Source organism: Antechinus flavipes, chromosome 1 (genome assembly GCF_016432865.1).
Source record: "Antechinus flavipes isolate AdamAnt ecotype Samford, QLD, Australia chromosome 1, AdamAnt_v2, whole genome shotgun sequence".
NCBI lineage: Eukaryota > Metazoa > Chordata > Mammalia > Dasyuromorphia > Dasyuridae > Antechinus > Antechinus flavipes.
This window is the reverse complement of record NC_067398.1, coordinates 237,930,231-238,218,588: the sequence shown is the minus strand read 5'-3', so window position 1 is coordinate 238,218,588 and position 288,358 is coordinate 237,930,231. Positions and strand designations below refer to the sequence as shown.

The following is a 288,358-nucleotide window of genomic DNA, read 5'->3' as shown; positions in this document are numbered from 1 at the left end:
ACATTCATGGGAAACATCAAATCACAGTACTCCATTTTTGTTTCCAATAAAATAAAAGTACATATCTATACTGGTCACTGCAACAATTAACGTAACAGTGAAAATGTATCCATTAATTTCCAAGTACTTTTATTACCAAATATTGCAAATCTATTTTGTAACTAAAATCATAAAGAAAATTAATGAAAAATGAGTAGCATGCAGTTTCATGATTAAACATAACTTATCTGAAATAAATAGGTGAACTGAGATAAAGCAAAACAAATCAAACCAAAAGAAAAATATAGCTTTACAATGAATAGAATAATGAAAATGAAAAGATCAGTTCAAAAAGATGGCAATGTCTAAATAAATGGAAAAGGTCCCAATAGATAACAAAATATAGTCACCTCCTATTAGCAAAGAAGAAAGAGTACATAGTCGTTAATCAGTTGCAATCACTATACTGGGTGTTTTTATTTAATTGCTGTTTTTATTATTGTTGTTCCAGTATTCTACAAATACCAAATATGAGATGGGATGTGAATTCAAGCTTTCCTAATTTAAGTTCAGTACCTAATTCACTGTCATGCAGCTTCTCTTCATATTAAGATAAAAAACTATAAAAATGCAAATGAGAAGATGATTAAACTTCATCATGCTGAAGAATTAAAAGCAGTTCATGAAAAACATAACTATCAAAAAAACTCATTTATGAAGACTCTTCTCTAAATGTGCTTATTCCCTATTCTATGTGTAGCTACAATATTTTTTTTGCTACACCAGATATAACAATATTAGCATGATGATAACTGTAAGACTATATGAAATATGACACCCAAATGCATAGTTTTATATTTATCATAAATTTTATATGATACTGAAATGAGAAAGTTATCAGTCTTTCATCACCAAATTATACATATATACATATATATGTAATATTGCTTTTTCTTTCTTCCTTCATCTTGGACATTGTATTTCCTCCCAAAGAATTATAATATTACAATATTTTAATTCTTAAGAAGAGGGATCACGGATTATTAATCATTTTATCCTGATTGTACCTAGGATAATATTGAACACATAAATAAGCACATCACTCAATTCAGCATATATTTCTTAATCACATATAAAACACAACATTAAGTTCTGCTTAATACAAGATAAATACACAGTTCTTCAAATGATACAGCTTCCAATTTTATAGTAGCTAGGGAATTTTTTGGTAACACATGTACACAAATAATAATGATATAATTGAGGATTCCATCCAATTCAAACATTTATCAAGAGCTTACTACAGTATGTTCAAGGCACTTTGATAAGCAATGAGAATAAAATGATATTTAAAGAATGAAGTTATCCTCATGGAATCTACATGGTACTAGGGATAAACAACATGCACATAGATAATATATACGGAAGTATTATGAGATTTAAATAAGATGATGACTTAAAAAAAAAAAACAACTTTATAAAGCTTATTGTTGTTGTAGTTCAATTAAAGTCATGTCGAACTTTTTGTGATTTGATGAATCATAGCACATCAGGCTTTTCCATTGTCCACTATCTCCCAAAGTCTATCTTATATTCATTGGTTCAATGTCAGTATCTAATCCATTTTACCCTCTGCTGCTCCCTTCTCTTTTGCCTTCAACATTTCACAGCAGCAGAGTATTTTCCAATGAGCCCTGTCTTTTCAAACTTCAGTATTTGTTCTTCCAGTAAAAAGTCAATATTTGACAACTATTTCCTTTCCATCCAAGGGACTCTCAAAAGTAATCTACACCACCACAATTTGAAATTATCAATTCTATGGAATTGTCTTCCTTATAAATTAATTCTCACAATCATGCATTACTACTGGTTAAAAAAAAAAAATTTGATTATATGAACTTTTCCGGGCAAGGTAATGTCCTTTTTTTTTATTATGCTGTCTAGTTTTGCCATAGCCTTCCAAACCAAGAAGCAATTGTCTTTAATTTTGTGGCTTTAGTCACCATCTGCCGTGATCTTTGGTCCCAAGAACACAAAATCTAATTCAGCTTCAAATTCTTCTCCCTTTATTTGTCAGTAAGTAATGAGAACAATTGTCATAATCTTAGTTTTGGTTAAGTTTCAAACTCATTAAGAGGGGAACCTTAAAGTCCTGTATAAAAACAAATAGTTGTTATTGTTAAGGTACAGTCACCGGATTTGACTCCATTCCTTGAGTCTTTCATTACATTCCTTCTGACCTTAAGTAATAAAGGAATATGCTGATAAAAGTATAAAAAACTAAGTGGATGGGGGACTATATACATACAGACTTCTAAATTTAATGTGTATTATTAAATCTTTCTTAAATCTAAACAATCAGCAAAACAATAAACCAAGCCCTTCTTTGTATTGATTGACTATCTGTGAAGTATAAATATTCATACTTAAAATTTAACTATGGACTCATAACCCAGTGAAAATTGGTTTCACTAAACCATTTTACATAAAAAGTAAATGCAGAAGGAAAGGAATACTAAGAAGCTATATTAAGAGACAGAAATCCTCCTTCTCCCTCCAAAGAAAAAAGATAAATTTGATCCTTTAAGGAAGTTAAGAACTCCAAGAGACAGAGGAAGCAAGGTAATACATTCCAAGCATGAGTCATACAAGGTATGAAAAGGGATAGAAGGTGGTTCATAGCATGTCAAATTCACACAGTGTTGAATATGAAGGTGATGTTGTTGTCTTTAATTCTTCATGACCCCATTTGAGATTTTCTTGACAAAGATGTTGGAGTGATGACATTTTTTCCTCCTATAATTTTTCTCCTGTAATAGTTTTACAGATGAGGAACTGAGGCAAGACAGAGTTAAGTGACTTGCCCAGGATCATATAGCAAGTAAGAATCTGAGGCCAGATTTGAACTCAGGAAGATGAATCTTCCTTATACTAGGGCTGTTATTTTATCTACCATGCTACCTTGCTCTTCTATGAAAGTGAGTAGTATAAAATAAGTCAAGAATGGGAATCAATAACCAAATGGTGAAGAGCTTTAAATATCAGACCAAAAAGTTCTTATTTTATCACAAAGGCAATAGGGAGCCCCCAAAGAGGTTTGAATAGGTAAGTGATATGGTCAATTTTGTATTTTAAGATTACTAATTTAGCAACTATGAAATGTCAATCAGAAGATTATTGCAAATGCAAAGTCCAAAGAAAGTACCATAAGAGATTTAAGGAGGGAGATAACTTCTATGAGACCTCTCTGGCTCTAGGATCTTACCTTTTATACCAGATAAAGGAAGAAGGAGGAAGTAACAAAAACTCAAGAAATGTTTGTTAATAGATTAATCAGTTGATGTTAGCACCTATCCTTAAGAAATGCATTCCATCTTAAAGTTTGGTGAGAATTTCAAATAGACATTCAATTCATTATTTTTTTCAAGACCTACATTTACACTCTGGGGAAGATTCATATGTATATTGAATATTCACAGTCTGTGCTAGCTCTGGGTATTAGCACAGTGGGCTAGTGATATTAGGAAGATACATTTGGATGAAGTTAAAATTATTGTACTGTTTCATTCCTACATTGGTCTTCTTGATTATATTAAAAGAGAAACAAGTACAATTATTTTAGGGAATTCAACAATATTTTCCAGCCAATTCCTCAATCCTGGTTTCTGCCTAGTTAAATTCCCATCAAAATGCATCTCATACTTCAGAAACATTATAAGTTTTTAAAAGCATATTTTGAAAAGCTCCCTGAACAATGAAGTCTGTACTCTTTGGAGATAATTCTTCTCTTACTACACAGTTTCCTATCAGAATCAGTTTCTTTTACTTCCTGCAGAATGATTAATTTCATATTCCACAAGAAAGAAAAACAACAAATGTATAAAGGAAGCTAAAAAAGCTCCAGTGAAGGAAGATTCTGGATGTTTGCCCATCTTTTTGATTATACTTCCATCCTGGAGAGGAAAATAACTAATGTTTTCCAAAGAAGGAAAACAGGTTTCTTAAATAAAAAGAGCTAAAATTATAAATGAAAGCTGGGTCATATGTATGATTTCCAGGTTGAGAGTTTTGCATTGTTTTGAAAAATAGATTATCAGTGTCATGAATAATAACAGAAAAATACAAAAGATTGAAACTGGAATCCAGATATATTCTTCTAGGGTTGAAATTCTGACTGTTTCATTAAAAGAGATTCTTAAAAATTCTCTTAAAAACATAAATGATTTCTATTAAAACCTTACAACAATTGGTTTCTTTTTTAGACAGAAAAAGCATATATGCAGTCATATATATATATATGTGTGTGTGTGTGTAATATATAATGTATATGCTATATGTGTGTATTGACTTGTGTGTGTGTGTGTGTGTGTGTGTGTGTGAGAGAGAGAGAGAGAGAGACAGAGAGACAGAGAGACAGAGAGACAGAGACAGAGACTCAGATAGATATCACCTACATGTAAGATATGTTACATATACTTTAGAGGAGATTTAGACACAGTTGGTTATTTTAAATAGTCAACTTATATCCTAAGTTATTTGATGTTACTTTCCTTTTAATTTAAAGATTAGTGTTCATTGAATAATGTTTTCTTTTCTTTTCTGGTCTGGATCTTACTATTTTTTTTCCAGGCTGAAAGTACAGTGGTTATTCATGCCCTGACCCTACCACTAATCAGCACAGAAGCTTTGACTTGCTTCATATCTGACCTGAGCCATTTTGCCTTGTGCCAGACTTAGTGTGAACATCTGAGCTACTTTAGCCACACGGCAGCTCAGAATTTCGGAGCATGAGGGATCCATCAGCCTCCCCTCTCCTAGTAGCAAGGATTATAGGCAAGTACCACTAAACCCAGATGAATAATATTTTTTTTAACAATTCATTACTTTTAGTGAAAGTTTCACAATACCTCCTTTATAAGATATAGCATGAAACTTTTTTTCTTGGAAAAGTGTTTTCAACTTTTGAAAAGAATATCCATAAGTGCAAAGATTTAGAGCTAGAAGAGACTTTAAAGGTGATCTATTCCAATCTCCTCATTTGAAGAGAAAAACAAAACATATGTAAAATATGTAAAATAACTTGTCCAGTGTCTCACAGGCAGAAAGGAAAAGAGCTGGGAATCACACACAGGTTTTCGGATTCTAAATCCAATATTCTATCTATGACATAAAATTTCCCACATTACTCACAGAGAAAGATGTGAACATATCTACAGATTTGCCATTCATAGGACAAATTACCTGTATTTGATTATCAACATTAAAGTATTCGTATTTAAAATAACAAATCCATGTTAACATCTGAGAAAGGGTCATCCATTTCCAGTGTAGAAAATAGTTCTTGTATCATAACCATTCAACATTGGTAAAAATTAGAAGGACCCATCTTCATAAAAAACTTTAAATTATTTTTCAGCACATCCATTCCTTCAGACAGATAAGAGAGCAGTTGCATCTAGTCTAAATCCAGCTGAGGTCTTTCATCCAAACAGTTAATAGGTGTCATCACTTTAGAATTCATACCAGTATATTTAGGCAAGGTACATTCATACAAGAGAAGAAAAAGAACAGATCTTCAGACATGCTGTCTCCCTACAAAAGAAACATTTTCTATTCCAGGCAGTCTCCTCCGTTCCACAAGAAAAGGCCATGTTTAATACCATAGGGAAGCAAAGTTTAAATTTTCTTTTGTCTTTGACATAAAATTGGCCCTCCAACGAGCAGATCAAAGCCATGCAACAACTTGAAACACATTCATAAGTCCCAGGAATCTCCATGTGGGCTAAACTCCTCTGGAGAGAAGAACAAATCTTCTTGACTTGACTACTTTCTCATCAAAACAGGCTAAATTGTTTTTTAATGGTATAGAAGAAAGCAGACTGGAAGGAAAGAAGATAAAGGTTGTGGAAAACTAAACCTAAATGACACATTTCCAGGAACAAGAGCAGATACACACATGATCATTTTCCTCCTTTCCATTTTGCTGATGTGGAGCTCTGGATGCTGAATTTATTTCACTGTTGTTGGACTCTTGCCACAGGACCCCAACCTCTGAATATCTCTGTTGTCTCCTGGCATCTGCATAAAAAACTGGCCCATTCGTGCCACCTTGAATTTTCCTGTGAGGAATTTTATAAAATTTATCTTCTTGAGGGACTCTAATCTGGGTTTCAGTGACTCCAAATGTATGGGTTTGCATTATGGAGGAAAAGCAAAACAGCCTAAGAATGTCATTTGCTGTGGGTTAAATTAGATTTCTCTAAACTTCCTCTTACCACACCTCTCCAGATGATTGATGACTCACTCCTTTCCTCTGATTTGGGCACACACTTGCTGTAGCCAAATTTGTTATGGTACTTGAGGTGTGAGAATCATAAGATTAAAGATGTTGCTTGGCAACACCACCACATACTCCTTTGGTCCAGAAAGTTTCATTTTGGCTTATCTAAATTCCAAGAAAAGATCTTCAGAAGCAGCCCAGATGGTTTCAAGTGTTATGAGGATTTTTTAATTTTCAAAGAAAAAATGTTTTCTCCAACTTGTAACCTAGAAGCACTAAATTCCATAATAATAAAGACAAAAAAACATACAGGAAAGAGTAAGACATTAAGAGTAAGACAAGAATTTTCTCTTGGTGTTATCACAAATAGCTGCAAGTCATGGAAAAACACAACATCTGAAAAATTATTGTAAGCCACTCAAAGCATAATAGATAGTCTCAAGTAGTTGTGAGGTTAGGGCTACATGACATTAACTACTGAATGTCATCTATAAGTTGCAGCATATCATTAAAAACCTCTTATTCTCAATCTTATGTCTCCTACCTTTGTTAAGATGTCTATAAGATTATTTGTCCTTTCCACTATTTCTATGTCACCATTTTCCTCTATTTCTTTATTTCTCTGTTTCTGTCTCTGTCTTCTATCTTCTCTACTCTTCTTTTCTCTTTCTCTCTCTTTCTCTCTCTCTCCCTCTCTCTCTCTCTCTCTCTCTCTCTCTCTTCTCTCTCTCTCTCTCTCTCTCTCTCTTTCTCTTTTTCTCTCTCTCTCTCACACATTATCCTCTTAATATAGGAATCATACTATTTTAGCCCTATGTATTGTTAAAGTAGTATTTCTAAATTCAGAATATGAAATTCTATAGGTTTTACCATGTTAATCTTCCTGTACCTGCTTAAACAAATGTAAAAAAAAAAAAAAAATGAGCATTTCATATAAATCAAAATGGACTGATACCTCCCTCCAAATCCAATCATTCAACTCCTTTTTACTGTACAGTAACAAAAATGAAAGAGCCTGTGCCTTTGAGGAGCTTGCAGTCTATCCAGAGAGATAAAGCTCACATATCCAAATACATGTAAAATAAATTTAAAAGTAATTAGTAGTAAAAGGCACTATCAAATCTTAGGCAAAAGTAGAGGGGATTAGAAAATCCTGAAGAAGGTGATATCTGAACTGAGCTTTGAAACTAATTTGGGTTCATATGGAATTGACATGATTAAAGTGTATGCACTAAAGGTCTTATTCTTGATCCTACCTACACAACAATCATACTATTGAAGTGCTAGTGATTATAAAGCTCAGTCAGAATATATAGATACATACTTATATATTAAGATACACATAGATATATACAAACACATATTTATCCATATCTATATCTATATATATACATATATTTACACACATATAATTATATGTATTTATCTATATATAAGAGTGTATATATGTCTACATATGTGTCTTTATATACATATGTGTCTACTTAGGTATATGTGTGTGTGTGTGATTTTAAAAATTCTCATAGTCTTTTTAGGAGGAAAGTATGTTGTTGATAAGCCCAGAGGAGGCCTATACATCTTAACAACGGTAGGAGAAATAAAATTGTGAATAAAAGGTACTTGATGATATGCTGCAGCTTGTGGATGACATTCAGTGGTTAATGTCATGTAGCTATAATCTCACAACCACTTGAGACTATTTATTGTCCCTTGGGTTGTTTGCAATAATTCTTCAGATATTGTGGTTTTCCATGACCTGTAGCTATTAGAATATCATCAGAAGAAAATTGGTGTCTATGAGTTGTACTTATGTTACCCACGTGTCAGAAAAAAGTTTACAACCATTGAACTATTCTATTTGTCAAATTCTGGTTTTGCCCATAATCCTTCTCCTCCTCAGTTCTGAAGTGAGCCATCTAATTTCATCTTACTTTTTGAAAAATATGCTTTTTTCATTCATTTTTTCTCTAAAATTGTTAGTTAGATCTTTTTTGTTATCTTGAATTTCAGCAAGGAGGTTTTGGTACAGGACAATGTTTTTGCAATGAGCACAGTATTATCTGTGATTAGTAGATTTTGGATAATCTAACTATCTTTGGTCTGAAATATAAGTAAACATATTCCAGGACATCAATGAATGTTTTAGGTGAGTATATGTATTCTCTATGTTTTTCAATTTTTTTGACACAATTAATTATCAAAAAATTGGGAAAAAATCGTCTTAGCTACTATTATTAGTCTATAACAATTTTGGAACATGTTTGAGTGGTAACTTGTTTACTATGTTTAAAGACATTAATTTGTTTTAGTGTGCCAAGTGTTTGTTGTTTCAAAATCAATAAACAATAGGAACAAGATCTTATCTTCTTTATACTTTTCAGTAAATTCTGTAATGGTTATAAAAATGTAATTTTTAAAATTTCATTTCTTTGTCATATTTTCATCAAGAATACTTTCAGTGCATGCCTAGACCATTCAAATAATTCTTTTAGTGCAATGATAAAAACATTCATATGAATTAATTGTTGGTATATTCTATTTTTTTTTGTTAGACTGGAAGTTGCTTTTTTTCCATTATCTTCCCTCATTTGAGTTAGATATTCCATGGTCTGCTTTATATTATTTTTTAAAGTGAGAATGACATTTTTTCCTGGAAGAAATGTGGGCTAGCAATTATCTGCTATATGCTTTTCACATTAGCGAGAAAAATATAACTTCAAAGAAATTTAAGATCAATACAACAAATACTCATTAATTTGATGAGAAAATTCAAAATTCATGATAAAAAATTTAGACAATGAATAAATTGAGATTTAGCTCTGTAAATCTGTTAAGAACATGCATGTGTATATACGTGTGTTTGTGTCAGAGAAAGAAAGGAGAGAGAGAAATGATTAACATCATATTTAACCTACTTAAGAAAACACATCTTCAAGTATTGTTATATGTAATTATCATTGATTACAAGAACATAAATTACTGTTATTTAGAGCTAAGAAGTGCAGGGTCAGTGTTTTGGTTTCCTCCTTTGTAAAGTGAAGGTTGGACTAGGTGATTTTGAGATTTTCATCTAGCTATAGATTTCTAGTTCTATAATAAAATTTCTTTTCCAGGTATTTCTATTTGCTAATATAGAGTTAACCTAAGAACTATTTCTGAATATAATTTTTATTTTTCAAATGAATTTTTCATTTTAAAAAATTTTACAAAGTGAAATTTTACCCATTTCTTTAGTTACTATGAATTAACAATTTTTTTTAAAAATATGGGTCAGAACTATAATTTTTAACAAGTCATTTTTAAAAATTACTTTCTAAATTTCCTTAAATAAAACCAATTTTCTTTGATAATGTGTTTAATTAACAGCTCTAAAGCCCATAAATAAAATTAAAGAAAATTATAACTAATTTGTTTTCCTCACTCTTTGATTCATAGTACTGTTTATAAGAATATAGCCCCTTGTCTTATAACAAAATTAAATGCATATAATATCAAGATAATTACTCCTTCCTCTAACCTCTAATTCATTGCACCATATTTATATGAGACCATACACTTTCTCTTATAAATAAAAATTACACAGTCATAGTATTCAAAAAATTTACGCATCTCCAAAGTCTCTAATTCATTACTGTTATGTTGTTTAATGTTTTGTTAATCACCTTTCCTTATTCTTTTTGATTAGTTTATTGATGAAACAGAAATTAAAATTTGATCAATTAAAACATCTGTTTTAAGGAAAACCAATAGACATTACTCCATAGGCTAGTTTTAGTAAGTGGAAGGCACAATTTATAGTGAATTCAGAGTTAGTATTATTATCTGTCATTAAAAGCACATTTCAGAAATGAATACCATAATATATATGAAATTTTTATTTTTTATTCCTTCCTATTTTTTTTTACTGTATGATTCAAAACCTACACTAATGGTAGTTAGAGCTAAAAGGTGCAGGTTCAGTGCCTTTGTACAATGAAGAGTTGGACTAGATGGCTTTTGGGTTTTCTTCTAGTTCTACACTCTTCTAGATCTATAATTATCTGTCTAGTAAAACTTCTTTCCAGAGATCTTTATTTGCTAATATATGGTTAACCTAACAGCTATCAATGAATACAATTGTTATTATTTTAAAATTTCTCATTTTAAAGCATTTTATGATATAAAGTTCCTTTAGTTGTATAAAAGAAAAAGCTTCTCACCTAATTTAAAACTATTTGGAATTCTTGGATACTGGTGCTCATATAGTAAAATTATTCTTCTTTGTTATGATAAACATTAATTTTTTAAAAATATTTTAAGCAATAGTATTGTTCAAGAGATTAATTTTATTAAAAGAATTATTTCGTCTGAAGAAAATATTTTCAGGTAAAATATTATTATTATTATCATTATTACTATTTTTATTTGCAGAGTCTCCTTTCTCAGATTCTCATTCTGTATATAAACGCAGACGTATACATATTTGGAGAAGCCAAAACAACAGACAACAACCTCTCCCTCTCCCTAAAGCCCCCAATAAAGCAGATTTTTACCCTAGTCAGGGAGGATCAAACAGCAAAGTGCTTAGCAAATAGTCTCTTCAGAGGGACTAGTGCTGAGAAGCTGTATTTGCTGTTGTGCTTTAAATTTGCTTTGTGTAAGGAGCTGAGAAACCAGATGACCTGTAATCTCACTTGCCCTTTCTACTTCTGCTCTCTTTAGGCTCTGTATATCTCTCCTTCCCCCTCCAACCTTGCCCGCCCCAAGTGCCATCTCCCAGTTGACTTGTTCTTCTGAAGATGTCTGGCATGGTTAAGATTTATCAGATCACACCTTGGCCTGTCAGGCCATGGCGCCTCTTTTGCCCAGCATTAGTCCATCGCTTCATTTCACCTCCAAAGAACCGGGTAACAAGTTAGCTTCATTAGGCACAAATAACCTAGATTGGTCAAAGACAGCTGGTAGTTTCCCTTTTGGTTACCTGTCAAATCCCTTCTGGTACGGCAGAATGGGACAAGGTTATTATTAACTTCAGGAAAGGTCATGCCATAGAAGGAGAAAGATAAGGAAAGATGCCCTGATCAGAGTCTTTAAGATTGTGATCTGCTTAAGGTAACCATTTCCTCACTTTCTAATCCATAAAGAATATCAAGCTTCTGTGCCACTTGTATTCCTATATTCCTAAGCCTTTCATCTTATTTTTTCCTTAATTTGTGGAGCATGACATTTAATTTGGCTCCTTTTCTAGATTCTTAACTTTTCCAAACTGATATGCTTCTTCATTTGTGTATATCGGATTTGTTTTCTCATTTTGACAGGCGCAGACATTTCTGAACAGAGAATAAAATTAAGTATATAATCATCACTTCATTTTATGATTAAGTTTCCCTTTTTGCCTTGGGAAGATCACAAGATTGCAGACCTAGAGCTAGAAGAGGACTCAAAGGCCACCTAGTTCTATCTTTTCATTTTACAAAGGGGCAAATTGAAGCCCAGAGAGGGAATTTGTCCAGTCACACAAATAAAAAGAATTAGAGGGAAGCTTTGATAGGAGCCAAATGTTCCCTGGAGATAAGAACTCTTTTCTAGCTGTCCATATAATATAAATATATAAAGAATCATGCTTGAAAGAACTGGAGTAGAGTTTCATCATTGCCTAAATATAAATACATTTTATCTCAAGTGAGATAATGAATGTAAGAAATTTGGAAATTTTAGGATCTATGCTTTCATTTACCCCTATAGAGGTGAAAATTTGCCATATTTCATATAGATTTATAACAAATTGTCGTATTTACATCACTTTCAAGTGGATCAGATTGAATTGACTGTCTACAAAGTAAATTTGGAAGCTGATTCTGTACTGCCCAAATGAATTGAAGTAATTTCAGCATAAAAACCTGAAAAGTATGGAGGCAAAATGGAAAAACACTGGTTCTTGAATCAGAAGACATCAGTTAAAATCCCAGTCCTGTCACTTACTATTTTTGTGATCGTGGGTAAACTGAGACTTCCATGGCCCTCAGTTTGTTAATTTTTTTAATTAATAAAATCAGGAACTTGAGCTACATTAATCAATAAGAACTCACTATTTAACAAAAATTGAAACAATACTAGATCTCTAGCAGTCTATTTTCTAAGGAGAAAAAACGTAGTTATGTAGCTATGTAGAAGATGCATACAAAGTAAATGCAATTTAACCTTAAAGGAACAGGTGCTTACAGACTTGAAAAAAATGCCTCCTGAAGAAAGTGATGTTTAAACCTAGTCTTGAAATCTTGAAGAAATACCAAGATGTGGAATTAAGTAAGGAAAACATTCAATGCATGGAGTGTATCCAATGTCAAGGAATGGATAATAGAAATAAAGCATTGTGTGTAATCCAGTATGGCAAGATCATGGAGTACATAGAGGGGAGTAGTATATGAGAAGATTGGAAAGAGAGAAAGGTTCCAGAGTTTTAATTGCTAAACACCGGGATTTATATTTGATCCTAGATATAATAACGAACTACAAGAGTTTATTGAATAGGGGACCAACATAGTCATTACAATTTTAAAATATCACTTCTGCAGTTTTGTGGTGCATGGATTGGAATAGGTCTCTGAAGTTCCTTCTCTAACGTTAGATCTACTGTTCTATTAGCCTATGCAAAAGAAAAAAAATATATGTCAGTATAATATTTTCTAATTAATGTAATTTTCCTATGGACCAACCTAATACAATGGGAATAATAGTGGATTTACAGTAGTTCTCAGACTAAAAACAGATCATCTCACTTCTCTCAACCTCAGTTAATCATATATAAAATCATAGATCAACATTAGTTGACCTCTAGAACCCTATTAGCTCTTAATGTATGAATCTAAGAACTTTGAATTGCTTCCATCATGAATGAATAATTCTTTGTTAGTAATATGTTGACCCTATCTTCTACTTTGACCTTTTACTAACCTTCAAATTTAATTCTTTAAAGATTGGTATTCCATTAATTAAAGCCATAAGACGTAATTAAAATATCATTTTACTATTACTTTTATTACTTTGTTCCATACTTGGAACAATAAAAAGTCGAGAATCTCAAGGGAATTAATGAAAAAAAAAATCAAATGAAGGTGGTCTAGCTGTACCTGATCTAAAATTATATTATAAAGCAGCAGTCACCAAAACCATTTGGTATTGGCTAAGAAATAGATTAGTTGATCAGTGGAAAAGGTTAGGTTCACAAGACAGAATAGTCAACTATAGCAATCTAGTGTTTGACAAACCCAAAGATTCTAACTTTTGGGATAAGATTTCATTATTTGATAAAAACTGCTGGGATAACTGGAAATTAGTATGGCAGAAATTAGGCAAGGACCCACATTTAACATCATATACCAAGACAAGATCAAAATGGGTCCATGACCTAGGCATAAAGAACGAGATTATAAATAAATGAGAGGAACATAGGATAGTTTATCTCTCAGACTTGTGGAGGAGAAAGAAATTTGTGACCAAAGATGAACTAGAAACCATTACTGATCACAAAATAGAAAATTTTGATTATATCAAATTAAAAAGCCTTTGTACAAACAGAACAAATGCAAACAAAATTAGTAGGGAAGCAACAAACTGGGAAAACATCTTTACAATTAAAGGTTCTGATAAAGGCCTCATTTCCAAAATATATAGAGAACTGACTCAAATTTATAAAAAATCAAGCCATTCTCCAATTGATAAATGGTCAAAGGATATGAACAGACAATTTTCAGGTGATGAAATTGAAACTATTTCCACTCATATGAAAGAGTGTTCCAAATCATTATTGATCAGAGAAATGCAAATTAAGAGAACTCTGAGATATCACTACACACCTGTCAGATTGGCTAAGGTGACAGGAAAAAATAATGATGAATGTTGGAGGGGATGCGGGAAAACGGGGACACTGATGCATTGTTGGTGGAGTTGTGAACGAATCCAACCATTCTGGAGAGCAATCTGGAATTATGCCCAAAAAGTTATCAAAATGTGCATACCCTTTGATCCAGCAGTGTTTCTACTGGGCTTATCCCCCAAAGAGATACTAAAAAAGGGAAAGGGACCTGTATGTGCCAAAATGTTTGTAGCAGCCCTGTTTGTAGTGGCTAGAAACTGGAAAATGAATGGGTGCCCATCAATTGGAGAATGGCTGGGTAAATTGTGGTATATGAATGTTATGGAATATTATTGCTCTGTAAGGAATGACCAGCAGGATGAATACAGAGAGGCTTGGAGAGACCTACATGGACTGATGCTGAGTGAGATGAGCAGAACCAGGAGATCATTATACACTTTGACAACGATATTGTATGAGGATGTATTCTGATGGAAGTGGATTTCTAATGACAAAGAGACCTAACTCAGTTTCAATGGATAAATGATAGATAGAAACAGCTACACCCAAAGAAGGAACACTGGGAAACGAATGTGAACTATTTGCATTTTTGATTTTCTTCCTGAGTTATTTTTACCTTCTGAATCCAATTCTCCCTGTGCAACAGGAGAACTGTTTGGTTCTGCAAATATGTATTGTATCTAGGATATACTGCAACATATTTAACATATATTGGACTGCTTGCCATCTTGGGGGGTTGGGAGGGGGTGGAGGGAGGGAGGGGAAAAAAACGAAACATAAGCGAGTGCAAGGGATAATGTTGTAAAAAATTACCCTGGCATGGATTCTGTCAATACAAAGTTATTATTAAATAAAATAAAATTAAAAAAAAAATTACTTTGTTCCATACTTGTGATTTAATTGGTCTTAGGAACTCGGTGTATAAATTCCACTTCTTCACATCATCATCATCATCATCATCATCAACATCATAGCTAGGATTTATATAGCATACTATGTTCCAGGAATTATGTTAACTACTTTACAGATATTATCTAATTTGATCCTCACAGAAACACTAAGAAATAAGTATTATTATTATGCCCATTTTATAGTTAAGGAAAATGAGGCAAACAGATTAAATAATTTCCCCAAGGTCACTCAGTTAGTGTCTAAATCTAGATTTGAACTCAAATGTTCCTAACTCCATACTCAATACCCTGTAATCTAGCTGCCAACTTTTGTGCAGCTTATAGTTTTAAGTGGTTTAAGATCCATAGAAGTTATATGATTTGTCTGTGATCATATAGTAGGTTTCAAAGGCAGAATGTGAACTCAGGTTTTTCTGACTCTAAGGTTAGCCTTTTCCCCATACACTGCTTCTCATAGAAAGAAGAATGAAGTTGTTTGAAAAAATTTAAAGATGGCTCTGATTCAGTGAATTGAACTACCAAAAGAATATGTGTGTAGCTGGGAAATGAATATAAACTGCTTGCATTTTTGTTTTTCTTCCCGGGTTATTTCTACCTTCTGAATTCAATTCTCACTGTGCAACAAGAGAACTGTTCGGTTCTGCACACATATATTGTATCTAGGATATACTGTAACCTATTCAACATGTAAAGGACTGCTTGCCATCTGGGGGAGGAGGTGGAGGGAGGGAGGGGAAAAATTGGAACAGAAGTGAATGCAAGGGATAATGCTGTAAAAAATTACCCTGGCATGTGTTCTATCAATAAAAAGTTATTAAAAAAAAAAGAATATGTGTGTAGGTGTATAATATATATACATATATATAAACATATTTGCATATATATTCTACATAAGAATATATCTCTTCATTGTTTTAAATAGGTGTATGTGAATTTATACACATATGTGTATGTAATGTCTGTGCATATATATATGTGTATGTTTATGTAATATGTGTATATACATATATTATATGTGTATATGTATGTGTGGAAGAGGGAGACAGAGAGAGATTTCATGTGGTATACCAAGATAAATTCTAGATAAATGCATGATCTAGACATAAATAAAAGGACATCATAAAGAAATATAAGAGGAGCAAAACAAGAAATTTCCTCACTCACTTATGGATGAGGGAAGAATTCAAGACCAAGCAAGGATTTGAAGGAATCTCAAAAGATAAAAAAAAAAAAATTTTAATATATAAAATTTTATCATTTTTTTCACAATCAAAATTAATGCACTTAAAATTGAAAGAGAAAGGAAATTGGAGAAAATGTTTACAGCAACTTTCTTTGATAAAAATCTCATATTTAAGATATAAAGAATTAATTCAAGTTTATAAGGCCATGGGTGGGTTATCCCTGAAAAATATGTATATAAACAGGCATTTTTCAAAGGTAGTAAAGATTTATCACTAAAAGAATCATATAAAAACTGTTCTAAATCATTAGAATCATGAGAAATGCAAATTAAAACAAACCAAAGATTCCATTTCATGCCATCAGGGTTGGAAAATATGACCAAAGAGTAAAAATGATAAAGAGTGAAGGGAATGAAGCACATTAATGAACTATTAGTAGAACTGTGAATTAATGTGGCTAGGTTCTCATTAGTGCAAATAATTAAATCCCTGAAGTGATCACATGTATTCAAGTTTACATTATTCAAAATTATAAGTATATAAAATCATTATTGGTTCCAGCTCAATGAAAACATAATGCAATTTCAAATTATGTGACTGTTAAGACCTAACTGTACAGCCATTCTGGAAAGCAATTTGAACCTATTCCTAAAAAGTCATTTAACTATACATACTCTTTGATCTACTGATATTCCTAGTAGATCCATACCTAGAGATATCAAAGAAAAATAAAAATCATCCATATATACAAAAATATTTAACAGTTCTTCTCACAGTAGCAAAATACTAGAAACCAAAGGAGTGCCCATCTATTGAGGAATGACTAAATAAATCATAATTTGTGAATAGAATATCATTGCTTGAAAAGAAAAAGCAAACTAGACAGTTTTAGAGGAAATTAAGAAGATTTCTATGAATTGATGAAGAATGGGGTTAACAGAACTAGGAGAACAATGAATATGATGACAACTTTATAAATACAAACAATTTTGAAAGACTTTAGAATTCTGATCAATGTTATAATAAACATGGTTCTAGAGGATCAAAGATAAAGCAAACTACCAACCTCTATTAGAAAAGTAATAGATTTAAAATGCTGAATGAGCATTTTTAAATTTTTTTTTTATCTTGGCAATTTGAGAATTCATTTCATTTTACTATGTATATTTGTTTTTTTTAATTTCTTTTTTATTTTTTATTAAAATATTTTTCAAAACGTACACAGATAATTTTCAACATTCACCCTTGAAAAATGTTGTATTCCAAATTATTTTCTCCTTCTCTTCCTCCACTCCCTTTCCTATAAAATGAAAAATTAAATATACTATGTATATTTGTAATTAGGGTTTTCATTTTATTGCAGTCAGAGATGGAAAGACAAATACTTGGAATAAAATACAGACATTTAAAGAATAAGTATAAAGCCTGTATCTCTGGGATCCCAGAAGCTAACAGAACCTATTTTGGTATCTGTTTCTTTTTCCCATATTTCAAAATATATATAACTTAAACAATTACAATAAATGTAAATCTTACATCCAAAAACAAAAAGAGAGATGAGAATTTATTTTAGAAATACATTTGTGGATACTAAAAGTACTATACAATTTCTCCAAATACAATCCAGTCTACTGTCCTTCTCTTATTCAAATCCAGTTCATCATCCAACTATTCATTTTATAGTGTATGTCCAAGAGATATTTACTAATGGACATTCTTTATTCTCTTATGCTATTTTTTTCTTTTTTATATTAATTTTTAATATTAATTTTTATGTTAATTTTTATATTTTATATAATTTTGACCAATTATATTTCTCATTTACACTTGGAAGACCTCAACATTAATAGATAATTTCTCCTTTACTTGAATTTTATATTGCATAGTCTTCATGATAATGGCAAACATCTTCGGTGAGGGATTATGCAATTCCATGTTATTTGAACAAAGGTAATTAAACTCACTATCAATTTTATACCTTTCAAGGAATCTTGAAATCTTTATTTTCATTCCATTGTATGCATCAAAGATACATATTGGAGAAGAACTTCTATGTGGCATTTTTTACAGACAACAAATAAGGAGGCCAAAATCTTTTCAACCTATTGTCTTTAACTCATACAAATAGGGACCACTAAACCCTAAATTAAGATTTCTGTAGGCTGCCTATTGATCAAGAAAATCACATATTAATATTATCAGTATTTTAAGGTCTTTTTCTTTTGTTAAGTATTTCCCAATTATATCTTAACATTTTAATCTTATTTAGGTTGTGCTCAAGAATGTTGTGGGCAGCATATGATCTGTGGACCATATGTTTGACACATCAGAATGCAGACTATTCAGAAGGCTCATATACCACCAAGAAGAACATCAGAAGCACTGGATCTGGTGAGCACTAAATAATATCACAATTTATTCCTTTACTTGCAATTTCTCCTTTACTTGAATTTTGTATATTGTATATTCTCCATGATAATGGCAAACATCTTTAATGAAGGATTATGTGATGCCATGTCATTGAACAAGAGTCATTGAATTAGTTATCAATTTTATACCTTCAAGGAATCTTAAATCATAAAATTACTTTTTAACAAGAAGTAAAGATTTGTTACTAAAAGAAATGTTATTGTATTAGCTGCATGTGCTCAATGATACTACTGATTTATTAGAGAAAACAATGAAATTAATACAGAAGAAAGTACAAAAGTTAGATGACATGGTGCATAATCGAGACAACTCCAACTTCAGTGATCAATGTAGAAAAATGGCAAATGGATAGACATGAAAACAGATCATCATCACTTCCTAAGGAAATTTAACTAATATAAATTTAACTGAGGATACTGAAAGAACCTAGAAACCTCTGCCATTAGTAACAGTTGCCCTCTTTATGAATTGAAGTAATATGCCAACAGAGACACATTGGCTTATAATATCGATTCATTTGCAACTCATTTTTCAAGAAATAATGGTAAATATAAATAGCTCTCATAAAACAATGAGGAGAAGAGAAAAAATGAGTTTACAGAATTCTTGGTGAGACATGCAAATAAGTCAAATTACTTCTAGGGAATTTATGGATTAAAAATGGAAGGATGACAATTAGACAAAAAAGGAAAAGGTTCTCTAGCAAAATCAGTTCTGCCTCAGTAACAGAGGTGCCATCATATCAATTACTCAAATATCACAATCCCAAATGTACTACATAAAAAAGTAGAAGTAGCAAAAGAAAGCAAAGTTGGGAAGCTCAAATGGACTATCCAACTATCCACAAATCTCCATGCTGGAAGTGACAATTTTGAAATCATTGAGTTGTTAATTCTCAAAGCAGTTGATAAAAGGAAGGATAACAAATGTTTGGGGAGTGTGGAGAAACATAGATCTCATTATTACACCACCAACAAAAGATAAACAAGAAAATATCAATAACTTAATGGATATACTTGCTTTCCCTAATGTACAAAATCTTTATCAGAATGTCTACACATGATTATTTAGGGTATCCTTAATGGAGGTTAGAGATGGAACAGAAAAGCTTTACTAAAATTCTAGAGTAGCCTTCATATTTATAGTGATCCAGTATATTGAAAGGTGTCAACAATATAAGATTGCAATGTATTTCTTATCTGTTAATTTTGGGAAATAAACAATTATTCATAAATAATATGTAAAATATGATGTTGATAATTATTTTATAAGGTATAGTATAAGAAACTATTATAAACACTGAGTAAAATTCAGGTCCTTGTAGATATTGTATAAGGACTGCCAGGTCTGTCATTTATCTATTACTCATTTTTTTGGCATTTATTAAAAATATTACTTTTGTCTAATTCTTTTATGCTTTTCAATAATTTGCTGAGTACAAGTTTAAAAATATCACCAAGCCACTTCTTTTTCCATCCTTCTTCCCATTATTTCCCCTCCCCCTCATAATTACTATTGTACAAGAGAGTATTATAATATTGCCAGTAAAATCTTGATTTTGTAATCTGAGCTGTTCTCATATTGGTGCTGAAATGTTTTCTGGTACAAAGCCAGAAGTTTCACTTCAATTGTGGATTCATTCTCTTAATTGACATTTTGTAAAGTAATAACTCATTTTTCTTTACTAATAACTACCAATTTGCTATTTTAGTCTCTTCTAGGTTCATATTAGAACTTATTTTCCTTGTTGTGCTGGACTTCCTTTGGTGTCTTACCAGTAACTAGTGTTAATTAGAATTGGTAGTCAATCCTCAAGTCAGCTGAGTTAGAATTGAAAAGAGACACAATTATGCCATTTCATTGTTTGTGGGAGACAGACAGCCAGTGGGGCTTCCCTTATTAAATTAACATCTTCCTAATGGTTAATTTCTTTGTCTTTTGAATGTCTTATAAATACAGATGATGAATCCTAGCTGTTTGAAGTTTCTACCCAACCCCCTTCCTATCTCATCACCCAAATCCAGAATGAGTGAAGTGGATGTATATGGAGGTGATGGAAGAAGAGAAATCGTCTACATGTCAAAATGACAATTTGGATTAAGTGATTAATACAATGAGTGGTACATGTGATTAATCTGGGTGTTTGCACTGCTTAGTTGTACAATGTATTCATTTTTCTAATGTATCATGAAGATCCTCTCTCTTTGTGTTGGCTTGAAGGCTTGAAAGATTTAAAAAAGAAAAATATCTCTAAAAGATCGATAGGTTGTTATATTACCATTTACATAGGTAGAGAGACATCATGCTTGGAACTGGGACCCTAGTTTGAGGACAGTCTGCTATACAAGTTGACTAGAACAGATTTGAAAAACAAGGTAAAATTGGAAAGGTAAGGCACTGAATTGCTGAAAATTCATGGAGGTTATGGTTTGAATTTTGGTAAGCATATGTGACATAATAAATATATAAAGATATTTAAGTAAAAGTGTGAAATTCAATTTTGTTAAACCATTATGTATGCCTTCTATTGGATTCAATTGGGCTCATTGATTTTAATGAAATGGTTAAAATTTTAAAAAATGAAACAGGAAAATTGTTTTTAAAATAACTTGGTAGTGGGCTAGAAATCTTTAAAGTATGATCCTACAGAAAATATATGGTACATGTATCTACATGTAGAAAAAGAGAATCTCAACATTTAAGAAGAATATAAATGCACAATAGTAGGAAACCTTAGAAAATGAATAAATATGAAAGTAAATGAAAAACAGATTTTAAGGGACCAAGATCAGGTGGTAGGAAACTTAAATAAATATCAGCTACTTAAGAAATCTACATTGACTAAGGAACTGCTAATGCCCTTTCAAAAGGGATATGGAGGAATTATCTTGAAAATGTTCTCATCAGGGTCCCCTTACATCTAGTAAATTATAGCTAATTTTTTGCTGTATTTAAACCAAATATGAAAGCAAACATCAAACTTTTGAATTTAAATTTTATTTTTATTTTTTATAATATATTATTCCTAAAATGTAATTGATGTATGTATAGATATAGATATAAATAATGAACAGAAGAATGTCAGACTGGGTCTTACTTTAGTGTGTCATAGAATATCAGTCTGCTGTTTGACATTAAAACACTTTTTAGTTATTTTAAAAATTCATTCAATCAAATATTAGCCATGCTCAAAGGTTTAATTATTAAATAAGAATTTCAGTGCTTAATTCTAAAAGCAAAAATTGCTATTCAATATTGACATATGGTTGATTTTTTAAAAAATAAATTATACATGCTTTTGCTCAAAATATAAAGGCTATGAAACACATGTGGAAGAGAATTTAGGTAGAGCAAGTCTCTTGATCAATATAATGATATCTAATTGTAACCAGCTAAATAATTAGAATTATTGAGATGAAAATATTATCCCATCCATTCTGTTCATTTCCTATATGAATAAACTGATGATCAGACTGGATAAATGACTTTCCCAGGTTTCCACAACTCACCAATGAAAAAGTTAAGACTAGAATTTAAATCTCCTGACTTTTCTGACACCTCTCTTTACTGAATCTCAGCTTGTCTCTGTTTTTTTTCTCCCCATCCCTCCTTCTGTTCCTTCCTTCCTTTTTTCTTTTCTTCTTTCTTTTGTTCTTTCTTTCTTTTGCTTTCTCTCTCTCTCTCTCTCTCTCTCTCTCTCTCTCTCTCTCTCTCTCTCTCTCTCTGTTTCTCTGTTTCTCTGCTTTTTTTTTCTTTTTTTCTTCCTTCAATTTGCTATTCTGTAAGTTAAGCCATGCTTGTAATACTCTGGGTAATAGGTGCAAGATGCTATTTTAATTTCTTTTTGGGAATGTAATTTTGCTCTGCTGGATGATTATAGAGATTACCCAAATCTTTGGGTTTAGATCACCTCACAAAAGAAAGGTATATAATCATTGTGGTCAATAAGAAAATAACAATCATCATCATCACCATGATTTTTATAAATAAAAGATTCTACCACATTATATTATAAAACAATATATAGACATATTTCTATGGACCTATAAAGATGGATCTATCCAATTTTTTCATCTATATCTGTCTATATTTACCAATCTGAAGATCTATCATCTCAGAAGAAGGATTTGAAAATGACAAATTTTGGTGACTGCAGAGTCCAAGTATCTTCCTAATTCCAAGACTGCCCTTTTAATCATTCTGTAACATTGGGGATGGAGAGGGAAACTGAAAGAATATAAAATGCATTGCCTTTCCCATACCTCTTTTTTTGAAAGTTTGTTGACATGTGGGTCCTCTCCTGTTTTACATGTTACAAGAGAAAACAGCCATACTCTTGTTTTATTTATGAAAGGTCCTAACTTTGTGCTGTATACAAAAGCAGAAGAGTGTAAAAGATCAGCCATTATGCTATCCCATAAAAGTGATTCTACTTCTTTTCCAAAAAGCCTAGAAAATTCTTCCTAAATTTGGATTGCTCCAAAGAGCTAATACTCAAGTCTCCTACTTGTTAATGTAATATTCTGCACCCAGGTCAGCACAAGGAGAGATAGGATATTTATAATTCTGGACATTATTTTGTAAGTGTTCACACTTCACCAACATCTAAATTCCCATAAACATTACTGCTACACACTCAAATTGAAACGGTCGCAGGCCTGTCTCTTATCTCCTGGTATATACTGAAATGTAAAATCTTCTTGAGGGCAGTAATTACTTGTTTCTTCTTATTACATCTAGAACTATGCCTTATACAGAAGAGGCAATTTATAAATGCTTATGGAATTGATCAAATTTGATATCTTTGAGGTTTTAAATTTAAAATATCTGAATTTCTACCTTCCCCTTCCACCATTTCTCAGCTTAGCAAATTACTGGTGCCTCATTTTCAATCAATCAATCAAACAATCAAATAATCAATAGCATTTATTATTTATTATGTGTCAAACACTATGTGGTAAATAGTGTCAGATACAAAGCAATAATGAAATACTCACTGCTCTTGGAGAATACAGCATACTCTTGTATATTTTAATTCAATTTTATCTCTATTACACTTTTGTGGGAGGAGACAGATTAAGAGATATGGAAATAGATGCACATATGCATTAACCAAGGTCACATTTGGGAAGACCAAACAAAAAGCCATGTTCTCTACCTCTCAACACAGAGCTATTTTCTCTAGGTCAAACCTGCTGAAGTGTATTTGGAAGAGTTTTATCTTTGCCTCTCCTTTAGTACCACTTGTACTTACACTGAGATCTATCGTCCTTCACCTCAATGGGAATAGAGTCCCATTAAATACTACTATCAAATACCTTATGCTTGACAAATAAAATGAAATTATTTCTTATATTTTATTTTTCAGTTGTTCATAGTTTGCAGTACACCATGAAAGCTATTATGTATTCTTAGACAATAGTAAGCCCTTCTCACTGAATCTCTGGGTATATCTCTTCAGTTTATACACTGCCAACTCTTGCAGAAAGAATTTGTAACAGTTCCACTGGAGAAAGATTATTTTTGTTCCTAACATTTATTATTTGGTAAACATATAGGATCTTTCATTGGTCTCTGTTCAAATGGCCAAATTGTCATTTCATATCAAGATTATTCACAAATGAATACCTCCAAACATCACTATCAGAAGCATCAGTAATATTAAGTATGAATGATCATAATAAATTAGCTTATGTTAAATATTCATGTATGAAGTATGGGAAGGGGTATGATCAGTCTCTGAAAATTTTCTCAGAATTGAAATTTAATTAGATTAGGTCAGATCACATATTTAGATTGATCAATTTAGACTGATAATTGAAGATTCTTGATATGAGTTCCCTATTAGAAATATTCTGACTATGTGGCACTGAATTTCATCAACTTCTATTTAAGGAATAACACCTCCTATCCAGATCTGTCATTCTACAATTAAAAAAAAAACTTTCATACACTGTCTTCTCTTAATTTTTTTATTCTGATAATAGAAACTTCATTTTAAAAGCAAAATGCACAAATAAAATTGTTTCCAGATTCCACAACACATTCAAGATACTTAAAGGACAATTCTTTAACCTCCTAAATAGGAGACATTTTGAAACTTGCAGTTGTTGACTTTTTTCTCATCAAAACTGTGGATACTAAAAGTGATTTTGGCTGCTATCATTATTGTTGTTTTTCTTTTCAGTTATTGTTCTATCTCATTTTCTTCTTTTTATATAGTGCTAACTTTTCTTTTTGTCTAAGTTTGTGTTGTCTTTTTATTTTTAACCAATTTTCATCTTCCCTAGAAACTTAGACACTTTTAGAGTTATCATATTGTTTGATCTCCTAAAATTGGCCATGGGTCACAGTCTTAGCTTCAGAATTCAAAAATATCTGTTGTCATATTGTCTATAGACCTTAAAGGTCTAGCTCAAAGATCCTTAATTTGAGGTCTATAAACTTATTATTGTGAGATTTGTTTTTTTTAAATATATTGACAAATATATTTCAATATAATTGGTTTTCTTTGTAATTCTATTTCACCAAACTATACCAAGGGTCCTACATACACACACACACACACACACACACACACACACACACACAGAGATTTATAACTTTTGCCAAGGATTTATAACCCTCGCTTCTTTACTCCATAGTAAGATGATTCAGAACTTTCTTACTTGAACTATTTATGTCCCCTAACATGAGCCCCAATTTTCAAAACAGTTAGCTCTTTAAAAAACCTTCCCCTCCCTGTCCCATATTTCAATCCTTTATTTCATCTATAGCTTGGAGAGACTTTGTGTTAAATACAATTAGATTACCATCATCACTCAAGATCTTAGACTGCCAAACATAATCCACGTAAGGCTTTTTTTATTATTATTATTCAGCCAAGTATATGACTTAGAGTATTCATGATGGGATTTTTTTTTAACTTGGTCTGTAAAGTGATAGGCCCATAGCAAGAGGGATTACATAAATAATCAAGGGAATGAAAGAGAATACAGATGATGTAACATTATCTCTTGCTTCAAAGCAAGAGACAGCATGTACTAGGCAGCATTCAGGACTTAAAGAGGGTTGCCTAAAAATGGAAGCATAATTATTCTTTGTAGTTAAAGTCAACTATTTCCTTTAGAAGAATACACCTTCTACATTAAACAATTTCCCCAAACTTCTAATGAAATGGTGAGGAAGAAGACCTTTACTTACTAAGCTATAAATGGCTTTCCTGAAGTCAAATACAGATAATCCTTTTGAACTGTTCTGTTTAATAATTTAAGTATGCCTTACTGTTCTTTTAGCTACCCTTAAAAATAAATACAACAAACCCTTGTTGGGTCACATTCTCCCAATTCAATGAAGCAAGCTTTAAGCAGTGCCTAATGTACTACCAGGTAGTAATTTAGCTTTGGAAGGGCACTAGAGTAATCATCTTGTTCTCTACTTCTTCCTCTAAAACTGATGAGGCAGGAATGAATAAAAATAATTTTAACTTATCTTTTTCTTTAAAATCTACAGTGTTTCTAAAAATAACAAGTGCAATAGAAGTTGGTTTTAGAATTGAAATAATTTGAATGTGGATCTTTGTAGGAAAAAAAATTAAACAAAACAATAGAGGACTAAGGAGTAGAATAAGGGGTGAACTCAGGGGAAACTGCTGTAATTACCGTGTTTTAATATTTTGCCCTTCCTTTCTTCATCTATCTGGGGGACTTGTTTTTATCTACTCCTGGTACCTTAGGATCATTCTAGAGCTAGAAGACACACCTTCTAGTATAAGCACGTTATATTATATATGGGAAACTGAGGCTAGGAAGATTTAAAAATTTGCTCACAGGCACATAGATAGTAACTAATAAACATTAGTAGCAGGATTTGAATCTAGGCCATTTAACCACAAAATGAATGCTCTTTCTACTGTTTTTATGGATTCCTTTTTCATCCTCCTTCTTTCAACATTACATAGGTTCCACAAAGCTTCTAACAGTCATTTACCTGGTGTGTGATTATAAGTTACATTCATTCTGAGAGGAGTATCTGAGAGGAGCCTTTTGGGATAACCTCTGATAATGAAAAGATATGTGTTCTACTAGGATATCAGTGTATTTGGAAGAAGGCAGGATCATTAAAATCGTGCCCAACATGAGACAAGAGAGGAAAATGGGCCAAAAGCCAGAAAACCTAGGTTCTCTGTTAAATAGCTCAGAATGACCTTGAGCAGATGAGTTACACTTTTATCATCTCAGTATGCTTAAAAATTCAGGGTTAAACTAAGCCATCTAAGGTTCCCTCCAGCTCCAAGATGTTATGTCTTCTATGAGTCTAATTAACTGGTAAAGCCTTGGCTAGGCCATCCTCTCACATCACTAACCAAGGCTCTCATGCTTGGCTTCATTTGAAGGTTGCAGTATTTAATATTTCCAGAATTAAATTAAAGGACTATGATCAACAAAAGTAGTAGTGGCGGTTGTTTTAATGAGAACCAAACTCACTTGTTTTTTTAACCTTAAGGGGGAAAATGTGTCATTTTCCAAACCAAATTTTGCAGTTGAGATGGTTAGAATTTGGGTTGAGTTCCGGGACAAGATGATTTAATGAAAACAAACAAAATAAGCAAATAAAAAATCCTAGCAATGAACTTCCCCAGATCCTCCATAGATATACATAACTGTAAGATATCAAGGACATCATTTTCAGTTTCTAGGCTATCATATTATACGTGCATTTTCATCTTTAAAATGGCACCATGGATGTCTAGTTTCAGGGATACATAGGAAAACTTGCTTAATGTGGATGATAATGAAAAAAAAAAAACTAAATTAAGTCTGTATGAGCTACATACATACAAACTATGAATGGTTTGGCATCATGAACATGATTCTTGGAATTGAAAATGGGCATAATCGTCATATAATAATTTCCCTCTCTCCCTCTCTGTGGAAATATGCTTGTTTTTAAGCCAAGACAAGAGCAATGCTTAATTAAAATACTTAACTACATATGTCCATAGTAACATTTGACAAAAGGTTATAACAGAATAAGAACTCTAGTCAGTATAACTATAAACAATTTCTAGGGCCTGCTGCAGTGCCAAATCAAAGAAGATTGTAATGTATTGTAGGTGTTATTAGGTGTACATTAAACCTACATTATGGCAGCTCGCTGGTCCAATCAAACATCCACTAAGCTACATGAACATAGTTCATCAAACATGCCCTCTAAGTTCTAATAGGAGGATACACAGTAATAAGAGGATATGCATGCAAGAAAAATAATCATTTTTCCTCTTGAAATAGAAATAGAATTGTGTAGTAGATAGAGTATCTGACTCAGAGTCAAGAAGACCTGAGTTTGAATCCTTTCAGTTTTCTCTTTTGGAAAATGGGAGGTTGGACTTGAGAACTCTGCTGTCCACTGTAGGTATAAACCCTTGATCCTATGAAAAATTTCTATACTTCAATATTTGAAAGAATTCATGATCTCAGTGATACTACCATTACCTCAAAGACTTGTGAGATAATTTCTGTAAACTACTTTGCAAATGTATAAACAAGATATAAATACTAGCTATTATTATTACTATTATTATTCTCTCAATTGGGATAACTAACATTTCCGTCCATGCTTTTCCATTCTATGCAATTCTTGTCTACATTTCTCTGTAAATCAGCCATAGGACTGTACCCTGTTAACCATACTCTGTGAACTGATAGCCTTCAGTCAGTCAGTCAACAAGAATTGATTAGACACCTATTATGTGTCAAGTATAATGCCTGGCAAGCAAAAGCATTTTGCTGGAGATACAAAGAAAGGGAAAATCCAAGCCCTGTTTTCAAGAAGCTCACAATCTAATGAGGGAGACAACATGCCAACAACTATGTACAAATGAAATATAAACAGTATAAATTGTAGATAATCATCAAAGGAAAATCACTAGAGGTAAGGGGGATCTGGAAAGACTTCTAATAAAAAGTATGATTTTAGCTGGGATTTGAAGGAAGCCAGGAAAGCCAGGAGAAGTAAATGAGAAGATATAGAGGACCACTGGTAAAAATCCCAATTAGGAGATGATCAAATGCCCTGTTTAAGGATACCAATAGCAGTGTATCATAGTGCATGTGTAAGGAAATTCAGAGGCTAAGGAAGGAGTTAAGTGTAAAAAGATTAGAAAGGTCTGATTCTTTTAATGCTTTATAGAAATCAGCACAATATTCATGCCATCCATATGTTTTCCCTTTTTCTTGATCTCTAGATTTAAAAGCTGTTGGTTGGAGGGACTTTGTAGTGTCCTTCACTTTTGAGATGAGAAAATTAAAACAGTGAAATTGAATGACTTGTCACACAAATGTAAAGTTACAAGTTGCAGAGAAAATATCTGAGCCCAAGTTCATGGACTCCAGAACTAGTACCATTTCTACAATATCATGACTGTTCTATCTGATTTCCCAGTCACAAATTCACTTGATGTTTTGTGGGCTTTTTCTTCTGCAATAGTTTCTTTTGTTAGTAATAGATTGCTCTCTACTTATAGCTACTGTATCTTTTCTTTAGGGCCACCTGCAATTGTGATTCTTCTAGGGTATTGAAAATATCTATAAAATGATAAGAAATGATAAAATGATATAGCTTAAAAGATAAGACTAAAAAGCAACCTTATCTATGAACTTCAGCACTGAAGTAAGCAATTGACCCCAAAGAAACCCCAATAATTATCTAATGGTAATGAATATTGGACACAAGTTTTCCAAACTAAGGTCATAGAGAGGGAGAGGAATATATTACCATTGATTGGACCCTTCCAACTCTAAATCTATGAACCTGTGACCTTAGCTGCCTACCCCATCAAAAAGAACAGATTTTCTTCATGTCAACTATAACTCTACTAAGGAAAATATAATTTCTTTTCTATACAAACTTATGTTGCCTTCATACCACTTTCATGGAAACAAAGTTAAGCTGTCAAATGTGACTTTGAAATGTTGGCTCCTAAAGGAAATGTTGAAAGTAATTTGGCAGCAAATATTAATTCATTGCAGTGTTTAAAAGTCTGTATCCAATCTATACTGTTTGATCTTCTTAAAACACATATATGACCATATCACCACCACTTTAATTACTCCCATTCAATAAACTGCACTGGCTCCTTGTAACCTGCAGGATCATATAGAAATTCTTTTAGCATTCAAAGCCCATCATAACTGGGACTCTTTCTCCCATACTTAGGACAGCGCCCACAACTTAGCACAGTTTTTGCCATATAGTAGGTGCTTAATAAATAATTGTTGACTAACTCACTGACAGACTTGATCATTTTCTTACACCTTACTCATCCCTATGTATTCTAAGGCAGTGATATTGGCCTCTGCTATTCCTTGAAAAAACTACATCTCATTCCAAGTATTTTCAATGACTTTCCCATGACTGGAATTCTATCCATTCTCTCTCTCTGACTTCCCTGGCTTCCTGAAAATCTTAGCTTAAAGAGCCCAAGAGGTTTTAATGGTTTTAATTTCTTCAGTTTATTATTTCCAAATTATTTTGCATAGCTTTTCTGTGTATAAAATTGTTTGCATATTGACTCCCCAATTAGACTCTAAGGTCCTTGAGAATAAGAACTATATTAAGGCTTCTTTGATTTGCTAATGCCTTATGAAACATTACTAACAATAAAGCTAGTGGAGGTGATGGAATTTCATGTAAATCCCTGAAAATCCTAAAATGTAATGCTGTTAAAATGGTGTATTCAAAATGCCAGCAAATTAAAAAAACTCAACAGTGGAAACCGAATTAGAAAATATTAGCTTATATCCCAATGCCAAAGAATGTTCAAATTATTAAACCATTGCTGTTATTTCACACTTCAGTAAGGCTATGCTAAAAATTGTACAAGATAGACTTCAACAATATGTGAACCATGCATTACATGGTTTTCAGAGAGGCAGAGGAAATAGAGACCAAATTGTCAACATTCACCAGAATATGAAAAAAGCAAATGAATTCTAGAAAAACATCTACTTCTACTCCATTGACTACTAACAAAATGTGACAAGTCCTCAAAGAAATGGGAGTACCAGATGAATTTACTTGTCTCCTAAGGAACTTATAGGTGGATCAAGAAGCAATAGTTAGAACTGAATAAGAAGCAGTTGATTGGTTTAAGATTGAAGTAGATTTATTTACTTAATATTCAGAGTACATCATGAAAAATGATAGGGTGGATGTATCAAAAGCCAAATTTAAAATTGCCAAGAGAAATATTAACAATCTCAGATATGCATATAATATCACTCTGATGGCAGAAAGTGAAAAAGAATTAAGAAGCATGATGAAGATAAAAGAGGAGAATGTAAAAGTGGGTTTGAAGCTTAATATTAAAATAAATAAATACAAACTAATATCATGGCAATAGGTCCCATATCTTTATGTCATATAGAAGTAGAAGAAGCAGTGTCATATTGTATAATCTTAAGCTTAAAAATCACTATCGATAGTGTGACCACAGCCATGAAATTAAAAGACGCTTACTCTTTGGAAGGAAAGTTATAATAAATGGCACGGCACACTAAATAGCAAAGATAGCATCCTGACAACAAAGGTTCATATAGTCCAAACTATGTTGTTTTTTGTTTTTTTTCTATTAGTAATGTATGACTATAAGAATTGGATTATAAATTACTAATAATCAGCCATACTAGCTAACATTTATATAGAGATTTAAAATTTGCAAAGCACTTTGTAAACATTATTTTCTTTTATCCTAGCAATGTCCCTGGGAGGTAATATTGTTTTTATCCTTATTTTAAAGATGAGGAAATGAAGTTCACAGAGATTAGTAATTTATCCATGGTCATACATCTAATAAATATCTGAGGTTGGATTTCCAGGCCCAGCAATCTATCCACTCTGTCATCCAGATTTTTTACATTATCTTTAGATTTTTTTTTTTTTAGAAATTTTTACATTATCTTTCAAATAGAAAGTTGCCATAAAATATCTCAGTTTATTCCAGTCAATCTCATTATTTGAAATAGTAGAGTGACAAACAGAGAAAGTTCTAATCCTATCAACATCCCATTGTTAATCTCCATTCAAAGGGACTGCAATCAGACAACCTTCCATTCCTATATTTGTTCCTCTCCTTTGAAATCCCATTTCCTTCAACTAACTGGTTTTGTTTTGTTAAACTCCTGGTTTAATGGAAAAATCTCCCCTGAACCAGAGTTTGAGATAATTTTAGTCTCTTCTGAACCAGGAAGAAAAAAATAATATATCTGGTACTATAATTCTTAAAATTCATTGTTTTCAGAACTTTTTTTCTAAAGTCCTGAGGACAAAATAAACCTAAAGTAATCTGTCCCTTTAAGACAAAAATCCCTCTTCTGTTCATGACACAAACTGAGAGAACCTAACCATATATATTTCTAAGCATCATCTTTCACATGTACCCTCATTGAGATCAGTCAAAAAGTATGTCAGCCAGGCTTCAAGAGACAAAGGTAGGCTGATTGATTAATTGTTGCCCTCGATTCCAGAAGAGGACCAAAATGACATCACTGTTAGAATTAAGTTACAATGTGGCTGATCAGACAGATACAAGCTTGTAATGCTCTGCCACAGGTTAGATACAAATAATCCATATGAACTTTTAAGGTGGACTCTCACTTTTCTTCCAGGCTAATTCATTTCTGCTTTGCTCATAAAACAGAGCACCTTCTCTGAAGAGGGCACACCATGCTGGGTGGTCCTGTGTCAGTGTCTCCCATGTTGTACAATCTCCATTCTAAAGTTCTTAAGAGATACTTTGAGAATATCTTTGTATCCCTTTTTCTGACCACCTTGGGAGAGCTTGCCCTGTGTGAGTTCTCCATACTTCTTTTTTTTTTTTTTTTTTTGGGCAAGTGTATATTTGGCAAGCAAACAATGTGGCCAGCTCAATGGAGTTGTGCTCTCTGCAGCAGAGTTGGAATGCTTGGCAGTTTAGTTCAAGAAGGGACTTCAGCATCTGGTATCTTATCCTGCCATATGATTTTCAGAATCTTCCTAAAACAATTCAAATAAAAGCAATTCTGTTTCCTAATATGGCTCTAGTACACTGTACAAGTTTCATAGACATACAACAACAGCTCTGTAGACCTTAGTTTGGTAGTCAGTCTAATATTTCTATTCTACACATTTGTTCATTCAGAGTCAGTATTACTACTGCAAAGAGAAAAATTAATATCCTCAATCCTCTAGGAGTTTGTGTAATATGAGAACTGTTAGAGGGAGAAGCACACAAAGATTAGGACTTAGAGAACATATCTTCAGGCTATGTTCCTGATTCTCTAGATTTTCTCTACCATGCACGCAAAAGAAACATTTTCATCCTAGAAATTCATCTATTGTGGACTTCTCATGCTGGCAGAATTTTCCATCTTGTGACCTCTTTCTGAAAGGCTGATTCTTCCCAGAGCTTCTCTTTTAAAAAGGATGCCCAATACAGCCATATCTTCATTCTTCTTCAGATTTTATTCACGACTCTGCAGATTTTCTCTGCCATGCTTCCACTCAAGATTTGCCCTTCCCTCCTTTCAGTTTTTACTTATAGTCTTACCCTACTATAACATAAGCTCCTTAAGAACAGGAATGTCTTTCTGCTTACATTTGTATTACCAAAGCTTAATACCTTGTACATAATAATACTTAATAGGCACTTGATAAATACTTGTTGACTAGACTTGAGATAAAGGGAGTTGAAGAGATATCAAATCTAGTCGTTCAGTCAATAAACATTTATTCAATGAATGCCTTCTTTATGTTAAGGAGAGTGAAGTCAGTGAAGATAAATTTCACCTACTTCATAATTTTGCTAAGGGCCTACCAAAAACTAGTTTATTGATGTCTTAAAAGAGCTTCCTAGGAACCAATTTAAAATATACAAACATAAGATAAAACTTCTAAATCTATTTCTCCCTGACAAAAAAAAAATAAAATAAAATAAAGATTATTATGCCAGATTGAGCCTGTCAAGGTGGACTTAGGAAATCCAACCCACAAAATCTTTCTCCATTAAGTACAAATCTCTACTGATCCCCATACTAAAAAGACAACTGAAATTATGGACAGCAAATGATAAATGGGTACATTTTATATATAACATCATTATAATTATTTCTTATATCTCTTTCTTTATATTTATTTTGTTGGCCAAGACCTGGGTTTTCTTTTCTATAGGGAATTCTCATTGAAGAGACACTTTCTGTCACTGTAGATCCATCACTATTCTGCATCTTATAGTCTTAGAGAATCTCCTAGAATGCCAAAAGATTAAGTGGCTCACCTAGACACATGAATATCACTATCATTAACATAATAGTTAAGAAGTCCTAAGTATGGGAGTAAGTATATACTATTTACTATTACCAGACACTTTGCTTAGAACTTTATAAATATTTCATTTGATTTTTACAACAATCTTGGGATGTTGGTGTTATTACTATCCTAACTTCCTGTCTTCACAGTCCTATCCTAACTTCACAGTCAGAGCTGAAATGATTTTCTCGGGGTTACATAGCTAGTAGGTATTCAAGGCTGTATTTGAACTGGGATTTTTCTGATTCCAATTATAGCATTCTATCTATTTCATCACCCAGTTTCCTGAGGTAGAATTTGAATCTGAGTCTTCCTGACTTGAAAAATGAATCTCTCTATTCATGATACTTGTCTCTCAATAGTATTATGTTAGCTATATAAAAAATAATGATAATTTTAATTAGGGAGATTATTGTATGGAGCATAAAAACAAGGAAAGTTTTCAATTATTCACAAACACAATCTACTTAATGTTTGTAGAAAAGCAAAGAATAATGTTTATAACAGCTAAAACTAATTACAAAATCAAACAAGACAAATCAGAGATAAAAATAACAGCAAATCACAGAAGGAAAATTATTCAAAGCACATTTTTCAGGGAAAATGCTATAGAGACAAGGACTGCCTTTGTGAGTAGGTAAAGAAGAGTCCTACTAAAGATCAAGGAACTAACATATGAGATTATGTAAGAAAACACAATCATTCAACAGCCAAAATACAAATCAGCATCTCCCAGGATTAACTAATTATACAAAGGAGAGCAAGTAGAAAATTAACAGCATAATTCTTTCCATTGCAGCAACAAATTAATCTACAAACTAAATCTACAAACTAAATATTTAATGGACGTGGAAAAACAGAACCAACACAAAATATTGTTTGGAAAATTAATGAAAAGTGAAAGGAACTTCAGATGGAAGTCAATCAATTAAGACGAATTATAAACTCTAAAGGACAATAAAGATACACAAAGCTATACAAATCCAGCTATATACAACATGTGACATCTCCTTAATGTCTCAAAAACAAAATTTTACTTTTAATAAGCTATATTTTTTGTGAGGTGACTCAGCATTCTTTATGGAATATTAATCAGTGGAATATGAACCAGTGGTTATCATTCTGTTATGTAACTCAATAAAATAAAGTTCACAGCCCTGTCTTTTCATATGATATATCCAGAGCTCTGAACCATATCATCACTGTATACATGGTGGGATATGGTCTTTTGCAATAGTGGAAAATTGTATGTATTATGCATTCTCCAGAAGGCTTGTCTAGACTTGTTTGCTGTTTGAGTAGCATGGTCTGATGCTTTCTTGTTCTTTTTTCCAAAATTCTAAATGAACCATGGTTTATAAGTACTGAGATCTCTAGTGTGTTCCTCAGAGACTAGCTGTAGTATGAGTTTCAAAGTAAATTGACTAGTTTGAGGATCTCTCCGTCACTGTGACTTAGCCTTTTTTCAGATCTATGACTCTAAAAGGATTTTAGTATCTAGGGGAAAATAAATGCTATGTTAAAGCTATTGGGAAATGTAGATAATATAAAATCAAAATATAAAGTTTTAAAATAATTTTAATTAAAATAGATACTTAAGATAAAAGTCAGGTGACACAGAAAGATAATTGGCATATTTGTGAATTTTTCATACTTTTCAGTCAGTGCTATAAGGGACCATAGCTGTACAACTGCAGGGAAAGTGCAGTTCCAATTCTATTTAATTTTTCAGATGAGGAAGTCAATTTGCCCAAATTCACATAGGAAGCAAATATCAGAGGCAGAAGTCAACATCTGATCAGCTGCCTGGCAAATTGATTATAGTTGTTCAGTTTTTTTGTTTTTTTTGTTTTTTGGATCTGAATCTTCATGACCCCATCTGGGGGTTTTCTTGGCAAAGATCCTGGAGTCTATTTCCTTCGCCAGAAATTTTACAGATGAGGAAACTGAGGCAGAGTTAAATCATTGCCAAAGGTAATACATCTGAGACCAGATTTGAATTCATGAAGCTGAATCTTCCTAGCTCCAGCCAGACCCAGAACTCTATCCCTTATGCCACCTCACTGCCTCTGATAATGTCTTATCCACATGTGAAGATAGTCTAAGCCTGCTTAAGGTGACTAACTTTTGCTCTATGAAAGCAATTCTGTAGATGTATTTTAGAAGGGAAATGTCATAAAAGAGACAAAGATATTCTTTAAATCACATGTGAGTATCACATCCTTTTTGTTCAAACATCAAAATGAGAGCCCAGATATCATATTTCAAGAAATCATGAAAGAAAACTCCATATGTCCTATAGAACCAAAGGGTAAAGTAGGAATTGAAACAATCCACAAAATTCTTTAGAAAGAAACTCCAAAATAAAAACTCCCCAGAATATTAGATTTAATATTCAGTGTTCCCAGGTCAAGGAAAAATACTGCCAGTAGCCAGAAAGACAGATAATATATATAGTATTGTATCTCAGGAAAAAAAAAAAAAAACCCACTGGCTTTAAAATTAGAGGACAGTGGTTCAAATCTTAGTGCTACTTGTGTGACTTTAGGAAAAGCACTTCTTTAGACATGTTTCCTCATTTATAAAATGAGTGGGTTGGACTAGATGGCCTTCAAGTTCTCTTTTATCTCTAAATCTAGTCATGTTAGCATAGGACATGGAGAAGAAGCTAACTACCTGAGATGGCATGGTCCAATACTCAGTACTCAGTCCAATATTCATGATCAGAAAGCTTGGGTTCAGAATCTGATTCGGATACTTAAAAATTTTATTCCCCAGAACAAATTGCTCTGCCTCTTTCAACCTCATTTTTCTCATCAGTAAAATGAGAATAATAAAACTTGAACTACCAAGCTCACAGGTTTGTTGAGAGGAAAGTACTGTATAAACATTGACTTTTATTATCATTATGCTAGTACTTCAAAACCCAGAAGGAAAAAAATGTTGATATTGCATTATTCAGAACCTTAATCTCTAAGACCTTTGTATAATGTTTCAGTCCACTTTTTGAAGCTTCCAAACCACAAGATCTATTAGGCATTGAAAATAAGGTACCAACTTATTCTGCCAAAGATTTTTTACCATCCTGATTTTTCCTGTTGAACAACATGCTTAAGCAATTTTATTGGCACACTTACTTTTTTCAGAAAACCAGCTAAAGAAATGCATTTCTTTGGAATCAAACTTTTAACAACACTTTTGAAGCAGAAATTTAGGATCTCAGTAAAAAAAAAAACAAAAAAAAAACACTTTTTTTTGTTTTTATTCTTTATCTTACTATTTACATGGTACCATGAACCAAAGCCCCAAGGTCATTGGACAGTGGAGTTCTTTTAGCCCAAAATAATGTAATTGAGAAACAGAAAATTATCTTTTTCCCTTGGTAACAAGCCAAGGATACCAATATGACTCATTCCAGGCCAGTGAAGGTCAACATGAAGAGATATGAGCTTTGCATCTCCCTCTGTATGCTCTGTTCCCTGGCTCATCTGATGCTATAGGAGTCAAATTCCAGAGTCTAGTGTCTTTAATTAACAAAGCTCTTGATTTCCTTTCTTCAGGATAAAAATCTGAGGACTATCAAATATGCAGCTCATTAGAGTGCCCACAAAATAATGAAGATAATTCATTGTACCTTGGTTTTGTAACCAACTTTGCTGTGAATGGGATGGAAACTTAAACTCTTAGCTTTGATGCTGGTCCTTCCAAAAGCAGACTAGTAATTCAATCTGGAGTTCATAGAATCCTAAAATCTTAAGAGTTGAAAGAGATCTTATAAGTTAATGAGCTCAACCATAGGAATACTTCATTCCCTACCCACAAATTCTTGGACAGTTATCATTCTTCCTCCCCATGTATAGTACCAGTGACAAGGAACTCAATATCACGATGCATACAATTTCAATCCCCAATAGTTATAACTATTAGGAAGTTCTTCCAAAAATTATTTTCCAATAATTTCTGTCGATTTGGTCTAGTTCTCTCTGTAATCAAAAAAGAACAAGCTAATCAATCATTTATGTGAGTCTCAAATATTAGAAGAGAATATTATGTACCCATAAGCATTCTCTTCTTTAGGATAAATACCCTCAGTTTCTTCTATAAGGAAATATGACTTAAAGGAGTTCCTGATGTATTTGAGGCGCTTCTCAACAAATTTTCACAATCTGACTTAAACCTAACTTTAGAATCTTACTATATTCTCCTTCACACATTCTATTATCCTGGATCTTTTGTTCTTCTTGACACATGACATTGTATCTCCTATCTATAGGCATATGCACAGAATAATTACCATTCCTGGAATGCATTTCTTTCTTATCTCTGCCTTTCCGAATCCATGGCTTCCTTCAAAGCTCAGTCAAGCTCCATTTTTTTATTTGTAACCTTCTTGATGCTTTCATCTTCTAAGACATCTACCACCACTACTACCACCATCACCACCAAAAATTCATCTTTTAAATATTTACTGTGCTTATACTTGTATGATATATGTGTTCCCAGTGATCAGTATCCTGTATTTTGGGAAAAGCTAGCTATATCCATTAAGATCTCTAAAGAAAGACTCTGTTTAGCACAGTATCTACCAAATAATAGGTAATTTGTAAAAATTTTAATGGAGATTGGTATCCGTGGAAACATAATTCTTTATCAAATTTAATAGTTCCTCAATTAAACTGATGAGAATACACTGAACCTCTATTGATTGGTTGAAGCTGAAAGACTTCATTTTCATGCCTTACCATAAGTAATTTTGTTCCCCAAAACAAATTGCTCTACCTATCTCAACCTCATTATGATAAGTAATTTTGGTAACTTAAGGCAGCGTCTGAGTTGGCTCCACAGCCATATGACTCAATGCACAACCTGCATTGTAAACTCAAATACCTTTTTTTGTAGAAAAAGTTGGAATTTTGGATTACTGAGATTACATGACCTCATCTTCTTTTCACAGAGAAAGGAGATTTCTTGGGCAACATTAATCTTAAAAATTTCTCGTGGGTAGTTCCAAATTTGAGTTCTTAAGTTCGAGTCAGACCCCAAACCTTCTAGAGAAAGTTTCCTGATGTAGCAGACTTTTTGTAGAAAGAAATGATAATTCTTATGAATTTTGTTCTTTTAGAGGGTGACTTATTTGCCTATTATTGGACTAGTCAATAATACTTTGCTAAAGATTTGATTACTTTATAATAACAATAAATCCATAACTGAATTTTGCTGACATAACGCTGAAAATTATGAAATATTTGCTTTTTCAAATACATTCTTGCATTGGTTTGCATTTAGTTCTTGATGGCATCAAGGAAAGAGGAGAATGTTTGATGACAAAAGGCTTCAGACTGAGCTGTAATCCTGCTGTAGCTATAACATCATGAAGAGCAATAATTGTTCTTATAAAATAGATGTTCAATATAAATTACTCTAACAATGCATCTAGCAATCATGAAATAGACTTTCCCACAATTTCATGAAAGACTGACAGTTCCAATCAAAAGCAAATATTATACAATGTGTTCAGTGACTTGAGGAGTCAGAAATGACTACAACTCAAAATTTGCATGTTCCTGTTGGGTACTCTTGCCAGTTAATAGCTCTGATCCAAAATAAACAAAAATGACATAAAGACTGAAAGAATACAGTTTTGTTTGGCACTGTCTTTCTTGAAAACTATAAACTAATTCAATGCCTAAGGTACCTTGTTCTTTAAAACTTTCAAGAATTTCTAAAGTTGGCAACACATTTTTTAAAAGTGCTTTAAAGTTTAAGTAGACAACAATACATTTCTCTTCTTTTAGTCCTTCTACATTTCCCCTCCCTTCTATATGGCAATCTTTTTTTTTCTATGTCGATCTCTGCCTACTAAGATTCTTTCCTCCAAGGAGAAGCTTTCTTTTATAACAAATTTTATTTTTATGATCATTGCCATAGTTGTATAAAGTATTTCTTCTTTTTGTCCTTCAACTTAAAAAATACCCCTTTATATTGAGGACTTATATTCATTGGAGATTTTTACAATATATGATCTATTTTTTTCCATACTGTTTTCTCGTTTCCCCAAGGATTTGTAATCAAATAGAATTCTTACCCCTTGTATTTACTGTCCCTGGGTTTGTTGAATACGCTTCCACAACAATTGCAGCTAGCTTACACTCAATTAAATGGCACCATAGATTGAGTGCCTGGAGTCAGGAAGACTCATTTTCATAAGTTCAAATCTGGGCTTAAACATTTATTGTGTTATCTTGGGCAAATCATTTAACTATTTGCCTCAGTTTCCTCATCTATAAAATGAGCTTCAGAAGGAAATAGTAAATCATTCTAGTACTTTGCCAAGAAAATCCCAAAAAGGATCATGAAGAGTCAGATACTGTTATGCCACAGTTCTCTTTAACAATTGAAAAATGGTTGAACAACAAATAGTCAATAATTATTAAATACCTACCATGAGCCAGACACTGAATAAAGCTTTGTCCTGTGAATTTCATTCAATGTGTTTTATTGATCAATTTTCCAATATTTTTAATAAGGACCAAATTGTTTTTTTTGTATTGTTTTTGTTTTTGTTTTTTTGCTGAGGCAATTGGGGTTAAGTGACTTGCTCAGGGTTACACAGCCAGGAAGTGTCAAGTGTCAGAGGCCAGATTTGAACTCAGGTTCTCCTGACTTCAGGGCTATCCATAAGTAATAGATAAAAATACTGCTTTAACTTAAAAAAACGCGGTCAAGACAAGTTGAGAGGAAAAGAAATGGAGAGAAAGAGAATGCCTAGCAGTTATGGCAGTGTTGTTTTCATAATACCTCTATTCTGAAGTCTGCAGACCTCTTTGGCCCCATTCTTCCTCCTTGAGATATACTAGGCTTGAGAGGACTAGCTTTGGGAAGCTACCATGATCATTTTAGGAGATCCGAAGAAGATGAGTAAGAGCTGAATTACCAGGTTTTTAATTTTGCTTTTCTTCTTAAGATATTGAAATATTGGGTAGTTGTCACTAGACAGTGATGATTTTTAATGGTAGTAGGAAGTTTGTATTTTATAGATTAATTTTTTTCTTTTTAATAGGTTTTCAGGGAGATCCAATTATGAAATTGTTGTTTTTTAAGTTGAAGGAAGAGATATTCTAGCAGTTCACAGAATGATTAAAGTTAATTAAAAATAAATGGAAATTGGGTCAGCTAGGTGGCCCGGTGGATAGAGCACCAGCCCTTAAGTCAGGAGGACCTGAGTTCAAATCTGACCTCAGACACTTAACACATCCTAGCTGTGTGACCTTGGGCCAGTCACTTAACCCCAATTTTGTCTCAGCAAAGGAAAAAAATAAATAAATGGAAATTAGCTTCTGACTAAGAGAGATAATAAAGTTGATTTTTAAAATGGCTACAAGAAGAGGATGTTGTAGAAAGAGAAAGAGGCTTTTGCTATATGTAAGGATGCTTAACATGAATATGAATAACATTCCATAATTTAAATATTTACTTCTGGCTGCATAGAGACATGCATCTGAATAGCTAAAACATGAATCCTATTAATTTTATAGCAATATAAATGATTATTTATATAGTTTTACTGTATTCTACTACAATAATCACCTGAAATGTCTTTAATTACAGATCCAACCATTCTGGAGAGCAATTTGGAACTATGCTCAAAAAGTTATCAAACTGGGCATACCTTTTGATCCAGCAGTGTTTCTACTGGACTTATATCCCAAAGAGATCTTAAAGTTTGTGGCAGCCCTTTTTGGCAAGAAACTGGAAACTGAGTGGATGTCCATCAATTAGAGAATGGCTGAATAAGTTATAGTATATGAATGTTATGGAATATTATTGTTCTGTAAGAAATGACCAGCAGGATGATTTCAGAAAGGCCTGGAGAGACTTACATGAACTCATGCTAAGTGAAATGAGCAGAGCCAGGAGATTATCATACATGGAAACAAGATGACTATATGACTCAATTCTGATGGACATGGCTTTCCTCAACAAAGAAATGATTCAAACCAGTTCCAATTGTTCAGTGATGAAGAGAGCCATCTACACCCAGAGAGAGGACTATGGGAACTGAGTGTGGACCACAACATAGCATTTTCACTCTTTCTCTTGTTGTTTGCTTGCATTTTGTTTTCTTACTCAATTTTTTTTTCTTGATCCAATTTTTCTTGTGCAGCAAGATAATGTACAACTATGTATACATATATTAGTTATATTTTTAACATATTTAACATGTATTGGACAACTTGCCATCTAGGGGAGGGGATGAGGGGAAGGAGGGAAAATTTGGAAAAGAAGATTTTGCAAGAATCAATGTTAAAAAATTACCCATGCACATGTTTTGTAAATAAAAAAGCTTTAATAAAAAATAAGAATAAAGTGAGAAAAAAAGAAAAAAAGTCTTCAATTTTCCTCTTTTAAAGATAGCTAGCTATGTATTTTCATGTTATCTCCCCAAAAAGAATGTAGGCTTATTGTGAGCTTCTTGCGTTTGCTTTTGGTTTTTTTTGCTTTTTTTTTTGTTTTTGTTTTTTTTGCTTTTGTTTTCCTGGGATTAGCAAAATGGATAGCATGTAGTAAGTATTTAACGTATGCTTATTGACAAATTTCAGTTTTAAAAGGACATTGAAAACCTTAAATCCATGGGGGAAATGGAACCAAATGATGAAGGGGCTCACCATCGTAACAGAATAAGAATTCATATTTGTACATATAGTGTTCCAGGGTTTATAAAACGCTTTCCTCACAATTTAATCCTCTGAGAAGTTTTGAGAAATTATGTTATTCATTCATGATCAGGCAATTATTAAGCATCTGTAGTGGGATTAAAACACAGGACTTCTGTCTTCAGACTCATCATACTATGCTATTTTGAGAATCAGTGAAGTAAACTAGGAACTTATAATTTATAGAAGGATTGGGGAATATAGCTCCTTTAAAATAATTCCCTTATCAAGAGAAAGAGCAATTAAATGATGCATGAATGTTTCTAGGTTATAATTAGGACCAAGAGAGATGAATCTTTGGCTTACTATAGGAAAAGTGGGAATTCCAAATAACTAAAACAAAAGGGAAAAAAGACAAAAACAAAATTTTTAAGTGGGATAGGTTTCCTTAAGAGTTTCCTGATACTGAAAATGTCCAAGAAGAAGTGAACTGTCTATTTATCATGGATATCATAGCTGGGATTCATATATATCAGGTATCTTTTCTGTTTCTAAAATGAGATTAAATTAAATGTTTTCTAAAATCTTAGCCAATCTGAGTCTCTGTTTGATTCAATGAGAGAGAAAAGAACCAATATGTCCTTGCAAGGCAGATGCCAGTGATTCTGGCCTCTGAGGTCTGATTTAGATAAAAATAACTGAATCTGAGGTGGGGAGATAGTCAAAAAATTCAGGATAGAAAATAGGTCAGCTGAGGATGCTAATCTCCTATCCCTTGGGGAAAGGACATATTTAAGGGATATTAGTGACATAATCAAAGAACTATGTTGTGATGTTAATTTAGCAAAGAGTTTCCATGCCCTCCAAACAACTGGATTCAAAGGCATAGAAATCAAAGAAAAAGAGACTAGGCATGAGGGAAGAAAGACATGAATGAGGATGTCAAAAATGGAAGTGGAAAGTAAGCAAATACAAAAGGAAACAAAAATGAAAAAATTGGAAAAGAAGGTAATTAATTATGATTAATCTTAATGGATTTTTTCTTCAGAGATATTGATATTTTTAACAAATGGATATTGGCAAAATCTAAGAGATATTTGGGTGAGATTTATATCGCTATTATATATAGATGGATTGATGTACACAGAAACCAAAGAAAAAGAGTTTAGTTAAATTATCTTTTACAAAAATCTTACTATAAGGGAGAGAAACCTGAAAAGGGTTTTGGAAATTAGAATGTGAAAGAGGCACAGATACTCTTCATCATGGCTATTGAAGTTCCCAAGCAACAATATTAATAGCTAAAAAGAGTTAAAATTTATATAGTTATGTAGGATGTGTCAGGCACTGCACTGAGCATTTTATAATTATTTTTTTTAACCTATAAAATGCCCCTAGAGCTGGATGATATTTTTATTCCCATTTTACAGATGAGGAAATTGAAACAAACAGATCTTGGAACTAGATTTGAATATTTTAAGAAAAACTATATCTTGGGGAATTGAAAATAAATAATGCAACTAATAATTTTTAAAAAGATGGAAGGGGAATAGTTTGGATAAAATAAGAAGCTCAGAAAGGGTAATATTTCAATCAATGATTTAAAAGTACATTTTGAAATGAAAGAAGCCAAGATAACCTTCATATCTCAATGACGTGACTAGAAGGAGTAAATGAACTATCTGCATGACAAAGAGTAAGCTATCTTCAGGGAAGAACCAATTTCACTTAAAATAAAGGAATATGTATTTTTAAATTTTATGATAAAAATAAGTTTGCAAAGGCTCCACTGGGCTCAGAAAAGAGAGATTGGGAAGATCAAATGGAAAACAGGAGTGAAATTTAGAAAGGGATGGATAAGATATCTTTGATATAGAAAGAATCACATTTTCCTCAATCACAATTAAATATTTAATTACATTTTATCAAAATTTAATTAAATAATGGCTTATTTTGAGCTAGGCACTGTGTTAGCTACTAGGGATAAAAAATAAAATTTAGACTGTCCCTATCTTTATGAAATCTAGAGTCTATTAGGTAGATTCAAATTCATAGATGACTAGGTAAAAGTTGTTTTTTAAATATGCATTGATTGGGAAGAGGATGTGTGGGTCAGAAACCATTTAACAAGGACTGGAGAGATCTCTAGAAGCAAAGCAAAGTTTATTATACCTTCTTGGGAGAATCAGGGGTCCTACCCATCTAACAGACAATCGAAGGGAGGAATCACCATAGGGGGTAGGGTCAAGGCTTTTAATCCCTAACACAAATTCCCCCTCCCACCACTGACCCTCATCCTTATTGGCTGAGGATCTTACATTCTAAACTCGTGAACTACCCAAGAAATTGAACTTGACCAATTAAGTACACAGTTGCCCATATTTGGTTGAAATAGGGAGGATAACAAGAAGGGGGCTTAAGTATGCCCTTAGGGGGATAACAGGGAGGAGACTTTAAATATGTCCTTAGGAGAATAGCAGGGAGGAGACACTAAATATGCCCTTGACTTAATGCTTCAAGTCCTTCAGGCCTACTCAAACTTTGAAATAGATGAAGCCTTACTCGATTTTCACAACTGTCTTGAAAGATCTCACTTTATCTCATTCAGTCCCCCCTCTTATTTATACACTGAGATCTCTTCAACATCTTTATACAACAAAATATACAAATTTAGTTTCACACAAACTTCCCCTTCCTCAGCTAACAAATAATCCAGCACAAGGCTGTTGTAAAATAGCCTCTCTTGTTTGAGTAGTTTGGTCAGCCAAAATATCTAGTGCCTCAGCCATCTGATTGGTGATAATCTCTACAACTGCTTGTTCAACATATATATTGGGGTTCTATATCCCCAACTTCCATCTTGAGCCCAAGTGGCTGGCTCATACTCTATTCTTTCTGGAGGCCAGGCATCACCCCAACCATTTGCATCTCCAGTCTGAGTAATGGAGGTATCTAAACCCCATTTCTCTCTTCCTAACTCATCATACAACTGAATCCCTAAATATTGGTTTGCCAGTTCAGGAAAAGAAAGAAAAATTTTGGCCTATTAGTCCAATATAGCAAATCCCTGTCCAATTAAGAAGTAGGTGAGTATAAGCAGTTAAACCACAGATCCAATAATTACCCATTAGAATAGGTTGTTCCCTCAAAAATATGTCTGAACTATTCCTTGTAAAAGGGCAATATTGCTGGTCTCTCCTCCCTAGGGGACCTTCCCCTACAAAGGTGACATACTGACATTTCCATAAACCCTGATCCTCCTACAATTGGCAACTGGCTATTGACCTATTAGGTTAGAGATATTGCAAAATGTGGGAAACAGAGTCCCATGTTTCCCAGGTGTCCCTGGGGTGACATGGTACCAACCCCATTGATGTCTAGATAGGTAAAAATTTAAGTTTTCCAAATCTTTGCAGCCTCCCTCATGTCTCCTAGAGACAGAGCAGACAAAGGAAGTCCTTTGTCAATCCGCAGCAATTCCTCAGGAATTGTGCCAGAGCACCCAAGAGTTCCAAACAACGACTGCAGTGTCCACTTGACAACTGCAATGTCCACTACAAGATAAGAAAAAGTCTTTTATCTTGTCCAGAGTTAAGTCCACTCACATACACTATTTCCCAGTTTCAAACTTTGCCCTGTTTTAACAAATCCTATCTTCTGTCAATGGCCACTGATATTTCTCTTCTCTAAATTTCTGGAAAAAAAAAAAAATTTAGCCAATAAAAATTGGAAGACGACATTGATGAGTTTCCCCAGACAAAACTGAAACAAAATTCAAATATCCTAGGAAAGAAAACTATGGGAGGTATGAGCTGCTTTAAAACTAACAAAGAAATAAAAACTTTTGACTTCCAAGATTCTTTCCCTTATGGCCACTTCCAGTTCCAGTTAAGAAACCATATGATTCATTCATTTTTGGTGGAAGCACAATGAATTCAAACAGTATCCAAAAAAAATATGAGCAGTTATGGAGAAGGGAGTAGTCTTAGCATTCACTAACTAGATTTCCAATGTATTTAAGAAATTGAAATCCCCAAAGTAGTGCTTGGTCTGTGGAACAGTTTAGGTAAGGAATATGAAGGAGAAAGTGTTTGATAAAGACTAAGCTCCAAGCTCGAATGCCAATCCGTATTGGACTAACCCCTTCCTCTCCCCCCCAAAAAATAAACAACAACAACAGCAGCAACTTCCTGGAACACTGGAAAGCAGGGTGGCAGAAACTAGACCCAGACCACATTTCACTCTGTCTTTATACCGAGATCAGATCCAAAAAGGGTTACCTGAATTAGGGATTCGGGGTCATAGCCAAAGCCAAGGAAGGGGATTTTGAGAAAGGGACCTGTGGGAACCAAGACACTAAGGGAAGACTGATCAAAGAAGAGAGGGTTAGTCTCAGAAGTTCCAGAAATCAGTCCCATTATGAATTTGGGATCAGTTACTAAGGATCCAGGCTGGGCTTAAGGGGATAGTCACCCATGGCCATTAGCTCAGTCGTTGAGATCCACCACAGATCCAACGATTTGATAAGTTAAAAGTTCTCCTTATATTCTACATGAGCAGGAGGAGCTGGTTCTCATCTCTGGAAGATGAAGGTCTGGTTTCTATGGCTATCATGAGGAAATAGGCAGACCCAAAACTCAGGGAAAGCTCCATGAGAGTTTCCCAATGTAATTCCCAAAGTAATTAATCTAAGAAAAGTCATACAGTTACAATGCACTGGATTCAGAATTTGTGCCCCATTCAGTGGAGGTCCCCTCCTCAAATTTAATTTGAGGTCTCCCCATATTCAACTGTCCACTCGGATAAAGGTGGCACCACAGGTCCTTTTGTTCTGGTGTGGTGTGTCCAGTCTCATTCCTGGGTGCGAATTGCGGTGTCAAGGGGTCAGTATTATCTGGTAGGGTCCGTCAGGATCCGTCCCAGCAGAGTCAGCTTCTCATCCTTCCAGGAATGGATCAACACCCAATCTCCACCTGAATTCTATGAAGAGGGAAACCTAGAGGAGTCTGAGCTATTAACCCTTCTGTTGAAGTCCTTGTAAATATCTTAGCAATGATTTAACACCTCTTAAGAAATAAATCTTTTGTCTCTAAGATAGGGCCCCAGTTTCCCATAGGACAAGCCTAGAGAGGATGACCGTACAATAATTCATAAGGTGAAAGCCCAGTTTGTCTACGTGGCTTGGTTCTGATTCTGACCAGAGCAAGAGGAAGACATTTAGTCCAAGGTAGTTGGGTCTCTAAAGATAATTTAATCAGTTGCCATTTTATTTCCTGATTCATCCTTTCTACTTTCCCAGAAGAGGGAGGATGCCAAGGGGTGTGGAGATCCCAAGTGATTCCTAAAGCCCCAATCACATTCTGCAACACCTGGGCAGAAAAATGTGTTCCCTGATCCGAGCTATCCTCTCCGCTATTCCATATCTAGGAATAATTTGTTCTAATAAGACCTTACTGTCAAGGCAGTTGCTCGGGCTGAGGGGAATGCCTCCACCCATGAGGTCAGATGGTCCACTATGACCAGCAAGTATTTGAGGCCACCCACGTGGCAGCTCAGTGAAGTCCACCTGGATGCTTTGGAATGGTCTGATTCCCGGAGCTCATCCCCCTTCTGGGATCTGGCATTGAGCAGCCTTGTTAGTCCTTCAACAAAGGAGACAGCCGTTCACCAGTTGTCGGGCCATTGTATATAGGCCAGGGGAAACGTACCTTGTCAGCACAGCATCACACAGGTTTTGGACATCCCAGAGACTGCCCTGGTGCAGTTGCTGAAGGGCCTGCCTCATATTTGCTTTGGTCAGTACCTCTCTGCCATCAGGTAAGAGCCATCGTCCTTCCGAGTTCCCAACTGCTCCGAGAGTCGAGGCCTTCTCTTTTTCCTTCCGGGCAAAGCTGGGAGAGGGCAGACTAAGGGGAAGTACAGGTATCAAGGCCATCATATGAGAAATCTCCTGGTCTCCAGCTCCCTTGGCCTCCTCATCTGCTAATCTATTTCCCCTTGCTTCAAAAGAGCTTCCCATCTGATGTCCCTCAATAACTTCAAGGCTTGATTTAAGGCATATAATTCACAGGTTTGGGGCGGCCAATGGGCAGGCAGACTGCCCCTGGTAACAGTGGAAGTCCTATCTCCATCCACAATAGCAAACCCATTTTTCCTTTTCCCATCTACCACTCTAGAGGATCCATCTATAAACCAATTTACTCCCCCAGGCATTGGGGAGTCTTGTGAATCCTCTTACTTTCATTTGAAAATCGATTTAATTCTAAACAACAATATTCCTCTGCAGGGGTGGTTCTGTTCCAGGGGACAGGAAGCAGGATTAAGATTATCAGCATTCTGAAATCTGTGAGCTATTTCCCAGCCCTCTGATTTAATATAGTTCTTACTTGGTGTGGGACACTTACTATAACACTGCCTCCAAAGGTGAGCTTTCTACTCTCTTCTACCAAGAGAGTGGTAGCAGCTACTGCTGATACACAGATCAGCCATCCTCTGGCTATCGGATCTAATACTTTAGAAAGGAAAGCCACTGGTCAGGGCAGCTGGTCCTATAAGCCTCCTTCCCTTCACCTAGAATGAATTCCCCTTCATTTCATTTTCTCCGCAAATTGTGTGTGTCAAATGTTCTCTTCCCATATAGTCTCCGTCTCCGCCCCCCCCCCTTCATGATAATGCAAAACATGAAAAACGCATCTGAAGACAAGATAGATCTTTGATAAGTAAGTCAGAGGCCTAGGATTGGGGTTCTAAAGGTTTACAAAGAAAAAAAATTCTAAACCACATTTTGTGCATCCCGTTTCCCCATAAAAGAAACTTTTAAATCTTTCAGATTTAACATTAACACTCTCTTCATTCTAAAAAAAAAAAAAAAAAAAAAAAAAAAAAGAATTTCTGGAAATAACCCTATCAAATTATCAGATCAGATTAAAATCCTGCTCTAGATTTTTTATCATCTTCCTTAAACAAGGAGACTTACCATGCACATAAATAAGCATTAACTAATTTGCTTTAGACAGATGGGATCTTAGTAGAAATAAATCACTTTCAGATAACTTACAGTTCCAATAAACTTCTTAGAGCAGACTTGAAAAATAAAAATAAAACACTCAGTTATTAACACCATATAAATGTAGGCTATTCCTTTAAACAGTAGAAGCAATTGATATCCGAACCAGCAAGGTGTTACAGCCACCATACTTAATAGGGAAGGGGGATTAGATCACCTGACAAGGTCCCTCTCCATGTGGCCACCCTTCCCCCACTCCACCATGCTTCCCAACCCAAACTTATCACAGTTGACCTTTTTTTTTTTTTTTTTTTAGGGGGCCATTTCCCCAGGATCCAATCTGGCAGCTCAAGACAGGCCCCAACCTCAAGGTATATATCTCCTATTCCCATGGCAAATGGCAGATTCACGACGGAATTTGCCTTTTTCTTCCCCATTTCTGGAGAGCTATTTTCCTCTCTTTTTCTCTCCCACCATCTCTTCCTGTCCCATCTCTCTCCTTCCAAAGCTTATTTGCTTAAACCTTCTGACATGTTAAACACTCCCAAACCAATACTAGATGCTCCACTTAAATTATTGATTGCTTTTGCAAATCAATCTTTCTTGTCCCTTGTCTTTAAGTCAAAGAAAAAAAAATTTTTTTTTAAACTTCAAGATTTTCAAATAACTGAACCAAATTTCATAAAACTTATAATTTCCCAACAGAGATGATAAATTTTAAGGCATAACTCAGTTGCAAATTACCCAATACCTCTAGAAAACACACACCATCTAAGTAGGGAGATACAACTCCCCTAAGGTAAACTACCACCATTTTGTTTTAATAACCTATATTTTAACTTAACATCCCAAACACAGCTTTAAATTCCCAATAATATAAAACCACTTTCGCCATCCTATTTAAAATAATGAATTTCACCAGATAGCAGTTTCTTTCCCTTGGTCCCACGTGGCCCTACTGCAAGTCAGGACACGGGGGAGGGAAAGGAAAGAAGCCACCGTCTTCACTCTCTCGATCCCACAGACTTCCCCCATGTAAAGGGTGATTGTGATCCCAATTGGGATCTGCTAACGGTATTTCTGGTCAGCTGAAACTACTTCAGCAGCTGGAGGGTTTCTCCTGTTCCACTCCTTCATAGCTGCACCCCTAATTAGTCCCCTCTTCTCTAGGAAGAGAGAATTCAAAATAGACCTAAGTTCTCCTCCAGGTCCCGAGGGCCCTTGGAAGGGCTAAAGGAATTAAATCCTTTCCTTCTCTTTCAGGTACAAATTCAGTCTTTGGCACCCCAGTTTTCAATAGTGCCTTCCCCAATATCTTTGTCACCCCAGACAAAACAATACCTTATCTTTTCCTTTTTCCTTGCTTTTTCCTTATATATTTTGGCAGTTCGTTCCAATTACTTAATTTATCTCCCAAAAGACTATCTACCAGCATTTTCTGATCATTTTTCTCATTTCTCTCTGTGAGAGCTGGCTGGGACTGGGCCACACCCATTGAATTTGGACAGAATCTAAATTCCAAAATTGTCGCCAATTGACTCCAGTCACCCTAGAAGGCCTAGCCAAGCCTATCCTGTCCAGAGAGGCAGAGATTAAGACTCCAGGCCTCACAAGTTCCTGTCCAGAGACCCCTCCAGAGTTTATGACTCAAGAGCCTCACAGGGGGTTTATGTGATCCTGTCCAGAGACCCAGAGTTTAAGACTCCAGGCCTCACAGGGTCCTGTCCAGAGACCCCTCCAGAGTTTATGACTCAAGGGTCTCACAGGTGGCTTACCTCTGGGTTGTTGCACAACAAATTGCTTGACTGATACCTGTACTCCACTGACCAGTTGGGATTTCTACCTTTTACCACGGAGTTTCTCCCTTTGCTTTGCTCTGAGTTTCTCCACTTTGGGCCCACTTTACCTTGGGGAGTAAGGAGAAGCCCTGGATGCTGGCGGGCTGCCTAAATCAGGGCAGGGTGCCGCCCCACCAGCACCGCATGTGTTCACCTACTCACCACAAGTAATGTAATCCCGTAACGAGCCCTCAAGACTGTGTAGGTCAGAAACCATTAATAAAAAAAAAGACTAGAGAGCTCTCTAGAAGCATTATTATACCTTCTTGGGAGAATTGGTCATCCCACCCATCTTGCAGACAATGGAAGGGAGAAAGCACCATAGGGGGCAGGGTCAAGGCTTTTAATCCCTAACACAAATTCCCCCTCCCACCACTGACCCTCATTTTTATTGGCTGAGGATCTTACATTCTAAACTCGGGGAACATTGAACTTGACCAATAAGTACATAGTTGCCCATATTTGGTTGAAATAGGGAGGATAACAAGAAGTGGGCTTAAGTATGTCCTTAGGGGGATAAGAGGGAGGAGACTTTAAGTATGTCCTTAGGAGAATAGCAAGGAGGAGACGCTTTAAGTATGCCTTGACTTAATGCTTAAAGTCCTTTAGGCCTAATCAAACTTTGAAATAGAGGAAGCCTTACTCGATTTTCACAACTGTCTTGAAAGATCTCACCTTATCTCGTTCAAGGACAAATAATACAGTTAGATCAGAAGAGGCATTTTGGGAGTATTTCAATTGAATCTTGAGTTAGTAAAGGGTTTCTAGAGACAGTGATAACAAGAAAGATTTTAACAGAGGGCACAGTTATTCAAAATTACAGAGGCAGAAGATTCAGGAACAGCAAACATGTCAGTTTGGCTAAAATGAAAAGTTTATAAGGGAAAGTGATATGTAATTAACTTAAAAAGGCAAAACTACAACCAAATTCTTGAAAAGCTTTAATAGAGAAAAGGGCTTATATGTTAAGTCTAAAGAAAATGAATGAGGAACTCCTAAATTTCTTGAGCTGAGAAGTCTGTGAACAGACCTACACATTAAGATTAATTTCAGAAGACCAAGGAGTATCAAAATGAGAATAAAAGCAGCATTATGGTGAGAGGTAGAAGAGAAGCATCTTTTTAAAATAGGAGAAAAGTCAAAGTAGTTTGAGAGGATTCTTTTAATAATTTGAACAGGGAGCAAGGACTAAATAAATAGACATTTAGATAGGCATATGCATAGATACCTAGATGATTGTGAAGCAACAAAGATAAGAGGCAAGATAGCAAATAGCAAATGAAAGTCTAATCAGTGACCAAAAGGGGAAAAAATTAGGAAGAGATAAGTAGCTAGACTATTTTTTACCTTATAAAGACTAATAATAAAAGCTTAAGAGAGCTAGTGTTTGCAACAAAGTATTGGGAGAAGTCTGGTACTATCTGATAAAATACTGTCAAATGATACCAGAAAAGTTTAAAAAAAAAAAATGGGAACAGAAAACTAATCACCCTTAAAACGTGCCTCTTCCAGGGTCACAATCATCAGAACCCTGCACAGTGCATAAATGGAGAAATTATTCAGTTGGCCTTGGGAGGTATCTAAAAAAACTTAAGGATCTCAAGTGACACAAGTAGAGTATGAGGGAAAAGTCCCAGTGACTTGCAGGGATGGAGCTATATTGATATTTTTCTAGTGCAGAGATTCTTAATTTTTGTGTGCCTTTTGTCAGTCTGGTTATATCAATGGATCCCTTATTAAAACAATATTTAATGTCATTATTAAAATTAATCATCAATTGTGTAAAATATCATGGTTATTTTCAGTTAGAGGTTAGTGAAAATTAAAAAGTAATTTTCCCCCATGTCAGTTCATTCTCCCCACCTCAATCTCATTCTAGATCTCTGGGGTCCAAGGTTTCTAGGTTAAGAATTCTTGCTTTAGTGAGGGCTAAAAAATCACATAATGACACAAAACAAGAGGGAATTGTTTTAGGAAGATTCTGGAGATCACCTGGCAAGATAAGGTAACTTGTCACTAAGGTCTTCCTGGTGCTGAATTGTCAAGCATTCAAACTCTACTGCAGAAGAGCACAGCTTCAATGGGCTGGCCATATTTTTGGGATGTCAAATATACATTTGCCTTAAAGACTATTTCACAGAGAACTCACATAAGACAAAGATTCAAGTAGAGATTAGAAGAAATGACACAAAAACAATCTCAAGATCTCTCCAAAGAATTTGAGAATCTGTTAAACGTGGGAAGCACTGATACAGGATTGTCCAACAGGGAGTGCCAACAACAAAGAAAATGCTCTAAACAAAGCAGAATTTCAGTAGTTCAAATGAGTTCAAATGAGATGTGCAAACTTAGAGACAAATGTTCATATGAACTATTGATGCCTTACCTGTGGCAGAACCTTCCCAGCTCTCAGCTCTCAGACAGTCAGATAAAATCTACTTTGACCCCAACATAGTGATATCATTTTGATCATCTTCAGGAACAAAGTTATAATAATCAACTTGCCAGGGGAGAAGATAAATTGGTTATAGAAATAGAAATTTGAATTCTATTTAATGATGAAGAATTAAATGTTTCTTGAAAGTGGAGAAATGCTTAAAGAGGAAAACATTTTAAAGAACAGTAGGGAATCTAAATCTGTTTCTTGTATCTGAAAAGTGAAATAAGAACAGAGTTCAAATTCTACCTCCCATCACTAACCAGCTGTGTCACTTAACCATTGTCTGCACCAGTTTCCTCAGCTTTAAAGGTGGCTAACATGAGAAAATGTTTGTGAAATATCTATCACAGTGCCTGGTTCATGATGGGCATTTAATAATTGCTTGTTCCTTTCCACCAATCTATTCTTTACATTGCTCCATATGAAATAGTAACGATGAAGAATAGGAGGAGGAATGGAAGAACTGTTATGAATCAATACACAAGGAAATAAGCAGAACCTGGAAAACAATTTATACAATTACTAAGACCACTTCTAGATCTAAATCTAGGATCCTAAATTTAACACTTTAAGACACCTCAAGGATTATTATTTATTTCTGCCCTTAAAATTTCTCTTCTTCAGGCAAAACATCTCCAACTCCTTCAGATTTCATATAAGATCACTAATCACCCCAGTCACCTTCTTTGGAAGAACTCCATGTTTTTTATCAATCTTTTTCTACTATAGCACATAGAACTGAACACAGCAACATAAAGTGGAGTAAACAATATAAAATAAATCATTATCATTTCTCCAATCCTTTTCACTATAGATTTCAATGCCACTCAAGATTTCATTAACTTTTAGGAGCACTAGGCAGCTAGGTGGTGCAGTGGATAGAGCACTAGCCCTAAAGTCAGGAGAATCTGAGTTCAAATATGACCTCAGACACTTAACACTTCCTAGCTGTGTGACTCTGACCAAGTCACTTAACCCCAATTGCCTCAGGGGGGGAAAAAAACTTTTAGGAGCACTTTATCACACAAGTGATAAATATTACAATCAGTCAATAGGCTTTTGGTAAGCATTTATTATGTAAAGGCACTATGTATGTGCCTATATGTATATCTCTCTATAAATCAGGGAAACTTAAAGGCAAAGTCACTAAAGGTGGAAGTATCTATAGAGGTGGAATTTCAGCTAAACCTTGAAGGAAGCCAGAGAGAAAGCATTTCAGTCATGGAGGACAGACAGCCAGTATAAAAAATGTAAAATAGTTGGGAGATGAAGGTTCACCTGGTCAAGGTGGAACAAAGGAAGGAAGGGAGGAAGGGAGGGAGGGAGGAAGGGGAGAAGGGAGATAGGGAGGGAGGAAGGAAGGAAGGGAGGAAAAGAGGGAGGGAAAGAGGAAGAAAGGGAAGGAGGGAGGGAGGGAGGAAGGAAGAAATCCAATGTCAGTGCACTGGATTACAAAGTATTTAAAGGGAAGTGACGTGTAAGACTGGAAAGGTACAAAAATAGATAGATAGATAGATAGATAGATATAGACAGATATGTTTTTGTTTCATTACATATTTCCCAAAATATTTAATTTTAATAACCATTTTCAAAAATGAGTTCCAAATTCTCTCTCTCCCTTCCTCCTATCCTTCCTCCACCTCATAAAAAGGCAAGCAATCTTATATTGATTATACATGTGAAATCATGTAAATATATATTTTCCACCTTAGACATATTGTGAAAAAACATAAGATAAAGTTTAAAAAAAAAAACATTTTAAACTGCATTCATAGTACACCTGTCCTTTCTCTAGAGTTGGAAAGCAATTTTTATCATGGATCATTTAGAATTATCTTTGTCCATTGCTTTGATGAGAGTAAAGTCTTTCATGGTTGATCATTGTCACAATTTTGCTGTCACCATTTATAATATTCTCCTGCTTCTATTCATTTCACTTTGCATCAATTTATATAAGACTCCCTAGGTTTATCTGACACCATCCTGTTCATCATTTCTTACAGCATAGTAGTATTCCATCATAATTATATATCACAGCTTCAGCCAATCCTCAACTAATGAACTTTCCCTCAGTTTACAATTTCTTTGCTATCACAGAAAGAACTACTATAAATGTTTTTGTACAACTGAGATATTTTCTCCCTTTTTTTAATCTCCTTGAAATACAGATTTAGTAGTGGTATTTCTGAATATGCAGAGTTTTATAGCCCTTTGAGCCCAGCTGCAAATAGCTCTCCAGAATAGTTAGTTCACAACTCTACAAACAGGGCCTTCTTGTCCCACTTTTTCCTCATCTACTTTAATAATTGTCATTTTTCATTTCTGTTATATTAGTTAATCTATATGGATGAGGAGGTATCTTCAAGCTTTTTTTAATGTTTTTTCTAATCAGAAATTATTTAGAGCATTTTTTCATGTAACTATTGATAGCTTTGATTTCTTCTTTGACAACTATTTATTCACCTCCTCTAATCATTTGCCAATTGGGGAATGATCCTTATTTTTGTAAATTTGCTCAGTTTCCTATGTATTTGAGAGAGGAATTTATCAGAAAAACTTTTTGAAGACTTTCCCCATTTTCCTGTTTTTCTTCTAGTTTTTCCTATATTAGGTTTATTTGACCAAAATCGTTTTAGCTTCCTGTAAATAAAACTATCCATTTTGGTAGTTTTTTTCCAGGTCTATCAAATAATTATGTTGTGGTTTAATTGGTAGCATTGTCATTTTTATTATATTGTTTCAGCCTATGCATGAACAATTACTTTTTCTCCAGTAATTTAGATCTGCTTTTATTTGTGTGAAAAAAAATTTTGTAATTATATTCATATAGCCTCTGAGTTTCTCTTGGCAGGTAGACTTTCAAGTATTTTGTACTGTTTGCAGTTATTTTAAATTGAATTTCACTTTCTATTTCTTCCTGCTGACTTTTTCTGGTAATATATAGAAATAATAATGATTTATGTTCCATTCATACTTGTGAAACTGCTTTCTTGAACCCATGTAGTTTTAGATGGCTATATAGATGAGCTGGCATTGGCATCAGGTTATAAAAGTTATCTATGAATTCAAAAGAACAGTTCGAATGAGGAAATTTTAGACCTAGGAAATAATAGAAAGAATGGTAGAACAGCAAGGAGAGTTAATTTGGCGATTTAGGATGGCACAAATTTGTGGGAGATTCCAAATGTCAGGCAAAGGTGTTTGAAATGTTTTTAATAAGGAAAAACAATCATAGAAACACAGCTAACAAAATCTGCATCCAATTACCCAAATCATACAGGAAAGGAACCCCTATAATGTTGTTGACAGGTGGTTATCCAGAATCTTTTCACAAACCTCTAAGGAGCAGAAAGTCAATACCTTCTGAGGAATCCCATTTCCCTCCACTTTCAGGCAGCTCGAATTATTTTGTTTCATTTTCCTGACATTAAGCCCAAATTATCTTTGCATTCTTTTTATAGCCTCTAGGGCTAAATAGAATATGTCTAATGCCTCTTCATCATATATTCTTTCATTTAAAATAAAACAAAACAAGTGAGGCAGAATATTGACATTCTTGGGGACATTGAGGAAGCAAGAATACAGGATTATTACCACATATTCTAAATTTTACCCATGTCCTCATGAAAAAATACTGACTTTAGTTCATCACCTACTGTACACAGATCCTTGAGCTAAATCTTAAGGGAGAAGTAAGATATAGGAATTTGTGGAGTTTAGAATTCAGTGCATAAGTCACAGACACAGATAGTTATAATGTATGATATTATATAACTGAGGAGCTTAAAAATCAAAAGCATGTTAAGAGAGTGAGTTAAGGAATTCCAGGGATAGATAATAGTTTGAACAATAGTGTATGTTAGGGAATGGATAGGATCTGGGAAAGAGAATAGTTCCGTTTGAACAGAGCGTAATAGATATGGAATAGGGGTAACAGATTGTGAAATATCTTAAATTCTAGATTGGAAAGTTTGAACTTCACCTGGAAGGTAGTAAGTATATGAGGCTGAATTTAAACTGAGGTTTGCCTGATTCCAGGACTAGCACTCTATCCATGTACCACCTAGAAGGAAACCTTCTATGAGTGGGAAAAATGTGGCCTTAATTTAAATATAAAGATAGGGAATACATGTGACCAATAAATATAGACATAGCAGTATTTCATGCTTCTATCACAGCAAAACCGTCAGTATCTTCTCCTAATAGTGTTCAATTGTTTTTTTGCTTAGCATTGCTACCAGCCAGCCATTGATATCCACTGCTCTCTGTCTAATGTTACTCTCTGCTACTTCCTAACAGGAACTGTCCTCTAGTGCTTTCCACCAAACTTTGTTCTCTGGTCCAGTTGATCATCTATTCTAGTTATTTTGAGAGTTATTCAACATACTATACAACAAACATTAAGGAAACTATAATACTGGAAAAAGAATAAAAATTAGAAATCCTGAAAATCTAAAGAGAAACTAATAAAATTGAAAGTAAGAAAAGCATGAAACTCATAAATAAAATTAGATTTTTAAAAAACAATAAAATAGATTAACAAATGATCAATTTGATTTATAAAAGGGAAGAAAATCAAATCAATATCAAATATAAAAAAATACCAATATCAAAATATGAAAAGGGTCAATTCACCACAAATAAATATGAAATCAAGCAATTATTAGAAACTATATTGCCCAATTATTTGCCAAGAAATTTGAGAATCTAAGTGATGAATATTTGCAAAAAATATAAATTACTCCAATTAACAGGAAAAGAAATAAAATATGTCACTCTATCTTAAAAAAAAGAAATTGAACAATTCATAAATGAGAACCCTAAGCAAAATTCCCCAGGACAGATGGAGTTAAAAGTAAATTCTACCAAACATTTAAAAATAATTAATTATAATATTATATAAACTATTTGGGGAAAACAGGCAAAGTAGGAGTCCCACCAAATTCCTTTTATGACACAAATATGGTGCTGTAACTAAACCAGAAAAGACAAAAAGCATAAAAATAATACTATAGAGCAACTTTCCTAATGAATATTGATATAAAAATCTTTAAATAAAAAACTAGCAAGGATATTACATTAATACATCACAAAGATCATAAACTATGACCAGGTGGAATCATAACAGGAATGTAGAATTGCTTCAATATGGAAAACTCCCAACATAATTGACTATATCAGCAACAAAATCAACAAAAAATTGCATGATTTCTCAAAAGATGGGGGAGGGGGAGGGCGACAATTGTGTTCATGATTACCACTATTGAAATTTTTAAATTTTTTTTTCTAGAAATGCTAGCCATACCAATAAGGGAAGAAAAAGAAATTGAAGGAATTAGACTAGGCAAAAAGGATACAAAATTATTACTTTTTGCAAATGATATGATGATATCCTTAGAGAATCACAAATCAAGTAAAAACATAGATGAGATCATTAATAACTTGAGCAAAGTTGCAGGATACAAAATAAACTCACATAAATAATTGGCATTTCAATACATTACCAGCAAAGCCCAGCAACAAGAGATAAAAATAAATTCCATTTAAAATAACTGCAGACTATAAGAAATACTGGAGCTTCTACGCCCAGATACATACCCAGGAACTATATGAACACAATTGCAAAACACTTTTCATAAAAATGAAAAATGAAGTCAGAGCTAAACAAAAAATATCAATTGCTCATGAATAGCCTGAGTCAATATAATAAAAATGACAATTATTTAAATTAATTTATTCAGTGTTATACCAATTAAGTTATCAAGAAATTTTATATAGCGCTAGAAAAATTCATAATAAATTCATATGAAAGAATTAAAAGTCAAGTATATTAAAGGAATCAGTGGAAAAAATGTAAATGAAGGTGGCTTAGCAGTACCATATCTCAATAAGTATCACAAAGCAGTAATCATCAAAACAATCTTGTACTAGTTAAGAAATAGAATGGTGGGCTTAATTAACCAAGTCCATTAGCAAAAGATAGAAAGAAAAATTACATTTAAAATAAGTGTAGACAAAATGAAATATTTGAGTGTCTTCCAGCCAAGACAAACCAAGGAATTACATGAACACAATTACAAAACATCTTTCACACATAAAATCAGGTAAAGAAATATCAATTGCTCATGGGTAGGCCAAGGTAATATAATAAAAATGGCAATTTTACCTAAATTAGTCCACTTATTCAGTTCCATATCAATCAAACTGTCAAAAATTATTTATAGAGTTAGAAAAAATGATAATAAAATTCATCTAGAAAAAGAAAACCCCAAGAATATAAAGAGAATCAGTACAAAGGTGGCCTAGCAGTACCAGACCTAAAACTTTATTATAAAGCAGCTTCTGGTACTAGCTGAGAAACAGACTAGTGAATCACTAGAATAGATTAGGTACACAAGAAACAATAATCTAGAAATTTATTATTTGATAAACCCAAAGACTGCGGCTTCTGGGATAAAAACTCATTATTTGACAAAAGTTGTTAGGAACCTTTGATCCAGCAGTGTTACTGCTGGGCGTATATCCCAAAGAGATCTTAAAGAAGGGAAAGAGACCTACATGTACAAAAATGTTTGTGGCACAACATAACATTTCCACTCTTTCTGTTAATGTTTGCTTGCATTTTTGGTTTTTTTCCTCAGGTTATTTTTACCTTCTTTCTAAATCCGATCTTTCCTGTGCAACAAGATAACTGTATAAATATGTATACATATATTTAACATTTACTTTAACATATTTAACATGTATAGGACTACCTGCCATCTAGGGGAGGGGGTGAAGGGAAGGAGGAGAAAAGTTGGAACAGAAGGTTTTTTGTAAGGGTCAGTGTTGAAAAATTACCCATGCATATGTTTTGTGTATAAAAAGTTATAATAAAAAATAAAATTAAAAATAAAAAAAAATCTTTGTGGCAGCCCTTTTTATAGTGACAAGAAACTGGAAACTGAGTGGATGCCCATTGATTGGAGAATGGCTAAATAAATTGTGATATATGGATGTTATGGAATATTATTGTTCTGTAAGAAACGACCAGAAAGATGATTTCAGAGAAGCTTGGAGATACTTACATGAACTGATGCTAAGTGAAATGAGAGAACCAGGAGATCATTATACATTTCTATAACAATACTATATGATGACTAATTCTGATAGATGTGGCTCTCTTCAGCAATGTGAGGATCCAAATCAGTTCCAATTGTGCAGTAATAAAATGAATCAGCTACACCCAGAGAAAGAACTATGGGAAATGAGTATGGACCACAACATAGCATTTCCACTCTTTGTGTTGTTGTTTGCTTGCATTTTTGTTTCCCTTCTCAGATTTTTTTACCTTCTTTCTAGATCTGATCTTTTTTGAACAGCAAGATAACTGTATAAATATGTATACATACATTGTATTTAACATATACTTTAACATATTTAATATGTATTGGACTACCTGCCATCTAGGGGAGAGGGTGGGAGAAAGGAGGGGGAAAATTGGAACAGATGGCTTTGCAAGAGTTAATGTTGAAAAACTACCCATGCATATGTTTTGTAAATAAAAAGCTATAATAAAAAAAAGTTGCTGGGAACACTGAAAAATAATGTCAAAAACTCAACATGGACCTATATAACATATCTCATACCAAAATTAAGGTCAAAATGCGTACATGATTTAGGCATAAAGTATGATACCATAAGCAAATTAGAAGAATAAGGGATAGTTTATCTGTCACATCTTTGGAGAAGGGAAGAATTTATGGCCAAAGAAGAACTAGAAAACATTATGAAATACAATATGAAATGCAATTATGATTATATTAAATAAAAAGGTTTTGCACAAACAAAACCAATGCAGCCAAGATTAGAAAAAGCAGAAAACTGGAAGAGGGGAATTTATATTTTGTGTTTCAGATAAAGGCCTCACTTATTAAATGTATGGAGAACTGAGCCAAATTTATAGGAATAAAAGCCATTCCCCACTTGATAAATTGTCAAAGGGTATAAACAATTTTCAGATGAAGAAATTAAACCATTTCTAGTCATAAAAAAAATACTCTAAATCACTATTGATTAGACAAATGCAAATTAAAACAACTCTGATGTACCACCTCATTTTTATCATATTCGCTAAGATGACAGGAAAAAATAAGGATAAATGTTGGAGGAAACATGGAAAAACTGAAACACTAATGCATTGTTGGTGGATTTGTGAGATGATCCAACTATTCTAGAGAACAATTTGTAATTATGCCCAAAGAGTTACAAAACTGTGCATATTCTTTGACCCAGCAGTGCCACTACTGGGTCTGTATCCTAGAAAAATCATAAAAAAGAAATAAGGACACACATATGCCAAAAAAAAATATTTATGGTATCTCTTTTTTGTGTTGCCAAGGAATTGAAAACTAATGGATTGGGGAATAACTAAATAAATCATGGTATATGAATTCTGACATACCACCTCACACTTATCTAAGTGACTAATATGACAGAAAAGGAAAATGACAAATTCTGCAGGGGATGTGGAAAAAATGGGACACTAATTAATACATTGTTCGTGGAGTTGTGAACTAATTAAATCATTCTGGAGAATAATTTGGAACTTTCCCCAAAGGATTATAACAAATTCTACATTTTTATCCCTCCCTTACACACATTCCCTTCCCTAGACAGAAAATAATACAATATATGTTAAACATATGCAATTCTTCTATACATATTTCCACCATTATGCTGCACAAGAAAAATCAGAACAAAAAAGGAAAAAATAAGAAAAAAAATGTAAACAATAACCAAAAAAGTGAAAATGCTGTGTTGTGATCCACATTCAGTTCCCACAGTCCTCTTTCTGAGTGCAGATGGCTCTCTTTATCACAAGACTATTGGAACTATCCTGAATCATTTCATTCTTGAAAAGAGCCATATCCATCAGAATGTTTTGCTATTATTGCAGAATAAATTTGCTATTGCCATGTTAGCACTTTTGAATACAGCAATGCCATTCCAAAATCTATAGCCCAAAGAGATCAAACAAAAGCAAAAAAACATATATGTGCAAAGATATTTATAGCAACTCTTTTTGTGGTGAAAAAGAATTAAAAATTGAGAAAATGCCCAACAATTGAAGAATGGCTGAACAAGTTGTGGTACATGACAGTGATGGAATAACATTATGCTATAAGAAATGATAAGCAAGATGATTTTAGAAAAAGCTAGAAAGACTTACATGAAATGATGCAAAGTGAAATGAGCAGAACAAGGAGAACATTGCACATAGTAAAAGCTGTATTATACTACAATAAACTGTACAGATAGTTATTCTTAATAATACAATGATTTAAGACAATTCCAAAGGGCTCATAGTGAAAAATGTTATCCAACTCCAAAGAATTAAAAGAGTTTGCAAGCAGATTAAAACATACTTTTAATTTTAAATTTTTTTTCTTTGCTGTTCTTGGGGATTTTTTCTCTATTTTCTTTTGCAACATGATTAATATGGAAATGTTTTGCATGACTACAATATATAATTTATATAAAATTGTTTGCTGTCTCTGGAAGTTCAGAGGGACCAAAAGAGGGAGAGAATCTGGAACTCAATCTTTTTAAAATGAATGTTAAATTTTTTTGTTTACATGTGACATAGAAAAAATAAAAATTAAATGTAAAATAAAAGAATGCTATGATATTGGCTCTTTTAACTACCCTGGACAACCACAAAACAGGATGGAAATTGCTTGCTATAGTTAAGTCTTTCTCTTCAGAGAATCTTAATAACTCTCCTCAATCAGCATTCTCAAACAATAACTATAAACTCACTAAAAAGTTGTCTCAGTTAAAGGCTACAGTTATCCCCAATAAGTATTCCCCACTAATAGCTATGGAATTTGATGCAGTTCTCTTGGTCAGGCCTCTTATTAGCCAGTAGCTGTGAGCTTCTCTGTTCCCAAGGCAGTCTGAACTAGAAGATACAGAAAAATATGCTAACATCAATTCTACCCCCTTGAACTCTTCTTAGAATTCTTCTGTTAACTGCTTTTCTTCATATGACCTCTGAACTGAACTAAATGCTGAACTGCTCTCTTTTTAAACTGTCTTGATATTACTGGATTCCCTGGGTATTTCCATTCAACTGTCACTTAAGTTATGGTTAGAATCTCATCTTAGCTTTTTTAGGATTTATAATATCTCCAACCTGAGGTAAATTTCCCTACGTCTCCACTTTCTTAAACAGAAAAGAGATTGAAAGACATAGGTAAGGAAACTGTTCAACTTCACCCCCACAGCTTCTCAGTTTTATGTAAAGCAATATCTGCTATACTAGCTAAGGAAGAATGAGAAATCTTTAATTTTTATTCACACTTCTCTTTAGCAAACTTCTATAATAACATGATGTGGACTTTTTCTGACCTTTCTATTAAATCATTCAGGCAGGTGGCAATAAGAATATCTGAATTAAGGCAGAAGCATTGGGAAAAGACAAAGGAGATGTAAAAGATCTTGCATAAGTATGACTTATTTGGCTTAGTAAATTATTAAAAATGAGCAATATGAGAGAAGATATAGCAACCCTAAAATAGAGAATAAGTGAGACTAGTCAAATGGTAGTATTACCAAGAGAAACATTAAAGGTAGAACTAAGTGGATAATATGATTATTTCAGTTTGGGGCATATTGATTTTGAGGAGCTAATAGGAAATACACTAAGGTGATTTTGTAAGTAATTTAAAGATGGGAGTCCCGAATTTTATGCAGAAGAAAGGTCAAGAGTAATATATAATCTTAAAAGTCAACTGCATAGAAGAGATAGTTCAAGTGATGGCAATGAATGAGTTTTATAAGGAAATGATAATAGAGGAAAGTAAAGACTCCATGACAAAACACTGATGAGGAAAATCCACATTAAGGGGTCAATAAGTAGGTAGGAAACTATGTAGGAGAAAGACCAGGAGTTAAAAGTCTCCCCAAAGTCAAAAGATAAGTCTTCAGTAGGATAGGATAGTCAATAGTATCAAAACCCATAGAAATCAAGGAGAATGAGCATTATTTCAATGTATTAGATTTGGAAATGAGTAAATCTCTGGTATCTTTTAATGGAGTAGTTTCAGTAAGAGGCTTAAGGTAGAATTTCAATTGCAAGGATTGAACAAAGAATGGGTAGTAATAAAATGAAAGCATTGATTGGTTGTTTACTGTTTGTAAGTAGTTTAGTAGTGGAATGAAGAAGACAAAGATGTTAGAAACATGAGCTAAAAGGATTATCAAGAGATATGTTTAGGATTCAGGAGAACTGGCGTATTTTTATTTACAGATAGAAAGGAATCAGTAGTGAAGGAATATTTGGGAGCTTACTATACCGGGATCCAAATAGAGGCATCAGGGAATGGGATCAAAAGGGTATAGTCTTTGAGATAAAAATCAACCAAAAAAGTAGGAAGGAACTGAGAGAATACAGTGTCTTTGAAGCCAAAAGATGAAAAAAATATTCAGGAGGATGAAATGTGGTGAATAGTGTTAAAAGTTTCAGAGAAGTTAAGGAAAGATATAGTGAAGATAAATTAAGTGATGATACTGAAAAGCTGAAAAATAGAGAAGAAAACCTGAAAGAGGTTACATCAAATTTTCAATTTTCTTAATGAAATAAGAACTTAGGAATTGAGAGGCAGTAGGGTAGGGGAGAAAAGGTGCTGCTGTTGTGAAATGGATGAGATATGAGAATACTTGTAGACACAGAAAAAGTAGAGAAGAATAATCACTAAATAAGGTCTTTGGAGGAACAATTTCCTGCCCCTCAGTCATCCCATCCCTTAAACATTTGAGATAGAATCACCATTGGTAGTAAAAAAAAAAAAAAATAGATTTGAAACTCACTGTGAGGAGTGAGATAAGTTTTAAGTAAGGATAAAATAGTAGTGTTGAGCAAGGACCTAGTTGAGGTTCTAGATCCTGGTATATGAGTATCCTTTGTCAGGTGTCTTCAAATAATACTTCCCTAATGACTCCCTTCCATCAATAAACAAACATATTCCAATTCTTTTCAATCCTTCACTAATTGACACAAGAGTGAAAAGTCAAAGACTTAGGGGAAAACAAAAGGGGATAATATCAGAAAGCAAGAGGTGGTTGACAGCCAAGCGTGAATAAGCACTAAGGAGATAAGTCAGAGAAAATACACTACTGGGTTTAGCAATTAGAATTTACAAGGCCCGCAGGCCAGATGCGGCAGCTGAGGACGCTTATCCCCCTCACCCAGGGCTATGAAGTTTCTTTATTTAAAGGCCCACAAAACAAAGTTTTTGTTTTCACTATAGTCTGGCCCTCCAACAGTCTGAGGGACAGTGAACTTGGCCCCCTATTTAAAAAGTTTGAGGACCCCTGCTTGAGTCCTAGTATAGTGATGGGGATGGAAGCTAAATTATAAGGCATTAAGAAATAAGTGAAAAGTTAGAAAATAAAGTCAATGAAATACATACTTTTTTCCCCCTAAATTTACTAATGAGGGCAAGGAGAGATGGTAAAATCCTGAAAATGAAAAGGCAGTAGAACAAAAAAAAAGTTGGTAGTGATCAAGATGGTGGTGTTGGTACTACAGGATAAGTGAGATATAAAAATACTTGTAGACAGCGGGAAAGACAGTAGTGAAGGTAAATCAGGTTCCTGGAGGGAAAAATTTTCCTTCCCCTCAGACATAACATATTCTTACATCTCACTTATCCCCAAACAGTCTTATTACCTTCCTTAGATTTCAGTTCCTGTCAATCGGCAGTCTTTCAGTAAACATTTATCAAGCACCTATTATTTGCCAAGCTCTCTCTTTAAGTACTAGGATACAAAAAGAGGCTCAACAAACTGTTTTATTTCTCTCTTCCCTTTCACTTGTATTGGGCTTTGCTAAAAAGTAGTTCAACTTTATCTTCCAATTCAGAAAAATGGGGGTTAGGTTGAACAGTGCTAAATAAAAATTTTGAATTATGGTAGAAAAAGAAAAGAGACTAAGTATTGTGACTGCTTCTCCATAAAGTAAGAGATGAAGTCAAATGTAGGTCATTTGCTAAGGGACAGAAATGGAAGTAGAGTTGGACATTTGTCAAAAAAGTTAAGGAACAGCTGTTGCAGGGTACATAATGGAAGTCAATGAGAGATGAATAGGAATCTAAAGCCCTTCATTGTATATCTTCCAACAAACTTTTACAGAATTATTTCCTGTCCTACCCTTGTAAACTTTCTGTTCCATTCAAACCAGTCTTAATAGCTACAGAGTATCTTACCTTCCACCTCCATACAAATGGCCCTTCCTATTTAAAATACATTCTCTCCTCACCTCCATCACTAAAGAATTCATAGCTCCTTTCAAAGTATAGTTTAGTGCCCCAAACTATGAGATTTTTTTTCTCTGATTCTTTTCTCCCAATTACTAGTATTGTCTGCCTTTTGGAGTTAATTTGAATAAGTTTCTTATCTGTACATATTATGCTATCCAAGTCAAAAATCATAACATAAGGTTCTTGTATGCAGGTTTTTTTTCTTTTTCTTTCTTCTTTCTTTCCCTTCCTCCCTCCCTTATTTCTTTCCTACCTTTCTCCTGTCCTTCCTTCTTTTCTTCCTTCTTTCTTTCCACATAACAAGAACTTAATATTTCCTGACTTTAATTTGAATTGAAATTAGGTGGCTTCTAGATTCTCTCAAAGCTGAAATTCTGTGATTTAGTGAATAAAAGGATTGTCATATAGCCATAGGGCCTAGTTGAAATTAGAAATACAGGTTCAATATATATTCATTAAATATGGCTCAGTGTCTTTGCAAAAGAAATGTGAAAAGCAGGTGTTGGCAGTTGTTCAATGTTGTGTGTAAATTTAAGAGCCAAAGCCACCTTTGAGACTACATAATCCAACTTTCTCATTTTACAGATGAGGAGACTGAAGCTCAGAATAGTGAAGGGAATTGTCCAAGATTGCTTAGTTATTAAGTAGTGGACCTGGGTTGGGGACTCAAACCCAAATATTCTGTTTCCAAATCTAATATGACAAGCATTTATTAAGTGCCTATTATAAGCAAGGCATTTGATTAGGTATTGGGATTAAAAAGACAAAGGTGAAACACAGACTCATTCTCAAAGCAGCTTCTGCACCTTGAGATCAGAAATTCTTTTGACTTGAGATGCTTGCTAAACTACATGTATCTTGCTCATAGAAGACTTAATCAATGTTTGTTGAATTAAATGAAACAGCAAGAATAAGAACAGCAAATAATGATGGGAAGGCAGGTAAAAGAAATTAGTAGTAAGACTACTAATTCATTTTCTTTAAAAATATTTGGATTGATATATTTTGTTTTTTATATTGCCTAGATTTTCCCCTGTTGTAATCCCTTTCTCTCTCAAAAAGTCATGCCTTATAATCAAGAATTTAAAAAGAAAGAAAAGAAACACATCTAAAAAATCGGATATAATAATGCAGTGGTTCACACTATTGGTCCATGCCTCCATACCTATTGATGCTTCTGGCCCAAATCCTTACTGTACAAAGGTGAAGGGAGAGGGTCCTCTCTTATCTGTTCTGGCAGGTGGTCTTTTTTTTTTTAAAGCATTTTCTGTGGATTTTCTCTCTTTTTGCATCATTGTAATCATTTTATGATATCATTTTCCTGGCTCTGTTTACACTTTGCATCAGTTAATGTTTTGCATGCTTCTCTGTATTACTGAGATTATAATTTTCTACAACACAGTAATATTCTACTTTACTCATGTAGCAACTTGTTTAGTCATTCTCCATTTGATGGTTCTTTACTTTTTTCCCCTTTACTTTTTAACTTTTTTTTTTTTTACTTTACATTTCCAGTTCTTTACTACTAAAAAGCTCCACTGCAAATATTTGGGTGGGTATGGAACCTCTATGTCCTTGAAATATGTGCTTAGCAATGGAATCCCTAAATCAAAGGGTTTGGGTTTTTTTAAATCACTCTCTTTGCATTATTACAAATGCATTTCCAGAAAGGTTGGGCTAATTAGCTTTACCAACAATGTATTAACATGCACATTTTTGCCTAACTCTTCCAATATTACTCCCCTTTTATCTTTGCCAATTTGCTAAGGATGAGATGAAACCAGAGGGCTGTTTTGATTTGCAGTTCTCTTCTTATTGGTGTTTTCAAGCACTCTTTCATATGGTTGTTACTGGTTTGCAATTACTCTTTTGAGAATTATTTGCTCATATTCTTTGACCACTTCTCTATTGGGAAATGTATTTATTTATTTTCAAAGATTCACAATGCGATTTATAGTTTACAGTAATGGAATAGTTTACAGTAACGGATTTGCCAAGTAAAATGCACTGGATAATAAAAAGTGACTTGTCTTTTATATCAGTAAAACATGATAGAAGAAGACAATGTGAGAAATGAGGTTGTGAGCCGAGTATGCTAGAGGGCTTTTAATTTGAGGACCACAGCTTTAACCCTATCTTCATCAAGCCAATTGGTATTTGGATGCCTAGACAACTGCCAAGTGGTGAGCAAACAAGGGACCACAAGAAAACAGCTGCCAGGGCATGGATCTAACCAAATTAAGTAACAGCTGTTGTTTAATTATATATTTTTAAAAAAAAAACATATTTTGTGAGAAGTAGAAAAACTGTTTTTTTTTTCCAAAACAAAAGGAGAGAGACAGAAAGGGAGAGACAGAGAGAGAGAGAGAAAGAGAGAGACAGAGAGACAGAGACAAACAGAGACAGAGACAGACAGAGACAGAGAGACACAGAGAGACAGAGACAGAGAGACAGAGACAGAGAGACAGAGACAGAGACAGAGACAGACAGAGACAGAGAGACAGAGAGAGACAGAGAGACAGAGACAGACAGAGACAGAGAGACAGAGAGAGAGAGAGAAGAGAGAGAGAGAGAGAGGAGAGAGAGAGAGAGAGAGAGAGAGAGAGAGAAGAGAGAGAGAGAGAGAGAGAGAGAGAAGAGTTAAAACATCAGATGGGGAAAGGTATAATAGGGGTTTAATGGATTAGAAACTGAGCTTCATACCTACCATTGAGCTGTCTCCTATTGATCAAAAATAAATCAAATTTTTATAGCCCTCAATGAGTTTTCTTCCCAACAATAAATTGAGGGAGTAAGTGAAAGTATTACCATTCCCAAGTGATAGATGAAGAAACTAATTCCCAGATTAGGAAATGACTTGTTCAATTGTCACCCAGGTAGTGAATGTTAATCAGGATTTAAACCCAGGCATCCAGCCCACTCTAAAATACCACACTGCCACCATTATTTTTATATTGCTGCTGTCATTCAAGGCCAAGGTAATCAACATTTTATATCTTCCTCTAAAATGGTTATTCAGAATAAGCAAGGTAAGAAATAATGAAAAATTGTTGTGTCCCAGTCAGTTTCAAAGTTAGCTAAAGTGAGACAGAGCCTTGTAATGGATCCAGTCAGGATAGTCTTGGGTTAGAATTCTGCCCACACTTTATAGTGATATAACCAGGGCACATCATTGCATCTCAGTTTCCTTATCAGTAAAAGATGGGACGATATTTACCTCAAAAGAGTTGTTGTGGGATAGTGATATGACAACTTAGGTAGAATGCTTTGCAAACAGTAAAGTACAGTATGATTGAAGGCTATGAAGAAGCTCTTTAGCTGAAAAAAAAAAGAACATGGGTCTCTCTTCTTTCTTCCACCTCCCAGAAATGGGAGCCCCGAAAGATTTCTGCCTTGTTCCTTTTGCTGAAGTCTGTCTGAGAAATAAAAGTTGTATGGTAACATAAAAGAAAAAGGAGGCAGGAGGAGGAAAGAGAGAGACTTCAGCAACAGTAGTTGAAGCAGCTGCATATTCTTGTTGTCACAGGTTTTAGCTCTGTAAATAAATTCATCTGCAAATAATAAACTATCTCCCAGTGCAGCTGCGGGTCTGGAGAGAAATGGTGTCTTAGGATTTAAGTTGAAAGTCAGAGCCTTTCCACCTTAGGTGTAACAAATAAGTAGTGTCGTTTTCTTTTTGTTCCTAGTTGGTTCATCCAATCACATCCCAGTATGCAAATAATCCCCAGTCCATTCAGATAAAAAGGAACAAATAAAGCTTAAGTGCTCAATCTGGACAAAATCCGCTGAGCTTGTCTAGAACTTCTCTTCACCTGTGTTTCAGGGGCCAGGTCAAAAATGTCTACAAGTGAGGAGCAGCAGACCCCAGCCAAACCTGCAGAGGCGATCATACCTGCTCCACTAAAAGACTGGAAAATCCAGTATACTAAGGTCAGTAGGCTCAGCCAAGCATGTCTATTACCTTGCCTTGGGCAGGTGAAAAATTCACTTGTTTAAAGAGTGGAAAGGTTAATTTCAATTATAATTTTATTTAAGGGTATTAAATAAGTGGAAAGCGTGCACAGTGGGAATCTATATGAAGAATATAGATAAAGATATGAAATGGGACAAATAACTTTATATACTAAGACTACTTGGATTCTGGTTCCTAAACTGTTCTCTTATAAGAACTAGGGCATATTGCTTAGCAAGTTTATGAGTGTTATACTACATGGATCTGCATATGTGGAGGGATCAGGACTTATTTATACTAGGGAAAATAATTCAGTAAGTACACATGAGGAAGAAACTGAGGAAATCCGGGATAATATGCCATGCATAATGACAGTAGGGTATTTTTGTTGTTGTTGTTGTTCGTTTTTTTTTTGTTTTTGTTTTTGTTTTTTTTTTTAATATAGTGGTGGTTAATGAATAACTTGAGCGGGCTACACAGCTGTAAATTAAATGAATGCCATTTTAGGGGGGAAGTGGGTTTGCATCATTGGCATATTTTTCAGATTGAAGAAATGCACTTATTTATCTCGCTGGAGAAGTTTACTGTTATTAGAACAGATGTACAGTGACGAACCAGTTGATGTTATGAGGAGCAAAGAGCCAGACCAGGTCTCAGACATTCCCAGTGAGAGACTAGTGAAAGACTCCTGCATTATTGATTTTAAAATGATTTCTGTGCTATGTATACAAGTGTGCAAGTTAAATCTTCAATGCTCCAAAGAGCTTTATTTTAAAATGATTTCTGTGCTACGTATACAAGTGTGCAAGTTAAATCCTCAAGCTCCAAAGAGCTTTTTAAAAATCTTTAAAACAAGGTAGTGGTGTTTTTGTAATTTGATGTATAACTCCGAGGTAAACTCAGGGACAGAGCAGAAAAAAAGACTAGTCATGTTGCAAATCTGTACATGGCCATTTTGCTTGCTGAACAAACTAAAGAACAACTAATAATCCTAATTACAAAGAGTAACTGGGAGAGGAGAGGGAAAGGGGCTCATTATTTGCAGCTCTGCATGGTTTGGGCATTATAAAGTTTCAGGATGTTTCTGTTTTCATAAACACAGTACACGAGACAGCCTCAGTCAGCTGAGTGATTTCCCCCCTTCTTTGCAAAGCAGCAGTATGGGAAAATGAGTGTTAGCACCATAAATTGTGAATGACCAATAGCTGTCAAATTCATCAAAGCATTCCTTTCAGCAACACTTTACTGAAAAGGAAAGGAAAATGGCTTTTAATTTTATTGCAAATAATTCTGCAGCAAGTTTTTGAAGACAATTTACTCAGTAAAGATGAAATGCAACTGAAACAACTGCAAAATTCCCATCAGTTTTCCCTCCCCATCCTATCTACCTACCCCACAAGTAGGTACCTTAACATTTCATTTTTTAAACATTATGTTCCAGCTGATTTGATTTAGGATGATTTATCCACAGTGATCTGCCATAAGTAGCTGTGCAAAGTCAAATGACTGAAAATAGTGGCTAATATTTATATAGTACTTTGTGATTTTCAAAATGCTTTACATATATTATCTCATTTGATCTTTCAGTCTTGTTTTCCTTTTCTGGCATCATACAGGATTGAACTCTGTTCAACACAGATCTGGGGTTACTTTTAACTATATGCTTTAGTAAAACCATATATCCTAAATCCAAAATAATAAGTATATAACTTATCCTCTTTAATTGCAGGGGTGGAGGGAAAACTTGTGTGGTTTCTAAGAAATTTTTCAGTTTTTAATTCATTTGTGCCACTTTGTGTTGCTGCTTTGTTCTGCAGTTCATTAAAATTTTTTTCTCCTTAAAATATATATCTCAAGGAAAATTTCGGTGTTAAATGTTCTCCTCTTTGTAAATAACAAAATACACACACATATACACACACTATATTTAATGCAAAAAATATCTGTAATGTTTTGTTTGGGGGGGGGTGTTGTGAGGTTAGAATGTGGTGCCTACTGTGGTTATATAGATGAATAAGTCTTCCCAATTGGAAAGCTTTTTTAAAGTTTAGTAGAAGTTAGAATCTAGCAAGACAAACAGTGAAGCTAACAAACAAAAATCACCCTGAAATTTAAATAATAAATCCTATAAATACCAGCAAGTTCTATAAATACAAATATGTTTTAGAGTGACATTCAACTCAATTCAGCAAGCCTTTAGTAAGTGCCTACTGTTTGAACTACTGTGTAATTCCAATTCTTTTACTAGAACATTCTTTTAAAAAGTTAAAAAAAAAAAAGCCAGTATTTCCCAGACAGGTGAATCTGACTACAGGTAGTTCATGTTGGTGTTTGTGTGGCATGTGTGGGTAATAGTGGGTAATAAATTACTTTTTCTTAGAGGTGTTAAATTCAAATTTACTTCCCTAAAAGTAATATTTTATTATTTGCTTTATTAGCCAAAGCCTTTTCACACTTGGAAGAACTGCAGTTATGTATGTAATTAAATCTGAATGAGTGAGTGAACTTTTAAAATCGCCTGACACTTTGCATCTTCTTGTATAGTGGCCCCACCAAAGATCTATTCCAAACTTAAATTAATGACAGGCAACTAAAGTATTTGAAGGTTAAGCTGGATAAAAGGATGATCATTTACCTGGCTCCAGCTGAGAAATTAATCAATCATGCAATCATTCTACAAGCATCTTATGACATTTAGAGGAACTTTTTCTTATTATTTCATTGTAACTTTCAGAATCTTTTGTTCTCACTAGGTAGCAATATGTTAAGATTTCTAAAAAAATAATTATAATCGTGATAGTGCAGTGACTTTGCAAATACTTATATAAAAATGAGTTTACTTTTTGTGAAGGTAATATTTGTACCATGTATATAATTTCTAAAATTTATCCTTCTGTGTACTGTGATCTTTTCTCATTGTTTAGTTGTATTTAGATCTGATAGACTCCAAGATTGTGAATTTGGATCAGATGGAGCACAGGGATTTGCAAAGTACTTCCTGAATTCATTTGGTATTACTTGGATTTCAGGCCACATATATAAAGGAAATTTACATAAAACTCTTACTCTCTGCACTCCATTTTTCTCTGTCTCTCTATCTCTGTGTCTCTCTTATTTCTCTCTTGTCTCTCTCTCCCTCCCTCCCTCTCCCTTCCTCCTTCTTCTCTCTCTCTCTCTCTATCTCTTCTCTCTTTCTCTGTGTGTGTGTGTCTATGTATGTATATGTGTGTGCTTCTGTCTCTTGTCTCTCTGCTTCTCTCCATAGCTGGGTCTCTGTGGGTCCATTTCTCAGTCTCTCTGGTTGTTTGTACACACACACACACACACACACACACACACACACATAGAGTTTTAAATTTTAAAATTACTTCCAATCACTCCTCTTAGTCTTTTGTCCATAGTCCCTTTCAAAAGAGAATTTTTTGGGCATCTTTCTTCTTTGCAGGGGTGATTTTGTTAGACCTTTTCAATGTTTTTATTTTGTTTTGCTGAACCTTCTCTCTCCTAATCCCTTTTGACATATGGGATAAGTTTTGAAAAATTAGATAATAGAAAAATGAAAGTAATCAATAAAAATATTTCTTTATAAAAATGAACTGCCTTTTTTATATTGCCTTTTCTGCAAATCATGGCTTTTTACATAAACAACTTTTTATTTTCTCTCCCCAGTTTTTCCCTTATGATTCTTTCTTGTGTGCTTTTTAACAGCCATGTTCTGTAGATTAGGATCACAACCAAATAGTGAAGTTCTCAATATTTGTGGAGGACTTGAGACTAGTAATTATCTTCCAGCATTTGACCATTTTTCTTTTCTTCAGAAAAAAAAGTCAGGGAGACAGTGACCTAAACAGATGAGTTCCCAAAGGACAGTGTATAGAGCAAGCTTTAGAACAAATAAAATGCCAATCATAATTTTAGTACTGGAAGAAATCTATTAGTTTTCTAATCTAAATCCTTGATTCTGCCCACAAGGAGGAATGAAAGGGGTAATTGACTTATTTGAAATTGCTTTTAATTTCCTTTGGGGATCAGCTTGATTATAGAGATACTTTGAAAAGGACTTCAATTTTTTGAAACCTCTGGTGGCTTCCTGTTTTTATTTATTAAATAGTCCCCCTACAGTGTGGGAAGAGTGAATACACCAACATTACTATGACATTCATAATTTGGACCTTCTGGGTGAAGGGGCCAAATAGCAGAAAACAACTCTTTCTTCATCTATTCTTCTGAAAATTGAAGACTAGTATATATTAAAAGAGAAAACTAAATTATATTAACTTCATATAATTGTATATTAATGGCGGTCTCTATTTTCTTAAGAAAAAGTATACTTGTTGCATTATTTACAACATGACTGTATACCTTGGGTGTTAGCTCTTTAAGAGAAAAAGAGATGTCTGACAGTAACTTTGATTCTCCTTCAGGAACCTAAAAATACCTTTGCACTGGAACTGTTAAATTTTTGCCTAAACTCTGTAGCTTAACAAAGAGAAATCTATTATTGTTACACATTAACATGTTGATGTAATTTGACTTTTTTATCACTTGGAGCCCTGATGATGCCCTTGGCATCCCAACTCTTGCTCATCTACTTCTGAGACAACCAAAATGTTGGTCTCTATCCAGGAGCATAAAGGACAGAGTAGAGAGACCTTCTAGTTTCACCTGAAAAGGCAGATGATAGGAATGAAAGAATTTGAAATATACTTATTTTTAATTCTTAGACCAGTGAGAGTTATTACTTTATCACCTTCTGTCAAAAAAAATTATTTGCATCACCTTTCACAGTTTCAATTTTTAAAGAGAAAAATAGTGATTTTGATACTTAGATGTATTCCTCTCCCTCTGAGAAAGTCCATTTATATGTGTATGTATATGTATATATATACATACAGACAGAGAGCTTCGTATTAAAAGTTGATTTTACTCTCTACCTTTATAAAGCAGGCTTTTATAACTATGTCAGGAAGAGAGTCTCTTGTGATATATAGCACAGGGGACTACCTCTTGCTCCCCAAGTAAAAGTTTCACATGACGTATCTGTCCTACCTGAAATTCTGAGAGTATAGAATAATTTCTTTATCATCTACCACCCTATTTTAATACTCGTTTTTTAACTTAAAATCAAAGATGCAAACATGTGACCTTTTTAGCTAAGTTATCAGAGAACTTTGTTACCTAGCATCCTATTTTAAAATGCAAAAGTAACTGAGGAAGCATCTATTACATATACTTTCCTGTAAATGGGTTTATCTTGTCAATTTTTTCTAGTGGCAGCTAGCTAAAATAAAGACACTGAGGAAATAGGATTACAGAATCCCAGCATGGGAGGTAAACCTCAGAAATTGTCTAGATCAAACCATATCTGAACAAAATTTTTTTTCCTATAATATTCCCAATAAATGTTTATCCACTCTTTACCTTAAGATCTCTGCTTGAAGGGGGGGAATCTTATCACCTCCCAAGGCAGAGAAGATGTTGCTTGATTCCTCAGCTGGATGAGCATCATTTTTCTTCTTTCTACAGATAATGTCACTACCCAGAAAAGGGATCAGGGCTGAAACAAAATCAGAGGAGTGTATTAACTAGCTACTTTAAAAAAATTATATAGAGCCCTTTCCCTCTGTTAATATATTAATTGTGAGTTGATTCAAAACATACTTTTAGTGGATAGCAAAATTCTCTTAAGAGTTACCAACTACTGCTTACCCTTATCCTATATGTTACATGGAATATAGCCTTATATGTTACATGGCTATATTCCATTCCTAAGTTAAAAGTCTTATGAAATCTACATCAATCCATAGCATATAATGAGTTGTTATTTTGGAGGCTCTTTTTCATGATAAGTTTTCAAGAAAATCCGATCTGTAAAAATACAAACTTGGTGTATAAATAAATTAGTAGTCTGTAAATCCAACTTAATAGCCATTCTTAGTTTTCAAAGGTCCTTTAATAGCAGGCTCCCTAATGAGTATAAGTAGCTACTTTTAGAATATTACCTAATAAATTCTGGAATAAAACCCAGAAACTTTTTAAAATGAAGTATTACAAAAAGCACTTTCAATGAAAGACCAATAAGAAATTGACAAAACCTGTCTGAAAAAAATTTAAGTTAATTTAGAATCCTTAGCATTTGCCAAATGAGTCTACATACAGCTTTCCCAAGGACATACCTATTGTGTCCATTTATCCATATATCCAGGGTAGTATCTCCATTTCATGGCTATTTTCAGACCCTAAGACAACCCAATAAGGCAATGTATCCAGTTGGCAGTTGAACTGTTTGGGGGACAAAAGGGGAGTGCCAGTAGCAAACTCTTAAAAAGATTAGGCTTAGAGAACTATGTAGACAGGGTCTGGGTTATTTAGATAGGTTGTAAGATTGCCTAAGTCATTGTGCATTTCAATTGAAAAAACACTCCTAAAGACAAATAAATTATGAAACTCAAATATTTGATTAAAAAAAAGTTTTCATATCTTTGTATTAAGAGAGCTCATAGCTTCAAGTACATATTCTTTGTAAGGAGGTGCAGAATGTTGTTTACACCTGTTTTGGTGCTATTTACGATCACTTTATTGAATGATGTGGCTGTTAATGAAAACATATTAAATAGTCCATAAACTCTATATAATATGATTTAGAAGAAATTAAGACATGAGAGCATCCTGGGCTACAGTGTCACAGATTTTATTAGACATAATATTTAAAGGGCTCCATAATGTTTGCATGTTTTCTCTCTTTGCATTTGTCTTATAGAAGCAGTATTGAGTTATTTGTTTTAATTTCTGAGAGTGATGTGATTTGACTCTACAGGGAGAAATACTTTGGCACCTCTATTTTTCCTTGCTGAGTTAAAAAGGATTATCAACATCAATTTTTAAAAACATTCATTGGTTGACTCTTTTCCTATAACTTGGATTACAGTACAAAACAGAAACAATATCACATTTATTTGCCCATATGGACAATAAATTTTCCCATCTTTTTTTTTTGATGAGTCACATTCAATATAAATTATTTGATTGAAAGGCTATCACCCTCTCCCTTTTCATTCTTTTTGTTTTCTCCTTTATTTTCTTCCTGTTTACTCTTGAGTCTCCATATTTCTTCCTTTTTTGGATTTTTGTTGCAGATTTTACCTCCATTAGAGATAGTAAATTCTGAAAGGCAAGATAAGTGAATTTAGTGTCATAAGATTGTAGAGCTGCAAGAAATTTTAAAGGTGATTGGTTCAACTTTCTCATTGCACAGATTAGGAAACTGGAACCCAGGAAAGTTAAATGACTTGTCCAATATCACACAATAAATATCAAAAGACACATTTTAACTTAGGTAATTCTGAATCCAAATCTAACATCTTTTTATAGTATACTAACTGGGACTTGAGTTTCAGCTTCATCATTTAATAATTACAATAAATTTAGACAAAGGCAGATGACCTACAGTTTGTATCACACCAATATTTTATTCTAGATAAAAACCTTGAACAAACTGTTTTGATAGTTCATCATGATATGGAGAATAATCCTGGATTCTTGAAGGTTGTTCAGGTGGCATATAAATAATATACATAATGTTATATAAAAATGCTATATATGTTATAATTTGTATACGAATATCACAACGTCTTAAAGGCATCTTAAAGGATTATATTGTGTAAAAAATTATAATATTTTTAAAAATAGATATTGTTCCACTTTCAGGTTTATACAATAAATTTAATAAAGCTTTTTTCTTTAGTTAGTAATCTAGTAGAATCCATTTGGGAAGTGACTTTAATGAATAGAATAAGGACTAAATTTGTGATTTCATTGGTTAAAGGCAGCTCCCAAGTGAGGAAACTCCCTTTACCTAAGCAAGTTACCATCATCTTTGCAACTTATAAACTCAAAAAGGTCACAAGTTTAGAGAAGTTAGGTTCCTTGCTCAGAGTCATACAGTAGAGTCAAAGGTGAGACTTCAGTCTAGGTCTTTCTGCCTCCAAGGCTACCACTTTCTATTCTCTATTTTATGTTGCCTTTATTTAATGAATTGATGAAAACAATTTTAAAGACTATAAAGCATTGGGGCAGCTAGATGGTGCAGTAGATAGAGCACCAGCCCTGAAGTCAGGAGGACCTGAGTTTAAATCTATCCTCAAGACACTTAACACTTCCTAGTTGTGTGACTCTAGGCAAGACCTTAGGCTATATATATGTGTGTGTGTATATATATGTATATATGTATATATATATAATATATAAAGCATTATAACATGTGTTTCCAAGAGCTCATTCTTTTAAGTAAAACATTTTCCCTAACTCATTTTCTTTACACTATAATAAACTAAATCAATAATAAATGTTGTTAATATTATAAACTAAGAATAAATAAAACCAATAATTAACAACTTTTTTCGTGGTGTAAAAGCAGATTTATCTAGTTTGTCTGAATTAACATGAATTTGTATTAATGATGTCCAGAAATACTAAGGTTTTTCTGTAGATCCAATATATAATTGCATCATCTCTTTAAAATTATATGATTTATCCACGAAATGATAATTCAAATAACTCATTGACAACTACTTCAAATTTTTATCCTTTTGAATGTAACTTCTATATTTAGGTGCTTATACCAATACAAAAATTTTTAAAGGGGCATGAATGAGAGAAGGGGCGAAATTTTGTAGGTTTTGTCAGAAATGTAAGTAATTTTATTTCATTGAAAAGGGAAGTTTATTAACTAAGGGCTTCAGAAGCCTTTATTCAGATATTTTCAGCTATGTTCAATTCTTCTTGACTCGATTTGGCGTTTTCTAGGAAAAGATTCTGAAGTGGTTTGCTATTTCCTTCTGCTCATTTTACTGAGACAAACAGGGTTAAGTGACTTGCCCAGGATCACACAGCTAGTAAGTGTCTGAGACTAGAAATGAATTTAGTCCCAGCACTCTGTTCACTGAACCACCATTCCCAGGAAATATTGCTGCTGTTCAGTGATATTCAACTCTTCCAGGCCTGTGGATCATACTGTCCATGGGTTTTCTTGGCAAAGAAACTAGAGTGATTTGCTATTTCTTTTTCCAGTGAAATAAGACAGAGATTAATGAATGGTCCAGAATTACCCAGTGCTTAGGTATCTGAGGCCAGATCTGAATTCAGATTTCCCTGACTTCAGGCAATGGTCCAGAGTTACCCAGTGTGTAGGTATCTGAGGCCAGATCTGAATTCAGATTTCCCTGACTTCAGGTCCACTGCTCCGTCCACTAAGCCATCTGAGAAAACCTTAAGTCCCTTGAAAGATGAATGGGACATTGCTTTTTATTAGGCTCATATTCAGTGAAACTCTAGTCTAAGACTTAGTAGAATTTTAAATTACTACTTTCAAATACATATTAGAGATTAGCATTCCTTTATAATTTTAACTTCTCAAACATAAATAGAAAAGTAAACTTCATATTTCTAGTGTCCGATGTTTATTTCAAAATGTCTCTTTTTTTAAAATCATAGACAGTATTAGTTTATTTTTAAAGCTCATTTTCCTTTGTGTCCATATGTCCATTAAAGCAAAATTAAAATCTGGTTAGTTGATCTCAAAGTATAAGTAAAACGTTCAAAGCAAATAGTCTGTCTTACAGTTCAAGGTTTTTTGTTTTGTTTTGTTTTGTTTTTTTTTTAAGATATATAGGAAAGTTCTGTACCCAGATTTTTCTTAATGCTCCTGGAAACAAATTACATGTTTCCATTGTTGTTCTAAAACTCTCGAAAGTACAGAACTATTTTGTAATACCAAATCACTAATGCTATGATTAAGCACACAGATTGAAGTGGAAAATTGAGACAATTAACTCTATAAAACCAACTCTTGCATCAGATTGGCTCTTTTGGGTGAAATCATTCCTTTGAATGATTCCCTTGAAGTCACTATTGTGGGGGTGTCCTTCATTCCCAGTGACATTTTCAGATGAACACTATGGTTTATATAATCTTAAAAGTAGACAAAATAACCTGGGGGCAGGAGATTATTTCGAGAATCACAGAATCTTAACAGAAGGGTTGTAATGAATCATATATTCCAAACTGAACTTGAATGGCAATCTCCTCCACAATATGACCTTTACAAGTCATGTTTTTGGTGGGGAAATAGTACCATTAAAGAAGTATAAATAAGGGTCTTTACTGATGTTTCAAGATAAATTATTATAGAAAATTATTTCCAAGGTTCCTGAACTATGTATATGACTTTAATTTCTTTTTATATTTCTCAAGATATTTATAAACAATGAATGGCATAATTCATTGAGTGGCAAAAAATTCCCAGTCTTTAATCCTGCAAATGAAGAAAAAATTTGTGAGGTGGAAGAAGGAGATAAGGTAAGTTTTCTAATTTGATTTTCGATTTATCTGACAGTTTGTTTTTCTCTTTGTCAGTTTACAAACTATAATTAAACCTACTTTTCATTTTAAAAATTTTAAGTTGGTGTAGTAACTTTTAGATTATTCATTTTAGCACCCAAAGTTTTACAAATGAAAAAAAAAATGAGGTTCAGGTTAATAACTGGCCTGGAATACATAAGTAGTAAGTATAAGATTTAAATGTAGACATTATGATAGCAAAATCAGTGCTTTACAGAAGACTCAAAGAAAAAAGTAATGTCAAAAGTGCCACATATTTTCTTATATCATTCCATAGAGGCTGTTTCTCAATAATTTTATTACTGATGATTGTTTTAAATGATGTGATTTCTTATCATATCCCATACTTTTTCTCTTCCTTGACTTGGAGAGAATGATCCATTTGAAAATGTTTGCTCACCTGTAAGTTAGCAAAAAGAACTTGACCACCACATTCAATGAGTTTTGGTTATTAAACTTAAATTTAAAATCAGTATTTATGCCTACATCTGTATACATACATGTATATTTTCATACATTTAAAACATATTAAAGAAAAAGACAATAAAACTAATTTTCAAAAATATTAATGGAAATTTTTTAGTGTTTTTTCCTCTTGAACTTCACTAAATGTTTTGTGTTTTAAAAAATAACTTGAAGTTATGTTGGCTAAACTCTTAAAGAGAATTAAATTCCAACACCTCCTTTGCACTATTAACAAAATTAATAAACTTTCCTTCCCATAATTTAAAAGCAAAATTTTTACAGAATATATGACAATAGAAACTCTGAATTAGTAATGTCCAAAGTGTTAAAGTTAAACATTTATTTGCTGCAGCTCGTAAATACTAAAACTATAAATGAAACAATAATAGTAACCACCTAATAGTTTTCTTTAAATTCACTTAAATATTACAGCAAATGTTTCATTACTGGGTCCATGATAAAATTTTGAAGAGGGAGTGAACAAGGGTTGATAAGAAAATTGAAATTCCAAAACATGAGAGTCCAAAACAGGCTATACTAGTAAGTGGCAAAGACAGACCAGACCTCACCTCGTCTTTTCTGACTAACTTTGCAGTATTCTTTCTACCATGTAATACTATTGAAGTCAATTTGAAAAATGATGTAACATTAAATTTATTGGAGTTATTTTAAGTACTGACCATCTGTGCAAAGAAGGTCTTAATTTGCCAATCTGTATAAGGGTCCACAGCAAATGAATGGAGCCATTTCTGTACCTTGGCCTTAAAAGAATTCAAGAAGCCATGATTTCATGTTCGTGGGTATTCCCCTTAGAAAATGAGTCTACCCTTTTCATGTCTTGGTAGCTTTTGTGAGAAGATATAGCCAAACTTCTGAAGAGAAGTCCCTCTGGAGTTTGTGTTCCTCAGGAACAGCCATTGAAAAACCAGGGTCCCCTCCATATGGTTTTAGCCTTAGGATATGTTTGAACAGGCAAGAAGCTTGTTCCCTGAAACAAGAAACCAGAAAAACAATGAAGAACGAAAAGGTTACATAATTTCTGGTTAAATTATGAAATACATACACACAAAGTAGAATTATGTTATTAAATTAGAAGATTGCAATGAAGTGAGACTTCCACTAGGCAATATGTTTTTGAGGATTTTTTGTTTTATTTTGGGGTTTGTGGTTGGGGAAAAGGGGAGGAGCTAAGTGATTAAACTTAGTAGTTTGGGACACTCTAATGCAACAAGACAATCAGGGAAATGCTGCATAAACGAAACCAGTTATGATTCGATATCTTTATATTCTAGGTTTAAGCAACGTCTTTAAGTGATATAGATGCAATGGTAGTTTCATACCACTCTGTAACATTGAACTTTTAGAAAATTCGATGTAATCTTTTGATTCCGTAAGTGTGCCAGAGTCACTAAACTCTTGGAAAAATAGACTCTAGAACAAACAGTATTTTAAGTTATTAAAAGCAAAGTTAAGATTTTCACATATGATATTTCATATCCTAATATTTCCCATTGTTACTCATTTCTTTGTCACATCAATAGCTCTTCTCTGATGTTTATTTAATGTATTGATAAGAATGGGCACTTTTAGAATCTATCACTTCAATTACTGAATGTGCTTGATAGTTTGATAGGCTTTTTTTACTTAATTAATCCAGATGGATCCATGATCTAACTGCTATACAGATTGTTTCCAATAATGCAGATTGCAGTTTGTGCTTACCTTTCCATCCTATGTGACTTTCATTCATTTCCTCTCCTAACATGTAGGGAGCCTCTTTTACTCTCTTCTTAAAATTATGTGAATTCCAATGAATGTCAATTCATACATATTCTTAAAATAAGAATTATTGCCCACAGAAACATAATTACATGATACATTTTCAGGAAATTTCACAACTTAATTTAAGTATTCCTTGAACCCTGACTTTTATATTGAAATACTCATATCCTTCTATCATCTGATATATCAATTATATTTGCTGGGAAGTTTTTTGGCAATCTACTCCTGGAGCTATTTTCAAAAGAATGGAGATTCTGCAGAAGTCAGAAAACCTATATACTATACCATGTCTATAATTAAAATTGGTCAAAATTTCTTCTTGAATTGACAGAAACCATTGAACCACTGCTTCTTAGCCATGATTTAATAGATTTTGTAGAGCTACTGTAATAATCTCATTAGAATATTAGATCATGAGAGCAAGGCCTAAAAGTAAAACAAAACAAAACAAAAAACTTTGAACCATTTTCCATGTTATCACTAGCACATGAAAGGTGCTTGTTGAACTGAACAGCAGTATCTGCTTATGAAGTGACAAACCTGTCAGTAGAAGGATAGGTTTTTCCTTACACTCTACAGAGTCATTTGCCATCTAGACACACCTGTTTAAGGTTGGGAGGTCCAGCAGGAAGCTACAGCTACATCTCCCTCTCTCCCTCTCTCTCTCTTTTTCTCCTTCTTTCCCTCTCCCTCTGCCTCTCTCTCTCTCTCAATATATTTCTTTTTTTTCTTGGATTCATTATTCCCCAGACCATAGTCATGAAGATTTCTTAAAGTAATAATAATAACAATAGTTATTATTATCATTAGTTTTATAACAACTTGTATATTATACCATTTTATGATTTACAAAGTCATTTTAATTGTTTGTCAATAACCTGGAGAGATGTAATTTTCCTAAGGATATTTGCCTATTGTTAGGGTAATCATGCAGATTAAAAATACCTTTAACATTCTTTGTAGAATGAAGTTTTAATGAAGTGAGAAGCAATGAGCTTGATATATTAAAGCAGGAGAGGCCCCCCAGAAATCACATTGTAAATCTATTAGCAAGTTGAACTTTGGGGATAAAGATATATGGGATACCTAGAAGGCTAAGGGGACAAAACCAATGTGAAAGTTTCAATAATAACTATAATGACTGAACAAATGTTATTTAAAGAGTATTATCAGATATTTTAAAGTCTTAATATTTTATTACACTATATTTATAAATAATGCTCCCATTACCTAAACATAAATTTTCAGGAAATACTTTGTTGCAAATTACTTACTCAGTTGACTAATTAAGAGTTATTGATGGAAAGTTGCATGGTAGAGTGATAAAAAGCTAATCCCACTTCTGCTATTTGGTGATTGTGTGATCTTGGGCAAGTCATTTAATTTCTCAAAAATGTTAGGCAATTCTCTAAGAAAGACTGTAAGTTATAAATAGAACAAGCAAATATCTTCATTTTTTTCGGTCAACAAACTTTTAATAAATATTCATTGTGTACCAGTTAGTGTGCTAAGCACTGGTTATAGAAAAGAAAAAAAAAAGACAGAAAAAAAAAAAAATCCCCGTCCTATTCCCAAGGAGCTATCTTAGTAGAGAGATAACATGCAAAGAACTATGTATCACAAATTAAGGAAAGACAGAATCAATAGGAGAACTATTGTTGTTATTGCAATAGATGGATTAAATGAGGTTTTTTGATAGGGAGTATATTTCTAAGTAGTAAAGAAAAAGAGAGTAAACAACAGTTTCCTTATTTCCCAGAGAGGATAAGGATTTGTAGAGGGAATATTCTCATTAGAAACTTCCTATTACCAATGAAATAATAGGTCCTGTGAAAATGAAAGAGTGGAAGGTCTAAGAGGGAATTTTCAAGTTGGTATGAGGTAACTCTTTGGCACAACATTACTCAACAGGAAAATTTTTTCAAATTTTTTTTAACATTTTTATTAAAAGTTTTGAGTTCCAAATTCTATCCCTTCCTCCCTTCCTGCCCTGCACCTCTCTTTGAGAGAGTTAGCAATCAGATACAGGTCATACACATATGTAAAACATTTCCATCTTAGTCATATTTGTATAAGAAGACTCAAAAGACAAAACATGAAAAAAATAAAGAGAAAAATAGCATGGTTCAGTCTCCATTAAAACAATATCAATTCTTTCTCGGGAGATGAATAGTATTCTTTATCACTTATTATTATTATTATTATTATTTAATATCATTTTCATTATTTCTTTGAGATTATCTTGGAGAACTGTATTGCTGAGAATAGCTAAATCATTCACAGTTCTTCATCAGACAATATTGTAATTACCGTGTATAACATTCCCTGGTTCTGTTCACTTCAATGTGCATCACTTCATGTAAGTCTTTGCAGTTTTTTTCTGAAATCATCCTGCTTATTATTTCTTACAGCACAAGGTTTCATTGCAATCATATATCACATCATATACTTTTTATAGCTCGTATAGCCATTCCTCAATTGATGAACATCCCTTCAATTTCCAATTTTCAGCCTCACCCACAAAAAGAGCTGCTAAAATATTTGTATCCAAATTGATCCTTTCCTCTTTTTTGATATCTTTAGATTATATACTCGCAATGATATTGTTGGATTAGTCAATAAGCAGTTCTTTTTTTATTTTTTTATTAAAGCTTTTTATTTTTCAAAACATTAGCCCTTCCAAAACCCTGTATTCCAATTTCCTCCCTTTCCCCCACTTCTTCCCCAGATGGCAAGTAGTCCAAAATATGTTAAACATGATAAAAATATTTGTTAAATCCAATATATGTATAATATTTATACAATTATTGTGCCACACAAGAAAAATCAAATCAAACCAGTAAAAAAAAAAAAAAACAACAAAATAAAATGCAAGCAAACAATAGCAAAAAGAGTGAAAATACTATGCTGTGGTCCACACTCAGTTCCCACAGTCCTCTTTCTGGGTGTAGATGGTTCTCTTCATCACTGAATAATTGGAACTGGTTTGAATCATCTCATTGTTGGAAAGAGCCACATCCATCAGAACTGAGCATTGTATAATTTTGTTGCCATATACAATGATCTTCTGGTTCTGCTCGTCAATAGGCAATTCTTAAGCATATGCACAAAGAACTTAAACATAAAGAATAAAATAATCCCTATCCTCAGAGCCTACTTCAAAATTGTTTTAAAAATTTAATGGAATTCCATGTCTGAGTTTTTATGGACAAAAAGAATTCATGTTGAACTATCACAAATGGAATTTGTATTGCTTTGTCCAAGTTTTAAAACAGGAAACTTGAAGGCCAGTTCTAAGACATTTCAAAATTAATTTTCTATGGGACTTAATTGCTATGAATAACTAGTCTTCCTGTGTAAAAGCCATTTCAAGGTGGTAAAGAACACTATCTATATCTGGAATTAGGAAGAGGCAACTATGGCTTTGTCTCCAGGTGTTAATACTTGAGTAGGTGTGTTGGCTCCTCATCCCCGTACCTGAAGGTTCTCTTTCTACTCCTTTGCTATAAGATTTGACTCGGAGTTGATCCTATTCATTCAGTCAACTCCAGGATTCATCCTGATGGGCCTTTTCTAAGGATCTGACTTCATTCTACCAATCTGCCATCTTCTGAGATCTCTGTCCTCTCCTTGGGGTTGGTGGCAACAGGTATCATGGACTTTGGCACAGGGATACCTATATGGGCCCGGAAACCCATGTTACCCTTTTCAAGGGGAATTGCCTAGATTGACAGTGATAGGATGTGCACGAATATAAGCAGTCTTTTTAAATTCCAGGTGATAACTAACATTAACACTCTCTCTCTCTCTCTCTCTCTCTCTCTCTCTCTCTCTCTCTCTCTCTCTCTCTCTCTTTTTCTCTTTCTTCCCCCACCATTCACACATACATGCATGTGCGCACACACAAGCATATCCCAGTTGAATTTGAGCCAGGTGCCAAAAGTCCTACTTTATCACTCTATATACTTAACTATTGAACTTAAAATTTTAAATTATACACCAAACCAAGTGGTCTGAATTGCCTTATAATTAAATTCCTCAGGGAGTGTAACTGTTCACTTAATATTCAGCCCTCTTCTTGTAACTTTCACCCTTCAGGAACAGTCTTAATAATGAGAAAAAAGTTAATGATTACTGTTTAGCACAGAGTTTTGCCTTCTGTCCAACAGTTGTTTAGAGAAATTTGTAAAGATAAATGCTGCTAACTGCATTGCTTTAGTAAAATATTCAAATTTGACAAATTTGACAAATGACACAGTTATTGTTATAAATCTAATATTCTGGAACTGATTCTTTAGATACCAAGATATCAATTTGTGTGTATAATAGAACTAACAACAAGCCTACATGCTATCATTCAAGATATTGTTATTTTAGTTAGTAATAGGAGGAAGAAAAACCAAGTAAAAATTACTGATAATCATAGAACAGATATAAATATAAACTTTTCATTTTGGTGATTCTTTAAGATTATATTAACAACTAATTGAGGACTATAATAATAAAACATGACTACATTTACCTAATACATTGAATGAATGAAATTCCCATTAAAAAATAAATATTTATAACAGGTGTAAAAGAAACCTGTTGCAATGATGAATCATTATCAAATTCAAAATGGCAAAAAAGGAAAGAAAATTAAAATAGTTTGCATATGATATAATGAAAAGACATTGGACTAGGGATCAAAAAAATCTGAATTCAAGGCCCTCCTAATTAGCTTTATGACTTTAGGCAAATTTAGTTTTCTCCATTTAGGAATCCAATTTTCTTTTCTCTGAGTAAGGAACATCCTATTTCTTCTGCCTCTTTCCAAGAGTGGTTGAGGAGAAAGCCAGGGCTCAAAAGCAGTCATTGTGTCACTAAGCCCCTGTACTTTTCCTACTGCACATCTCTTGAGAAGTCAATTGGAATTTTGAAACTGTAAAGTGCTACATAAATGTGAGCTAATAATATTTAAAGTGAGCTAATAATATCAGAAGTATAATTATTATACTTCACAATAAGTCAAGAAGGGGGTGGTCAAGCTTCTATCTGAGGAGAATGAGACTGGCAGGTACTCAAGGGACACAGACTTCCTGGATGGGTAGCCAGGTTGGGGAAATTCAGTCTAGATGAATAGAACTAGAATGTGTAACTTTCAGAGAACTTAAAAAAAAAAGACCCTGGGTCTAGAATAAATTATGTTTGGGGAAGTCAGGCTTAATCTGACTATTAAAGCTTCGAAAGAATGGAGTGCTAAAGTGGACAAAATTGTATTTGCCCTTTGGTCATATTATATAAATCTATATACATACATACATATAAACACACATATATATATACATATATATGTATATTTTGTGTATGATACATAAGTGATTGTACTCTATTTTCTCTAATGACAAATTGAGGTAATATTTGGTCACACACATACATATATTATGTGTACTTATATATTATATATATATATGTATGTACAGACATCTAATTTAATATATTCTACTTTCTAAAACTGACATAAAATTAACATCAGCATAATATTATAGAAGAGTTGAGATTTCACCAGTATGAACTGTTGCCCCATAACAACTGCATGTCAACAAACATTTATTAAGTGATTTCTATGTTCCAGGGATCATAGTGGGGTTACAAAAACAAGCAAAAATAAAGACAAGTTGTCAAGGAACTTACATTCTTTTTTTTAACTATTTCATTTTAATTTTTCCTAATTGCATATAAAAACAAATTTAACAGGAATTTGTAATGATTGGAGGTCACAAATAAAAGGAAGATGGGAGAAGGTGGCATCCATGTTGTGGTGTGAAGGTAAAATCCATAGAATAAAGGATCTGTGTTCTGAGTCCTTCTCCAAAGTGGAACTTTGGGAATGAACTCATCAGTCAGAGAAAGCAGCTGCCATGAGAAAGAAGGCAGCTGAAGAATGATAGTGTTTTCATGAAAAAGAGGGAAAAAAAAAACCAAAACCATAGATAACCTGGTAGCAGCTTTCTGGCAACAAGCTTCTCCAAATATGAATATGACATTCTGGGCACATTAGCATATTTGCATACACATATACACACAGAATCACCCACATACAGGAGAAGCAGTGAAATTCAAATTCAAATTTACTAAATACTGGCTTTATTACCTGGAGAAATTGACTTAATTTCTGAGGCTATAAAATGTAGAAGATGTGGGGATCTGCAAAAATCAGGGGAAAATTCTCTGCACCAATCAAATCACAGCAAAAGCAAATTAGAGACAATTATGTCCATTTTTATGTTGGAATTAAAAAAAAAAAGTTGATTTACAATGAAAGCCTAGTAGATAGGACTTGCCTGATCTTGTGATCTTGACAGCCTTCAGAGCAAGTCAGCCACATTCCCTGAGACATTCAAATTTATAATCAGAAAGGATCTGAATTCTAATCTTGTTTTAGAACACTATCACCCTGGGCAAGATATTTTACATCTCTATGATTCAATGTCCCCATATTTAAAATAAGATCAATAATAGTGCCTCTCTCATAGGGTTGTTGTAAGGATCCATATGTAAAATGTTTTTCAAAACTTAAAACTCCACTTAAGTGGAGAAGGTGATGAAAGGGTATAAACAATGTGTGATATTCTTCTTCAAAACAAATGTATAATCTGGGGAGATGAGCATAAATGCATAGTTAGTGAACAATTAGGAATTAAACATCTGAACTGCTACACCTAAATCTCACAGGATAAAAGAGAAAGAAAAGATCACTATGGGATCAAGTAGTCAGAGAATATAGTAAAAGGGTCATCATTGGAGAAATGCAAAGAAAGGGGTGAAGAAATTTCTGTTTTACATTAGATCGGAGACCTGAGTCAAATATATGATACAGTTACTGCAAGACTGAAGAAATCGTCTGGGTTTGTGGGAGACATGTTCCTAAATTCACATCATCTAAATAAAGCTTCAGGATTTTTATGTATTTTGTTTTCTTTTTTCATTTTAACATTAGAGGTCAAGCAATATACTTTGGCACCCTTATCTAGTGAGGTAGATACATTCAGCTTCTCCAAAGCCTTTTTAAACACAAGTGATTAAAGGCCTGATGTACACAAGAGAAAAAACCCAAATTGCCTGATTTTTGGTCAATTTAGTACCCATTTGGCCATGTAGCCCTCCCTTTGGGAGCCACAATATCTATAGTTACCCATATATGGATAAAACCATGTGCTGAACGATGAACAGAAGCACCCATATGAAAATTGCACCACACAGATTTGTTTAAATACAGGGCAGTTAGTATATAATGTATAAGTTGTGTTCTTCTGAAAGCATGCAGACAGCCTTCCTGTTCTTGGTGATTTGCTTTATTTCAAAGAAGCAAGGTCCAGGTCCTTTTATTTAACTTAGCAAGGGAACAGAATGTATGAAATAAATCCAAATCTCAACATAATAGACCATAGTGATTAAGATCTGTCTATTTTATGTATTGCTTGCCCATAAGCCCACCTTAAATTTCTGTTTTTAATGTCTCTGTGGATGCCAAATTATGTCTTATGGTAAATGTCAATTATCCTCTAAAATGTTAGTCAGTAGAATATGGAACAGTTGCTTAATGTAAAGAAACTGCATCTAATTGGATACTAAGTCATATTATATAGACTTAAATAGTACAAAAGTTCAGAGAATTATCACTTTAGCAGCAGCAACAAAAATGAGATTCTACTATGAAACATAAAAAAGGAGGATCATACACCTTTCACAGTTATACTTAGGAGGTTCATTCTTAGCACATGAAAAAAAGACAAAGAGAATTTTGGTTACATGAAATACAATGATTTTGTACAATATTAATGTATCTAGAATAAAAGAAATATTCTACTAGGAAATTTTTATATTAAATATTTCTAATTGAAATGATTGGTATATAATCTATATTTAATCTGTAGCAGCCAACAAAAATTTTAGTTTTTTAAACTAAAGAGAGTACCAAATAAATAGATAAATCAAAAAATGTGAATAAATAGTACTCAAAAGAAATGTAAACTCTTATTAAAGATGGTAAAATAATAGATTTACAAACTCTTATTAAAGCTATTTAAATAAATACTCCAAATTACTAATAATAAGAGAAGTGATTAAAATGTCCATATCCTTTGATACTTTTAACACTTCTCTGCTGGGATATATCAACAACTGACAAAAAAGAAAAAAAGGCCAATGGATTATAAAATAGTGAAGTACTTCTGTAGTAGTAGCAAAGAAGTAGAAACAAAAGAGCAGCCCACTGCTCCAGAATAACTAAACAATTGTGGTGTGTAGACATAATAGAATATTACTGTTATAAAAGAATGAATTTGATGAATACATTTGATGCAAGAAAAAAAGTGAACTGATATGAAATTAAATAGGCAGAGCCAGAAAAATAACATAGGCAATTACAACAGTGATGAAAATAGAAAAGAACCACTATCACATAATATCGGTAAAATAAATGTTTTGAAGTTACAAAGAACAAATTTGATCCTCAAAGAAATATGAGAAGGTATTCCTCCCCACTAGATCCTCCTCTGATCCTTTGCAAAGATTTGCAGAAAAAGTGGAAAACTATATATGATGTTAATTTTTTAATACTTTTTCACTTCAAAGTTTGCTAAACTTTATTTCTTCTTTTTCCTTTTCCCTCAATTGTTATAAGAAAAATTACTCTGTGAAAGGAAAAGAGGATATGAGAAATCTAAATGACATAAAAACAAATGATAAGAAAATGATAAAGAAAAAATCAGCAAAATAATAATCCATATTTATAAGGCATCTTAGAGTTTTAAAAATGATTGTCACAATGTATCTATAAAGAAATATATGATATTATACCCACTTTACAGATTGAGGAAATTAAGTTTCATGGGTTTTAAATGACTCACCAATAACACTGAAACTGGAGTTTTAATTTGGGTTTCCTGAATGTGAGTCCAATACTCTTTCTACTCTGTCACATTTCCTCTCCTTTAAAAAAAAAAAAAAAAAAAAAAAAAAAAAAAAACTCCTTTCTAGAGTTAAGGAAAATTCCATGGAAGTGTGGGATTTGAGTGAGATCCTAATGAATAAATTTCTATAGAGAACAGAGACTTGGGTTCACACACTGTTTGTGCTCCTTGTGTGAGCTTGGGCAAATCAGTCCAATTCTTTGGGGGTGTTCAGTTTCCTTCTGTGTAAAATGAAGGGGTTGACCTAGGTGCTCTTTAAAGTACCACATATTTGCCACATATTTGACTTAGCACATGTTCAATTATTCTATGTGAAAACAATATAGTTATGTTTAAAAGAGGTATGTACAAAACACCTTAATTGGATAAACATTTGGAAAAAATGAAAATAGCCATAATGCTTTCTCTCTTTAAATGTTATTTCTGCAGCTTTTCCTTTTTTTGCAGGAATGTTTCATAATTTTAAGCCAATTCTTGAGTTCTATCAGTATATTTAGATTCCCAAAGTAATCCATGTTGAAATTAGATTGAGAAACATTGCTTGAAGATCCTTCTTCTGAATTTATCTTTCTTTGATATTTTAGGAAGATGTGGATAAGGCAGTGAAAGCAGCAAGGGAGGCTTTTCAGATTGGCTCCCCATGGCGGACAATGGATGCTTCAGAGAGAGGAAGGCTCCTGAACAAACTGGCTGATTTAATTGAAAGAGATCGTTTGCTCTTGGCGGTAAGTTTGCAGCAAATGAAGCAAGGGTTTGGTAGAGGCCTCAGTTTTATTCTATATTATGAATTGGGTTTATTTGCAATGATGATTCATGTACTCAAAAAAATTTCTTCAAAATTTTAAGGAATTCCTTTACAAGCTGTTTTACTTCTCTCTCCTAAGAGTTGAAAAGAATCTTATTGAAGGAATCTTTTTGCATGTAATAATAATAAATTAATAGGATAAGGAAAAGGACAAATTTTATTATTTAATTGATATCAAGATACATGGATAAGAAAATGCTATTAAGGCCGAGCAGCCTTTTCCCTACAATTTAAAGTATTAGTGATTTTCCTAGAACACTGAGTAGCTATGACTTAGTTAAGAGTTATATACTCAATGTTAGGCCTCAGATCCATTTCTTTCAGTCTAGTTTTCTATCCAGGATCCACCACTGCTTTTCAAAAACAGCACTTTGCTACAATTAGCTGTTTAATAACACCTATCTCTCAGAGTTGTATTTATTTGCAATATTTGTATTTGTAAATTTGTAATATTTGTAAAGAGCTTAGTATAGTGTCTGGCACATTGTAAGTGATAAAAAAGCTTCTATTTATTATTATTATTATTATCATTATCATTATCGTTACTATTATTCCAGGATTTCCTCATATGAGCCTATCTTCTTAATCCACAGTGTTCCTTTCCCCCCTTTTACCCATCTAATTTCTTTGGAATAAAATTTTCCCTTCCAGATTTATATTCCCATCTCCCACTCACTCTATTAGCTATTTTTGTGCACTAGTACATAACAATCTGAGATGATGGACTTTGTTACTGCCACTTTGCTCCCCCTTTGAATTTTTGGACATCTACTTCTTTCTAAGTTGTAGCTACTGTATATGGAACTACACACTAGGTAAAGGGTTGGGTTTTTTTTGTTTTTTTGTTTTTTTCTCTTTTCTTTCTCTCCCTTATTATTTTCAGCCCAAAATAACCCTTTGTTTAGACTTAGAAGTCTCTACGCAAATCTATTCCTACCAGCTTTTTTGATGTATACTCCAATCCTAGCCAAGAACACATCACTTCTATATTGTAAATTATCCATAACCTAATCTAGTCATTTCAGCTCTTAGACAGTATCTTAAACCAGTTATTTACTTTCCTGGAACCTGGAACCTAGAAAGTCTATAAAGATAAATAATAATTTCCATCTTACAGATGAAGAATTCAGATTCCAAATGTGACTTGTTCAAGCTTTATAGCATCAACACATTTTTATACTAGAAAAAAATGTTAGAAATCTATATAGTCAAATACACTCAACTTACAGATGAAGAGACAGATTCAAATAAGCAAAGTCACTTTTCTTCTATTTGTTTGTTTGTTTGTTTGTTTTGGTAAAGTCACTTTTCTAAGATCCCTTAGCTAATAAGTAGCAGAGTCAGGATTTGGCCCAAACCTCTTAATTCCAAATCCTATATTACTTTCCATATCCGACTAGTGAGGGTCAGATGCTACCACCTGTGTTGAATTGTTGTTTGTTCCTTTCGGTTATATCTGACCTTTTGTGATGGTACTTAGGATTTTCTTGGCAAAGATATAGGACTGAGTGGTTTGCCATTTCTTCTCTAACTCATTTTACAGATGGGAAAACTAAAGCAAATAAAATTTTAAGTAACTTTCTCAGGATTGTGTAGCTAGTAAGTGTCTAAGGCTGGATTTGAAGCCAGGTCTTTCTGACTCCATTCCTGACATTCTAGCATTATGTAAATAGTCAAGTCTAATGAATAGTTGTCCATAGTACTAAAGAAAAATTCAATGAACATGAACGTGTGTATATATAAATATATATGTATATATGTATATTCACATATGCATATAAAATAAATACCAAATATCCCTAACATATTCCATTTGAAATCATAATGTGATTTTTAAGTTTTAATATTTAATTATAGGTACACATTCTATCTATGGAGTTATGCAAGGTATCCCAAAAATCTTAGTGTACTTTTAAGCTTTAAAAGCTTAAAAAATTGAAGCAAAAAGCAAAAAGTTGAAAAAAAGCAAAAAAAGTTGAAAAAAAGTAAGAAAACTGGGCTACCTTGTACTTAATATTTCAATACATAATGGTTTGGCAGGCAGCATAAAACAAAAAACAAATCCATGTAATTCCTAGAAACATAGCACAAAAAGTTATCTTAGAAGACTCCCTGGAGTCTTCATTTAATAGATGAAGAAACCATGGATGTGCAAGAGCTTATTCATTAGTTCTTCTGTTCAGGGCAAAATGAGACTTGAATTAATTCAATTCAGTAATCATGCTTAAAAGCTCCTAGTATATACAAGACACTTTTTCTGGTATCAGCCGGGGAAAAAAAAGACCAAATTCCCTTATACACATAGTAAGAAATAGCAGAATAATTTTACCATTCTTACCTATCAGTCAGTGTTGTAAAGTCCACATGATAAAAGATCCATTGAAATGATGTGAAATTAGTTCATAAAACTTAAAGATTATATAAATGCCCAATTTTAGCAGTATATACATAGCTTTCAACAAGGAACATTTATCAAGGGCTAATTAGTATCAAAGATATCACTATTTATTTATGAACTTGCAGAAGAGCTAGCAAATATTCATTAGGTGACCATCTACCAAGTATCTTATATTCAAAGAATATAAAATTCAATTATATAATATTTCAAATTATATTCAAATTGGTATTAAAGAAGTCATATAATACTGTTTTTAAGACAATATCCCTTTCTCCATGAAATTTCATTCTTGGATGTTGGGGAAGAGAAGAGCGAGGGAAGAAATGAAACATTTAAATCTTCCTTATTGATACACTGGACCATGTCACTTTTCTGTCCAAAATTCCTCAGTGCTTCCTATTGCTCTTTAATTATCCTAAAACTGGTACTCAGAACTCCCCACCATCTGGTGCCTATCTCAAAACTATCTCAGTTTTGTCTAATAATACTTCTTTCCATGCATTCCATTTTCAGCTAGTGAATGATCAATCAATGATAATCTATATTAGAGATTCTTAACCTGGTACCCTTGAACTCTTTATTTTTAGAAAAATAGTTTTATGGTTATATTTTAGCATAATGAGTCTCCTTTGAAGTCTTATGAATTTTATTGTACACATATAATAAAATTCTGAGAAGGTTTCACCAGACTATCAAGGTGATCTATGACACACACAAAAAGAACTAAAAACTCTTGGTCTACCTAAAGGCAATCAGATAGAAAGCCAGATGATTCATTTAGGTCAGTCCCATTTTTCAGACTATAGCTTAAAACCTGAAAGGTATGTTTGCTAGAGTAAGTACAGCAGGGATCTGTAATTTCATAAGCATGAGGGGCTCTGGTATACTTACTCTCTCCATCCTAAATATCTCCAAGTACCCAGTAGATAAATCTAGAGAGTTGTCACAAGTATAAACAGAAGGATTTGCTTAACCAGGACATTAGGTATCAGAGGCAAAATATGAAGCCCGGTCTTCCTAATTTCAAGCCTACAATTCATCTGCTATACAATACTGTCCTTAAAATAAGAGTAGAATTGGTACCTAAATAAATGATAATGTAATATTTTCTTTTCAATTCAAGACATATTGAGCTCAATTTGAACTTAATCTTTTTTCCTCTAGACAATAGAATCTGTGAATGGTGGGAAAGTTTTTTCCAATGCATACCTGATGGATTTAGGTGGCTGTGTGAAAATTTTACGCTACTTTGCAAGCTGGGCAGATAAGATTCAGGGTCGTACAATCCCAATAGGTAAGTAAATTTGAGCTCTTTAAAAAAATAGAAATTCGACATATCTAGCTACAGCCAAGTACTTCATACTAGAATTACTTTTTTTGATAATGAAAATTTTATCCTAGCAGGTACTATTACTATTTATCAATAGCTCTTTAATTACAGATTCAGTAAAATTATGTCAACAGGTTAAGAAATGTTTTAATAACTATTAAATATCCTTCACTTGATCTAATCTAATTATGGAATTAGAAAATGAAGTAACATAATGAGAAGATCAGGACTCATTAAAAAAAAAAGACCCTGATTTTGGGAAAGAAAAGACAGTAGAGGATGGGACAGATAAATAGTATCATGATAGCAACAAGATGAACTTGGAACAGACCAAATAATAGAGGAAAGAAGAAGCTCATGCTATGGTCAATGGGGGTCACAAAGAATGAGACATAACTAAAAGATAAATAAACAACAAATGTGTAACGTACTTAATTGCATTTCTATAGCCACCATGTTTCTGTAGGACCCAGAATCTACAGAAGTTTAAACAAAATTTAGTAGGAAAGAGAAAATGAATTCTTTTGTAAGAATGAAGTTAAAATCAGATATAAACCAATTGTCTTTAATGAGAGTGGGAAAGAAAAAGGCAGTATTAAAAAAAATGTTTGTGGTTTCTTGGGTTCTTTGTTTTTGTTTTAAAAAATATATATTTAGGGTGATTGCTGAGGGAAGTTGTACCTCCAGTAAAGAGAATGGAGCCTGATTTTATAGAAATGCTGGTTGCTATTTTGCTATTAAATCTTGGCATACTAGAGCTCATAGAACTGTATTTTTTTGGCCTTTACCATATATTTCCCCAACCCCACTTCCTTCATTAGTCATTTCACCATTTGTTTTCTGGAAATATTTTCAAATATGGTTTGTAACAGACAAGGGGCAGAATTATACCAACTTGTAGAGCACATACAATACCTAGACATCAAGATACATGATATTATGCTATGTCATGAATCTTCATTTTATGCATATTTAATAGCTTGTTTTATCTATCATAGTTATTTCAAATGTATCTTTGCATTTAATGTGCTTTTTTTGTTTGATTTAGATGGAAAGTATTTCTCTTACACAAGACATGAACCTGTTGGTGTTTGTGGCCAAATCATTCCTGTAAGTTGCCTCCACATGTAAGACTTTTGAAATACTCTGATTAAAGAATCAACCATGTGCTTTTTGCTCCACAAAATTTTGTTTAGAAATATACTAAATGCAAAAGGTGTAGAAGTTTGATGCAATAAATCATATTGAGGCCTTATACCCTCAGTGGATAAACAACTTCCTATTTATTAACTAGGAATTCTTGCCCTTTCAGGACACGATTATTTTCTAATGCTGCAATGGCAATGAATCAAATATCTTTTCATTAAAATCATGAGTTATTTTACCCAATTTAAAGATGGCATTTCTTTTTTATTGCTCTTTATTATAGCCCTTTGTACTATGGTAGAGTTTACATAAGTTCTATTTTGTCTAGCATGGAATAAAGAGAAACTTAAGTAATTTGTTTCTTAAGGCATCATTTTAATGTAATTAAAACACACCCCATTACTCAATATCTTTTTTGAACTAGCAACTTAATTGCTGAGAAGCACCATCTCCAGACTGTGAAAATTGTAAAAGGAATTTTCCAAAGCATATAGTACATATAAAAATCATATGATATGATTGGATGAGTATGGAAATATCTACACCAATGAGATAAAAAAATCCTTTGAAGTATCAACATTTTTTAAAGTACTGCCAGTAGCATTTTGGCATACAATCCAAAAACACAGTGTATCTCTCTCCAGATTTAAAATGGTGATACTCCAATTTTATTTATAAACAAATGGAAATACATCTCTCTTGGTTTGTTGTTTAATGCAAGTCATCCTTGCTGCATTTTCCTTGAATACCAATAGTAAAAGTGATTTATTGTTGGCATTTTCCAATATTCTAATCAAATAAATTTTCTTTTTGGACCAAAAACCTAAAGTTTAATTGTCATTCTTGAGAGAGCTCTTCCTCTGCTTAGGCAGGAGAAATAGCTCATCAGCAATTCTTTTATAGAGTTTCCTGCAGCTATGCAGGTTTAAGTGACTTGCCCAGGTACATAAATTAGCAAATGACAGAGGCAAGACTTTTTCCTAGTTTCATATCCATTATACCTGTAGCTTTTGATGATAAACATAATATCTAAATAACTAGTTACATTTATTAGATTTGGAAATTAATTTTCCATGCCACTTGTTATAGAAAAGTCAAAAAAAATACAAAAAAAAATACTTAAATACTTTTTAAATGCTTATTAAAAAAATCGTATGCAGCAAGCACAAACCACCAACAGTGAGATAAATGTTTTTAGTGATCCACTTATTCCTAATAAATATTAGTGAGGAAATATGATAATTTTGTAAATAAAGATTAATTGTATTGAATAAAAAGAGCTTTTACAGCCTACACTTAATGTGAAACCATATATTTCCCAATGAGTGCTTACTTCTTACACTATGAACATGCTATTTTTAGAGGCTGCAAAACCACTTCAAAGAACAGAAATGAAAATTACCGTATCTTTTTTTCCATCACATCCTACACACACAAGATTTTGTTAAAAAATCACTTTTTAATTTGAGGGTTACCTTTAATACTGTTAAGTCAATAAGATCACATGAAAATAAGTTTGTAATACTGTTAATTGTTACTGTTTCAGATTTGAGAAATTTAAAATGTGTGGAAAATCGAATCATAGATCAGTGATTTCTTAAGTATGGATCTGTTTTCTGGTCTGAATCATAACCTTGCTATGTAAACAGAGCTACATGATTCCCCCTTCGATAGGAGAAAAATCCTCAGTTGGTGACTACTCTTCTAATGAGCCTTTCTCTGAAAAATTTCTATGCTAGTCTTCAAATGATATATAGCCTATCCCCAGACCCATTCCCAAGAGCGTGGTTTTTAGCTACAAAGGAACCTTCCAAAGTTCCAATTGCAGTGGTATAGCCTTTGAAAAGGCATTATCAGTATATACCATTAACAAAAAAGGTGATTCAATATTAACAAGAAAATTGGTTCTTATTCCTTGTTTTCTAGTGGAATTTCCCTTTGGTTATGTTCATTTGGAAAATTGGACCAGCCCTTTGTTGTGGAAACACTGTGGTTGTCAAACCAGCGGAACAAACACCACTTTCTGCTCTTTATGTAGCATCACTAATCAAAGAGGTGAGTTTGGTCAGTCACAATGTACTCTTAACCATCTACTAGGTAAAGGGGGAAAAAAAGAAAAAAATAAAACAGTATACGATCTTCCCTAAGAATGACCAGATGTAGCCAAATGAAGGAATTTTTAACTAAATATTTATTGTGTTCTCTCCCATTAGAATGTGATCTCTCTCCTTGGAGGCAAGATGTGTATTTTTGCTTTTCTTTGTATTCTTAGCACCCCATTCCTACCCCAACCCTTCCTGTCCTTCAAAATGAGTCCTTGATATATGCTATATCGTCTGACCAACAAGGATTATATCCAAAAAGAACAAAGTCATTTTGTTCTTCATTGCCTAGGACTATATGCCTTAGTTTTCTGACCCTGCAAAAATACTTTTGCTACCATTCTCCTAACCTCTCCCTCCGCTTCCATCGCTTTCTCTGAGACCTATGATCACTTCATCAAATGGCTTATCAGTGCACTGGTGTATTGCTTCTACTTCCTGTTTATGGGACTGACCTGATTATAACTCCCTTCATTGGCCACGAGTGACTCCCCTCTCTGAGTTGTCTCCCCTATTAGAATAAAAATTCCCAGACAGGTAAGGATTTATTGCTTTTATATTTTTATTTCCAGCATTTAATGCAGTATTTGGCATACAACAGCATTGGGAATTCATGAAATGAATGCCAGTTTTCTCATTTGATCCTCACAGCAACCTTGTGAGGTGGCCGTGTAGGAATTAGCACACAACTGCTTCATTAATGTTTTTATCATTTATTCAAGGTGCTTTTCTTTTTATAGTAGTTTTCAATCCTTCTTCTCTCGAAACAATGTGTGGTTCTATCATTCCTTTAGGCAGGATTTCCACCAGGAGTAGTGAATATTGTGCCAGGTTATGGGCCCACAGCAGGAGCAGCCATTTCTTCTCACATGGATGTAGATAAAGTGGCCTTCACAGGCTCCACAGAGGTAAGTCAATTAAATCATCCTCAGTCTTTAAAATTATACTTAACTACTTTAGAGTCAAGATTCCTTATAAAATACATTCCTATCTGAGGAAAGACCCACCTTTTTTTGTGGGTAATCTGCTTGACTTCAGACAGGATCAGGAAGTTAGCCAGCCCACTGCTTTCCTGATTGTAGGATTTAAGGATGTGGCTCCTCAGCAATCACTTTCCCACATATTCAAACACAGATTAGGCAAGTATAAAGAGGAAGGGCATTTATTTAGGTTCTTGCTAGAAGCCTGTGTGCCCAATTCCATAAAATAGGAACACACTTTACAGAGGCCAAATCAAGCCTTTATATATTAGTTCGATAGCCCTGTATTTCCCTTCAGGATTCTAATTAGTCAAGATCTTTCCAGGTTGCAATTCTCCCTTATAAAGTAATAATATAATCAATTCTAGGCAAAATGTGACCAGAGCAGCTTCTTTTTGTTCTTTGTGCCTTTGGTCAAGTCTCCACTTTCCCAATCCTTCCTTGTCCAAGAAGCAACATTGCCCTCCCCCTCCTTAACTACAATCCTAGTATACTACCTGCAGTATTTATGCTTTCTCAAGAAAATCTGTAGAAGCAGAACAGCTAACATTGCAAAACTTCATTTGTCACACTATCTAATCATTTGTATCTTCATGGTCTTCAAACATACCATATGAGCAAGATAAGCAGTTTAAAGAGAGTTTAGAGAAACAACCCTCTATAATTGAATTCCATGGCCATTCATTGTATTTCCTATTTTCAAGGAACTGCAGTAGGTCTGGGTTAGAAGGTAAGCTCCTTGAAGGCTAGATTTCTTTCATTTGTGTCTTTAAATTTTAGATTCTGACACAAAATCAGACACATCGTAGACATTTAATAAATGCTTGTTGCTAGACTAATACTGGGCTGGCACTCTTCCTAATCCCCACCAAACTGTCCTTCTTTATTGTGTTTGTCATAAATGGAAATTCATCAAAATAAGCTTGAATTCTGTGAGCATGCATCAACAGACCAAGTTGGAGAGGCCCAAGTGGGCTCCACAATTACTGTGGATGAGTCACATGTGTATGTATAAGAGCAGACTTCGATTGCAAGTGAGTGAAAGTCAAAGTCCTCCACTGAGTGATGATGCATATGGCCATAATATAATGATGGATACCATGATGACTTGCAAACCAAACCTGGAACTTGGTTTTCAGTTATTATTTCATAGAAACTGTGATGGATGATATGGTAGGGCTAACAAGGTATCATGTGTCTATAGTGATTTAGAGATTACAAAGTGCTTTTCTAACTAAAGTCCTCTGAAAGTTTGCCCAGGCCTTCATGTCAAAAACCTTGAATTTGAATCCAATTTCTGTCATTGTTAACTGCAAAATATTCAGTAAGTCATAAATTCTCTGTTTCTGTTTTCTCTACTCCAAAATAAGGGGGCTGGATTATATAAATTCTCAAGTTTCTTCCTGTTGTGGCCTTCTGTGAGTTCAGTAGTATGTATCATTACTTGAGCTTTATATTACAACCATATTTTCATTTTTAAATTTTAAAATAAAAAAGCAATTTAGAGATCCTATTAAATTTATTGAAAACATGATTGTATCTCTTTTGTTTTTGAAAGTTTTGTATTTCAAAGCCTGTTGTGAGTTTATGCTATTTGTCCATGTCACAGAAGTAGTTTATAAACATATTGCTTCAAAATTCATGAAATTCCATGCAGATTTCTTATTTAATCCTCACAGCAACTTTATGAGATGGCTATGTAGGAATTATCATTCCTATTTCAACCAGATAGAAATAGAAGCTCAGAGAAATTGAGTGACCTTCCACTGAGTGACCTTCCATGGTCATAAAATCAAGTCTTTCTGAATTCAAGTGTAGCTTTCTATTCACCATACCATATTGCCTCATATGGGGTATTCAGGGAAAAACAAGTTCCTGTAGTGTGAGGGCTTACTGAGTCATCTTCAAGGTAGCTACCTTTAGTATACAATCAGTCATCCAACTTCCACCTGTGTCTCCAAGAAGCAGTAACATAAGCAGGAGCCATATCCCAGTGAAGCCATATGAAGAGATGAGTAAAGCCACTTTGAGAGTAACTAGAGATCTCAAACACATAAGGGAGTCAGGAGGATTTCTACCCCCAAGCAGGTGAATATTTTCTACCAACAGAATGAGTGGATGAGAACAATTTGTTCCAATAGCCATGAATCAGACTCTGTGGAGTGCTTAGAGCTTGGTCAGACACCAGAGATGCCCATTATCCACTGCATCCTTGTCCATCACCAGTCATCCTCACTTTTGTCTTGTCCTGAACTTCAATTACTCTGGAAGAGAGAGCAAGGTTGACGACTTTGTGCAGTTCTACTCTCTAAAATCCTTTTCACATGCAAGTCAAGACATCATACTGTGCTATCATTGGTCCTCCCTCAAATAACACTGCCTTATATAACGACAAATAGTACAGCAGTATTTGACGATGTCTACCAATTTTGTCCCATTTAAATATTTGAGCAGTTCAAGTTCCACTTTTTAGAAGATACAGTTTATACTCCCATAATGAGGGATGTTTTTCTGGCTTAAAAACACTAAGCAAATGTTAACTCTTATTTCTCAATTGCAGTCTACAAATTTTTCTCAATATAGTAAATTCTTACTGTGTGCTACAATTTTTTACTCAATCTAATAAGTTTAATATCTTAGGTACCAACAATGTAACACTAATTCTGGTTTAATTAGATACTCCCAAATGTTATAGAATTGGGGAGAGTGCTGGCTTCTTAACAACCTTCATTTCAATAATAATAATAAATAATAATCTGAGAATAAAAAGGGACAAAAGATAGTGGAAGGAAGGTTTTTGGTCTTCTTAAATAACTATAGGTATAAAATAGAGAAATTGGGATAGTATTTCAGATGGATTCCTAAACTTATTGAACACAATTCCATAAATTTTTCAGGAAAACTAAAAAAAAATCAGGTATTATAGAGTAATTTATTTATGACAGGATATTATTTATGACAGGAGATTATATACTTTTAGAGATGTATGCACTGATGGTGCTGTCTCCAAAAATATAAGCAGAGACTCTCCTTTTTACTTCTTGTCTGTTTTCCTTAGAGAATTTACCCAAAGGGCAAAAAACTTTTCTTTTGTTATCTCTTAGACATTCATGCACCAAGTAAATGGCTCAGCTGTTGCCTCTCATTCTTACCTGTCTTCTTTTCTAATCAGACATCCTTAGTTTTATTATTGCTGTCTCTACATGAGTCATTGTTGGTGACATTCTATAGCTTGCTTACATAAATCTCATATGTTTCCATTGATCTTTGGATTATTTCTTATTTAATTGTTTCTTAGAATATTGATGAGTCAGAGGTAGTCAATTTGAGGAGCAAACATTTTGTGTCAGTGAGAGCACTGTACATTTTCCAAAATGTAATGTAGACTTCTCATCATCTTTCTTAAGTGATTGTCAAATTAAATATATTGTTGAATTTATTTGGCAGATACCTAAATACTTCTTTCCAGTTTTCACTTTGTGGTCTGTGGGAGAAAATGGGATAGAATAGGGAAATCGATAATGAAGGACATAATAGAATCTTACAGTTCTGAGTCTGGAATATATATCAGAAATCATTTAGTCCAAACTTCTAAGCAAGTAAAAAGAAATTGGCAAGTCATTTTAATAGATAAGTATCTTGAAAATATCAAGACTTAGAAAACTTAGAATATTTGGAGACTACCATAAAGGAACTATCATTCACTCTGTAACCCTCCATTGTCAATTATTCCTAAGAAAAGAATCCTAGTGGATAGAAAATGAACACAGGGGAAAAGGTACAAAAGCAGTATCTTTTGAGTAAAACTTTCAAAATTGAGGAAGGTTATTAAGAATATGGATTTCTGAGGAACTTGTCCCCCAAAAAAACATGTATTTAATGCTAGCATTTACCTGGCTTTTATATATACTTGTTTATATTTGCTTACATTATCTCCCTGATAAAATTTGAGCTTCTTGAGGATAGGAACTTTTTCATTTTTGTTTTTGTACTTCTACTACCACCTAGCTCAGTGCTAGAATATAGCAAGCTCTTAAAAAATGGTTCCTTGGGCTCAACGTTCCTTTTCCAATTCTTCCTTAAAAAGAATATTCATTTCTGAGAGAGGGGAAAGGATATCACTTAATTAACAATTATTGAGCACCTACCATATGAGGTCCTTTGGGAAACAGCTATAGCATACAATCTTGATTCTCTATAAGCTTATTTTTGATTGATGGAGGAATTATTCAATCAATAAACATTTATTAAATGTTTACTATGTACCAGGCACTATACTAAGTGCCAAGGATACAAAAAATTTTTAAAAATCAAACCAAAAAAATAAAAAAGTTCATGTTCTCAGAGCTTATAATATGATGAGGAAACAATATATAAGCAAATACATACAAAACAAGCTATATACAAGATAATTAGGAAATAATAAAAAAGGAAAAATCTTTGGAATTAAAAGGGCTAGTTGTTTTGTTGTTGCTGTTCATCCTTCATACTTAGAAGATCAATGACATCAGGAGGGTGATGTCTTTCATGTTAATTAAATTTAAAGGCGGCGTAGCCATACAAAAATCATCAGCCTCAGTTTCTCCTCTTATTATCAAAGTCCAGTGAGGGTGACTGGTGATGGCCCGAGATGCAGTAGGAGAACTTAGTCTTTTTTAACTAAGGTCTTCCCCAGGTCTCAGTTGTCTGAGGCAATACCCATTCAGTAGTTAAATGATATGTAAGAATTGATGCAAAAGATAGCCTACTTTACCTCCCCCCCCCCCAAAAAAAAAAAAATCAGGGAAGGAAAGAACCACATAATTTGTGGAATTAACAGAAACAATTGCTGTGTACATTCACTCTGAGCCATCAAAATTCAAACAATGAGCAAGTAAGACTTGGGCCAAGCCAACCTATTATTGATCTCTGAATGAGAGCCAGTGATTTGGATTTTGAAACATAGTGAAGTAGCTCTATTTGAATCCCAGTGGGCTTTATCAAAGCCTGTTTTTACAGAACTGTATTTCAAAAAACCATAAGTGAAAACTGCATGAAACAAAAAGTTAATTTTTTTCCAAAACAAAAAATAATAACGATACTTATAATAAATAAGTAGGGAAGAAAAAAAATTTAGTTCTCACCACTCCCAATAATATGGAGTATAAACAATCAAAATTTATATTCCAGAAGAGGAGGGAAAGAGATAGATGAAGAAGAAGAGATAAGGTAGAAGAAAAATAGCAAGAGGAAGCCAGTATTACTAGATCAAAGAGTATTACGGAGTTGAGGAATACCCTAACAAAGTGTTGGGGGATAAGATGTCAGATGCCGAAAGGCATGATACACAAAAAACTTCATTTTACGGCAAATATATAGTGCAAGTACTATAGGAATTCAGATGAATAAGAGATCATTTTTCAAGACAATAAGGAAAAACTTCATAGAGAATTTAGGTTATAACCTGGATTTTTATTAAAAGTAAGAGATTTTAAAATGGAGAGCATCAAAGCACTATAAAACTGTGCATACCCTTTGACTCAGCAGTGCCACGACTAGGTCTGTATCCCAAGGAAATCATAAAGGAGGAAAAAGGATCCACGTGTGCAAAAATGTTTGTAGCAACTCTTTTTGTGGTTACAAAGAATTGGAAAATGAGTAGATGCCCATCAATTGAGGAATGGTTGAATAAGTTGTGATATATGAAGGTAGTGGAATATTATTTGTTCTATAAAAAATAATGAACAAGCTGATTTTAGAAAGGCTTGGAAAGAGTAACATGATGCTGATGCTGAGCAAAACAAGCAGAATCAGCAAAACATTGTACACAGTAACAGCAAGAATGTGTGATGATATACTATGAAAGACTTGGTTCTTCTCAGTAGGTTAGTGATCCAAAGCAATCTCAATAGGCTTAGGACAGAAAATGTCATCTTCATTCAGAAAAAAAGAACTATGGAGATTGAATGTAAATCAATACATGCTATGTTCACTTATTTTTTCTGTTTTTTCTTCCATGGCTTTTCCTTTTGCTCTGATTTTTCTCTCCCAACATGATTCATAAAGCAATGTATAAAATAAATAACTAATTTTAAAAAATGGAGGGAACAAGTTAGATATTCTAGCTAAGAGGAAAAGATTATGAAAGGCACAGTGGTAGAAAAGCTTACAATGGATCTGTGGGCTGGTGAGGGATCTGCTTTGATTTCAATAAGGATTTGCATAGAATAGTGAAAACTGTGTTACAGATGAAAAAGTTACCATATTAATATGGAAATGTCCTTAGATATTATCTAATTCTCACAAGTTTGTCACACTTATTTCTTTAATAATGTTTTCCTAATAACAAGTTAAGATAGTTTTTAATATGCATTTTAAATAAATTTTGACTTCCAAATTTTCTCTCTCCTCCCCCACCTCTCCTCTTTCTAAGACAAATAAGCAATTTGATTATACATGTGCAATCATGCAACACATATTACCATATTAGGTATGTTACCTCAAAAAGAGCTACTACAAATATTTTTGTACAAATAGATTCTGCCCCACTCTTTTTTAAATCTCTTTTAAGACACCAATATAGTAGAGGCATTGTTGGATCAAAGGATATGCACAGTATGGTTGCCCATTGAACATAGTGCCAAACTACTCTACAGAATGTTTGGGCCAATTCATGATTCAGTGCATTAATGTAATGTCTGGGCTAGCTTTCTGGAGGTCCTTGGTCTTTAGGTGGAGAACTGATGAAGGCAGGAGAGCCACAAGGATGGTCAAAAATGGAACGTCTCATTTCTAGTCCTTCTCAGCCCTTAAATTCTTTGGTATGATTACATCATTACAGCATATTATGTATGTGTGAACTAGAGAACCAGGCTAAGTACTAAGTATATGTATACTAAAGAACCATCATCTCATCAATTCTACCTTGTTGTAAGTATCCTTGCTCCAAGTACACTTCTCCAAAGTTCTAGCCCTCTACATATTAATATCTCAACTTTCCCACATCTCCTTCAATATATATCATTTTTCTTTTCTATCATATGAGCCAACCTGATAGTTATGAATTGGTACCTCAGAGTTGTTGCATTTCTCTAATCAATAGTGATTTAGAGAATTTTTTAAAATATGATTACAAATGGCTTCATTTTCTTCATCTGAAAACTATCTGTTCATACTTGTAAGATGTGGCAGATTTGGAATTTGAATCAGATGCTCTGATGTCCAGTTTTCTTTCCATAGTACCTATCTGGATCCCTTACCTTCAAGGTTGTGATATCATTGACCCCTCAAACATAAGAACATGTTAAAATACCTCAAAAACCTCTCAATCCTAATCCTGTGCTCTGGGATAGACAACTATCCTCTACACCTTTGCTCAACTGCTTTTTTTGCTTTCACATCATACTTTTTCTTCCTTAAAGCCATGTGTCTTTGGGCAAAGAAAGCTTTTATAACTAAAAATATATTAACATTGGAAGTAAGATACTCTGTATAATATGACATTTTAATGATTTTTCTCTGACATCTGATTCTCTTTTTATTACATAAGTGGAAACCTCAAACAAACATTACTTCTTAAGAATGTTGAACACTCAGATCACCTTCTTCTTCATGCTTCATTTCAGGTTGGCAAGCTAATCAAAGAGGCTGCTGGGAAGAGCAATCTGAAAAGAGTTACCCTGGAGCTTGGGGGAAAGAGCCCTTGTATTATATTTGCTGATGCTGATTGTGAGTTTGACTAATATTTTTATCTTTCTTTCTTTTCCCTTGATTTTTATCTTCTGACCAGTGTTATTGAGCTAAATTTTCAATGAATCTTGCTAAGTGAATCTTCAATCTTGAGTAAGTCTAATAAGCCTTGAAGTCAAAAGTGAGAAACCTTGGATTTAAATCCATGTTCTATCATTAACTATACACATTCAGCAAGTCATATTTCTCTCTCTCTCTCTCTCTCTCTCTCTCTCTCCTGTAAATAGGGGAGTAGGACTAAATAACTGTCAAGCCCCATCCCATGCTTGTGTTCTATGTGTTCAGCAATAACAATATAAGTGTATACCATACCTAATCTCTCTCTCTCCCTGTCCCTCTTCCTCTCTCTTTCCCTTCTTCCCTCTTTTCTTTTCTTTCTGTATGTGTGTGTGTGTTTATGAATACATATATATATAAACACATACTATATATATACATATACTATATAATCTGATTTATATATATGGTAGATTTGTTTTCATTTTGAGTTTTAAAAAATATTATAGCAATAAAGAGATCACATTCTACTAAAGTCCCTTTAAGAATGGGAAAAAATAAAATCCAAATTCTATTTGTAGTAGATAATAGATTGAATCAAATGGAGGGCTGACATTGCACTAACAACAGGAGGATTATTAAAATCAAATCTAAAAGACATACGGCCCTTTGATTCATTACATTCTACCATGATCCCCTCTATATTTTACCTGTATAGCTTTCTAGATGATGAGTTCCTGTTACAGTGTTTTTAAAAGGCTTTTTTTTTTTAATGTGAGAAGCATGTGATAAGATGGCACCTATTTTTGCTTTAAACAATCTAAGTAAAATCTGGTTCTAAAGCAGAATTATCACAGAAGCTTCTAAACCAAAAACTGAATAAAATACAACTCCCCTTTGGGGCAGGAACTAAGTTAACCTTAATAGTTTAGTAAAGGGATTTTTTTAAAAATTATAAATTATTCTACAATTCTGTTTCAGCTTTCTGGATAATTAGAATTTTAAAAAGGCTGTATTGTCTTAAATTTTGATTTAAATAGTAATAGCTCATAATTGTCAACAGTGATATATAGTACTTGAAGTTTCACAAATTATTTTACATATTATATAACTTGATGCTCCCAGCTTTGTGAAGTAGGTGTTATTACTATCCCCAATTGACCAGTGAGGAAACTAACACTTAAGAGAGGCTAAATATCTAAGAACCAAAGCCACACAACTAGTGAATATCAAAATTGGGATTCAAATTCAGGTCTTCTCAATTCCAAGTCCAGGACTCTAGCCACCAAACTAAGCTGCCTCTCACTTTTAGAAATAAGTATAAGACTCCCATATTCTTTTTAAATGTTCATACTATTTTCTACATAGTGTGCAAGTAAGGTTTTATATTGAAAGATTATGTTTTTGAAGCAATTTGACATTTAGGAAGGCAAAAATAAAAAAGATTTCAAGAATTAAGAAATCTTTAGGTTCTTTCACAGATGCAATTTTATAATTGGTTTGTACAATTATTCCAATACAATTCCAAACTGATTATTCCAATCTTTACAGATTGATACTTTGATACTATTTAACAGCCATTTCAAGTTTTCTTTCATTACCCAGTTTTAATGCAGATCCCAAAACAAATGGTAATAATTCCAAAATTCATTTATACTACTTGCTCTGTATTTTAAAAGCATTCTCTTTTCTAGACAGGAAGAGTAATCAATTTTTATATAGTATCTACTATGTGCAAGGCACTGTGCTAAATGCCTTGCAAATATTATCTTATTTGATCCTCACAGTAATTCTATAAAATGGGTGCCATTAGTATCCCCATTTTTCATTTGGAGAAACTGAGGCAAACCAGAAGTTAAATGACTAGCTAGGGTCACCTAGTAACTAAATGTCTGAGGCTGCATTTGAATTCTGACCTTCCTTTGTAGAAGATCAACTTTTAAGAGAGAATATTTTCTCTGCAACTAACCTACAACTTTGCATTCCTTCATTTACAGTGGATAATGCCGTGGAATTTGCGCACCATGGCGTGTTTTACCACCAAGGCCAATGCTGCATAGCAGCATCTAGGATCTTTGTGGAAGAATCAATTTATGATGAGTTTGTCCAGCGAAGTGTAGAACGTGCCAAGAAATACACTCTTGGGGATCCTCTGAATCCAGGGGTACAACAAGGACCACAGGTTGGTAAATGAGGAAGTACATACAGTAGAATGATAAAATATGAGTTTCACTGTATTTTCTCTATGGGGATCTAATCTATCTTAGGTGATATGAAGATGATTCCTTTTTTGATATCTTTGAAAACTGAAAACAAGTTGGCATGATATTTAAAATTCCAGACCTTGTTCCTCTTCCCATGTTTTTAATACAAACTCTGGAAAACAATTAAGGCAAATTTAGAATTAAGACTATGAGAAAATTTTTCTACTTTTATAAAATACTACCAAAATTGAGTAGATGAAACAATTTTAATTCTCACCAGTGTCTTTTGCCTTTGCTGTTTACCAAATGAAAACTATGTGAAATTCACTCTTTTCTTCCCAGGCATTTTTTTTTTTCTCCCCTTAATGTCTACAGAATTTGTTAAGCTACTTTGTGTTTATACATTTTACTTCTACTCTAAACACTGAAGTCATTCTGATCAACTGATTAAGCACCTCACAGTCATTCCTGAAGATGGTCATGTCCTAAACACTCCCTCCATCACATGAAAGATATAATCATTTGTACCTTTCATTTGGCTACTAAAACCAACTTTTTTCTTCAGCAGGTTGCTGCTTTTTTTGTGGTGGTGTGAAAAATTTTTTTTCAACATCTATATTACCAAGCTAGTAAAATTGCTTTTTTTTTTTCTTATTTCTCAGACCCTTTCCTTTTCCTATTTGTAACCCCACCGGTCTTCTTCAGTTTGAGACTATACCCAACATTTAGTAGTTTGTCTCTCCACCTATGTCCATGACATAATTTAAATGCACACTGATCCTCCTTGAAGTAACTCCCTTTGTTCCTCCCATGTCCGTGTAGACCCAGATAATTCTATTTTTTCATATTACTCCAAGTAAAAAACAGAGACCCATAACCACTATTCCTTTTTCAACCAAGTCACCCAATAGAAAACTCTTAGGATTTGGACGACTTCATTCATGGAAAAATATCCCAACACATGTACATTTTTACAATGAAGCAGTATTTCCGTTTTTATCTCTATTTTGCAACTGTCCATTGCTTCTAAAATATTTTGCAAGGAAGTTGACTAATTTGATCAAATCTGGTAAGTAAAGGGGAGTCACAATATTTCTTAATTTTGTTTTATATTTGATCTCCTACATCAGAATGTTAGAAAATGACAGAAAAAAGAATTATCATCTGTATTTTCAAGGGATTTCCTCAAGAGTATATATATTTTAATTGATTTCTTCAGAGGAGATATTTTAAAGATGCATGGTAGGGAAATAAAGAAGAATTTATCCAACTTAACGCACTAAACCCAAGACAGCTGGCTATGGAACACAAATTGCAGTATTCCCAACTAGATAGACTTAAGAGATCTAAAGGAGTTAGAAGAAAACTCAAATGTTTTGTTGCTTTCAAAAGAAAGAATATATAATTCTCTAAAAAACAGTTTGTCTGCCAATAGGCAAACACTCATTAGATCTTAATCCCCCAAAATAATGAAAGATTTTATCATAGATTGCATTTAAACCAATAAGTATGTTGAGACGACCAAAAAAAAAAAGCCTGAAACACCCCTAGGGCTTCTTCACAATTTAAAAATCCCTTTTGTTGTCGTTGTGGGAAAGAATTTATCATAAAGCAGACTCCATTCACCTAGAAGATTTGGTCTATTGCTTCATCCTCCCATTTGATGGGTCAGTTCTTAAGACTCTTTTCCACTGTAAAGACAAAAGAAAAATTTTTATAGTTTAGTGTTTAAACTCTGACCACAAAAATTGTAAAATAAAATAAAGTTGGGAGACTATTCACTGAGAATTGCACTGAGAATATTTACCTGTAACTGATTATGTAATGTCAACTGTATGAAAGATCAGTAATCCATTCTCTTACCCACAATCTTAGTAATCTAACAACTCCCTGAGTCTCAGGAGGTATGTAGTCCAAACCTAACTTAAGTCTGGAATATTTCAGACACATCTGTTATCATGGACAACCATAAAAGTACTCCATGATTCAAGTTGGGGAACAAAATTTGAATCAAGTTCTTTGATTCCAAATTCAGTGTTCTGTTCCACTTCCTATAGCAAGAGATGAATTTGGACTAGACTTTTCAGAAAAGGTTTGAGCTGGGCCTTGAGTATTGAATGGAATTTGTAAAACAAAAAAACCCAAAAAACCAAAACAAAGAAAAACCAGAGACATGTGAGAGACTATTCCAGGAAAGAGCAATTTCATGAGCAATAACAAAAAGATGGCCAACAGCTTGATATATATTTTAGAGTCATTAAAAAGACTAGCCTTTGAAGAAGAGGGTACTTATATGGGGAGTGGTGAGAACTAAAATGATATATAAAGGGTGTGGTCAGATTATGAAGGTGTTTGAAAGTGAAAGCCAAGATGAAGACTGTTGACTTGATGAAGTAAATGGTAAAGATGATGAAAATGATATTTTATAAAGATTAGTCTGGTAAGCTTCTTATATGCAGAATGAGTTGAAGAAGAAAGTTGTTGCAGTAATAAAGGCTTGAGATAATTGGACTAGAATGATAATAGCAAGAATGGAGCAGAAGGATCAAATATGAAGGACATTTTCTAGTGGGAAGTAGGAGAAAAGGAAGAGGAAAGTCAAATATGTCTCCAAAATGTACAGTCTAAGATCATAAAAGAAACATTATACCAAGGTCTCTCTTAAGAACTTTAGAATTGATTGCATGACATGGATAGCACTGACACAAGACCTTCCAGCGTGATGTGCCCTTATTATTTGCTTGATGAACAAAGCAGAATTGAATTAGCTCAGAAGAAACACAAGATGAGTAGAGTTAGAGAAGCCACCCCAAATGTTAGGAACTATGTGTACAACCTGAAGAAGAGCATTCTGAGCTTGTAGTGGTCTGATCAGCCACAGTTGGACATATTGTAAACTCAAGTCTAACATAGTGATGTCATTTGGGTCCTTTTCGAGAACAAAGGACAACCACCAAACGAACCAGTGACCAGGACAGGCAAAACTAGTCTGCAGAAAGGAGGAAGCCATGTAGAAGAATGAAAAGAATGTTGGGTGTGAAGTCATGGGACCTGAGTTCAAATTTCAGATTGTCTACCTTGTGACATTGGGCAATTCACTTAATCTCATCAAGCTTCAACTTCCTTTATTTTAAAATGAGAAGATTGGGCTAGATGACCCATAAGATTGCTTCCTGCTATTAACTTACAATTTTGTAATGTCCATTTTGAAAACATTACTATACTCTTTCACCTACTATTTCTGAGACTTGGACTTCTCTTGGCTTTAGATTCTTTCTCCTACTCTTTCACCTACTATTTCTGAGACTTGGACTTCTCTTGGCTTTAGATTCCCCATGGTAAATGAAAGGGTAATACTAGATAATCTCTTTGGTTTCTTCCAGTTTTAAATTTATATTCCCAATCATCTTACTTGTTTTTGTGAAGTGGCTTCCTATAATCAATTGGTATTATGGAGATAGAACACAACTGAAAGATCTGAACTGGAAAGGCAAAGTTGTATCTTTATGGGTGTAGAATTCACTGGTTTCCTAAAAGCTAATAATGGTGGTAGCAGGAGAAACTGATCTACAAGTGCCCTACTTCAGGAAGCCTGCCATGTATTCTTTGGCTCTCTTTTTCTCTTATGGATTAACATGAGTTACATAATAAAAGAAAAGAAGAGGAAAGAAAAAAAATCTTCCCATGGTAAGAAAAAATAATGAAGATATGAATATTTGAATCTATTTTTATGATGCTGGGTGGTTTGGGATTTTGTTTTTTTTTTGTTTTTTTGAAACAATCTACTTTGCCTAAACTAGAAATGTATTGGCCACTAATGGGTCTGATTCCCCTGCTAATAAACGTGGGAGCTTTAACCTACTCCATTTCGAAATAGTCCAGTTTGTTCTTAGGAAGGCTGGTGCATCACCACACCCAAGTCTTATTTTTTTTTTTAATGCCACAAAGAAAATATTGAATAAATATCTCATAAGATCATCTTCTTGAAAACAAATCTTCAACTTCTTAGGCTGACAGGCTCATATCAGTCAACAGATTCTTAAATTTCTAAATAGAATTATGCCTGAGTTTTTAAAAATATTCAAACATGTACTCACCATTTATCTTTAAATGAGACTTGAAATGAACAACTATAAAAATATGAAATGATTTATTTAGTAAATAGGATCATACAAGGGACTAAGAAGACAGGCTAATAAAGTATCTCCACTTGATACTTATAATTATTAGGATTTAAAATAGAAAAAATTTAAAAACAAATATCAGTGATTTATTCATTTTAATAAAAATATTCTATGAACTAATCTGAGAGCAGAGGAAGTAAAAGACTTGGGATCCACTATCCTTCTAAATTGTAGTCCCAGGTCTAAATAACTAATTTTCTTGGGCCAAATAAAAGTAAAGTCAGTATAAGTGGGCTTTCTCTTCTTATTACACTTTTTCAGCATCTTTGAATAGATTGTAATCTATTCAATAATTTATAATCTGGTTATATCATAATTTGACAGAATTATATTATGCTTCCATAAGGATTTTAGTACAAGATGGTTTAGAATTCAAAACTGTGGGCATTCATAAAGATATTAAAGGACAATCAAATGAGGTTATTTAAACATGGTGTGTCTTTTCACCCTTGTCTTTGGCAGATGTTAAAAACAAATTTGAATTAACTAGCCATATGATTTCTCAACACTAATAATTTTATTATCAACAACAATGACAATTAACATTTTATGCATTAGTTTAAGATGTATAACTAATTCTTGGGATAAAAAATTAAAATTCAGGACAAGAAAACTACTTTGATGTAATATTTGATTTTTAGCAATATTCGCCCTTTTTTAAGTTACAAGTTCAGGGAAGGACTAAATTATTAATTGAAGTTTTATTTTCTTTTTTCCTCACATCGGCCCCACTCCTTCATATTTTCATGAAGATTGATAAAGAGCAGTATACCAAAATACTTGACCTTATTGAGAGTGGAAAGAAGGAAGGTGCCAAACTAGAATGTGGAGGAGGACCATGGGGAGAAAGAGGTTTCTTTATTGAGCCCACAGTTTTCTCTAACGTTACTGATGGGATGCGCATTGCCAAAGAAGAGGTAAGACTTGGTTACATTCTGTTCTTGAAGTTCCTTTCTTTTTTGCCCACACACTCCCAACAGATACCTCACTCTGCTTTTTGTTTCACCTTAATTTGCCTCTCTTAGTCATTGATGCAGTTTTAGTTGTCACCATCTAGGCTGGGAAACCATCACCTAAACCATCTGGCAATAATTATCAATTATCACATGGCAGTTCTCAGCTCTATATACACAGAGAATAAGAAGGAAAATCTCTCTCTACATGTTAAAAAAAACTTTAAAAATAAAAAGCTATATACATAATTAAAGATTTGCCTCCCTTCAAGAATGGGGAACCTCATAATAACTCTCCTTATAGAAGTAATTGCTGGTTTGGCCTCAGTTTGTGAAGTATCATTTAAAACACTGAACCCATTTTAAAATGAGAAAACCAAGAATGTTGTATTGATCTGTTAATGTTACTATAATTTCTTTATAAATGACGGTTGTAGAAATGAGGACTTTACTTGATTTAGCATTGACTTTCTTCATCATTGACCAGCAATATAATAATGTAACAAATGAAATTGTTTCTCACTTAAATTTTTAAAAGTGCAATGTTTTGTAAAGTTTTTGCCTTAAAATGTTCATATCTTTAGGGAAAAGGTCAACTTTTTAAAAACCAAGAATCTTATACATGGAACAGACCTAGAGATGCCATCTAATCCGGTGCACTGAGTTCAGGTTTGCAGATAATTAAGCCAATCAGAACAAATTACTTGTTTGAGGCTGTAGCAGCTGTAGAGACAAACACTTCACAGCCTTTACCAGGCTAATGTTTCCATCTCCTTGACTATCAAGAGGTTTTCTCTTCTATCCAATTAAAGTTTCCTCTTCCCCTTTCTCTTCCCCTTCTTCCTATTCCATCTAATTAGAAGAAAGATGGTAATCATGAGATAACATGTAAGCGATCACTCTGAGGATTATAGAGTGCCTTGTATTATGAGTTAACAGGAATATAGAAAAAACATTAATTACATCTTCCTTGCAAAATTCTCCAATATCCTTGAAGATACCTTCTCATTTTCTATCTTCTATAACTTATCTTCATGTTTTTGAGTCATTCTTTTTCCCACAGACTTTTTTTTCAATATCTTCAGTGAGTGGATCACACTATTAAAACCATAAGATTTTAGAACTAGAGCAGAGAGAGAACCAGGAAGCCATTGATTTCACCAATGTCAGGAATTCCTTTCAGCAGATGTAAACTAGGGGGATGAATAAAATACATTATGAAGATTAATGAACATGTTAACAGCTAATGAAGTATCAGGAGCTAAATTTGAAATCAGATGTTCCTGATTTTAAGCCTTTCACTTCATACCTTGATTAGTTTTAAACTAATCCACTCATCCAATTTTAAGCTTATTAACACTTCTCAAATGGGTAAAATCACCAATTCTTCATATAACTAATTGATGACAGTATAAAAGAGTAGTCATCCCTCACTTTTTTTTTTTTTACTAGACTCCCCTGCTTTTGCTGTTTGTTTAATTTTACTCTACTATAGCTCTCTATTACAGTTGCATTCAGCTCTAGTGCTTTGTATGAGTTCATTTTCCTTTCAAAAATGAGCATGTTTCTCTATAAAAAGTAAATTTATTTACCTTTGCTCAAAAAATACATACTTTTCCAACTTCAATCTAGCCTGGCTTTTTCATGCTGGCCCAGATCTAGATTGAAGTTGGAAGAGTATGATTAAAGGGAGGGGGAAGGGGGAGAGGGGAGTGGAACTTCCTTCTAAAAAGAGTATATATAATTCTATGTGTATGTATACATGTGTGTATTATATACACACAATATATATGTAATTTTATAGTTATATAGTGTACGTTCTATATATCATGCTTATATATTATATATAAAACATACTATTTTTATCATATTTATATGTTATATGTAATACATTATACTTCTGATATATAATATAATTAACATATAGAATATACATATCATAAAATATATAATTTATTTATATTATTGTATTATATGAAATGTTTATATAGTATATAGTATATATAGTATTTATTGCTATACATTTATATATAATTTTGAAGTAGTTTTTTATATATTACATGTATACATTTAGATAAAGTTTATAATAAATATATTACATTTTCTATATATAAAATTTCAGAAGTCATTTATATATATAACAACATTATATGGTTTATATATCTTTATATAATTTTTAGAAATAGATTCCTATCATACTCTTCCAATTTCAGACACTTTAAACATATGTATATGCATATAGAGAAAACATAATATATTAATATATTATAATAATATGTGTTTTATATAATTATCTATTTTGGCCATATTTTTTATTTGTTTTATTAATACTTATTTTTAATATCACAGTCATTGATCTCTCTCATATTACAAAAAAGCAAGCAAATTCAACTAATAAAATGATTTTCTGATAGTATATGCAACATTCTGTCCTTGTAAATTTCCAGTTGTCAACAAAAGAAGCATTTCCTCAGTATATTTGTTTGAAAAGTTCTGTCACTTTTTAGATAGCTAAACAAATATAGGTGATAAAGATACAGACAATTCAAAAGAGTAGTGTTTGTGATGTTGTGAAATTACCTTTTATCACCTAATTTAACTCACTTTTTTACATTTGTTAAAAACAATTTTTTATTTATATATTTGTTATCTTCATTTTCCCCTGCATTCTTTCCTCTCCCTCTCTCACAGAACCATCTCATATGACAAGTAATATTTTAAAGACCAAAAAAAAATTTTGGAAAAGGGTAACCAATAGCATATTTGATCAATACATTGAATAAACATTTAAAACATAGGCAATGTATAATACTTGTGGGTCTTTATTGCTGACTTTTCACACGAGGAAAAAGACATGAGTCTTGCCTAGGGTAATTTAGCCACATTAATCCCACATACACACTCCCTGCCCTAACCCTTCCCCCACCCCCACACACACCCAGAGATTTACTTTCCAAACTTATTTTTGTTTTCTTCTTGGGCAAGTTTTAAAATGGGCTTGTATTACCTCAATGAATAGCAATTAAAGGTTTCTAAGAAGTAATCCAGAAACTCTTCTAGTGGGGAGGAAAACACAATCAAAGATTTAAACTATACTATAGATAATCCATAAAGAGGCAATTATGCACCGAAGGGATTTCCTGTGTAGGGAGGTGGGGCTGGGTTTGATAGCTTTTAAGATTCTATAATGCTACAAAATGGGAGGGTTAACTATACTTCCAAATTGGAGGTTTTCCAAAATCTTCTATAGGAACCCATGCTGGGGCTGTTGTCATCATTTTCTGAGCACTATCTCCTGATAGATAAATAAAGAGGTACACTGATCTTTTTTAAATCACTTGGGCAGAGTTAAGATTTGTACAAAGCCATCACAACATCACAAAGCTCTGATTAGCAGAGGAAAGAAAACTTTCCAAATTATTCTGCAACTCACTTGTTCCTGAAACCAATGCTCACATATCATTGCCACAACCAGATTTCACAATCACCAACAATCAGGGCATACAAGGGGCTCTTTTTTAATGATAGTGGAACTGGATGAGCAGGGCCAGGGCCACTGTGAGAGCCAAAAATGAGTATTTGAAAATATTTCAGTGTGAGTGGGGGTTTGCAAAGTAGAAGTGCCTTTCCTCCTGCCCCACTGCACCCGACACCTATTCCCCAAACTGCCTGAGGAAGAGAGAGAATGAGATGGGAAATGTGCTGAATTGCAGAGGGAATTTGCTCCCCAGTTTTAGTTCAGAGAAGAAAGGGAAATAGGGATTATGTTGTCAAACCCCTCTTTATAACAAATTGAACAAAGTAAATGGAAAAAACAAAAAAGGATTGGGTAGATTAGTTTATTAAAAAAACAAGTACTGAACCAATTTGAAAGAGTTACAGTAACTGGACTCATTTTTTAAAAAAATTCACAATATTTCATAGCTTCCCTGCCTGAGTTCTTTGAGTTTTTCCAATTATATGCTCATATTTCTTAGCTTCAGCAGGATCCCAGAAAAATGCCTAAGATATTGGTTCAGAATTATTATAGCATACCTGGAAGATAAGAATTTAGAGAGGATCCCAAAACTGTAGATGACCACAAATAGTTAAGGATTTATTCTGTTCATTGTCAGAGCAAATGACTTTTTAACCTCAAAGAGGCAGCTCAAAGTAATCTCTACAAATATCTAAAAATCCCAATGCATTTCTGAACCATTAACATTTATCGATTACAGTTGCCCATATAACTTTAGGCTTAATATCATAATTGAAAAATATATAACGAATAAATTAAAAAATAAAACTATATTTAACTCTGTGGCCATACATCCCACACAATCATTCCCACTCAATTTAAAAAGTCAAACAAAACACCAATGGATAAAAATTCCTTGGCTTAGACATCATCATAATGAACCATAGGAAATTGAGGTGATCTAAGAGATATCATTCATGTCATTTCTTGGTTTTCCTTGAATAACTAACTTCCTCCTTCCTCAGCACAAAACTGGCAATGTGATATCAAGCTCTGACTACTAATCAAGAATAGCCACCTAATCCTAAACTTGCTCAATTAGTTAAAATAATTGCTAAAATACTTGCATATATAGTAATATATAGTTTAATAGTCATATAATTAAAAACAATTGACATCTCAATGAGTATCTAATCTTCCTAGTGGTCAGGATTGTTTTCTATGGCTTTCCTTCCATGCAACTCTAACAAATAATTTTAGAGGAAGAATGTTTTAAACAGGTGTTCCTAAATGAAATTTGAATTCTGAGGTTAAATGCTACAAATTTGGAATATACAAAGATAGATCAAAAGCTTCCCTTTATGTCCCTCCCCACCTGATCTCTCCTATTCCCTTTGGAGCAGATTTTTGGGCCAGTCCAACAAATCATGAAGTTTAAAACAATTGATGAAGTGATCGAGAGGGCCAACCATACCCATTATGGCTTAGCAGCAGGCATTTTCACCAAAGACCTTGATAAAGCTATCACAGTTTCCTCTGCCCTTCAAGCTGGAACCGTCTGGTAAGTCAGTTATTATTGACGTGGCCTTTTGGATTATATGACATCTCAAATGACATTAACAAAATCTTGGACATTTACAGAATCAAATTTGTTTCTCTTTCAGACCAGGCAGCCTGCTAGGATGTAACCTTTCTCTCTTTTCTGAGCTTCTGATAATTTTATAGATAATAGACATAATTTAATTGAGATCTGTATACCCTATGTAGTTTATTTCTTGAAAATATTTTCCTGAAATTGGTTATTTAATTCCAGCTATTAGAAAGGCAAGGTGGTATTAGTAGATAGAGATCCAGGCTTGGAGTCAGGAAAATGGCCTCTGAGAAATAATAGCTGTAGGACAAGACAATTAACCTCTTGTGTCCCAGGAACCTCTCTATTAACAATAGTTACTATTAGGAGTTGCCTGACAGCACCAGCAGAGGGAGTTTCTAGGTAACAGAGTTTTCTGTAACTGATGAAATCACAATTCCAAAACAACCAGAAAAAAGTTATTTAGCAGCATCAAATGGTTAGCACTATGCTAAGTGTTGTAGAAGACATTAGCAAAATATATGGTGTAGTCCTTATACTCAGGAAACTTTTTCTATAAAACATTAATTATATATACAAATGTATGTGTGTGTATGTATGTTATTTATGTGGGTGAATGGGTGGGTGTATGCATATATATTTTGTAGGTGAATGGGTGGGGGTGGGTATGTTTATATAAATATAATTTTTTGTGAACTTTCAATGAGGAAATTTCTTCTACCAATGTACACTGGTCCCTTCTCTATTAATTTTATGAGAATTGCCTGGGACAGTGAGAAATTAAATAATTTTCTTAGTGTCACTGCCAGTATGTGTAAAAGGTAGGATTTGTTTTTTAGAGGTTAATAAGGCATTAAGCTGCCTTATTACATTCCCCCTACATGTTAGATGAAGAAACTTAGATCTACAGGTAAAGTGACATTTTGCCACTTAGTAGTAAGGAGTAGAGGCAAAATTTGAATGAATGTAGGTCCTATAATTTGAAATTCAGTTATACCTCGAGAGCACACAATAACACATAATTACAGTATTATTGAATACCATTGTGAGCTTGATCAGTTTCTTGTGTGACTTACACACTCTCATGTGGTATACTGATTTTGAGATCTCATTCCAATTTCAAGATCTGCTTCTTATTCATTTTCTATCTTGCCTTAAGCTAGTACAAGTGATCATTTATTTCTTGAGCTTTCTTATCCCAAATTGCCTTCATACTTCTCTCTACAATCATCCTCCATCACATTTCAGAAAAACTTTCTATAAAATAACAAAATATGGTGACAATAGCAATCCACAGTTCATTTCCTTCTTGGTCAGAGTCCCTACTTCCTGTTTTCAAATCTTTGTGCTCAGGAACCAAAAGATCTTTCCTACCCATGAAGTACTACTCACATTAGTCTCTTAATTGTAGGGAATTTTTTTTTTCTTTTGACTTCACCAACTTTTTAACATCTCAAAATAATCCCTACTTTCTAACCTTCCCAGTAGTCTCCAAGTTTCCCTTCTTTCATGTTACAGTGGAAAGAGCACTGTCTTTGGAGGCAGAGTTCAAATCACATTTCTGTCACTACACATGTGACTTTGGGCAAACTATTTTTCTGAGCTTCATTTTCCTCATCTATAAAAATGAGGTCTTCCACTAGATGGTCTCCAAGGTCCTTTCTAGCTCTGAAATTAATAATCCAACGATCAAATGACTGCTGAGCAACTACTCTGGTAAAATTTTCCCAAAGGAGAAATCTGTATCAATGTTGTTAATTTTGAATATCTATATGTTTCCTACAATTGAATATTTCTTAAGTTTCTAACCTGACTATATTAACTTGACTCCCAGACTTGAAGCATAGATATAGGAATAAACACTTCATCCCCCACCCCTTATACATTATGTCCATTAACAATGATAAACATAAAATAATAGAAATTTTGAAAAGAGATAATGTATGCCTGCCAGATAAAGCAGGGTAACATAAAATATCAACCTTAACTATAACATTTTTAAGTCCCTGGTCAAATAATTTGACAGTATAAAAAACTTAAAGAGTGCCGTATATTTCCTTATGGTTTGTATTTTTAGAAACAGACAAACTGATCTGGTAGTTGGCTCTTTAATGATTTCATTCTTGTACATCACAATGGCGAAGATGTAGTTCTGAGATGTAAAAGGAAGATACTAGATTAAATGACTTTCAAGGTTTCTCCCAGTTTAAGATACATCATGATCACCTTCCTAATCAAATCTACTACATCCTATAGACCTATCAATACAAAGTATGAGAAACAAAACTAAATCTCCAGAATTTATTTAAAAATTGATCTATTCAAATTTGTTTTAAATTCTAGGAACTTGTATAGCATACTTGGTGAACTTAGTTGTTCCCAGCTATATTTAAAACATTTCTTTGATGTTTTAAGATACCTTTTCCATTCATTTATGCTGTTGATCTTTCCCACCTCCAACCTAAATCTTAAGTGGTCATTATGCCCATATTTCTTAGGCTAATAAAATGGAGGGGATGAGGGAAGGGAAAAAGATCCTTTGTGGACACTTATTTTTTCTGAACTTAAGGAGACTGGTCTTGGATGATGAACACAGTCTGTCACTAGAATCATACTGAGAAGCTTCTAGAGTTAGAAAAAAATGATGAACTTAGACTCCACTCTTAGCTTTCCTAAACTAATCATAGATCTCTTAATAGGACTTGGGAGATAGAAGTTACCTCTAGTTATCTATCTAGTTATCTCAGCAACAAATTTGAACTCAAGAAAGTCTATCTTCTTGACTCCAGGCCTAGCATTCTATCCACTGAGCCAACTTGTTGCCCATAAAATAAATTATTTTGTAAATCTAAATGCCTTTAGCTGATCTTTAAATGCCTTTAACTAAACATGTGAAGTGTGTGTTAACCACCTACTGTGAACTTCGTGGAAAGGTGAGTGTGTATTTAGAGAGTTGAACTCCGAGTAGAGAAAAGTTAAATTCAAGTTTCTCCTCTGACATAAGTGCTATATAATCCTTGACCTTTCAGAGACCCAGGCAACTCTCCAAAACTGAAGTTGCAAAGCCAGTGCCAGTATATGCATTAGTAGCAGGAGTTTCCTCATTGGTCGTTGAAAGTGTCTAATAATGTTAACTAGAGAAATAAAAAGGCCAGTCCAAAATTTTTTTTTAAATAAAAACAAATAAATCTCATACATAATTTACACCTAATAAATGCTTTATTGGATCAGTTGGAATAAATATAAAATATTCTTGCCTTTTTAGGGTAAACTGCTATAGTGTGGTTTCTGCTCAAAGCCCTTTTGGTGGATTCAAGATGTCTGGGAATGGGCGAGAATTGTAAGTATGAGGGGAGTTATTTTTGGCATTTTTTGGTGGTTTTTCCAGCTAATTCTATTTATATCTATTTATATATAATAAATAATAAAATAAACATGTTGACATCATGTTTCTGGATTCTTAGGAAAAAATCTTGAGTCATTAATTTAACATGTACCTGTATTTCTCATCCATTTCTAGAATGGTTCATGGAAATTTAGATTCTTTGTATAAAAACAAAGAAATATAAAACGACTTATATTTTATAAGCATGCATGTAGATGCATGTATATAGATATTGCACATATGTATTTACATATGTGAATTTATATGAAGCACTGTTCATTTTTTTTAATCATGTCTGACTGTGACCCCATTTGAGGTTTTGTTGGCAAAGATCCTAAAGTGATTTTCCTTCTCCAGCTCATTTTACAAATGAGGAAATTGAGGCAAACCAATTAAGTAACTTGCTGAGGATCACCTAGCTAGAGCCTTGAGGTCAAATTTGAACTCTGGACTACTCTATTGCGCCACCTAGTGGCCCTATATATACTTGCCTAATAGAGGGACCAAATGCTCATGGTCATTAAAACAAAAACAAAAAATACATTTTGGTTTTTATATAAACTCATGTTTGTAAGAAAAATGCATCCCTTTTTGGCTTTTAAAATATAGAATATGTATTATTATTTGCATGCTGTGTATGTGTGTATGTGTGTATATATATGTATATGTATACGTATATACATATACATATACACACACACACACACACATATATATATATATATGTATATGTATATGTATATGTATATGTATATATATAAAATTGGATTTGTGACATTTTTTCACAGATACCATAGAAAAAGTACTGGAATTGAAATGCCAAAAGATCCAAGTTCATATAGTAGATATATATATCACTTCCTTTGTGATCTTATGTAAATCATGTTTATATATCACCATATCCCTCAGCTTCAGTTTCTTCATATGAAAAATAAATATTGGATTTATGTCCTTTAAAACTCATTTTTATATATTATCCTCTTTATTCTTCTACCCCACTCCACACTCATCCTAAAATAAGCTTTTACCCTTATTCTAGGTTGTTCTGAAACCATTACTGATACCTTTTAAAATTAAACTTGATTACAAAGATCACTTCACTTATTTCAGACTTTACTCCAGTCAGTTTCAATTTGTCAGAAATTATTTTATTCGTGCAAAAAATGGAAACCTACTTTTATCATGGTAGAAAAATAATTGGCACATTATAAGATACATGTTATATGTGATCAAACTTTATATAATGGTCTGTATTATGAAGAGAATATTAAAATCAGTTTGCCCTAGTTCTCTTAGGTTTATTATACAGCAATGCTTTATTAGTTTAAAAAAAAAAAAACAACCACCACAGGTCACATTAAGCATTCTTATAGTAGTAGTTAGCTCAGTACCAACAAAAAAAAAAGTTGCAAAGAAACATAATTTATTCTGTGGAAATTACAAACTAGTTGAAACATGAATGTGTGTGTGTGTGTGTGTGTGTGTGTTCACAGACATGTAAAGAAAATTAGGATGGGAGTGAGGGGCAATAGACTAGGAAGAATTGGTCCTTTATCAGTCTAAAGACCTCCTGAAAGAGGAACTGCCATCCATTGTCATTAATCAGCAGTTTCTTTCTTATGGAGTTAGTTTTCTTAGGCCCAGAGAAGTCCATGTACTGATGTGGTCACATAACCAGTGTCCAGTAGTGACTGGATTTGAATCCAGGCTTTCTTGTCTCCATTCCTGACTCCCAAAGAGTCAAGGGCCATTCTCCAATTAGCTCTAGCTAATTACTAAATCAATGGAATAAAATTAAGATCTCTACCTTCCTGCAGTTAGAAAGGCACAAGCTATAAAGGAAAACATTTTGAACAGGAAGATTGGCATCTAGTTCCAGCCATGTCACTGAACTGGAAAAGCAAATCAGGTGATCCTTCTAGACTTTTGACAACTAACTTTTTTAGGACACATTTTTCTCATCTATAAAATGAAAGAGTTGGATGGCTTTTAAAGTGCCTTTTAATTCTAAATCTTGGATTCCACATATTTATATTTATATCCCGAGTCACATTTTAGAATGAGTATGGAGTGAGGTAGAAGAATCAAGAAGATAATATATAAAAATGAATTGTAAAAGACATCAGATCCAATCTTTACTTTTCATATGAAGAAAATGAGGTTGAGGGCTATATATAATCATGATTTATATAAGGTCACAAAGGAAGTATATTTGTATATTTATTTGTGCCATGTATTTGATGAACTCTAATGTTCCTTTGGAGATTGGTTCTATAATAACAAGTATTATGTGATGTAACAAAAAGGAAAACCATGAGGTTTCTCAAAAACATTTATTTAACTTTTAACTGAAATGACTTAAAGCCAAGTATAGCAGATTGACTTGTGCATATTAAATCCTTAGTTAATGCATGTAGCTATTATTTAAATCAATTAAATAATTATTTACCAGTCATCTACTGTGCCAAGCACTGTATTAGGTGCTAGAAATAGGGGTCCCTAGCTTTCAAGGAATATTTAAGTATTTCAAAAAATCATAATAAAGCAAACCCTTGTATTATATTGTGAGAACATTCTTATTTTGTTTGTCCTCACATTTCTCAATTGCTTCAAACAACAATGTGAAAAATATAAAATACATTTTGTGAATTTTGATCTTATGTAGCTTATAATCTTAACATGCTAGGTTTTATCTGAAAATTAAATTAATAAATCTTTAATACCAATACTTGAGTTGCTCATTAAAAAATGAAAACTGTCACAGACCAAATCCAATGAGAAGTTGTTTAATATACCCTCTGAGCAAATTTGAGATTAGGCATTTCTGTTCCTTAGGTAAAGTTTTCAAATTGTACACTCATTTAAAAATTGTACCTTCTGTATGTTATTTTCTGGTGAAGATTTGAACCTTTAACACAAGAAATTTATCAATTAACAAATACCTATATACCATAAGGATTGGGATTTTTTTTTTTTGCATTGAGGATATATACATTTGTAAAGTAGCAATGATTATAATAATAATATTAACAAGTACCTCTTACTGCGTCCCATCTTCTCCTCCTCCCACCATGTGCTGTTTCCTAGACAATTACTTACATTACCTATCCCAAAGCCTAACTCTGATTTTGGGGTTCATTGTCAAACTATTCTTCTATTCAGATTGGATCTCTGGATTAATTGGACAGAGTATATAGATTATACAGCATATTTTCAGTTTCTATATCTTTGAAATGAGGAAAGTAGATGAGATAATTGAAAGTGATAGAATTCTAACTTCATCTCATGTGAGAAATCTGGAAAATGCTGAATAAAAAATGGCAAGTAAGTAGACCAAGGACTTAAAGACTAGCATATAAATATAAGCTAGCCAATCATTTCAGATATATTCACAATTGTGCCATTTAGCTATTTCATTACGACAAGGCACAATGAAATCAAATATCAGTTATCAAAAAATATAAAGCATTTCAATACATGTTGGGGTTTCTTTTAAAACTAAAAAGTTACTTTAACTAGTTTCTTAAATAAAAACTTAAATGAGAAAAACTTCTTAAACTTAAAGTAGGTTTAAGCTCAAACTCTTCTGCTACTATATAAGTTCCCCTGGAAACCAAGTTTAGGAAGTTTAGTTGACAGGTTAATTTGACATGATCTTGAATGTCTTCCAACATAATGGTCACCAATCTTTAAGTGCGCTCTAGTTGAACAATGTTCTTAAAATGTGATACCAGAACATAATACTCCACTTCTCAAGGCCTTATAGAGCCCAGTAGATCTTATCAGTTGCTTGGAAATTACATTTTACTTGATGCAGCCTAAAGAGCCAGTTAGCAATTTTGTCTATCATATTTCAATATTTTCTCATAATTCAGCTTTTTGTCAATAAAAATTCAGATATTTTTCAGAATAACTATTAGCCCATGCTTACAATCTTATTTGTGAAGTTTAGTTTTTAAAACCCAACTTTATATTAATTACTATTCAATTCAATTTACTACTTTGGCCCAGCATTCTAAAGAGTTCTCTTTGAATCTCAGTCTCATCCAATGTGTTAGCATATCACAAATTATTTTATTCTGGTAATAAGAACTTAAATTTACCTTTCCTCTATCTTATTTTTATGACATTTTCTTTTTTATAATTATTATGTGCTTCCTGTTTTGCTGTATTCATTTTGTAATGTTTCTTTGAACCAATATTGGTAATTAATTCTCACTAGAATTTAAATTTTTCTTTCAAATCAAACAATAACTTAATAAGTTGCTTAATATTATTATTTAACTTTCTAATACTTGGAAGCTGCTTTCTCAATTGTGGTGAAGATCAAGTTTTGTCATCTTTAATAGAATCTGAAAGATAAATGTACTCTGCTGTCAGGTATTTTAGAATCTCATTTGCCCAGAGACATATCCAGGGAAACATATCCCATGTGAAGTATCACCCAAGTACCAACAAGAACAGAAGCAAGCATTTGATTCCCCTAAAGGTCCAGAACTGGGTTTCTTGACCTTGTATCCTTAGACTCCCATGGGATGCATGGATAAATTTCAGATGATCCATAAACTTGGATGGGGAAAGGGGGGAAGCACATTTTTGTCTTTTACACAACAGAGCAGATTCTCCAATGTGATTGATTATGCTTACAGTGCTCTTACTGTCCACTGTTAAACAACCCCTGACTATCTTCTGAAATATAATACTCCCATTTGCCACCATCTGCTCACTATTTTGGCTATTAGTGACAAAATTCACTTTGGATCTCACTTTGAAAGCATTTCCAACAATGTCAATCTTGGATCTAATGAAGTTCAGATACTTGTTATACAAATACAAATAGTTTGGTTATAATCTAAGTGTTAATATGAAAAACTCCTCATTTCTCTTTAATAACCCCAAACTAGTCTCTATGTGGATTTTCACAAAGGAGCCTATTAGGTCAAGTAGTGCATCTACTACCTGATTTTTCTAAGATAAATCACTTTTCAAATCACTTTATATCAATTCTCTTTAACTCCTACCTATAATTTTGTGAAAATTGGCAACTTTCAATGTAAAAATATGCTCTCCTGATTCAAATAATCAACTCATCTGTAATTTATTCCCTTTAATGAGTTATTTGGAGGCACTTGCCCATGTTTACTCAGCTAGCATAAGTCAGCAGCAGTTTTAAAATGTGGTCTTCCTTACTTTGACTTGCCCCCCCAGTCCATTACCCTATCCAATTTCACACCTACCCTAATGAATAGTGCCAAATTCATACTAAGACACTGACTATAACATATAGGTAATATCTTAACTGTTATTTTGGATTTTTTTTTTTTGCCCCTAGGGGAGAATATGGTCTCCATGAATATACTGAAGTCAAGACTGTCACAATCAAGATTTCTGAGAAGAACTCCTAAGAATGCTACAGGAGATGGAGCTGGATTTCTATGATGGCAAAGTAGCTCTTATCCAACATCGTGAAAGATTTCGCACCTAGCATCATTATATTCCTGGTTTAAAAAAGTAAAATAAACTTTTAGTCACATTAGCAGTAATAAGTAACATCTAGAATATGTGCTTTATTCTGAAAGACTCCTTTATCTGTTGATGCTCATGTGAACAAAGTGAATCACATTCCAATTGACAATGGGAGATTTTGACACAAGATCTCTCAAACATTATTACAGTCATGAGTTTTCCTTAGTAGATGCTTCTTGTAGAGTTTGAGCCGATTTAAAAAATGTGAGAGGACCAGTTGTATTGCTTTTTATTTCTATTAATGATTTACTTGAAGTTTTCTGCATATGTTAACAACAAAATAGATGTAGTCAGTTTGCTTGTGCTGTGAACTCTTTCTTGTCTTTGGAAATGTTTCCTCAGATGTCAAACCCATGTCTAATGACGTAATTTATGCCTGCACTGCTTAACTGTAATCTGAATATAAACTTCATTAAAACAATCTTACATAATCTTTTGTATATGTTGAAATTGTAAGAACATATCTTCATTGTGGGAGGCAATGCAAGATAATTTCCATTGAACTGAATGTGTATTTTATTTTAATCAAATACTCAAATCCCAAGATTTTCCTCATAAGTATTTTTTAAAATTTCGCTTAAGTTTTATGATTATCAGGACGAAGAATATTGAGGGGGGTACTGGTGAGAGTGGAACATAGAGAAGATGCTGATAGTGCAAGTTATAAAATCAACATTCTTCATGGGAACCCAAACTTTCACAAATCTAAAGCTAGAAAGGACTTCAGAAGAAATTTAATCCAACTTTGTTATTTTAAAGATGATTAAATGGTTATTAAATTTGCACTGGTAGCAAATAGTACAACTGAAGTTGACTTCAACCCAGATCTTCCCGCTCCAGATTGGCCCTCTTTACCATAATTCCACATCTATACAAATTATAGGGACAAAATATCTATTAGATATCAACCCAAATAAACTTTTGAAATCAACTATCATCTAATGATGGAGGAGATATTGAGAAGCTCTGGTCCAAGCGTCAGTTATGGGTAGAGCTCTCACCTACTAGTGATACCTTTGATCATCCCAGGTTTTCCTATAAATACAATTTCTTTTTAAAGTTTTGTATATGTCCTAGATGAAGTATCACCTCTTGGGGACTCAGAAGTCTTGAACTTTAAGAAGACTGAGAGTTGTTGATTTCACAAAATCATAGATTGTTAAGCTAGAAGTAATGTCAGAAGTTTAATCCAACCCTTCTATTTTACTAATGAAGAAATTTATGCAGAGAGAAAGTATTTTATCCAGAAATAGAATTTGAATCCACATCCTCTAACTTCGAAAGTAGGACTCTTTCCATTATACTCTGATGTCTCTTCCCAGTCATAGATTTAAAATTAGTAACATTTTTCCTTGCATCTCATCATTAGGAAGTCAAGTTATTGCTCTTAATATTTTCCTAAACAACTCATTTTTCAGACAAGAACATAATACCAGAGGGGGAAAAAAAAGAAAAAAGACATTAAAGTTCTTTTGAGACTAGACAAGCTGTCTTTTTTGCTCATTCTCATTAACTAAAACTTGTTTCACAATAAGAGGCTCTATTTTGTGTTATTTCCTTTGATGAAACCAAATAATTTACATAGATGTCAAGATAAAATATTAACACAAGTTAGTGCCACATGTTTTTTCAGCTTATCTTACCCATCACAGCATGAAGACCTTTCCCAACCAATATCAATACTTTCATCCTTGAAATATGAAGATCTAAGCATAATAGTGAAAGATTTTTAATTATGCCACTTTATTTGAAACTTTCTTATGCTGCTTACAAAAGGACTGGTGAAAAATGCTTTCTGTGGGTAAAAGCTTCAAATCTATGAGACTTAGAAATCACATTTAACTAGATCTTTATAGAAAACTTCATGTAAGGGTAAGTTAGATGTAAGAGTGATATGAAAAATTACTGGTAAGTTTTACTGTTCTTCATATAGGAAGTTGATGTCTTGTCATATGAACACTGGATGTTTTTCCAATAGGTTTACATGAACCATTCATTGTGAAAATGCCATGTTATCATGTCAGGTGAAAGTACTATAGAAAGGGCACTGAGTCTGGAGTCAGGAAACTTGAGTGTAGAATACTAGATGTGTGACCCAGACAAGTCACTTAATTTCTGTCTCAGTTTCTTCAACTGTAAAACAGACCTCTAGATCTCTAGATCTAATAAATGAGTTCAAGGATTTACAAAAAAAATACAAAACAAAAGGAAATGATACAATACTTGTTGGAAAAGATCTTGTGAAATTTGAGGAAAACATGGAACCACAATATACTATTTTGAGTGGTTTAAAAAAGCAACGAGAATCAAAGGAGCAAAATTTATGACTTACATAGGAAGAATAATGAGCAGAATAAAAAACTATAATCTGCAATGGCAAAGCCACAGCAAAGAAGCAAAATTGAGAACTATAGATTGGAAATGCAAATATACAAAAGTGAGGGACAACCTAGAAGAAAAATATATGTTAAAAGGTAATATTTGGGAAACAGTCAATATAGTAGCTAGCACATGGATGATGATTGTAAATGTTTGTTTTCTTCCCTCTACCTATTTGAGATGACTGCCTTGAGTCTAAAGTACAATGATCACTGAATGTCTTCTCTTCAGGAATATATGCAAGAATCCTGTGCTCCTGAGATTTCAGAAACAGAGGACTGACTAGTCATTGTCTTCACCTGTCCGCCCTATCCCTCAACATCTTGTATTTACCAACAACAGATGATAGATATTTGAAAGTTTTGTTAATATTTTTGTTTGTATGTCTCTCAATCTGGATACATCTAGATAATTTAAAACAAAGCAATAACTTTTAAATATTCCCAGGAGATTTCAAATCCTTCTTGCAAAAGTAATTTGTACATATAGAAGCAACAAGGGTTAGGGGAATACCATCTTGCCTTAAAGTCAAGTAAAATTGGATTGAAATCTCAACCCTGACACTATTTATGTGATCTTAAGCATCTGGTTCTCAGGCAACATCCTAAGACATCTCCTAAGACATAAATGAGCTACACTCTGTATTGTTGAAGGGAGTTAATGCAATAGGATTCACCCACCTGACAAAATCATTGATATGTGTTGTATTTATAGGATCAGTATATTAACCCTCCTAATATACCAGAAAAAAAAGTACCTGTTAACTCCTTCCTAATTCTGCAGTACAATTGAAGGAAAATGAACAATGGCCTATGATAATCAGTCAAACAGTTATTAAGTACTCAATCAGTAACAGTCCTTGTGCTAAGCACTGGAAATACTAAGAAAAAGGATTCTCGGGTTTTGAAAACATTCTGAAGAAAAATACCCATAATGTTGAAGTCCATTCCAAACCCTGAGTCTCATATTATATGTCCCCAACCACCTGGAGAGAATCTGGGATTTGCTGTGGGTAAAATGCTTCACTAAAACATGTCGGGAATAGATTCTACCAATTAACTGTTGGACCCACAAAAAAGATGTAAATTCTAGTGCAAAAACTTAGATTTATATGGATGATTAATACTTGGAAAACGAGTTTGCTTGCCAATAATTTGAAGCTACTTATCATTTTGAAGAACTCTGAAGAATTAAGAAGTCCAGAAAAGAAGCTCCAAAAAACATTAGAACTTAATAAAAAGAATTTGGGGATAATTTTTTTCAATTTTAGGATCATTACCTCCCACCCCTTCATAGATACACAGTCACCAGACCATGTCCCATTCTTATGGCAAGTGTTTTGAATGATGTATAAAATAGATGATTCACCGCTGGGCAAGATACACTTGTTATGGGTTCCAACCAGAATGCTGCCTTTAAAAAGTATAACAAAGAGGCCTGGCCGGAGAATAAGATAATTGACAAAAGCCAGAAACAAGCTAAATATTTAAAAATACAGGCATCATTGTATAAATAAGACATTAAATGATTATGCAGAAAATATCTGTTTTACATTTGCTTTATTAAGCCTGTAGGCAATACTTTGAGTCATATGTTACAAATTTTGACAGTTATAATGATGATAAATTCAAATGCCTAGAACTTAGTAATTTCCATTTACATTTTCTTCTAGCTTTAAAGAAATAAATCAGGAACTTTTCTTATTAAGATCCATTTCCACATACATATGTGTCACAGTGCATAGATTCTGGAGTCAGGAAGACTTGAATTCAACTGTGGCTTTAAACATTTATGCTGTGTGATCCTGGTCAAGTCACACTTAACCTATATCTGCCTCGGTTTCTTCAATTGTTAAAAAAAAAATAATAGAATCTACCTCACAGGATTTGGACTTCGGAGATCATTGAACAGCTGTCAAACCCATGGCCCACCCAATACTCCTGATTGTTGCATGAACCAGATTAAAAATAGTTGAGAAAAATTTAACTAGATAAATTTTAAGAACAGCAAAACATAAATAACATAACATTTTTAAACAGTCAATATGTAACCAAAAGAGGTCTTTATATATAAATTATTGTCCATTTCTATTTGAGTTCTTGATCCCATTAATCTAGATCTCTGGTTATAGATAGAAAAATTAGTCCCAGAGTTTAAATGATTTACTTAAGTCACGGAGGTAATAAGTGATAAGTAGAATTTGAACGCAGCAACTCTGAGTCTTAAGTTCATTATTCCATGAGATCACACCATCTCTCCTGTTCTTGTCCCCATTATTAATATTAATTCAATAATAGAAATAACTCACAATAATCAAATAAGAGATTTCTATAAATCACTAAGAACAATACCACAAATACAAATAAATCTAAGGTTTTACTTTCCAATCAGCAAATTGGCAAAGATAATAAAAGACAGGAATAATCAGCATTGGAAGAATATGGAAAGAAAGGCATATTAATATATGAATTTGTACAATCATTCTGGAAAGCAACTTGCAATTAGCTAAGAAAATGACTAAACTATACCTACCTTTTGACCCAGAAATCTCACTACTAGGCATATATATCAAGAATGTCATTGATAATAAGTAATTTCCCCTCTTTTTTCTACCTTTATTCTCCCTCTCCCTTTTCCTCCTCTGGCTTCCTCTCCCTTTTCCCATCCTCCTCCCTTTCTCTTTCAGTTTAGGAAAAGGCTAAAGCTACCAGAGAGGCAGGTGGATAAGAGTGTGAGTAAACAAAGTTGCCTAATAGTGGAAATGGTTAAATTCTCCATGACTTTATGAGGAAAATTGAGGCCATTCAGGCATATGAATTTTTAAAAAGTATTCACTAACTGGATTTCAATTATCATGGCAATTAATGAATTGCATTTGGGTTGGCAAATGGACAAATAGAAATGATTGGTTTTAATCATACCAGAGGATCAAAACTAGAGTTGAGAGTTATCTGATGGTTTATTCCAGGATGCAGACTATGTGAAGCCAATGGAAGAGATTAAAAACACCTGAATATTTGTACTTATAGTCAACAAAATTAAGTAAATACTCACAAAATCATAACATATTTGGATATCAAAGGATCTTTAAAAATCATGCAAAGCAAATCATTTATTCATTTTATAGAGGAAGAAATGAGGGGTCTAAAGAGACAAAGAAATTTGTTTCAGAAAGTAGAACACAAAGACTACAGAAAAAGGGGACGGAAGATGCTAAGATAAGAGAAAAAAGCTGAGTAGGGTCGTCCAGGTGCTTAGAAGGTGGTGGTTAATTAAATAAGAAAGGAAGTCAGAGGTCCTCAGACCCATTTGCAAGAAAGACACATACTAGAAGAAGCAGACTCCAACAGTTACAGAAAGCAGGTAGAATTTACAGAATTTAGAATTTTAAAATTGTTTTAAAATAAAAATAAGACTTCATGAATTATAAAAGAATAGAATACTTACTTGAGTCAGTAAGGAAAAGGAAGGAAGACTGTGCCACATATGGGGAGTTTACTTTGCATAAAAGGGAAAAAGAGAAGAGAGAAAGACAGACTGGAGAGAGTCAGAGAAAGAAAGAGGGAAAGAGAAAGAGGGAGAAAAAGTAGGAAAGAGAAAGAGAGACAGACATATATAGAGACAAAGAATTAGAGGGGGGGAAAGAAAAAGAGGAAGGAAGCAAGGAAGGGAAAGACTATAATAAATTATAATTGTTATATAGACAGGAAAAACAATGTTTCAATAGCAACTGATATGGAATTTTTAGATAAGAAATAATTATGATTTAGTTGAGTATAACGCAAAAAGATTCTTCCTTAATAAACATTTCTGTGATGTTTCAATATACTATGGAGGTGATCCACTATTCATAACCAATGGAGTATAAACCATAGCAAGTCCTGCCAAGGTGGAAAAATATTGAGTGTGTGCCTGTCAACTGGTTCTGTATCTTAAGTCTAACCTAGGTACATGTAACTGTAGAAAGAGTAACCCCATCGCCAGAGTTTCATTGGCAAACATTTTTTATTAAACAACAGCAGTTCTAGAAAACTGCTCAAGTATGAAAATTTATAAACTACATTACTAAAAGAAGGAACCACATCATGAAATGATGATTTCTACAATGAGATAATGGAAAATGTATTGGCATAACTAATGTAAAAATTGTTTTGCATTAACTACACATACGTACAATACATTTTGTTGTTTCCTGCCTTCTTGTTAAGTAGGGAGGGGAAAGAAGAGAATTTGGAACTGGAAAAAAAATGTTAAAAATATGTATTGATTTTGGAATCCAAAAAACTAAATTTAAATCTTGAATGTGCCCTCTTACTTGTGAAGCCATGAACAAGTAATTTGACATGCTATTGATTTTCTCATTTCTAAAAATGATCTCCAAAATCCCTTTAACTCTAAATCCATTATCCTATGTTAACTATAATAGGAGATAGAAACAAAAGGAGGTAGAAAAGAATGTTAACGAGGAAGAAAATGAAAAGATAGCTAATACACATATCTTAGTATGGTCTAGGTACAGGGTCCTCAAACTGGCTTGCGGGCCAGATATGGTAGCTGAGGATAATCATCCCCCTCACCCAGGGCTATGAAGTTTCTTTATTTAAAGGCCCACAAAATAAAATTTTTGTTTGTACTATAGTCCAGCCCTCCAACAGTCTGAGGGACAGTGAACTGGCCCCCTATTTAAAAAGTTTGAGGACCCCTGAAATTTGAAACTTGATAAGGTAGAAGATAATGTGAGATAATTCTTCATGTATTTGCTTTATAAGATAGGTTCTCAGCCTACGATCCATGCAATTTTTTTCATATTTTGATGACTACTTCAGTACAGTAGATTTCTTTTGTAATCTTGTGTATTTTGTTTTCTCCATTTAAAAATATTGCTCTAAGAACAATCTATAGGATTCACCAGAATTCCATAGGATTCAAAAAAAGTTAAAAAATAAAAAGTTAAGGACCCCTACATCATCCAACACATCAGTTCTTATTATTGTTGTGTGACACTATAAAATTAAATTCCGAGTTTGCACAGAAAAATTTCAGAAAGGGTCCTTTTGCTATGTCAATTGTGAAATAAACAGACGTAAGAAAAGGTTTGTTTGTTTTTTTTTTTTTTACTTTCTTTTTATGCAGAGTTTGTACATTAATTATATCACAAATCTTCCCTCTAATTGACTAGTTATATTGATAATATGATAAAATAATGAACTCCAAAAGTTGGTTGTTCTTCTTGGTTCTCAAAAGGGACCAAAACAACATCACTGTGTTAGTTAGTTATAGTATGTCTGATGACCAATCAGACCAATATGAACTTAGAATGCTCTGTCACAAGTCAGTCCCAAATAGCCCCTATGAACATTTGGGGTGGATTCTGACTGAGCAGTTCTTTTGAGCTAATTTAGTTCTGCTTTGTTCAAAGAGCACAGCCCCGAGATCTGATGGGGGCACACCATGCTGGGCAGTCCTGTGCCAGCATCTCCCATGTTTTAGAATCAATTCTAAGGGAGATTTGAGAGTGTACTTATATTGCTTTTTCTGACCAGTTGGTGAGCAGTGGATCTGTGTGAGCATAAAATGTCTTTTTGGCAAGGGTACATTTGGTATTCAAACAAGGTGGTCACCCCAACAGAGTTGGGCTCTCTGCAGTAGAGCTGGAACGCTTGTCAGTTTAGTTAGAGAAAGGACCTCAGTGCCTGGTATCTTATCCTGCCAGATAATCTACAGCATCTTCCTAAGACAATTCAAGGGGAAGCGATTCAGTTTCCTGGCATGTTGCTGGTACACTGCCCAGAATTCACAGGCATATGATTGTGTTTGCAGCCCCTGAAGCTGAAATGCAGCAAAGTATGGATCAATTCTCTGCTGCTCGTGCTACTTTTGTACTAACAATTAACACCAAGAAAACACAGATACGCCAGCAACCAGTACCACACTATTCATATGTGGAACTTTAAGAGACAATTCAGATAAAGATTTGCTAAACATTAACTAGAGTATTACAGCACTAGTTAAAATTCAAAGCATTAAAGGAGAAAAGTCATACAATCTAACCAGTCTTACAGTGAGATTAGAGTTCACAGGAGCAGCTTTTTTGTTTTCTAACCTAAAATGAGTCTGAAGTTGGGAGACATCTGAAATAGAGGAAAAAGACAAAAAACACCTGGGTCCAAGGTATTTGATAGTCATTCTTCTCACCAGCATAATGTCTCTATTCTTAGATAGAAATGGCATTTCACTTTTAAGTAAAGTTTTACATGGAATGGATATGCTCAAAAAAGTATTATAATGAACATGCTATTTTATAGAATTATATTGATTATAAAAAGTATTTATTGATTATAAAAAATAACAAACTAACAAATCTTTTTACTTTTATTTCAAATGAGCAATGAAAAAAATCACAGAACTGAATGTATTTCATCTACCATTAATTTATGATGTGTATCTTCATCTGAGTCCTTGCTATTTCTCAACAGTTTTCTTATTATACCTATATTTTTGCCCCCCATAATAAATATTCCAGATATCTTTCCCCCTCACTACCTTCAAACCCAACAACTAGAGTAGATAATTAAATTAATTAATTAATTAAACTATGATTTAAGCTACTTCTGTGTGAAATTAGGGCCAGTGAAAAGGCAGCATATTTTATTAACTATTAGGAGAGTTTATGTTGGGTCAAAAGTACCTTCTCTAAACTATAAACCTTATAGGAGAACAGCAATAGAGAAATGCTTCACACATCCCAGGATTTCTAGTATTACCATCTATCTTGGGCTGAAATAAATATAGGGTAACTACTCCTCAGAGCTATATAGTCCCCGAAGCCAATCTACATCTTTGGGGATAATCCCTTAGGGCTCAAAATCCTCAGAGCTACCTAAAACAGACTTCAGATCTGGCACTACAGCCTATTGGTAGAACAAATTAGACAAGAGGAGCCACAACAGCTTGGGTCAATTACATCTGCATGACTTAAAAAACTTTCATTCTTTTTAAATAATCCCTTTATTTTATATTATAGGATTTAAAATTTATAAGACTTAAACTTAATTAATCAAACAGCTAAGCAATTATTAAGATTCTCAGGAAAGATAATGAATTATCTACTCAATTTTAATCGATTGAAACTTTTAAAAATTCCCAAGCAATTAATTTTGCTACCTAATCATCTTTCTGAATATTCTAAGATATGGAACAATCTCATGTTCAGAAAACTAATGCTTTAGAAATATTTTGTAATAATCCGAACATGATCTGAACTTGACGAGACAAAGCAAATTCAAAACCTGTATAAATTCTAATTTTCCAGCATATTAAATGAGAGTATTTTTTTCCCATTTTTATTGTTAAAAGTAAAAGAAACATATAAGACAGCACTAGTTCAATTGTGTAAAAGAAACTTCCACTTGAGGAATTGGAAAGGAATAAAGAAAAGTCTGTACAGAAAATGAAGAGGGAAGGAAAATAATGTGCAAGCACAGAGAGAGAGAAAGTCAGTAAAGAATTCAGGTGAGACTTGGTGTCTTTAATAAAATAATGATTCCAATGAAGGACTCACCAATGAGAAAAGAAGGGCATCAGGGGAGAGGTTTGCTAAAGTGGCAACAGAAGATAAGGATATCTCTGAGCTTAAGTAAATGGCCAAAAGGGAAATCACCAAAGGCCTGGAGGTGACTTCAATTTTTGTTCTTGTTTCCTGTGGCTCTTATAAAACCAAAAACTGTTATCAAATCTAAGAGAAATGGTTACCTCTCAAGAAATATTTCCATATCAAACATCATTTGCAAGAAGTAAAGTGACTGAAGTGGAAAAGAAGGAATTTAATATGTGCCAGGAACTCTACAAATATTATTACATTTGATCCTCACAACAAACCTGGGAGGTATAAGTTACTAGTATCATTTTATAGATGGGGTAAATGAGGCAGACAACTTTAGTGACTAACCCAGAGTCACTTAGCTCCCAAGTATCTAAAGTCACTTTGAACTTGGATCTTTCTGACTCCAAGTCAGTATTTTATTCATTGTACCACCTTGATTAAAGACTTTCAGTAATGGGGAGGAAGTCCTTTTACTGTTGACAGAAGGGTATAGTGTATAGAGGGGTACCTTTGGAATCATAAAGACTTGGGATGCAGCCCTACCTATAACATATTAATCATGTCACATATTATCATGCTACTTAATCTTTCAGTATCCATGGCAACTTTATAAAACTAAATTACAGATAAGTTTGGGGTTTTTTGTAGGTAAATGGAGTTGTGACTTGTCTATGGGCACATAGCTAATGAGTATCTGAACTCTCCTCCTGATTCCTGGGCTATCTTGAAGCCACTGTATCATCAAGGTGATAAATTTTTGATCTGTATTGATGGGAGTATTTCTCATACTAGGAGATCTTCATACTAATGAAATTACAGATTAAGACCCAAAAGATAATTAAGAAAGATGTACTGATTTTGCTATTTCATTTGTAATTTGAGTTATGGCATTAAAACTAGAGCTAACAATAATTTCTATAAGGTTATTCCTATAAAAAATCAGTACTATTTTATAATTCTATGAGCTTTAATTTTCTTTCTTGGAACATAAATGAAAGAAGATGATTTTATATGTTTCGTAGGATTGTTTTATATTCTACAGATAAGTATTTCCCCATTTATTTCCTGTTCTCTTTTTTATATTTAATTTTGCATGTGTAATAATGAATTTCCTCTTACATAAAGATGTCTATGTGTCTTCTGGATATAAAAATAGCTATAGCATTTATATAATGCTTTATAGTTTGCAAAACACTTAACTAATATTACTTCATTTTACCCTCACAACAACCCTGGGGTAGCTATTATTGTTATTCCCTTTAGAGAGTTGAAGAAACTCAGGCAGATAGAGGTCAGATGTAAGTTGCCCAAGTTCATACAAATGATGACTACCTGAGGCCAAACTTGAACTTGTACCACCATTTTGAATAATTAAGCTGTTATTTATTCAGAACAATAATTTTACATGGTGTAGCTAGGTGGTACAGTGGATAGTCTGCACCTGGAGTCAAGAAGATTCATCTTCCTGCTACAAAAATCCAGCCTCAGACACTTGCTAGCTGTGTAAGACTGGGAAAATCACTTACCCCTGTTTGCCTTACTTTCCTAGTCTGCAAAATGAGGAGAAGGAAAGGGCAAACCACTCCAGTATCTTTGCCAAGAAAACCCCAAATGAGGTCGGATACAACTGAATAACAAAATAAAAGCAAAGTAATACATAAGTAAATATGATACACAAACAGAGAAAAGGGGGTGGTTGATGTTTGAGTTTCACATTCTTCCACTATTATTTTCTCTTGATTAAAAAAAAAAATTTATGTAATACATCAGTATAATTATATAAGAGAAATACCAAATGCTAGCTTTTCTGAGGAGGAGCTCTATCACAAACAAATTTACTGGCAATTTTCCTAGATGTTTTTTGGACAAATGTTCAAGGAACATTCCATTTGTGTTTTTGTGTATTTCAAAAGTGAGAATGTGTGTGGCAGAATAGAGACCTGATTTTATTTAGTTCGGTATATCTATGGAGATTACAGGATTCAAAAATAGAAAGAAAACTTGGCAATCATTCTAGTGCAATCACTGTATTTTACAAAAAATGAAATTAATACCAAAGGAAAAAAAAAAACTAACTTGTTCAAGATTATTCAGTAAGAAAGTACCAGAGCTGAGGAATTCAGGAGCAGATTTCAAAAAAGGAATTCAAAACCTTTGACTTTAAATCCAGTGCTTTACCCCATGTATTTCAGGTTGTCAGGGGAATACAATATATTCCTGCATTTGCATTTGACCTCCTATCTGCTTCCATCCCTAAGATTTGGGTTCCTGGGCTGATTGATGGGTTTGAGAGAAACAAAAACAAAACCCATAAGACTTCTTGGACCATTAAAAGCCTCACTTATTACTCCAGCCTAAAATATTCTCTCCAGGGCTCTTATCTTTTTCTCACAATTTGACAATCTCTTTCTAGAAACAGAAAGCTTAATTCAGGGAAATATTTTTTGGACCAATCTCAGCTTCTCTGATGCCAGACCAGCACTTATTTCCAATAAAAGGCCCCTCCGCTAGACTGACTATCTCCTTCCTTGATGCAATGGCCCAAGAAAGTTAGGATGAGAGGACGGTTCTGGAGCTTCACCAGGGTAGGTCTGTATAGGGCTGACTGACTTTGGGGCCAGGGGCCAGAGGAAATAAAGCTTAGGAGATTAAATAGGAAAGGTGGAGAAAAGGCCACATTGGTCTTGGCAATAAGGGTCTCTTTGTCAGTCTGGAGGAAAGGAGAAAATGGGAGATGATATTAAGTTTTAAGAATGAGAGAAAAGGAACTCATATAATCTTCAAAAAGTTTTCTTCCTAGTAGAATTGCAGAGTAATACAAGTATTACCATATCCATAATTCATATAAGGAAATTAAAACCCAGAAGGAGAAAATGACTAGTCCAACTGGCCCAAGTTATTAAAGCAGGAGAGTCAAGATTCAAAACTGCTTCATGATTTCAAGTCCTGCCTCCTTTGGGCAGCAATGTCACACTGTTACCATGAACCATATGCAAGGTATTCCAAAAGTCTTAAATGTAATTTTAGGCAATTAAAGTTTAAATTGTATATTCCTATTGCTCAAAATCACAGCAAATTTGCTTCTCCAAAATGCTTAGTCATGTGTGATGATCAATTATAAAAGACTTGGCTCTTCTCAGCAATACAGTGTTCCAAGACAATTTCAATAGATTTAGATTGCAAAATATTGTCTGTGTTCAGGAAAGAACTATGGAGACTGCATGTGGATCAAAGAATACTATTTTTGCTTTTTTCTTTCTTTCTTGTGATTTTCCCCTTTTATTTAGATGTTTCTTGTCACAACGACTAATATGGGAAATGTTTTAAATGATTATACATGTATAACCTATAACCTATATTAGGTAGCTTGATGTCTTGGGGAGGGTAAAGTTCCTATAATAGAAAGAAGGGAGAAAAAAAATTTGGACTCAAAAAATCTTATAAAAATGAATGTTGAAAACTATAGATAGTTATCAACATTCATTTTTGGACTCATTTGGACTCAAAATCTTACAAAAATGAATGTTGATAACTATCTATAGTTTTCAACATTCATTTTTGTAAGATTTTGTGTCCAAATTTTAAAAAATAAAGTAAAATGCTTAGTCACAATGAATAAATAGTAAAGAAAGATAAACAGGCCTATTTTTGGACCTTATATAAAAGAATTAGCTGAGCAGAGGCAATGAGTGCCTCATAGTGGTCAGAGAGCTACACTGAAAATCAGGAAGCCCTGGATTTGAATTCTGTTTAGCCAAATCACCAAACCTCAGTTTCCTCATCTTAAAAATAGGGATAGTAATAACATTTACCTCCAGAGTGATTCTGAAAGGCAGATGAAATAACATATAAACTGTGCTACTAAGCCAACTGAAAAAAAATTCACATATTTCTTCCCCTTTCTGTCTCTCAGAAATGAAAGCAGGCAAAGATTTCTGCCTTATTCTTATTTGCTGACATGTCAGAAAAATGAGTTCCACAGTAGCATAAAAATAAAAGGAAGGATGGAGGAGGGGGAGAATGATCTCAGCCTCAAAAGTCAAAGCAGCTGCTTACTTTTGTCACGGGTTTCAACGAATTCATCTGCAAATAATAAATTGTCTCCCCAGACCTGCTTCAGGTTTGTTCAAATGGTTGCTTAAGGATAAAGTCAAGAACTTATCACCCTGTGGGTTATAAAAGTAGTGTCATATTCTTTTGACTCTGAGTTGATTCATCCAATCACATTCCAGTATGCAAATGATCCTCGATCAGTTCAGAGAAAAAGGAACAAATAAAAGAAGGGCTCGGTCAGTTCAAGATTGCAGAGCCTGTCAGCTTCTTAACTTCTCTCGTGTCTCTTAGGGTCAGTTCAGAAATGTCGTCTAAGAAGCAGACCTCGGCGAACCCAGCAGAGGGGATACCTGCCCCCCTCACCAACTGCAAAATTCAATATACTAAGGTTAGTAGATTTCAACCGCATGTCTGTTACCTTGGTGTCCCCTTAGGTGGCTGAAAAATACACTTATTTAAAGAGTAGAGAGGTTAATTTAAAGTAACCTTATTTAAAGTGTCATAAATAAATAGTTCCTTTGTATAATGGGGAATTAGAGAATCTTACTAACCACAAGATAGTAAAAGGGAAAAATAAACTAACATGGCTGCGTGAATTTTCATCTCAAACTGTTCTCTTAGCAGGTCTTTAGAGGAGCTTGTGCAAGTCACTTAAGAGGCATACTTAACCACTTTTTGGATGGATGAATGTGGGGGAGCAGGGAATATTCAAGGATAATTGTTTCAGTGAGCAAATTTTAGGGGAAAAGCTGGAGGAAATCCAGCATGGAGCCAGATGCATTATGGAGATATTTATCTCACTAGACAAACTTGCTATTAGAACAGATGCCCAGCAGCTAACTAGTCAATGTTATTAGTAACATAGAGCCAACGTAGGCCTCTGGCATTTCCACTTAAGAAGTTATTGCTCAAGTGAAAATAAGATATGGTTCCAGGTTTATTAAGTCTTAAATTTTCCTATGATGTGTATTTATTCCATACTGTAACATAAAAGTTTGCAAATCAAGTTGTGGGGCCTATGAAGAAGGATTTTTTTTTTTTTTTTAATTTCCCACCTTACTCTCTAAACTTGTGGTGGTTTGTTGGTTAAGAAATTTTTAAATGTTTATTTTGGCTGAACTGAAAAGCCAAAAATGAGAATATTATATTTAGATACTTGTTTTGCTTTCTAAACAAACCATTTTTAATAACAGAAAAGTTGGCAAAGGAGAGAGGAGGGTTCAATTATTTATAGCCTTAGAGAATTTAGGCATTTTAAAATTTAGTAGGTTTCTGTTTTCAGTGTGTGACAGTATTGGTTAGTTGAATGTTTTACTTTATTTTTTGAAAGTGTCAAATTCTGTAGATCATTCTTTCAAAAATGCTTTTTTTGGAGATATAAATTTTCTTCGAATATTACTAAAAGTCAGATGGATATATATGAAGTTTATGGAGTCTTGATTTCAGTAAAACCAAAGCATCTTTATTCCTATCAATTGCTCCCTCCCCAGCTCCAAGCTTATTGTACATTAAACTTTTCTCCACCTCCTTCCAGAAGTGGACAATTTAAAGTGATTGTTTTTAAAAGTATAATATTCCATATAATATTTGTTGTTTGGTCATTTCAATCTTACTGACTCTTTATGAACACATTTGGGATTTTCTGGACTGGTTTGCCATTTCCTTCTCCAACTATTTTACAAATGAGGAAACTGAGGAAAGTCTTTCCAGGCTTTTCTGAAACCATCCTGCTGATTGTTTCTTATAGAACAATAATAACATTCATATACCATAACTTATTTGGCCATTCTCCAACTGATGGGCATCAATTCAATTTCCAGTTCCTTTCTACTACAAAAAGAACTGCTATAAATATTTTGCACATATGGATCCTTTTTCCTCTTTTATGATCTCTTTGGGATATAGATCCAGTAGAGACACTACTGGATCAAAAAATATGCAATGTGGTGGCCTTTTGGGCATAGTTCTAAATTGGCCTCTGGAATGGTTGGTTAGTTCACAACTCTACCTACAATGCCATTAGTGTTCCAGTTTTCCCACTTCCCCTCCAACATTTATCATTTAGATATTTTCATCTTTTAAAACAATAATTATAAAGAGACTTCTAGATCATGTTATTAACAAAATGATAGACCAGATAGTTATTCCATAATGAATACTAAATTCTCAAAAAGTACAAAAACTCTCTTAACCAGTATTACAAGGCAAAGGAAAGTAAACTAATGCCTGATAAAACACAGAACCTTTTAGATTAGTAAGATGGGTTGAATAACAAAAAGCAGTTCCAGAATGGTTCAAAAGGAAAATAAAATCCATAGGAAAAGAAAGTGGGGGGGAAGGGAATGTCAGAATTTGAGACTCTAAAAGTAAAAATAACAATATTTGGGGAAAATTTAATTCAAACTAGTAGGTTTTTTCCAAGGAAGTGAAAGAGAAAATTTTTTAAATAATAGAAAAATGAAGAAATGTGCCTATCAGAAAGCAAAAGGCAAAACATTAAGAAAATAAATCTATTTACATAATTAAAAGGCAGTGGCTTGAAACATAGCAAGCAGATTCAATCTGATTCATGAACAAAGATAAAATTGACAAACTAGTATGCTATATTGTAAGAAATAATATGATAGCCCAAGACTTCTGAATACACAAATTAGTTAGAACAGGGTTTCTTAAACTTTTTCACATCTTTTCACCTAGTAATTTTTACATGACTCTAGATATTGAGATATATAAAATAGGTATGCAAAGCAAACATTTACTGATAGTAAATCATAATTTTGTGCTCCACACATTCAATAATGAGACACCATGTGGGGTTATGACTCACAGTTTAAGGATCTGAGAGTTAAAAGATGGAGCTCAAACTTAACTGTGGGATTCAAAGTTTATACCAAAGAAAATAAAAAAGAAAGAAAAAAGTTCCTAAACTGTGAATCAAAGAATAAAAGTTAAGAATATGCAAAAAGAGGCAGTAATTATGAAAAGAATGAGGTAAAGAAATCCTTAAAAAAAAGAAATAAGTTGGAAATAATAAAAGGAGAATTTTTTAAACTATTCAACTAAATAACAGGGGAAAAAGAAGGACAGAAGAGGAATTAGATAATTTGGAGAAATTAAGATGAATAAACACACTAAAACTAAGGAAAAGTTGAAAAACAGGGAGAAAGTAGTGAGGTAGGGTCAAAATTTTGTTTCAACAAATAAGATTAAGAAAAATCAATCATTGGCACAAAGTATTGGCTGAAGTAAAAGAATAGGAACCTAAAAAAAAAACTTTTAAAAAGCAATTCCTTAGAGACAAATAGAGTAAAATATTAACCTACCTTTTTAAAAGTTAATTTTTTTTTAACGAGTCCAATAAAATGAGAGTGACAGGTAGGGTAAGTAAACAAAATCCCACAAGCAGATACTTACAAGAAGTACATCTAAAAAGTGAAAACATATATAAAATAAAAATGAGTCAAAAATAATAATTTATTATGGTGAATCCCCCAAAAAGCAGGAGTTGTAATTATGCTATCAAACCAAGCAAAAATACAAATTCATCGTGTAAAGATAATAGTGTGATATAATTTTATGTCCAAGGGAACCAAAGATGACATCAAATAACACTTTTTGAGTTATATTCTCCAAATGGCATGGGATCCATATTGATAAGGAAAGTGTTTATTAAAATGAAAAATCATTTAGATTTTAACACCATACTAACTCAAACCTTTAATATCCCCTTCTCTGAATTGGACAAATGTAAAAGATAAATAAAAGGGAAAAATGTAGAATTAAATAAATTGTAAGAGAATTGGAACTAAATGACTAATGATGCCTCACAACAGGAACCACTAAATTTATGTATATTACCACTAAATAATATATTTATATATTAATCAGAACCACATGATATTTTTACAAAATTAAATATGGATTGGGACATAGAGAATTCACAAATAAATGTAAAAAAGCAAAAATGTTAAACATGTCACTTCACAAAATACAACATCATAAATAGTACTCAAGGTAACATAACTGAGGTAGCACAAACAAAAGATGAAAACCTATGTGAAGGTGTAATAATGAAATCCTAAAGAATGACTGGGACAAAGAACAAATAATATCTAAAAGAAGGTGAAATATATGAAAAGCAATGATAATTATGAGTCAATATAACAAAATTTTTGAGATCTGACTACAGCAAATCTGTAACTCGAGGCCATATGCATCAAACAAAATACAAAGGAAGATTTTTTTTCCAAAATGAATATACAATCAACAAAATAAGAAAGCCAATAAATAAAACAAAAATAATCACAGAAAGGAAATCTCAAAAATTAAGAGAAATGGATAAATTGGAAGCCAAGTAGAAGAAATAAAATTTCTTTGAAAAAACAATATGAGATCTATAACAAAGTGATATATTTTCCCACAATCATCCCTAAATATATATTCTTATTTGTATAGTAGCATTTTAAAAATTATTCCATATAACCAAACTTTATTTCCTATAATTGTCTGTTTGGTTAAATTTCAATTTCCTTCCCTAGCTATGAAAGGTATGTCCTTAGCTTCACTTCTGATTTTTATTATATGGTTATTAATAAGGGTTAGCAAACTATTGTTACCCAAGAGCCAAATCTGGTTCTTTTGTATGATCTGTGAGCTAAGAATTGTTTTTATATTTTAAAATAAAGTTTTATTGTATTTGAAAATACAAAATTATTTTTACATCTCTGGATATACAACAATAGGTGGCAAGCTGGATTTGGCCCACAATTTGCCACCTCCAAGTCTTTAATGTTCATGCTACTTATTCATTTGAATTTATCATTAAGAACAGTTTAGGATATTGGTCTACCCCTAATTTCTGTCAGACTAGTTTTCATTTTCCCAGTAGTTTTTATCGGATAGAGAATTCTTTTCTAAATAATTACATCCCAAAAAACATACATGAGCAAAATAGAAAAGGGGATTAGTGAATTGAATAGGCCTTAAAAAAAAAATTGAACCTTTCTTGGAATCTTTACTTTGAAAAATAAACTCCAATAAGCACAAAAGATTAAATCTTGAATGTTAAAGAATAACTGTAATTAAAACCCAAAATAAAATTCTAAAGAACTAATATATAACTTAATCTCTAGACTAGAAAGGACAGAGTAAAGAAGCTGTTTTTACTGTCTTTATCAGAAAGATGGAGTTTGAAATGGGAAAGGCAGTAATGAAAGAAAAGCTTTGCAAATTCTCATGTTCCTCTGCCACTGACACATTTTATCTTCCAATAAAGAATAATTGTGTCACATTTCATAAATTTCAGGTTTTGTTTTAATCCTAGTGAATTAAGGCAGAAGAGGACTTTTTTTTTTTTTTTTTTTTTTTTTACACAGATGTCCTCTCTGATCGATGAACATAGCCCACTCCTGGACACATATCTGACTTGTTATAAAAATTGATTTTACTGTCTCTATGAGAAAAGTCTGTCCATAATTTTTCAGAATAAAGAGGCGGCCCTTACATGATGATACATTGGGAATGACCCAGAACTCTTCAGATATCTACCAACTATTCTATCTGAAATTCTATAATCAGAATTACTTCTCTGAATTATCTGACATCTTTCAAATTACAACAATCCCTACAAGGGTCATACATCAAATTGTCTTCTACTATAGATACCTTATTTATTATGTGATAGGACGTATTATGTCACGTTCAGTAAGAGCCAGTTGAGATAAGGAAGGCACTAGGGAAATAGGGGCATAGAATCCCAAAGTGGGAAAGAAAAGTAACCATGGATATCCCAACCAAATCATTTTTCTCTACAGAATATGTCACTACTCAAGGAAAGGTTGGAAACTATGGCCCAAGATATAGAATAGTTTAGCCACTGTCTAATTATCTGTCTATTAATATGAACAATTGGAGTTGTCTGTAGTCAAAACATATTTATTAGTGTGTGGCAAAATTCTATATTATTATTAACTACTACTAACCCTATATCAAACATTACATTGATGCATTCCATTCTTTTTTAGAATTCAGCTTTATTTTATTTTCAGATTCAAATTCTCTCCTTCCCTCTACCCCACCACTCATCCACTAAGAAGGCAAGAAAACCAAACTCCTTACAAATATATGCAAAACAAACTTCCAGATTAGCTTTGTCTAGGGAAAAAAAGATGTCAATCTTCACTCTGATTCTGTAAGTCCTTTATCAGGATCTGCATAACATACTCCATCATGTGTCCTTCTAAATTATGGATTGTCATTGTATTATCTGTATCACATTGTTGTGATTGTATAAATTATTTCTGTGATTCGGCTCACCTCACATTGCATCTATTGAGTTGATGCATTCAATTTCTAGATTGGAAATTTCTTGACATTCTGTTAACCAATTAACAGCATGAAATGACTTGCTCTCTTGGAAGCTCTCTTTGATCACAAGTGTGGTTCTCCTTTCAAAAAAACTGATCAAAAATGCAAACTTATAACACAAACAAATCAATAATGTAGGAAACAAATACTCATAACTATTAGCTTTGAAAAATTTACAATAAGCATTTAAATAGCTATTGTCTTTCATTCTCAAAAGAGTTCCGAAATGATATCCCCACTTTAGGGTCAAGTTACAGTGCATCCAGCTATGCCTTATCAAAGCAATACAACCTCTGAAAGCTCTACCCAGACCAGGCACAAATAAACCATATGAATATTTGGGGTGGGATTCTCTAATTTGTTATTCTCGTGTCTTAAATTTGAGGACACACCATGTCTCCCATGTCACACAATCAATTCCAATTCTTTAAATAGCAGAGCCCCTAATAAATTTATTATTAAGTGACTATTTCTAGACTATTTCTGCTGGAGAGAGAGAGATGGGAATTAGAAAATTGCAAGTGAAGTATTAGAAACCATTTTCAATGTTAAGGCTAATTAGAAGTTGACATAAAGTATATTGGAAATCATAAACTGCAAATTAATGAGAATTCTTAATATTTCCAAATTCAGTCTATATGACATTTCACAGGAACACATCTATTGTGTAATTTGACTAGGCTTTTATCCAGGGTAACTATTTAATTTTATTGCTATTTCTAGCCCCTGATGGAGTCAAAAAGGCAGTGTATTAAGTTGCCACTTTAATTGCATAAAGAACAAAAAAGAACAGTCTGGGGCACCTTTTAAAAGAATTAAACTTAAATGTGTGAGCCACCTTGGTTATATAATTTATAAAATTATTTAAATCATTATATGTTACAATTAAAGCACATGCCTAAAAGAAAAAAAAAAAAACTGGGTTTGGTGCTATTCTCATCACTTTATTTTCATTTTGATGTTATGGCTGTTAGTGGAAACATACTAAATGACCTATAAACTTCACAGAATAAAACTTAGAAGGAAGAAATTAAGATCTGAAAGCATTTGAGATATATTTACCAAGGTTTTTCTTAGGTTATTATCATTGTTTTATTTATTAAGGCATAGGATGGATATGTATGGCTCCTGAATTCACTTGTATTTTTATTCCAGTAAATCTCACTTTCAATTGAATGAGGTTATTAAAAGTTTTCCTTCTCCTCCATTGTCTCTTAAATCCTAATAACAATAATAATAGCTGGTATTTATAGAACCCTATCAGCATTATAAACCCTATTAGCTGTATTACCTCTTAGCTTGTAGCTGAATAGAAAGAGAACCTGTAAAACATGTCTTCCCCTGAGGTAATAGATCTCTTACTGATATATAGATTGCAAACTTGCCAATCTCTTATGGTCTGCTTCAAGAATTTGCTTGTGTCCTGTAGCATCAGAAAACAGCCAAAGTTTTTTAGCGTCCATTTCTCTGCCTTTAAGTTTACTTATAGAAGAGATTCCTGGTAAAATTTACACCAATGATCCAGAAGTATCTTTCCTGGAGCAATCCATAGAAGTAAAGCAAGAGAGCCAAGTTTCAGATGCAGAACCTAAAGCAAAAATCCACAGGATATCAGGAGAGAGAGACAAAAGAAATGCTGTTCAAAACAGTCATTAGAAATGTACAAAACACATTTAACCTATATCAGAGTGCTTGCTGTCTTGGGGAAGGGAAATAAGGGAGGATGAAAGAAATTTAGAACACAGTCTTTTCCTTTTTTAGTGAACTTTTTTATATTATTAAAACTTTATTTTCAAAGAAAATTATATATTTGGAAAAATAAAATATTATTGAAAAAATAAAATAAACTATCAAAAAAAAAACAAACAAAAAAAGTGAATAGATAACATGAAGGATTGATACAGAAACACTTCTATTAAGACATAAGCAGAGAAACAGACCCCTGCTCCATTAAAATCATACATCAAGACTTTTGGGAGCCAAGACGTCAGAGTAAACAGTGAATCACTATTAAGTGTCCCATATTACCTGTAAACAACCAAAAATAGCACCCCAAGACAAATCCTAGAATAGTAAAACCAGAAAAAGGTGGAATGAAACAATCTTTGAACCCAAAAACCTTACAAGATCAGCAGGAAAAGTGTGTCTGCAGGACAGGAAGCAATCCAAAAAGTCAGCTGTAAGCACCATCTCAGCAAACCTGGGAGAACCTGAGCCCCAGTAGTGTGGAGGAGTAAAAACTTGGAAAGGAAATAAGTGATGCAAGAAAATTAGAGTAAGTAGCTTAGAATAAGAAAACAACTGTTTAAAAAGTAGTATTGTGCAAATGAAAAAGGATATGCAAAATTTCCATTAAGGAAAACAACTCCTTAAATGCATAGTTGCCCAAATGGAAAAGAATGCTGAATTATTTACATCCCTAGTTGGGAAGAGGAGGATGCTTGTAATTTTTTACAATTGTATCACTAATAGTATAACTAAAATAAATATCTAAATACAGAGGCTATGGGCATAAAGTGAATTTGAAGGAATAACATTAAAAATAATTAAGGGATGAGAAATAAGATTACACTGTGTGCAAAAGGAAGAGAGTGATAGAATGAGATAAATTATTTCACATGAAGAGGCCCAAAAAATTTACTGGAGTACAAGGAAAATTGAGAGAGTGATTGATAAGCATTACTTGAAACTTACTCTCATCAGTATTGGCTCAAAGAGAGAATAATATACACAGTCAGATGAATATAGAAATCTATCTTACCTGATAATAGTAAAGTAGGAGGGAAGGAGATTAAGTATATGAGGAAAGGCACTAAGAGAAAAGAAGACAGATCTGGAGGAGGTAGACAGAAGCAAAAGGTTGTCAAAGAGGGAAAGGGTGAAAGGAGAGCGAGAACAAATAGAAAAATATAGGACTGAAGAAATAAATACACAGTTATTATAACTGTGAATGTGAATGGAATGAATTCTCTCCATGAAAGGGAAGTGGATAGCAGAATAGATCAAAAACCAGAATCGTAGAGTATATTGTTTACAAGAAACACACTTAAAGCCTAGAGAGACACAAAATAAAGTTAAGTGACTGGAGTAGAATTTGTTTCAGCTGAAGTTTAAAAAAAAAGAGGGTAGCAATCCTGTTCTCAGAGAAAGCAAAAGCTAAAATAGACCCAATTAAATAAGGGAAAAAACTACATCTTGCTAATAAGTACCATAGAAAATGAAGTTATATCAATACTCAACATATATGTACCAAATGGTATCAATACCAGATCCTAAAATTGTGTGTGTGTGTGTGTGTGTGTGTGTAAAACAAACTGGGTATAGACTAATAACATCTCATACCTGATACCAAGATAAGGACAGAATAGGCTCATGACAACATAAGCAAATTAGAACAAAGAATAGTCTGTCAGATCTATAGAGAAGGGAAGAATTCATGAGCAAACAAAAGAGAGAATTATAAAATGTAAAATAAATAATTTTGATTACATTAAATTAAAATGTTTTGCACAAACAAAACCCATGCAACTAAGATAAGCAGGAAAGCAGAAAGTTGGGAAACAATCTTTACAACAAGCATCTCTGATAAAGGCCTCATTTCTCAAATATATAGAGAATTGAGTCAGATTTACAATATTACAAGTCATTCCACATTTGATAAATGATCAAAGGATATGAACAGAGTTTTCAGATGAAGAAATTAAAACTATCTTTAAGCATATGAAGAAGTCTTTTAAATTACTTTTGATTAGAGAAATGCAAATTAAAACAATTTGATAGGTATGAGGTGTTGCCTCATACCTATCAGATTGATTAATATGACAAAAAAGAATATATCATTCAAATTGTCTGTGAATGAGAGGTTCCTCTCACCTATCAGGACTACTTGCCCCCATACAAATACACATATGTACTCATGGGTATGTATATATGGAGACATCTGTCTTGTATTCCTGATCTCAGTATTCTAAAACCAAATCACTCATCCTATGATAAGGAACATAAAGTATCATAGAGAGATATGTAATTATCCTAGTGTCCTTAGCCCTTCAAAACCTACTCTTGCAACAATTTGTGAAATTGAATGAAATAAATATTTTTATGAATTTCATTTCACCAATTTAATGCTTGCTTATATTCCTTAATGACATTTTCAGAGAATCGGCTTTTGGAACACATTTTTATGTGAACAAAATAAAGTAAAGGGGAAAGTGAGAATTGTAGCATCTTTAATTTAGAAAGATAAGAAAATGACACCACTAAAATATGTGAATTAGATGTTTTAAGTGTTTTGGATAATTACTGTGGGTAATTTTCCAGAGTTCATCTACTAGATACATTATCTTGATTTCCTTTTTTATTTTCTAATAGATATTTATAAACAATGAATGGCATGATTCAGTGAGTGGCAAGAAATTCCCAGTCCTTAACCCTGCTACTGAAGAAAAAATATGTGATGTGGAAGAAGGAGATAAGGTAAGTTTTCTCATATGAGGGCCATTAGGAAAGTTTGCTTTCTTTCTTTAGTCCAAGTTTACAAACCACTGCATATTCAAATCATTTCTATTTTTAAAATGCACTGGATAGTTTTGAGATTTAAATTTGGAAGGAACCATAAAAAACAGAATTGAACACTCTTGGTTTTATAGATAAAGAAACTGAGGTCCACAATGAATGACTTGCCCACACAAGTAGTATATATCAGAGTTTGGCTTAAAAGGCAAGTATTAGTACTCCAGATCCATTTCTCTACATCACTGATACCTATTAGAGGAAAGTCAAAAGATATCTATAAATCTTCTAGACTATTTCTAATGGACAATTTCCCAATAAATATTTCTTGGTGACACATTAAATGATTTTATTTCTAATATTTCCACACTTTTCTCTACCTTCATTTTCAATGGACTACAAGTCACTATGAAAATAAAGCATAAGAAAATTTTAGATGTTGTGATCGTCCCCAAAATAAAATTTATCTCTATGCTCAGAGGTTATATAATATAATGAAAAGAACACTAAATTTGGAATTAAAAGGCTTCCATTTCTGTGATTTAATAGGTATGTAACCCTACACGAGTAACTTAATGTTTCAGGTTCTAAGTACATTCAAATAAAATGAGGGGCTTATAATAGATATTTCTAAGGATGCTTCTAGTTTTGACATTTTGTAGTTAAAGGTACTATGATTTGTCCTTTTGAAAATATATTAGAATATTTACCAAGTATAAATAGAATTTATCCAAGTATAATTCATTGTTTTAGATGCTATCAAGTTGTTTTTCATGAGGGACTTAATCAGCAGTGTTACGCTTACATTCCAAGGTCAGCTGGGATCCTGAGGCTTTCCCAAATTCTAGGTGACCTCTGTTAGTACTATCATCACCAAAAATGAGTTTTCCTGAGGGGCTTGAATACCTGGTTACGATTCTCTTCATTAATATAATTTACTCCAGGACCTAAAAGTCCACTTACATACAAAATCAAGTGCGCAGTCACTTTCTGATTAAATTCTTCTAGGCATTTAGTCATTTAACATTCTGGAGCTCTTCTAGTAGTTTTCATCCTTCAGGGCCTATCTAACATCTCATTTGGAAAAAAACAAATGGTTGCCTTTAGGCACAAATGTTTACCTTCTGTCCCAACAATTTTTGCAGACAAATGTGCAATGATAACTGCTATTATCGGCATTCTGCATTGCCAGTGAAATGTATCAATTTAGTAAATGACATAATCATTGGAAACTTGATATTCTGAAAGTGACTCTTTAGATAATGTGCCAAAAGTTTTAGGAATTTAATTAGTGGGTAGAGTAGAGCTCACAAAACTCTATATATTTGCCACTCAAATTTTGTTTTGTTTTTCTAAAGTAGCTGGAGACAGAATAGAGAGGACCAACTGGGAAATTATAAAGCATAGGCTTAGATGTGAGTGGAAACTTTTATCTTTCCATTTCATTGCTTCCTTCATGTTAAATTGAATAATCCTGAAGGAAGGTTATAATAAACTGTATGACTTCACTTCTATAACACAATAACACATAATCACCAAGATTTAAAGTGAATACTCACTAAAAAGAAAAGTACCTAATAAAAAATAAATGCCTTTGTCAGACATAAATGAAGTAAATGTAGCTCATAACCTGTTTTTTTTTTTGTAAATACCCCTTCAACTTTATTCATTTCATTACATTCAATTTATGTGATTTAAGAATTCATTTTAATAATATATTGTAACAATATTTATCTTTCAGTGTTAGCATTTTTATAGTTTCACAGATGCTTCATATTGATTCTAAATGGAAACAAATAACACTGTAAACAACATATAATATGACTGATGAAAGAAAAGATTATAAATCAAGATTATTAAGAAGTAAAATACTATGTTGAAGTAGCAAAAAAAATATACTAAGTTAAATTAGGGCAAATCACTTAATCTCTAGAGTGATATGTTTCTCCATTTTAAAAGCTTGGGTAAAACACATTAACCTCTAATAGTTATTTAACAGATAAATAAGATTATAAGATAAATAAACAAATAAATAAGCACATGTGAATGTGCTCAGAAAATATGAAAAAAAACAAACCACTCTATAAATGTAATGTGGCATTAAAGCTTAAGGTCTGATGATGTGACCCTACTCTAATCCCTTTTATATAATGCTGAATCATTTTTCAGTTCACTGCCAACTCTTAGCTACTCATTAAATTCATTGGCTTTTTATCTCCTCCAAGAGCAAATAAAAAATCCTCTTTGGTTTTCTTTCTTTCTCTTTATTTATTTATTTTTTAAATTATGTGATCCTGGGCAAGTCACTTTAACCCCAATTGCCTCAGCAAAAAAAAAAAAAAGAGAAAGAAAAAAAGTCATTGGACTTTGTTTTGAAGTTTATCTTTATCTTTTAATTACTTTGAATAATTCAAACAACAAAAAATAAGATTAAGGAAAAATGTATTACATATTACATACATATTACATTTATATATTATTTTACAAAATACAAAAATATGTTACATAAATAAGATGACTATTAAACATAAACAGATTGGTCAATGTGTGAGATGGATATGTAGATACATGATCTGGGATCTGTTCCAAGGAATTATATAATTTTTGCTTTTGTGTGAGTAAGAGAATGTCTGTGGCCAAGCATTTTTTTCTTCACTTTCCTGTTTCCAAGAAGGATATTGGACTAGAATTCTATCTATATACAGCACTTCAGATATTTGTAGTCTACAAGTCTGATCCTCTTTTAGGAATTCAGAACAAAAAGCCACTGTGAGAGTACACTCCAAGGAAAAAGGTAAAACATATCTTACTCTTGGCCACATTAGCTTCTTCCTACCTAATACTAGCTATATAAAAGATAATCACAGATAAAAAGTAATCTATTTATCAAATTAAAAACAGTAAATAAAAGTCAGGGAAATTAGAGATTAAAGTACTTGGTAGAATAGACAAAAAATTTAGAAGCAGAATACAATCTTAAGGAAAATATTGTGTCAGTGAAAAAATTTGCTCTTACCTATTTTAGGGACACAGGGATTGGAGGGAATCAAGGAAAGCGAAAGGAAAGGCATTCCTCATGTGTCTAAAACTCTGGTTGTTCTCATTTGCCATGCAGAAGTTTACGCCTTCTTTCTGCCATATCTCATCTGATACCCCAAAGTCTCTTCAGAGTTAGAGAGTTCCATGGTGTGTGGGATGGGTGTTAGACTCCCTTACCCAAATTGACTACGCAGAGGCATCTTCAGATACAAAGAGGAAGCATTTATTCAGTCCTTGCAAGGAGAGGCCCACAGACACCAACTGAGCAGAAATATAGCCTTTCAGGTCTCAGCTCCCATCTCCCAGTATTGTGCCTGGTCCTGCATTGAGAAATAATGAATTTGGTTAAAAAGCAAAAAACTCAAATCTTTTCATTGGATGGACTGAAAAAACCATTGACCAATGGTAGCAATGTTGTCTACTTCTTGTGGGTCATGTCACTTACTGCCCTGCAGACCTCTGGGAATAAGGATTATGTCATTTAGGCCTAGGGTCTGATCTTTCCTGCCCTACAGACTTCTAGACCCAGAGATCATGTGACTTCCTACAATTTGGGCCTAGAGCCCAACACTATCCATATCCTAGACTTTTTGAGAAATCTTCACCTGGTCCCATTCAATGGGTTCAGAGATATCACTCTTTCTGCCTAGGTGATAACACAGGACTATCTTTCAGGGGAACTACCTCAAACTGTCCTTGGACAGGGATATTGTCCAATAAAGGAAATTTTAAGGAATTTTTTAAATCATTTAAGATACAGAACAGTTGTAAAATGTTCACATTACAGAAACTCACTGATAATTAGGAAAAAATGAGGAAATATCCCTTTAAAGACATTTAAAATTATTACGAAGATGCTTTCTGATAAAAATTCACATAATCATTTTTATTTTTTCTTAGCAAATCTTTGAAATATTAAAAATGCGTACAATAATATGTTCTCTATGCATATATAGATAACATTTTATGGTTTATTTCTTGTTATCCCCATGCATTCTCCCCTACAATTAAAAGACTGCTAATTCCTTGAGAATAGGAACACTGTTATTTTTAATCTTTGTATCTTAAGTGCCTTGCAATTAGAAAATGCTCAATGAATGTTGAGTTTGAAGTAGAATTTAATCCACCCATAAAGATAGAAATGCTAGCAAATGAGCATTACAATAGTGATAGCATACAAGTTGATCTCATTGCAGCTTCTTTGCAAAATACAGGTGAACATGCCTATCCTCTTATTAAAATATTCTCCTTAAGGAACTTCATGCCAGCATTATTTTTTTTTAATTTTTAATTTTTTATTTAATGATTACTTTATAATGACAACATTATTCCTTGCACTCTTTTCTTTTCCGATTTTTTTCCCCCTCCCTCCCTCCACCCCCTCCCCTAGATGGCAAGCAGTCCTTTATATGTTGGATATGTTGCAGTATATCCTAGATACAATATATGTTTGCAGAACCGAACAGTTCTCTTGTTGCATAGGGAGAATTGGATTCAGAAGATATAAATAACCCGGGAAGAAAAGCTAAAATGCAGATAGTTCACATTCGTTTCCCAGTGTTTGTTCTTTGGGTGTAGCTGCTTATGTCCGTCATTTATCAATTGAAACTCAGTTAGGTCTCTTTGTCAAAGAAATCCACTTCCATCAAAATATGTCCTCATACAATATCGTTGTCGAAGTGTATAATGATCTCCTGGTTCTGTTCATTTCACTTAGCATCAGTTCATGTAAGTCTCTCCAGTCCTCTCTGTATTCATCCTGCTGGTCATTTCTTACAGAACAATAATATTCCATAACATTCATATACCACAATTTACCCAGCCATTCTCCAATTGATGGGCATCCATTCATTTTCCAGTTTCTAGCCACTACAAATAGGGCTGCTACAAACATTTTGGCACATACAAGTCCCTTTCCCTTCTTTAGTATTTCTTTGGGATATAAGCCCAATAGAAACACTGCTCATGCCAGCATTATTATAAGAATAAAATGAAATAATATTTGTAAGAGGAAGAAAAAGTTTGAAACTTGGGGCAGTCTTTTCACATCCTGGTGAGTGATTAAAAAGTTCAAAGTCAAGAAATAGCCTTGGGGGAAGGGGGAGGACCAGAAGAAATAGGCTAGAAAAATAAGCAAAAAAAAAAAAAAAAAAAAAAAGAAGAAGAAGAAGAAGAAGAATCTTTAAATATAAGAACCTATTATAAAAACAGGCAAGATAAAGATAAAATCTTAAAGAATGACAACAATGTGAACATTGATACAAGCAAAGCTTCAAAGAAAAATATATATTGGACACTAGCCCAAAAAAAGATTTTTTTTTGGAAGAGATAGAGCATTTTTAAAAATAAGTTTGGTACAAGAAAATTGGGAAAAAAAAATGAGAATGATGTAAGAAAATTAGGAAATAAGAATTGGCAGATAGAACAAAAAGTACTAAAGAAAATAACAGTTTAAAAAACAGAACCAACCAAATGGCAAAAGAAGTACAATGCTGTATCACTAAGGAAAACAACTTTAAAAACAGAATTGGCTAAATAGTAAAAGAGGTATAAGACTTTATTGAGGATTGCGAGTTTATTATGTTGGGATGATTCCCCAAAAAAAGTGGATCAGTGAAAAAGAAAGATGCCCTGAGAAAAGAGGGAAGAGAGGAGAAGAATAAGAAAAATTACCTCACATAGAAGAAGCTTGCAAGGAAGAGCTTTTATATTGGAGGAGAAATGGAGAGGTAGTGAATATTGCTCGAACTTCATTCTCATTGGAATTGGATAAAGAGGGAAGAATATTTATATACCGGCAGTTAAGTATAAAAATTTACCTTATCCAACAGAAAAGTAAGAGAGAAAGTGAGTAATAAAAAAAGTAATAAAAGGAAAGGTGAATCAAAGAGCAGTGGTGAGAAATAAAACAGACTTTTAAGGAAAGACAATGAAAAGAGAGAAAAAGGATAAACAAGAAAAATAGGTTGGAGGAAAAACTGATAACTGTGAATGGGATGATCTCACCATAAAACAGAAGCAGATGACGTTTTTGACATATTTACCTTAGAAATATGTTTGACATATTAACCTTAGAAGAATGACAAAATTTTCACATAAATATAAGAGCAGAATTGTTAAAAGTTTCTTTCCAGCTCAAAATCTATGATGTAGTGATTTGAAATTATGTAAATCAACATCTGGAAAACATAAAAATCAATGAAAATAGATATGATGTTCACTCTTTTTTTCTATGAAATTTCCTCTAATATTATGTTATCAGGGTGGTATTTCATGCTTAGCCATTATATGAATTTCACTTGTAACATTGTTCTAGGGCCAAATTGTGTTGGGAAATACCTCAAATGTTCTTCTAAATGTAGCTTTCTTTGACTTTTTAGGAGGATGTGAATAGAGCAGTGAAAGCAGCAAGAGAGGCTTTTCAGATTGGCTCTCCATGGCGGACAATGGACGCTTCAGAGAGAGGACGCCTCCTGAACAAACTGGCTGATTTAATTGAAAGAGATCGTCTGCTCTTGGCAGTAAGTATGCATCAGATGAAATAAGGGTTTGGTTGAAGCTTCAATTGTTCTCTGATTGTGAACTGCTTTTGTTTGCAAGGATGATTTCATGTCCTAAAAAAATCTTTCTGGATTATAAGGAATGCTTTTTGAGAATGTATTTCTCCTATTTCCTGTACAAGATTCACACTTATGATAAGAGAGCATATAAGCTCAGACAAACTCGGCCAGAGGCAGAGAAGACAAGTAAACTGGAGGCAGGAGCTTAAGCTCTGGGAGCCAAGGAGAAAGATTCAAGACTCCAGAAGGTCTCCTAGGAAAGGAGAGAAGATTTTGAAAGAGACAATAAAGGATTTGGACTTTAACTCCTGGCTGTTCTTGTGGTGATTACTGAATTGAAACAAAGGCTGTTCCCAGAGACCCCAGGAAAACCGAACCAAAGAAAACATTACAATATGATATTATTATTATTCCCATTTTACAGTTAGAAAACTGAAGCAAATAGAGATTATATTACTTGCCCAAGGTCACAGAGGTAATTAATGTCTAAAGCCAGATTTGAACTCAGGTTTACTCAAAATGCCTGACATCGATCAATTGAAATAATGATTTCTTATGAAATACTTATGACAGTAGCTTGTAAAGTATTAAGTACTTATAAATATTAACAGTATTAACTTTCTGAATGAATTGCCACAAAGAACTATACCCAACATTTTACGTAAAATAGTCGACACAAAAATTTTAAAAATTATGAATCTTTAGAAAGCAAATTATTCACTCTCTAATCAAAGTACTGTGCTTAGAAGGGAAAGAGATAAAACAATATTGAAATTAAGACATCCCTTCCTACAAAATACAAGGTTACAATCTACTAGGAGGTACAAGGAAGGGAAAGAAATGTTTCATACACACACGTGTGTGGGTATATATAGATATATATATTTTTTCATATACATTTTCTTATTGATAGACCTGGTCATGCCATTTTCTGTTTAAAATTTCTAAGTGGTTCCTATTTTCCTATTACTTACCAATTGTCCTTTACCTGGTATTCAGGGCTTCCACAATGTGGTTCCATCTCTGCCCCAACCACAGCCTTGTCTGGTACTGCTCTAGTTTACATATTCTTTTAATATGTAAGGAGTAAAAGATCATCTAATGAGTACTACAGTAGTGTCATGTCTCTCAAAACAGGAGATAAGCCCCCTAAAATATTTTTTTCTAAAGTAATCATAACAAAGGTATGGAATTTCCTCAAGGGAAGCAGTTATTGAACTGCTAACTCCCACAATCTTACAGAAGGAAACTTATTTTAGAACTAGAAGCTAGGATGTTGCCATAGGGCTGTTAATCTTATGGGACATGACCAGGATCATTTTGCTAATAGGTATTAGAGAAAAAGAGTTCTTTTTAACCCCAAGTCTAACACTTTATTACTCTACTTCATTACTGTAGATTGTTGCCTAAAATAGTACTAGGGTAATACTTTTTTTTTTTTTTAAACATCTAGATAAATGGATGAAACTCAGTTTGGGACTTGTTTTTTTTTTTTTCTCCCCATAGACAATGGAATCGATGAATGCTGGCAAAATCTTTCCTATTGCCTATATGATGGATTTAGGTTCCTCTGTGAATGTTTTACGTTACTATGCAAGCTGGGCTGATAAGCTTCATGGTCTTACAATCCCAATCGGTATGTAAATGTGCAAAGCACTGTTTTAAAAAAATAGTATATGAACACTTGGTGCTAGAATTGTGTTTGAAATAAACCCCCAGTTGTTCCCCCTTTTTTCTTAGTCTCTCTTCCTTTGCTTCAGTCTCTGATAAAGATACTTGACATTTAAAGTCCTGGGCCCAACCTATTTTTCCAATAACATTGGGCATCCCCTTCCTAAACTATATGTTGTAGCTAAGCTGGCCTTCTCTGTTGCTCACATGTGACACTCCATACCCCTCTTCATTCCTTTATAATGGCTCTTTTATTCTGTAATGCATTCCCTTCTACCTCTGCCTCACAGAGTACCTTTATTTTTTAAAAATTCAGTTTAAACTTTATGGGAACCTTTCCTAATCTCCCTAATTTCTTGTGCTCTCGCCTCCAAATTACTTTGTGTTTAACTATTTTGTATATGTTTATTATTCTGTACTATATGACATTTTTATATTACACATTTTTATTTATTAACTTTACACATATACTGTATATCTTTTTATATGTACTTCTTGTCTCCCCCAACAAAATGTAAGTTTATCAAAAGTAAAAGAATTACTTTGTTCTTTCTATGTATATTCCAAGGTCTTAGCACAACGCCTGGCACAAAATGATGCTTATTAATTATTTATGGAGTGATTGGTTGATTAATAATGACAAATTTAAACTGCTAGGGTTTGTTAAACTTTACTACATACTTTTGAAAATGTAATTAATAGGTTTGGCAATATTTTAATAAATATAAAAAGGCTACAAGAATGCTAATTATTGAAAATAATAAATTTTAACATATCCACATAAACTCATGCATGGGTCATTCTGTTCTAACTGATATTTAATATTATGCCTAAGTTTTGGTGGTCATTTTTGTTTTAAATCTGCAATGATACATTATGTTTAGATTATCAAGCAGTTAGCTGGCATCCTTTCCTTGCTCTGATAACACCTAGACACAACCATAGACTTACTTTGTACTGTTGATTTAACTTGCTAAACGTTAAACTCAGAAAAAGATAAAATTAATCCAAGACCTTGAGTCTGTCTGTTTGTGGAGAAAATGTTGTTTGTTTTAATGGGTCATGGAGGAAATGCCGTAAAATGATAAATTAGAAATCTGGAAAACACAGTCAGCAGAATTAATCTCAGGTAGAATCCAGCAGAAAAGAAACTGAAATGACATACGAGCTAAAACTAAAGGAGAGGCAGAGTTTGAGCAAAAAGGTTGAGATCAGCTGTTTGTTAGTCTAAAATCTGCTTCTAAAGAGTAAATGAAGGAAAGTTGTCATCAAGACATGCTCTACTTCCAGCATATAGGACTAACTTCCTTCTCCAGTTTAATGAGCCAGATAGTTAAGATTTGATAGAAATTATCTTTAAGTTTCCCAAAGGATTTAAAATAACCCTAGCAAAATTGAAACTACCTAAAAACTAATAAAGAAACCCAACCAAGGTAAACCACAGATATGAGATAAGGATTGGGAAGGTCAGAGGCAGTGAAATACAGAATGAAAATGACAAGAAGGAAAAAATAGTGCTTATTATTTGAGATATCTATTTTTCTAATTTGATAAAGTGAAAAAAGGAATGAAATATACAAATGGATTGAAATGAATGAGTATTAAAATGCAACAAATATTGTTTCTGTTATATACAAGTTATACTGGTAGGTTTGTGGGAAACACAAACAGGAAATTTTAAAAAATAGTCAAAAGGGCAAAATTGAATATTAAGAAAGTAGAATGAAATCAAATTCAGATTTAAATCAGATATCTTTGGAGAGGAGGAGGAGAAGAGAAAAAAAGTGAGGGAATGTTAGGAGTTTCTATATTTATTATTTAAATCATATAGAACAGGCTTCTCATGGAGATTGTACCAATAGCAAGGGAAATTTAGCACAAAAATTTTAGGAATGTTGAACTCCAAAATGGCATTTTTTTCATGATCCCTGCCTCCTCACCCTCTCCATATATATGCCATTCCCTATAATTTTTCCTTTTTTTTTTTTTCTTGAGATCTTTGCAAATATGTTTCAGAATGGTTGAGAGACTGGATTATCTTACTTCATGGATCCTATCTAACACCTATCTATGTTCAAACATGTTCAAACAACATGACTCGGGTTCATGTTTCAAGTGACATCAAATAGCACAGAGAATTATAAAATCCTCTTTTTCTACATAGAAAATAATTGACTTATTTGTTTCTCCCAGCTATTTCAGAACACTATTTGCCTGATATACTATGTTTTGTGTTGTTTTTGTTTGTTTTAGATGGAAATTTTTTCTCATATACCAGACATGAACCTATTGGTGTTTGTGGTCAAATCATTCCTGTAAGTTGCCTTCACGTATAAGATTTAGAGAACTCTCTAATTAATGGGTGAACTACTTTCCCCCTACTGCATAAAAGAGTGTTTAGAATATGCTGAATATGTAAGCTGTAAAAGGCATATGCGACAAGCCATTTTGTACCTTATTTTCCTTGTGGCTAAACTCTTGTAGATCACTAGAGTGTTTTTTAAAATTGCATATCTTTGAATCCTATTTATCATCTTTTAAGAATTTAAACTCTTAGCTCTACAAAGATGGGATTATTATTTTTAATTTGTAACCTTCATTATATTCCTATCCAGTATGCTTTAGTTTGCATAAGCTTTCTCAATTTAGTATGAGATAGGGATAGGGACTGGATCTATGCTTTAATTGGCAAAGGGAATTCTTTGGTATAGAAACTCTGTCAGTGGATATCAGCGCCTTTACTACAATGTATAGTCACACAAAGAAGTCTTGGGTACCTAGAGTTGTCCAATGTCATACACCCCGCATATTAGAAACAGACTTGAACTAACATCATCTGAACTTCGATGAGAATACTCTTTCCACTAGGTCTCTCTAGGATATAGAGTTAAAGTAATTTGCTGCAGAGAAATGGCAAAGGGCATCATTTTATTTTAATTGTATCAGACCCTATTTCCCACCATCTTTTTCAGTTGCTAATTGGTAAACTCTAATTAACATTGTCTAACATTTAACATCCAACAACATCGTCTCTGAGCTATGAAAATTCTGAGAAGAATCTTTAGATATAGTGTAGATTTCAGGATGGATTGTCAGAGTACTCATGACAATAAGTTGAGAGATCCATTGAAGTATATATATATATATAAAATACAAAACTTATCCTTTCAGACCTACCTCATACACGGCAGTTGGTTTTTCTAAAAGTTCTTTAAGAATATTAATGAGTTTTCCATTGAATTTATATTCATTTACAATCTATAAGGTAGTCAAATTGATACTACTATAATTATTAAAATTTAATGTTTGGAAAATGTTCAATGTGTGAGATAAATAGTAATGACTAAAATTAAATTTATTGTTTGAATTCTTCAGAAATTCATGATTTCAGCAATCTTGGTTCTTCTTTCTTTGGTATTGCTCCATATAGCTATTCTTCCTAAATTATTTGCTTGCGGAGGGAAATCTCAGATTAGCCTCTTCAAATATAACTATGCTGGTATTCAATTATAAACTATCACTTCCTCTAAAATGAAAACCATTTTAGCTATATAGAATCTTCCAGAATGTCCATTCAATTGCTCAATCACACCATGTCCCCAGTGGGATTCATCATTAATCAGGAAAAACTTATGTTCATCTATTGCTTTATAGTGGAATTTCCCTTTGGTTATGTTAATGTGGAAAATTGGACCTGCCCTTTGCTGTGGAAACACTGTAATTGTCAAACCAGCAGAGCAGACTCCACTCACTGCTCTTCATGTAGCATCATTAATTAAAGAGGTAAGTTTGCTCAGTCACAGTGTGCTCTCTACACTATACAATAAAAATATTGGAGTACTATTCTCACTAACAATAATTTTTCTATCATTCAAAGCTCTTGATTTGTACCACATGAAACAAATATGTCATCTATTTTCAGATTAACTAATGGAATTTGCCCAAATATGAGGAAATATTAAAGTCATTAACATTGATTTCAAATAATCAAAATAAGTGTCATATCATGATGAAATATTAGAAAAAGAACTGGGGCAGAGGAAAAGAGGGAGGGAAGGGAGAGAGAGAGACAGAGACATGAAGGGAAGGGAGAAAGACAAAGAAAGAGGGGTGCAAAGAGAGGTAGAGTAAGGAGGGAGAAGGAGGGAAAGGAAAAGAGGGAGGGAAATAAGGAAGGAAGGAGGGAGAGAAGAATTTCTGCCAGGATGAATGAATGAATGAAATCACAGTTGGAGAAACAATTATTTTATCTCTTTCCCCTCTTTATTTTAAGAAGGATTATTTCCCAGAAAAACATGTTATCCCTTGGTCAATCTGAAATTTCTTTGTGAAAATATTTCACCCATCAAGAATAGAAAAGAGAATGAAAATAAAGCAAAAGGATAAGGATTGCCAATTTATAGCAATCTTTTATATTTAGATTATGAAACTCTTGTTTCTCTTAACAAAATCATTCTTTCCTTTTCTGAATTTGATGGTTCATAGTAAAAGTATATTCAATTGCCGAGGTACATTATCATAAGTTCTGTTTTCGCACCCACTGGATAGATCCATCACAGGTGGATATTTCACTTAGTTTAACAGGAATATAAGATACTGAGGAACATGAGCCAATGGTTAAAAATATGAATTCTCCAAACTACACCTATGCATAATAATACTGATCCCATATACCAAATGTGGAATACTTTATGGTTTTCAAAGCACTTTTATATGTATCTCCTCTGACAACATAAATACCCATGATCATCTGAATGTGCCATGGGATCTGAATGCTACTATAATTAAGGATGGAAGCTGTTTCTAAATAATGCAAGCTTCAAATATAATGAATAAAATATATGGTGGGGACGAGAGGAAGAGGGTGATAAAAATATTTTGAGCTGATTTTTTTTTCTTCTTGTGAATACTAAAGATAGGAAGCAAAGTATCATAAAGAACAGAGTGTTAGATATGGAGCCAAGAAGGCCTGAGTTCCAGTCCTGCCTCAGATACTTACTAGCTATGTGATTCTGAGTAATTAATCTCTCTCAGCCTCTCTTTCCTTCTCTGTAAAATAGGAAGTAGCTTGCAGAGTGGTTACAAGAATCTAATGAGATAATATGTAAAGTGCTTTGCAAAACTTAGTGTCTTTATAAATGATGATGATAATGAAGTGATAATAAACAAGGTGTTTTTCTTCATAGTGGTTTTAGACCCTTCTCTAAGATTAATTTGTGACTGTCATTCCTTTAGGCAGGATTTCCACCAGGAGTAGTGAATATTGTACCTGGTTATGGACCTACAGCTGGAGCAGCCATTTCTTCTCACATGGATATAGACAAAGTGGCTTTCACAGGATCCACAGAGGTAAGTCAAGTTAGAGATTAAAGCATTCCCAATGACTAATTTTTCTAGCCATTTTGGGGTCAAGTTCCATTTAAGTTACATTTTTATCTAATATTTTCAAATATGGTTTGGGAAAGAGACTTGGGGAAGAGAGGGAAGGAGAAAGACGGGAAGGGAGGGAAGGAGAAAGACGGGAGAGGAGGGAGGGAGACAGAGGGAAGGAGGGAGGAAGGAAAAGAGAAAGAGAGAGGGCTGTCTTCAATTTAATTCAACAGGCATTCATTAAGTATCTAATATTTGCAAGGCACTGTAGGTCTGAGAGAATGTAAACCCCCTGAGGGAGTGTTCTCTCTCGCTCTTGTTTCGGCATAGTATCTAGCCCAAAAATTAACAGTCAGTATTTAAGAAATGTTTCTTAGTTGACTGATGAATGAAGGCACCATTACTTCCCCTCCTAACTCCAGATTATTCTTCCTTGTTTTTTGTCCTTCATTCTCAAAGAAGACCATGACATCGGGAGTTAATGCTATGACATACAAGTGAACTAGATTTCAGTGAGGGCGGACTGTGCAAGGTCCCCTACCTCCCTTTCCCCTTCAGAGCCATCTGGGTCCAGTAGGAAGATATAACTGGAGATGGCCCTGGATGCAGTGGGAGACCTGGGCCTTTTTAACCTAAGGGATTCAATAGGTTATGTATATGTCATAGATCAAAATGAGTTTGAGTTCTATCTTACCAAATGATCGAGTGGGAAAGACCAAGATAGGGTCCATATGTTTTTGTGAATAAGTTATACATATAGATGTATAGGAACTGACTGTTTGCAAGCAAGACAAGGTCATAGTTGTAAAACGGGTAGAGCTATAATATAATGATAATGTTATGAACATACAAATCAAGTGGGCAGTTTTAAATGATTAGTCTCTATTTGGGACATTATTTCATAAGATCAATATTGAATGATATCTCAATTCTAATAAGATCTTAACTGCCTGTGGTGCTTTATAAATTACAAATTACTTTTCTTACAGCAGCCCTGTAAAGAATAGCTCAGACCTTGGAGTCAGAAAATTTGGAGTCAAATCTAAGTTATGTCATGAAGCAACTGTACCTATTCAGCAAATCACAACCTCTCTGTGTCTCAGTTTCCTTCTCCATATAATAAAAGGATTAGACTAGATAAACACTAAAGACCCTGCCTATTTTAATAGTCTGTGAGTTGGATAGCAAAAATACATGCAATATCCATCTATATCAAATACAGTAATATATCCATTTTAATGTTTTTTTAAAAAATATAATAGCAATTCAGATCTTTCACTATGCTCCTTCATTCTATGTCATTTTGTAAAAGCTTTTTTTATTTCAAAGCTTTATGGTATTTATTCGTCAGACTCACTAGATGCTAAAATTACAATACCTGATATTTGCATAATACATGTAAAGTTCATGCCATGCTTTACATAAATTATCTCAGTTACCCCTTACATAAATCCTGTCAGGAAGTTACTACAGAGTTTTATAGAGAAGGGAAACTTATCCTTTGAAAAGTTGAATATATTGGTACTTCAGATAATAGCAATCTTGGCAAGTAACAGTTAACAAAGCAGCACTTGGGGACATCTAATATTTTGCCCACTTACATATTTGAAAATCTATATCAGAGGTCAATAGGATGGTTTTCTGAATCACATTAAACAAAGTTGTAATATCTCTGTTTCATTCTCACTTCCAACATCTATTACCTAGTCAGTTTAGTATCATTGAGGATCAGAAATGTACCATTAATTCTAGTTTAAATTATATATACTAAAATGTTATGTAATAGGAGAGGATGCTGACTGCTTAGTAATCAATGTTCACTAAAAAAAAAATTAGCCCTATTGAGGACTTTTGAAATAAAAAAGGAAATATGTAATTTAGGGAAATGATGATTCCTTGTCTTAAGTAAGAAAATTATGTAGAGAATAGGGAAATTGGCATTTTGTGAGGTTTCTGTTTTCTTACACCAAAGTTAAGTTTGGAAAACAACTTGCTGAATGTTAACCATTACAAAAGAAACTGTTTGTGACTTTTAAACAGCAAAATAAAATATAGAAATAGTTGACTGCAAGCAAAAGATATCTCCAAATGTTTCCTTCAATTTTGCTCCCCTACTGTGTGTTAGTGAAAAGGAGATGTGAATAGTAAACCTAGAGAATAAAGGAGATGATAGTATCATAAAATTTCCATACAGAGAACGATTTCAGAAATCCTTTAGTCCAGTTCCCCATCTGAGTAAATTTAAAAAAAAAATTAAATGAGGAAACATTATGAAATGCCCAGGATTTAGAAACCCAAGGACTATGGATGGGAACCAACTTTTTCTTTATGTTTTCTTTCAGGTTGGCCTCCTAATTAAAGAGGCTGCTGGGAAAAGCAACTTGAAGAGGGTTTCATTGGAGCTCGGGGGAAAGAGCCCTTGCATTGTATTTGCTGATGCTGACAGTTAGTATAATTAATATTTTCACATTTCTTTTACTTTTATTATGTCTCAGAGTAATCTTTGATCAATATTCTACAATAAGCTAAATTATTTCTAGCTAGATCATTCAGATGTTGTTTTGGTTTGGGGTTTTTTGTTTATTTTTGTTTTTTTCAAATCAATGAACATTTCTCTTCCTTAATCCTTTCTGTGTGCAAAGCATTTTGATGGTTTGGTACTAAATCACCAAAACATTCTCTCCCTTCAAAGGACTTACATTCTATCTCAATCACTATAAGAATAAAACAGGCAAAAATTTTACTTATGGAAGATAATCAACTGAACCAAACTAAAAAGCATCGAGTTATGCTTCAGTTGTCTTACGGTCTTATAAAACTAAAAGCATCCTGCTTGTCCTTTGCTATAGCACAATTATTTTTAATTACAATCATTTGCCACAACTTGTTCAGTCACTCCCCAATTAATGGATATCCTCTCAATTTCCAGTTCTTAACCACCACAAAAAAAATGCTGCTATAAATACCCTTGTACAAATAGGTCCTTCCTCCCCCTTGTTTTATCTCTTTGAGATAGATACAGCCCCAACAGTGGTATTGCTAGCTCAGAGTATATACATAATTAAGTAGCCCTTTGGCCATATTGTGGACCCACTTTTTTGAAGCATTGTGCAAGTTTCTTTCTGGGGAGCAAGATCAAAAGATTGTAAGTGAAATGGAAAACTGTGGATTCTATTCTAGTTGTCTCTTTTACTGTTGCCAGAGAGCAATTACTTGAGTCTTTTATAAGTGATATTTTGAGTCTTGGAGACTTGTACAGTCATTTCAGCTTTTTTCTCACTTAGATTCAATGCACTCCCCAAAACAAATATTCAGTGTCAATGAAGTCCTAAGAGAAATGTAGGCTATCTACTATTTATTTTAAGGATGAAAGATACTTCCTTTTCTCTTGAGAAAAAAAAAATCATCTTTTGGAAATGGGTTCTTTTTGACTAACCTCGGTGATGTTTCCTTTACAGTGGATAATGCTGTGGAAACTGCACACCAGGGTTTGTTCTTCCACCAGGGCCAGTGCTGCACTGCAGCATCAAGGCTTTTTGTGGAAGAATCTATTTACGATGAGTTTGTGAAGAGGAGTGTAGAACGTGCCAAGAAATACACACTGGGGAATCCTCTGAACCCGGGAGTACAGCAAGGCCCTCAGGTTGGTAATAAAGGAATACACAAAGAATAAAATAGAAAACAAATCAATCGAGGGAAAGAAGTTTGTCTCTATGGCCTTTTTCTGGATCCAGAAGGAACTAAGTATGATGCTAATATTTCTTGTTTACCTGGACAAGATTGAAACAGATTGGAAAGATGTGCACAGGCAGGATTTCCCAAGTTGGGGCAGGAAACAAAACTTCCTTTTCCCAGGTAGTAGGCAGGCTTCAAGTGCTGTATAAATACTATTGTTGTTATTATTATTATTATTATTTCTCCTCCTGTAATCTCAGGGTATGGGCTGGCAGCATGTATTTGCATATCTTCTCCTCTATGCAATTTCACCTGAAGATCTCAGCAGCTGCTTTGGGTTTATTTATTTTCTCTGTGCTGTTGATTGTCAGTTCTACTTTTCTAGCCCAAATTTCCCTCCTAATTACCAGATTCACACATCCAGCTGCATTTTAGACTTCTCAAACTGGATGTTTCTTAGACATTTAAAACTCACCATCTCCAAAACTTCTACTTCCCACCAATTCTCCCTCTTCTGAATTTCTTTATTATTTTCTAGGACCTCCTAATCCTCCCAGTCACCCAGACTCAAAACCTAGGTATCATTCCCAACTCCTCATTTTCTTTCATCCACCATATTCAATGTGTTATTAATTTCATCTTCCTAATATCTCTCCGATATACTCCTTTTTCTTCTTTGACACTGCCATCACCCTGGTACGGACCTTCATCTCATTCCTGGACTGCTACTTTCCTTCTTTCTCAGGTTTTTCCTGACTTTTGTCCATCCTCTACTCATCTCTCAGATTAATCTTTCTAAAATTCATATTTCATCAAATCATATCTCTACTTAGTAAACTGCAGTGATGCTCTATTACTTCCAGGTTCAAATATAAAATCCTATACTTTTAGACCTTAATCCCTAAAAAATAATGAAATTTTAAAATTGTGTTATTCATTTAACCAAGAAGTAAGCTGAGACAAAAAAAAATTAAATACCCCAGTACTTCACACAATTTAAACCTTTTATTCTCCATAAGGGAAAGAACTAATGAAGATACTTAATTTACTTGAAATATTTGACCTGTTTTTTTCATTTCCCAATTGATTGGGTCAGCTCTTAATTCTCTTTTTATATGATATATAAACAAAAGATAAATGTTTGATAGCTTTGTTATAATCTGACTGCAAGAAATTATCAGAGGTGATTCACTGTGAACTTATCAAACAATAAATTTAAGTCATTAAGAGCTGGGTAAAGTATCCTCTAAGCATAGCTTCTAACCAGGGTCAGGCTAGTTTCTTTGAGCAGCATGGGGATTTAAAAAAAAAAACAAACCTTTTCAAAAAAATTTTTTACCAGGGATAGAAGACATAGAAGTGGACAGAACAAAATGAGGACTCAACCTTCAATAAAAAAAAAAATCTAATTTTAGTTGGTTTGCTGAATTGAGGTCCAAGGCATTCTCAACTTTCTTCATCATCTTTTCTTATTTCTTCCTTCAAAATAATCTCAATTCCACTTTGATTTCTCTCATTCCATATGCTTCCATTGGGAATCCCATTCTACCTTCTTCCTCTAACTTTAACCAGTTCCTATGATGTGTCCCATAGCAGTAATTTGTTTAATAATGCTAATATGCTTTCAATGTTGGTGAGTCCTAGGAAAGGCATTTCTTAGCTTTCTACATAAATGTCTCACACTAAATTACATACAAGCCACTGACCTCCATCAGCAGGGGAAGTTTCTTTACTAAGAGTTCCTTAAACTCCCTACATCAAACCAAAACTATAATTGCCAGGAAGTAAGGATCCTAATTATCATGAATCAATCAATAAAATGAATGTTTTATTGGAAACATCTAATGCTACAGTATTATGCTAGGTAATATGAAATATAAAAGACATATAGAGGAAGGGAAAGGAATAAATACTTATATGTCACTTACCATATGCCAGACAAGTGCTAAGTCTAACCCCCTCATTTTACTTGTTAGAAGCTTGTGTACTTTATCCAAGGTCACACAAGTATTAAGTGGCAGAGATGAGATTTGAACTCTGGTCTTTTGACTCTAAATCCAATGTTCTCTACTTCCTGTCCTCAAGAAACTCAAGGAACCTTGAGTCTACTTTAGAAAAGGAAAAGATCAATGCGGGCTGTCATTTTCAGTCATACCTGATTCTTTGTGACTACATTTGGAGCTTTCTTGGCAGGAATACTGGAAGGATTTGCTATTTCCTTCCTCAGCTTATTTTTACAGATGGAGAACTAAAGCAAAGAATTAAGCAATTTAGAGTCACACGGCTAGTGTCTGAGGCCAAATTTGAACTCATGAACTTGAACTCAGTCTTCCTGGCTATAGCACCAGAACTCTAGATGCAGTTTAGGAAATGGAGGAACAGAAATGACATGTTTTTAAAAAGTACTGGGTTTGATTCCTATTTCTGCTTCTTAGTACCTGCATGCCTTGGATCTACCATATATAATTTGAACCTCAGTTTTCTCATCCACAAAATCAGTACATTTGTCATAAAATCACAGGTGCAGAATAGAAAAAGACCTTAACATTTATCAGTACAGTCCCAGTTGATGAAGCTGAGGCCTACCAAACTTAAGTGATCTGTCCAGTGTCACAGTTAGAAAATATATAACCTTAGCAAGTGCTAGATGAAATCTCAGGTTTGTCAAGCTCCAGATCTATGATCACATCATCCTGCTCATTGATTGTACAGTGATGAGTTGGAAAATGGGACACTTGAGATCAGTGCAACTTAGGATGTTGATCTGCACATCATTATACTGTGGGTGTCAGAAGAGAATGGGAAAGCTGTTCCCGGATCCATAGATAGGAGAATTCTTTTCCCAGCCAGACCCATGAGTACAAACTAGATTGGCTCACTTGCACTTTACTAGAGTGAAATGAACTATACACTGAAAAAAATCTGTTGATAATAATAAACAAGATAAATGAAAAAAAGCAAAAATCTTAAGTGTTTATTGTTAAGTTGCAGTGAAGAAAATAGAGCAGACACTATTTCATTTGTAACTCCAGATCTTAGTACATAGTAGAGAAGGAATAGGCATTAAACCTGGGATTTCAATGGTATAAAGCAGAGGTGTCAAACTCTCAGCCAGCAGGTCACAAACAATCTGCAAAACTCCCTTGTGTGGTCAGAAATAGATGAAAATGTATATGGGAAATATTTAGCAAAACAAATAAAAATACAGTGCAATGTGGATAATGTCTATTTGTGGTTTTCTAAGTAAACATGAGGCTTGCAATGGTTAGTTTCTATTTGAGTTTGATGGAACTGGAAAACTCCCTGGTTACAAATGGTCAGCACTTTCTTTATAATAGTCTTGTGTGTGTGTGTGTGTGTGTGTGTGTGTGTGTGTATAACTGTTAGTTTTTTATATATATGTATAAACAGTTGCCTAGAGCACTAATATTTTAAGTGATTTACTTGATCATCAGCCTTCTTGATTTTAAAGTAAGCTAACTATTATGCCATACTGCCTCTTAGTGACATATAAGTGCTTGTTGATGGATTGATTGGTTGATTGGATAAAATGGTTCTCTTGAAAACTAACTTTGAACTTAAAAGCACTTTTCTTAGAACACCTTATGAACAAGTTATCCCGTTTTTAGGATGAAAAAACTAAAACTAATTAAGGTCAAGTGAATACCTTACAGTTAACCAAATTAGTAGTAGCGCTAGAATTTGATCTGAGTCTTCTGACTCCAAATTCAGTCTTGTTTCTCCTACATAATACTTTTTTTTTTATTTTGTCACCCTTTTCCCCCTAAACATATACATAAATAATTGGGAACTCTTAAAACCTCTGGTTTACTTAGGTAATTTGATTTTTTTCTTTGTATAAAAATAAATGTTGAAACACTGAACAAAAAAAATCTGAACATTTATCAAATTCTTTTTATTTAGATTAACTTCAATGGCCCAAAATGATGTCAAGAGATAGTTACCCAGAGAAAATGCTTAGAGACAATAATTATGTTTATATTTTGTTGGCTATCACCTAGTAATTGGCCTGAGAAAACTAGTCTTCCCAGTCTAAACTACCAGGTTAAATTTTTCTTGATGAATTTTGCCTTAAATTTTATTGATTTCAGGAGAGAATGTGAATTTATTGGGAACAAATAGCCTTCTAAATTGTAGGCCTAGTTCTACATGACGAAATTTTTTTAACCAAATAAAAGTAAACCAAGATTAGAGTTTTTCCTTAGTTTTTAAAAACATATTAAAATGGATTTTGATTGAATTATAATTGAACAAAATTATATTATTTTGTTTCTCCAAGGCTCCTAGTACAAGATGGTTTAGAATTTATTACATTTATATGAATACATTCTAAAGTAATTGAAGAACAGTCATATAAAGATGGTTTAAGAGGGGACATCTTTTTGTCTTTATTTTATCCAGATGTCAAAAATTCATTTAAATTAACTAGGCATAAGATATTTCAACACAAATATTTTAGTAACAAAAATAACTTACATTGATGTAATACTTTAAGATTTGCAAATAGAGAGTTTAAAAAAACACTAATGTTCAGGTCAAGGAAGCTATTTAGATATGGCATTTGCAATATTTAACTATTTTCTGTTTGGGTTTTTTTAAATCACAAATTGAAGGAAACTATTTGTTTTTCTTTCTGCTCTGTTATCCCTCCCTTTCCTGCCCTTCATATTTTCATGTAGATTGATAAAGAGCAGCATCAAAAAATACTTGACCTCATTGAGAGTGGGAAGAAGGAAGGAGCCAAATTGGAATGTGGAGGAGGACCATGGGGAGATAAAGGTTACTTTATCCAGCCCACAGTTTTCTCCAATGTTACTGATGAGATGCGTATCGCCAAAGAAGAGGTAAAAAATTTAGTTCAATTCTGTTCCTTCAGTTATTATTACTATTATTTTTTTTGGTCCACCCACTTGTACACAAAGTGTCCATTTTCAAGATACAACTGGTTGAATAACTTTCCCAATAGAATCTAATCTTCTCCTGTATTTTACCTAACCTGGCTTGTCTTACTGATAAAATTATAGCTATTGTCATCTAGGCTAAGGAATATTGAACACTTCAGTCATCTGATAATAATTACTAAATATCATATGGCAGTTTCAAACTATATTATGCCTAAATTATCTTGCAGATGACTAAGCCATCTGAAACAAATTATTTATTGTAGTAATGTCTGGAGAGAGAAAGAATTCATAGCATCTATGAACATTTTCATCATCCTGACTATACTTGTATTCAACTCAAGTTTCAGCTTCATTTTCAATCTAATTCCCTTATTCCATCAAATAACAATAATGATAATTGCTAGCATTTAGATAATAGTCTAAGGATTACAGAGTGCCATATTTGTGTCTATCTATAGATATATAGCTATAGATAGATATATGCCACTCTGTATATATGTGTGTATACACATACACACACATATATTTATGTATACATATATAATTTAGCACAAATGTAGAGTATTATGAAGTTTAAAAAGTTGGAGAAAATTTCTGGGTAATCATTTTATTAATAATGCTAGCATATTACCAATGAAATGGGCCAGTGCCTCTCTCCAATGCCCAAGATAATCATGGCAGTGAACTCACAGTTACCATGCTCTTGGAATAACTGATGTTCCTAAAGATTACAATTACTTCTGATTGGTTAACAATTAAAGAGAATTAATATTACAATGAGAGGTGGACCTATTGTAATGAAGGGTTGTAATTTTAATTATGTCTTGCCTTGGGGAATCTAATCAAAGAATGTATCCCCAACCTATTCCTGTGTAAAACAGAGTTTCTTAAACTTTTTCCAGTTACAACTCCTTTTCACCTAAGAAATGTTTTAGCAACCGCAGATTGTATAAATATAAATATGAAATATGAAATCAATAGATATATAAAATAGTTATACAAATCAAATATTTATTGATAATAAATCATAAAGAAATTTATTCTAAAATAATTCTTGGTTAAACATAATTTTACCATTTATTAAAGGTAAAAGCAATTTTGCATACTAATGAGATGGATGTGCTTATTTATTTTTTACATAAAGAATTAAAACTTGTCAGGATATTTCATACCTTTTTCTGTTGCCAAATTTTTCATGACCTCTTATGGGGCTATGATCCATATTTAAGAAGCTTTGGTGCAGAGCACAATGGTTTCCTCTACTTAAATTCCTTATACAGTTGGGTGATGTCTGAAAAAGATTGAGGAGAAAGTTAATTCAATCTCATTATTATCAAATGAAAACTCTAGGAAAAAACGGAGAAGGGAACTCTAGATCTCCCCAAATCATTGGTTATTAACAATCATTTCAGAACACAGTAATTATATCTTTCTCATAAGATAAAAACAATATTCTTAAAGTTATTAGTTTTCTCCTTTTTAGACTAAGAACATCCTATTTATTTCTCCTTTTTCCCCACAGATCTATTTTTAAATTACCTTATTTGTTGGATCATATTCTTTTTGGGATGATAAATTCATATAGACCTAGAATTGGAAGGGACTTTAACATCTCATTAATTTCCAAATAAAAAAATTGAGGGCTTGAAAGAGTAAACGGCTTGCTCAAGATAACACATAACCAGTGTGTTATAAACCCATAATCTTTTACTCCAAAAGCAATGAATGGTATTTCCACTGAACTACTCTGACCCCTCTCCAGTTTGTTAATATCTTTATATATGGCAGAAACCAAAAGAAAAAAAGCCACTATATTGGACTACAAGAATCTCATTAAAGGATAATATTGCTCCTCAGCCTTAGAATAGAGTAGCTAATGGTAACATCAATATCTTCCAGGTATATGCCAGTGAGACCAGTTGTTAAATGTTCATCTTAAACATTTACATCTTAAAAAAATCCACAAACCTTACATAGTGTGGTTTGATTTGTTGTTTTGTTGACTGACTAAACTTTAAAAAATTATAAAAAAAATTTTAATAGTGCAAAACAAACCTAAAATTAGTAAGGAGTCCTCATTTTCAGAGAACCAGTTTGTCAACATTTCTCAATGTCATGTCCTCATAAAGGACATTTATTTCAAAGAATACTTGAATCTCTAATCTCCTTTTATCCTTTCTCTTTCAAAGATATCATGATATTAAGGATAAATATTTAGGTTCCTAGTCAGAAAAACTTAGTTTTAAAATCTTGATTTGTATACATACTAGTCATAGAAACATGTCACTTACCCAGATTTAGCCAAGTCCATAGAACACATCTATTTAAGTCATATGTAATCTGGCAATAGTCTGATTTTATTGGAGGAAATTCCTAACACTGGTAAAAATCACAGATCCTTTATATATTAGTGTTACTTCACTCACTAGTGGTATTGTCCTTTTGACAGATAAAATAACTGAGGCTTAGTGAATGCATAGTGACTTGTTTGAGATATCGGAGCTGGTTGAGAAAAGTAAGGGAATAGAATTTCAGTGTTTCTGACTTTTATCTATGAAGTCTCTGTATCAGCTCATTCTGCCATTGATGTTCATTTTGCTTCCCTTTCCAACATTCAATCTATATTGCAGCTATCTTCAACTCTTAAAAGCCTATGGCCATGTATAAGTATTTGTTTCTCTTTCAGAGAGGAATAACTTTACTTTGAGAAAATAATTTATCTACTTTTGTTTAAAGAATTATTAAATACCTATGGATTCTTAGTCCATTTTTTTCATGATGCTTTTTGACCAGACATGAATTAAAATGGAAGGTCTGTAGCATAAAATTAACACCTAAAAACATAATATGTTACTCATATTATTTGTTCATGTTTACTATTTTTAGTCTCATTGATAACTTTTTTTTAATACCACACATATCCAATGTTTTTTGAAATCCATTGATTTTATTTTAAATAAAAACAGGCAGAACTGACTAACAAAGACAATATATGCATTTATTAAACATTTATTAAATTTCAAGCACTGTGGCAAATGTTAAGCATAGAAATACAAACAAGCAATATTTTAGTTGCCATCAAGAAACTTATGTTCTAATGGGAAAGAACAACATATTAAAGAATGTTAAAAGTATACTTGGTGGGGATCCAATACTTATTTGGAAAGAGATGCAGGAAGTAGCATGGATATATAGAGTTCAATAAGTTGGGTCAAAATCCCATCTCTCACAATCAGGGTAGTCAAAGGTTGAGTCCAACTTTTTATTTGAGTGGAGATTGTCATAAAATAGGCTTATAGTAGGGAGACAGCTGCAAAATGTCATGGAGACCTAAGTCCTAGGAAAACAAGATTTCCTCTCTCAAAGCCTTGGCACCCCGTGTTGGAGTTCATACTTTCAATGGGGTGAAAATGATGGGAAAGCCATGATGAAGTGGCTCTTTAGGACCAAGGAATTGAGGACTGAGCAAGGAAACTTGCAACAGGGAAAAGTCTTCAAAATCATTATTGTTCTTTCTTTCCTGAAACCAATTCTCGCACCCCTTGCCATAGGCAAGATTTTGCAATTACCAAGAATCAAGACACTCGTTTAACAAACTCTCCTTAGCCATAATGGAGTGAGAATGCCCATTCTCAGAGCTAAATTTTTCTGGGACATCATGCATCCAGTGTGCAGTGGCGTGGAGAGGGCCTTCAGAGCAATTAGGCAGTAAGTGGCACAAGTTGTTTTTTTGGCAGTGTTAGCTCAGGGAAGAAGGAGGAATCGAGCTCATTCTGTCCATTCCTTTTCATAACAAACTGGAGGAAGTGAATGGAAAAATACACTCAAAGTTTGGCAGGTCAAGTTACAGACAAGTGCCAACCCAAATTAAAGGCATTTCAAGCTGGACCATTCTTTGAGGTTCACAAATATTTGAATAGATTCCCTGTCTCAGTCCACTTCTTTCTCAATGATGTGTTCCAGTTGCTTAGCTCTAGCAGGGAAGTGGGAAATAGCCAAGATAATGCTTCAGAATTGTAATAGGATGCCTGACAGGTAAGTGTCAAGGAAAAACAAAAAACCCAAGTTGATTTCAGTTACTTAAATATCTGTTCTGTTCATTGCTAGAACAAATCTTTTTTTTTTTTTTTACTTCTTAAGAGGTGCAAATATTTGGAAGTCCTAAACAAAAATGTGTGTGTGTTTGCATGCTTTAAAAGGGTAAAATAAAGAGTAATGTCTGAATTATTAACATTTATTAATCACATTTGCTCCTATAACTTAATGTGTGACATCTCCATTTTTTAAAAACCTCTATTTAAGTACATGATTTTTCAACTGAACTCTAAAACCACAAGTAGAGTAGGGAGGAATATCCAGATACGGTAAGATCATAGGACTTATGGGAGGTAGAGCCAGAAACTACCTTAAAAATCATTTAGTCCCTAATTTAGGATGAAGAAAATAGAGACCCAAAGAGAAATGATTTTACTCAGGATCATTTTACTCATAAGCAAAATGATTTCTTTTATTCGGATATCCATTCACTCATTGACCATAGGAGATGAAAGAGAGGAACTGAGTTCTAAACACTTAGTCAACTCCTTCATTTTACCCAAATCTTTTTCTCCATCAGTGTCAAAACATGTCAAGTGACTCCTGGCTACACATAATAGATCATAAAACATGCTCAGTCTGACAAAATATTTATCATTAAATTGGTTCATACCCTGATGAAAACCTTCTTTCAGGTCAGTGTTAGCTTCTGTGACTTGTTTTTGCTAAAGAGTATTAAAGGCTTAGTGCAATTTTAAATTTTGCTAGCAGCTTAAAATTACACCAAAATTTGTATGATATTTAAGTAGGTTTTCATCAAATATTAAAAGCAGGAACCAGAAATTTAAAAAATCCTCACTTCACATTTGACTCCTGATATAAATGCAATAAATTTTAAGTATAAGAGCATAGATATAAAGCAAGAAAAGGCCCTAGAGGTTGTATTCTAATCTCTTCATTTTTACAGAAACGTCAACTGAGACTGAAAAAGGCAAAGTGATTCACACAATATCAAACAGATCCTATGTGGCAGAGCCAACATGAGAAATCATGTCTTCTGATTCTGGCATTCTCTCTAATATACATGGTACCTCCTGACTTGTTTTCTATTAGAAATTTGTTAAATAAGCATTTATCAAATGCTTCTATTTTCCAAATTCTATGCTAGTCATTAGGAAAATAAATATAAATTTAGAGCCAGTCTCTGATCTTGAGGTGCCTACAGTCTAGCTGATAAAATTACTTGCCATAGACATAATTCTGACACATGAGTATGGGAACCATTTTACTCCAAAGTATGTCATGTGTCATTTTAGTAAAACATCTATTCATAAAAAACTTGTCAAGTTCCAGTTCATACCCCAAACTAAAGGGACAAATAAACAAAAACAGTTCCAAACAGCAAAAGCAGGCAAGTTGATTTGATTCATATTTATATGCTTTCCTCCTCTCACCTTCTCTCTCTCCTCCTCTCTCCTTTTCCTTTCCCTCTCTCCCTCCCTTCCTCCCCCCTTCTCTTTCTCTCCTTTTCCCCTCCCTCCTCTCTCTCCCCCCTCTTCTCTCCCTCTCCTTCCTTCTTTCTCTCTTTCCCCGTCTCTCCCTCCCTCTCTTTCCCTCCCTCTTTTTTCCTCTCCTCTCTTTTTTTCAATGGAACAGATTTTTGGACCAGTTCAACAAATTATGAAATTTAAAACTATCGATGAAGTGATCAAAAGAGCCAATAATACCCACTATGGCTTAGCAGCTGGCATTTGCACCAAAGATCTTGATAAAGCTATCACAGTTTCCTCTGCCCTTCAAGCTGGAACAGTCTGGTAAGTCAACCATCATCAATGGGGACTTTAGGAGATTCTATTGCATCTCAAATCACATTGAGAGAAAAACTTGGATATATGGGGGGGGGGAATCTATTTGCCCTTTCAAACTGGGTAGGCTACTGAGATACAGACTTTTTCTGCTTGTTTTTGGAACTACAGCTGCCTCATCTGTAAAATAAAGGGTTATTCTAGATGAAATCCAGGGTCCCTAAAAATACTAAAAAATCCATGGTTCTATTGTTGGCTATCTCATGGATCATTATTCTATCAAAGGTTGATGTAAGTTTTATTGATATTTAGAAAAAGGTCCTTAAGGAAAAACTCATCAGTGTATTGTTAATTTTGGATATTGTTAAATTTCCTACAATTGAACATTTGTTTCTGGACTACACACTAACTTGATTCTTAAACATCATGCACAAATATAGAATCAAACATTTTTCTCCTCTCGTGCTTATTGTGATGACAAACTTAAAATGATAGCCTGTGATAACAGGGTGTGTTGTATGCCTTCCAGATGAAGTAATCAGATTAAATTATTAATTGTACCTTTCTGTTGCGTCCCTAATTAGCCAAGTTGACAATATTGCCATATAGACTACCTATTTTGGCCTTTTTCAGCCAACTTTCTCATGGCATGGTATTTGGGCCCTAACTAATTAGAAGGCTAGGCAAAGAAAATATTATTTAGTAAGCACTTACTTTTATGTTATTATATTGTACTAAATTCTGGAATTAAAAATATAAATTATGTTGTAGAAACTTAGAGTGATTCCTGAGAAGGAAAGAGAACACTAGTCCACAGGCCCAGATTTTGAGTTACTTAAAAACCACGGGCTCTTGACAATTTGTTTTTAAGTATATGCCCGCTCTCTCCAACAGAAACTGAGAACTTTGGTGGGATGTTGACCTAGGTAGTTCAGTGGATAGAATACAGTCTGGAGTCGGAAAGACTTGAATTCAAATGTGACCTCATGTATTTGCAAGCTGTATGACACCAAGCAAATGACTGAAACTCTTTTGACCTCAGCTTAACATTTATGAAATGGGCATAATAGCAGCTACCCTCCCAGGGTTGTTGTAATTAAATTGATCAAATGTTATAATAATTGTAAAATGCTTAGTGCAGTAACTGGCACATGGTAAGTAGTATATGAATGCTAGTTATTATCATTGTCAACATCATTACTATTATTATTACTGTTTTGTTTTTCATGTATTTGCTTTAATATATTGGTATCTCTGATGTTATTGTTAAAATGCATCAATAGGTGCTCTAGAGTTAACATGGTGAATATAGAAAATTTCTCTCTCTTAAAACTTGGTAATATTCCAGATCTTGAGAGAATTTTAATATAACCACATTTGGCAGTCCATTGTGGTAAGAACCTAGACCCTTCAGTAAGAGAACAAGTTAAAATGAGAGAGTCCAGAGAATAAGTAGGTGTCCATATACTCATCTGAGAGGTATGAGATTTTAAGTCTAGGTAACTATGCCTTTACTTGCTGTATTAATAACATCTGTAAATATTCTTTAAGTTTTCATGGCATAGTTTATGAATAATAAAGACTTTCTCTTGTTACTATCCTTTAAAATGCAAAGAAAAATATAAGTTCTTTTTGCTACTTGAGAGTCACACAGGCTGTAAAATGAGTGGTTGGAATATATTCTCCTCATAGAGGGAATACCACATTGATGAAATAGCAATGCCATTGAGTTATTGAAGTATATATAAATTACTTTAAAGTTAATAGCTAAAGGGTTAAATGCTTTCACCTTTTTAGTTCATCTAAACCTAGAAATTTTATACTAATTACTTACTGTGAATCTCCTAGAGAGATAATTTGTCCTCTTGAATAAAGATATGGTCTCTAAATCTTGAAAACCTTGGTAAAAGTGTGCTTCTGACATATACTATCCATAGTTCTGGACAAGTCATTTAATCGAAGTGTCCTGAGGCAATTTAGAATTATAAATTGCAGAGCAGGTGTAGATCTGCTTTGGTAGAGAAATTTTTTTTCACTGATAGTTCTGTATCCCAATGAAATTACGGGTTGGATCCAAAAATCAAAAGAGGTATTTATAAAGTACTTAGCACACACTGCCTGACACAAGGTAAGCCCTTAATAAATATTTATTTGCTTTCCTTTCCCCTCTGTTCCTTCCCTCCACTCCCAAAAAATCAAATTAAATTAACCTCATACATATTAGATATCAAATAATTGCCAATTGAATTAAGCTGAAATATTAGTGTAAAAACTCTCTCTTTGCAGGGTGAATTGCTATTCTGTGGTTTCCCCTCAATCTCCTTTTGGTGGATTCAAGATGTCTGGAAATGGGAGAGAATTGTAAGTAAAGCATTATTTTGTCATTTTATGTGACATATCTACATTATATGTTATTTGAGATTTATCTTCATGACACTACTTGATGTTATTGGTAACTCAGGAATAAATTCAGAATCTCTCTTTTATCATGTGCCCTTCTTCTTTCTAGGAATCTGTTAGCCCAAATAGCTCATTGAATCTTAGATTCTGCAGATTAGTATGAAAAAGAGTATGCAAAATATTTATATTTACATATATATGTATATATCTATACACATTGTTTCTAAACAACAGATAGAAATCGCAATTGAAGTATATGCATTTAAAGAATTATACAACTTATTTTTCTTTAACAACTCATAAGAAAAATATACTAATTTTGACTTTAAAATCAGAGGTTATTTTAACTGTTCAAAACTTCTCTCAGCAACATGTTCCTGAGTTATATAGGATTGGAGCACTGAAGGAACTGATTATATTTCAGTCCAAATTTTCAAAGCATATGGATGAATCTTTAGGGTTAAAACCATACAAAAGGAAACTTCATTTCTGAAAATTCTCTATGTGCTATTATAATTTACCTCAAAAGAGTTTTTCATAAACCATCAATAGCATAACTTTTACTTCTTTCTGAAACTATATTAGACAACTTTTAAAATAAATCACTTACAATATCATTTTAAAATCTCAGCTTTAAATTTGGGAGGTTAGCCACCAAATGTTGAGGTTTGGGAGTGTTGGATCCCAAAAGTATATTAGAGTAACAAGCCAATGTTTCAAGCTACCTCAGGAGAATTTGTAGGCTCAAACTTTCTCCAAATCAAGAGATAAAGATTTTATTATGCTCCTAAGAGTGAGTTAAATCCATATAAGGTTTTCAGTAAAAATAAGGGGTTTTAGCAGTTAACAAGGGAAAAACATTATTAAGGAGAAAGATGATGTAAGGGATGGCAAGTTCCTAATGAACCCTCAACTCCCTGAGGTGGGCTAAATTCTTAAAGAAGTTTTGCAAGGGGGTAATGCCATTTACTGGCAGGCTTACCCTAAAAAATTTTAGAATCCTAAAAAGTTACCCATTGTGACACTTAGCAACTAGACTAACCCTAAAAGGGAGTTAGCAAGTTAGTAAGATATGGAGAATATAGGGGAAATACAACCTCATGGCTTGACATCATAACTTAGCTTTCTGATTGGATTCTGTAACTGTGGGGTTATGATAGTTTTGTTAATATAAAGAATTCAGCTAGGAATTCTACTGAGTTAGGCCTATAATAAGAATCCACTTAAAGGTAACAAAAGGTCTAATCAAAATGTTCACTTACAATCCTATTAGTGTTCTTCTTTGCTTACCTTTAGGAGTAGCTTGACTTCCAGACTGTTTACAGTCATTTAGCTTTTCTCTGTCAATAACCTATCAGGTTATTACTATCAGGGAACTCATCAAATTTATTCAGTTTTTAACTTCTCAGAAATAATTTTATTCTTACAAAAATATTGTTATTATATCAGGCAAATCATATGTGACCAAATACATGTAACTTCCTATTTAGGAACAGATTATTTAAAATGAACTTTCCACTAGTTCCCTGATATCTTCATGAATCGGAGAACACAGATTTTAAGTCTGTAACCTTATTATTTTAATTATAAAAGTTAACTCAGTTAACAATACCAACAGTTATGGTGAATTATATTATGTCTTTGCATAGATTACAGACTTGTTGGAATGAGAGGATGTGTGTGTGTGTATGTATTTACTATATCTTATTGTAATTTATTATTGTTAAATGCAATTTAGAAATTGTCTTCGAGTTTTATCAGCCATTAATAATCTTAGCCACTCGTATCAAAAATGAAAATAATCCCAAGCTATTCTCAGTGAATTATTATTTATTATATCCTTTCAGCAAAGCATAGAGAAGACTTAGAAAGGTTTGAGAATTACATGTCCCAATGCAATTTAAATTAGTAGCTACTGCATATTATTATCCACTGAAGGTTTTGCCCATTTAATGTCACAATGCAGCTTGACATAACACAAAATAAATATCTATACTCCATCAAAAGTAGAATTTTAGCTGACATTCAGAATAACATGCATTTGTAAAAAATTGCTTCCGAGTGTTTCCCCATTTCTCTTTCTCCTACTTTCTCTCTTACATTATCTGCCCCAAGTCTTGGATCTTCTTTTGGGTGTTACTGCCAAGCCGTTGCTGTATACTCTTCAAAATGTTCTTTGGATTAATTGAGTAGTCATGAAATAACAGAATGGCATAGCTTTCCTATAGTTTCTATATCTTAACAATGAAGAGATGGGAGTAGATATACTCTGTAGTCCTCTCCAGTTCTAAAATGATATGATTCTAAGTTCATCACACATGAGAAATCTGAAAAAAACTGAAAATTAAATGGTAAATAAAGCCAACGAACTTAAAGATTAGGATAGGATAGACTAATCATTTCAGAAATAATCACAATTGCACTATTTAGCAACTTCAAGGCACAATGAAATCAATAACAGATAAAAAAGTGCAAAGCATTCCCAACCTATAACAGAAATCTCTTTCTAAACTAAGTAATAGCTTTCAGTAAGTTCTCCAGTAAGAGCTCAAAGAGAAAGAAGTCTCTTGAAATTTTTTGGCTCAAGCTACATATAGTATTGTTGGTTGAATTCCCACAGGATCCAAGCTTGTGACTTTTAACTGATGTGTTTTTTGGAAAATACTAGAAGAGTGTAGGATAACTTCATGATTTTCAAACTTGAAAAAGGACAACTAGTCAGTTGAAATTAAGACCCCTAAATATTCATATATAGTTTTATTTTAAAAACAAAAATAAACAAAAAAAACCCCACTATTCAACCTACATGTATTAGTTCTACAATCTAGGCTTTCATCAAAAACAATATAAGAATAGCATGAAAAGGCTGTAAATATAAGTAGAGTTGTAACCGGATGAGCTTTCATTATCAAAAAAAGAAAAAACCTAAAATAATAGACTTTGCATTGTGTGCTTAGAACACCTAAGAATCAGGAAGGTTTCTATCTAAAAGGCCACATGTTACATCTTAAAATGAACAAAGAGGTTATAGGAAGCAAAAATAGGGAATGATTGCTTTTCAGGAAAATGGGACAACCAGTAAAAAGTTATGAAGATTGAAGATGGAAAGTTGGGTATGAGGAAGAATGGGAAGATCAGTTGGGCTAGAATGCAAAGTACACAATAGGGAATAATATCCAAAGTGTGACTTAGCCCCTTTCTTTCACTAATGTAAACAAGGCAAATAAGTTCTTAGAATGAGTATAAAGTCTTTTAATGTTAATCCTGAGTCATTCATTAGAGGGGATAGATTCAGATTAACTCTATGATTTTGTGGGGAGTTAAGGATATATCTACATAAAGTGTGTCTAATTTTGTTTTGGAGGGAGACTGAATTCACTTCTAAAGAAAAAGTTGGATTTTAATTTTCTGCTGTTTTGTATATAACAACAAATATCAAGAAAATTTTAAGTCTTGTTTGACTTCAAAACATGTTTGTGTATGTACATATCTGTGTGTGTGTGTGTGTGTGTGTGTGTAGAGATACACCCAAATTTTAGAAGTTAGCAAAGGTCTTTTCATGCCAGTCAACAAGATAAACATAATTATGAAATATTGTTGGCTGGCAATAAATGCTTGAGATTTTAATTACCCTGTAAAATTTTTATGGTATTTGCTTTTTAGAAGTATTTATTGCTTCTGGTTTTGCTGTATCCATTTTGTGGATTAGAGGATTAGAAGTTCTCAGTGTTAAATTTGTCAAATGATCACCTTTAATCTCATGATATTTTAACAGTACGTCGATCATAACTGTAATATACTTTTAGAGTACTATAAAGATAAACTCCCTGTACACTATTTACTTGTTTTTGGAATCCCATCTCCCCTTGAGATATAACTAGTGGGTAGAACTTTGTATCAGGTGTCAATTGGCAAATAAAGGCATATTTACTTTCCCCATGTTGTAAATGATCCCATGCTCTCTGGCTCACTGGTTGCAAGCCTGCATTTCGTCAGGAATTTGGAGGTGGAAAGTAAGCTCTGGGAGAAAGAACAGACTCACGGCTCTTATAGCACAAACAGGGGCTTTGACCACTGAAAGTGCATGATTGACTCTCCATATGCTAGGTCCCTCTCCTTTCCAGTTGTCCTCTGCACTATGTTGCTCTCTCATTTCTTGTCGTAGTCTCCATCCTCTAACAGTTACTTGTGTAACTGGATATTCCCCTGTATTTGACTTTGGAAATATTTCCTAAAACTTCAGCCCTGTGTCTGATGAACCTGTGTTACTTAACTATAATATGAAAACTAGTGTTAAACTTGCAATTTCTAAAACAAGGTAGCTGGGCATCCAAAAAAGCTATAACTTTTTACATGACTTTATAGTAAAGTCATTAATATAACTTAAAGTGCTTCTACATAGTACATTAGCATATAATATACATATATATAGTATATTAGTACATAAGTACATTGATTCTATTTTTAATGTTTCTGAGAAGTTAAAATGCTCCTGAGGGCATTAATTCTAACATTTTGTGAAGGTTCAATAGTTGGTATTTTGTGATTATGGAGAATTCTCAAATATAAAAATACCTTCTACTGATACAGATCAGCAACTCATTATTAATTTATATTCTTTGACATTTAAGACACTTAAATATCAAATAGCTTGTCCATGGTCACATAGCTAGCATGAGTCAGAAGCAGAACTGCCCTATAGCCACCATCCTATCTTCTCTTTTACCTTAATTATACCTTAATGAACAGGTCCAAATTCATACTGAAACATAGCTTATATAGCATATGGATAACAGTATCTCAAATGCAGTTTTGAATTGTTTTACCCTCTAGGGGAGAATATGGACTCCATGAATACACCGAAGTCAAGACTGTCACAATCAAGATTTCTGAGAAGAACTCCTAAGGATACCTCAGGGGATGTCATTCCATATCTTCAATGGCTGAGCATTTCTTACTCTAAATCATGAAGGATTTTACAGCTGCCATTTTCTCCTGATTATTTACGTTAGCAGGATAAAAATATATATATATCTAGAACATGCTATATGCCTTCTGTCTGTCATATAAACATGATCAATATTTTCTACCTGAAATTTCAGGATGGAAATGGACTCAAGATCTCTTAAGCATTAGAACAGTCATAAGTTGCTCTTGGTAAATGATTCTTGCAGAATTTAAGCCATAAAAAAATTGAAAGGAACATTTGGTGGTTTTTACTTTTCTTTCTGTTAATCATTAATTGAAATTTGCTACACATGTTAACTCACCAAACAGATGTACTCTGTCCTCTAACAATCTTCATTACCTTTGGAAACAATGCATTCAATAAAGTAATAACCATTCACTCTGCCTAACTGTAATATCAATATCAGTTTAATTAAAACAATCTTACATAACACTGTTTACATGAAGATATTTTAAGAAAAGATCTTCATCGTAGAGGTTTCAACTTCATATAATGTAAGACATATTTAGTATTTTATTTTTAACTCTAAGGCACGGGTCCCTGAACTTTTCCTCATAAAGAAAGTGTGTTTACTTTTTGAATTTTAATCTCCCTTAAGTCTTGATTGCCATGTTGAAGGATGTGGAGGAGAATGAGCAAGGAATATAGAGCAATGTCAAGAGAAATGTTGACAGTGAAACTTTACAAATTTATATTCTCTGGGAACTCAAAATTTCATAGGGATTTCAGAACATTTATTTCATCCTCCTCATTTTGCAGATGGGGAAACAATGAAGATAGATTAAATAGTCATTGAAATTATAAATGTGACAAATAGTAAAATTGGAACTTGAACTGAAGTCCCCTGATTCCAAATCCTACAGTCATTCCCATTGTACCACCCCTATAAACCGTGAGGAAGAGCAGCTGCTTTTAAAGTTGGTTTTGATCATAATGGAATTATTGGAAAGCTCTGGTCTAAACAAGAGTAATAAGGATTTCTTTTGCTTAACATTGATACACTTGCCCATCCTCAAGATTCCTACCAACATCTACATCTTCCTACTGTTATGTCCCATGTGACGTTTTTATATTTGAAGAACTCAAGGTCTTGTCTTTTAAGAATTTCATTCAAAAGAACAATAAGGTTTGGAATAAGGGATGAAACAGTATGTCATGAAATCAGCATTGAATTTGAACTCAAAAGACTTGGATTCAAATCCCACAGCCAAATACTTTTTTAACGTTCATTGCAGATTCACAATATAAAACATTAGGACAAGGGAAATTTTTCACATAAAACTAGAATTGGGATGTTAAAAAGTTTCTTCCAAGACAAAAATCTGTGATCCTATTGATGTGAAATTATGTAAGTCAACATCTGGGAAATACAAAAATCAGTAAAAATTTTCATAGTGTTTGTTCTTTTTCTATGAAATGTCCCCTAATATTTTTTTTTTACCTGAATAGCATTTCATACTTCTTAGGATGAAATTCCACCAATATATGTTTGGGGGCCAATTTTTTTTATTATTATTAAAGCTTTTTATTTTCAAAACAAATGCATAGGCAATTTTTAACATTCACCCCTGCAAAACCTTGTGTTCTAAATTTTTTCCCTGCTTTCCCCCCTTAGAGGGCAAGCAATCCAATCTATGTAAAACGTGCAAATTCTCTATGCATATTTCCACCATTATCACACTGCATAAGAAAAATCAGATCAAAAAGGAAAAAATAAGAAGCAAAATAAAATGCAAGCAAACAACAAAAAGAGTGAGAATGCTATGTTATGATCCACACTCAGTTCCCACAGTCCTCTCTGTAGGTACATATGGCTCTCTTCATCCCAAGACCATTAGAACTGGATGTGGCTAATTTTTTTTTGTGTGATGCCTGTTGACTTCTATGCTTAGCTTTTTTTTTTTTTTTTTTTTTTTTTGACATCTTAGAAGGATGTGGACAAGGCAATGAAAATGGCAAGGGAAGCTTTTTAGACAATGGCTGCTTCAGCAAGAGATAGACTCCTGAACAAACTGACAGATTTAATTGAAAGAAACTGATTTTGACAGTAAAATTGAACCATATAAAGTAAGGGATTAATATAAGCCTCAACTGTATTTATTGTGAGTTGGAATTGTTTGCAGTGATGATATCTTGCTCTCCTGAAATTGTACAGTATTTTAATGATCTTCAGATGCCTATTGCCACAAAACCCAGTCTTTTAAAAAAGATTTAGCAAAAGCACTAAGCTTACAAATTAACTTTTATTTATACAAGGAAAAGAAAGATCCTATTTAAATAATATTTTATCTGGATCTCATAAAACACAAAACTCATATTGAATTTTGATGATTAACTTGCCAATAATTCTTCCTCACAAGTATAAATTAGAATTTTTGCAAATGCAACAGAATTCAAAAATCTATAAATGGCAGGCAGATATTTTTTAAATATACAAAATGTTTTATCTTTACTTTTAGTAAATAGTCTCATTTTTCAACAAGGTCAAGAGTGAAACATTGAGTTTTATTTCAACTTCCTCCCTTAGTCTAAACTTCTGCAGAGGTTTTTGGGTATAATTTGTATCAAAAAAAGTATAATCTTCCTCATCCACAATATTGTTATAGTAGGGTTGAAACATTTCTATTTGTATACTTTACATTTATCTTGCATATGTTTTTGTGTGTTTGTCGTCTCCTCCACCAGAATGTAAACATCCTTCATCATAGCTAGAGATTGTTTGATTCTTTATACGTGTATCCCAAAACCTAATACAATACTTGATGCAAAATGATGCTTAATAAAAATTTGTCAGATGATTAGTTATTTGATAATGAAGAATTGTTGTTGCAAGGGTCTTTTGATATTTATTACATTTCTTTGAAAAACTTAGCAAAATTATATAATTAACAGCTTTAGGAATATTTTAATCAATATTAAATACAATATAAAATGAAATATACAAGTACAATAAATCTTTAAAAGAGTAAAATTTAACATACAAACAAATACTCATATAAAGGTTAGACTTTTCAAAGTTGTCATTTAACCTTGTGCCAAAGTGTTTTGTTTCATTTTGTTTTTCATTTGTAGTAGTATGTTATGCTTATGTATCAAGCAATAATTAGCTATCACTCTTTACATGCTCCAGTAACATATATGCACAACCATTTGCCTTTCATCTGTTTTTATAGTATTGATTTAAACTCCTGCAAAAAAGTTGATTCAAAAAAAGATAAAAATGAATTTATAATCATGTCTTGGACTAGAGATGTGAAAGACTGTATGTCTTAGTTTTTTTTTTGTTTGTTTCTTATTAATGGGCCATACAGGTAATGTTATGGAATGAAAATATTTAGGAATTTAAGAAAATAACTGTGTCGCATTAAGCTCAGCTAGAATCCAGAAGAGGAGAATCTGAAAATAACAGATTCTGAAATTGGGCTGCTTCTCTCTCTTCACTAGACTTCTCTTGGACAAAGAAAGGATTAAGTAGTTTGATACAGAAAAATGGCAAAGAGTATCATTTCATTATAATCACATAAATCCCCATTTGTTCATTATCTTTTCCAGTTGCTGACTGGTAAACTAATTTCAGAGAAACAACACTACAAACTGTGAAAATTCTGAAAAGAATTTTTAGGAGTATAACATAGATAGTAATCTTTTTTTATTATAACTTTTTATTGACAGAACTCATGCCTGGGTAATTTTTTACAACATTATCCCTTGCACTCACTTCTGTCCTGACTTTTCCCTTCCCTCCCTCCACCCCCTCCCCCAGATGGCAAGCAGTCCTATACATGTTGAATATATCACTGTATACATGTATGCAGAACTGAACAGTTCTCTTGTTGCACAAGGAGAATTGGATTCAGAAGGTAGAAATAACCCAGGAAGAAAAAAATGCAAGCATTTTACATTCATTTCCCAGTGTTCTTTCTTTGGGTGTAGTTGCTTCTGTCCATCCTTGATCAATTGAAACTGAGTTAGGTCTCTTTGTCGAAGAGATCCACTTCCATCAGAATACATCCTCATACAGTATCATTGTTGAGGTATATAATGATCTCCTGGTTCTGCTCATTTCACTTAGCATCAGTTCATGTAAGTCTCTCTAAGCCTCTCTGTATTCATCCTGTTGGTCATTCCTTACAGAATAATAATATTCCATAACGTTCATATACCACAATTTATTTACCCAGCCATTCTCCAATTGATGGGCATCCACTCATTTTCCAGCTTCTAGCCTCTACAAACAGGGCTGCCACAAACATTTTGGCATATACAGGTCCCTTTCCTTTCTTTAATATCTCTTTGGGATATAAGCCCAGTAGAAACACTGCTGGATCAAAGGGTATGCGCAGTTTGATAACTTTTTGAGCATAGTTCCAAATTGCTCTCCTGAATGGCTGGATGTGTTCACAATTCCACCAACAATGTATTAGTGTCCCTGTTTTCCCACACCCCCTCCAACATTCCACATTATCTTTCCCTGTCATTCTAGCCAATCTGACAGGTATGTAGTGGTATCTCAGAGTTGTCTTAATTTGCATTTCTCTGATTAATAATGATTTGGAGAATCTTTTCATATGGCTAGAAATAGTTTCAATTTCTTCATCTGAGAATTGTCTGTTCATATCCTTTAGCCATTTATCAATTGGAGAATGGCTTGATTTCTTATAAATTAGAGTCAATTCTCTATATATTTTGGAAATGAGGCCTTTATCAGAACCTTTGACTGTAAAAATGCTTTCCCAGTTTATTGTTTCCCTTCTAATCTTGTCTGCATTAGTTTTGTTTGTACAAAAACTTTTCAATTTGATATAATCAAAATTTTCTATTTTGTAGTCAATAGTAATCTCTAGTTCTTCTTTGGTCATAAATTCCTCCCTCTTCCACAGGTCTGCAAGGTAAACTATCCTATGCTCTTCCAATTTATTTATAATCTCATTCTTTATGCCTAGGTCATGAACCCATGTTGACCTTATCTTGGTGTACGGTATTAAGTGTGGGTCAATGCCTAGTTTCTGCCATACTAATTTCCAATTTCGGAGATAGTAATTTTGCAGGATGAGAGAATATAGATGGCTTCTGTCGAGGAGTACCTAGGCCAATAAATTAGAGATCCTTTGAAGATTATATTTACCAAGTACTGCCAGAAGCTTTTTGGCATACTTCCTACATAAAGTTCGGCCATAGAAAGATTAGGGAATAATAATAATGATAAAAATGATAATACATATTTCCAAAGTGCTTTGAGGTTTGCAAAGCATTTTGCAAATATTTCATTTTATTTTCACAATAATTCTGGGAAATTGAGGCTCTTATTATTTATTCCCCTTTCAAAGATGAAGAAACTAGGACACAAGTTAAATGATTTACCCAGTATCACACAGATCATAAGCATCAAAGACCACATTTTATCCATTTCACTACCTGATTGCCCCTTTAATTGCTAATATTTACATATTTATAATTAAAATTTGCAAAGTATTATATATCCTATCTTATGATTCAGAGGACTCATCTCTGATTTAGATGATCCTTGTTGAGATTTCCTTTAAAATCAAAGAAATGTCATTTGCATATGAAATGAAAGAGACAGAGAGAAGGGGGGAAGGGGGAGAAGAGTAGGGGAAAGAAGGGGAGAGGAAAAAAAAGAGAGACAGAGAATGACAGAAAGAGAGACCCAAGACAGAGAGAGAGAGACGAAGAGAGAGAGGGATCAAGACAGAGAAAAGGAGGGAGGAAGGGAGAGAGAGAGAGAGAAAGAACTGGGTAAATTAATAAATGAATGAATGGATTGATAAACAAATGAAGATGTATATAACACCACATTTGCAAAACCAAGCTCTGTAACACCAACAAACTAGGTGATCTGCTGGATTGCTTCTAATATTTGAAACCCAATATACTTATTTTGAAAACAAAAAAAAGTCAGAAATTTTGTGTTTAAATTCAAGTTCTGTCATTAAGTACACAATCAGCAACTCATAATCTCTCTGTTTCAGTTTCGTCCTCCCTATAATAATGGTAGATTCATTAAATTTTAAACTCCTTTCTAATTGTAATAGTCTGTGAGTTGAGTAGCCCAAGTATACACTATACCTATCTATATCCGCTACAATGATGTGTCCATTTTAACTAATTTTAATTATTATAGCCATTGAGAGATTCCATCACAGTCCTTTTGTTATCTCAGTTTTCCTGCATTAGTTTTCCTGAATTATTCTGCCTCAGTTTCCTTGAATTTTCTGCCTCAGGCTCCCTGGTGGCAATCCCCCTTCTGGCCATTAGGAGTGAGATAATTAGAACTGGGATCCCTGGCCACTAGCATTCCAAAGAGTCATAAATTACAAATGGCTTATCTCAGATATCTAGATGGGACCCTCTGAACAAGAATTAGTGACTCCTAGCTTCCTAACTTATTAGAATTTATGATCCTTGCTCCTTACCCTCACCATTATGGTCTTTCCTGGGACTCACACTTACCAGTCCTCTACCCACCTCTGCCTTTATTTCCCTGATCTCTGGAGGCCTATAAGAGTCTCTGGAATCCCTCAATCCGAGCTGGATATTTTGATACAAGAGTCCGATCCAACTGGCTGGGGTCAACATAGATCCTATTTTGCCCTCAGTCCAAACTCTCCCTCTAATAAAATATTAAAAACTCTCTAATCTCTATTTTGCCTCAGTTTCTCTGATATTACTCTTTGAACACATATATATGTGTGTGTGCGTGTATATGTATATTTATATACACATTTGTTTATGCATATATATAGTTTTGTAAGAGATTTTCATTTTAAAAGTTTTAATGAATATATGTTTTTAGTCAAGTCAGACAACTAAATGCTGAAAGAATGCTTTGAGGTTTGCAAAGTGCTTTGAGGTTTGCATAATATTTTGCAAATATTTCATTTTATTCTCATAATAAGTCTGGGAAATTGAGGCTCTTATTCCCATTTCAAAGATGAAGAAACTAGGATTTGTGTCATTTCACTAAAATGCAGTATTATGGCATTAATTATTTTAAGAGCTCTTTATTAATTAATATAAACTGATGTCAGATGGTTGCTATATAGCAATATAAAATACAGAGATATATGAATGTAAGTAAGAGGCATCTCCAAAAATTTCCTTCTAGTTATACTCTATAGTGTGTGATTAAAAAAAGAAAAGATTGAGCTTGTGAATCTAAAGAATAAAGATTCTAGAACCATACAATTTTCAAATTGGAGAAGATGCTGGAAATTATTTAGTCCATTTTTTCATCTCAGTAAATATTTTTTAATGATTTAGAAGAAGGAACACCATAAGAAATCCAAGACTTGAATATCCAAAAGCTATGAATGAGAATCAACCAATTTTCCTTATTTAGTATCAGCTTCCTTACCATATTGTCTTTCAGAGTTGACTGGCTAATCAAAAAAGCTTCTGGAAAAAGGAATCTACAGAGGGTTTGAGCGGAATTTGGGGGAAAGAGTTCTTGCATTGTATTTGCCGGTGTTGATTGCTGGTATAATTAATGCTTTTTTCTCTTACTTTCACCATGCCAGAGAACAATATTTGATCAATATTCTACAGAGAGTTAAATTATTTCTAGGTACATTACTGGAATAAGACTTTTTTTAAATCAACAAAAAATTATACTTCTAAATCCTTTCAGTTTGCAATGTACTTTGTTAAGTGTTAAGAATACAAGAGACAAAAATCAAAAAGGTTGTTCTTTTGAAGAGCCTTACATTCTACTTGAGTTTGTAGTAGAATAAAATTAACAAAAAAAAAAAAAGAAAAGAAAAGAAAAGAAAAAAAGAAAAGAAAAGAAAAAGCACATAAACTTTACTTTTGGAAGATAATCAACTGAACCAAACTAAAAAGCACTAAGTTATGCTTCATTGTTTTTTTCACCTTATCATACAATCAGGAGGGCTAAGCTCTGATGTGAAGGACACAGGGTTCTTTCATATGATATTTCATCATCTATTTCCTGATATTTTATCTATATTTAGCTTTTTCGATGATTTCATTCTCTATTCCATCTCATAGGTGCCCAATTTTAAAATCTTTCCCCCCCCAGTAAGATGAAAAAATTCCATCCAGTTAAAGGAAATTGAATGCTTAGGTTTTTATTATAATAAGGAGGAGGAAGACAACAATAATAATGATAACATTTAGCATATACATACATATATATGTATATCTATCACTTTAAAGATTAGAAAAATTATTTACAAATGTCATCTTACTTGATTGTCACAACAACCCTGATAGGTAAGAGCTATTATTATCTTCATTTTGCAGTTGGGGAAACCGAGTTTAAGTGACCTGCCCAGGGTCACATTAATAGCAAGTGTCAGAGGCTAGATTTGAATGTATGTTTTCTTGATTCTAGGCCCAATACTCTGTTCATTGTACTACTTAGTGGCCTCTGACTTATCAAAAGGTTGTATGGGTACTCTCCTAAAGAGTACTTCTCCTAAAAGTCTCCTAAAAGAGACTTCATTGTCCTTTCAGCCAGGAAATAAATTGATCTAAGCAATATAAGATTTTCAAAATTATAAATAATTCTCAAGCTAAGTCTCTGGAAAACTGGTATATTAAAAAGTCTATCTTGTATTTTAATATAGAACTAAATTTAAAACAATCCCTATAATATACAACCATCTCAGAAATGCATGAGCAAGGATGAGTTTGTTTTTGTTTTTGTTTTTGAGAATGTGGACACTTTTTTTGAGGAATTTTAAGTTTCTTCCATCAAAATTGAAAGATTCCAAATGCAAAAGGAAATTTCAGATTCCATTCCACTTTTGCCCTTTTATTATTGCCAGAGAATAATTACTCAAGTCTTTCCAAAGCAATGTTTTGGTGCAATTGAGCCTTGGAGATTTACACAATCATTTCAAGTTTTCCCCACTATGCAGTTTTAGTTCAGTCTCCTAAACAAATATTCAATGACTAGTTAAAAAACACTTCTCCCCAAATTTAAATTTTAAAAAATTTAAACCATCTTGTTGAAAGATAATACTTTTGATCTTATGTAACCTATGGGTTGTTGATATTTCCTTTACAGTGGATAGTCGTATGGGATTCATTGACCACTGTGTGTTCTTCCACCAAAGCCAGTGCTGCATGACCACATTGAGGCTTTTTTGTGGGAATCTATTTACAAGAAGTTTGTTCAGAAAAGTATAGAGTGTATCAAGCAATATACACTGGGGGAATCCTCTGAACCCATAAATATATATAGCAGGGCCTTCAAGTTAGTAAATAAAGGAAGGCACAAAAACTAGAAAGTGCAAAAAAAAAACAAATATAAAAACTTAAATAAAGGAATGCTCATAATAGAAAACAAAGAACAATAAAGAGAAGGAAGTTTGTCTCTATATCCTTTCTCTGAATCCAGAATGAAAGGAGAATGCTGCTGGCCTTGGCAAGAATAGAACAGATTAGAAACATATGCACAGTCAAGATTTCCCAACTTGGGGCAAGAAACAAAATTTCATCTTTATCTGTTGCTTAAAACTAATGGCTACAATTAATCAAGGGAACAAAATTGGAATTAAAAATCTGAGGAAGTTAAAAAAGAAAAGCCAGCATCATTAAATCCACTGGGTGAATTATATACCCTTACATTTTACCTTTCACATAATTTTTGCCTCCTGCATTCATCTCACAAAAATGAAAGTTATATAAAATCTTCTCTGTTCTTTCTCCACAATATCCTATTGATACATGGCAAAGTGCATGAGAGTTCTGAATTGAAGTCAGGAAAAATTGAGTTAAATCTCTTCTCAGATACCATGTGATCACAGGCAAGGGTCTAAGCCTGTTTCCTATAAAATGGGAATAATAATCTTACCGACTCACAAACAATCAACACAGAAAAAGTAAGAAGGATATTACACTAACCTTAAAGTGCTGCATAAGTTCTATTATTATTATTTCTTTTTTTTCCCTCAGAATGTATACAACAAGCATGCATCTGGACAATTTTCCTCTATACTATTTCATACACCAATTTCATCAACCCTTATGATTTACTTCTTTTTTTTTTTACAGATGATTCTCAGTTCTATTTCCCTAGCCCTAAGCAGCAGACTCACATTTCCGGCTACCTATTAGACATCTTAAATTGGAGGTTCCTTAGACATCTTGAACTCACTATGACCAAAACTGAATTCATGAGCTTCCTCTCCCAAACAACTCTCCCCCTTCCAAATTTCTCTGTTACAGTCTTGAGTACCACAAATCCTCTCATCACCCAGACTCACAACCTAGGTATCATGCTTGACTCTTCATTCGCTCCCCTCTTCCTTATTCAATATTTTGCTAAGACTTGTTGAAATTACCTTTCTCATACATCTTCTATATACCTCCTTCTCTCCTTTGACACTGCAACCATTTCAACAATGGTTACAAATAGTTACAAATAGTATTTCATCTCCTCATTTTTTCACCATCTCTTCATCATTGTACTACCTCTAATACCTTGTCAGTTTTTCTCCCTACCTTAAGTCTCTCTCCATTTTAGACCATCCTTGACTCATCTCTCAAATTAATCTTTCTAAAATTCATATTTTTGTCATGTCACAGCCGTGTTGAATTAACCACAATGTCTTGTTGCTTCCAGGGATCAAATATGAAATTTTGTCTTTTATATTCAAAGCTCTTCACAACTTGGAACTTCCAACCTTTCTGGTCTTCTTCTTTTTTTTTTTTTTTTCCCTGAAGCAATTGGGGTTAAGTGACTTGCCCAAAGTCACACAACTAGGAAGTGTTAAGCGTCAGAAGCCAGATTTAAATTCAGGTCCTCCTGACTTCAGGACTGGTGCTCTATCTACTGCACCATTTTAGCTGTCCCTCCAGTCTTCTTACATCTTATTCCCCTGCCACACTTCCTGCAATCCTGCAGTTCTAGTCTTTTTCAATTCCTCAAATTTCTCAAATTGGATATTCCATCTGGCTGTGCACCATGCCTGGAATACTCTCCCTCCTCATTTCTACCTCCTGACTTCTCTGACTTCCTTCAAGTTTCAGCCAAAACTTCCCTTTCTACAGGAAGCCTTTTATGATCAATCTCAGTGCTAGTGATTGCCTGCTGTTAATTATCTCCAATTTCTCCTATGTCTTATTAATGCAAAGTTACTTGCAAGATGTCTTCTCATCTGACAATGAGCTCCTTTTTCTTTCCTTCATATTCCTAATGCTTAGCACAGGAACATTGGAGGTGCTCATTAAATGTATATAAACTAACTTTCCCCCCTAAAGTTACTCTGATTAATTAATTCAATTCAGTAACTCAGTGATGATGCCTTAAGCATTCTTATTTATCATATGAAAAAGTTTATACCTCTAACTTTGGCTACCAGTGCCAAAATATAGCCTTCCTCCCTTGTAATGCTAACTAGACACATTTATTTCATATTTTCTCATCTATCAGACTTCATAATTTTCCCCATCATACCACTTAGCTACTTCAAATTCAAGTCCTTTCTGTTTATCTCTTTTCTATCTATATTTATATTTATATCTATATGATGGCTATGTCTTTTCCTTCCAAGTCACCTAAAAATAAACTCTTAGAAATTAAAGACCTTTGATATATATCAAAAGGTATGCATTAAAATACAAAGTGCAAAAAGTATACATTGTTTACATGAAAAAAGTTTTTATTTCCAATGCACAATTTTGCAATTATCTCTTGGTTATAAAAATGTTTTCAAGGAAGTTGAATGATTTCAGCTAAATTTGTTAACAGTAAAAGGTATCAGGATATCCCTTAATTTCAATGTATTTCTCAATCTTCTAATTAGGAAAACACTGGGAATATGAAATGCAATCTGTATTTTTTCATGGATTTTACTTGTTTGATAGTTATTCCAAAGATGTGTGTTGAAAAAACAGAAGAATCCCCTCCATATAAGGGATTGAGTCTCAAGTTGCTCACTGTAAAACCCATAACAGGGTTCCCAATGAGAAAGAAGGGATATTATATACACAAGAAAGAAATATAGGTTTCTAAGAAACAAAATGGGCTTGTCAATAGGTTAGTGACTTAAGAATTTAACGAAAATTTTGTTCATAGGCCTTAATCCATAAAAAATAATGAAATGAAAGATTGTGTCATTTAATCAATAAGTAAGCTGATACCAAAATAATGCTACGATAAATAGCATAATAACACTACTCTACACTATAAAAAACAAACATAAACCCTAAACAATTACAATAAAATTCCCCTAGGACTTCCCAACAATTTCAAAAACAATTTTTTTTTTTTTTGCTTTAAGGGTTGGGATGCATGGGTGGGAAATGAGGAAGATATCATTGATTCATTTGGAATATTTGGCCTGGGGTTTCATTTTCCTCTATTTGTTGGATTAACTTTTAAATTTCTTCTAGGTGATGTATAAACAAAAGATAAATGTTCAAAAGCTTTTTTGTAATCTGACTACAAGAAATCACAATATAAAATATTTTAAATCATTTTCTTTGAGCTTGTTGAAAAGTAAATTTAAGTCATCCAGAATTGGGTGGAGTTAACATACTGTATTTTTGTTAACAATTTACTGGCATTGGATATGCTTTTACACTACTTTTTTCTGACATAAATGAAGTTATATACCTCCTCAAAATATAGGAAAGACACTTTTTATGTTTAGTTCAATATAAATAATAGCTGTAGGAAAATCAGCTGAAATAATGAACAAAGTTCTATCCTTCCTCAAATTTTTAATAGTTATATGTCTCAGAGCAAGTTATATGCCTTCAAAGGCTCAATTTCCTCATCTGAAAAAATGGGGCTAATAATAGCATCTCTCTCACAGCATTATTGCAATGATCAAATGAATTATATTCAAAGAGACTTGCAAATCTTAATATGATATATCTCAGCTATTATTTATGCCATTTTCATTCATTATTTCAGTATTTTGATAGAAGTTTTCTTATAAGTCAAATTTCAAATGTCCATCTATACACCTATAATCCTAGAACTTCAAGATACTTCCATGAGCTCCTAAGAAGGAACAAGTTGAGATCTTCCAGGCAAGATTATATTCATGAGGGACCCAATAATTGTTTCTTCATTCAATGGAGCTTCGGGATCTTGGGCTACTGTAAACTATGAATGTAACTCTTATACTACTTGAGAATTAAATCAGCTTGTTTTGATTCCAGGAAACCTGTACTCTTGTACCCATTAGTATAGTTACAACAACCATAGTATACTTCCCACTATACAGTATTCACATAGCTTTTGGACAAGTATACATGGATTTTAATCTACCTCATGAGGAGCACACGGCTATTAATCTTCCTGAGGATTCTTTCTAGTACAATCTGAAAAGAGACATTTCATTCAGATTATTTCATCCAAATAACAAAAGCCCTGAATTGTTTGGGGTTTTTTGGTTTCCACATTGATCTGAATAATTGATTCTTGTTACTAATTTTCAATTGGACATTATCTTAGTTCTATGACATGTAGTAGATTTTTTTTTCTAAATTGTTCAGATAACTTAATCTTCAATTTTTTGGGGAAGAAATGGGCACTGATAGGCTTCTTACAATAAAAATAACTTATTAAATTAGCTTTTATTCTTGCAGTATAGTCACTAAACTACAAATTGCTAAAACATATTTATCATACATATTCCCAAAAATAATTCCTTAGCCCTATTCTCTTCCTTTGAATATAGAGAGTAAGTTGTCATAAAGGTATCCCCAGATGCTTTCTTAGCTGATACAGAAAAGAGGAAGACATAAAAATGGATGAAACACAATATGGAATTGTTCCACAATATAAAATTTAATCTTTCCTTTTACTAAGCTGCTTTCTTGAATTCAAATTTAAGCCATTCTCTCTTTTCTCTATTGCCTTTTTCTATTTCATCTTTCTTCATAAATTCTACTTCCCCCTGGTTTCTTTCATTCCACATAACTTCCTTACAGCCCATTCTTCCTTCTTGCCCCAACTTTTGCCAATTTCTGTGATGTGTTCCATAGCAGTAATTTGTTTAATAATGCTAATATACTCTCAATGTCTGTGTGTGCTTGGAAAATCATTTTACTTTTCAACTCTCAAATTACACTATAGGCAAGGCACTGACCTCCATTGTCAGGGGGAGTTTCTTCAATGAGGTCTCCCTAAACCAATGTAATCAGAGATCTAGTCACTATAAGAAACTAAAATCACAACTTCCAGAAACTTTAAAACCTAATTATCCCAGGTATATAATGAAGCAATCAATCCAACAAGTTGTTTGTTGGGAAATGGCAATATAAAAATAGAAGTACTTACATATATATATATATATATATATATATATATATATATATATATATATATATATATATAAGAAAAGTACTTATATCACCTGCCATATTCCAGAAATTGGGCTGCTTTTTTTTTTTAAACAAATATTTTATTTAATCACATGTAGGTTAAAAGACAGATGTCATCTAAGTAACAGATAGATGAAACACCTTACCCAGGTTCACAAAAGTATCATGTGGCAAAGATGTTATTTGAACTCAGATCTTTTAACTACAAACCCAATTTTTTTTTTCTATTTCCTGTCTTCTAAGAATTCAAGGAATTCTCAATCTAATTTAGAAAACAAAAAGACCAATATGGACTGTGCTAGTTCTATTCAAAACGGTGTAAGAGTATTTAAACTAAGCCTACAGAGATGATGAGTAAGATTTGGATAGACACAAAAGATAAGAGACCATTCTGAAAAAGAATGTTGTACACATTAACAAAGAGGTGACCAAGAGCAGGATGCATTAAAGAGTCAGGAAACAGACCAAGCTGATAAAAGCAAGAAGTACATATGTGGGGAGTGATAAGAAATATTGAGATAGGTAGGGTGAGATCCAACTAGAAATGGATTTGAAAGACAAAGAGTTTCAACTTGATGAAGTAAGCTTTAAAGAAGATAAAAGTGGTATTTTAATAAAGATTAGTTTTACAAGCTTCTTCTTAATAGATTAGAGAGTAGGGAACTTGAAATTAATGGGATGATGTCATTGCATATCAGTGGAAATGAAGAGAAAAAACATTTTAGAAGATGATAATAATATAGTATAAGATAGAATATGTAGGGGAAAAGAAAAGGAGAAAGTCAGATCACCAAAATGTTTCTAGCTTGGCAACCTAAAAGAATGATACCAATGCCAGAAAATGGCAGAAATAGTCAGAATAGGGAATAGAGGAAGAGAAAAACGATGGTGTAAGTTTAGAAAGAGCCCCATATCTGCCCCTGCATGTCTTGTGTCTGTCATTTAAATCTGGGTCTCAATTTCTTCAACCACAAAATCAGCAGTAGGACTCAAATCATACTTATTTGTCATCAAATCACAGATATAGAAATGGAAGTTATCTTAAAATTCCCTGAATCCATTCCCATATTTTAAAGATGAAGGAGCCGAAAGCCATACAGTTTAAGAGACCTGCTCAGAATCACACAACTAAATTTAAAACATTAATATGTATATCATTAGAGTGTAGTTGTCTAAAAAGAGGGGGGAAAATGCTCCTAGATCCATAAGTATGAATATTTCTGGTTAGTCCCATGAATGCAATCTAGACTAGAAGCATAAGAGAGAAGTACAAAAAGTGATAGGAGCTGATTCACCAGTGTCCTCCTTTAAGAAGCTCACCATGTATTTCCTGGCTCTCTTGCATCCTCAAAAAGTGATGAGTTATCTACTGAAAAATCTATTTATACAGTAAGAAGCATGAATGGAAACAGGAGTATCTACATTTTTCTTGCTAATCTGAAATAAAGAAAATATAGCAAGAGCTGTTTTCACTTTACCCTAGAGCTTAGAGCATTTGTACGCTAAGAGAGTGAATTTCATTAGTATAAAGCAGAAATGTTAAAATTCCAAGCAGCCTGCAAAAGTGAGGCCAGAACCAAATAAAAATGTATTTTGCGGGGACAGCTAGGTGACACAGTGGAGAGAGCACCAGCCCTGAAATCAGGAGGACCCAAGTTCAAATCTGACCTCAGACACTTAACACTTCCTAGCTGTGTGACCCTGGGCAAGTCACTTAACCCCAATTGCCTCAGGGGGAAAATGTATTTTAGAAATGTTTAAGAAAATGAAAATACAATTCAATGTAGATAATGTTAATTTGTGGTTTTCTAAGTAAACATATAATTCACAGGGATCATTTTCTATTTGAGTTTGAACTCCCAGGTACAGAAACCGCAGGTCAGCAACTCTGCAACTTAGTCTTAAAGAGTTGTCTAGACAGTATTGACAATTTAAGCTCCTTACTCAGGGTCACCTAAGCCAGTAAATTCAACAGGCAGATGTAAAATTCAAATTTTCTTGGTTTTAAAGTAAGCTATCCATTATATATCTCATTTACACAATACTTTGGAACTTACAAAGCACTTTGCTCACAATAGCCTTATGAGATAGGCAATAGAAATGCTGTTATCCCCTTTTAAAGATGAGAAATCAGCCTCAACAAGGTTGAGTAACTTTTTCTTACTTTTTAAGATATTAGAATGTACCATGATTGAATAACAATTTGACAAAATTATATTATTTCATTTTTTCAGAGTTCTTAGCACAAGATAGTTTAAAATCTAAAACTTCTACTTTTATAAGGACATTAATTCTAAAATAACTGCAGTCCAGCCATGTGAAGATAGTTAAACAAAGAGTTCCTTTTTCTTTTTCTTTTAGCCACTTGTCAGTGACTTGTTTTAATTCTCTACCCATAAGGTTTCTCAACTCAAGTATTTTTATTAATAATGATAATAGTAACAATTTGCATTTATGTAATATTTTGAGGTTAGCAAAGATACAGATTAAAAATTAAAAACAAAAACGGCTAACTTTCAGGTCAGGAAAACTTATCAGATATAACTTTTGCAATACTTAATCATTCCTTTTTAAATTACAAGTTCAGGGATTGTAAGTTTTTTTTTTCTTTCCTTTCTGTTGTCCCATCCTCTCCTTCCCCTTATATTTTCATATAGACTGATAAAGAACAATACACGAAAATACTTAATCTCATTGAGACTGGGATAAGGAAGGAGTCAAATTGGAATGTGGAGGAAGACATGGTGAGAGTTTATTTCAATGTTACTGATGATATGCATATCACCAGAAAAAGAGATTAAGAACTTGGTTACATTCTGTTCCTTTAGTTCTTTCTTTATTTTTTTGTCTACACACTGGTACACAGAGTATTCATTTCCAAAGTACAACTGGATCATTAACTTTCCCAATAGTGCTTATCTTCCCTTATGTTTTACCTTCATTTGCTTTTCTTTAGTCACTAATACAATTTTAGCTATTGTTATCTAGGCTAGGGAAGGCTGAACACCCCCAAACATCTGGCAATAATTGTTAATTATCATGAGATAATGCCAAATTATTTTATATCCAAGTAATAGGAAGAGAAAATATCTCTATATGCTAGGGAAAAAACTTTAGAAATCATTTTTTATTATACCTTTTTATTGCAGAACATATGCCTGGCTAATTTTTTTACAATATTATCCCTTGCACTCACTTCTGTTGTAACTTTTCCCTTCCCTCCCTCCATCCCCTCCCCTAGATGGCAAGCAGTCTTATACATGTTAAATATGTCACAATATTTCCTATATAGAATATATGTGTGCAGAACCGAACAGTTCTCTTGTTGTACAGGAAAAGTTGGATTCAGAAGGTAAAAATAACCTGGGAAGAAAAACAAAAATGCAAACAGTTTACATTCATTTCTCAGTATTCCTTCTCTGGGTGTAGCTGATTCTGTCCATGATTGATCAATTGAAACTGAATTAGATCTTCTCTTTCTTGAAGAAATCCACTTCCATCATAATACATCCTCATACAGTATTGTTGTTGAAGTGAATAATGATCTCCTGGTTCTGCTCATTTCATTCAGCATGAGTTCATGTAAGTCTTTCTAAGCCTCTCTGTATTCATCCTGCTGGTCATTTCTTACAGAACAATAATATTCCATAACATTCATATACCACAATTTGCCCAGCCATTCTCCAATTGATGGGCATCCATTCATTTTCCAGTTTCTAGCCACTACAAACAGGGTTGCCACAAATGTTTTGGCACATACAGGTCCCTTTCCCTTCTTTAGTATCTCTTTGGGGTATAAGCCCAGAAGTAACACTGCTGGATCAAAGGGCATGCACAATTTGATAACTTTTGGGGCATAATTCCAGATTGCTCTGGTTGGATTCGTTCACAACTCCACCAACAATGTATTAGTGTCCCAGTTTTCCCACATCCCCTCCAACATTCGTTACTATCTTTTCTGTTATCTTAGCCAATCTGACAGGTGTAGTGATATCTCAGAGTTGTCTTAATTTGCATTTCTCTGATCAATAGTGATTTGGAACATCTTTTCATATGACTAAAAATGGTTTCAATTTCATCATCTGAAAATTGTTCATATCCTTTGACCATTTATCAATTGAAGAATAGCCTGATTTCTTATAAATTAGAGTCAATTCTCTATATATTTTGGAAATGAGATCTTTATCAGAACTTTAACTGTAAAAATGTTTTCCCAGTTTGTTGTTTCCCTTCTAATCTTGTTTGCATTTGTTTTGTCTGTACAAAAGCTTTTTAATTTGATATAATCAAAATTTTCTATTCTGTGATCAATAATGGTTTCTAGTTCTTTTTTGGTCACAAATTCCTTCCTCCTCCACAAGTCTGAGAAGTAAACTATCCTATGTTCCTCTACTTTATTTATAATCTCATTCTTTATGCCTAAATCATGGACCCATTTTGATCTTTTCTTGGTGTACGGTGTTAAGTGTGGGTCTATGCCTAGTTTCTGCCATACTAATTTCCATTTTTCCCAGCAGTTTTTGTCAAATAGTGACTTCTTATCCCAAATGTTGGGATCTTTGGGTTTGTCAAACACTAGATTGCTATAGTTATTGACTATTTTGTCCTGTCAAACTTACCTATTCCACTGATCAACTAATCTATTTCTTAGCCAATACCAAATATTTTGGTGACCACTGCTTTATAATATAGTTTTAGATCAGGTACAGCTAGGCCACCTTCATTTGATTTTTTTTTCATTAATTCCCTTGAAATTCTTGACCTTTTGTTCTTCCATATGAATTTTGTTGTTATTTTTTCTAGGTCATTAAAATAGTTTCTTGGGAATCTGATTGGTATAGCACTAAATAAATAGATTAGTTTATATAGCATTGTTATCTTTATTATATTTGCTTGGCCTACCCAAGAGCACTTAATATTTTTCCAATTATTTAAATCTGATTTTATTTATGTGGAAAGTGTTTTGTAATTTTGCTCATATAGTTTCTGACTTTCCTTTGGTAGATAGATCCCCAAATATTTTATGCTATTGACAATCATTTTGAATGGTATTTCTCTTTGTATCTCTTGCAGTTGGATTTTGTTGGTGATGTATAAAAATGCTGAGGATTTATGTGGATTTATTTTGTATCCTGCAACTTTGCTAAAGGTATGGATTATTTCTAATAGCTTTTTAGTAGAATCTCTGGGGTTCTCTAAGTATACCATCATATTATCTGCAAAGAGTGATAATTTAGTTTCCTCATTACCTACTTTAATTCCTTTAATCTGTTTCTCAGCTCTTATTGCCAAGGCTAGTGTTTCTTATATAATTTTGAATAATAATGGTGATAATAATGGTGATAGTGGGCAACCTTGTTTCACTCCTGATCTTACTGAGAGTGGTTCCAGTTTATCCCCATTTACTGATGGCTTTTAATATATGCTCCTAACTATTTTAAGGAAAAGTCCTTTTATTTCTATACTCTCAAGTGTTTTTATTAGGAATGGATGTTGGATTTTATCAAATGCTTTTTCTGCATCTATATGATCATGTGGTTTTTGTTAATTTGGTTATTAATTTGGTATTTGTTAATTTAGTTAATTTTACTTAATTTGGTTAATAGTCAATTGTGCTAATAGTTATCCTAATATTGAACCAGCCCTGCATTCCTGATATAAATCCTATTTGGTCATAGTATATTATCCTGAGGATGATTTAGAAATTATTTTTTAAAACTCACTATTTTCATTCCCTTCTTTTCAATAACAGAGAAATTTCATAACACTTGAACTAATGAAGGTCATTATTAGCTTGATTTCAATTTGTGGAATATCATTGAAGGACTCAATGACTTCATAAATCATCGACCTTGAAATAACTAAGAGACAATATCTGATCCAAAGTACTGCCTTTAGGCTTCCAGATAATGATGATTCCCAGAACAAATTGTTTATTGCTACACTACCTGGAGAGAAAATGACTTCACAGAATTTGTTACCATTCTCATCATTATGATTGTCAAAAGATTTTCTCTTCCATCCATTTGAAGTTTCTGGTTTCCTTTTCTCTTATTGTATCTATAATAGCAATGATAATAATAATTACTACCACTTAAATAGAACTCTAAGAACTACAGAGGGTGTTGCATATATTTTTCATCAGGAACATAGAGAATCCACTAGTTACATCTTCCTCATGAGATAAAACAATATGCTGCCATTCTAACTTGGAGATTTCCTATGTGGCATTTTGTTCTCACCAATCTACCCAGCCATACCTTGAAAAATATGTATATTGAATAGTAAAGAGAATTTAAGGACATATAGAATTCCTTACAACAGGAATATCTATGAAGAATTCCCTTGCTAGGAAACATTTTGATAGATAGACAGATAGATAGAAACATGTGTATACATATATGTGTGTATATACATATATACAAGTTTGTGTGCGTGTATGTGTCTGTGTATATAATGGCAGTCAACTCAATTGATAGAATTATAGAATCTGAGAGCTCATCAGTTCCAAGGTTACTATTCTTCATGGAAAATAGCCTCTGGAAAAATAGCCTTTTATTACTATAGTATATTGTCAATATCTAGGTTTTCCTGATTAGCCATTGAATTTTAAGATTGTCATTTTTTTTTTCTAAATAACTTTTTATTGACAGAATCCATGCCAGGGTAATTTTTTACAACATTATCCCTTGCACTCACTTCTGTTCCAATTTTTCTCCTCCCTCCCTCCCCCCCCCTTCCCCCAGATGGCAAGCAGTCCTATACATATTAAATAGGTTACAGTATATCCTAGATACAATATACGTGTGCAGAACCAAACAGTTCTCTTGTTGCACAGGGAGAATTGGATTCAGAAGGTATAAATAACCCGGGAAGAAAAACAGAAATGCAAGCAGTTTATATTCATTTCCCAGTGTTCTTTCTTTGAGTGTAGCTGCTTCTGTCCATCCTTGATCAATTGAAACAGAGTTAGACCTCTTTGTCGAAGAAATCCACTTCCATCAGAATACATAAGATTGTCATTGTCTTTCTTTTAGTGGATATATACTCAAGTAACATAAGCCTGTCTTAGTAGAGAATTAGTCTAAGAAAAAACCAAGAAAGTAAATCTGCTAGTGGGGAGAAAAAAAATAATGTGTCTTAAGCAAATGAATGTACTTTTGGATATCACATTTTTCTTTTTGGAAAAAGAGGGGGCTTTATTAGGTGATGTGTAAGGTTGATTGTTGCCTCCACCCGCCAGCCTCTGCACCCAGGCCTGAGCCCCACAGAAATCATTAATCATGGGTCTTACTGGAACAATGAATAGAACAGCATATTCTGTAACACATCACCAGGTTACCATGTGATGGTTACCTCAAAACATAATCCAGAAATCAGCAAATAAAATAGTAGCACCAATGGGAAGCAGAAGAGGACATGAGGGATTTAGGGGCATCTCTAAATAAATCTTTCCCCCAACATGGCACCTGCACAGTTCCCCTTTTTTGCTGTCCTTGGGTGGACTTATTCAAATTATAATATCCTTGCCACATATTAATAACCCCCTAAGAGGGCTTTTTTGTATGCATTCTGGGTAACTACATGTACAGTACCATGAAGGCTTTAGCATATTAGCAAACTCCTCCCATAACCCCAAAATTTACATATCTTATGATACAATCAGCACCATTTACTTATAATCTTTGGCTTATTTTGCTGACTTGCTGATTCCTTCAGAGAACGTAGTCTGCCCATTTTTTCAAGCATATGCTCAGTGCCAGACACTGTATTTCAACATGGGAATGTAAATAAAAATAAACAAAATTGTCCTGGCCTTAAGGAAGCTAAATTTTAATGAAGGAAAACAATTAAGGTATATTAAAAGTGTGTTTGTGTGTGGAGTGCAATACTTACTTAAGGCCAAGGAAAGGAGATAAAAGAAGTAGCAAGGAGATCTAGGTTCTAGGAAGATCACTCAAAAATCTTACTGCTCACACTCTGGAGACCCAAGAGCTAAGCCCAAGGTTTCAGTGACATGGAGGCTATCATAAATTAGGGTCATGTTAAGGAGACAGCTGGGAAATGGCATGGAGACTTAAGCCCTAGGAAGATAAAACTTTATCTCTCAAAACCTTGGGACTCAGGGTTGGAATCTCTATTTTCAGTTAGGTTGAAAATAATCAGAATATAGAGCCAGAGAGGCAAAGGGAGGACAAAAAAAAAAAAAAAAACAAACAAACTCTCAACTGGAAAAATTCTTCAAAATCATTCAGTAACTCTCCTTTGCCTGAGATTACTTTTCACACCTTCTTGCCATACCCATATTTCACAATCACCAAGAATCAAAGCATTCGTACAATAAACTCTTCTTAACCACCATGAAGTTAAGTGAAAATGACCACTTTAAGAGCTAACTAGTTTTCTGGGATAACCAGGAATGAGTTATTTCAGATTGTGAATGACAGTGCTGAGATGGGATAGGGAGCAGATAGTATGTGATACAAACATATTCCGTAGTGTTAGCTCAGAGAAAAAGAAGGAATCAACCTCATGCTATCAATCCCCTTTCATAAGATATTAGAAACTATTAAAGAAAAAGCACTCTTAAGGTTTGACAGGTCAAGGTACAGAAAACAAATGTCAACTTAAGTGGTTGGGCCACTCCTTGGTTTTATCTAAATTGTTTCCTCCTTCCTAAGTTTAAAACTACCCAAGTGACCACTGATTATAAACATAGATCCAGGATAGGTCCCCAATCATAAAACATCCTCGGTTTGATATTTATACTTAAAATGGTTCACACTCTAATGAGTACTTTCTTACTTCTATGATTTATTCTCTCAATAAAGTGTGCCCAAAGTTTTAATGCAGTTTTAATCTTTGATAGCAGCTTAAAATCACAAGACTTTTGGAATTCACTGTATTTATGCAGTTTTTATCTAAAGTTAAAAGTAGGAATAGGAAATTAAAAATAATGAAAAATTTTTAACAACCCTCACCTGAAATTTGATTTCTGACATAAATGTTGCAGATGTTAGGAATAGAATCACAGATGTAAAGCTGAAAGATGATCTATTTTAATTCCCTTATTTTATAGAAAAATAAATTGAGACTAAAAAATACAAAATGATTGCCCACTATGAAATAAGTAGTAAGTAGTAAAGCCAAGATTACAACCCAGTCTTCTGATTCTAGCTCTGTCATTCTTTCCATTATACTCCAGTGCCTCTGATCTTTTTTCTATTAGAATATTTATTCAACAAGGCTTTATAAAATGCATACTGTGTGCAAATCACCATGTTAGTCATTGGGAATGCAAAGACAAAACTAAAATCAGTCTCTGATACTGAGGAGCTTAGATAAATTATCAAAAACCAAAAAAAAAAAAAATCAACTTAGTTTCATTTATATTTGTGTTTTCTCTTTCTCACCTTCCCTACCTCTCATTTCTTCTTTTTTTTGTTCTTATCTCTCTCTGGAGAATATTTTTGCACCAGTTCAACAAACATTGATGAAGTGACCAGAAATACCAATGACACCTCACTATGACTCAGCAAAGAGGTATTTTTACCAAAGACCTTGATAAAACTTTGAAAAATTTCTCCACAGCCCTAATTATCTCAGTCCTACTGGTCAGAAAAAGGGGTTGCAACTAGGGGGACTGAGGTAGAACAATTCAAGGAACCAAGACAGAACAATTTAAGGAAACTGAGGTAGAACAATAAAAGGAAACTGTGGTACAACACAAGCTGGAACAATCTGATAAGTCAAACAGTAATAATGGGGACTTTTAGGAGATTCTATAACATCTCAAATCACATTCACAGAACCATATAGACATTTGAGAAATAGCGTTTATTTTTTTTCCAACCAGATGATTTGCTGGGATGTAGTCATTTTCTATTTGCTTCTGATGATATTATAAATAACATTATAACATATAAATTATATAATCTAAAAATAAATTATATGATAGATAACATTACATGTAAATTAAATATAATTATAAAATAGCTAACCTTTATAGGTAATCATGTGATATATAATATAAAATAATAATAAAACTATTATAATAAATCATATTATATTAAATAATAAATATAATTATAATAGTAGATAACCTTTATAGGTTTCATAACAGGTCTCCCACCAAGGAAAAACCTTACTACCAATACAGATTAGTAGTATCTTCTCAGCAATTTAGAGAGTTCTCTTAGAGATACGGAGTTGCCTGGGGTACTGAGAGGTACTTATCTGAGGTCACACAGCTAGGATGTATAAAAAAGGTAAAAAGTGAATCTGATTTTCTTGATTATATTTAGAATCATGTTGGTTCGTTGGTTCCTTAGTTGATTGTTATCATTCATTCTTGAAGAGAATCCAAGGACATTATTATGTGAGAGTAAAGTTTCACTATGTCTAAATGGCTGATCAGATCAATACAAGCTTGATCACAAGTCAAGGACAAATAGTCCATGTGAAAGTTTGAGGTGGACTCTAAATTTGGACATTTCTTGCTTCCTTTGAGCTACTTCAATTCTGCTTTACTCATAGAGTATAGCACATTCTCCAATGAAGGCCATGTAATTTAGAGCTTAAGAAGATTTTGGGATTCAATTAATTGAATACCCTAAATGTGATAGACAAGAAACTTGAGTTTCAGAGAAGTTAAATGGCATACTAAAGTCACAGAATAAGGAACAGAACCAGGATATCAACTGTAGGCCCCTGACTCTAAATTCAGTTTTTTTTTTCCCTTAGGTCAGTACTTCAGTGTCATTAATGTCTTTGTTCTATTTTTTTATAGGATTAGCCTGTTCTCAGATTAGCAGCTATGTCAGAACTTTCCATTCCACAACAAAGATGTCATGTATTCCCCCCTCCCCACTTCTACATACCCCTATTCGAAAAATGGTTACCAGTAGACATAAATATGTATTCTATATGTATATGTGTGCATATGTATATATGCATATATATTTTTCTAATGAATAATGATATAGAGCATATATAAATTGTTTTGATTTCTTTATTGGGAAACTTCATATTGACTTTTTATCAATTGAAGAATGAATCATATTCTTATAGATTTGAAAAAATTCTTTATATATTTGAGATATGAAACTTTCATTTAAGCAACTGTCTATAAAAACTTTTCTTCCTATTTTCTACTTTCCTTCTTAGCTTGGCTACATTGATTTTATTTGTGTTTTTTTTTTCCTCATTAGTTTTATTTGTACAAAACCTTTTTAATTTAATGTAATCAAAATTATCCATTTTATATTTTACAATTCTTTCTCTTGTTTGTTTATAAATTGTTTGCCTATCCATAAATCTCATAGATAATATGTTCTCTGTCTTCAAATTTTCTTATAATATCTCCCTTTAAATCTAGGCCATGTATTTATTTTGACCTTTTATTGGTATATAGTGTAAGATATTGATTTATGCCCAATTTCTGCCTGATTCCTTTCCAGATTTCCCAACAACTTTTACCAAATAATGAATTCTTGTCCCCAAAACTTAAGTCTTTACCCTTATCAAATATTAGATTACCATATTCATTTGTTGCTATGTTTTATGTCTTCTTTTCCTACTGATATACCTTTCTATTTCTTAATCAGTACTAGACAGTTTTATAATTACTGCTTTATAATACAGTTTAAGATCTAAACCTCTTTCCTTTACATTTTTTCCCGTCTGTTCCTTTGATATTCTTGACCTTTTTGTTCTTCAAAAAAAAAATTATTATTTTTTTCTAGCTTAATAAAAATAATTTTTAGTAATTTAGTTGGAATAGCATTAAATATATAGATTATATAAATTAAACATAGATATATAGATATAGATATATTTTACATATCTATATCTATACTATGTATATATATGCATACATATATATATATATTTATTTTATTAAGGTCAAGTTATTTTAACCTCTCTGAGCCTTAATTGACTCAACTATAAATTGAGGAATTGTACTACATGAAATTTAATGGTTCTTAATTGCTAAAAGTGATGATCCTAGTGTCAAATGTCTCTTAAATAATTGCTCTGACAAAACTTGATATATGTTGATTGACAAAACTAGAAGAAGAAACACCTTTATATATCCTACACATGAACATTTCTTAATTTCTTAGCTGACTAAATTAACTTGACTCCAACATATTTTCCCCTTTTATTAATGAGAACAAATACAAAATGATAGTCGATAAAAAAAGACATGTTGTATGCCTATCAGATGAAGCAATGTGACATGAATTATCTACTGTATCAATTTCTTAAGTCTGATCAGATAAGCTAATAGTATCAAAAAGTTACTATGTCACATGTATTTACCTTTTATGCTTTCCTGAATTTATGCTTTACTGAAAAGAGTAACTATTTTGGTATTTTCAAGAAAACTTTTTCTTTCTCCATCTTTTCTCAACAGTATTTTATTTTAACAAATACATGTAAAGCTAGTTTTCAACATTCATTTTTGTAAGATTTTATGTTTCAAATTTTTTCTCTTGTCATTCCTTACTCCCCTACTCCCCAAGATAGCAAGCAATCTGATATAGGTTATATATGTGTATATATGTATATGTATATAATTATAATTTAATAATAATTTCATTTTTAATCTGATTTAATTAAATTGAAATGATAGTATAAAATACTCTTATGTTTGCTGAGCAGTGTTGCTGTTTCTTTTCTGCTCCCTTTTTTCTTCAACATGTCTGGAAATGGACAAGAACTGGTAAGTAATGGTAGCATTGTTGATTCTAGTGATGTTTGTTATTTAAGATGAAAATTTGTCTTCATAATATAATGGATGTATGCTCAGTAATAAATTCAGAGTTTCTATTCCTTCCTCTTTTCTAGGAACTTATAAACCTGAATAGTTCATGAAAAGGAATATACAAACATTTAAAGCTACACATTAACACTTATTTATATGTGAATTATTTCTGGACAAAACATGGAAATCAAAGTTGCAATATATTCATTGAAAGAATTACATAACTTTTTTCTTTACAAATTCATAATTGTAAGAAAAGGGATATTAATTTCACCATTTAAAAATACATATAGGCTATTTTATCTTCTTAGTATTCTACACTGAGACTTAAGCTGCAAAGAGACTTTTAATTCTTTTTAAAACCATGATAGACAGCTTTTAAAAAATAAACAATTACAATATGATTTTGTAATCTCGGATCTAATTTTAGGCAATTTTTAATTCTCATAAATAATTTTATTATTGCAAAAATATAAAGTTAAATTGTCATGGTTTTAAAAAATTGGCACATTATATCGTGCAAATTATTTGTAATCAAGCTTCATGAACTGCCTATTTTAGGAACAGAATATAAAAAATGAACTTCCCCTACTCTCTAATATCTTCATAAACCACAGAACAAAATTTCAAAGTCTATACCTAATTCTAGTAAGCACAAAAGTTAAATAAGAAATAGTGCAGACTAAGTAATGATGAATTGTTTGTACTGTGTAGTTATGATGTATCATATGTGTACTATGGGGCTTATAGACTTTTTTGGAAGAGAAGACACTTTTTTTTTAAGTAAAATAAAGAGTTGTATTTGGATATATGGGAAAGGTCAGGCCCTCATCAATGGAGGGAACTTCTAGAGCCAAAACTCTCTCCACTGTCCCTTTGTTACAGAAAAGTTAATGAATTAACCTTAGTGGTACAACCAATATTTGCCAGAGACAGACCTTAAACTTAGACCTCTCTAATTACTGGATTTCAATGTCTCTCTAGGATTATCATGGATAAATTCCAAAATAATGATCTACAAAAAGTCTACATGCCCCAAAATAAAGAGCCTTTATGACATGGGCTAGAGCCAAGCTCTATTGCTAATCTATGAAACCTTTTAAAAGTCATATGATTATTCTGGATTTTAAATTTATTCAGGCAATAGTTTAGTCTCATACATTATTAATACTTCCTTAATTTCCCAATAAATATTTAATATTCAATTGAAATAACTTAATGAAAGCCAAGTATATTGTATTCACTTGTATATATCAAATCACCAGTTAAGGTATGCTACTGTGATTCAAATAAATCCAAGAAGCAATTAAGCAAGTCTTAGATCCTAGGTGCTAGAAATACATAGAGAAAAACACTGCCTAACTTTGTGGAACTTAGAAATTTTTTCAATTAATCCTTTTTTTACAAAATGATTAATATGGAAATATTATATATGATTGCACATGTATAAATTATATTAAATTGCTTAGTTAATATCAAGGAGAAAGAAAGGAAAAGAGAGAAGAATGAATAGAATTTTGGATTCAAAACTTTAAAAAAATTTAAATGGTTTTTAGCATGTAATTGTGAGGGAAATAAAATTGATATTATCACTTGGAATATATTGTCTTTTTTTCTTTTATTTTTATATTGCTGAATCGCTTAGACAGACATTTGAAAAATAAGAAATGCAATCTAGGAATTGTCTTCTATCTTTTTCTTAACTTTTAAAATTTATCTCAAAATAGAAAAAGAAAAAAATAGAAACAAAAAAATTGCCATGTACATAGCAGAATGTGAGAGGATTCAAAATATGAAACAATACATTTCCAATTTAAGAAAGCCTATATAATAATATAATAAATATAATAATATTTATTACATATATAAAATAGAGCACAAAGATGACATAGACAAGGTTTGAAGATTGCATGGCCCCATCCAATTCAAATATTATACCTGCTGGATGTGATTATACAGTGAAGAATTTGACTTTTCAGTGCAATTTGAATTATCCCCAAATCACAAAATAAATACCTATTCTTCACAAGAAGCTGGGTTTTCCTGATAGTCAAAAAATAAATATTTGTAAAAATTGCTTTTTTTTTTTTTTTTTTTTTTTTTTTTTTACAATTTCCCTTCTCCCACCACATGCCTCTCTTCTACATTACTGCTACCAGTCTTGGCTCTTCATTTAGGTATTACTGCCAAACTATTGCCCTATAACCTTCATATTGGACATTTGTATTAACTGGTTAATCAAAAATCAAAAATAACTGAGTTATACAGATTGTTTTTACATTTTAGTTTCTACATCTTGAAATAAAGGGATTGAACTAGATAAATTTTAATGGTTCTCTCTAGTTCTAAAATGCCATGATTCTAATCTCATCACATGAGAAATCTGGAAATACTGGAAGTTAAATGGTAAATTAGACCAAGGAAATAAATACTAGGACATGATAAAATAATCATGTCAGAAATACACACAGTTACACCGTTTAGCTAATTCATAATGTCATGGTACAATGAAATCAAATAACAGATTAAAAAGTACAAAGCATTCCAACCTTTAGAACAGCAAGGTCTTTATAAACTAAAAAGTAACATTCAGTAAGTTCTATCAGAAAGAAAAATCAGAAAAAAGTTTCAGTGAAATTTTAGGTCAGTGTGCTGCACTGTCAACTAAGTTCCTATAGGAGCAAAGTTTGAGAAGTTTAATTGACAAATTATTTGTGGGAGAATATTGAAAAAGAACGAGATAAATTCATGGCACTCATACTGAAAAAAAGAACAATTAGTTGGTTCATACTTCAGACCTAAATTATTTACATATAGTATTGGGGGAAAAAAAAATCCTATTCTATTTCAGCCCACATCTATTGGTTTTACTATTTAAGATCTCATCAAAAAAATATTCTGAAAAGACTCAAGCAGAGTTGTAATCAGGTAAATTATCACTTTTAAGGGAAAAAATCCCACTTAGAACAATAGGCTTTGAGCTAAGTATGTTAAGAACACATTATTTATCTAAAAACAACAAACTTTTCTTAAATGTACTAGAAAGAAGCTAGTAGGAAATAGTCCTAATAAAGAGAATAGTCTCTCTTAGGGACCCAATCATTCTATCAACAAATATTTACTATTCATCTGTTAAGTTATAGGCATTGTACCCTTAGGATACAAGTACATAGAAGGAAGCAATGTAATTATTTATACAACACACACACACACACACACACACACACACACACACACACACTAGTTAAATACAAGATAGCTTAAGAAAGGATTCCATGTAAAAAGTACTTGAAAAGAAAGAGAACTGCTTTCAGAGGTAGAGGTAAGAAGAGATTGCATTCCAGGCAAATGGAACAGCCAGTGCAAAGCTAAGGAAATCAAAGATAGATAATTGGAAAAAGATCTGTTGGACTAGTTTGAAGAGTAAAGAATAGGGAATAATGTCCAAAGGATTATTTATTCCCATTCCTTTATTAATCTGAAGAAGAAAAATAAGTGTCCAGAGAAGTTATAAAATCTTAGTGAGCCATTAGAGGGGAATGTTTCAGACTAACTTTGATGATTTGGGGGGAGGGGGAATTAAAGATGTTTCTATACAAAGTATGTTTAAGAGGAAGGTAGAAGTATCTGGGAAGGGGAACTTAATTCAGTTCCAGAGAAAAGGCTAGAATTTTTGTTTGTTTATTTTTTAAAAAATATTTTGTATAAGACATAACATATAATAATAAGGTGATTTGTTTGATTTCATAGCATGTTGTATATTTGAATATGTAGACATACTCCAAATTTCAGAGGTAAGCAAAGATCCTTTAATTTTACCTCAGACAAAAGGATAAACACACTATGGAATATTGTTGACTGGTAATAAATGTTTAAGCACTTAATTCTTCTTTAATACTTTTCTACTATTTGCTTATTTAGAAGTATTTTTACTTCTGTTCCTCCTCCTTCTTCCCTTACCTTACGTGTCTCTCTCCACTTAATGCACAATACTATTATATTATAATGTGGGTATATAATTTTGCTCATTTTTATTTTACAAGATATTTGGGGCTTGGGAGTTAGATTTTTTCCATTTTTACTATTATTTATTTCAATTTTTTCCAAAAAGCTGAGACAATTTATTTTTTGTCCTATGTAGTTCTCACTAATGATTTCTTGAAACACAGCTTAAAAATAGGCTTTTAAAAAGCTCATTGTAAAAAGAGCTCATGAAAAGAATGCCCATCAGTTGGGGAATGGTTAAACATTTTGTGGTTTATGATTGTGATGGAAATGACAAGCAGAGTGATTTCAGAAAAACTGTGAAATATTTATATGAACTGATGCAAGGTAGAGTGAACAGAATCAGACACAGTAACAGCAACATTGTTTAATGAAGAACTTTGAATGATTTAGCTATTCTCAGCAATACAATAATCTAAGATAATTTCAAAGAACTAATGATGAAGCATCCTATCCACATCCAGAGAAAGAACTGATAAGTATTTGAATAGACTAAAGCATACTATTTTTCACTTCTTAATTTTTTAATTCTTTTATTTTAATTTGTCTTCTTGTACAAAATAACTAATGTGGAAATGTTTTATGTGATTGTACATGTATAAACTATATCAGATTATATGCCATTTTATAAAGGAGGAGTGTGGGGAACAGAGGAAAGAAGGGATTGAATTTGGAATTTAAAACTCTGTTTTGATATTTTAAAATTGTTTTAACATGTAATTGGGGTTAAAAATAAAATATTTTTTAAAAAAATTAATCTCACTATTTAAAAATGGAGCTACTTGACTATGTCTTTAAACCCAAATAACTCTGGCTTTTATTGACTGACCAATAATATCTTCAATCCAAATCTCTGTGGCTCATAGCTTTAGGTGACTAGGAATGAGAGTAAATAGCAATTCTAAATTAAGGATTTTTCCAGGTTTCAGCTTGTCTGAGGTAATACCCATTTAATGACAAAAGACTAAGTAAGAATTAAGCCAAAACATGGCCTACTTTACCATCACAAAAACAGTTCATAGCCATTGAAAGATGAACAGGAAGGCAGACCACTTCTTTTCCTTCTGGAACCTTACATAGTTGAATTGTCCTCTCTACCTACTTTGCCAATTGTTCTTTGTACTATGTGGCTATTTCACTCTATTCCTTAGCCTCAGTCCCTTGCCAGTTACTTATATAGCTCGATATTACCCTGCACTTGACTTTAGAAACATTCCCTAAGATATCAGCACTAAGTCTGATAAAGTAATACCTATATCATATGAATAAAACTTGCAAAACTTGCAATTACTAAAACAACATGGCTAGAAATGCAAAAAGATCATAACTTTTTACATAATTTTATAGGAGAAGAATAATTAGTACATAAAGTACCTTTAATAGTTAATATGATTATTCTTGATTTCTCTGAAAAGACAAAAAGTTTATGAGGACATTAATCCTAAGGTTTTGTGGAAGATCTATAGAAGGAGTTCTGTGATTTGGGGGAATTCCCCAAGTAAAAACTAATGTTTAATATATTTTCTTTCATATTTGAGACCCTTAGACATTCTCAATTAATGTCTCACCCATGGTGACACAGATAGCATGAGTCAGAGGAAGAACTTGAATCCTGGTCTCCCTGACTATAAAACTTCTCCTCTGACCATTATACTAGTCTATCTTATATCTGTTAGTGAATAGTATTAAATTCACACTGAGACATTGACTATTGTATATAGATAATGACTTTTCAAATACAATTTTGGATTTTTCCCTTCTAGAGGAGAATATGATTTCCATGAATATATTAAAGTTAAAACTATCAAAACAAAATTTCTGACAACTCCTAAGAGCACCACAGCTTAGCATTTCTTGTCTTAATCCAATATTATTTTTTTCTGATTAGTTACCTTACCAAGTAGTTATCAACTAGAATAATAAAGTCTAGAATATGCTTTGTGCTTCGTACTCTCATGCAATCATGATGAATTTTATTCATATGGGGAGAGAAATTAACCCTAGGTCTCTCAAGCAAGAAAAAAGAAAAGAAAAGAAAGAAAAAATCAGTTGTTGCTTTGCTTTTTGCTTCTGTTAATGGCTAATTAAAACTTACTGTGCATGTTATCTTATCAAATAGATATGCTTTGGTCAAAGATGCTATTAAGTTTTCTTCACTTTTGAAAACAATTCTTCATTTTGGAAATAATGACTATGTTTAGTTAGTAACAACTACTCTGCTTTACTGTAATTTTAACATCAAATTCATTGAAACAATCTTATATAATACTTGTTGACATTTTAAGAACAGATTTTCATGGTGGAGGTTGTAATTTCATATAGTGTAAGAGATATTTGGTGTTGAATTAGCCAGGAATTTTATTATTTTTTTAATCTAAGGCATATGTTGCTGAGTTTTCCTCATGAAATTGTGTGTTTTTCTTCTTTCTTTTAAATTTCATTTAAACCTTTAATTTCACTTAAGCCACATTGAAGAACGTGGGAAGGAATTAGAGCAGGGGAACATCAAGGAAAGGGCTGACAGTACAAGTTATCGAATTTACATTTTCTATGAGTGCCCGAAATGTCATAGATAAGAAAATTATAGAGCATATAATCTCCTCACTTTACAGATGGATAAACAGGATAAATAGGTTGAATGGTTATTAAAGTAATAAAAATGACAAACAGCAAAGCTGGAATTTGAACCCAGGGCTTCTGGCTCCAAACCCAACACTCATTCCTCCCACAAATTATGAGCAAGAGTGAAGGTGGTTAATAGCTACTTTAGATATTAACCCAGGTAAGTTTATAAAGTTGACTTGTTGATCATGATGGAATTATTAGGAAATTCTGGTCTAAGCAGTGGTAATAAGCATTTCCTTAACTTGTCATCAATATCCTTGCTCACCCTCAGTTTCCTATAGACAAATTCCTATCATTTTCTTGATGTTTTTCTCTTTAAGAAACTCAAAGTCTTGTTCTCTAAGAACCTGAGAGTGGCTCAATTTATAGAATCACAGATTTACAACTGAAAAGAATATCAGAAAGTATTTATTGCAGTTCTCTTATACTGTAACTCAGACAGAATGAGTCCAGGATCACAGAGGTGACGAGATCAGAGCTATTATCACAATCCAGACTCTCTGACTTCAAAAGCAAAATCCTTTCCACTATGTTATGCTCTCTTCCTAGTGATAAAATTAAAACGAAGCATTTTAAATTTTGTTCTTGCTCTTCACATTTTCCCAAATTGTTATTTCATAAGATCATTACACAAAGGGTGAAAAATCGGGATATTCCTTTTGACTATATAAACTTCCACTGTTCATCAACTAAAATTTATTCCACAGAAGAAAGGTTAATTTTTATTTTCCCTCTAATGAAGCCAAATAATTTACATACAAAGGAAGATATCAAAATAAATATTTAAAAAGTGACTGTGAATTTTTTTGATTAGCTATACATCTTCCCTATCTTACCCTAACATATCATGAACACCCTTTCTCATGAATCAATGATATCAGTGCCTTCATCCTTAAAACATAAAGATTAAAACATGACAAAAGATTTTAAATCACAATTGTTTAAATCATTTTTGATGTTTTCAAAAGAATAGGGAGAAATTAGAGTCTTTGGTGGGAAAAAGTCCTAAATATGAGACTCAGAATAATAATGCAACCAGGTAGCACAATAGGTAGCATGTCAAGCCTGGAGTCAAAAGGAAAAGAGTACAAATATGTTCCCAGACACTTACTATGTGACTTCAGACAAGTCAATTAATCTCTGTTAGTTTCAGTTTAGTGAAACATAAGATGGGAACAATAGCATCTACCTTCTAGAGTTGTTATGAAGATAAAATGATATATATATACACACACACACACACACACATATATATATATATATATACACACACACACACACATATGCCATATATTATCTATATACATATATGGCATATATATACACATACACATATGCATATATATTTTTATATGGCAATTAATAGAGTGCCTAGCTCATAGGAAGCACTATATAAATGTTAGCTGGTATTTATTATCATTGTTGTTATAACTGGAATTTATATACAATTTTCAGGTTTGTAAAGTACTTTATAAATGTTATCTTTTAAAAAAGAAAAAAAAACATATGAATTAGGAACTATTATTATGCCCATCAAACAAATGATAATAATGAAGCTAAGAAATACAAAAAAAGAAGTTAAAAAAGAGAATTAAATGATTTGCTTTAAGTCACATACTAATAAGAATTTGAAGTCAAATTTGGACTTTGGGCCCAAGTCTAGCACTTTATCTCCTTTGCTACCTAGCTATCTAGAAGGCCTAAAGTATAGCCACATGAGACTGAATTTTTATGTGTAAAAAATAATTCTATGTCTATGTAATTAGGGACATGGGGTTCTAGACACAAAAAGATATTTTAATGACATTTCACTACTATTATAATATTAATATAAATTATGATTTATAATAAGATTATAATGACATTTCACTGCTATATATGAAGGGGATGTTTCTAATATATACTGGATGAATTTTGAGATGCTTTTCCAATAGTGGCAACAGGTTAGCTATAAGCACTAATTATGAAAAAGAACAAATATTAGAGATGATTGTCTTAAGTTTGAAGTGCAAAGATCAAAGAAGAGAATTTTGTCTAAGTAGACAGCAGAATTTTGTGCCCATAGGGTTCCAGAAACAGTGAGTGCACCAGTAGTATCTTCTACTTGATTATCTTGTCAATCATGAATGATTATGATCATTAAAAACTTTTATTGATGCCTTTTGTTCTTCTTTCATTTTTGCATACATCTAGACATTTTCAAATGCATCACCAACTTCTAAGCATCTTAGAGTATTCACAATCCTGGTTTGTTTGTTTGTTTGTTTGTTTGTTTGTTTTGTTTGTTTTGTAAAAGTAACTAGTTCCTACTAAAGCACTAGCATGTAATAGCTAGTATGTTACACTTAAAATCAAGAATTAGGTTTAGAATGCAAACCCATAGACACATATACTTACTTACTAACTATGTGATTATGAACAAATCACTTCACATCTACATCTGAAGTAACAACCTAAGATTTATCTACCAAGGAATAACTAAGTTGCAATCTTCTTGTTGGAGACAGTTGACCTACCTAACAAAAATTCTTTTTTATTATTTTTATTTCATTTATTTCATTAAATATTTTTAATTTACATTTCCTATAACACCCATCCCCAAAATTGCATTGTATTTATTTTACACATTTTATACACATAATATTTTCATATTAATCATATTACAAAACTTATAAACTTCAAAGATAATTAAGCAATAAAATAAAAGGGATAAAAAATATACCTCAATCTGCATTCCAAGTTCATCAGTTTGTTGAGTGAAATGAACAGAACCAGAACATTATAGAAAGCAATGTGCAATCTTTTGTAATGATCGGCTTTGAGAGATAGCTCTCCTCAGCAATGCAATGATAAATGACAATTCCAAAATACCCATGATAGAAAATACTTTATGTAATGTTCTCATTTGGTTTTCTGGAGGTCTTGGAGCAGCCTTCGTTTCAGCAGAGTAATTACCACAAGAATAGCCAGGTGTTCTGTCAGATTGGCTAAGATGACAGGAAAAAATAATGATGAATGTTGGAGGGGATGCGGGAAAACTGGGACACTAATGCATTGTTGGTGGAGTTGTGAACGAATCCAACCATTCTGGAGAGCAATCTGGAATTATGCCCAAAAAATTATCAAATTGTGCATACCCTTTGATCCAGCAGTGTTTCTATTGGGCTTATATCCCAAAGAAATACTAAAGAAGGGAAAGGGACCTGTATGTGCCAAAATGTTTGTAGCAGCCCTATTTGTAGTGGCTAGAAACTGGAAACTGAATGGATGCCCATCAATTGGAGAATGGCTGGGTAAATTGTGGTATATGAATGTTATGGAATATTATTGTTCTGTAAGAAATGACCAGCAGGATGAATACAGAGAGGACTGGCGAGACTTACATGAATTGATGCTAAGTGAAATGAGCAGAACCAGGAGATCATTATACACTTCGACAATGATATTGTATGAGGACATATTTTGATGGAAGTGGATTTCTTTGACAAAGAGACCTGAGTTTCAATTGATAAATGATGGACAAAAGCAGCTACACCCGAAGAAAGAACACTGGGAAATGAATGTGAACTATCCGCATTTTTGTTTTTCTTCCCGGGCTATTTATACCTTCTGAATCCAATTCTCCCTATGCAACAAGAGAACTGTTCAGTTCTGCAAACATATATTGTATCTAGGATATACTGCAACATATCCAACATATAAAGGACTGCTTGCCATCTAGGGGAGGGGGTGGAGGGAGGGAGGGAGGGGAAAAAAAATCGGAAAAGAAACGAGTGCAAGGGATAATGTTGTCAATATAAAGTAATCATTAAATAAAAATTAAAAAAAAAAAAAAGAATAGTCAGGTGTTGAAGTCCAAAATCTTTAATGCCTCCTTGTCTGGAGCCCCGGCTAGCTTTCTTAGAGGCTTTCCAGAGTCTTGGTTTCAGTGGGGGGGAACAGGAAGACAAGTCAGCTTGTCCATGAGGCTAATGAAGATGGAAATGAATCTCTCTGAGTCCATGGGCTTGAGCTCCTACCTCCAGTCTGCTTGTCTTCTCTGACTCTGTCTCCAAGCCTCTGAATCTCCCAGGAGAGCCACCAAGAACCTGAATGAAGATGGAATGAATCTCTCTCTTTGCCTCCAAAAAATTGAGCTTCTGCCTCCAGTCCTCTGTCTTCTCTGGCTCTGAGTCTGGCTGAAGCTCCCAGTTTATATGCTCTCTTATAATTACATTATCATAGGTGTGAATCTTGTAGAACTATATTAAGTACTAAGTATGTGTACTGAATTAGGTAACTATTGAGTACTATGCTAAACTAGATAACCATTGTCTTTAGCAATTCCACTGAGTTAGTACCTTATAAAAATCCTTGTTTCAAGTTCAGAATTCTGGCCCATAACATCTCCCGCTTTCTTTTGTTTTAGGACATAGGTTTTAGAACAAACCTTCCCTGACTCCTCAAAAAAGGGATGAAAACACCCAAAAAAAGAGGTGATCGTGCCCTCCCTGATGTCTCAGAAAGGGAGATGAAAACAACAAAGGAAATGGGGAATCAAACCAGATTAGTGGATTTCTGAAGGATCTCACTTGAAACAGGTATACATAAATCCATCTACATGGAGGTGTTACAAACAAACAATATGAATCAACATGAGGAATTATACATGTCCTTAAGTCCTAGAAATAGTCCAAAACCAATCTATTGTCCATTATTTCACATGTCTGAGAAGCCAATGATCCTGCAAATTTTGAAATCCTGCAATAGTCTCATTTTCTGTTAGGAAATCCAATGATCCCTGCTGGTTTTGAAGTTCTGCAACAGTCTTATCAACAATTTTTTATCTCAGGAAATCCAGTGATTTCTGCTTGTTCTGAAGTTCTGTAACAGTCTCATTATCAGCCATACTCTTTTAATGCCAGATGTTTCTTAGGTCTTCTTTGATTCAAGGTTTTTCTCTTTTTCTATCTCTCTCTTCAGGTGCTCATTGGCACCCATCTGATTCCTTCTCCATCTGTGGAAATACAAGGAAACCCTTTCTCCCAAGCAGTTAACCTATCTAAATCCTTCCATTCACCATTTTCTGGATCTCTCCCCATCACCTGGCAATTACATTGGAGCTGCTTGCACTGGAGACTGCCCTTCTGTCAGGTTAAAAAGCCTGTATTCTCCCCAATTCTAATCCCTTTCTTCCATGTGATTGTTTCTCTGCTGATTGATCATATCAGAATACTGGAGTTCTAAAGACTCTCTGGGTGTAAACTCTGCTGCCATCATGCCCCACTTGTTTTTTTGTTTGAGATCTTGGAGCTGGTCTCTGCCTCTCATCTCTCTGAGTCAATCTACATTCTGAGGCCCAGTGGAAGCCCCTATTGCATTTTGTACATGGAGTTTTGGGTCTTGTTCTCTCACCCTGTCTTCTCATTCTGTCTCTATGTGTACATTGAGCTTTCAGATGCTCTACTTTACCACACTGAAAACATTGATGAGTCTCTCTGGAAGTCCCCTGCCAAGAGGGACCCTGTCTTTCCTTGTTCATCATCATAGCCTGGGTATAAAAGGCATTTGTGCCCACTGTGGCACAATATCTTATGATCGCCTCTAAAGGAGCATCTTTGTGTAGTCCCCATATAATTCTTCTACAAACCTTATTAGCATTTTCTTTAGCGAGTTGTTTGATCATTATTCCTGTAGCTGCATTTTCTCCAATGGTTCTTGTGACAGCTGTCTGCAGATGTTCCACAAAATCAGCAAAGGGTTCATTGGGACCTTGCTCTATTTTCGTGAAGGCTTCTCCTCGATCTTTTCCTAAGAGGGAGACCCATCCTTTGATAGCAGCAGCAGAAATTTGCTCATATCCTGCTATAGGATAATTGATCTGTGCTGAAGTATCTGCACACTGACCTTTACCTGCTAGTTGGTCAAAGGGGATTTGTACATTAATTCCAGTTTGCCTATTTCATTGGGCTTGTATCCCACATAATTCACTATCCTCTGAAAGCCACAAGTTTTGTCTAGGTTCTAAACATGTCCTTGCTATGGATTTCTAATCACTAGGTGTTAAAATTTCATAAGCCAAATTCTCTAATATCATCTTAACATAAGATGTAGCTCCATAAAGAGTGCAATCCTTTTTTCAAATCCTTGATTTTTCCCATATCAATAGGAGTGTATCTTCTTCTTTGTTGACCTGAGGAGTCAAACTCTTCAATAACAGGGTATGCATTTATCAAATCAAATATATCCTGTCCTTCTTTTTTGGCTTTAACTAATGCCTTTTGTAATCTTGTCATATGCTGCTTCATATGTGGTGCTGATTGTGTCACCGCCCCTCTCCCTCCTCCTTCTCCCTCCACCTATGAAGGGTTAATTGAGGAGGGTAGGTCAGAGTTTTACCCTAATGGCTCCTGCTGTGAAGCACCTCACTCCTTAATTTCATCAGAATTGTAGTTAGCTCCTTTTTTGTCTAATTCTTCATTCTTTTCACCTCGTTTGTCAGTATCTTCCCCCTCCTGCACTTTTTTTTTCTTATTCTATAACTTATATAATTTCCTAAAGCCAGTTGTATTAAGTTATGTGTATAGAATGTTTCTTTAGGAACTGAATCAGGGCTATCATCATTGTAGTATTCACAGAGTTACTCTCCTACTAATTTCCACTCATCTGGATCTAATTCTTTTTCCTTAGAGAACCAAGGAGATGTGTATTTTAATATTTCAAAGAGTTTAATGATCTGCATCCAAGTTATAATCAAACCTTGGTTTTTAATGAGTTTAACTATGCTTTTGACACATTTTCCTTGAAGTGGAAAAGGCTCCCTTCTAAAGATTTGTCCCATTTCAGGTGAAATACTAGTTTAACCCTTTACAAAGTTTCCTTCTTGTCTGTTTTTGTACTCACCCTAATTTCTGGGTCACAGATGTAGGTCCTTAGTTCCATATTTGGGCGCCAAAATGTAATAATCTTGTTGGGTTTTCTGGAGGTCTTTGAGCAGCCTTCTTTTCAGCAGAGTAATTACCACAAGAGTAGCCAGATGTTAAAGTCCAAATCCTTTATTAACTCCTTCACAATCTAGTTTCCTTGGCTGGGGCCCAGGCCAGCTTTTGGGAGAGCCTTTCAGATTGGCCTTGGTCTCATTGGGGGAAGTGCAGGAAGCCAGCTGGCTTTCTTAGAGGCCTTCCAGAGTCTTGGTTTCAGTAGAGAAGCTAAGTAGGACAGGCCTGCCACCATGGTGGTGTGAGATGAAATGAATGAATCTGTCTCTCAATCCCCTAGGAGACTCACCAAGAGCCTGACTGAAGATGGAATGAATCTCTCTCCTTGGCTCCAAGATTTTGAGCTCCCACCTCCAGTTTGCTTGTCTTCCAAGCTCTTTCTCTGACTCTGACCCTGGCTTATATGCTCTACACTGAGTATAAACCAATCATTATATTACTAGGAAATTATGATTTGTTGTAAGATTAAATCAATCATCCTAAACTTAGTGAATTAGTAATCACCATGCTAAACTAGATAACCATTATATTTATCAATCCCACTGAATTAGCACCTTGTAAAAATCCTTGTTTCAAGTTCAGAGTTCTGCCCCATAACAACTGTCCATATCCAGATAAAAAATTATGGAGCCTGAATACAAATTGAAGCATACTGTTTTCACTTTTGTTGTTTTGTTTTGTTTTGTTTTTTCTTTCTCATGGTTTTTCCATCTTCTTCTGCTTCTTTTTTCACAGTATGCCTAAAGTGGAAATATGTTTAATATGATTGTGCATATGCAATCTGATATGTACATTATTTTCCAAACTTCCTTAATTTATTTATTATATCACCCATTACATCTAAATCATGTGTCCATTTTGACCTTATTTTAGTATATGCTTTGAATGTCTAGTTGCTGTCAACTGCTTTCTAATTTTCTCAGGAATTTCTGTCAAATGCTTAGTTCTTATTCCCAAAGTATATACCTTTGAGTTTATCAAACCCATATTAATATATGTCTTTTACTGCTTTAATCATTTATTGCTTTGTATAGTGTCCCTTATCTATTTTACTCATCCACCACTCCATTTATTAGCCAGTACCAGATTGTCATGAGGATTACTATTTTGTAATATACTTTGAAATCTGAAACTTCTAGGCTTCTTTTGCTTCACATTTTAAAAAATTGATTCCTTTGTTATTTTTGATATTTTGTTCTTTCAGACGAGGGGTTTTTAAAAATTATTTTTCTAACTCTATCAAAAATATTCCTTGGTAGTTTGATTTCTATCTCATTTAATAAATAAGTAGCTTAGGGAGAATTGTCATTTTATTATACTGACTTGGTCTACTCATAAGCAATTAATATTTTTCCAGTTGTTTAGGTCTGTCTTTATTTCTGTGAATAATGCTTTAAAATTGTATTCATATAACACCTAAGTTTTGTCTTGACAGTTAGACTTTCAATTGTTTAATATTGTCTGTCATCATTCTAAATGTAATTTTCTTTCCATCTCCTGCTGCTGGGTTTTGTTGGTAGTATATGAAAATGCTAATGATTATGTAAGTTTATTTTATATCCTACAACTTTGCAAAAATTGTTGTTTATCAAGTAGTTTTTTACTTGATTCTATAAGGCTCTTTAACTATACCATCATATCCTCTGCAAAAAATAATAGTTTTGTTTCCTTGTTACCTATTTTTCCTTGTATTTTCTTTTCTTGTTTTATATAGTTAATTATAATTAGCATTTCCAACACAATACTGAATCATAGTGAAATAATGGATATCCTTGCTTCACACCTGATCTTATTAGTTAGGTTTCTAGCTTATTCTCCCCAAAGATAATGTTTGCTCTTAATTTTAGATAGATGTTTATAATTTTAAGAAAGGTTCCATTGATCCTTATGTTTTTTTAGTGTTGGATCAATGTTGTAGCTTGTCAAATCTTTTTCTTGCATCCATTCATATAATAATATGATTTTGTTGGTTTTTTAATTGATATGGTGAATTCTATGGAATCATGTTATGTATCCCTTGGCAGATAGAGCTGGCAGATGTCAGAGTTTGTCTCCATCTGTGCTACATGAATATTTCTTCAGAACAAACCAAGAATGGATTAATACTTAGTTGTCCACTAATGTTAATGCTAGGCTCATCAGTACTTTGAAAATAAATGTCATTACCAATCATTTGAAAGTAATTATCTCTTTGAATGTGTTTGATGAATTGAAAAACCCAGAGATTAAGTTTCAACAAACATTTTAAAATATGATAATAATAATACTTTACAGACTGGCAAGGAAAAAAAATCATGTGCAGAATTTTAAATTTTAGTATTGTTCCCTCCCCTTTTAATAGACACGGATCAAACTAGTCTCATTCTCCTGGCAAGTATTCTGAATGATGTATAAAATAGATGGTTTATTAGTAGGATAAAATAATATCACTAGATTCAATCAATTTCCCCCCAAGTAATAAAAATAAAATAAAAATAAAAAACCAAAAAGACTGACAAAAGTAAAAATATTAAACATTTAAAAATAAAAACTTCATTACATGAATAAGTACATTAAATGGTAATACAGAAAATTCTCTTTTACATTTACTTCTATTAAACTTGTAGACATGTTTTTGGTCATATGATGCCAAATTTTGCAAGTGTGTTTAATTCAAGTAGCTGGAATTTAGTACTTTCCAGAAGTTTTGATTTCCAATTTTAGAGAAAAATTCTGAAAGAATCTTTTTTGTCCAAATCTACCTATAGGTCTTTTTCCCCACTACCCTTATTGTAATAAATAGGATATTGGATAAAAGATTCATTGTTGGAAGGGACTTTCCAGATTCTATAAACTAATCACCTCATTATACAGATGATAAAACTGAGTCTAAAGAGTTTCACTAAATTGCCCAAGGACTTCCCAATTGGAGAAATATTAATTGCTCATGAATAAACAAAGTCAGTATAATAAAAATGATAATAAGTGATAAAAATGGGTTTTAATTCAGGTGCTCTCTCTCCAAATCCAGTTTTTTTTCCCCACTGAATCACAATGACACTCCTAATTGTATCCCTTTTATTTAGATTAGTATTAACATTAATAATTTAAAATAACCATGAGAGATTTCCAAAAATCAGTAATAATAAAAAATGTGAAATGAAACTACTCTGAGGTTATGTTACACCTAGGAAATTGGCAAAGGTGCCAAAAATAAAATGAAAACAGTCACTCTTGCAAGCATTATAAAAAGAAAGGCACAGTAATGGATTATTGATATAGCTGTAAACTAGTCCAACAATTTTGGAAAGCTACTTGTAGTCATGCTAAGAAAGTGACTACAATGTTCTTTTACTCAGAGAGCCCATTTCTCAGAAGATAGCATACGTGGAAGACAAAGATAGAAAGGTCACAGAAACATAAAAATATTTTTTGTTACAACATATAAACATTTTTTTGTTACAACAAACATAGACCTACTGATTGAGGAGTGTCTTAATAAATTATGACACATGAATATAAAGAAATATTACTGTGCTTCAAGAAATGTTGTATATGATTAATTGAAAGACATGGAGTTATTTGAAACTATGCAAAGTAAAGAAAGCAAATCCAGGAAGACAATATGCACAATGATCACACCAATATGAATGTAAACAATTACAAAAACATAATAAAAGCTGAACAATGTGTCACTCATTATACTAAGCAAGCTTGACTACAAGAAGAGGTGTGAAAATAGACCTCATTTGACAAATTCTTGGCAAAGGTTAGATTTTCTGAATTGCTTTTATCCCCATCATTTGATAAAAATTATATAAGACCACTGTTATGCTCCTGACATAATATTAACTATTCCTCCTCCCTTTCTGAAGCCATTTTCCATGTGAAGGATCAGCCTATTAAGGAGACTCTGGAAAGAATCCTCCCAGCAATGACTGAGCGATTCCTACTGTGAGTATTGCAGGACAACCTTTGACTTCTGAATAGTTGACATGCACTATAGATGTGTGTGTGTGTGTGTGTGTGTGTGTGTGTGTTTTGTTTGCTATGATAAATACTCGGGGTTAAGTTAGATGAAGCAGACAATTTTAGGACATCTTTTTTTAACTCTTTTCTCATGCCAGGAGGTAAACAGTACAATCCTATAAAAAGGTTCTTCAAGAAGATTTTGCAAGGGTAGTGTTGAAAAATTACCCATACATATGTTTTGTAAATAAAAAGCTTTATTTAAAAAAAAAACATAAAAAGGTTGTTCAGACATCCAGGGGGCTGCTAAATCCCACTGCTATTTCAGTCCAGTGAGTAGATAACTGTGCTCTGGGCCACCTGTGTACAGGGTTGTTACTATAGCTCCCACAGTAACTGTTCCTTGAAGCTTTGCTATTTGCCCATTGCCGCAAGATTTCAAGGTATGTAAAAATAATAAAAAGTTATGGGTTATGTTTTTTGACTCACACATAAATTGAACTTTAGATATGCAGAGTAGTACCTGGGCATATGGATTATTAAGGGGAGACATAGCTATTTCTATCCCAAACATGTGAAAGCCTCAGTAGTAGAATAGGCACATGTGAATAATTTATTTTAACAGGCCTGGGTAGTGGCAGAAGCAAGTGCTATGGAGTGCTTAGACTTTGATTGGATGTCAAAAATGCCAGTATTGTCCACTGTATCCCCAGCCATTGCCAGTGGTCTTGATTTTTGTCACTACTGGATGCCAATGAAGAATGAGAACAATATGGCCCTGAATAGCTCATGCTTAAATTACCAGAATAGCTTTCTGGTCCATCTCCATGACATATCTCTTCCTATTAAAATCTGACCTCTATTCTGATATCAAATAGATCTTTCTAAAGAACCAGCCTGACTCTGTCCTGTCTCTATTCACATTTTCAGTGACTTCTTGTCTTTCTAAGGATCAAAGATCATAAATCCTCTGCCACCAAGACTCTGTCACTTAGCACAATACCTGGCATATAGTAGGGGCTTAGTAAATGCTTCTTGATTGACTGCTTTGCCAGCCTCTTATATTTTAATCACCCACAAATTGGTTGGTTGGCTGAGGGCCTTTGTTCTCAAAAAGGATCAAAATGATATCACTGTGTTAGAATCAAATCAGTCTGATTAGACCGATAGCTCAGAATGTTCTACCGTAAGTTGGGTACAAATAGTCCACATAAACATTTGGGGTGGATTCTCCAACTGTGCATCTCAAGTTTCTTTTGAACTACTGAAATTGTGATTTGCTCATAGAGCATAGCACCTTCTCTGATGAAGGCACATCATGCTAGGGGGTCCTGTGCCAATGTCTCCCAAATCATGCAATCACTTCTAAAGTTAAGAGAGACCTTGAGAATGACCAGTAGGATGAATACAGAGAGGACTGGCGAGACTTACATGAACTGATGCTAAGTGAAATGAGCAGAACCAGGAGATCATTATATACCTCAACAATGATACTGTTTGAGGATGTATTCTGATGGAAGTGGATCTCTTTGGTAAAGAGAGCTAATTCAGTTTCAATTGATCAAGGATGGACAGAAGCAGCTACACCCAAAGAAAGAACACTGGGAAATGAATATAAACTGCTTGCATTTTTGTTTTTCTTCCCGGGTTATTTATACCTTCTGAATCCAATTCTCCCTGTGCAACAAGAGAACTGTTCGGTTCTGCACACATATATTGTATCTAGCATATACGGTAACCTATTCAACATGTAAAGGATTGCTTGCCATCTGGGGGAGGGGGTGGAAGGAGGGAGGAGGAAAATCTGAACAGAAGTGAGTGCAAGGGATAATGCTATAAAAAATTACTCTGGCATGGGTTCTGTCAATAAAAAGTTATTTAAAAAAATAAAATAAAAAAATTTAATTTAATTTAAAAAAAAGAGAGAGAGACCTTGAGAGTGTCTTTGTATCTTTTTTTTTTCTGAACTACCTCATAAGTGCTCTCCCTGTATGAGTTATCCATAATATAGGAGTTAACATTTGACATTCAATATAGGTAGCCAATAGAGTTTGGATGTTTGGCAGTTTAGTTCAACAATGAGCCTCAATGTCTGGTATTTTGCCAGGTGATCTTAAAAATCTTAAGACAATTCAAATACAATCAGTTAAGTTTCCTGGCATGGCACTGGTATACTGTCCATGTTTCACAGTCATACAACAATAAGATGAGCTCAGTAAGATTCTGTAGACCTTCAGTTTGGTAGTCAGTCTGATACCTCTTCTCTCCCACAGTTTCATTCTGAGTCTCTCAAACATTGAGCTAGTTCTGACAATGCATGTGTCAACCTCATTATCAGGGTGAGCATCCCTGGAATGTACACTGCCAAGGTAAGAGAACTTATCCACAGCAATGGTTCCACCAATAGATAATGTGGTGCTAGCTGATGGAGCACCTGTGTTTTCTTGGTATTAATTGCTGGACCAAAATTAGCACAAGCAGCAGAGAATTGATCCATACTTTATTGCATCTCAGCTTCAGAGGCAACAAACAAAAAAATCATACACCAACACTCTCTTCATTTTAGTTTTGGCTTGTGGCTTTGTGGCAGCTGGCCTTGATGCCCGTGTTTGTCCTCATTGGAGGCATCATGACAAGATGGCTAAAAAAACATCATGCTAAAAAGCATAAGGGCAAGCACACAGTCTTGTTTCACTCTATTGGTGATTAGGAAAGCACAAGAGCATTGTTCATTATCCAGAACCCAAGCCATCATAAGATTGACAAATAAAACTGATGCACCTTTTAGGGCAACCAAATTTTAACATAATTTTCTATAATCCCCCATGACTGATAATGTCAAAGTTCTTGATCAGATCTACAAACATGTATAGACTTCTGTTCTAATCTTAGTATTTCTCCCGGAGCTGTGGGTCAGCAAACATTCTAGTGACTGTTCCTCAGCCCCTTCTGAAGACTCACTGGTTCTAAAGTAGATGACCATCTTCTAGGTGAAGGATCAACCTAGTAAGGGAGACGCTAGCAAGAATCCTGCTAGCAATGACTAAGAGAGAGAACTGCCGCTGGCCCCACTTCGACTCTGCTCATGATTGTCACAGGGTAATCTATTCCCTTTAACTTTATAGAGATGCACAATTGAGGCATTCTTGAAATCCTGGAGGATGACCCTCTTCTTGCCACATAATCCTGAAAATTTCTATCAGCAGCTATTTGAGCAATAGAACCACTCCCCCACCACCACCTCCCACCCCAACCCACCCCCCTCACCACCACCACCTTGTAAATCTCAACTGGACTAGAATCAGCACCAGGTGCTTTGGGATTCAGTTGGAATTTTAGCAAGGGAGATATTTAACTTGAACCTGAGATAAACAATCAATGGCTTCACCATTGATTAATAATGGTCTATGGAGAACACTATGAAAGGGTTCAGCCCTCTCTAAGATCATATCCCTATCCCTAATAAATGTGGTGCCATTTGCACTGAGTTGATGAGATGCAACATAGGTCTTTGGCCCATAAGCAGACTTCAAGGCTTTGTAAAAATGCTTTGGATGGTTATTATCAAAATAATACTGAATGTCAAGTGCCTTCTTACTGAGCCAAGAATTCTACATCTCTATAAGCTTTGCTTATACTTTACTTTTGATGTAATTCAATGCTGCTTTCTTGGAAATGGATAGACTATTCTGCTGGTACACTCTGTGGAGTTCTTATTTTTCATTTAGCAGCTTCTGAATTTCTCCATCATTTTCATAAAAGCAGTCTTAATTTTTGCAATTGTTCTTACACAGATGAGCAAATATGGTTCTGTACACCAAATTTCTGAAAGCTGCCCTGTCCTTTTCTGCTCATTGTTGCCAGTTATGTGTTAGTTCAACTTTCCCTTCCAGTTAGCAACAAATTGTTCCCACTCAGAGAAGGGTTCTAATTTGTTGACATTAATTCTTCTGATAGTCTTTTTACTGTGGAGCCACCACTTTTGTTGAATGTGAATATTCAGCTTGGAAAGGATAAGTCTATGATCAGTCCAGCACTCTACACCACACATTGCTTTCATCATTCTCACATCCTGTGGGTCTCATCTCCTTACAATCACATGGTTTGTTAAATTCCAATGTTTGCCACAGGGGTACATTCATGAACTTTTACTGAGTTTGGGCAAATGAAAGGTAGTGTTAGTGAAGAGATCATGAGATGGATAAGTCTTCAATAATAAGTGATCATTATTGTTGCTGTTTCCAACTCTATTCCTTCCTAGGACTCCCTACTATGTCTAGTATTCTGAATCTATTCTAGCATTAAAATCACCCAGAATTATAAGTCTGTCCATTTTAGGCACATTGATGATAAGGGTCTCTGGGTCATCATAAATTTTTTCTTTGACGTCAACAAAGTTCATCATGGAAGGAATAGAGGCAACAATGATGTTTAACAATGGATTTCAGTTTCTAATATCTTTTCATAGTATTTTCCTGCAAGTGACAATAACATTGTCATGAGCCCACCATTCACATCTTTTGGTAGGTATACAAGCTTGTTGACTAGATTAGTTTTAATTGCAAAACCTATACTAGCTTCACTTGTATTGCCCTTAACTGCAGCCACTCCAGAAAAATTATATATCTAGCATCGACTTCAACAAGAGGGCCTTCATTTGCCAGTCTTGTTTCCCTCAGTGCTGTTATCTGGATGTATTACTGCTAAAAGAGCTCTCTCACAACAAAAGCTGTTCATCTTTCAGGTCTACTAGGTTTTGTGAGCATATTCCATATACCAAAGGGGAATGGAATCAACTTAGCAGAATTTTTTATACTTTTTTTGGTATTTTCACTGCAGGGTAGGATACCTATCTGCCACAATAATCAGGCCAAGATTGGGTAAACAGACAATTTTTAGGGAACCTTTTCTAACTTGCTCACTCCAGAAAGTGACTAGTGTGATCCTTAAAAGGCTGTTCAAATTCATGGTGGACCACCAAATTCTGGGGCTACTTCAGTCTAGTGAGAAGAAGCTATGGCCTGGGCTGCCCATATGCAGGGTTGTGACTATAGTTCCTGGTATTATCCATTCCTTTTGCTTCATCACTGGCCTGTTGCCATGGGACTTTGAGGCAAATTTTAAAAAATGGCTAAATGGTATGAGTAGTATGTTTTGACATGCATCTATTAATTTAAATAAAGCAGAATTACTCAGTCATTAACCTCACTGTCTTCCAGAGTCATCAAATTCCAGAGCCAAGACAAAAATCAAAATGGGAGGCAGAGGATGACCTTGGAAGCTTCAATGTCTGACCAAGCTCTAAGCATTACACAGTGCTTTGTTCTGATAATTTCATAGCCATGGAACAAATTGTTCTCAACCACTCATTGAACCCATGTAGAGTAGACACCCCCCTAATACACCAACAGGTTTGAGACCTTTTAGTTACTGTTAACTTGGTTTAGCCCATCTGCCCCAACAGTTTACTAGGGTCTGGCAGCTAGGTATGCTAAAGTTTCTAGAAACCACAAGTAAAAGTTTAAAAGATCCAGGTGGAGCAGGTGGACATCAAAGGTAGAAAGCAACCCTTATGCTAGAAACACATGTCTTTCCTGAACAAATCCTACATCCCAATCATCCACAATGTACTGGGATTCAGTAATTAGTTTGTATGCTATTGATCATACAGCACATTGCATTTTCCAACTCAAAGAATTTTCATTTGTCCTTTCTGTTTGAGATTCTCTCCTCCTTCATCTCTACCTCTTGGCTTCCTTCAAATACCAGTTAAAATCCCATATATTACAGAAAACTTTTGTTCATTGATTAATACTTAAGATTTCCCCCTCTATTGGTTCATCTCTGTGATCCATACACAAAATGTCCCATAAGAGTTAGTTCAGTTAAAGCTATTAAAGGTAAAATTTCTCCTATTTAAAACCACAGTAAACTTACTCTTATCTTGGCCAAAAACGCTTAGTCACAATGAGTAAGGTAGGAAAGAATCATAACTTGTCCAATTCTGCCTCTCGCTCAAAAAAACTAACTTATCAGAGATAACAAAACTCTCATGAGAGCCAGATACAATAAAAATCAAGGAGCCTTCTGGTTGAACACTTCAGATACTGTGACCTTAGACAATCCCCACGCTTCAGTTTCTTATCTTTAAAATAGGAGTATTAATAACATTTACCCCAGAGTTGTTATAAGACTCAGATAAGGAATATGTAGACTATGTTATTAAATAGTCCTTCAATTGGAAAAAAAAAAAAGAGCACAGATCTCTTCCCCCTCAAATCTCCCAGAAATGGGAATACACAAAGACTGTACTGCCTTGTTCCCTTTGCTGACAACTGTCAGAGAAATTAGTTCACACAGTAGTATGAAAACAAAAGGGGTTGAGGGAAAGGGGGTGGGGTAGGAGAGATGATCTCAACCTCGATACTCAAAGTAACTATTACCCTTGTCAAAGGTTTCAGTTTTTTAAATAAAGAATTCATTTGCATGTAATAAATTATGTTTCCGACTTGCTACAAGTTTGCAAAATGTTTTCTTTTAAAAATTTTAAGTTTAAACCAGTCTTCTCTTACCAGAAAAAAAAAAAAAAAGACTTTCATTTTCTACTATGTTCTGAATTGGTTTATCCAATCACATTCCAGTATGCAAATACCCCTCAATCACTTCATATTAAAAGAAACAAATAAAGGGAAGGAGGGTCAGGATAAGATTGCAGAGCCTGTCAGCTATTTAATTTTCCTTGTGTCTCTACGATCAGTCCAGAAATGGCATCTAAGGAAAAGACCCCAACCAATTTAGGAGAGGGAAACATACCTGCTCCACTCTACAACTGCAAAATCCAATATACTAAGGTTAGTAGACTCAAACAGCATGTCTGTTACTTTACCTTAAGGAAGTTATTTGAAGACTGGGAAGGTTCATTTAAGGTAGCTTTATTTAAAGTACATTTTATGAATAAATAATAGCTATGCATAATAGGAATTTGGGTGAAAAATCTTACTAATGCTTATTATTAATATTATTAAATACTTGTTAATATTTATTAGCTGGGGAAAACAACCTAATACAAACTTGTTTGGATTCTAATAGTCAACTGTATTAGAAAATCTTCTCATAAGAGTTTGCATAAGAAACTTAAGGAGCATAGTTGATGCTGTAGTTTCTTGAGTATGGAGGTGAAGGATCATGGAAAATTTAGGGTTGATTATTTCAGTAAGTATATTTGAGGGGAAAGTTGATGGAAACCCAGAATATTGTATTGTGCATTGTGAATATATTAATTTGTCTCACTAGGTAAGATTACTGCTATTGAACCAAATGCCTAGTAACAGAGTAGTCAACATTAATAGGAATATAGAGTCAAAACAGGTCTCCAGCCTTTCAACTAAGAAGTGAAGAATAAAGTGAAACTAAATTATGGTTCCAACTTGATAAGTCTAAAAATGTTCCTGTGATGTGGGCCCGTCCCAAAATGTTATATAAAACCTGAAAGCCAAATTGCAGGACATTGTCCCAGCCAATTCACTTAAGTTGTAGTTTGTTATATAATTTGAAACTAACTTTAGCTACAAAGCAGAAAATGAGAATGCTTGTGTCTGAACTTTATAAAAGGCCAATTTTTCATTCTGAGCAAAGCAATTTTAATAACAGAGAAAATAAGAGGAAAAAAATGCTTATTTGCAGATCTTAAACATTTTAAAGTTTATCACATTTCTCTGTGTGTGCATATGTGTATGTGTATGCATGTATGTGTATACTATATGACATTTTTACAAAAGTAGAGCATATAAAATTTGCAAATATATATAAAAAGCAGAAATGTTAAACATATCCTTTAGAGATCATACCATAAATAGTATTAAAGTAAGTAAATTAAGGAATTAAGATAGTATAAGAAAACCATGAAAACCTAAATGGAAATTTAAGAATGAAATTCTAAATAATTATTGGTTAAAGAACAAATTATATTTTTTTAAAATAAGAACTAGATGAACAGCAATGGTAATTACAAATCAACCTACCAGAATTTCTGAACTGTTGCTAAAGCAATCCTGAGAAGATTTGTTACACATATTAATAAAAAAATTTTTAATGAAAAATCATGTTATAAAATTAGAAAGTCAAGAAAATCAAGAAATAAACCAAAAATAAATGTAGAAATATCAAAAATTAGAAGAGAATTAAATAAAACACAGTAGAAGAGATAAATAAAACTAAATGCCCGCTTTAAAAAAAAAAAAAGACTAATAATTAAGATACTGAATTCTTAGCAAGAAGGATGATGCATTTTTCCCCAAGTCAATAATTCCCAAGTACACAATCTTATTTATGCAAAAGCTTTTTCAATGTTATAAGACCAGATTTGTTTATCTCATATTTTTAAATTGGCACCATCCCATGTTTGGTAACAAATTAACTCTCTCTACTTAGCCATGAAAGATAATATGATTTTCTTTACTTCAAGTAAGTATTTTTATAGTACATAAGTAGAGGAAATTATTTATATTTATTTTGATGGTATTATATTGATTTTATTTTTATTTTCATGGTGAACCCTTAGTAGAGACATACTTTTTCCTTTTTTATTCCTTGTTATTTCCTCCTTTATTCCATATAATTCTCTTTGAGTCTTCTTGTTTCCTTCTCTGGATTTTCTTGTAGATTTGCTCTCCATGAAAGGTAATGAGTGATAGTAGCAAAAACAGTGGTCATATGAATATTGATTTAAAGTTAAAAGGGCCTCTAGAAGTAATTGTGCATGTCTGTATGTGTGCGTGTGTGTGTGTGTATCAGAAGCAAAATCTGAACATAAGTACTTTGACACTTTATTAATATATTATGTTGACTTTAGATTCTTCTCTGACAAACTATAAGACATTTAATACCTCTGGATTTTAATTTGCTTAGTGAAGTACAATTGGAATAAATGGATTTAGGTTCAAAGACTATGTCATTTAATATATATAGGACCTTAAAAAACTAAATTTCTTTCTTTGAGTCTCAGTGCTTTATTTCCATAATAAAGGAGCTAGGTTAAACGACTTCTAAAGTGCTGTCCTGAACTTTAATATAAATTATGAAAACTACTAATCAACTAAACTTGCTTTCCTGTATTATTGATAATGATAAGTAAACATTAATGATACTTGCAATAATGCTTAATAGTTTATAAAGTGTTTTTGTCACAATAGTGCTGGATAGGGCATTGCACTAAAGCTCCCCTCTAAATCTGTATCTATAAATTGAGAATGAGCATAATATACCCTTCTTACAATACTAAGACATTAAATATAGTGATTATTAATTAGTAAAGTATTTTCTTCACTATAATCCTCATGGGGGCATAAGACTAGATGGCCCCTAAGGATCTTCTCTTCCACCTCTGTCTATAATTCTATACATGCCTGCTGATGTGTTGAGAGGTGAACATCAGAGGTAGGATACTGTAACTGCTCCCTTTGCAAAGTCTGATAATTGTACTCCATATCTGAAATTGTGCTTCCAAGAGACTTAGAACCTTCCCCATCACAAATACAACCAAACTGAATATCTTTAGCCCTATCTGATGGAAGGTGGGATTTGCTGGCAAGGGGGTTGAGAGAAAGGAGAGAAAAATGGGTATATTTTAAAAATCTACTAAAAGTTTCTATTCTCCTCCACTCTATGTTAAGCCCAAAAGATAATAACAAGTGACATTTATAGTTTGCTTTTGATTTGATTTGGTTTTGCAAGGCAATTGGGTTAAGTGACTTGCCCAAGGTCACACAGCTAGTACATGTTACGTGTCTAAGGTGGAATTTGAACTCAGGTCCTGCTCATTCCAGGGCCAGTGATCTATCCACTGCGCCATCTAGTTGCCCCAAAGGTGACATTTATAAAGCTTTCTCAGCTTTGAAAACCATATTACCTGCATTGTCTTTTTCAAACTCTACAACAAACTTTCATGATAGGTGTTTTCATCATAGATACTACAGGTATTATAATAAACTATTTTACAAAGAAACAACTAGAGGTTTGAAGTAAGAGACTTGTTTCTGTTCATGGCTAAAAATGAAAGAGATCTTATTCCAAGTAGGATCTTCCTGGCTTTAGGTCTAGATTGTTTTTCACTGTATTGCACTTGTCTAAGTGATTGTCTTGCCAGCCTATACTTGCAGAAGTAGAGAGAGCATTGCTCCTGCAATCAATCATCCTGAATTTGAGAACTAGAGACAGGAATACATATATATATAATACACATTTGTATATATGCATTTATATGTGTGTGTTTGTGTGTGCATAGTCAACTTTGCTACTGAAGAAAAAAAATGTGTAATAAGGAAGAAGGAGATAATCAGAGTTTTCTCACCATATATACATACACACACACACACACACACACACACACACACACATACACACAGAGAGAATTTTCTTTGTCTCTCCCTCTTTCTTCCCTTCCTCCTTCTCTCTCTCTGTCTCTCTCTCTTTGTTTCTCTCTCTCTCTGTCTCTCTCTCTCTCTCTCTCTCTATCTCTCTCTCTCTCTCTCTCTCTCTCTTTCTCTCCATATTATATATGTATATATATATATACGTATATATATATATATATATATATATATATAATCTCATCTCTGTGAGATGTATATTCTCTTCTCTCTCTCTTAATTCTATGCTATATACATTAAGCTGAATTTAAAACTTCTATACATACCTGCTGATATGTTGAGAGGTGAGCATCAAATTTGAGACAAGGTAATTGTGCTCCCCTTGCAAAGTCTAAGTGCAAGTGAGAATATGTGTGAGTACCTATATACTCTTATACATATACATATGCAAACATATAAACACATACACACAGATTTGTCACTGACTGAACATAAGAACAAACTAATTAAATTTGGGGATCATCTGGCATTGTCAGTAGACAAGTGTTGACTTTTCAGAGCTTCAATCAAGTGGATGGTTCATACACTATTCCAACAAGGTATAAGGACTAATATAGGGAAGAGAGATATCCATTTTGCCATATCCATAGAATCTTTAAAGTTAAAGGACAGCTTTTAAAGGATTTGGCAGTCAATAATATAAATATATTAAGAACCATGTCCCTATCACTAAATTTCTTTTGTGCATATGTAATTTAGAAGACATAGAAATAGAAGTATAAAAAATTCAAAATTTTTGGAAATTAGTGGATAGATAATTGTGAAAAAACCTAATCCCCTGCCTTCTACACTCACCAGAGCTGCCTTATATTGTAATATTCAGGCTAGCTTTCTGGAATTAAGGAGTGCAGGAGGCATGAGAGTCACCAGGAAGATGGTCATAAATGGAATGTCTCATCTCCAGTCCTCTCAGCCCTTAAATACCCTATTTCAATTACATCATTATAGCATATTGAATATGTATGAACTAGAGAACCATTACATCACCGTGCTAAGTACTAAGTATACATATACTGAAGATCCATCATCTCATCAATTCCACTGAGTTAACACCTTGTTGTAAGTATCTTTGTTTCAAGTATACTTCTCCAGAGTTCCAAGCCTCTACTTTATATAGATCAAAGCAAACTTTTTTCCCTCCATATATATTTTAGCCTGGAAAATGTGAACATTATTCTATACTAAGAAAGTGATGGTCAAAAGATCAATTGTATTTGCCAGCAGGAGTTTTATAGAAAACAAGACTCATAACCCCATCAAAAAGCAGAAGCTCTTTGCTTTGAAATGTGCTATCACTGAAAAGTTCAAAGACTTTATCTCCTGAGCAATCATTGCCTACTAATAATCAGTTTACTTTGACCAGTGCCAAATGTGATGCTGCATAGAACAGATGGGTACCTGCACTAGCCAACAGCCACTTTAACATACATTACAAGCCAGAAAAGACCAGTGTTCATGAATATATACTATCTTAAATGCCATGTTATAAAAAGAAATTATGCTGATTCTTAAAGAAGGTGTGAAGGCTATATATAGGGAAATCTCCTATGAGTAAGTAGGATAACCAGAGGGTATGTGAACTATGTGAACCTTTTTACAATGAACCAACCTTCCTGGCCTCAGTTGTAAGTAGAAGACTAAAAAAATCAGATGCTTGGGAATAATATAGCTCCAAAAGCAAGGAAGTTTTGCTAAGGATCTCAAGTTCCAGTCATTTAAAGGCACCATTCTATTCAAACAATGGCAGATGTACAATGGAATATTAGAGTGGACTACCGTGATTCCCCTATTGGTACCAGAAAACAGTTGATTCTACCCAAAGCATATCACTCTGTACCTATAAGTTTCACCTTATAACTGAATATATGGATCAAGACAGAATCTATAGTCTAGTAAGAAGCCATTTTACTAGTGAGAACTCTCCCACACTATCTTGCTCCTAGAGTGGAGAGGAAACTTGCAGCACTAGCATAAGGCTCAGGGAATCAGTAGGAGGATAGATTATCAGTGGAGATCAAAAACATCCTGAAGACACTTTGAGATAGGATGTCTCAGCATAAATTAATAAGGAGGAGAGATTATAAGTAGAGAGAAATTAATATCCTCAAGTGAATCAAAAGACCCTAAACATAGTAGAATAAATTTGAAAGCCAAGAATCCATGAACAGAGACATATATTGTCATATAGGTATATATAAGATTTTTTGAATTTTTAAATTATTTAGCAAAGTACCCCAGGGTTCTCTATTGTCTAATACATCCTTCAACCCAATACTACTACCCGCTCACAAACACATGCACATATGTTCATTTATATATATATATATATATATATATATGTGAGGACCTTTATTTTGTGCTCCTATTTCCAGTATTCTAAAACCACTCATCCTATGATTAAGAAGATAAAATAAAATAAAATAATATCCAACTATTCATATGACTAAAACTATACAACCTAATCTATGAGAACTGGTGAAGTCATCATTTTGAGGAACTTCATTGCATCATTATAAATCTTGCCTTTATTTTTAAATGACATTTACAAAAATTATTCTATGGTTCACATTTCTTTGTGCCCAAAATAAACTAAAGGGGGAAATGAGAATTGCAAAATTATGGCATCTTTGAGTTAAAAGAGTAGAAAAATTACACCACTGTGACATGAATAAGATGTTTTGAGTATTTCAGGTTTAACCACTGTGGGAAACTTTCTGAGGCTAATGCACTATGGATATAATATTGATTCTCTTTTGTATTTCCCAATAGATATTTATAAACAATGAATGGCATGGTTCAGTGAGTGGCAAGAAATTCCCAGTCATTAATCCTGCTACTGAAGAAAAAATTTGTGATGTGGAAGAAGGAGATAAAGTAAGTTTTTTTAATATGAGAATTATTAGGAAAATTTGCTTTCTTTCTTTAGTCCAAGTTTCTTGCCAACAAAAATATAAGTTGAGTTTTCTCATATGACACTTCTTAGAAAACCATATTTTCTCTTACTCTCTTTTAAAAAAAATATTAATTTATTTTTAATATTTTTTTATTTTGAGATTTTGATATCTTTCCTTCTATTCAGTCCTATACCAATCATTTGAGAAGGTAAATTATATGATATCATTTACACATGTAAAATCATGCAAAACATATTTCCATATTAGCCATGTTGCAAAAAATAAAGTGAAAAATAATATTTCAATTTGTATTCAGAGTTTAGCAATTCTTTGGAGGTGAATAGTATTTTTCATGATAAATTCTTCAGAACTCTCTTAAAACATTGTATTAATCAAAGTATCTGTGATTTTCACAATTGTGTGAAAAAAGCAACATCCAAACATAAAAATTTGTGATTAATATGTATCTTCATATCATTAATCTCAACTTGGATTTTTAAAAAATTTCTCTTTATAGGTATTAAATTATACTTTGCTATAAATACCAATTGACTTGCAAAATTTTAGGCAGTTAGATAAGGCTGTTTAATGTTTTATATTTTCTGTGAAAATCTTATCATGGAACCAGCCTCAATTAAATGAACAATTCAATGAAACATTTATTAAACATCTATTACTTTCAAGTACTTTGGTAGGCTAGGCATATAAAGTACAGTGCCTGGCACATAGCAAAAACAATAAGTGCTGAGAAGGAAAAACTCTCTGCCCTAGAAAGGCTAGCATTCCAGAATTAGGCATAAAAACAGTAGCAAGAAAAATCCTGAAGCTTGGGACAATCCACATACAATTCCCTAGGTAAGCAGATCTCCATAAGGTTCAAAGCCAAGAAATATTCTAGAATAATGAGAAAACAACAAAAAAGCATTCTGATTATAAAAAGCTTCTATGATAACAGATAAAATCAAGAAACAAATTTAGGAGAAAACAAAGTGAAAACAAAGCAAAAACAAGCAAAGCCTCAAAGACAAATATATTTGGGACACTGGCCCAAAAAATTTCCTTGAAAAACTTTTAAAAAAAACAAAAAAAAATTGTAAATCAGAGTGATAAGGAAAAAAAGTAAGAAATATGTTATATATAATATAATATATTTAATGTGTATATAAATATATAAACATATCTAAATAAATACACAATTTTAGAATTAGAATCTATTTAAATTAATGTATTTATTCAATGCCATAACAATCAAACTACCAAAAAATTATTTTATAAAGCTAGAAAAAACAGTAACAAAATTCAGAAATTTGTCTTAACAAATAGATAATTAGGAGGGGATGGGGAATGGCAAAGGGGTGGTGTGATAAGAGAGAAAGTGAGGAAAGCAGTGGTCAGAAGCAAAACAGACATTTGAGGAGGGATAGGATAAAAAAGAAAGAGAAGGAAGAAAATGGGATGAAGGGAACTTAAGGATAGCAGAATGGATTAGAAACCAGCATTCAGTACTGTGGTGGTTACAAGAAATACTCAAAACAGAAAAATAAACAGTGAGTTAAAATAAGAGTTTGGAGTAGAATCTATTATGTTTCAGCTGAGTTTAAAAAAAAAAACAGGACTAGCAATTATGATCTCACACAAAGCAAAGGCAAAAAAAAAGATATAATTAAAAGAGATAATCAGAGAAACTATATTTTGTTAAAAAGATACCAAAGACAATGAAGTCATATCACTATTAAATATATATAAACCAAATGGCATAGCATGCAGATTCTTTACAGAAAAGTTGAATGAGGAACAGAAGCTGTACTTCAACATATTAGACAACAAATCTGTACTAATGGAAGACCTCAAATTTCTCTTCTCAGGGGTATATAAACTTAACCATGAAATAAATAAGAAAAAAAGAAATGCCGATGAATAGAATTTTAGAAAAATTAGATATGATAGACATCTAGAGAAAATTGACTGAGAAGAAAAGAATGTGCCTTTTTCCCCAGCTGTACATGTGCAGCTACAAGTAGTTTCACAAAAACTGATCATATATTGGGGCATAAAAACCTTAAAAACAAATGAAAAAAATGACAGAAATACTAAATGAACCCTTTTCAAACCATAATGTAATAAAAATTATATTCAACAAATGACTTTAAAATCATAGATCAAAAATTAATTGAAAATTAAATAATCTAAACTAAAGAATGAGACAAAGAACACAATATAGAAGCAATAATTTCATTAAAGATAATGACAACAGGGGGCGCTAGGTAGCGCAGTGGATAGAGCACCAGCCCTAAAGTCAGGAGGACCTGAGTTCAAATCTAATCTCAGACACTTCGCACTTCCTAGTTGTGTGACCTTGGGCAAGTCACTTAACCCCATTTGCTTCAGCAAACAAACAAACAAACAAAAAAAAGATAATACCACCAATAAGATCGCATACTAAAATGTGTGGAATGCAGCCAAGGTGAATCATGTTCCAGTGTTTAAGGAAATTTTGGTGTTCTATTTATGTAAATAGTAGTTCTGTAGGGAGAAATTTCAATGCTAAAAACCTTTTGCCCCTAAAATATTAAATATAAAATTATATTTACAAAAAAGAGGTTTTCAAGTGAGGGATGAACAAAGAGTATGTCATGAAATTGGAGCTGCATTTGAAATCAGAAAACTTGTACCCAAACCCCAGATGTCCCATTGTGTGATGTTGGCAAATCCCTTCAGTTCTCTAGACTCCACATTCCTCTGATGAGATAAGAAAGTTGGGCTAGCTACTCTTTAAGTGCCATTTCAGATTTGTAACATATTAACTTTAGGACAGTGGTAAATTTTTCATATAAATATAGGCTTAAGATGTTAAAAGTTCCATCCCAGCTCAAATTCTATGATTTTCTTATTTGAAATTATGTAAATCATATGAAAATCAGTGAAAATAGACCTAATGTTAGCTTTTTTCTGTGAAATTTCCTCTAATGCTCTCTTGTCTGAGTAGTGTTCATATTTAACCATCATATGAATTCTATCACTATATGTTGTTCCACAGCTAACTTATATTGGGAAATAATTAGGTATTATCCCTCTAAACTCAACTTTCTTTATATTTTTAGGAGGATGTGGACAAGGCAGTGAAAGCAGCAAGAGAGGCTTTTCAGATTGGGTCTCCATGGCGGACAATGGATGCTTCAGAGAGAGGACGACTCCTGAACAAACTGGCTGATCTAATGGAAAGGGACTATCTGCTTTTGGCTGTAAGTATGCAACAGATAAAAGAAAGAGTTGGTAGCGTTCTCAGTTATGTTCATTATCATATGCTGGTTTTGTTTGCTATGATGGTAGCTTGTATATATAAATATACATTTATATATGTGCATCTATGTCATTTTCTAGATCATAAGGAATGTATTTTGAGAATGTATTTCTCCTGTCTCCCTCTGTTGAAAGAAATCTTACTGACAGCTCCTTTACAGATAGTAGTAGCAGTATTAGTAGTGGTGTGGTGGTAATGTAACAGTGCTCATGATGGTAATGATAGTACTAATAATAATATTAGTACTAATACTATTTTTTCAATGTTTATATGATACCTTTAAAAGGTTATAAAGCATTTAATCACAGAAGTGGAATAGATCTGGTGAGTGAGTGTCTAGTTTAACTCTTCTACAACTTACCAAAAAAAATGTCATCTAGCTTTTGCTAAAAGACCTTCAATAAGGAGGAAATCACTACTTGCAAGGCTTTCCATTCCATACTTGGATAGCTTTAATTTTCCAAGGAATATTACATCTTTATATGAAGTCTAAAACTGCCTTATTGAAACTTCTGCTATTTATGCTTAGTTCTATGATCTTTGACAAAGCAGAAAAACAAGTTAAGTCGTTTTTCCTAAAAATATTTTCCTTCAAATATTTTAAATCTTTTTGGATACTCTATTAAAGAGCGGCACAGATTGACCTCCCATCCTACTGAAAGGTCACAGATCTTGTTCAAAAGAACCAATATCTAACTCTTTTAATCTCTTCACACCTTTTATCTGTGAAGCTGATTCTTTTAAGTGTTGTCTACAACAATATTGTTTGTTTCTGCCTAATATAGTAGTATTAGTTTAGTAAGCAGTTTTATCCCTCCTTTCTTTTCAATCATAAAAAAAAATTGATTAAATTCGCAAGATTACAGGAAAACTCATTCTTACCAACCCTTTTTGTGTATATATCCTCTTTAGCCAAGAGCCTTCACTTTTCTATATTGTCATGATGCAGATATATATTCCTTTAATCCAGGGTTGTTTTTTTTTGGGGGGGGGAATCTTAACAAATTGTTTACTTACTTTCCAATAAACATATGAGGTTGGTATTAATTTAAATGATCCACATTTTGTGGATGAAGATACTCAGGTTCAATGAGATTGTGAAATGTCTAAAGTAAATAGCATTATCATATTTTAATACTGGAAAGAATATTAGCATTTGTCTAGACCTGAGCATCCTTACCTTACACATAAGATGACTTAAAAATGACTTGACTAAGATAGAAAGTTTAGAGGCAGAATTCAATGCAAGTGTCCCAACTCTAAAGCTAGGATTCTTTAAACACAGAGGTATCCAACATGCATTCCTATGAAAAACACTAGAGAGCATATGAATAAATGGACTTTTCCTTAAAATAGTCAGTAGCATTTATTTAAAACCATCAATAAGCATCATATGTAATGGGGAGGAACTGGAATCATTATCAATAAGATCAGGGTGAAACAAGGTTGCCCACTATCACCATTACTATTCAATATTGTATTAGAAATGCTAGCTTTGGCAATAAGAGAAGAAAAAGAGATTAAAGGAATTAGAGTAGATAGGTAATGAGGTAATGAGGAAACCAGATGGTATTCTTGCATGGTATACTTAGAGAACCCCAAAGAGTCAACTAAAAAGCTATTAGAAATAATCCATAACTTTAGCAAAGTTGCAGGATACAAAATAAATCCACATAAATCATCACCATTTTTATACATCATTAACAAAATCCAACAAGAGATATGAAGAGAAATTCCATTTAAAATAACTGTCGATAGTATAAAATATTTGGTAATCTATGTGCCAAGGGAAAGTCAAGAACTATATGAGCAAAACTACAAAATACTTTTCACACAAAGTCAGATCTAAACAATTGGAAAAATATCAAGTACTCATGAGTGAATATAATAAAGATGACAATACTACCTAATTAATCTATTTATTTAGTGCTATTCCAACCAAACTCCCAAGAAACTATTTTAGTGACCTAGAAAAAATAACAACAAAATTCATCTGGAAGAACAAAAGGTCAAGAATTTCAAGGGAACTAATGAAAAAAAAAATCAAATGAAGGTGGCCTAGCTGTGCCAGATCTAAAACCATATTATAAAGCAGCAGTTATCAAAACTATTTGGTACTGGCTAAGAAAGAGAGTAATCGATCAGTGAAATAGGTTAGGTCCACAGGACAAAATAATCAATAACAATAGCAATCTAGTGTTTGACAAACCCAAAGATTCTAGCTTTTGGGATAAGAATTCACTATTTGACAAAAATTGCTGGGAAAATTGGAAACTAATATGGCAGAAACTAGGCATTGACCCACACTTAACACCGTATACTAAGATTTAGACATAAAGAATGATATTATAAATAAATTAGAAGAACATAGGATAATTTACCTATCAGACCTATGGAGGAGGAAGGAATTTCTGATTAAAGAAGAACTAGAGTAGATCATTATAGATCACAAAATAGATAATTTTGATTATATTAAATTAAAAAGCTTTCGTGCAAACAAAACTAATGCAGACAAGATTAGAAGGGAAGCAATAAACTGGGAAAACATTTTTACATTCAAAAGTTCTGAAAAAGGCCTCATCTCCAAAATATATAGAGAATTGACTCAAATTTATAAGAAATCAAGTCATTCTCCAACTGAGTGGCCAAAGGTTATGAACAGACAATTTTCAGACAAAGAAATTTCTAGTTACATGAAAAGGTGCTCCAAATCACTATTGATCAGAGAAATGCAAATTAAGACAACTCTGAGATACCACTACACACCTGTCAGATTGGCTAGAAGGACAGGGAAAGATATTGCGGAATGTTGGAGGGGATATGTAAAAACTGGGACACTGATACATTGTTGGTAGAATTGTGAACACATCCAGCCATTCTGGAGAGCCGTTTGGAACTATACTCATATAGTTATCAAACTGTGCATACCCTTTGATCCAACAGTGTTACTACTGGGCTTATACCTCAAAGAGATACTAAAGAAGGGAAAGGGACCTGTATGTGCCAAAATGTTTGTGGCAGCCCTGTTTGTAGTGGCCAGAAACTGGTAATTGAATAGATGCCCCTCAATTGGAGAATGGCTGAATAAATTGTGGTATATAAATGTTATGGAATATTGTTATTCTGTAAGAAACGACCACCAGGATGGTTTCAGAGAGGCCAGGAGAGACTTACATGAACTGATGCTAAGTGAAATGAGCAGAATCTGGAGATCATTATACATGGCAACAATAAGATTATATGATGATGGACATTCTGATAGATATGGCTCTCTTCAACAATGAGATGATTCAAATTAGTTCCAATTGTTCAGTAATGAAGAGAGCCATCTATACCCAGAGAGAGAATTATGGGAACTGAATGTGGACCACAACATAGCATTTCCATTCTTTCTGCTATTGTTTGCTTGCATTTCTGTTTTCCTTCTCAGGTTTTTTTTTTCTTTCTAGATCTGATTTTTCTTGTGCATCATTTAAATGTAGAAATATGTATACATATATTGGATTTAACATGCATTTTAACATATTTAACATGTATCAGACTACCTGATCTAGGAGAGGGGATATGGGTAAGGAGGGGAAAATTTGGAACAGAAGGTTTTGCAAGAATCAATGTTAAAAAAAAATTACCCATGCATATGCTTTATAAATTAAAAGCTATAATAATTTAAAAAAAATAAACACAGAGGTAATAAAAGTTGGGCCATATATTTATTTAATCAAAGCAGCATGTAACTTATCAGATCTCTGGCAAATTCTTCTACACCTAGATTGGCAAACTGTACTGTGCCTAGAGGTAATAAGAAAAAGCAATAGATAGAATATATATGTGTGTGTATATATATATTTTATATAATATATATAAATTCATAATGTGAGTATAAGTTTTAATGCTTATATCATTCTTACGTTCATTGCATCTCTTGGAATACACTTAACATTTTAGTAATTTATAGATTGGCAGTTCATCAGTTAGGGGATATGATCCCCCAAAACCAAATTCATGAAAGTTCTAGAAATTTAGATCTGAAAATTATCTTAGAAGACATATAGTTAATAAAAAAGTAAATAAACTAAAAAGTCTTATATAAATAATATCAGTATTATTCACATTGTCCAGAATGACTTGCCACAAAGAGCTGGGCCCAACATTTTACATAAAATTACAAAGCTAGCTAGGTTTAAAACATCATCATTTTGAAAATTATGAACTTTCAGAATATAAATTATTCATTCTATTATGTGATATATTGTCAGCGATATATTACTGATTAGTGTCTATTAAGTCCAAAGCAAACTTGGTAGGGGAAAATACAATAATATTGTAACCAAGACATGGTTCCTTTTTATATTAAGCTTATTTTGGAGGTTGGCCTTAGGGTGTTGCCATAAGCACAGAGAGCTTAAGTGGTATGGCCAGGGTCACCTTATTAGTAGATATTAGAATAAACAGTGAAGCCTGAGTATAAACCTATCTATTACTTTTCCCTTATTCATTATAACAAGATTGTTGGCTGAAATACAATTAATCTAATACTTTTAATAGTAGTTGAAACTCATTGTGGGGCCTGATCTTTTTTTTCAGACAATGGAATCGATGAATGGTGGAAAAGTCTTTTCCCATGCTTATCAACTAGATTTAGGTTTCTCTGTCAAAACTCTACGCTACTGTGCAAGCTGGGCTGATAAAATTCAAGGTCGTACAATCCCAATTGGTAAGTAAGTTTGAGAAGCACTTTTTAAAAGTGCATATTAGCACTTGATGCTAAAATTATTTTTAATATTTTCTACCACTTTTTCCTCCTTTCTCCTAATCTTTCTTTCTTTGTTTTAGTCTCTGGCAGATTCAGAATCTCCTTGCCAAGGCCAACCCTTGCTCATGTACATAAGATCTTATTCCCTCCTATCATCTCCAGCAGATTGCATTCTACAATCATCCCACCTCTATCTTGAATCTTTGTTTTTAAAAAGCTCTAGTCTTCTTTATCTTTAATACACTCACATCCTACCATCCCCTCAAGATATTACCCTTACTCTCTTAAGTTTTCAGCCTAAGTCTTGGAAAAAAAAAAAAAAACTTCATGTTACTTGCCTCCAATTGTTCCCCTTTTCTTTCTCAGATATTTGCAATCTTTTTACCCTCTTCATTAAACTGCTAATTTCTAATTGACAAATCTGATGTTCTTTCCTCAGCCTAATCCTTCTCAACTCATTTGCTGAGTTTCACATCATTAGCCATCCTTTCCTCCTGGATACTTTCTCCCCTTTAAGTTTTTTTCTGACACTACTCTCTCTTGCTTTGACTCCCATCCAACTAATTTTTTAAATTTTTCTTATTTTTTATTTTTATGTAAATTATTTTATTTTTAATTAAATTAGTATTTTATTTTTCCAAATACATATAAAGATAATTTTCAACATTCATATTTAATAAAATTTTAAATTCCAAATTTCCTCCATCCCTCCAATTTCTTCATACTCCCCCAAGACAGCAAGCAATTATATATAGGTTACATATGTGCAATCATGAAAAATATAATTCCATATAATGACTGTTTCTTCTCAGTGTTCTTTGCTAACTTATCCATGTCACATTTTTAATCCTTAAGGTTCTTTCAAATGCTTTTTTTCTTTCTGCATTCCTTTTTAGTAACTTTATCAGCTTCTATGGGTTACATGCTGTCTCTAAAAAGATAATTCCCCCTTTTACATAACTAGCCATAATCTATAGTTTGAACTTCAATTTCACATTCTTGTTTATGAATTGGACATTTCAAACTGTATATTATAGAGATCTAAAAAATCAACTTGTCTAAAATTGAACTTAATCTTTGTCACTAAACTCTTTTCATTTCCAGATTTCAATGTACCATCCTCCTTCCATTGCATCATATTAATTAACTTAAATTCCTCACCCCACATACCTTATCTGGGTGAAATATTGCCATATCTATTTTCATAACAACCTTCCCATCCAACACCTTCTTTCTTTCATACAAATATTGACTCAGTTTAGGCTCTCATCACCTCTTGGCAAGATTATGAAAACAGTCTCTTAATTGGTTTCTCTCTCCAATATTTTTTCCAATCTATGCTATTCATTACTGCAAAAGTGATTTTCTTTAAGTACAAATCTGACAATATAACTCCTTCATTCAACTAGTTCCAATGGCTTACTAGTTCATTAAGGCTCAAATATAAACTCACCAATTTAACATTTAAAGTCACAGGTTAAACCTATCTTTCCAATTACATTGGACACTAATACCCCTCCTATATTCTTTCTTGCAAATGAATTGGCCTCTCTTGCTCACACATGACAGTCTATGCCCCTCTCCATGCCTTTATAATGACTGTCTTCTATTCCTGTAATTCACTCCCTTATCTTTTTTTTTTTCCTACAGAGTACCTTTCTTTTTTAAAAATGTAGTTCAAACTTCTATATGAAGCCTTTCCTAGACTCTCCAATTTTGTGTCTTGTCCTTCAAGTTTATCTTGTATTTAACTATTTTATATACATCTTTATTATTATATATCATATACGATGCATAATAAAATTTGTGATGATTGGTTGATTAACAAAAAATTAAGAATTTCTGTTGCAAAAGTTTGTTAATACTTATTATATGCCTTTGAAAAACTCAGCAAAAATATGTCATTAACAGACTTGGAAATATTTAAAAATTAAATATAATATGAAATATGCTAAAGTACAATAATTATTGAAAAGAGTAAAATTTAAAACATACAACCCATTTATAGGGTCTGACTTTTCAAAACCTACATTAGTGTTATGTCTCATTTTTTTTCTGGCTTGGTTTGATTTTAATCAGCAATAGATGTTATGTTCATATATCAAGCAGTAGTTAGCTGGCACATTTTCCATAATTTGATAACATATAGACACAACCATTCGCCCTTAACCTTGTTTTGTACTACTGATATAAAATTCTGCTGAAAGTTGTTGACTCATAAAAGGATAAAAATGAGTGTGTAACCTCGTCTCAGATTGAAGATGTGAAAGAATGTATGTTTGGGTTTTTGGTTTGTTCTGGGGGCAGGAGGAGGGAGGAAAGGTTGTTGTTTAGGGGCAAGGCAGTTAATATTATGGAATGATAAGTAGATATTTAGAACTAAGAAATATTAGTGTAATTCAGCTCAATTAGAATTCAGAAAAGTTGAAATGACATACTTGTCTAAAATTGACATACTCACTAAGTAAAGGAGAGGCAGAGTTTGAGCATAAAGATTGGAAGATCAGCTGAATGTTAGTCTAAAACCTGCTTCTAAAAAACAAATGGAAAAAGTTGTCCTCAAAACATGCTCTACTTCCAGCATACAGAACTCACTTCACTCTTCAGTTTAATGAGCCTGATAGTCGAAGATTTGATGGAAATTATCTTTAAGTTTCTCTAAGGATTTAAAATAACCTAGCAACACTGAAACTACCTAAAAACTAATAAAGAAGACCAACCAAGGTGAACCACAGATATGAGATGGGGATTGGGCAGATCAGAAGCAGTGAAACGCAGAATACCAATGACAAAAAAGTAAGGAGATAGTACTATACAGACATGCCTTATTTGGTGGGTCTAGTTTCTATTTTGTATGAAGTGCGAGAACAAAATATGCAAATACATTGAAATGAATGAGTATTGAAAAGCAATAAATGGTTATTAAACACTATGTTAGAACCTTTGTTAGGTTCTTGGGAAATATAAACAGGAATTTTTTTTTAATTAGCAGAAAGGACAAAATCGGATATTATATAAGTGGAATGAAGTCAGACTCAGATTTAGGCCAGAAGCCTTTGGGCAGGGAGAAGAGAGAAAAAGAGGAGGGCATGTTTGTGGCTTTCTGTTTTCATTATTTAAATCATTTAGGACAGGACATTGATGGAGATTTTATCACCAGCAAAGGAAATAAAGCATGAATATTTTAGGAATCCTGAATTCTCTTTTGTTGATAAATCATCAGTATGTTACAATTCCAGGATGATATTAATGTCCTGTTCTCTGTCTACCCACTACTTCCATATACATGCCATTCTCTGTTATTTTCCCATTGATTTTCTGGAAACCTTTGCAAATATGTTTCAGAATGTTTGAAAAATTGGATTATACCACCTTCTGAATCCCTTCTAACACCTATCTTTGTGGTTGTTCTAATGTGAGTTGGCTGCATGATTTGAGTTAGATCAAATGCCATACCATACAATAAAGGTCACTTAGATTAAAAAAAAAAACACATACACATTTGTAGAAATAATGTGAATTTAAATGTTCTATTGATAAAATATAATATATATACATTTGTCTATATACATATATATGTGACAATATCATACATTAGTATATCATGCAATATTATAAAATCCCTTCTTCTACATAGAAAATATTTGTTTTTGTTTCTATTGGCTATTTCAGAAACATTTGTCTAATAATAATTTTGGGATTTGTTTGTTTATTTCAGATGGAAAGTTTTTCTCATATACAAGACATGAACCTATTGGTGTTTGTGGCCAAATCATTCCTGTAAGTTGCTTCCACATATAAGACTTTGAAAACTTTTTGAAAAAATACATTTTTAAAAATTCCTTTAAGCCAAGAGTCCATCCTTGCCAAGATTTCCTTAAAAGCCAAAGAAAGATTATCTGGATCTTAAAAGATTTGTACTTTCTAGTATGTTATTTAGATAGATAGATAGATAGATAGATAGATAATGAATGAATTGATGAATAAATGTAGATGATTATAATGCCATATAAACTTTTCTGAGCTCTATATCTCCAGCAAACTAGTTGATCTGCAAAGTGATTTCAAATATTAGATCATTAAATCATCAATATGATAATCTGAAAACAATAAAAAGTGACCAAGAGAACAAGAAACATGTCAGTTTTTAATCATTTATTGTCCAATTGAGAATATGGTTCTTTCTCCATGAAACATTGCTCTCTGGGAAGAAAAATCATTCATAAGGATTCAAATTAAAGGACTAACCTTGCCACTCCTTCCCTACACACAGCAATTATTTTTTCTAAAAGTTCTTTTAAAATATATGGGAGTTGCCATCAAACCTGTAATCATTTAAAATTTATAATATCACAAGTTGAGTTGGAAATACTATAATTATTATTTAATGTTTAGGAAATGTTGAATATGTGGGAAATTGTGAATGAGATTCAGTTCATTATTTAAATGCTTCACAAATCTATTATTTCATTAATGTGAGTTCTCCTTTCTTTGATCTTGATAAAACTCTCTCAATGTAGATATTCTTCCTAAATTGTTTGTTTAAGAGTTGGTAGCCATTCTTCTGATTAGCCTCTCCAAAAATAACTATGTTGGTCTTTAGAAGACATAACTTATCACTTCCCCTAAAATTAAAAGACTGCTCATAGTCACCCCATACCACCATAAGGCATCAGGGTATGGTTTTAATGGAAAATACAAGTCAGTATTGAGGAAGAACTCAATGTTCATCTATTATTTTATAGTGGAATTTCCCCTTGGTTTCGCTAGTTTGGAAAATTGGACCTGCCCTTTGCTGTGGAAACACCGTGGTTGTTAAACCAGCAGAGCAGACTCCACTCACTGCTCTTCATGTAGCATCATTAATTAAAGAGGTAAGTTTGCTAAGTCACAATATGCTCTCTAACAACCTACAACATGAAAAACTGGAGTGCTGCCCTCACTAAAGCATGCTGATGATCCAATTTTTTCACTTTGCATTATGTAAAACTACTTCTTCATCTAACTGCAAATTGGCCAATGGACCCTGTCTAAACATGAAGAAACATTAAAATCCTTGACACTGACTTCAGAAAATCCACATAAATATATCCCACCATGTAAATATTTGCAAAAAATTATGTAATATGAGGTGAGTAGAGCCAAGAATCATTATATATAGTAACAGCAATATTGTTTTAAGAATTACTTTGAACAACCAAGTTATTTGGACTATTATAAAATAACTCAAATAAAAAATGAAGGATATATGAAGAAAGATACCATCTGCATCTAGAGAAAGATATATAGAATAATTTTATAAATGTATGTGCATGTATATATATACATATCTACTATGTCTAACAGTAACTACTTCTAGAACAGAAGGAGGAGGAGAAAAAGGGGAAAAAAGGAAATTTGTGGGATAATTGTGGTATGTGGGGAGATAGCTATACATGGTAGATTTGCAGTTTTATGCAGTCATCTTTTTTATTATATTGTGCTATGAAAATTCTTATTTTGTTCTATGAATTGAAAATAAAATAAATTTGTTATACAAATATATACATATAGATATATGCATAGATGCATAGATGCATATGCATATATACCTCTGGTGAACATGTGTATATGTGTGTATGTATCTCAGAATAAGGAAGGGTCAAAAACAAAGTTCTCTCTGCCTAAATGCCTTTGAAATACATTTTAATTCCTTGTATTGCTTATTTTCCTGTTTAAAAAAATTAGGTACATTACCAATTTTACATTACCAACACACTTTATTTTTTCAGTTTGTTTAGATTACATGTGGTTTTGAATAATTCTCAATAGTTATCTTCGTCCCCAAACACAGACCCTATTATATTATTCTGCAACATTTCAAGAATGTGATTTTCTTGCTGTATATGCTTTCTCCACTGATGTATGCAATACAACACAAATTAGTTGAAGGTTTTAAGAGTTGCTGTGGCTGAAAATTATGATACTGTACAACCCAAAAGGCCCAAACTTAGGCTGATTCTTAGATAGTAGGTACAGATTTTATTAGTGATCTGATTTCAAAGCTTTTCTATCTCAGTAGGATCTTCCAGGACTTGTCCTTTGAGCCCAATAATAAAATTCAGGGTCTCCTCTAAAGTCTTACTCTAGTACCTCAACATGGGAATGTTTCTTACGCCTAAAAACTCTTTAACAGTTGAATCTGACTCTTCAATGGCCATTCTTAATGTTGTAATCTAAAAGGATTATAGGAATTAAATGTTGCATCATAATAAATCATTAAAAAAAAAAAAAACAAGGGGAGAGATAGATAGACAGACAGAAGGAATATGTACATACCATTCATAACTCCTAATTCATTCTAGCATGGTTACTACTATCTTCACTCTATCCCTTCCTGGTAAAGGGAAGTAAAGAAACACAAAACATTTTATCAAGAATATCTTCAAACATACCAACAACATACTTCTGTTACGATGAATAAATGAATGAAACCATGCTTGGAGAAAGAGGGATTTTTTTTTTAACTTTCTGATCTACTTCCTCTACCTCATGAAACATTAATCTCCAGAAATTTATTTCATCCCTAGATCAATATAAAGATTCTTTTTGAAAGATATTTTACTATTAAAGGATAAAACAAATAACAAAAATTAACAAATGAATGAAGATTTCCTAATTTGTATAGCAATCTTCTAACTAGATTCTGAAGTTCCTGATAGTGATGACAATAAGGAAAGCGTTCTATTCATAGTAGTTTTAGAGCTTTTTTTTTCTCTGAGATTAATTTATGACTCTCTATCCTTTAGGCAGGATTTCCTCCAGGAGTAGTGAATATTGTGCCTGGTTATGGACCCACAGCTGGAGCAGCCATTTCTTCTCACATGGATGTAGATAAAGTGTCCTTCACAGGGTCCACAGAGGTAAGACAAGTTAGAAATTAAGGTATTACCAATGATTAGTTTATGTAGCCATTTAGGGGTCAAGTTCCATTTAAATTACATTCTTATCTAATTTCTTCAAACATGGTTTAGAGGGAAAACATTTAGGGAGATAAGAATTTCCAATTTAATTCAACCAGTAATCTTTAAGTACCTTCTATTTGCAAGACACTGTGCTAGGTCTGAGAAAATATAAGCCTCCTTAAAATAATTCTCTTTTTTGTTTTTTTATGGTATGTAGCAAAAACATTAGCAAAGAGTAGACATATAATTAAAACTGCCTGATTGATTGATGAAAGCACTATTACTCCACTCCCAGAACTCATCAGTGTGTTCTTCCTTCTTATATTTGTCATATATAGACAGACATCCTAATAAATTTGAATTCTGTGAATACACAAGAACTAAGAGGAAGAAAGGCCAAGATGGGTCCCATTGATGAGTTACAAGTAGCCATATAAGAATTGATAAGCAAGACAAGGTCATGGTCATGAAATCAGTATTTACATGTAGGGGTTACAATGTAGTGATGGATACTGTGAAAGAAACACAAACCAAGCCTTTGTGATTTTAAATGACCACTCTCTATTTAGGGTATTATTTCATAGGATCAATGCTGAATGGTATGGTAGGATTACTAAGGTCCTACATGCCTATAGTGCTTTAGAGAAATTAGAATGTACTTTTTTTTAACCACAGCCCTGTGAAGAACAGCAGAGGCCTTGAAATCAGAAATTTTGGATCCAAGATTTTGTCATTAAGTAACTGTACATATTCAGCAAATCACAACTTCATTGTGTCTCAGTCTCTTCCTCTGTATAATAAAAGGGTTGGAGTAGATAAACTTTAAAGCCCCTTCCAATTCTAATAGTTTATGAGTTGGGAAGGAAAGGCTGAGGGAGAAAGAAAGGGAAGGATCAAGATCTATACATAAATACATATGTTAAGAAAAAGAGATCACAAATACATACCATATCCATCTATATTCACCACAATAATGTATCTATCTTAATGGTTTTTAATTATAATATCTATCTAGATAGGCTTCACACCAGAAAATTCTTTTTCTAGATTCCTTGAAGATAGTTGAAATAAAATTAAATCAGTTTTAATATAGCTTAAAAACATACAAGGAGATTTAAATACTACATTGTAATCTATGGTAGCAATAAGCAAGTTACACACTTTCATTGATCTATTATTTTATTAGTATTATTAATTCCTTGATTAATACAATGCATAACTGCTCTGTGCCTTTTTATTCTATACAATTCTTATCTATTTTTCTCATTGGAGATGTACAAAAAGCACTGGAGGACTTTCATTTATTAATATCTTCTGAGTACGTATACAAAATAGACATTTTAGTTATCATTTTTAATTTTTGTTACTATCACCTCTTTTTCTGATTATACATAACCTCAGTTTAATCTTTCATATCTCCAAGAGATCGTTGATGTTCTATAGCACACTTACATATACCTAATGTCTTTTTACTGTTCTTTGCATTATTTGTAATTATAATTCTTTTGAGAGTATTGATAATCAACAAATTATTTCAGGAGCAACATATTTGGAGTTGCTAAGAGCACTCTGCATTTTTCCAATTACTACCCAGTCTTATTCCTACTATTCAATTCTATGATTAACCTGTTGTCCATTTACAGTGATTACTAAAATTATAATGGTCAGACTTATTTGACAGGCTATTCATCCAACTGTATGACAACCTGATCAACATATTTTTTCATTCACTTTGGTTTTCCAGTATTAATGGAGGAATAATTATGCAAAATAAAAACTAAGACTTTATGCTATCAACTGGCATTTTAAGAATTCTCTGTTCATTTGCCAAAGGTTAGTTTGGAAAACTAAATATTGCTAAATATTAGCGATAATAAGAGACATTGATTTGCAGGATTGTTCTACAGTAAGATAAACACAGAGATATCCAAATGCAAGCAAAAGTCATCTCCAAGTGCTTCTTTCCAATTTCCCTTCCTATTAGTGTGTTACTTAAAAGGTGATTGAGAGGGTGAATAAAGGAGATCATAGAATCATACAATTTTCAAATTGGAAATGATACTGAAAATTATTTCTTTCAGTTTTCCATCTGAGTAAATGCAAAACAAACAAACAATATAAATGAGGAAACATCATGAGAAATTCAGGACATACAAATCCAAGAGCTATAGATGACAGCCAATCAACTTTCATTATTAGAAAACAATTTTCTCTTTTTGTTCTCTTTCAGGTTGGCCTGTTAATCAAACAAGCTGCTGGGAAGAGCAACCTGAAGAGGGTTACACTGGAACTGGGAGGAAAGAGTCCTTGCATTGTATTTGCTGATGCTGACTGTTAGTATAATTTACACTTTGTCTCTTACTTTTACCATGCTAGAGAGCAATAGGATGAGGCATTTTTAAATCAGCAACTACTCTCCTAAGCCCTTTCTGTTTGAAAATCATTTTGCTCCTTCTAGAGACAGAAAAGACAAAAATCAAAGCAGTAGTTCCCACATTTTACTTGATTTTGTTAGAATAAAACAAATTAACTCCATTGTCTTCATTTTTAGAAGATGATCCACAAGCTAAAAAGCCCTGAATTATACTTCACTGTCTTTTATTCCAATCTTTTCAAATCAGCAGGAGGGCTTAGCTCTGGTATGTAAAGGACATAATGGATCTCTGATGTGTACTGTACCATCTACTTCCTGAAATTTTAACCGCATAGCTTTCTAGATATTGTCCTTGCATTTTTTTGTAACACCTTGAAAGATGCTTGCTTTTAAAAGCCTTTGTTCCTCACAAAGTAGTTCAAAAGGATTTTAAGACAGGGAGAAAATTTCATCATGTTAACAGAAATTAAATATGTAGGTTGTTTTAATTAAGATGGTAATGACAAAAAATAACAATAAAACCTAAAAAAAAATAAAACATATATGTAGAAAAGTGATTTACAAATAAATTATTTCACTTGACTGTCACAATAATTCTGGGAAATAGGTGCCATTATTATTCCCTTTTTACACTTGAGGAAACTGAGTTTAACTGAACTGCCCAAGCACACAGTCACTCTGACACAGTTAGTGTCAGAGGCTAAATTTGAACTCATGTTTTCTTGATTCTTGGCCTAATACTTTACTCATTGTGACTTTTATTTTTATTTATTTATTTGTTTGTTTTGCTGAGTCAATTGGGGTTAAATGACTTACCCAGGGTCACATAGCTAAGAAGTGTTAAGCCCCTGAGACCAGATTTGAACTCAGGTCCTCCTGACTTCAGGGTTGGTGCGCTATCCACTGCACCACCTAGCTGCCCCCCACAACTGTGACTTTTAGTGGATTCTGACTTAACAAAGGGTAATACAGGAAGACTCCTAAATTGATTGAATTAACCTTTCAGTCAAAAAATAACTTGATCTTGACAATATGCAAAGTTTTAAAAAATTATACATAATTCCCAAGCTAAGCTTCTGGGATGTTATTACATTAAAATGATGATATTGTCTTCTAATACAGACTTAACTGCAAAACAACAACCTACAAACAAACAAAAAACATTTTTAGCCTTCATTCCAGGGATCCCTTTTACCAAAACTAGAGAGTAATTAATCTTTTTAAAAGCAATATTTTGATGCAATTGAGCACAAAAGATTTATACAATCATTTCACGTTTTCCCCACTATCTAGTTTTATTGCAGTTTCCATTCACAAATATTCAGTGACAATGAAGTTCCAAGAGTCATAGAAAATATATTCAAAGTCATTTCTCTGGACATGTGTGCATGTACGTGTACATTAATATGTGTGTATACATGTATATGTGTCATCTTTTGGAAATGCGTTTTTGACTTTGGATAACTTGTGGATTGATGATGTTTCTTTCACAGTGGATAATGCTGTGGAATTCGCACACCATGGTGTGTTCTTCCACCAGGGCCAGTGCTGCATCGCTGCTTCAAGGCTTTTTGTGGAAGAGTCTATTTACGATGAATTTGTGAAGAGGAGTGTAGAACGTGCCAAGAAATACACACTGGGGAATCCTCTGAAACCGGGAGTACAGCAAGGCCCTCAGGTTGGTAATAAAGGAATACACACCATAGGAAACAGATCAATAGAGAGAAGGAAGTTTGGCTCTATTTCCTTTCTCTTGATCCAGAATGAAATATGGATAATGCTGACCTTGCTGGTTTTCCTAAGATAGAATAGACTGAAAAGATGTGTAGTCAGGATTTCCCAACTTGGAACAGGGAACAAAACTTCCTCAGACTGGAATCAGGAAGAACTAAATTGAAATCTCCTTTCAGACACTATGTGACCAACAGCAAGGCTCTCAACCTGCTCCCTCATCTGTAAAATGGAAATAGCATTTGAAGTTTAGATGAGAAAATATACAAATAGTACTAGGTAAACTTTAAAGTAATATATAAATGTTATTTTATTTATTTATTTATTTTATTTGTATTATTTATATACATATTTATTTTTTATATTTTATATATATTTATATATTTTTATTTTTTATTATTAATCCTTGTTTTAAAAAAAAATTAAGCACAGCCCTATTTTCTTCTTCTTTAAGCAGGGAGTAAATTGTCATAAAATTATCCTCACATGTCCTCTTGCCTGGTATAGAAAAGAGGAATCTTGTGTCCCTCAATGAAGGACAGACTAATTTCTTTGACTAAAATTGGTGTTTTTTTTACACCTTTTCACTAATTCATAGGGGATGCAAGACCTAGAAATGAATGGATCACAGTGAGGGCTTACATCTCAATATAAAATTCAAACTTTCCATTTATTACTTCCCTGAATTCAAAGCTCAAAATAAGGTCACAGAAAGTTGGACAAAACTGAAAACAACTGAACAATGAAAAAGCATATGAGATTGAAACCTCATCTAATTCAACTCTCTCACTTTATTTATTAGGAAACAGAAGAATAGATAAAATACCTTGTCCCAAATCAAAGAAGTAAGATAAGATTTGAACTTAGATCCTCTGACTCCAAATCAATGTTCTTTTCTACTTCTTGTCCTCTAGGAACTCAAGTAAAGGGAGCAATAATAGGATGGTAATACCTCTATTCATATAATAAGAGATGATAAATGGGATTTAGACACAAAGTAAAAGATATCATGTGCACATTAGCAAAGAGATGGTACATATTTGGGAAGTAATAAGAAATAGATAGGATGAAATCTAATTAGAAATGGATTTGGAAGCCAAGCCACAGACCTGATGAAGTAGATTTCAAAGATGATAAAAATGGTATTTTATAAAGATAAGGTTTAAAAGTTTCTTATTTTCAGAATGGATCAGAAAAGAGAACACTGAAATCAGAAGGACCATAGATAGGCCATTGCATAATATTAGTAGCAAAGAGGAAAAAAAATTTTAAAAGATGATAATAACATGATATAAAATGGAATTTAAAGGGTGGAGAGAAAAAGAAAAATCAAAGATGTCCCAAATGTTTCTAGCTTGGAAATCTAAAAGTATAATGACAGCAAAATTGGGAAGGAGAAGGGCAGCCAGGTGGCACAGTGGATAGAGCACCAGCTTTGAAGTCAGGAGGACCTGAGTTCAAGACTGGTCTCAGACACTTAACACTTCCTGGCTGTGAGACCCTGGGCAAGTCACTTAACCCCAATTACCTCAGGAAAAAAAAAGGGAAGAAGTACTATTCTAGGAAATGCAGGAAGAGAAAAATGGTGGCAGTTTAAAAGGAGCATTGGATTTGTTTCTTATCTCTACTCCTTAATACCTGAATGACCTTGGGTCTGTCATTTGAATTCTGGGCCTCAATTTCCTCATCCACAAAATCAGCACATAGGACTAGATTTATTTTTATTTGTCATAAAATCATAAATTCAAATAGGAAAAGATCTTAACACCCATGAGTACAGTCCTAAATGAGGAAGTTGAGGTCCACAGAGCTTAAGTGTTTAAGTGATCTGCCCAGTCACACAGTTAGTAGATAGTTAATTTTAGCAATGAAATCTCAAGTTCTATCAAGTTCTAAATCTATGATTATATGATCCTGCTCATTGATTGTATAGTGATGAGTTAGAAATGCGACATTTAAGAACAGTGGAACTTAAGATGTTGATTTATATGCACATCATTATACTTTGATTGTCAGAAGAGAGTGGAAAAACTGTTTCTAGAACCATAGCTATGAGAATTCTTATTTCCAGCCAATCCCAAAAGAGAAAGAAGCTCCATGAGTGTCCTACTTAGTGACATAAGCTACATCCTGAAGAATCTGTTTATATGTAAGCAAGATTAATAAGAAAAAATTAACATTTAAGTGTTTCTTATTAAGTTGCAATGATGAAAATAGAGCAGGGACTGTTTTAATTTTTAATTGGCAACCCCAGAGTTTAATATATAACAGAGAGGGCATAGGGATTAAACCTGCAATTTCATGAGTATAAAACAGAATTAACAACTCCTGGCCAGCAAATCAGGAGCAATCTCTAAAACTAATAAGTGAAAATGTATTTGAGAAATGTTTAACAAAATAAATAAAAATACAATGCAATGTGGACAATGTTAATTTGTGGTTTTCTAAGTCAATATATAGTTTGTAAGGATCAGTTTCTATTTGAGTTTGATGGCATGGAGAACTCCCTAGTGAGGAACTCCCTTTTACCAATACAGGTCAGCACCTTCTCTGGAACTTAAAGAGTTGCCTAAACTGAGCACTGATATTTTAAATCACTTAGGGTCACCTAACCTACAGACAGGTCTAGAACCCAGGTCTTTTTTTTTTATTTCCTTTTTTCCTCAATATTTTATTTTTCCAAATGCATGTAAAGATAGTTTTCAACATTCATTTTTGTAAGATTTTGTGTTCCAATTTTTTTTCTCTCCTCCTTTATCTTCCCCTTCCCCAAGATAGCAAACAATTTGATATAGTCTAAATGTGTATTATCCTTTTAAACATATTCCCATATTTGTCATGTGCAAAAAAAAAAAAAAATCAGACTAAAAGAGGAAAAAACACTAGAAAGAAAAAAAAGACAATTAAAAAAAAAAAAGATGAAAATAGTATGCTTCGATCCACATTCAATCTCCATAGTTCTATCTTTGGAAACAGATGGCATTTTCTTTCCCAAGTCAATTGGAATTGCCTTTAATCACTGCATTGTTAGGAAGAGCCAATTCATTTCAGTTGATCATCACATAGTCTTACTATTACTGTATACAATATAGAAAGCAGAACTTCTTGACTTAAACTATTATGCTAAACTATTAGTGACATATAGTAATTGCTTGTTGATATATAGATTGATGTGATAAGGTAGCCCCCTTGAAAATTTTCAGTATCTCATCTATGTAATACTTTAGAACTTAAAAGCATTTTTCTAATAATAGCCCTTTGAACTAAGCAGTGCAAATGTTATCATCCCATTTTAAGGATGAGGAAATTAAAACTCATTAAAGTTGAGTCATCTTGCAATCACTTAATTAAGTAAGTATTAGAGCTAGAATTTGGCTGAGTTTTCTGACTCCAAATTCAGATCTCTTTCTCCTACACTATACTTTCTTTTCTTTTTCAGCCTTCTCCTCCTCAAAAAAAAAAAAAATGTATATGAGGAATTGGAAACTTTAAAAATACTCTTGACAATTTTTTTATGTTTTTTCTTTGCATAATAATAAATGTTAAAATACTTAACAAAAAAACTGAATATCTATTAAATTTTTCTTACTTAGGATAACCTAAATGGCATTCAATAGTTCCAAGAGATAGTTACCATGAGAAAATGCTAATAGGCAGTAATTATGTGTGTATTGCGTTGTTCATTACCAAGTAACTGGCCTGGAAATGCTAGCCTCCCAGTTTAAGCTACCATTTTAAACATCTCTTGATGAGTTTTGCCATAAGCTTTATTGATTTCAGGGGAGAGTGTGAACTCATTGGGAACAAATATCCCTTCTAAATTGTAGGCCTAGTTCTTGATGACTCTAATTATTTTTACCAAAAAAAGGTAAACCAAGATTAACTGGAGTATGTTTTCTTGATTTTAAAAGCCTGTTAGAATGGACTTTGGTTGAATTATAATTAAACAAAATTTTATTCTTTCATTTTTCCAAGGATCTTAATACAATTTGATTTTGAAACTATAAGTTTACATTGAGACATTCTGGAATAATTTAAGACCAGCTACTTAAAAGTGATTCTTTTTCCCTTTATTTTAGCCACATGTCAAAGATTCAATTAGCTAGCCATAAGATTTCTCAACACACATTTTTAAGACTAACAATAATCTTAATTTGCATTTAGATAATATTTTACAAAGAAAGATTTAAAAAAAATTAATTTGCAGGCTAGAAAAGCAATTTAGATATATCTGCAACATTTAACCATTTTCTCTTTTTTGTTAATTATAAGTTCAAAGAATCACTGTCATTCTAAGTTGATTATTTTGTTCCTTTTTGTTATCCTTACCTCTCCTGCCCCTCCTATTTTCATGCAGATTGATAAAGAGCAGTACAACAAAATACTTGACCTCATTGAGAGTGGGTTGAAGCAAGGAGCTAAATTGGAATGTGGAGGAGAAAAATGGGGAGACAAAGGTTTCTTCATCCAACCCACAGTTTTCTCCGATGTTACTGATGAGATGCGCATTGCCAAAGAAGAGGTAAAGGACTGGATTCCATAATGTTTCTTCAGTTAATTTCTTTTTTATCAACTTTTATACAAAGTATCTATTTTCAATATACACCTGGTTGAATAACTTACTCGGTGGAATCTAATCTTCCTCTCTATTTTACCTTAATTGCCTTGTCTCATTTATTGATAGAATTATAGCTATTGTCATCTAGGCTAGGAAATATTGAACACTCCCCATCCAATAAAAAATACTAAATATCATATGGCAGCTTCAAACTATATTATATACCTATGTTACCTTGCAGATAACTAAATTACCCAGAACAAATAGTTTTTTTAATAACTACTTCTAAAGAAATAAAGACTTCATTGTATCTCCTAATATTCTCATTACTCTAATTACATGAAGTTTTCAGTCCTATTCAATTCAACTTTTGGCTTCTCTTTCCATCTAATTCCCTTATCCCATCAAATAACAACAGTAATGATAATTGTTAACTTTTAGATAGCATTCCAAATATTACAGAGCATCCTATAAATATTATTTAATAGCAAAGTAGAAGATTGTGAAATTTTAAAAGTTAGAGAAACATAATTTTTGGGTAATTAATCATTAATTAAGTATTAATTGATTAATGATGCTATCACATTACCAATAAAATGAATCAGTGATTCTTAATTATGATCATCTTGGAGTTACTCCTTAATTTTCTCTTTTTTACATTAAGCACATTCCTTTTACATCGCCTTATTCCAACAGACCTATTGTTTCATCTACTGAATAGTGTAAATCATACTTTTAGTATCATAATCTTATAGAAAGGGCTAGACAGGACCTCAGAAGACTTTAACACTCCTTTATTTTCCAGATGAAAAAAACTGAAGCTTTGATAGAGTAAATCACACAAGATCACACAAAATAGTTATCATTTGATGGAGATGTGAACCCATATCCTTTGATTCCAAAGTCAATGAATGCTATTTCATCTGAACTGCTCTGACCCCTCTCCAGTTCCTTAATATCTTTATATATGGCAAAGATCAAAAGGGAAAAAAAAGTCACTATATCTGAACACAAGAATCTCATTAAAAGATAATGTATTAAAAAAATATAGTGCTCTTCAGCCACAGAATAGAGTTTTTGATAGTAGTGTCTTTTAGGGTATTCTCTGGGCTATTCCACTCCGACATCAAATCTTACAAATTAAGATGTGATTTGTTATTTTGTTGGCTTACTAGACTTGAGAAAGTAATGAAGGAAATGTTAATGTAGATCAAAAGTAAATCTGAATTCTCATTTTTGAACAGCCAGTTGTAAACATTTCCTAGAATACCCATGTGTACTATTCTCATTTGATGTTGAGTTATTTTAATCATGCCCAACACTTAATGACTTGATATGGGTTTTTTGTGGCAAAGACATTGAAGTAGTTTGCCATTTCCTTCTCCAGTTCATTTCATAGATAAGGAAACTGAGGTAAATATGGTAGGGTGACTTCCCCAGGGTCACATAGCTATCCTCTTAAAGCCTATTTAACTTTTCAGATAGTGCTAGGATTTCTGATCTCATTATCCTTACTCACACAGAGAAATAATGATATTATGAATAGCTGTTAGGCTCCTAGTTGGAAATACTAGTTTTAAATCTTGCTTCTGACACAATAGCCATGTGGACATGTCACTTAACTTCCTAGTGATTTAGCCATTCCTCAGGACTTACCTACTAAGTCATAATATGATGATGCCCTGATTTTGTTGAAGGGAATTCCCAACTCCAGTAAAAATCAAAGATCCTTTACATATTTGAATTACTTCATTCACTGGTGGTATTGGCCTTTTGACAGGTAAGATAACTGAGGCTTAATGATAGCAAAATGACTTGCTTCAAAAGTATGGGAACAGAATTCCAATCCTGATTTTTACCTGCAAATTTATTCATTTTGTGGATCATTAGTTTAGTCTTTGCATAATGATTGTTTGTCAGACCTGAACTTAAATGGAAAGTTTATAGCATAAAATTAATACCTAAGAACATAATCTCTTACATTGTTTATCCACATCTGATATTTTGTAAAAAGCTTATCAGTGCCTTTTTTAATACCACGGATATTGCCCAACAAATTCTTTCTTCCATTGACTCTCCATTATTAAAAAAAAAAAAAACAGTAGAATTGACTGACAATGTGAACAAGTATACAGTATATGCAATATTCTCCCTCTGTAGTCCCATTTCTTTAACAAAAAAAAGTGTCCAGGGCTCAGATATTTTACAACTTCTGGCAATCCTTGGAAAAAAAAATCAAATACCTGGCCATTGATTTGGATAAGTCATACGTGTAGATATTGTTTTTATACTTGGATGGGATCTTTGATATCATTTTCCCTCCTTTTACCCATAAGAAAAATAGGGTAATCAAAAATAAATTGATTTGCCTAAGGTTCGAGTTACATTCCATTTTTTCAACAGCAGCAAAGTAGCTATTTCAAAACACAATGGGTAGTCAAAATAAGTTAAAGGTTTAAAAATACAGTTAATTCATAAAAAGCAATTATTTCCAGAAGGTATTTTCTATGTGGAAGAGCAAACTTAAAATTGATGATGTCTTAGATTCGATATCAACTAGAGGATTGACTTCTATTTCAAATCAGAGATTTTCCATATTACCCTTTGTTCTCACCAGTCTCTGAGCTATGTTAGTCACTGGGAATACAAAAACAAATCTAAAGCCAGTTTCTGATCTTGAGGAGTTTATGGTTTATTTTATAAAAAATTATTTGCCATGGATATCCTTCTAATCCAAATATAGTGACTGATTAACCCCAAAATGATTGCATGTCATTTTAGGAAAACCTCCACAAAAGCTTGTTGTACTGATTCAATTCATGTCCCAAACCAAAAAACAAACAATAGCAAGCTGTCTATATAACAAAAAAAAGTAGTCAATTTGATTTGATTCATATTTGTGTACTTTTCCCCTCTCACCTTATTTTCCTCTCTCATTCCTTCCACTTCTTTTTCTCTTTCCTTTCTTTGGAACAGATTTTTGGACCAGTCCAACAAATCATGAAGTTTAAAACTATTGATGAAGTGATCAAGAGGGCCAATAATACCCACTATGGCTTAGCAGCAGGCATTTTTACCAAAGATCTTGATAAAGCTTTAACTATTTCCTCTGCCCTTCAAGCTGGAACAGTTTGGTAAGTGAAACATTATCAGTGAAGTCTTTTAGGAGATTTCATCACATCTCAAAATCATTAAAAGAAAAATCTTGAGTGACTGTACAAGTATATCGGATTTCTTACTATCTTGGGAAAGGAGAGGTTGAAAAGAAGGGAGTGGGGAGTTTGAAATTCTAAATCTTATAAAAGCAAATGTTAAAGACTATCTCTGCATGTAATTGGAAAAATCAAATACTATTGAAAAAAACTTGGGGGTCTACTCAACACAGCAGTAATTCTTAATCCTCCATAATGGTCACCTATGCCCCAACAATCATGATGAAGGGATGCACAATTGGCCCTGATCGTGGTACCACTTACTCCTGCATGGAAGTCTTCCAATATGGGAAAATGAAGATCATTGTTAATAGCAAGGAGACCAATAAGAATATCAACACTCTGGTGATAAGCTGTTGCTTATAGTGCAGCTATCCAGGCTAGTGATAAATCTGAAAATGTGCAGGACTTGCTGCTATTCCCTTGAAAGTGAAACTGCTGGTGGAGTTATGACAATTATAAACAAACATAAAAGCACCTCCCCACAAGCAGACACAGACCTTTACTACCAATTTGGACAACCTGCTGGGAGCATTTGCCTTGTGTATTCTCAGTATAAGTTGCCTTACTCCATCAATGAAAATGATTTCCAGCTAATAGTAGAAACTGCCAGTGAAATAATAGAAACAGATTCAGGACAACAGGAAAAAATTAATCAATAAAAATTTGTTAATACCTACTACGTGATCAGTACTGCACTGATTGATGTAGAAGACACACTGTTGTATGTTGATTATATATTCTTAATTAGCCAGTATGATATCATTTAGACCTGTGATGTCATTAGATTAGGGATCTCCCTTCGAGGAAAACTCCCCACCAATGCAAATTAGCACCTGCTCTGAAGCATAAACACATTCACACACATACACACAATTGCACTTGACATAAACAGTCCAGATAGATTTCCTTCTTCTTTAGAGTTCTAACTTTCAGTCCAAGCAGTACCTTCTAAGGAAGTCTTGGAACCAAAAATTTTTTCTCACTTTAAGAATTTGCCAGTGGTTCCATTAACTGCTCTGTAGAGAGTTCTAAACATTTAGAAATCATCTGTGCTTTCATCTTTTAAAATATGTTTTACTGGTGGTTCCCAGGACAAAAAGATGACACTAACTATAGACCTAGGTTATGAATTATCTAAAGAATTACCTAACATGCTCTCTAAACAGGTTTTTATAAGTATATGCCTCTGCTCCACTAAGTGTTTTGTTAGATATTATGAAATAACAAGTTCAATAGATAGAGCACGGAATCACAAAAACATGATTTTAAATACAGCCTCATACCTTGCTAGCTACCTTGACCCTGAGCAAATTACTTAATCCATATTTGCTTCAGTTTCCTCATCTATGAAATGAGTATAATAATAGCACCTACTTCTTGTGGTTATTATGAGGCTATTTGATCAAATAACAATTATAAAGTACTTAGCATAGTACTTGGCACATAGTGTTATATAAATGTTAGTTATAATTATTATTATAATCTGCTTTGTTGTTTAAGCATTTGCTTTAATACATCAGTACTGGCAATGTTGTTGGTTTCTTTCTTTTTTCTTTTTGCCTTATTGTTAAGTAAATAATTTTATTTAAAATCTGATTATTAGTGGCTGGTTTACAAAAATGGAAATATATAAGTTGGTACTTAAAAGCTAACATGGTGAATATGCTAAGTGTATATCTCCCAAAACATGCTTAATTCTAGGAACTTAAGAGAATTTTAATGTAATCACATAGTGGCAGTCAATTGCAGTGGGAAACTAGACACTTCACTGAGAAAGCAGGTTAAAGTGAGATACTCCACAGAGTATAAGTAGGTATTGACATACTCATAAGATAGATGTGAAATATTAAGTATGAATGACTACCCCCTTTACTTGTTATACTAATAACATCAGTTAATATAGTTTAAGTATTCATAGTATAACTTATCAATAATAAAAGACTCTCTTGTAATAAAATCCATTAAAATGTAATGAAAATAGAAGTGCTTTTGGCTTCTTGAGTGTCACACAGGTTTTGAAACAGATGGATGGGCCTAGTTCCTTCCAAAAGAGGAAGTACTCACATTGATAAGATGACAATGCCATTGAATTATTGAAGTAAATATATAAATTACTCTAGAGCTAATAGTCAAATGCTTTCAGTTTTTAGTTCATCTAAACTTGGACAAATTTATGTTGATTACTTACTATGAGAGGTAGATAAAGAGACGGCTTCAAAATCTTAAAGTCCTTGATTGAAAGCTTGCCTTTGTCCCATACTGGTCCACAGCTCTGGACAAGTCATTTAACCATAAAGTGTCCTGAAGCAATTTAGGACTGTAAATTGCAAAGAAGATATAAATCTGCTTTGGTAGAGAAACATTTTTCACTGGGAGTTCTGCGTTCCAATGAAATTACAGGTCTAATTCAAAAGTTAGAGATAATATTTATAGGGCATTTAACATAATGTCTGGCTCATAGTATGCCCTTAATTAATGCCCCTTCCTTTCCTTCCTAAAAATAAAATCCAAAAAACCTCAAACATAATAGGCACTAAACAAATACTGATTGAATTAAACTGAAATACCAGTAAAAACTACCCTTGTCTTTACAGGGTGAATTGCTATTCTGTGACTTCTCCTCAAGCCCCTTTTGGTGGATTCAAGATGTCTGGAAATGGGCGAGAAATGTAAGTAAGGCCTTTTGGCATTTTATGTGTTATATCTATGTTATTTAAGATTTGTCTTTATGATACCAGTTGATATTTCATATGTGCTCAAGAATTAATTTAGAGTCTCTTTTTTTATCATATGTCTTTCTTCCTCTTTCTTAAGAATCTATAAGCCCAAATAGCTCATTGAATTTTAGGTTCCACAGATTAATGTAAAAAAAAGTATGTAAATAGATTAAACTATATCCCTACAGTTATATGGATATGAATTGTTTCTGGACAAAAAGATAAGAATCAGGGTAGCTATGGGGCACAGTGGAGAGAACATTGGCTCCGGAATCAAGAGGATGAGTTCAAACCCAGACTCAGACACTTGACACTTAATAGTTGTGTGACCAATGACTTAATCCCTTAATCACTTAATCCTCACCAAAAAAAAAAAAAAAAGAGAAGAGAAGAATCAAGATAGAACTATAGTCAATTAAAGAGTTATGGAATTTATTTTTTAAATTTCTCATTTTAAGTAAAGGTACTAATTTTTCCATTTTTAAACTACATAGGAGCTATGTTGGCTTCTGAGTTTTAAATCTTCCATTTCGTCCCAGCTAATAGGATAAACATATTACAGCATGTTGTTGGCTAATAATAAATATTTGAATTTTTAATTCCTTTGCAGTATTTTATAGTATTTGCTTATTTAGAAGTATTGCTGTCTTCTTGTTTTGCTTTGTCCATTTTGTGGTTTTTGAAAAAATATTACTATTCTTAATGGTAAATTTGTCTTTTGAATGGTCACCTTTAATCTCACAATAATTTTTTTATTCACAATAATATTTTAATAATTAATATAAATTAATTTTTGAATAGTGAAAAGATTCAAATTCCCTCTGTTTAGTGGTGACCCAGAAAAATATATACACTATTCACTTGTATTTTAGAATACCACTCATCTAGAAACATAACTAAGGAAAAGTGAATTTTAGGTTCTCAATCTGGAAAGAAAAGAGTATTTACTCTCCCATTGTTATAATTATTCCCATATTCCCTGCCTCACTAGCTGCCAGCCTGTACTTCTTCAGAAGTTTGGAGGTAGGATACAAATTCTGAGAGATGGAATAGGGTCACAGCTCTTAACAGATTTGACAGGGAGGCAGAACACCTATTTACCCATTGAAATTGCACATAGTTTAACTATTCTCTCTATAGACATATTGTTCACTATCCCTATCCAATTGTTCCCTATATTGTGTTGCTATCTCACTCCACTCCTTACCCTACATCCACTGCTAGTTACTCATAAAGATATTCCCTTGCAATTGGTTTTGAAAACATTTCTAGGATGTCAGATGGAGTAATACATGTATTATTTTACTATAACAACAACATTCACTTTTAAAACTTCCAATTTCTAAAACAATGTAGCTGGGCATCCAAAAAAAGCCATATTTATGTGATTTTATAGGAGAAGAATCAGAGGCACAGAAAGTGCCTCTAATAGTGTTGCTTCTATTCTTGATGTTTCTAAAAAGATAAAATGTTTCTGAGGGCATTAATCCTAAAGTTTGGTCCATATATGAGACTTTGTGAACATTGGAAATTACCTATGTTGAAATCTCTTCTACTGATAAAGATCAATAACAGCTTTAATTTGTATTCTTTGAGATCTAAGGCCCTTAGACATTGAGTGGCTTACCCATGGTCATATAACTAGCATGAGTCAGACTTTAACACTAGCTTTATTAACTCCAAGACTTTCCTATACTACCCTGTCTTTTATCTACATTAATGCAAAAGCCAAATTCCTACTGAGATATTGATTACATAGTATATATGTATATCTACATATTCAGTATTTCAAATATAATTTTGAATTTTTGCTCTCCAGGGGAGAATATGTTCTCCATGAATACCTTGAAGTCAAGACTGTCACAATCAAAATTTCTGAGAAGAACTCCTAAGAATGGCACAAGAGATGGACCTCCATATCTTGAATGGATGACCCTAAAACGTCAAAGATATCATGGCTGCCATTTTCCCTGATTCTTTACATTAGCAGCATAAAAAAAGAAGTTATATCTAGAATATATTATTTGCTCTTATTCTCATATAAACATGGTGAATCCTTTTCTTCCTGAAATTTGGAAATCTTTCAAGTATTATAACTGTCACGAGTTTTCTTAGTAAATGATTCTTACCGGATTTAAATCATTAGAAAAATTAAGAGGACCATTTATTATTTTAGTTTTTCTTTCTGTTAATGGTTAATTGAAACAGCACATGTATAGATGTACTCTGTTCACTGAAACTATTAAGTTGTCTTCAAATTTGGAAACAATTCTTCACTATGAAAACAATGGCAATGTCCAATAAAGTTATAACTACTCTTCTTAAATATAATTTCAATACCAGATTCATTAAAATGATCTTATATCACACTGTGTACGTGTGAATGTTTTAAGAATAGATCTTCACTAATATAATGTAAAACATATTTGGTATTGAATTGGTCACAGATCTTATCCTTTAAGGTATAAGTCCCTGAACTTTTCCTCATTAAAGAAGTATGTCATGTTATTTTGAGGGTTTTAAAAAAAATTTTCCTTTAGGTTTATGATTTCTATATTGAAAAATGTGGAGGGAAATTGGTGAGTAGGAGGAATATGAAGGGAAATGCTGACAGTACAAGTTAGCAAATTTACATTCCCTAAATTGTTACATATCTGAGTTACCTCTTTGAAAAGTAATTCAGAAGTCATCTACTTCATTTTGCATATAGAGAAACAGGTTAAATAGTGACCTTTAGATTATACTTATGACAAATAACTGAGCTGGAACCTGAACTCAAGCACTCTGGCTCTAAATTCAACACTTATTCTCATTGTACCACCCCTAAAATTTGTAAGAAAAAGGGAAGGTAGTTGTCAGCTGCTTTAGATACCAACTCAAGTAAAACTTCAAAATCAATTTACTGATTATGATGGAATTATTGGGAAGCTCTGGTCTAATCAGCGATAATGAGAATATCATTTACTTGTCATCAACACCTCTGCCCATCCTCAATTTTCTACAAACACCCACATCTTCCTACTGATATAATTTCCTTTTTCAAGTGTCCATCTTCAAGGAGCTCAGGAACTTGTCCTCTAAGAAACCTGAAAATAGCTGAATTCAAAGGATTATAGATTTAGAACTGGAAAAAAAATCAGAGATTATTTACTCTAGTCCCCTCTTTCTATAACTAAAGCAGAATATGGTAAAGTGATTTGCTCAGGATCACAGAAATGGTGAGTATCGGAGCTGTTATTACAATCCAGACGTTCTAACTTTAAAAGCAAAATCTTTTCCATTATACTCTGCAGTCTCTCTTCCCATTCATAAAATTAAAATTAGACACTGCTAGTTTTCCTTGAATCATGTTGCTTAAGAAACCCAAACTTTTTTCTTGAACTTCATATTTTATTTAAACAGACAATTATGCAGAGAGAGAAAAATCAACATAATTCTTTTGACTAGATGAACCATCTTTGCTTATCAAGTAAATTTGTGTTCCATTGTTTATATAAAAACTGGCTAAAGTCTTCTGAGTTATATGGCAAGAAGAGATTATCCTCCCTCCAAGGGAATTCTAGGATGTCTCCATTTTCCTTCACTTTACAGAAATCAAAAATAACTCTCTCTTAGACATTGCTGGCAAGATTCTTGCCATTCTGTATTAATAGCCTGATCTCTCACCTGGAAGATGGCCATTTTCACAAGAACCAATGTGGCTTCAGAAAGGAACAGGGAACAGTTGATAGGGTATTTGCTGCCCAACAACTCCAGGAGAAATGCCAAAAGCTAAATAGTTGTTTGTATGCAACATTCGTCAGTCCAATTAAAGCCTTTGATGCAACCTATCATCAGGACTGGTAGAAGATCATGGGAAAATTTGGTTGCTAGGAGTTCATCAGTATTGAACTCTATTTACATGATGGTATGTTCGTACAGATTCTAGATAATGGACAATGCTTCTGCAATTTTCAGTCACCGATGGAGTGAAATAGGGCTGTGTACTTGTTCCCATGCTTTTTATATGATGGTCAGATGCTTTCAACAAGGACAAAAATAATATAAAAGTTAGCAACTGCACTGATGGTTAGTTATTTAACTTGAAAAGGATACAAGTCAAAACTAAAGTGGAGGAGGGCAGCTAGGTGCCAGTTAAGTGGCACAGTAGATAGAGCACCAGCCCTGAAGTCAGGAGGACCTGAGTTCAAATCTGACCTCAGACACTTAACACTTCCTAGCTGTGTGATCCCGGACAAGTCACTTAGCCCCAGTTGCCTCAGCAAAAATACAAACAAAAATCTAAAGTTGATGGAGAATTGATATGCAAGTTTCTATTTTCAGATGATTGTGTACTCAATGCACCTTTTGAGGCTAAAATGCAGCATTATATATATCACTGTAAATTGTGCCAATTTGGGTCTGACAGTTATCACCAAGGAAACAGAAGTTTTCCAGTAGTCAGCCCTGCACCATACATATGTGGAACCTTGAGTTATAGCAAATGGAGAAATTTTGAATCCTGAGAATGAATTCATTTTACCTTGGCAGTATAATTACCAGAGAAGTGCACACATAGATAATGCAGTTAGCCCATGAATTGCCACAGCTAGCTCAGTGTTTAGGAGGCTCTGAAGGAAAATGTGGGAGATGAGATATATCAGGCTGCCTACCAAAATGAAGATCTTGCAGAGCCATTTTGCTGACCTCATTGCTGTGTATTCCTGTGAACCTGGAGAGTATAAAAGTGCCATTCCTGGAAATTGAATTACTTCCCTTTATAATGCCTTAGAAACATTCTGAAGATCACCTTGCAAGATAAGGTACTAGACACTGGGGTCCTTTCTCAAACTGAACTGCCAAGCATTCAAACACCATTCAGAGAGTGCAACTCCAATGGGATGACCACATTGTTCAAATCCAAACATACATTTGCCTAAAAGTCTATTTTATGGAGAACTCATACAAGGAAAGCACTGACATGGATGTCAGAAGTGACAGAAGGACATTCTCAAGGTCCCTCTGAAGAACCTTAGAATTGATTGTGAGACATGGAAAACACTGGCAAAGGACTACCCAGTATGGCACACTTATATCAAAACAGGTGCCAGGCTACAGAAATAAATCATAACTTCAGTAGCTCAAAAGACATGTGAGATGTATTCAAAATGTTCATATCGACTTTAAGTTCAACCTGTGGTAGAACCTTCTGAGCTCATATTAGTCTGATCAGTCATAGTCAGACACACAATACATTGACCCTAACAGATTAATATCACTTTGGTCTTCTTTAATTAGGAAGAATAACAGACATACACAAAAATGGAATCAATTCATTTTTGAGTGAAAACAAGCAGGAGACTCTCACCATATTTCACCCATTACAAAGAGTATTTCCATAATACTAATGAACTGGGCAAAGATGTCATCCACTAATTTCTTGTCAAAGACCCCAAGAAAAGGAAGACCATTGCCGAGAGTCTTCAGCATTTATGGATTAAAGGTGATTGAGAATAGGAATGCACCAAATCAGGACAGCAGCAAGAAGCCAGAGAGTCAACAGCCGAAGACAACTCATCTCTAAAAATAAACTACCAAATCCCCCTCACACATGCCACCAAATAACAGCTACATCAACTTTAAGCACTTTTCTAAGGTTCTGGAAGAGGTGACAGTGGCTGAGGAGGGCCTTGCAGGAACTGGAGAGAGGTAAGAAACTTTTCACCTTCAGTGAGATGATGACTTCTATGTAAGAGGAGCAGAAGTGGTACACGGAAGAGAATAAAAGCATCAGCCAGAGGCTAAGCCTGCTTCATTAAGTGATGTACCAAAAAGAAACACTGACATGGCAGGCCCAAGAGGAGACCAAGAGGGCTGTACTGGGGGATTCAATCATTTGGAAAACAACTTTGAGGCCCTGGATAGACAGGTGTCTTCAGAGATAAGGTTTGTTAAGGGCCAATTTAATGCCACAGACAAAGAGAAATTGAAGGATGGGAGCTACAAGTGTGCATTAGTAACTCTTCACTCTGAAGGAGCAAAGAATCAAGAATGGATGGAGAAGTAGATTTAAAGTCCAACAGTCCTCTGAAGCTGAGGACGACTGTGATTGGTACCCAGATGAAGATAGAGCATCTGAGAGTAGCTACTCTTCTGTACCCCTATCTAGCAAAAATTGGAGATACTGCTGACATTCCTTCATTTTATCCTTCCTGGGAGGCTCTGATTTATTTCTAAATTAGAGGGGCAAGAGACAGTGACTGGCCAAAATGGAATGTCAGTATGGAATCAGAATTAACATACTAAATATGCTTACATATATTGGATTTAACATGTATTTTAACATATTTGACATGTATCGGACTACCTGCCAGCTAGGGGAGAGAGTGGGGGGAAAGAGAGGAATATTTGGAACAAAAGGTTTTGCAAGGGTCAATGTTGAAAAAGTTACCCATGCATATATTTTGTAAATTAAAAGCTTTAATTAAAAAAAAAGGATTAATATACTGAGAAGCATCAATTTTCACAACATTACTTCTTAGCCTGAGTAATCACAGTTTGGATTGGGTAAATTTGAAAGATACCAACTTGCTTTATTTTATAATGGGCCTAAAGAATTCTCCTATATTCATGCCACTGAATGACACTGTGGGATTGAAGGTCACTGCTATAGTCCTCACTATCTCCTCTCCTGGTAAAACAGAAAAAGTATAAATGTTACTTATGCTCCTGGACAGATAACTGATTGTCTTCTGGGAGGAGCCTCTCTCTGGTAGACTCTGCCATCAGCAAAGCACCATGAAGAGTATTTGTAATATGTACTTAGAGAAATTATGAACAGAACCCTTAAATCTTGAACTGATATTATTTGAGAAAATGTCATTGTTAGCTAGGGCTTTCAAAGGCACAGGCTACTTGTGGCTGTAAGCCATAAAGTAGCCACATGAGAATAAAAGAGGACATCCTCCCCCCACCCAAAAAAAAAAAAAAAACCAACCTGGGAAGTTTAATTTAAAATAGCCTTCTTAAATTATCTTATATAAATAAAAAGTAGTCATGCATAATAGGGATTTTTATGAAGAATCTTACTAATTGAAAGCTATTCAATGGAAAAAATAACCTTATATAACTTTATTTGGATTCTAATAGTCAATCTATTCCATCAACAAGCCTTCTTATAAAAACTAGTACAAGTCATTTGTTAGGTAGAGTTAATTATTATATTACTATATAGTCTTATGTGTATGGATGTAGGGGAGCAGAGAATATTTAAGGATAATTTTTTCAGTGATCAAATTTGAAGGGAAAAAGCTGAAGGAAATAATGTGTATGATAATATGCATTATGAATATATTAACTTATCTCACTAGACAATATTGTTGCTATTAGGTTAGATGCTCAGGAGCAGTTTAAGTAGCATACAAGTCAACATTAATAGAAACATAGAGCCAAAGCAAACTCTATTGCTTTCACATTTCTGTGTTGTGTGCTAATTCCACATTGTTACATAAAAACTTGCAAATCAAATCACAAAACCTATGAAAAAAGATTCCCCCCCCATCAATTCTAAAATTGATTTTGTTATATAACTTGAAACTTTTCATTTAACTGCAGTTCACAGCAGAGGATGAAAATGTTTGTATCTAACCTCTAGAAAGTTCATTTTACTTTCTGAACAAAGAAACGGGGGAAAAAAACATGTGAAGTGACTCTGATTTGCAGACTTAGACAGTTTAAAAAATGTTTAAATTTTGCATATTTGTTTTCATAAAACTGAATGTAATGGCCTTTTGAGGGAAAGCATCAAAATCTCTAGATCATTCCTTGTAGAAATACTTTATTTGATAGTATAAATCTTTTTTTAAATCATATTGCAAATCAGGTTTATTTTGTGACTTATAGAGTCACTGAATTCAATAAAGCTGCATCATAATCAAAACAACTTCAGTACTTCTTGTCGTTATTCAGTTGTTTTTGAGTTGTGTCTGATTCTTTGTGACTTCATTTGGGATTTTCTGGGCAAAGATACTGGAATTATTGGACATTTCTCCAGCTCGTTTTATAAACTGAAGCAAACAGGGTTAAATGACTTGCACATAGTCACAGAGCAATATCTGAGACTGGATTTGAACTCAGGTTTTCTTGACTCCAAGCCCAGCGTTCTATCCATGTACCATGTAGCTATCCCCGTATTCCTATTCTTTTTATATTCTGTATTCTTATTAATTGCCAACTACAAGGCTATCACACATTAGAGACAACTCCTCTCCCTCCCCCCAAAATAGATATCTTAAAGTAACATTTTTAATAGTGTAATTAATATGGTGAATTATTATATTGTATAGTAATTACCAGTGAAATCAGGCAAATGACAACCCCTTTGGTCCTCAATTCCCTTTCTGTTGACAGAGTTGAAATGTTATTTGTTCTTTTTAACGCTAACATTGTGACAATGTCTGATCTACTATTTCTGCTCTTGTGTTATGCTTTAGTAAAAGTATATCTCCCCGACCCAAACAAATAATCATAAGACCCAACCTCCTTAATTTGTGTGGGTAAGAGTGTAGAGATGAGGAAATTTTATTTATGGTATTAAGAAATCTTTTGAGTGATTAAAAACATTTTTACAATTTTTTTGTTTGTTCTGGCATATGAGAATTCATAAAATCTTTTTCATCTTGATAGAGTATCTCAAGAAAAATGTAATGTTTCATCAATATTTCTAAAATGCAGCTAAAACAATCTTCAGAAGAAAATCTATAACATCAATGTTGCATTTATTAATAAAGTAGAATAGAAAGCATGTAACTAAATTAGACAGTCAATAAATAAACCAAAAATAAGCACAGGAGAAAACTCTTTAAAATTAGAGGAAAAACAGAATAAATTGGAATTCCAAGAAGACAATAGATCAGATAAACAAAACCAATTCTAATTTTTGAAAAAACATTAATATAAAATACTGAAACCATAACTGAGAAATGTGATACCTTTTTCTCTAGTCAACCATTCCTAAATGTATATTTATATTTCAGCAAAAGTTTTTTTTAATTTCACATGACCAAATTTATTTCATATTTTGTAATTGTCATCATCCCTAGTTTGATTAAGTAGTAAACTTCTTTGGAATTTAATCTAAGTAATTATATACCTAAAAATATACATTAACAATAGAAAAGAAACACTAAAAAAATTTAAAACCTAAAAAATAAGCAAACCCCCAAGTAAGCACACACACACACAAAAAAAAACTCTGAATGATAAAGGAGAATTATATTTAATCAAAAACCCAAAACAAGTTAGCTAGAACATGTTTTAACTGCTATATAATAAGTTGCAGGTATGTGAGACTTAAGCTATTCAGCCTGAAATTATAATTCTTTCTATATTCTAAAAAGCTATGTAGATGAGTATTTGGGCTTGTCATTTGCCTATTACTAATTATATATTTATGTATGAGGTAAGATCTTCCAAATATCTCACAGTGGTATGGGAATAACTAAACACTGATGTAAGACTTTTGTAAATTTAGGATATAATTCTACTGTTAGATAAAGTTAACTCAGAAACATTGTCTGCAGTGTTTTAGAGAAAGTAGCTTTTGAATTATCTTGTATTGTCCCAAGAGGAAATCCAATTCTATTTAGATTTATTAGATATATTATTTAATGTGGAATTAACATATGCATAGAGCATGTTTTAATATGCAAGCAAATTATACAAGGATTTAAAGAGAATTTGTGAGCTTTGTTCTATGTGGCTATATTATCTCTTTCCTTTGAATATGGTAAAACTGAATATGTTTGATTATAGACAATTCATTTGATACAACATGGAATTATTTACTTAATCTATTCTTATGCCCCATTATAACTTTTTGTTATA

General features: G+C 33.2%; 2 protein-coding genes across 6 annotated transcripts; both read left to right on the top strand.

The window, feature by feature from the left end:
• Window positions 1–64,014: 64,014 nt before the first annotated feature.
• ALDH1A1 (aldehyde dehydrogenase 1 family member A1) lies at window positions 64,015–130,997 on the top strand. Of its 3 annotated transcripts, none has more exons than XM_051998437.1 (14): window positions 64,015–64,104; window positions 71,050–71,156; window positions 81,430–81,534; window positions 93,365–93,505; window positions 97,148–97,277; window positions 98,362–98,423; window positions 100,386–100,514; window positions 101,356–101,469; window positions 109,146–109,248; window positions 111,264–111,448; window positions 116,407–116,571; window positions 121,468–121,625; window positions 124,921–124,995; window positions 130,373–130,997. In XM_051998437.1, the coding sequence occupies exons 2-14, from the start codon at window positions 71,064–71,066 to the stop codon at window positions 130,443–130,445; spliced, it is 1,533 nt and encodes a 510-aa protein (XP_051854397.1). In that variant the 5' UTR covers window positions 64,015–64,104; window positions 71,050–71,063; the 3' UTR covers window positions 130,446–130,997. The 3 variants fall into 3 exon arrangements, with proteins under 3 accessions (XP_051854397.1, XP_051854388.1, XP_051854379.1); XM_051998428.1 differs by having other exon boundaries at window positions 64,052–64,159; XM_051998419.1 differs by lacking the exon at window positions 64,015–64,104 and having other exon boundaries at window positions 71,001–71,156.
• A 13,835-nt stretch (window positions 130,998–144,832) lies between these two features.
• Window positions 144,833–280,861, top strand: LOC127562589 (aldehyde dehydrogenase 1A1-like). Of its 3 annotated transcripts, none has more exons than XM_051998462.1 (13): window positions 144,833–144,989; window positions 248,777–248,881; window positions 252,003–252,143; window positions 256,787–256,916; window positions 260,674–260,735; window positions 261,701–261,829; window positions 263,744–263,857; window positions 266,130–266,232; window positions 267,767–267,951; window positions 272,362–272,526; window positions 275,539–275,696; window positions 278,372–278,446; window positions 280,314–280,861. In XM_051998462.1, the coding sequence occupies exons 1-13, from the start codon at window positions 144,906–144,908 to the stop codon at window positions 280,384–280,386; spliced, it is 1,524 nt and encodes a 507-aa protein (XP_051854422.1). In that variant the 5' UTR covers window positions 144,833–144,905; the 3' UTR covers window positions 280,387–280,861. The 3 variants fall into 3 exon arrangements, with proteins under 3 accessions (XP_051854422.1, XP_051854416.1, XP_051854409.1); XM_051998456.1 differs by lacking the exons at window positions 248,777–248,881; window positions 252,003–252,143; window positions 256,787–256,916; ... (7 more) ...; window positions 278,372–278,446; window positions 280,314–280,861 and adding exons at window positions 155,339–155,443; window positions 161,899–162,039; window positions 163,585–163,714; ... (7 more) ...; window positions 185,846–185,920; window positions 190,793–191,306 and having other exon boundaries at window positions 144,835–144,989; XM_051998449.1 differs by lacking the exon at window positions 144,833–144,989 and adding an exon at window positions 242,282–242,431.
• Window positions 280,862–288,358: the final 7,497 nt, after the last annotated feature.

Coding starts and splice junctions, on each gene's coding strand:
- LOC127562589 (XM_051998449.1), top strand. CDS start 242,345: ATGGCATCTAAGGAAAAGACCCCAACCAATTTAGGAGAGGGAAACATA. Junction 252,144..256,786: donor GGGACTATCTGCTTTTGGCT/GTAAGTATGCAA, acceptor CTTTTTTTTCAG/ACAATGGAATCGATGAATGG. Junction 267,952..272,361: donor GAGTACAGCAAGGCCCTCAG/GTTGGTAATAAA, acceptor ATTTTCATGCAG/ATTGATAAAGAGCAGTACAA.
- ALDH1A1 (XM_051998437.1), top strand. CDS start 71,064: ATGTCTACAAGTGAGGAGCAGCAGACCCCAGCCAAACCTGCAGAGGCG. Junction 93,506..97,147: donor GAGATCGTTTGCTCTTGGCG/GTAAGTTTGCAG, acceptor TTTTTCCTCTAG/ACAATAGAATCTGTGAATGG. Junction 100,515..101,355: donor TAGCATCACTAATCAAAGAG/GTGAGTTTGGTC, acceptor TCATTCCTTTAG/GCAGGATTTCCACCAGGAGT.